Raw genomic sequence first — 288,358 nt, 5'->3', positions numbered from 1 at the left:
TCATGAGAGGGGACAAAGTAGTGATGGGAGAGGGTTAATCTGAAAAGTGACCTTGATTTACTGTCCAGAGCATGTTCTCTGAGAAGAGTACAGTCTCTCTTCATTTTCCTCCTGTTGCCTGCCAGACCTGAGTGGCTGGAAATCAGTTAAGAATGGGGGTGCTTCCTGCATCTCACCATTAGCCTCTCTGTACCCTGATCAACACTACCGGGCAGTGATCTTCCCTCTGGTTCAGAGCTGGTGGCCATCCATCATTTCCAAGCCGCCTCACCAGCTTCAGGGCTGAGCATGCAGTCTGCAGAATTCCCTGTCTCCACAGGCCTTGGATCCTGCAGTTGGAACATGAATCACTGCTAGTAGCATGGTGTCTCTGCCTTCCAATTGTCCTGTTTACATGGAATCTTGAAACCCTGATATGAAATCTCTGCTAAGGGCATGGTTTAAACTGGGAGGTGCAAACATGCTTTCAAACCTCAGAGCAGCCAGGACCAAAACAGCCCCGGGGGAACTTCACAACCACGTGCCTCCTAATCATTTGCAAGGACTTCTTGACTGTGTAAATAAGATGCTGCCTACTTGTGGGCATGTATGAAAGATTCTTCCTGACATAGGCCTGTGCATCTGACCTCCAGAGCTGAATCCTGGGGGCCTGGAGTTCTATCTTTTACAATCCTACCATGTGCTTAAGACTCCTTTCCAGACTGCAGATTGTTTTCCTTGCCACTGGGCCATCTCAGGGGCTAGAAAAACCCATGGATGGTGGTGTTTGACAAGGCCCCAAACACATGGCAGTTTGCAGGATTGCCAGCCCCAAATATTAAAAAATCATGAGATTGGCTTTAAAATTATGAGATTAGGTAAAAATAATAGATTTTTATTTGCGTTCTTCCCGTTGAGTCTTTAGGGTACACTGTGCTCACATTTTTGAAGCTTTCTCCACCACCATGAGGGCTAGAAACTATTTCTCTTTATGAATGAAGGCTGAAATCATCACTTGACTCCAGGAGCTGGGACTTTAAGGAAAACAATAATTATCATGAGACTTATCTCTGCATAGAATATCAGGGTTGGAAGGGACCTCTGGAGGTATCTAGTCTAACCCCCTGCTCAAAGCAGGACCAATCCCCAGACAGATTTTTGCTCCAGATCGCTAAATGGTCCCCTCAAGCATTGAACTCACAAGCCTGGGTTTAGCAGGCCAGTGCTCAAACCACTGAACTATCCCTGCCCCCTTCTGCAGTATAAGTATGGGAGAGGGAGATATGGTCAGTGTACTAATGTTGATGCCTTCCAACAGAATTAGTATAAACACATTTGAGACTTCCTCCCAGTGCGCTGCTTAAAACAAAGAGCCCCCTTTAGTATCAGCACTGTCCCCCCTTGAAGGGTAGAGTTTTTCTGGAGTCAGGGCAAATCTTAATATTCCTGATTAAACTTTCCTGACATACTGTGCATTTACCTTTTCTGGGCATCTCAGACTCTCCAGTCTGACAAGCTAGTCTGATTCCTTTGTCTCCCTCTGGAGCGGCCTTCTGCACAGAGGGCCATGGAATAAAAGCTCCATTTTCAGCATAGGGTTGCGGTTGGAGCATTTGCATTTGCATGCTCCATTTGTGGCATCCATTTGGAGATGCTGATTCTGGCCAATCCTGTAACATAAGTGGTGTCCCAGGAGGTTGGAGACAAGTTGAGCTAGTGCTGAGATCACCCCTCTGCTTTGGCTCAGGAGGGGAGGGACTTTCGAGTTCTCCTCCTGCCTTCCTTGTGAACCAGTTAGGACCTGGCTTCTCTTGCCCTTTCCTCTCTGTTCTTGTTTCTTTGTACAGAGTGCTTTCTGGTTTGAGGAAAACTCCACTGGAAATGCTGGAGAGAGGCTGATGTTAGCCACTCCATCATGAGACTTTATCCAGGTCCCACTCTTTGCTGTGAGACCTTTGCTCCGTCAAAGTCCCTCACTTCCACTTAGTATTCAGTAGTTCTAGGGACAGGTAAATGGCAATTCTAAAGTGCTTTGCTTCCAACAGCAAGACCAGCACAGGTCCCATTTCGGGAGCAGTGGTGTCTAGTGGGTAGAGCACTGGATGACGATTTGGAGGCCTGCTTACTGTGATCATGGGCATTTCACTTTCTGCTGAGCCTCAGTTTCCTAAATCTATTAAATGGGGATAAAAGAAGCATGGAGGGTTAAGGCTCCTTTGTAACATACACTGGGCTCCTTGGATGAAAGGAGGAGCCTAAAAAAAGGGGCAGAATACTTCCTTTCCTCATGTGGCCTTATTGCTTCCAGTTCCATGTCTGATATGTTCCTTCCCTCTGTACTGCAGCCTGTACTGTCAACTTCCATCCCAGCTAAGACTGCAGCTGGGCTCCCTGCACTTCAGTGCTTAGATCAGAGGGCTTCAGAACAGTACCTTGACATTTCCCAGCTTGGTTTCTTGTTCCTTTGTCTGCTTTGTGGCCTTTTGGCCTTTCTTGTCCCTTTCAATCTGTTTCAGTGCTCTGTCCTTGGGAACGCACTGAGATTTGCCCACCTGCTGACGTGGAGCTAGTTGAACTTGGGCTGGGATTTTCCACACATTCTGACTTTATTTGTTCTCTAAATACAAAGCCTTGGTGACTGGCCATCAGGGTTATGCAAACCCAGGTTTTTCCAAGGGTGGGGGGAACAATTCAGAGGGTTTTTTTGAGTTTTATAATTTTGTGAACTTTTCTCTCTCTGAAGTACTTAAAGAGAACCCTTTAAATATGTTAATAGAAACTGGCTCTTATTTGTGAATGAAACCTTTATTCTAATGTTAAGGAAAGTGATGAGAATATCCAAGTTTTTAAACTATTGAACTCTCTAGAAGCTTGGAGGGGAAAGGGAATAGGTAGAGTCATTGGTGACTGTAGAAAGGACAGTTACTAGTGGGTGGCATCACTTGTCATTGATACTGAAGAATGGGAGGTGAGTTGAGGTGCAATTTTCAAGGGGGCTCAGTTTCTGGGACCTAGAAACTCCTGCAAGGTGGGCAGGACATCTAATGTAATTCTAGATAAAACTGGCAAGTTGCTTACTTTTCAGGCTTCAGGGTGTTGAATTCAGTAGGTGGTGCTGATTACAATAAAATGTGAAAGCTGCCAATTAACATAGCAAACAGGTGATTATTTAGTGATTGTGTGAATTTTTGACTCAATATGTTGAAAGTCGAAGGAAGTATTAGGAAGGCAGTGACAGAATGGAATAAAATAGTGAAAACGTTCTTCTAAAGCAGAATGTAAACACTGTCAAGAATTAAGGAGCAAGGTAGAAGGGGTCTGTGCTTATCTCCAAGTGCAGAAAATTGGATTCTTCACAGTCAAATGTGACATTGAATGAAATTTTGCCTTTTTTGAAGTGAAAAAACAGAACACAAATGAAGCGTTTCATTGGCGTGAAAGCAGAGCCGTAACGTAAATTCCCCCATTCAGTGCCTCCCAGCAGCTCCACAACACCAGGCTCATCATCTACATTTGCAAAATGGCAGAGATCAATTGGAGATTATGCAACAATAGCTGAAAGTCAGGAGACTTGAACTGGATAATTGCCGGTGTTTTGTTCTGTTCAATATGTGCCTTTATGAATTGCATAGTGCTTCATTTCATAAAACCTTGGTGGTTTTTCGTAAACGGGATTTTTGGTGTAGGGAAAATTGAAATATCCTTACTTGGCTGGAGGGGGATGAGTTCCATTTTAACTTGCTCCCAGATTCTGTAGTCTGTGCAGATCTGTAACTTCTCAGCCGTGTGGAATGTATTGATTTCTGTGGGTGCTTGTCATTCTGTGATCCCCAGCTCGAAGAGCTTGTCTATATGAACCACCCCTAAAATGAAGAGGTGAGGGATGAAATCCAGGGCAAGCCTTTCTGCTAAACAGGAGTCATTTCATTTCACTAGGCACTAAGCTGAACTGGAACAAGGTCCTCTTTTTACTGAAAGTGTCCACATAGGGAGCTGTTCAGGAACATCTCTGTGTAGATGAGTCCTTAGCTTTCGGGGGGCAGGGGGATTATATGGAGGAGCAAAAGGGGCAGGGAAAAGGAGTAGTGCACAGCTGCTGTCCTCGCCTTCCCTTCTTTTTGCCAATCAACCAAGAGAAGTTAGGTGGTGGTATTTCACATGCTCCCTCACCCAGACTGCTGGGAAAATGGAGGAAGAGGAATTGACCGGTCCCTTCAAGCAACCACTAGAAGTGAGCTTGGTAGCGCCACATAGATGAGACCTTAAAAGCTGAGATTGATATGAAAAAAGACAAACAGGTCTCTATTAGGGTCTGGGGCAGTAGTCTGTGACTGCCTTCCAGGTATTCACAAATGAAGGGTGAAGAATGCATCTACTTTAGGGCTTGTCTACATGGCAGGTTAGTGTGTGGCAAGTCAGGGTGTGTATCTGCAGCACACTAACTTGCCAAGCAGGAGTGTCCTGTGTGGACACTGCTAGAGTGCAGTCAATGCTCCATCATGTGCTGTGACATACTCTTTTGAAATGGGGGTACGTCACAGTGCACTATAGAATTGTCACTGATGTAGCAGTATCCACATGGGATGTTACTGCATGGCAAGCTAGTGCATACTGTTGATTCACAGACTGGCTTGCTGCGCACTAATGTCGTTTGTAGACAAGCCCTTAATCTCGCCAGGATGCTGATACTGAACTCTGATTTCCTAAACTCTTGCATTCTGAGTCAGTCTTGGAACCATTAGCAATTATCTTTGAGAACTCCTGGAGGATGAGTGAGGTCTTAGAAGACTGGAGAAGTACAAACATAGGCCATGGCTACACTAGAGAGTTGCAGCGCTGGTGAGTGGGTTACAGCGCTGCAACTTAGGATGTGGCCACTCTTGCAAAGCACGGCCAGCGCTGCAACTCCCTGATTGCAGCGCTGGCTGTACACCCGGTCGAGCCTTGGGTGTAGCGATTCCAGCGCTGGTCAGCAAGTGTGGACCCCACCAGCGCTTTTATTGACCATCAGGGTATAAGGAGGTATCCCAGAATTCCTGTCCACAACAAACCGGAAGAAAGGGGGAGCTCGGAGTTCAGCCAAACTGCTTTTTTAAAAAACAAACACAGCTCCTGTTTGCTGAGCGAGCGGAGGCAGGCAGGGGAATTACTTTGGAATGTTCACAGCTGTTTGCTTGAAGAGAGAAACAGCACGCTCACAGGCAGAGGGGGAGGGGGAAGTCCATGTTGAGCAGATGCTTATCTGGTCTGAGGGCTATTTAGGAGTGCATAATTTGCATTTAGTGAATGAGAGAGGGGTGGGGGAAGGGGTCAGAACTTTTAAAATGATTGAAGGTGGGCACTGTGTGTCTTCCAGTCCTTAGAACTTGCAAGGCAGGGAGCTGAGAACAGTGTCAGCTCCAAAATCCAATCTCTCTGTCTCCCCCACGCTCCCTGTCACATTCCACCCCACCTCCCTCTTTTGAAAAGCACGTTGCAGCCACTTGAATGCTGGGATAGCTGCCCACAATGCACCACTCCCAGCAGCACTGCAAATGCTGCAAATGTGGCCACACTGCAGCGCTGGCCCTACACAGCTGTACGAACACAGCTGTAACTACCAGCGCTGCAGAACTGTAAGTGTAGCCATGGCCATAGTTCCAGCCTTTAAAAAGAGGAAGAGACCCCAGTGAACTATAGGCCTGGTAGTTTAACTTTGATACCTGGAAAGATACTGGAACAAATGACTAAACAATCAATTTGTAAGCACCTGGAGAATAAGAGGATTAGTCTTGAGAAAAGAATACTGAGGGTGGTACCTGATAACAGCTTTTAACATAGCTGAAAATTGTTTTAAAGAGGATGGGAATCAACTGTTCTCCATATCCTCTGATGGTAGAACTAGGGATATGGCTGCACTTGCAGCTGTACAGCACTGGGAGTTACAGCTGTCTTCGTACAGCTGTGTAGGGAAAGCGCTGCAGTGTGGCCACACCAACAGCTACCAGCGCTGCAGTGTGGCCACATTTGCAGCATTTGCAGCGCTGTTGGGAGTGGTGCATTATGGGCAGCTATCCCACAGTGCACCTCGTCCCATTTTGGCGCCGTGGGTTGTGGGAAGAGGACAGAAGGGTGCGGGTCATTCCACTTCCTGTCCCAACGCCCCGTGATGCATTGCTTCACATCCCAGCAGTCACTGTTTTTCTGTCCACGTTTGGTGCCATTGTGACTCTCCCAGCGGTTTATGTGCAGCGCAATTTCTGTGGGAAATGGAGCCCGAGCTGCTGAGGAGTATGCTGATGAGTCTCGCCAGCACATCACGTTTGGCAGTTGAGCTATTCCTTCAGCTCCAAAGTGACAGTGAGGAGTCCGATGATGATATCGAGTCGCCTGACGCGTATGACGCTAAATTGCTTGTGGCATTCACGGAAATGCTCAGCACCGTGGAATGCTGCTTTTGGGCTCAGGAAACAAGTACTGAGTGGTGGGATCACATCGTCATGGAAGTCTAGGATGACAAGCAGTGGCTGCAGAACTTTCGGATGAGAAAAGCCACTTTCATGGGACTGTGTGCTGAGCTCGCCCCTACACTGCGGCACAAGGACACGAGATTGAGAGCTGCCCTGACAGTGGAGAAGTGGGTGGCTATTGCAATCTGGAAGCTGGCAACTCCAGACTGCTTCCGATCGGTCGCGAACCAGTTTGGAATGGGAAAGTCGACCGTTGGAATCGTGTTGATGCAAGTTGGCAGGGCCATTAATCACATCCTGCTAAGAAGAACCGTGACTCTGGGGAACGTGCAGGACATTGTGGATGGCTTTGCACAAATGGGTTTCCCTAACTGTGGAGGAGCGATAGATGGGACGCATATTCCTATTCTAGCACCATCCCACCTGGCATTCGAGCACATGAATCGGAAGGAGTATTTCTCTATGGTTCTCTAGGCACTTGTGGATCACTGTGGGTGTTTCATTGACATTAACACAGGCTGGCCTGGAAAGGTGCATGATGCACGCATCTTTCGGAACAGTAGCCTGTTCCGGCCTGCATCTTCCTGGACTTTTTTCCCAGACCAGAAGATCACAGTAGGGGACGTCGAAATGCCCATTGTGATCCTTAGAGACCCCGCTTACCCGTTAATGCCATGGCTCATGAAACCGTATACAGGGAAGCTTGACAGGAGCAAGGACCGGTTCAACTACAGGCTGAGCTGGTGCCGAATGACTGTAGAGTGTGCTTTTGGGCATTTAAAGGGGAGCTGATGATCTCTGTATGGGAAGCTGGACTTGGGGGAAAGCAGCATCCCTGTGGTTATACCTGTGTGCTGTACCCTCCATAATATTTGTGAAGGGAAGGGTGAAACATTCAGTCAGGAATGGACCTCCGAGGTTCAATGCCTGGAGGCTGAATTTGCACAACCAGAGAGCAGGGCTGCTCGAGAGGCCCAGCACAGGGCTACAAAGATCAGGGATGCCTTGAGGGAGGAATTTGAGGCTCAAAACCAACAGTAATGTTTGGTGTCTTGCACGGGAGTGAAGTGCAGTGGTTACAATGTTAGCAGGAATCTGTTTTTCCTGAAATGATTTGCAGTGCCTGTTTCTTTCCTGGGCTACGGTATCTTTGACTTTCTGCAATAATAGACTGTTTTCAAAGCCAAGAATTCATTTATTGAAAAGAAAATAACTTTGACAGACACACAACGTTTTGGGAACCTAAAAGGGCAGGGGAGTGGGGTGGTGAACTGTACAGTCACAGATTTGAATATGTCCTGTCTGGAGTGCTGTGCAATGACTGCTGCACTTCAGGATGAAAATACTGCATGGTGATGGGGGTTGAGTGCAGAGGATAAGGGTTGTAGTTCTCAGGGCTGATTGGTGAATGTACAGGTGTTGGGGACAGCTGGTGGTGGTAAGAACCTGGATGCTGGGGAAGGGGGTTTGGAGCTGACATTGGGGCACAAGGGAAAGAGCTGTGGGGTGGGGGGGGGAGGCCGGCACGGTAGTGCTCTGCCTGCATGGCTACGAGTGGCTGGATAGAGTCCGCTTGGTGCACCAGGATGCTTATCAGCTGCTTTTCTTCTTAGCCGTTGCGTTTTTCTGGTGGATCCTGCTTTCCCTTTCCCTCCAGTCCTGCAGTTTTTTACTCCAGTCCTGCAGTTTTTTACTCTCTGGCAGAGTGATCCATAACTGCTTTCAGCATGTTGTCTTTGCTTTTTCGTGGCTTCTTCCTGAGGTTTTGTAGCCTCTGAGCAGTCGATGATACGAGCAGTCGAGTAGTCAAGGACACTTTTCGAAAGGCAAAAATAGCAACAGTTAACAGAGGCAGCATTGTTTATAATCTCACCCAGACAGTTATTCCCACACAGTGAAGGAGTTTACAGCTTTCACTTTAGCATGCTTTTCCCATACCCAACAGAGCGCTCATAACCCACAGGAGCCACGAAATGATGAGTAAGGGGGACTGATTGCTTCAGGGATGTGCAGGGGTTTCTGTGCGTTGGGGAAAGCAAACGGCTGCAGGGGGCATCTACACTGAACAGTCTCCCAACATTTTCCACAGGAGTTAATCCTGGAAGATATCTCACTGCTGCCGGTCACCTGGGAAGAGCGGGAGGGTCTTCTACAGCAATGCGGATTCCGCCCTGGCCACTGCCTGTGTGCAGCAATGGTCCCCCCACCCCTCGCGGCACAGTGGCTCGGACAAGTTAGCCTAACTGGGACAAGGACCACGGTGGCTCTCCCTATAAACAATGCGCAAGTGCATTGCCCACGCTCTGGCTGAAACTTTTGAAGAGATTACTGAGGCCGATTACCGCGATGTGATAGACCACACCAATGAGCTATTCCACATCTAATCATGCATGCATGCAGCCCTACCCCCCCTCCTCTCCCGAAACATTTCCATCCTGAAAATAAAAGCCACTTACCAGTAACCCGCTCTTCTGCTTGTCCTTCACCAAGTACCGGCTGCTGCAACTGGCTACCTTCCTCCTGGCTTGAGAAGAGCTCCTGGCTGCATGCCTCCTGGCACTCGGGGGTGTCTCCCCCCACCCCAGTACCCTCACTCTCGGTTTCCTCTCCCCCTCCTCCTCTCCCTCACCCTCCCTCCCCCGCATTGAAGTGTCCATCGTGGTCGTCGGATTGGCAGTGGGGTCACCCACAAGTATTGCGTCCAGCTCCTTGTAGAAAGGGCAGGTCGTGGGGGCAGCGCCGGAGCGGAGGTTTCCCTCATGGGCTTGCAATAGGCACTCCGCAGCTCCTTCACTTTAACCCTGCACTGCGTCCCGGTCATGGCCCCTTTCCTGCATGGCCCTTGGTATCTGCCCATAGGTATCGTAATTCCTACGGCTGGAGCGCAGCGGTGACTGCCCAGCTTCCTCACCCCAAACACTGATGAGGTCCAGCAGCTCGCCATTGCTCCATGCTGGGGCTCGTTTAGCGTGTGGAGGCTTGGTCACCTGGAAAGATTCACTGATTGCTCAGCCAGGTGTGGAGTGAAAACAGGAAGGGGATTTTTAAAATTCCCGGGGCATTTAAAGGGCGGGTCACCTGAGGCCGGGGCAGTAGAGTGCGAACTGATGAGCAGAGTGGCTGAACAGGCATTCTGGGATACCTCTGGAGGCCAATTACAGCGCTTTTGGTGGCCACACTGGCGGAGCAGCGCTGCATCACCAGCACTGCAATCACTATACCCCAGGCAGAGCAGGAGTACAGCCAGCGCTGCAGCCAGGGAGATGCAGCGCTGTATGTGCCTTGCAAGTGTGGATGGTGAGTAAGTTGCAGTGCTGGTGGTGGGTTTACAGCGCTGCAACTTACTCACCATCCACATTTGCAAGGCACATACAGTGCTGCAACTCTCCAGTGTAGCCAAGCCCTAGAAGTAATGGGCTTAATCTGCAGCAAAGGAGATTTAGGTTTGATATTAGGAAAAACTTTCTAATTCTCAGGGTAGTTAAGTTCTGGATTAGGCTTCCAAGGTTGAACAAACACCGGTCATGGAGGGTCCTGCCACAGCATGAAGGGCTGGACTTGACTTCTCCAGTTCCCATTCAGCCCTACATTTCTATGAATCTATGATTTGAGTGCATCCAAGCTGTCTTAAAGAGGCAAGGTGGGTAAGATCATATCTTTTATTGGACCAACTTCTCTTGGTGAAAGTGACAAGCTTTCAAAGTACACAGAGCTGCTCTTCTGGGTATCTTATCAGCTAGTAGGTGTTTGGGATGCTTAATCCCTCTCTGTTGCTTCATCTGCCACAAATAAATGTTGCCACCTCTTGTATGGAACATGCCAGCTGCTTAATAATAGCACACAGGTAAGCTACACATTAAGGCAGAAAGGGAAATCCTGTATCCCATTGAAACTCCAAGTGGGGAGTTAAGAGAACCAGGAAGAAATCAACTGTTGGAATCTGGCCAGGACATAGAGTTTAACACCCTATTCCAGAGGTCCCCAAACTGAGGGGTGCGCCACGTGAGAGGGGCATGGAGAAACATTGGGGAGAAGGGGGTGGTGCGGCAGAGCCCGGGCCAGCCCCCAGGGTGGATTGGGAGGGAGTGCCACCCAGCTCCTTCCTGCTCCCAGCTCTGCACCGGTCCCACCTCCAACTGCATTCCTGGCTCCCAGACCTGCATGGCTCCGCTCGCAGCCCCACGCCAGCCCCCAGCCTCAGCTGCTGGCTGCAGCTCTATTCCCTGGCCTGGGGCCAAGGCTGGAGGCGAGGCCAGGAGTGGAGCTACACCTGATTGCGAGGTTGGCTGCCAGCCCCCACAGCAGCCCAGCTGCGGCTCCGCTCCCAGCCTCAGACTCTGGCCATGGTCCCCTTGGCTCCCTTACCCCTGTCTGTGTCACACACCCCCACCCCCGATCCAGGAGTAGGGGGGCATGACTCTCAAATTTGGGGGTCCACTGTCCTATTCTGATGCAGAATACCACAGGAGCGGTCAGGAACTGAGGCCATGTCTACACATACAGCTGCATAAGTGAAGACGTTCTATGCTGATGGGAAGGTGTTCTCCTGTCAACATAACAGCTACCCGTATGAGCGGCATAAACTCTGTCGGCAGGAGAAGCTCATCTCATCTGACAGATTCCTTAATCCAGGGGTCCCCAGTGGGGTGCCCACGGTTGCCATGGCGCCCACCGGGGTGTCTAAGTGCGCCCGCGTACTGGCCAGCGGACAAGCATCTACCGAAATGCCACTGACAAGCAGTGTCATCCAGCTGCATCACTGCCGAAATGCCACCGATTTTCAGTGGCGATGCTGCTGGATGCTGCTGCTTGTCGCTGGCATTTTGGCAGCGATGCCTTTTAACAGTGCCGCTTGGCGGCATTTCGATGGATGCTCGTCCGCTGCCACGGTCCTCCATGGCTCAGACGAAAAAAGTTGGGGACCACTGCCCATATCGCTTCTAAAGGCAGCACAGTCATCCTCCCTCTCCTCCTCCCACTCAGTTTTTGCCCTTGGGAATGTTGCTGTGTTCTCACAGCATGATTTAGCAGCGCTTGTGGACTGAGCTAATTTTCCACCCTTTGTTCCCATTAGCTTTAGCTCTTCTTCTGCCTCGTTCTGAGGGTCTGTCTTCCTAGGATCTTTCCATGTAGAGGAGGTTGGCATGTGCCATACTCAGCCTTGAATCTGTTAGCACAGAGTTGCTGAAAAGTAAAGGCATCATTACGTGGCAGATTTCGCTGTGCTGGTAGTGTGGAGCTGATTCAAACGACATTACAACTGGTTTGTAGAACAGAGCTGCTAGCTTGAATGTCTTGTCTTGTAGTGTCATATATGCAAACAATATCATACAGTCCATGGTCGCCAAGTCCCTGCATTGTAGTGTATTAAATGAGTCCTGGTCCTAAAATACTGCTGATTCTTGAAAATTGCTTCCCTTGGGTTCTCTATGTGTGGATATGTGGGGGAGGGAGAGCTCCACCGTCTCTCCATTCTCTGTGTGCATGCTTGGCTCTGGCTCAGACATTTCTCCAGTAAGAATGTCACCAAGTTGTCTTTAATTGTTAGCATCTGCAAGCTGCATCAGTGGGACAGGAGTGCCTCCTTAGACTGGGCAGGAATTGGAGTCGTAGCAGCACACTATTGATTTAGCATCTGACAGCATGGCTTGGGTTATTTGGCTGGGAAACCTTCCTCTGCAGATGGAGCTACAGTACTTGGTTTTGTCAGCCCTCCAGAGCTCCCTCTGCTGGAAGGATGGTGGAATATGCCAAACAGAGCTGGGCAGAGTGTAGCCTGTGTAGCCAGGCCCGGAATGGAGGTTAATTGACAGATGAATCAAGTTTCATCCTGATTTGTGCTGGCAGGAAGTACCAGTTTAACAAAAGCCGAACTGATGGAGAGCTGTAAATATTTGCTCTGTTGTTGCTGCTTTTGTGGGATTAGTGGATTCTCTTTCTTCTGTCCTTAGCAGTTCCAGTTCTCCCATCTGCTGGTGTGCTGGGATGCAGAGATGACTCATTTCCTCCCCAGCACACTCCAAACATGCCCCTGTCTCACTGGCCATCAGAGCGCTGATGAGAAATCTTCCCTGATGGCTTTGTTCTGTTCCAGAGCTGTTTCTTGGGAGGTGGCGGGGTAGCCTGGCTAGTAACTTCTATCTTGCCTCAAGATTTTAAGTAAGCAGAGGAGAAACACTCACTTGTAGTATGGTAGGCAGCTGACTGTCTCGCTGCAAGTGAAGGCATGGTGGGGTTGCCACCTGTCAGGGCTTTGAGGGAAATGCAGTCATACGTTCAACTCCCATCTAGGATCTCCTGCTCCTGTGATACCCAGGGTGTGATTTTGACTGTGGAGCACCTGTGAGGCTCCAGGGCCTGGCGGTTTGTTCTCACACACCTGGCAGTGTTGCAGAGCCGCTGGAGAGAGGCCCTTGGGGTTTTGGTTAAGATTTCAGTGTATGAATGAGCCCTTAGCAATGTTCTGCCCTTGCCTAATCTTGATGGTCAGAACCCTGTACTGAGTGCGTGTTACCTGTCATTGCTGTTTCCCCTCTAGGCCCTCAGTCCCTTACCTTCAGTGGTGAGCTGCTGGTGATTTCTCTCCCCAGGGGTGTGCGTGTAACACTTACACAAGCACAGTATGAATGTCACTTTCACTTCCTCCTTGCTGCCAGTGTTTCTCATGCTAAGGATCTGTGCTTTCAGTGCTGGCCTGAACAGGATGTGCCCACCCTGTCTGGAACAGTTCTCTAGAGGTGTTTCATGTTGTGTTTTGCAAGTGACGGTGGCTGTTCTGCTGCATTGGGGTGTGAGTGTGAAGATCCAGAAAAATATCTTTGGGGTCTGTATGCTGGCCTGGGAAGGTTTTCCTCCTTCCAGGGAGTGCTGATGTGAAGAGTGCAACGTATCTTTTTGAAGGTGTTTGAGAAGATGCTGCTGTGATGTGGGTCTGTGTAAGAGGCTGGGGGTCACGTGTGAGAGTTACTGGGAAGCAAGTGATATATGTGGAACTAGGAAGGCCTTGTGCAGGCAAAACTTAAGAGTAGAGCTGGCTGGAAACCAGACTTGGTTACACAGGAAATTGACGTTTCAGTGTTTGGTTTTGTCCCACGTTTGAATGAAAAATTAAATATAGAAATTGTTCATTGACCAGTGCCTCAGGGGAGTTGAAGTGCAGGTGCTTCACACCCTCATTTTTCCTTAGGGGCTGGGCTCTGTGGTCAGACTACATGTCCCATGATGCACCACAGGGTTTAGTCAGAGAGAGGATGTAGTGTGGCCAATTCCCATGAGATGCCACAGGAGATGGTCAAATGTTGAACCAACTTGCAATGAAATACTTCATTTAGATTTTCCTGATGAAAAATTTGTGAAGAATTGCAGTTTTTTCAGGGAAATATTTGATGTTGCAGAAACTGTATTTTCCATCTAAAGTATTTTTGACAGAAAATCTACTTATTAGTCTAATATGACTTCTGTCAGCAAGGCTTTAAAGTACTAAAGGTTATTACTAGAGGGATGTGGGAAAAGATGGCAGAATATCTCAACAGGTATTTTGCTGGACTTGTCTGTCCCAGGCAACTCCCATGCTTTTACCTGCATAGGCTGCTCATTTACAGACAGCCTCGGTGAGTCCTCTGTGGCTGTTGCTTATGCTGTCTGTCTTGTGTGTCGCATGGCAAAGAGGGAACGGCTAGTGCAGCAGATGCTGTTTTTAGTCCTTGGGTAAATGTCAGTGGGGGTGGCTCTGTAATTATCGGCGCAGAATGGTACTGGGAGCTTGCTAATAGCTCCCCTGGTAGGCGGCTGGCATTTGACGCTGGGTAAAAATAGAGCAACTTCCTTCCCCAAATGCTTTTAGTAGCTCCCCCAGCCCCTGGTGCCTGTGGAGCCTAGCGTGGGCAGCACTGTTTGGGTTTCATAGGGTATTTACTCTGGTGTGTGGCCAGCTGGGATTCCTGTGGTGCCGTTTGAAAGGGCTCTTTGGTGTGCTGTGGTTGGGCCTTGTCCCTGCCTCCAGAACTGGCAGCAGGGAAGGAAGTTAGAATAAGTAATGCTGGGAAAATCTTGGAGTCCATTGCTGAGCCTTGAGCTCTCAAAACATGTCGTAATCACTGGCTATCCCACCCCTGGTGGCAGGGCCAGCTCCAGGATTGTTGCCGCCCCAAGTGGTGAAGGAAAAAAAAAATCTGTAATCGGCGGCAGCTCCACCGTGCCTCTTTCTTCTTGGTTAGTAATTCAGCGGCTGGTCCTTCCCTCCGAGAGGGACTGAGGGAACTGCTGCCAAATTGCTGCCGAAGAGCCTGACTTAACGCCCCTTCCCCTTGGCCGCACCAAGCACGTGCTTGCTGAACTAGTGCCTGGAGTCAGCCCTGCCTGGTGGGCTGGCACGTGACAAATTGCGCTAGTGTACAATGCCCCAGGAAGGGGCTTCTCTGCAATATCCTTTTTTGGTCCCATGTGCAACAGTAGCAATTCCTTTAAATGCTCCTAGGCCTCATGACAGAGGGTTCTGCTGCCTCGAGTTTCCAGCTACACAGCTGGGAAAGAGGAGATCTGGACTTGGGCAGGGTGGGAAGAGGAAACAACAATTATTCCACCAATTGGTAGCATGAAATGCTCCCAGATTGCTAGTGAGTTCCTACTTCCAGTGATGGGCATAATCAAAAATCATTCATGTAGACATTCGGTGACAGACCAGCCTCCTCCCTTGGCTTGTGAACTTAGTGAGTGAATGGAAACCGAGGACATCACAATGTCGTCTGGGAGAGCAGGCCTGGGGTATAGTCTGTTTGGGCAGGAGGCTAGTTAGTGTAGAATCTTTCCATGATGCACAGGCTCACAGCAATGTCATTTATCAGCTTGGAGTAGAGTTAGGAGGCAGAAGTTGCGCCTAGGCTTCGCTGCAGGAGCCCTGTGGCTGCCTCGGGGTCCTGAAGCCGTGGCTAATGCAGCTCTCAAGTTGAGCTAGTGCAGTGGTGCTCAGCCTTTCCAGACTACTGTCCCCCTCTCCAGAGTCTGACTTGCCTTGTGTACCCTCAAGTTTTACTTCACTTAAAAACTACTTGCTTACAAAATCAGATAAAAATATGAAAGCGTCACAAAACACCATTACTGAAAAATTGCTGACTTCTCATTTTTACCATAATTATAAACAAATGAATTGAACTATAAATACTGTACTTACCTTTCAGTGTATATATGTAGAGCCAAAGGTGGCTGTAGCAGAGACTGTGGAAAAGCTTCATTGAACAGGAGGCTCTTGCAGGAGACCCTTGACTAAGGGGGAAGGATTTGGCCCTGGAGGCCAGAGGGTGGAGGGCCAGAGAGAAGAGGCTCTATGCGAATGGAAAAAGACTCCAGCCAGGTAGGGCTGAGAGAGCAGCCTGCCAAGGCGGGAAAATCTGGAGAAACCAGACTTGGGGAGTATAGAGGCCCCAAGGCTGAGTTTTTGTTTTCTTATATCAATAAATTAAACCCTGGGGGCGGGGGCATTATTGGGCATTAAAGCCTGTGGAGATTCTATAAGAAGTTCCTTGCAGAGGGGGAACTGAGGTACTCTGAGTGGGGAGGACCTTCAGCCCATGCGGGGATGCTCAGGATGTGATTTACCCTATGATACCTGTTCAGGTGAGCTGCACTGAATACTTGCCATATGCTCAAATACTGAAAACCCCACACTACGCATTTTACAGCCCCTTCCCTCTAACACAATACTTGCACTTACCCATCGCAATACCCACACACCACTCTCCTATCCCACTTCTCTGCTCACTGGCCAGATGGGTGTCACTATTGACACTCAGTGCTGAAATGAGGCAAGCTGAACCCCTCGGCATGCACACATTCCTGTTTCCTTTCATCACACACAGTGGATGAGGGGCACGCTTTGCTTTTGACAGAACAGGTGAATTCTCCAGTGGTTCTGGCCTCCACTGAAGCAAAGTCAATTGGCAATGTTTGTTCAGAGTTGATTTCCATTGTTGGCCTGTATGTCCCAAGCACCTTTCTGCTTTCCCATGGAGACACTTGGTGGAGAAACCAGAGGCTTGAATGCCCCCTAACTCCAGTGAAGGATGCTCTTTATTTTATCTTTCATACTAGGGATGGGAAAATCTCTGACCTGTCACTCGCTAGTTCACCCCTGCAATGTGCAGGGCTGTCAGTTCTCTGCCTTTTGGAGGGGAAGTACACTGGTGGAGCCGTGGGGAAGAGCTCAGGTTTCAGTCCAATTCAAACTTCCCCCCTTGTCTTCAAAGAAAGGAGGTCAGAGTTAGTTCGCTTGGTGCCAGTTCTCATGTACCTGTATGGGCTCGGTGATGCCTCCAGTAGTAAGTGCCAGTAACTGGCCTGGCTCCCCTCTCCAGGTGCATGAATAAACATGGAGCCTGAATTCGCCTCTTTCCCTGAGAGGGAACTGCCTTGGCACGTGGTTAACTTCTTAAAAGCCAGACATCCTAGTGGCTATTGAGGCAGCTTCCATAGGAGGACTACTCCCCAAATGGGCAGTGTGTGTGCACGGCCATTCTGCTGGCTAGTATACTAGCTTTGAATCACTGCTTTTGAGGAAGGTTGAGTTAATTATTCTGCTAAGCCGGAGGTATTTGGTAAGGACTTCCTGCTACATAATGGCTATTTCCAGAAACAGAGATATGGGTGAACAAGTGGCAGGCAGCTGTATAAAGCTTATCTCTCCCTCTGCCAGTAAGGGCCTTGAGCAGCACTTTCTGGGACAAACTCTCTCGGAAACAGACGGATATTTTAAATTACTTCCTCTTGGACCTTAATGTTTCTAAAGATAAATACAACTTTCCTCTTGGCAAGTGCTCAAGTATGGAGCTGCTCCTCTGCATAGGGCGTCATATCAATGTGTCATGTTCCTGTCTCCACAGCTCTACCTTTTTTTCACTGGCTCATAGTAAAGCTGTGTTAGGTTGTTGTGTCCTTTCCCCAACCCCCTGCAAGTGCAGGATTATTCCACTGGACTCAGGCATTCTTAGAGAGACACTGGGTGAGGGAGTGTTGGTGTTACTGATTTGTATGATCCCTGGTTGGGAGAGGCAGTGGAGGGAAGTCACTCTACAACGCATTGAGTCCTTTGTTTCTCTGGACTGAAGGGACAATAGCTCTTGTGGTGAAGGCACTGGTCCATTTGGAACAGCCCTGAGGGCACGCGCCCTGCCTTTTTTTGAGGTGCTGGTTAATGAGCCTTTCCAAACGGAGAAGGGAGGAGGGAAGCAGCTTAGCATTCAGACTGGAAATAAGGGAGAGTAATTAACCACTGGAATAGTTTACTAAGGGTTGTGGTGACTTCTCATTCTCACTGACGATTTTAAGATCAAGATTGGGTGTTTTTGTAAAAGATCCACTTTAGGGATTTTTTTGGGGCAGTTCTCTGGCCTGTTATACAGGCAGTCAGACTAGTGGTTCCTTCTGGCCTTGGGAATCTGAGTCTGTGAATTTCTTCAAGCTTTAAAAGGCTCCATGGCCAGCCCTGAATTTGGTAGCACTCATCACAGCTCTGGCCCAGACAGGCAGGGTTTTCTGGCTATGGCTCTTTGTCTTCCAGGAGCAGGCCCTAACCTTGCAAGGACTAGATGCCTGAAGCCTGAGGCAGCAGCCAAAGGCTATTGGGGTGCCCATAACTTTGGAACAATTTAAATTTGGGGACCTCCCTGGCTTTACTGTGTTGTCTGCTGCATCTGATGTAGTGGCTGGGACTCAGACTCTATCCAAGTTTCTGTTTCACATGACATCTCAGAAGCAGCTTATTTTCTGTCAGCAGCCGCCTCTGAACTGTTTCCCCAGCAAGGTGGGTGGCAATGCGCAGAGCAGCAGGGATCATAACTTGCCAGGCTTCAGGCGGCCCGGTGCTCTGATATCCATGTGACTAGAATGTCCTACCGACACCTCCAGACCTTAATTTGAGAATGCAGGGGTGGGTTTACGTAAGGTAATGACAGCTTTGAGGTGAAAGCTGGAGTCCAAAGAGGGGATGATGTGAAAATAGAGACAGACTTATAAAAAGGACTCTTAAAGAGAAAACACCTTCCAGTTCTGCAGAGACATTTAATTTTAGCTTATCTATAAAAATCTCATTACTTGGCTGCTCTTTAGTCTTGTGACAGGGGCTCATATAAAGCTTTGTTGTGACTTGTAAACGGAATTGCCCTGGTGCCATAGACTGAGGATTAGCACCGCATCAGATGCTGGAGATGGGAAAGCACGACTTGGTCCCTCTTATGCCCATGACAGGATTGTTCCCTTCAGCATTGTTGGGGGTTTGTCGAGTCTAGTTGTAAGTGACCCAAATGATAGAATCTCTTGTCCTTCCCCCTCCTCCTTGGAAAAATTCCACAGTCCACTTGAACACTCTGCTGAGTAGTTTTCTTGATACTCCGGTTAGAATGAAATGAACAGTGTATTTGTCGTAGCTATATCTCCTTGCCCCATCCTGAACAATTCTTCTCCCTCGATGAGCGTAGCCTTCAAACACTTGCAGTTATTGTCCACCCCAGTTATCATTTAACCAAGCTCTACAAATTTAACCCTTCTAATCTTTCCTCATAAATCAAACCCTGTAGCCCCCATTTGTCTTGCTGTCAGAATTGCTTCCAGTTTCTGAGGTTCCCAGAACTGAATGTAGTATTGCAGGTATTACCAATGCTTTCCTTTTCTCCGCACTGACCTTAGCATTCCGTACCTGCCGGGATGGTGGTGTTGGCAGGATCTCCTAATGTCACTGCACATCGTCATGCCATGTATCTTTTGCAGGCTTCATATCTAATATAAAGGCTCCATGTTCTGCATCTCTAGAGTTGAATCTGAAACATACATGAGTGAGCAGAGAGGCTGGCCCCCATTGGCACACATCCAGCACATTGTTGTAGGGCTGAGTGAGGGGTCATGTTCTGTTCTGCCATGGGCCTTTCAGGGAGTTCCTCCTCTGGAGTTGAATTAGACTGAGATGTGAAGCCTAGAAAAGACTGACTCTGGGGGGACAAGGTGGATGAGATGAAAAAAAAATTATTGGACCAACTTCAGTTCCGATGGGTTATTTAATATTTATATTACTGTGGAATTACAGGGCCCCAGAATGCTGGGAAACACACAGGAGACAGTCCCTGTCTTGAAGAATTCATACTCTCTGAAAAGTGATATACAAAAACTTGTGGGGAAGAGCACGGTCAAACAGGCACAACTTTTATAGACGGGTGCCAAAAATAAACAAAGTGTCAGCTATTGCCCTCTTCCCTCAATCCAGCCATTCTCAGTTGCTGAATTTTCCCAGATATCAAGTCAGAGATGGGAAGTGAAGAGCCCACGGGGTCCTAGAGCCGTGGATGAAGCCTGAGCCCAGAAGTCTACACTGCAGTTAAACAGCCCGGCAGCCGGAACCCCACGAGTCCAAGTCAGCTGGCACGGGCCAGTCACAAGTTTCTTTAACTCGTGTAGACGTACCCCTAGAGTCTCCAGCCATGACAGGGAGGAGCAGGCTACATGCAGCCCTCAGCAGCTCTGTAACAGTCCTTTTTTTCTGTCATAGAAAAGCCATTCATGCTTGCTTCATAAATATGTAATGAGGAGCCAGTGTTCTCATTTTTTTCTCTAAGTCATCCGTCATCTTTTGCTGCTGTGGCACTGAAACATCCTTGCTGCCATCCTTTCCTGTGTCTCTCATGAAGTTGGGGAAGGACTGTGGTGTGTACCCTCCCTGCCAGGTTACCATAAGCAATAAAGCTGGAGCCCTGAAGAGCAGAGCAGGCACTCGTTCAAGACTTTTCTGGGAGGTAGGGTGCAGTGTGGATCAAAAGCTAGGATGTAGAGGGTCAGGATGCTGCCCTGAAGCCAAGTTCACCTTCTGAAGACCACTGGGAAAGGTGCTCTGGTTTGTTCATGCTATTCCATATGTCATCCATGGCCTTTGAAGGGTCTGTGGTGACTAAGGGATTTAGAGTCAATGAGATTTGTGGCAGCAGTTGTTCTGATGGCTGTAGAGTAGCACCATGTGGGGGCCTGTGCTTTTCAGTTTGTGTCCTCTTTCTGGACGTGGCCCTTCAGTCTCCACGAAACAGAACCTTGATCTCCTGTAGAGTCTGCTGAGTTTAACCCTCTTAACAGGCAAACTACCAAATGATTATTGGCGCCTCCTTGATTCCAGGAACTGACCCTTTCTCAAATCCAAGCCAGCAATGTTAGCCAGCGGAGCACAGTGGCCTTGGATTTGGAGGCTTTCCTCTGGAGGATGGAAGAGGTTGAGATTGAGGTGCCTTCTGTAATGTTGATCACAATACGTACTTCAGAGCTGATTGGCCCAAGGGAGTTTTGTCCCAGAACAAGTGGACACCCAATCAGTACAAGATGAGTAACAAACTTGTAGAGGTTTATGGGATAGGAGATCCCACAGACCCCACTGGGAAGCGCTGCATTGTTGGCAGCAATGCCATGGGGTGCCCCCCAGAGTCAGCATGGGTATAAAGAGTGCTGAGGCCTAGCTTTCAGCATGGCTGGAAACAGCAGAGAGATGAATGAAGTAATCCAGAGCCTTGATGGTAAAAGTCTGGGGACTTTTGCCTGCTCTACCCAGCACCATTAGTTGTTTATACAATTTGGAAACTGTGCCCTCCCCAAGTAAAGGTCTTTTTCAGCCATAGTGGAATTCCCTTTGTGCTGTCAGTCCAGCGTGGTGGCCAGGGATGGGTGGCTTACAAAGTAAATCCATGGAATCAGCGAAGAGTCAAGAAGGCCTCTCCATTCTTGATACAGGAGGGAAGAAAGGAGGAAGATGAGATTCCCACAGCAGCTGGGCTCAAAATGCTTCCTCTGGAATTCCTTATTTTTGAGGGAGGACAGGACAGTACGTGGTGCTTTAACAGCGTATCCTGTAGAGCCCAGCCACTTGTCAGTATGAATAGGAATGTCTAACTCCGTGGTTTGCATATTTGAAATGAAAAATGGCTATATTTTCCTCACAGCCCTAAAGGAGGGCTTGGGGGTATAGGCGGGCATCACACTTCCCACAATAAGCTTCTCCCTGAATCTCCCCTTCCAACCTTTTATAACTCAACCTCAGACTACACCAAAATCTGGTCATCCAGTGTGTCCTCCTGAAGCTGCTTGATGGGGTCAGATCCTTAGCTTCACTTGGAGGAACCCTGAAACTGTTCTTTGAAATTATACAGTCCCATTTTTTACTGTAGTTACACCTTCTCCTTTGCCCTGAGAAAAGTCAGCCTCATACCAGGGTTATTGGGCGCTCCCCTTTGTTATTAGCTTGTGGCATTCAAAATGGTTTGCGAGCCATTTGGTAGCTGATAAGTTCTATCTAGCACATGAGGGACTCCAAAAGACCAGTATGCTGGCCAGAGGTGGCCAGTGGCATACTGCCAGGCCCCCTACAGTGGCCATTGGTTCCAACTTACAGTTCTCTGACTTGAAGCAAGTGACCTGTCTGCTCCGATCAAGGTGGGACACTGCTTGTGGGGAGGGAGGCATTGCACTCCATTTTCAGTTCAGCCCTTAGTTGGCTGGTGTGACTGTCCCTGTGATGTACTAATGGTGCTTATCAAAGTTCTGAATAGGGTGTAGCTGCTTTTTCCACACGGTTGGGCAGCATTTCATGTTGGAAGGCAAACGTGACCTGGGGACTTCCTGTCTTTAATCTTTATTTGGTCATGGGATTCCCACAGCCTTGACTGGCTGCAGCATGAATGCATTTCCTGGATGTGCTATAGAGTGCAGCATAGGACTTACCAGGACCTGATAGATATCAAGTTCCACTTAACATTGCTCCTTATCCAGTCTTACAGCATTTTGCCACCAGAGTGTAATACCTTGGGATTTTTTCTTCCAGCAGTTCTGGTTAGCCAGGTGCTGGACTCTGCTCAGGACAGAGATCAAGTTTTATAGAGGAAATTGGAATCTCCCTACAATCCCTTTTTTAAAGTTAGTTCTTTTAGTCAGTACTTTGGTAGTGATCAATGGCTCCATGTCTAATTGGCAGCCAGTATCAAGCAGAGTGCCCCAGGGGTCGGTCCTGGGGCTGGTTTTGTTCAATATCTTCAGTAATGATCTGGAGGATGGCATGGATTGCACCCTAAGCAAGTTGGCAGATGACACTAAACTGGGAGGAGTGGTAGATACGCTGGAGGGTAGGGACAGGATATAGAGGGACCTAGACAAATTAGAGGATTGGGCCAAAAGAAACCTGATGAGGTTCAACAGGGACAAGTGCAGAGTCCTGCACTTAGGAAGGAAGAATCCCCCACACTGCTACAGACTAAGGATCGAGTAGCTAGGAAGCAGTTCTGCAGAAAAGGACCTAGGGGTTACGATGGACAAAAAGCTGGATATGAGTCGACAGTGTGCCCTTGTTGCCAAGAAGGCTAACGACATTTTGGGCTGTATAAGTAGGAACATAACCAGCAGATCGAGGCACGTGATCATTCCCCTCTATTCGACATTGGTGAGGCCTCATCTGGAGTACTGTGTCCAGTTTTGGGCCCCACACTACAAGAAGGATGTGGAAAAATTGGAAAGAGTCCAGCGGAGGGCAACAAAAATGATTAGAGGGCTGGAGCACATGACTTACAAAGAGAGGCTGAGAGAACTGGGCATATTTACTCTGCAGAAGAGAAGAATGAGCGGGGATTTGACTGCTGCTTTCAACTACCTGAAAGGGGGTTCCAAAAAGGATGGATCTAGACCAGGGATTGGCAAGTACCCTGGTGGGCCAGGCTAGTTTGTTTACCTGCCATGTCCACAGGTTCGGCCAATTGCGGCTCTTGCTGTCTGTGGCTTGCCACTCCAGACCAGTGAGGGTGGCGGGAAGCTGCGGCCAACACATCCATCGGCCCATGTGGAGAGCTGCAATCGGCCGAACCTCAGTGCGGCAGGTAAACAAAGCAACCCGGCCTGCCAGGGTGCTTACCCTGGCGAGCTGCTTGCCAAAGGTTGCCAATCCCTGATCTAGACTGTTCTCAGTGGTAGCAGATGACAGAACAAGGAGTAATGGTCTCAAGTTGCAGTGGGGGAGGTTTAGGTTGATTATTAGGAAATAAATTTTCACTAGGAGGGTGGTGAAGCGCTGGAATGGGTTACCCAGGGAGGTAGTGGAATCTCCTTCCTTAGAAGTTTTTAAGGTCAGGCTTAACAAAGCCCTGGCTCAGATGATTTAGTTGGGGATTGGTCCTGACTGAGTAGAGGGTTGTACTAGATACCTCCTGAGGTCCCTTCCTACCCTGATATTCTATGACTTTCTCCAGGGTACCATGGGACTGCTCCAGTTCATCTGGGTGAGTATTTGATGACCACATTTTTGCTTGTGCTAAGAGGCACTGCTTTACTCTGGGGCAGACGTGAGCATTGCAGATGGCTGTGCTGTAAGTAGTTTCCTGGCAGACTGATCTGTCCATGGCATTAGTTATCACAGAATATCAGGGTTGGAAGGGACCTCAGGTCATCTAGTCCAACCCCCTGCTCAAACCAGGACCAATCCCCAGACAGAATTTTGCCCCAGATCCCTAAATGGCCCCCTCAAGGTTTGAACTCTCAACCTTGGGTTTAGCAGGCCAATGCTCAAATCACTGAGCTGTCCCATCCTCCTATGAAGCAGCAGGTGGTTTTTGCAATGCAGCCACCCTACCAACATTTTATGGTAGCTCTGCTGTAGAAGAGGGATGTCCAAACTCTGCCTAATCCAGGGACTGCAGTGGCTCGTTTGTCAGTAGCCCAAGGGCTGTTCCTGGCTTGCATATAATAGAGCAGATTGCATCCTCTTCTTTCTGAAGCCGACTCCTTTCAGACTACAGTTCCCAGTATGCAGTGCTCCAACTCAACCACAGCTAAACAGGCCTCATTGCTAGCTGACGTCTGTGGCCTTTGTCTGCTAGTGCAGTGGGCTCCAAACTTTTTCGATCGCGCATCCCTATCAGTAAAAAAATTTTTGAGCATGCACCCCCTGCTGCACCGGCTCTACCATTTTTGCCAAAGCGGGGGCCGGTGGGTGGGGGAGTGCAGCTGCTCGGACTCCCAGCTGAACTAACGAAGCACAAAAAAAAAAGTGCTCCTCCTGCTGTGCACCCCCAAGGATCCTCTTGTGCCCCCACTTTGGAGACCACTGCTAGTGTATTAATGCTGGTAGCCTCGCTGTAGAATTCCGAGGGGTGCATTTTACTCCTGCAGAGTAAGGTGTTTAACGAAGCTTTAGGATTTTACAGCTTTTGAAATGGCTTCAGTTTTATGGTCTTGAGCAGTTTCTGGAATCTTCTCCACTGAGACTTCCCTGGAACTGAGCTCCAGCTTTGTTTTGATCTACAGAATTCATTCTTAACTCATTTTAAATTACAGGTTGTCAGTTTTACTCTAGTGGTACTTGTATGTGAAGTGTCCCACATCACCACCTCTGCCAGGTGGAGCTAGTCCATCTCCAGTCTCATAAGGGGCTTATAAACATTGTGCTCTGCCTGGTTTCACTTGCACCTGTGCTACATAATACCAAGCAATGGGTATGATCAGTGACATCCGTGGAATCGTGTCTGAGACTGTGGAAACACTAATTGCTGGGACAGAGTTGGCACATCGTGCAGACTGTCATTGGAAAGCTCCTGCTGACATTACTGACGGACTAAGGTGCTTGGTCAGTAGAGACAAAGGCTTTGTCTACAGTAGGTCAAACACGCGGCTCACAGCCGCTCCCCCAGCATTTACCTAGAGTGGCTCTGGCCCACCGCACACCGGGGGCAGGGCAGGCTGCCTGCCCCACCCCCCGCTGCTCTGGGAAGCAGAAAGAACGTGGGGGAAGAGAGATGCAGGGGTGTGTGTTGATGTTGCTTCAGGCACCGCCCCCAGCAGGTCCCACTGGCCGTGGTTCCCCGTTCCTGGCCAATGGGAGATGCTGGGGGTGGTGCCTGAAGCAACAGCAACACACACCCCAGTGCCACTCATTCCCCATGTTGCAGCCGCTTCCCAGAGCAGTGCAGAGGCAGGGCAGACAGGCAGGGAGCCTGCCCTGCCCCCGGTGTGTGCCGGTCCAGAACCCGACCCCTGAACTCCTGCTGCAGTCAAACCACCTGCCCTGAGCCCCTTGCCGCACCCCGACCCCTGCCACCCCTCCTGCACCCCACCCCACTGACCTGAGCCCCCTTGTCGCACCCTGGACCCTGACCCCCTGCCTTGACCCCTGCTGCACCCCAACCCACTTCCCTGAGTTCCCTGCTGCACCTCTCCTGCACCAACTCCCTTTCGTGAGCCACCTGACCCCCTGCCCTGAGTCCCCTGCTGCACCTCTCCTGCATCCCAACTCCCTTTTGTGAGCCACCTGACCCCCTGCCCTGAGCCCCTTGCCGCACCCCGACCCCTGACACCCCTCCTGCACCCCACCCCACTGACCTGAGCCCCCTTGCCGCACCCTGGACCTGACCCCCTGCCTTGACCCCTGCCGCACCCCAACCCACTTCCCTGAGTCCCATGCTGCACCTCTCCGGCACCAACCCCCTTTCGTGAGCCACCTGATCCCCTGCCCTGAGTCCCCTGCTGCACCTCTCCTGCACCACAACTCCCTTTTGTGAGCCACCTGACCCCCTGTCCTGAATCCCCTGCCGCCCCTCAACCCACTGCCCTGAGCCCTCTTCCGCACCCCTCCTGCACCCCGATCTCCTGCCCTGAGCTCCTGCCACACCCCACACACCCCTCCTGCACCCCCTGGGGGCAGAGTTGTGGTGGGGATTTTGGGGAAGGGGTTGGAATGGGGGCAGGACAGGGGCAGGGCCTCATGGAAGGGATGGAGTGGGGGCGGGGCTGAGGGCAGCCGGGGAAGTGTCAGTAATGTGGCCCTTGGGCCAGTGTACTAGTCCTCCTATGGCCCTAATGGTCATTTGAGTTTGCGACCCCTGGTCTACACTGCCAATTGAATGACAAAACTATCGTTCACAGGTGCTATCCCCGCCCCCACCCCCAACAAAAGTTTTTTGTCATGGCAAATGGCAGTGTAAATGGCTCCTTGTCAGCAGGACTGCTGTTCTGAGCCTGGCTGGAGGGACTGCTGCAGGGTGAAACAAGACCCTGTTTTCCCCAGGGGCCAGAATGTATTGCTGCCAGTCTAGTCAGTCACAGCCTTTACCAGCCTGTGAAGCAAACCCAACTCTTTTCTGAGCATTCATGCCTGGTCTAGAGTTGGAGCAGCAGGGATAGATCAACCTATGCTGGGAGGAAGGAGGTAGGGGCTGAGTAGGATAGCAGGTGTGGATACAGGAAGAGTTAAGATTAAGTGGAAGTTCAGATGTGTCCATGGCTGAGAGAGACTTTGAAGAGAAGTCAGTTTATTGTGGGTTTCTGGTATGGGGTGATGCATGTCTGTCTGCACAGGCGAGAAGTATACTGAACAGATTGGTGTCTGGAGGTAGGTGGTATTGGTGGGGATTAGCTCCCCTCCAAATGTTCAGCAGTAGAGTCCGCTCTTTTCTGTTTGCTGGGTAGTTTCTGCGTGGCCTTATAAACTATCGAAAGTTTGTTCCACAGGGCTCTCCAGTTGGCTGCAGACCCTGGCCTGTTTGTAACCCCCATTATGCTGCATGTCTGTGCCGTTGTGAGAGCCATCCATTCCCTGGGAAGGATCCTTTAACCTCATGGCCAGCCTAGCCAAGAGTTACACTTTGCTTGGGTTGTTGAGTCAGCTGAGTGCTTCAACTGTTAAACACATCTAAACGTTTCAGTATCGTGATAAAGTAGCATCAGACTCCAAATATGGCATATTGTTAATGCAGATAATACTAAGCTATCCAGAGAGCGGTGACCAAGAGTTACCTTAAATCCTCTTGGCCTCTGTGCAGTCTAGCACTGGGAGCACACAGGAAGGAAAAAGCAAAAGCAGCTTCCGCAACACAAACATACAGCAGGTTAGAAACAGCAGAGGCAGCAGCAGCTGTCCTGGGTCAGCTCATCAGAGCAGGAAAGAGCACTCCAATGTGAACACATTGACAGGCAAAGAGCCTTTTAAGTGCTGGTTGCATTGCATATTGTGAAGCAGAGAGGCAGGGCCAGGCTACTGAAAAGTAACTAAGGGGAGACCAGGAAAGTGTCTTACAACAGGGCATTCTAGATATTATGGGTACACAGTGGGGCTGATTTAATAAAGACAAAAGTAGCTAAAGGGTAGGACAGATGCAGTCCATGGACCTGTACAATGTGGCCATCCTTATCTTTGCCAAGTGCAGTGTCTGTGTCTCACGAGTCCCAGTGTGTAAAGCTTCATCACGATCCAGTGTGGCCTGGCTGCATTCTGGAACCAGTCATTTCGGTGGCCTGCGCGTCAGTATTAAGATAGAATTTGCAGTAGGCTCCATTACATGCAAATGAAATGCAGGCTGGAGACTTGTTCAAGTCAGAAACGTTGGAATGAACTTGGAAGGAAAAAAAATGCAGCATATCATTAACAGGTACAAATATATATTCCATATGTAGCAGACATGAACCATCCTGCAGCTGCTCCAGGGAGCTTGTCAGAGTGTGAGGTGAGCACCAGTATTTTGTAGCAGAATCTAAGCTTTCATTGCAAATAAATAAATAAAAAATCACATCTCTTAGTCTTTATGGTTTGAGTCCCCCAAATGTAACTCGATCTCATATTGTCTTCCTGTAATTATATCTTTAACCTCTCCTTGAAACAACCCACAGTTGTGAGCTACCCCATTAATTTCAACCCTTAAATACTAAGATGTCGGCACCATATATATGCTAACATAACCACTTCAGTGTTGCTTTGAGCTTTCACTTCCAATAGTTTCAGTTGAAATGTCTTGCTAATGTAATCCATTGGTTTTTGGATGCAGTGCTTGACATTGTGGTGAGGTGTGGGGGAAATAGAGAGTCACCTCCTTTTTGTCAAGGGTTACTATCCTTTCAAAACAACTTGGTGTGAGGGTTTTTGAGATTACAAGTTTGTTTGATAAAGGTAGTAATGGTGCTGTAATATACTTGATTTCTGTAGGCATTTGACTTGGCACCGCATGACATTTCGATTTAAAAAAACAAACCAGAACAGGGATCGGCCACCTTTCAGAAGTGGTGTGCCAAATCTTCATTTATCTAATTTGAGGTTTCACATGCCAGTCATTCATTTTAACATTTTTAGAAGGTCTCTTTCTACAGGCCTATAATATGTAACTAAACTATTGTTGTATGTAAAGTAAATAAGGCTTTAAAAATGTTTAAGAAGCTTCATTTAAAAATTAAATTAAAATGCAGAGGCCCCGGAGCGGTGGCCAGGACCCAGGTATGAGTGCCACTGAAAATCAGCTCGTGTGCCGCCTTCGGCACCCATGCCATATGTTGCCTACCCCTGAACTAGAATGATTCAAAATCAATGTGGCATACTTCTCTACTCCTACATGAGACTGCCCTATTTATACAACCCAGGACTGTATTAGTCCTATTGGCCAGTGTCACGCTGGGAACTCACAATCATCTGATTATCAACCATGACCCCCAAGTGTTTTTCAGAGTCACTGCTTCCCAGGATAGAGCCCCCTGTCCTGTCAGTATGGCCTAGGTTCTTTGTTCCTAGATATGATTTTACATTTGGCAGTATTAAGAACTAGATAAGTTCATGGAGGATAGGTCCATCAATGGCTATTAGCCAAGATGGACAGGGATGGTGTCCCTAGCCTCTGTTTGCCAGAAGCTGGGAATGGGCAACAGAGGATGGATCACTTTATCATTACCTGTTCTGTTTATTCCCTCTAAGGCACCTGCCATCGGCCACTGTCAGAAGACAGGATGCTGGGCTAGATGAACTGTTGGTCTGATCCAGTATGGACTTTCTTATGTTCTTAAAACAGTCACTTGAGTTCAGTTTACCAAGTGATCCAGGTTGCTTTGTATCAGTGACTTGTCCTCTTCATTATTTACCACTCCTCCAATTTTTCTAAAAGCTTAATCAGTGATTTTGGTTTCTTCTCAGTTATTAATAAAAATGTTAAATAGTGTAGGACCCAGAGCCGAACCCTGCAGGACCCCACTAGAAACACATCTATTCAGTGATGATTCCAGGTGAACAATTACAGTCTGAGACTTGTCAATTAGACAGTTTTGAACCCATTCAATGTTATATTACCTCTGTATTGGGCACTGGTGGAACTGCTACTGGAATCGTCTGTCTAGTTCTGATGTCCACAATTCAAGAAGGATGTTGATAAATTGGAACAGGTTCAGAGAAGAGCTGTGAGAATGAATACAAGATTAGAAAACCTGCCTTACTGTGATAGAATCAAGGACCTCAATCTGTTTAGCCTAACAAAGAGACGGTTACTGGATGACTTCATCAGTCTGTAAGTACCTACATAGGAAAGAGAAATTTGATAATAGAGGGCTCTTCAATCTAGTGAACCAAGTTGTAAAGATTCAATGGCTGAGTGTTGAAGCTAGACTGGAAACAAAGCATACATTTTTAACAGTGAGAATAAATAACCAGAGGATCGACTTATCAAGGTTTGTGAAGGATTCTGCATCACTGGCAATGTTTAAATCAAGAATGGATGTTTTTCTATAAGATCTGCTCTGGTTCAAAAGGGAATGAATTTGGGGAAGTCCTGTGGCACGTGGCAGGTCAGGCTAGGTGATCAGAGTGGTCCCTTCTGGTCCTAGGATCTGAATCTATGAAAAGCGGAGTAATGATTGGAAATGTGCTGATTGGATCATCCCTGTTTGGATTTACTTGGAACAGCGTAAAATGTCCAATTTGGCATAGAAACTCAGCACTTGGATGCTACAAAATCCAGGAGGCTTTGGGCAAGATTTACACCCAACTTGACACAAGTGCCTTACTTGAATCTGCCTTTTTTTTATTTTTTTGGCCAGGCTCTGAAAGGGTAGGTATTAAATTTCTAATCAAAGCTGTTGGGTCAGGTAGGTCTTGAAGTGAGTGTTGCTGTCTGAGAGGAGGCACTTGAGACGGTAGTGGGTGGAGAGAGGTAGTGTCCTGAGGGCAGGGAGAGGGAGCACACACTAGCATCACACTGGACACTCTTTATGTACATAACTTGGTTCTGACCTTTCCTTTTTGGTCCTTAGACTATAATTGGCATATGTTCTGTTGTCTGTGTTTTTAAATACAGCTGTGGGTGGCTGTTGGTAAGTGGAGTGGTTGAAACTGTTCTAGCTCCCCAAAATAGTCCTGTAGTGGTCCATGCATTTTGGAGTGAGGCTTTTCCTGTTACGCAGCCCAGAGGTATGCCAGGGTCAGCCGGCCTCTGTCGCTGGAAAGCAGTCTGCAAGTGAGGTTAGAGAGGTTGAAGGGGTGGGGAGCATGGTGTCCTCTGCAGCTGGAGTTGTATTCGGTAAATGATGAGGACCACTGGCAGTGGACCCTGTTTTGACAGAACATAGTACACCTGGACCTGGTAGAGGAGACTGTGCAAAGCCATGAAGGGAGTTCAGGATGAGGGATTAGGGCAGACGCATTGGTATCTGAAGGCTTGGCAAGGGATTAACCCCTCTCTAAACAAAGAGCCAGAAGGTATTTTACTAGATAAAATTCACTAGGCACTTCCCCGGGAAAGGTTCATGATGGAGACATGTAAATAGATGCTTGCTGCAAGTGTTTCTGTGGACTGCTACTCACTGGTTTTGTCTCGGGATTAGGGATGGTATCTATTCTGTGGAAGCACAGGGCTCTGTACATATATCTCAGCTGGTTAATACCTTTCTGAGTCCTCTTTCAAAAGCAGAAGTATTGAAGTTTATACAGACTGAGCACTAGAATGATATTGTGCAAACCTTGATCCCCACCATACTCCTATGAGAAAGGTCAGTGTTATCTCCAGACTTGTCCATGACTGCACTGTATAGATGGTAGAAGCGAAATCCATCTTGAGTCCTGACTCCCCACTTCATGCCTCGTCCACTAGAATACATGTGCAATTTTCTGCTAATGATTTAACATCTGAGAGGGGAGACTAAAAGTTCTACAGACCTTAAATAGCATTGTATTAGTCACTCCTTTAGGATTATACATTTCCTTGCAGTGTTTGCAACTAGAACGTTGCAGCCTTATGCTGGTCTTTAGGAACCAGATATTAAACTGACCTGCATATTTCTGTGGTCCAAGCTGAGTGAAATGCAAAATACAAACTGTAGATGGTGAAAAAGGGAATTACTGTTCAAATCTTTCAGCGTCTATATTATTTTAGTAACACAAGATAAGAAATTTGAGATTTAACCTAACCAGTGATGTTACGCAAATCTCACATTTTGGTTCACCTTTAAGAAGCGCTGAATCCCTGAGTAGTTTGATAGCTCAGGACACGTGGTTCTCTGTAGCCTAATCTCTTTGAGCTCTAGGAAGGTGCTAAATTGGGTCAGTTTGAATTCACTCTCCATTGTTGCTTTGCTATATTTGGGTAAGGGTCCTGCTGTATGTACCTGGGGCATGTGTAGGGTGGCTGTTGGCTTAGGAATCAAAGTTCTGACTTCTAATATAGCTCGACTACTTACTTGCTGTCTGACCTGGGGAAAAAATAACTTTCCCTCCGTCTGGTTCCCCACATGTACCATGGAGAGAATTCTTTCCTTCCAGGGTGGGAGTAAGGGTTAGTTCATGTTTGTGCTGTACCTACACAGGGTAACCGCAAGGCGCTGCTTGTGTGCAGTTCTGGAGTTTGCCGTTGTTGCTTACTGCCTGGCTCTGGCAGGAGGTCGAAATGGCAGCTGGCCGCAGCAGGGCTGCCTGCATTCTTCTAATACTTTCCTTCTGCTTATTTTTGTAGGGAGCAGGGATGGCCAGGGGCAGATACTCCAGCGCTTCCCAGAGAAGGACTGGGAGGATAACCCCTTCCCACAGGGCATTGAACTGGTGAGTATTTTGGCTGTTGGGACTGGGACCTCCCAGTATTGTGTGCATGCTTGCATGTGCAAAGCAGGTTGTAGCTCTGTGTTAGTACAGTGGGCTGTGGTACTGTGCATGCAGGCTTCAGGGATATATCATCTTTGCATGTCAGCAGGACTTTGGCAAGGAGTTTTCGGGCCAAACCCTTGTGTGGAGAATAGTCACTGCTCCTCTCAGCAGGGACCTAGGTCTCCACAAGCCTTGCGTTGCTCTTCTATGACACCTGCTGGTCTACAGCTCCTTGCTGTTTTCTGGATGGAGAAGAGGAGCAGGTGGTGCATATTTTAGAAGGGATGTGTGCTGGGTTCCCCTCCCCCACCTGGAACTGAGGTACAGCTGAGCCCTCTGTCTCACTAATGAGTTCACTCTTGCACTGTTGTCACCATGCCTCCGTGGATCACATCTGAGAATACCAAATTCAGGACAAGTTGCTGGGGAAAAGAGCAGACACACCTCTTCCATGAGATATACCAAACCAGCAACAAAAGTAAACTTCTTTCTCACCACATTGGCTAACAAGTAGTCAGAAGGGACTGGGAGGGATTGCAACTGCTTTGGAGGACAGGGTCAAAATTCAAAATGATCTGGACAAATTGGAGAAATGGTCTGAGGTAAACAGGATGAAGTTCAATAAAGATAAATGCAAAGTGCTCCACTTAGGAAGGAACAATCAGTTTCACACATACAGAATGGGAGGAGACTGTCTAGGAAGGAGTATGGCAGAAAGAGATCTAGGGGTCATAGTGGACCACAAGCTTAATATGAGTCAACAGTGTGATACTGTTGCAAAAAAAGCAAACGTGATTCTGGGATGCATTAACAGGTGTGTTGTAAACAAGACACGAGAAGTCATTCTTCCGCTTTACTCTGCGCTGGTTAGGCCTCAACTGGAGTATTGTGTCCAGTTCTGGGCACCGCATTTCAAGAAAGATGTGGAGAAATTGGAAAGGGTCCAGAGAAGAGCAACAAGAATGATTAAAGGTCTTGAGAACATGACCTATGAAGGAAGGCTGAAGGAATTGGGTTTGTTTAGTTTGGAAAAGAGGAGACTGAGAGGGGACATGATAGCAGTTTTCAGGTATCTAAAAGGGTGTCATCAGGAGGAGGGAGAAAACTTGTTCACCTTAGCCTCCAATGATAGAACAAGAAGCAATGGGCTTAAACTGCAGCAAGGGAGATTTAGGTTGGACATTAGGAAAAAGTTCCTAACTGTCAGGGTAGTTAAACACTGGAATAGATTGCCTAGGGAAGTTGTGGAATCTCCATCTCTGGAGATATTTAAGAGTAGGTTAGATAAATGTCTATCAGGGATGGTCTAGACAGTATTTGGTCCTGCCATGAGGGCAGGGGACTGGACTCGATGACCTCTTGAGGTCCCTTCCAGTCCTAGAGTCTATGAGAAAAGCAGCCTCCTTAGGTATTCCAGTCCTGAATTCAACACTCAGACACTAGACTTAATGGTGAGTGGTTATTTAAAACCAATTTAATCAAACAAAAGGGTTCTTATCACAAAGGGCCAGCCACGTACCCAGGTCAATATACAACTCAGATCTTACCCAATAATCATGCTGTAACTAATCTTTTAGTATCTAGTATCTAAACATGTATAAAAAGAAAGGAAAAAAAAAGCGAGTTAAAATTGGTTAAAGGAATCAAATACATACAACAATTGCAAGGTTCTTGGATCAGGCTTGAAGCAGTGATGGAATAAACTGCTGGATTGTTAAGTCTCTGGTTGCTTCCAAATGAGTAGAAGGTCCTCAGTCCCTTGGTTAGAATGCTCCCATTAGTGTAAGTCCATAGTCCAGATGTTTGAGCAGGAAAGAGGCAAAATGGAGATGTTTCCAGGTCCTGTTATAACTTCCGCCAAGTGAAGGGAAACCCATTGTTCTACTTTGTGGAAAATTACAGGTAACAAGATGGGGTTTGGAATCACATGGGCAAGTCACATGTCTATGCATGTTTTGCTTACTCATAGCAGAGGCCATTACCCATACTCTAGTTAGAACATTCACATGCAAGTCCATCAGGTGTGGATGGGCATCTTTCATTGTCCATTGTGAATTGGTCCTTGATCAGCCATTTAACTTGAATAGTTCCTTCAAGATGTGCAGACTAAATACCTTGTGGATGTTACCACAGGCGCAAACATTTGAAATACAGGTACATAGTTAATATTCATAACTTCAGTTACAAAAATGATTCATGCATACAAATGGTATAATCATGTTCAGCAAATCATAATCTTTTCATGGATGCCTTACATGATATACTTTATACAGGGTTTGTTGCAATTATATAACAGTGGTAGCAACAGTGATCTATATGGTCAGATTTTAATCAGATGACATCACAACTCCAGAGGCCCTGGAGGTTTTTCGCCTTCCTCTGCAGCATGGTGCACGGGTCACTTGCTGGAGTATTTTCTGCACCTTGAGGTCTTTAAACTCAGACATAGGTTAGGGGTTTGTTACAGGAGTGGGTAGGTGAGATTCTGTGGCCTGCATTGTGCAGGAGGTCAAACTAGATGACCATAGTAGTCCCTTCTGACCTTAAGTCTATGAATCTATGTGAGGGACCTTGTCAAAGGCTCTCTGAAAATCTAAATGCACTATATCCACTGGATCTCCTTTTTCCACATGCTTGTTGACCCCCTCAAAGAATTCTAGTCAATTGGTGAGGCATGATTTCCTTTTACAAAAAAACGTGTTGACTATTTCCCAACAAATTATCATAGAATATCAGGGTTGGAAGGGACCTCAGGAAGTCATCTAGTCCAACCCCCTGCTCAAAGCAGGACCAATTCCCAACTAAATCATCTCAGCCAGGGCTTTGTCAAGCCTGACCTTAAAAACCTCTAAGGAAGGAGATTCTACCACCTCTCTATTTAACCCAGTCCAGTGCTTTAGCACCCTCCTAGTGAAACAGTTTTTCCTAATATCCAACCTAAACCTCCCCCACTGCAACTTGAGACCATTACTCCTTGTTCTGTCATCTGGTACCACTGAGAACAGTCTAGATCCATCCTCTTTGGAACCCCCTTTCAGGTAGTTGAAAGCAGCTATCAAATCCCCCCTCATTCTTCTCTTCTGCAGACTAAACAATCCCAGTTCCCTCAGGTTCTCCTCATAAATCATGTGCTCCAGCCCTGTAATCATTTTTGTTGCCCTCCACTGGTCTCTCTCCAATTTTTCCACATCCTCCTTGTAGTGTGGGGCCCAAAACTGGACACAGTACTCCAAATGAGGCCTCACCAGTGTTGAATAGAGGGGAATGATCATGTCCCTCGATCTGCTGGCATTGCCCCTACTTATACAGCCCAAAATGCCGTTAGCCTTCTTGGCAACGTGCACACTTGTGAAATTTATGTTCATCTGTGTCTGACAATTTTGTTCTTTGATAGTTTCAACCAATTTGCCCTGAACTGAAGTGAAGCTTACTGGCCTGTAGTTGCCAGGGTCACCTCTAGAGCCCTTTTTAAAAATTGGCGTTGCGTTAGCTATCCTCCAGTCATTTGGTACGGAAGCTGATTTAAATGCTAGGTTACAGTCAGTTGACAGTTAGTAGTCCTGCGATTTCACATTTGAGTTCCTTCAGAACTCTTGGGTGATACCTGGAGGCTTATTGTTTTTTAGTTTATCAATTTGTTCCAAAACCTCCTCTAATGACACCTCAATTTGAGACAGTTCCTCAGATTTGTCACCCAAAAAGAATGTCTCAGGTTTGGGAATCTCCCTCACATCCTCAACAGTGAAGACCAATGCAAGGAATTCGTTTAGTTTCTCCGCAGTGGCCTTACTGTCTTTGATTGCTCCTTCAGCATCTCGATCGTCCAGTGGTCCCACTTGTTGTTTAGCAGGCTTTCTACTTCTGATGTATTTTTAAATGTTTTTGCTATTACTTTTGGAGTCTTTGGCTAGCTGTTCAAATTCTTTTTTGGACTTTCCAATTAGATATTTACACTGTGCTAGAGTTTATGCTCTTTTCTATTTTCCTCATTAGGATTTATCTTCCACTTCTTAAGGGTTGCCTTTTTGCCTCTCGCTGCTTTTTACTTTAACTACGGTGGCTCTTTTTTGGTTCTCTTACTACGTTTTTTTAAATTGAGGTATATGTTTAAGTTGAGCCTCTAAGGTGTCTTTAAAAAGTTTCCACGCATCTTGCAGGGATTTTACTTTTGATGCTGAACCTTTTAATTTCTGTTTCACTAACCTCATTTTTGTGTACTTCCCCTTTCTGAAATTAAATGCTTCATCGTTGGGCTGCTGTGGAATTTTCCCCACCACAAGGATGTTAAGTTTAATTATATTATGGTCACTATTACCAAGCAGTCCAGGTATATTAACCTCTTGGACCTGATCCTGTGCTCCACTTAGGACTAAATCAAGAATTGCCTCTCCTCTTGTGGGTTCCAGGACTAGCAGCTCCAAGAAGCAGTCATTTAAGGTGTCAGGAAACTTCTCAGCACCTCTTCCTAAGGTGATAGATACCCAGTCAATATGGGGATAGTTGAAATCCCTTATTATTATTATTATTATTATTATTATTAGAGTTTATTTTAATAGCCTCTCTAATCTCCCTGAGCATTTCAAAGTCACTAACACCATCCTGGTCAAGTGGTCTGTAATATAGCCCTAGTGCTATATTCTGATTTTTCCAAGCATTAAATTACTATCCATAGAGATTCTGTAGTACAATTTAGTTCATTTAAGATTTCTACTTCATTTGATTCTACACTTTCTTTCACATATAGTACTACTCCCCCACCAGTACGACCTGTTCTGTCCTTCCGATATATTTTGTATCCTGATATTATTGTGTCCCATTGATTATTCTCATTCCACCAGGTTTCCATGATGCCTATTATATCAATATCCTCCTTTAATACTAGGCACTCTAGTTCACCCGTCTTATTATTTAGACTTCTAGTACTGGTATTTAAGCATTTTAAAACTTGTCATTTTTTTGGCTGTCCCCTATTACATGGTGTAATTGAATGGGACTTTGTTTCATTTGACTGTCCATCCTCTCCTCCTTATTAGGACATAGGGAGTCTCCAGTTATAGATCCTCCCCAAGGTTTGTCCGAACCACATGCTCCTCTGCACCTGTCAGCTTTCCCCCAGCCCTTAGTTTAAAAACTGTTCTACAACCTTTTTAATTTTAAGCGCCAGCAATCTGGTTCCGTTTTGGTTTAGGTGGAGCCCATCTTTCCTATATACGCTCCCCCTCTCCCAAAAGCTTCACCAGTTCCTAATAAAGCTAAACCCCTCCTCCCTACATCATCATCTCATCCATGCATTGAGACCCTGCAGTTCTGCTTGTCTAACTAGCCCTGTGCGTGGAACTGGAAGCATTTCAGAGAATGCTACCATGGAGGTCCTGGACTTGAATCTCTTACCTAGCAGCCGAAATTTGGCCTCCAGGACCTCTTTTCTATCCTTCCCCATGTCATTGGTACCTACATGTACCATGACCACCAGCTCCTCCCCAGCACTACACTGAAGCCTATCTAGATGTCTTGAGATATCTGCAACTTTTGCACCAGACAGGCAAGTCACCATGTGGTTCTCACGATTATCGCAAACCCAGCTATCTATGTTTCTAATGATTGAATCGCCCATTACTAATACCTGTCTTCCTAATAACTGGAATTCCCTCCCTTGGAGAAGTATTCTCAGTGCGAGAGGATACCACATCATCATCTAGGAGGAGGGTCCCAACTATCGGATCGTTTCCCTCTGCTCCCGTTGATGTTTTCCTTCCCTGAGGCTTTCATCTTCCTCAACAGCACAGAGGCTGTCAGACCAGGGGTGGGACTTTTCTACTGTGTCCCAGAAAGTCTCATCTATGTACCTCTCTCTCTCCTTTACCTCCTCCAGCTCAGCCACCCTGGTCTCCATAGTCCGTATACGGTCTCTGAGGGCCAGGAGCTTCTTGCATCAAATGCTCAGATGTGCCACCAGCCCATACATGCTGCATTGGGTGCAATAAACTGGGTAGTTCCCACTCTGTTGCTGGACTTCTGCCTGCATTTTCTTTTTACTCCCGAAGCTTGTTCTCTTGTTGGTGCTTTGTTTCTATCAAGCACTGTTTTGACCTTTTAAGTGCAAAGGATGTTAGGTGTATTTGGCCCCTGCTCACACTCCCCTTGTAAACTCCCTCGCCAAACTCCTCTGTTAGCCGCTTCTGTTCACGAGCTCCTGTGGTCATTTAGGAGTGGGCTTTTTAAAGCCCTGCTCTGCTTTAGTAGCCCCTCCCCCTGGTTATGTCCTCCTTTTATATCTTCTTCCAACTTACTGGAAAGCTTCTTTGCTGTGACCTGGGTCAAACAGTTCCTACTATGTGTTGCTATCTCTGAGAGGTTTCTGTTGCACACAGTTCCTGGGGTAGCCCTTGTGCTTGTGTGCATTTCCTCAATAAGTCACTAACATTGTTTGGCCTTTCTGTTATTTTGCCTGAAAGGCGGCTTGTGGGTATTCTCAACCTCACAACATGTTTCAGTAGCACATACAGTAACTCCTCACTTAAAGTCGCCCCGGTTAACATTGTTTCGTTGTTACGTTGCTGACAATTGGAGAACATGCTTGTTTAAAGTTGTGCAATGCTCCATTATAACGTTGTTTGGCAGCCACCTGCTTTGTCCACTGCTTACAGAATGAGCAGCCCATTGCAGCTAGCTGGTGGCGGCTTGGAACCAGGGTGGACCAGCAGCCCCCCATCAGCTCCCTGCTCTCCTAAGTTCCCTGTGCGGCAGCTGTCCAGCAGGCAATCAGTTGTCATCAGTTCAGCTGTCCCACCCCCACCGCCATGCTGTTCCTGCCCTCTGCCTTGGATCTTCTCTTGGGAGCCTCCTGCTTGCGGGGGGGGGGGGGGTGTGAGGGTGGTGGGGGAGGAGGGCTAATATCAGGGTGTCCCCCTCCCCCTGCTCCTGCCCCCTGCTTATCCCATCTACATATAGAGCAGGGTGGGGACATGACAGGGCTCAGGACGGAGAGTGTGTGCTGGCCGCAGCTGCTGTCTCAACTTCCTGGCCTACTTAAAAAGGCAATCTACTTAGGGTAGTTCAACATACTTAAAGGGGCAATGTGTCACTCTCTCACACACACACACACTCACGCACACACAGTGTGTGTCTCTGTCTGCCATGCTGTCTCCCCTCCTTTCATTTGTGTTGCCTTGTAAAGTATGAGCCTACATTAACAATAATGTGTTAACCCTTGAGGGCTCAGCCGAGTTCTAATTCATCATTTAGCAGTATGGCATTCCCTGGGAAATATCCCACCCTCTCACTCCACCACCTCAGCCAAGCTTCACAATCATCATTGCTGTGTACAGAATTCAATTTTTTTTTAACTTATACTGTGTGTACATATATAATATAGTCTTTTTGTCTGGTGAAAAAAATTTCTCTGGAACCTAACCCCCCATTTACATTAATTCTTATGGGGAAATTGGATTCACTTAAAATAGTTTCACGTAAAGTTGCATTTTTCAGGAATGTAACTACAGTATTAAGTGAGGAGTTACTGTATGTAGCCAAACTTCAGAACTTCACATACGATGATAGCACATACATTCCAATGAAAGATGAATGTCTAGCAAATCAAGACTTTTAGAATGATGCCCCAGAAGGCAGACTTCTTACAAAACACATCCTGATTATGTGACAGTGGTGAATAAGTGGTTTCCAGAGTGTCAGAGGGTGAGAGAGAGAAGGATGCTGGCTTGAACTTTCTCCCCTGCTTCCCCAACCTCCTGTTTCATGGCTGAGCAAATCCCCTCTCCTGGTAGGGCCCCAGTGAGTATTAGGCTTCTCTGTTGTTAGAGAGGGGGAATAATAGAGTACTTATCTGCTTTCCAAGAACCTGTTAATTGCCTGTCTGCAGCATCAGGGGTCATTCATTCCTTGAGTCCTGAAGGGCATAAAAGGATTCCCTGAATCCCAGCAGAACTCAGAGGAGGGGCCCTTGTATCGGAGCCCATCCATTTCCTGAATCTTGGCAAGGGGTGTTTTTTGGAGAGGATGCAGGTCTGGTGGCCTTGTCTGGTACTGATGGATTTAGAAGGGGCAATAATGGGGTCTCCTGGCTGAAGTAAAATCTCCATTGTCAGTCCCCTAAAAAGCTTCTCCTTCTGAGTCCAGTCTCGTAGGAGACCTTCATCCTGGCCTTTAGATTTCTTTCCTTAGTTCATCTCTGCTGCTGGGAGGACAGCCTTGGTGTACTAGTGAGATCCAGATTGGCTAGCCTCAGTTGCACTCAGGTGCTGTTACAAGCCCACAGAGCCCTTAGCTTATTGTTTCACTGGGTGTGAAGGAGTGTGGCATCGCAGCTTGGCTCTGATAAGAGATGGAGCAGGCAGTTTCTGTAGGTGTGAGCTTTCTAGGCTGCCATTGTCCCCCATGTGGCAGAGATTTCTGTCCAGCTGTCTTCACTGCATACTAATACAGGCATTTGAAGAGCTTGGCCTTTTCTAATGTTCCCATATGTAAAAGGTAAACAGGATGACCCAGGTTGTGAGCCATCGATCCCAGGCAGTTTCATGGCAATGCTGGTACAGGATGCAGTCAATAAATAATTACAGGGTAGGTACAGAATTAATGTCAGACAACATGGCTTTATGGAAAAGAGGATTTGTCAGACAAACTTGATACTGTTTTTGATGAGATGATGAATTTAGTTGATAGATTCATAGAGTTCAAGGCCAGAATGGAGCATTAGATCATCTAGTGTGACCACCTGTGTGACAGGCCATTGAATTTTACCCAGTTACCCCTGTACTGAGCCCAATAACTTATCTGACTAAAGCATGTCTTCCAGAAAGGCAGCCAGTGTGGACTGGAAGACATGAAGAGATGGACAATCCATCACTTCCCTGGTTAACTTCCAGTGGTTAATCACCCCCGCAGTTAAAAAATGAGGCTTTATTTCTGATTTGAATTTGTCTGGCTTCAGCTACCAGCCATTGGTCCTTGTTCTGCCTGTCTCCTCTAGATCAGAGAGCTCTCTGGTACCCGGTATTGTCTCCCTGTGAAGGTACTTCTACACTGTAATCAAGTCACCTCTGAAAGTTGGCTCCTGGGGTTGTAGTCAGGCTCTTTGCAGCCCACCTCTTGGCCCCACCTCCTCATGGACATAGAAACCAGAATTCTTTCCCCCTAGGTGTAGAAGAAGTGATTTTTGGGGGGAGAGGCTGCTGCGGAGAGGTGCAGTCTGTGCAGAGCTCGAGTCTTGGCAGCCCCAGGAGACACACGGATTAGGACTATGTAGAGGACTCTTATCTACAGGAAACTCATTCCTCTTATCTGGCTCTCCCCAGAGCTGAGATTACTCATTCTCCGCTAACTCATCTCTTGCCCTCTCCCTCACTTGGCAGCCAGCAGCAGTGAGTTGGGTTACAAGGAGAGAAGGTAATGACTTTTCATGCAGAGCAATGCTAGCACACCTAACAAACCAAACTAGGGTGACCAGATGTCCCGATTTTATAGGGAGAGTCCCAATATTTGGGGTTTTTTCTTATATAGGCTCCTATTAACCCTCATCCCATTTCGATTTTTCACACTTGCTGTCTGATTACCCTAAACCAAACTGATCTCCTGACTCCTATATAAGATCACTGCTCAACCATCTCTGGGTTGGAACATGATCTGCATTTGACAGCTCACAGCAACTCTACGCAGTGCGTCCGGACAAGATATGGGGAATGCCATATCTGCTTAAACTGCAGTGTAATTCCACCCTGACTTGAATGTGACTAGGGCACTCCGCCTAATGCCTGGCTGTTCAGGATTCCTGGAGGATCTGTTGTAACCCTGAGTGGTGAAAGCTTCTGCCTTGATGTGTCACCACAGATACAGCACCTCTAACATTAATGGGTTCTTTGGTGCTCATACGGGGCAGCAATTGACATCTTGACTCACAGAGTCGCTAGTAGGTAAATTGCCATTTGCAGCATGTAGGGCCAGCGTTCTTTGGAGATGTCCCATGCATGGACTGACCTTGCCTGACCCTGCTTAGCTTGTGGGCACCAGCAGAGAGTAGAGAGTCTTGATGTTACATCTTCCATGAAGAAGGGGTTTTATAAACACATGGCTACTTTGTCAAGTATCAGAGGGGTAGCCATGTTAGTCTGGATCTGTAAAAAGCAACAGAGTCCTTTGGCACCTTTAAGACTAACAGATGTTCCAATACATCTGTTAGTCTTAATGGTGCCACAGGACACTCTGTTGCTGATGGCTACTTTGTGTTGCCTGGTATATGGGTTAGTAAGCTGGGTAGCCTCACTTATGCTGGGCTGCCAGTGACACTGCATAGTCTCCCAACTCCAGGCCTGAAGGGTGGGAGCATACCTGCTGCTCGTTTGAGGCAGAGACTTGTATGCAGACCAGATGCTATATCCAGGAATCTAGCTTCTCTCCTCCTAGTGGTTTCAGGAGGAGCTCCCGGCTGGAAGCTGGCCTGTCATGCCCTTGATATGTCTCAGTTGGCCTGTCATGCCCTTGGTGTGTCTCATGCATTGGGGACTGAATTCTGAAGGCATTCTGCTGCCGTGAGGTTGATCTAAGCCTACGGGGAGATAGCTCAGTGGTTTGAGCACTGGCCTGCTAAACCCAGGGTGATGAGTTCAATCCTTGAAGGGGCCATTTAGGGATCTGGGGCAAAAACAAAACAAGAAAAACCACTGTCAGGGACAGTACTTGGTCCTGCTAGTGAAGGAAGCAGGGGACTGACCTTGATGAGCTTTCAAGGTCCCTTCCAGTTCTGTGAAATAGGTACATCTCCAAAGAGAGAGTGCACCTGCTGACCTCCAGCTCCTGGAGAGAGAACTGGGTTTACATAACCTGGCTGCCTTTCCTTGGCTTGAGCATGACTTCACCATGGAAATAGCCTGGGGTGAATTTACATAGGGGACTCCGTTTGATGCTGTTGTTCCCCTAATCCCTTTTAATGATGTTTGCACATTGCAGGCGATAGTGCTTGTCTTTGAAATCGGTCAAAGATCCCTTGGTACAGAGGGTCGGTGTTGGGGAGACAGCAGGGTTTCTGTCCCTTGTGCCCTCATCACTGTAACGTCTGGACACCTGGAAGTGTGTTTGATGCCCATTGCGGTCGTCGACTATGTACCACTGTGATGGGTGCTTTAAAAATACCTGTGGGGAAGAGGTGGATAAACAAGGCTGGTAGCTTTGGAGAGGGTATAGACTAGAGCAGTGGTCCCCAATGCGGTGCCTGCAGGCGCCATGCTGCCCACCTACTGACAAGGGAGCGCCCGCCACCGAGGAGCATGGCTGCCGAACAAGCAGCCGCCGAAATGCCACTGAGAAGTGGCAACGTCAAGAAGCATCACCACTGAAATGCTGCTGCTTTTTGGCGGCATTTCGGCGGCGACACTTCTTCACGTTGCCACTTCTTGGCAGCATTTCAGCGACTGCTTGTGCGGTGGCTGCGCTCTTCGGTGGCTAGTCGTCAGACGCTCGGCACACTGAAAAGGGTAGGGACCACTGGACTAAAGTGCTTCAGGGCTGACCAAATCCATCTAGCCCTAATGATCCAGTAGCCTCTTGATTGAACCTCCCTGTTGATCCAGTCAGCAGGCTTTGGTCTGGAACAGGAATCCACATCCCTTTGCGGGGAGCCTGCCATCTCTCAGCATCAGCCTGTTACTTTCCCCAGCCTCTGGCAGAAGGGGTGATGGTGACTGGAAGGAGTAAGCTGCTCTGTTCCACATTCAGAGGAACGTAGTTTTTAAAAAGTCCCCACAAGCTGTGGTAACTGGGTAGCACACAGCAACACTACACAGTTGTTTAGGGGAGGAAGTGAGGAAAAGCCCTGTATCAGTGAAAACCTCATGGGGAATTCTCAGCCAGAAGGCTGGAATTCCCCCCCCCACACACACCCCTTGGAGTTGGGCTGGGGCCCCAGGGGTAACTCTTGTGACAAGTCCCCTGGGATCTCTGAGCTCATCCTCATCTGAAATGCGGCATTTCAAGCAGCACCAGGCTGGGATGCTGAGTCAGAGGGAGGAGTACCCTCTATTGCAGGAGCTAGCAACCCTTCAGAAGTGGTGTGCCGAGTCTTCACTCTAATTTAAGGTTTTGTGTGCCAGTAATACATTTTCATGTTTTAAGAAGATCTTGTTCTATAAGTCTCTAATCTATAACTAAACGATTGTTTTATGTAAAGTAAATAAGGTTTTTAAAATGTTTAAGAAACTCCATTTAAAATTCAATTAAAATGCAGAGGCCCCAGAGCGGTGACCAGGACCCAGGTGTGAGTGCCACTGAAATCAGCTCATGTGCTGCCTTCGGCACGTGGCCATAGGTTGCGTACTCCTGCTCTATTGGATCCACTATTCATTTATCAGTGTATTATGCACCCTGTACGGTATAGTGTCAGATAGGTAACAGGCCCCACCCCCAGGAATTTACTGTTCAGCGCTGCCTTCTTGGGGTGCCTCTTCCCTGTCAGCTGCCTGGGCCTGGTCCGCATGCAACTGCCCAGGACACTGATTAAATGGTTCCAGCTGACTCTCCTAGATGAGGGGGAGAGGCAGCTCTAGTTTAGACTCCACAGCCAGGTTCAGCTCAGGGCAGTCCAATGTGCCTGTGAACGGCAGCCCTGCCTCCTGGATGTCAGACTCTCAGCACAGCTCTCTTCTGCCAGCCTGGCCAAGCAAGATCTTGCAGCTCTTCTGAGACAGTAGGGGAGGCCCCTTGGCCTGAATGGGAACAGGTGCTTCTGCTCAGCCTGTTATCCTGGGTGTCCTCTTCCATTGCCTGTGTTTTAACAGTTGCCCTCAGGGCTTCTCTAGGGTGGGTTTCTTCATGTCTTTTGGAAGATGGTTATGCTGCTTGGTGCTCTGTGTGTATATAGAAAGGGGCTCCGTCACGAATGCTGACCACTGCTCCCTGCTGGCAGCTCCAGCTGAGCCATACTCGTCTGTCTGAGCCCACCAAGTACTTGGCATGTTAGATAGGTAAGAAGCCAGACTGCCTGCCCTGAGGAGCTGACAGTCCAGTGGCTCTGTTCTTTTGTGTACAGCTCCTCCAGGAGCTCTCGACATGCTGCAGAAGTGTGGGGAGGAGGGGCTGGGGGGAAGAGGAAATGGGTCAGCCTGCATCCACCTGCCCCTGAGCGGGCTGTACAAGTTGGCTCCAGCTGACCATTGTGTTCTCACCTTTGCCTCTTGCAGTTTTGCCAGCCGAGCGGTTGGCAGCTCTTCACCGAGCGGAATCCCCCCACCTTCTTCGTCGCTGTGCTGACGGACATCAGCTCCGAGCGGCATTACTGCGCCTGCTTCACTTTCTGGGAGGCTGTCGAGAGTGCCCAGGTAATGTCCCCTGGGGGGGCGGGGAGGGCATGGAGGCTGCCTGTGAAAGTGTTGTGGGCGTGTTTCTGAGCAGGCAGCTGTGAGCAAAAGCCCCTTATGAGAATTGTGGTTTTCCATTGCCCAGGTTGGTTGTACCCAGCACTCCTTTGTTAGAGGAGGGCCATGATCCCCTGTAGTACTTGTCTGAGGTGGTGGTGGGGTGGGGGGTGTCTATCCCCTCTCAAGTCCCTGCATTGTGTCTGATCTGTCTCTCTCCCCAGTCTCAGAGCCACTCAAGGAATGGTGAGGAGGAGGAAGAGGAGTCGTCATCCCTCATCCAGCCTGCGCAGCTCTTTGCTCCTAAGAGTTTGGTGCTAGTGTCACGACTGGACCATACTGAGGTTTTCCGGGTAAGTGCTGCATTTGGGGAGGAGAGGGTGGTGTCTGGATTCTCTGGGGACTTTCCCTTGCATTGATTCCTTGGCCCTCGGAACCACTGTCAGCCAACTCTTCTGCTTCTGAGAATTGGGTCATATAAGAGAGAGCACCAGTAGCAGCAGCGGCCTGTGGGATTTACTGCTATGGTTCCTGCTCTGACCTTCTGCTCATGTCCAGCAGTTACTCAGGGCCATGTGTGTAGCTTATTCTGATCCGTCCCCAAGCTGTCAGGCTGTGGAGCTGCAAGGTGAGAACTTGCCTGGGCTGGGCAGCTGGCAGCCTTGCCCTGCCTCTCAGTAAAATTCTAAGCACAAAATGTTCCTGGAGGAGCCTTATCTCCCATCTTTATATCCTTCATGCTTGCTCTGTTATGAGGCTGTAAAAGGCTTGGAAAGGTGCAAGTTACAGCCTGGCTTGTTCCCAGAACGCAGCTTGGGTGGATATGATCGAAGTGTCAGCAGTGCCTTGCTTGCCAAGGCAGGCATGTGATCCTTGCGGCTGGATGGACTGGCTGACCCCTCTTGCCATTCTCTTCTTCAGCTCTTGGGCCAAATGCACAGAGCATGTTGAAGTCCACAGGGTCTTGTCCTTGTACTGTGAGCATGCTGGCTGGGAAGCAGTGCTCACATGCAGTCTGTCGGTATGCCCGCTCCAGACACATTGGTAAATGGCCGAGAGACTAGTGACTGTTCTCATCTTCAGTGGGAAGGTGCATCTATGGAGACAGCCAGCCCTGGTACCTGGTGTAGCCAGGTGCTTAGACTGAAATAGAGCATTGCATACTGGGACATGCAGTCTCCTCAAACCAGAGACCTGCACTGAAGGAGGCCACACTTCAGTCATCCTGGAGTGATGCCTTAGCATGGTGGCTGTGTGCTTGGATTGGCTGTTGTCATTCCCCAGGTCAGTGGGTCTGTCCCTCCTGATAGCAGTAAGACCTGCTGTGATTTTTGTGTGGTGGGGGGAGGAGGGGTTATACAATTTCTGGGGTTGGTCTGATTAGCCCTTCCTCTGACCTGCTGTCTTGGTGCTGTACCTGACCAGAAGTGCATTCCCTATTTTGGGGTACTGGTCGGCCCTCCCTTGGCGATGTCCAGGGTTCCTGAGTGGCACAGCAGCTTGGAGTTTTCTGAACAGTAAGAATGTTGTGCTGTGCTGCATGTCCCAAAGGGGGAAGCATCTTGGGGACTTAGCTGGCAGAACTGTCTGAACAGCTGCCAGGATGAGAACCTGGCAGACTTGAGCAAGAAGCCACAAAGACATCTCCAGAGTAGATGTTCTCTAAGTGTGAAGCTCTCCAGGGCTCTTTGTTTTTCCTGATTCCTCTAGGTGGGAGGCTGAGATCACCATTAGCCAGTCAGGGAACCTCAGGCTACAATGGCCCTGTCCCTCTGCAGGTATTGGTCCCAGGGACGAGAGCTTGCCATGCTGGGAGAGTTCTTTGTGGGGCTGTGGGGCAGGACATTGTAACCTTTCTGTGAACAAGACATCTGGGTAATCAGGTAACCTGGCGAGCCTAGCATAAAAGCTAGGCAGAGATCGATGCAGGTGATGGTACCTTGAGTCTATCTCCCCATGCAGGAAACTTTTGTCAACAGCATCTGTTCCAGTGCTTTATCCCCTTATGCTGGGCTTTCCAGGGGTGTTGTGTGGCAGACCTTCTCCTTAGAGTGTGAAAGGACACAGAAGAAACAATTTGAGGATGTAGGCACTGCTCACGTGACCAGCTGGGACTCTGGAGTTAATGCTTTATCCAGCTGGTGGAGACTCTGGGCTGGTGACCTTAGGACTTGCATAGTGTTTCATGGGATCATTCAGATTTTGGCAAGGTGAATCCCTATTGAAAAATGCAGGGGACGTGAAATGTCATTCTCTTGCAGTGCACAAGACCTGCTGGTAGAAGTGTGGAACAGAGACTTCACCCTACAGTAGCCGTGATAGGCTAGGGGGGGTCAGGAGGCAGCTTGAGCTGGAGATGGGAATTTGAGGTTCGCTCCCTGACCCAGCAGGGATGGGAAGGGCTGTGGAAAGGAAGCTCCCAGCCCCAGGTGGGTGGGGGAAGGGTCCTGTGGTGCCCATCTTCGGGTGGTAAATAACCAAATGGAATTGAAGAGCAGCAAAGGCCATACAGTGCCCTTGCCTGTGCGGCCTGTGGAGCGAATTCTGGGGGCAGTGTGTCCTGGCTCTCATTGGAGGCTGCACCGAGGCAGTTTGCAGCTCTTCTCAGCCGCAGCACACCTGAGTGCCCTGCAGTCTGGCCAGGGTTCCCTCCACATGCCTGGGTGGGTTTTGTTGGGAACATGAGCAGTGTTTGCACGGTTCATTTGGCTCTGTGATTATATTGCTTAGTCACTTGAGCTCTCTAGCTTATTAATTCCTGGGAGCAGATAAGCAGTGAGAGTGCCTGGCTCCTGCCCTGTTGAGGCTTGGGGTTGCATCAGTTTCCCCCTTTGGTTAGGTTCTGATGACCAAGGAAATGTACCTCGGATGGTGTAAGTGTCCCATGGAACCTATTGTTTTCACAGCACAAGCCAGTTCTTCTTCGAGTGATTGCTCACATCCATTCCAGTTAGGTGTGCGCGCCGCGCGTGCACGTTCGTCGGAAACTTTTTTACCCTAGCAACTCCAGTGGGCCGGCAGGTCGCCCCCTGGAGTGGCGCCGCCATGGCGCTCAATATATATCCCTGCCGGCCCACCCGCTCCTCAGTTCCTTCTTACCGCCGTGTCGGTCGTTGGAACTGTGGAGCGCGGCATAACTGTCCTCCACGTCCCTAGCTCTCCTTGTTATCTCTCGATTATCTCTCGTACTGTTATAGTTGTTAGTTAGATTGTTAAGTATAGATAGTAGTAATTAAGTTAAATAGGTTGTAAATAGTTGTTCGCCGGGGGCTTAGCCCTTCCCGGCACCCGGCACCGGGCTCATGCCTGGTTCGCCGGGCTTCAAGCAGTGTGCGGCCTGCAAGAAGCCTATGCCCACCAGCGACCCCCACGACGCGTGCCTGAAGTGCCTGGGGGAATCGCACAGATCGGACAAGTGCCGCATCTGCAAGGCTTTTAAGCCAAGAACAAAAAAGGAGAGAGATCAAAGACTCCGAACTCTCCTTATGGAGGCGGCACTTGACCCGGCAGCTTCGCAGGCCGTGATCTCGGCGCCGGCACCGGATCGCACCGGCACCGAAAAGACTCCCCGGCACCGACCTTCTCCGGCACCGGGGACAGAACCGAGACCGTCGAAGTCTGCTACTCCGGCCAGGCAGACCCGACTGGAGCGCCCGGCCTCAACATCGGCCGCGGCGCCGCCGGCACCGTCGACTCCGGGCCCGGCGGGTCCGTCGAGTCCGGTGCCGCCAAGCTCCCCCATGAGATCTGGGGTTGAGATATTGGTCCCATCCACGCCGGAGACCTTCGCCTCGGCTTGGGACCTCATTGCCTTGACTGAGCCTACTCAGCTGCCACCCCCGGTACCTCCGGTGCGGGTCGCGTCTAGAGGCAAGCCCATGATGTCGGCACCGTCTCGGGACTCGCGCTCCAGGTGCGGGTCCAGGTCCCGACGTCACGGCAGATCGAGATCTCATCGCCGCTCGCACTCGCGGCGCCGGTCGGCCTCAAGACGGTCACGGTCGGACTCCAGCCGCCGATACCAGCACCGTGACTCCAGGAGCCAGTCCCGACGTCACTCTCCGCACCGGTCGACCTCCCGACACCGAGCTGGTGGCAGGTCCCGGTCCCGGTCGACCTCCCGGCACCGAGCTGGTGGCAGGTCCCGGTCCCGATCCCGGCACCGAAGCGGCGGCCGGTACCGGTCCAGATCCCGGCACCGAGACAGAACCCGGTCCCGGTCCCGATCCCGGCACCGTTTTGACTCCCGGTACCGATCCCCGGCATCGAGAAGATCGTCCCTGCCGACCCGCGCAGACCCTTACCAACCAGGGTCAGCCCCGCCGTGGCCTTCTACACAGCCGTCGGTCTCCTCCCAAACGGACAGCGGGTATGCGCTGGGCACCGACCGGCAGGCGGCGCTATTTAACGACCCGCCACAACACGACCAAGGCCCGCAGCAATGGGGGTTTTGGACACCCTGGGCATACCATCAAGCCCAGGGGCCCCAACAGCTTCCTGCTAGGCCTGCGACGGCGGAGCACAGGGTGCCGGAAGCCTCATTGTCTCGCCCCCCTCCCTCCCCGGATGGGGAGGAAGGGTCCAAGCAGCAAGACTCCGCTCTGGCTCCTGAGACAGAGGCGAGGGCCGAGGGAGATCCTCCATTAGACACTCTCTTGCCGGGGGTCTCCTCATCCTCCTCCCCTGATGAAGCAGTGGCTGGTACCTCCTCCAGTAGCGCCCCCCCCCCCCCCCCCCGCTGGATCTCAGGGCGCACCAAGACCTCCTCAGGCGAGTAGCTCAGAATCTGAGCCTACAAGCCGAGGAGGTCTCGGAAATAGAGGACCCGATCGTTACCATCCTCTCATCGGATGCTCCCACCAGGGTCGCCCTACCCTTCATAAGGACCATCCAGGCCAACGCCAATACCATCTGGCAGTCTCCGGCCTCCATCCCCCCTACGGCGAGGGGCGTCGAGAGGAAGTACATGGCCCCCTCTAAAGGCTATGAGTACCTCCATATACACCCGACACCGTGTTCCCTGGTGGTACAATCAGTGTATGACAAAGAGCGTCATGGGCAGGAAGCTCCAGCCCCCAAATCCAGAGAGGCCAGGCGAATGGACCTCCTCGGCCGTAAAGTATACTCGGCTGGGGCACTGCAGCTCAGGGTTTCGAACCAGCAAGCCCTGCTAAGCAGGTACGCTTTCAATTCCTGGGTGGCAGCAGACAAATTTAAGGAGCTGCTGCCGCAAGACGCTCGCCAGGAATTTGCAGCCATCTTAGATGAGGGCAAGAAGGTTGCACGTATGTCCTTGCAAGCTTCTTTGGACGCTGCAGACTCGGCTGCCCGCACCCTCGCCTCGGGGGTAACGATGTGCCGCATCTCCTGGCTGCAGGTCTCTGGCCTTCCGCCGGAGCTCCAGCATACCATCCAGGACCTCCCTTTCGAAGGCCAGGGCCTGTTTTCTGAAAAGACAGACCCCAGACTCAAGAGTCTGAAGGACAATCGGGTCATTATGCGGTCCCTCGGGATGCACACACCGGGAACGCAACGCAGACCCTTCCGGCCACAGCAACAACAGCAACGCAGGCCATATTCCCAGTTCCGCCAACGGCAGGACCTTAACAGGCGCCGCGGCAGGAATGGAAGGCGCAGGCATTCGGGGAACCAAGGAGGGCAGAACCAAGGCTCCTCTAAGCCCCCGCCTGGACCCAAGCCTTCATTTTGAAGGTGCGCCCGAGGGTGCAGTAACAGTTTCCCCCATGGATCCTTCCCCCCCGTTTTCCAACCGCCTTTCGTTTTTCCTCCCGGCGTGGACCCAAATAACATCGGACCGCTGGGTCTTACGCACGGTGCAGACGGGATACCGCCTGCAGTTTGTATCATTTCCTCCTTCCCGCCCCCCCTTCCTCGTCCCTCTTCAGGGACCCCTCTCAAGAGCAATTCCTTCGGCAGGAGGTACAGACGCTCCTCAGCAAAGGAGCTATAGAGGCGGTTCCGGAAAACGAGAAAGGCAAGGGGTTTTATTCCCGTTATTTTCTGATCCCCAAGGCCAAGGGAGGCCTCAGGCCTATCCTCGACCTGCGAGAGCTCAACAAATACCTGGTGAAGTTGAAGTTCCGCATGGTATCCCTGGGGACCATTATCCCATCCCTGGATCCGGGAGACTGGTACGCCGCCCTCGACATGCAGGACGCGTATTTTCACATTGCCATTTGGCCACACCACAGACGTTTCCTTCGCTTCGTGGTGGGCCCCCTTCATTACCAATTTGCAGTCCTCCCATTTGGCCTTTCTACGGCCCCGAGGGTGTTTACAAAATGCATGGCAGTTGTTGTGGCGCATCTTCGACGCAGTCGTATCCACGTGTTCCCTTATCTAGACGATTGGTTGATTCGGGGCACGTCGGAACAGCAAGTCTACAGCCATGTCCGCGTGATCACCGGCATGTTTGCTACTTTGGGCCTCTTGATAAACACGGACAAGTCCACCCTGATTCCCACGCAGAGGGTGGAATTCATCGGGGCCGTCCTAGACGCCACTGTGGCCAGGGCCTTGCTGCCGTTGCAGAGGTTCCAGGCATTGTCGGCGATCGTTCAACGACTGCGGGCAGCCCCCTTGACATCAGTGCGGACATGTCTAGCCCTGTTAGGCCACATGGCGGCTTGCACCTTTGTGACCGGTTATGCTCGGCTCCGCATGAGGCCCCTCCAGTTGTGGCTCATCTATCATTACCGACCGGCAAGACAGCCGCTAGACATGCTGATCACAATCCCACAAGGGGTGTTAGATTCTCTCGGCTGGTGGCTAGACCAGTCCGTGCTATGTGCGGGGCTCCCTTTCCACCCACCTCAGCCCTCGGTGTCCCTGACAACGGATGCCTCAGATCTAGGCTGGGGGGCCCACCTGGGGACCCTGAGAACGCAGGGCCTGTGGTCCCAGAAGGAGGTGGGGTTGCACATCAACATGCGGGAGTTGAGAGCGGTCCGCCTTGCTTGTCAAACGTTCTGCCATCAGCTTCAGGGTCGTTGTGTCGCGGTGTTCACCGACAACACGACGACCATGTACTATATCAACAAGCAAGGCGGCACCAGATCCTCCCCCCTGTGTCACGAGGCGATGCGACTCTGGGACTTTTGTGTAGCCCACTCCATTCACCTCACGGCTTCCTTCCTCCCCGGAGTACGGAACACGCTGGCGGATCGCTTGAGCAGATCCTTCCTGTCGCACGAGTGGTCCCTTCGCCCGGACGTCGCCCTCTCCATCTTCCGGAGGTGGGGTTATCCCCGTGTGGACCTCTTCGCATCCGGGGGGAACAAGAAGTGCCAAGCGTTCTGCTCCTTTCAGGGCAGGGAGCCCGGGTCGATAGCGGATGCCTTCCTTATTCCGTGGTCGACCCACTTGTACTACGCGTTTCCCCCGTTCCCTCTGGTCCACAGGGTCCTTCTGAAGGTGCGCAGGGACAGGGCTCACGTGATCATGGTAGCCCCGGCATGGCCCAGGCAACACTGGTACCCCATGCTGCTGGACCTGACCATAGCCGACCCAGTTCCCCTGCCCCTTCACCCGGACCTGATTACCCAGGAGCACGGGACCCTCTGTCACCCGGACCTGCAGTCGCTGCACCTAGCGGCGTGGCTCCTGCGTGGCTGACCGGTTCTGAGCTGCGCTGCTCCACACCGGTGAGGGAGGTGCTTTTGGGCAGCAGGAAGCCTTCCACGAGAGCGACATATTCGGCCAAGTGGAAGCGTTTCTCCTGTTGGTGCGTGGAGAGAAATCTCCGCCCTATGGAAGTTTCGGTGGCCGATATCTTAGACTACGTTTGGTCCCTCAAACAGCAAGGTCTGGCCATATCGTCGTTGCGAGTCCACCTGGCAGCTATCTCCACCTTTCACCCGGGTGCGGATGGTCGCTCTGTTTTTTCTCACCCGACGGTGTCTAGATTCCTTAAGGGGCTGGAACGTTTATACCCTAACGTCCGTCTCCCTGCCCCAACCTGGGATCTTAACCTGGTGTTGTCCCGGCTCATGGGACCCCCCTTTGAACCGTTAGCTACTTGCTCCCTGCTTTACCTCTCTTGGAAGACTGCCTTTCTAGTAGCTATCACCTCAGCTAGGCGGGTGTCGGAGCTCCGGGCTCTGGTGGTAGACCCCCCGTATACAGTCTTCCACAAAGATAAGGTGCAGCTGAGGCCACACCCTGCCTTTCTTCCCAAGGTAGTCTCGTCCTTCCACATCAGCCAAGAGATATTCCTTCCGGTTTTTTTCCCGAAACTTCACTCCTCAGGCAGGGAGCAGCAACTCCACTCGCTTGATGTCCGTAGGGCTCTCGCGTTCTACGTGGAGAGGACCAAGCCCTTCCGCAAATCCCCCCAGCTTTTCGTGGCGGTAGCGGACCGCATGAAGGGGCTTCCTATCTCCTCCCAGAGGTTATCCTCTTGGGTAACGTCCTATATCAGGACCTGCTATGACTTGGCCCACGTCCCTACGGGCCGTGTGACTGCGCATTCTACCAGGGCGCAGGCGTCGTCGCTGGCTTTCCTCGCCCATGTGCCCATCCAGGAAATCTGTCGGGCAGCGACCTGGTCATCGGTCCACACCTTTGCTTCCCACTACGCCCTGGTCCAGCAGTCAAGAGAGGATGCGGCCTTCAGATCTGCAGTGCTCCATGCCACGACTTCTCACTCCGACCCCACCGCCTAGGTATGGCTTGGGATTCACCTAACTGGAATGGATGTGAGCAATCACTCGAAGAAGAAAAGACGGTTACTCACCTTTGTAACTGTTGTTCTTCGAGATGTGTTGCTCACATCCATTCCACACCCGCCCTCCTTCCCCACTGTCGGAGTAGCCGGCAAGAAGGAACTGAGGAGCGAGTGGGCCGGCAGGGATATATATTGAGCGCCATGGCGGCGCCACTCCAGGGGGCGACCTGCCGGCCCAGTGGAGTTGCTAGGGTAAAAAAGTTTCCGACGAACGTGCACGCGCGGCGCGCACACCTAACTGGAATGGATATGAGCAACACATCTCGAAGAACAACAGTTACAAAGGTGAGTAACCGTCTTTTCTCCCTCATGCTGCCCTTGCTCACTCTCCGCTTTGGTTAGATAGTAGTTGTGAGGTCTTATCACAGCATATCGTCTAGATCTGTCCATCCCAGTGAGTTAGCCTAATGCTGGGCTGGGACATTCCCTTCTGTCCCGAGTGGGTCAGGCTGCTTATGCACTAAACCACGAGTCTTAGCTGTGCGTTGGGTCCCAGATGCGTCTCCTGAAAGTTAGAACTGCCTGCAGTGCTGACCACTAGACAGTGCTGTCTTTTCATGAGACTTTTGATGTAAACCTACAGAGTTGTCGGGCTAGGTGCAGGGCCTCTGGAACTCTGGCACTCGGGCTGTCCTCCTCCTGGACGACTCTTGGATTTTCTTCTCCCCCATTGGTGACAGAAGCAAAGCCACAGATTGCAGTGCACTGTTGGTGGTGCTGGAGGTCAGCATGGTGCCACGGGGAAACCAGTAGCACAAGCTGGGGCCTGTCCTGCTGTCTGTGCCTGAGGTTGCACCCCTTGGTCAGGGACTGTCTCGCTGATTTGTAAAGAACTGTGTGCAATAAATACACAATTCCTTGTTGGCAACAAGGGTTGCGAATGTCGCTCTGAAGTGTTTGCAGCAGACAGGCTCCAAGCCTGGCTGGGCCTGAACACACTGTCCGCATGAGCAAATGCTGGGCCTGCAATGGTTAGCGCCGTGTGACTTGCTGGGAGCCCCAGCCAATACCTGTGTTTCAAAAGAGCGGCCTCCCATGCTGTGCTCAAGTGGCTTGGCTGCTTCTTGCTGTGGACACACCTCGGTGCTCTGCTTGCTCCTCCAGAACAGCCTGGGTTTGATCTACACCATCTACGTGGACGGGCTGAGCGCATCGCTGGAGAACGTGATTGGAAACCTCTTGACATGTACCATCCCCATTACAGGGGGAGCTCAGGTTGGTACCTGCTCATTTCTGTGCCCTCTTGAACTTGCCTTTCTCTCTCAGTGTGTGAAATGGCAGCAGCTCATCCAAAGCTGGAGATCTGGGGGGCGGGGGGGGAATGTTTCTATCTCTGCTCTGCTCCAGGCTGCGATGGGACTCGTGGGAGGTATCACTAGCCGCTGGTTTCCTGGGTTCAGCTGTGAAGCAGGGTGTGTGTGGGGGGGGACAGTGCACTCAGGAGGAGGCTACAGCTGCACTGCAGGTGGTTGAGTGGCTGGTGCAGGCAGTGGCTTCCCATATACTAGGGATAGAACTGCAGCAAACCGCCTTGAGCTGCCTCTGTCTAGAAGGACAGAAGCCTAGAAGCACGCACAGGGCATGGAGGGGCCTTCCTGGGTTGAGGCTGGAGGTTGTATATCAGCCATGCTTAGGCCCCGCAAAAGGAGAAAGGGGACGTTCTGTTTGTAAGCCACGGAAGGAGGAGGCTGCGTGCCACGTGCCCAGGGCTCCTTCTGACAGTTTGGGGTGAGAGGGGTAGCCCTCCCGCAGGTATGCTGGGCGCAGCTGACCTCGGCCAGGTCCCTCGTGGGCAAGCTATGTAAACAGGTGGATAAGGATTGTTGAGTATCAGAGGCTCAGTGAGTGACATGTCTTGGTGGAGCCTAGAGTGTTCCTGGGAATGGACTGTGGCCTTAGCAGTTGTTCCATCTCGGTGCTCACAGACCCTGGGGTGCTGGCATTAGGGCAGTTTAAAGGTGGCATCACCCCTTCTTGCACTTTGCTTCCCCCCCCGCTGTATCTGGAAGGGCTCTTTCTAAATGTTGTGATGTGGCTTTTGCTGTGTTTGTCTGCACATTCCCTCCTTTGGGGGCTCAGGGCCCCGTTCACTGTTGGCTTTGGTGTGATGTGTGCACATCTCTCCTTGTTGTCCGGCTGTGCTGCAGTGTTGTGCGTTTGTAACTGACTGTGCTATCTCTGTCTGTCTCTATCTCAGCCTGACGTGGAGGACGAAAAAGCGGTATGCACACCTTTTCTTTCATGGGTCTATCTCCAGTGTAACATTCCTCCCTTGGGTGTTCAAAAGCTGCACATGTTCGGCCCCTGCAGCTGCTGGGTCAGCATCTCCCACAGAGAGTGGGAGGAGAGACTTGGGCACCGTGCATCTCCCCAGCCCAGGCAGTGCACCCATGGTTGTGCACATGGCCTTGTGTGTGTGTGAGGGAGGCAGGTGACCGTGCACATGGGCCACAGAAGAAGGGGGTACATGTCCTGGGACCCAGTTGAGTGACATCAGAGTTAGTATGCTTTGTTCTCACCTCCTGTTGAATGCACAAGATCCCAGGTGTTTTTTGGGAGAAGTCCTGTTGCGTTCTCTGAGGACCAAGGCTGTTCCCTACCCTGTGTGTGCCAGTGAAGGTTTAAGGGGTGTCTGAGGTGGGGCAGTGGCCAGGAGGGAGCCTGCCAGGTAAATGTGGTGATGCTAGTGTGCGTGAGCATTGCTGTAGAAAGCTGAGCAGGGAGATGGAGAGGAGTCTCTTGGGGGAAGCTGCTTGCTTTGGGGAGTGTGATCAATAGACCTGAAGTCCTGAGATCGTACAGGCTCTGAACCAAGGCCAGGAGCCCATGGGTGCGTGGGAGTCCAGGCTCTGGGGCAGGGGAAGAGCTCAATACAGACTTAAAATAAATGGTTGCAAAAAGGGGAGGCTATGCTGATCCATCCAGCCTTTGTCCCTCAGACCAGTCTGGAGCAGCTGGTGCTCCCCTCCTCCTTGCGCAAGGCACTGTATCTGCAAAAGAGAGCTTGTGTGTTTCTGGTGACAGGGCCGGGCGGTGCTGTACCGACTACTCCAGTTGCTGCGACACTGACACTGTGTGTGCTTCTGGGCGTGCCCAGGATATCCCAGTGAACTCCATCCCATTGGATGAGTGCTAAGAACAGTCCTAGTTGTCTTGGGAGTGGTTCCCCTCTGCAGCTGGCCAGTGGCTCTCCCTCACTGGGGCAGCACTGAGTCAGGCAGTACCTACATATCTGCCCCACCGCAGGGTGCAGTCACACTCACAGTGCAGCTGGGAAAAATGCAGTAGCCTATGGTGGGCGGCCCTGTGCCACCGCACAGGGTATAAAGCCGGACAATGTCCCTTTGGCCCCTGCATCCTGTCCTGTCTGTCACTGGGTGAGCCCAGCTGCTTCTGGAGTTCGGCCTTCCACTCTGAGGTGGTAGGTGGGAGCTGGCTCCCTGTGATGCCTGTGCTCGTCTGTTACTTGGCCTGAATCCCAGTGACTGGTGTGTGTCTGTTTCTTGCAGAGGACGATCTCTCTAGGGGCAGGCGACAGGCAGGTGATCCAGATGCCCATCAATGACTCTCTCCCCGTCAGCAGCTGCAGCGTAGCACTGCTCTTCCGGCAGCTCGGTGAGACTCCGCCCCGGCCTCACCTGCTCATAGGGACAAGTTCTGAATACCGTCAGCCAGTGCCCTCGTGCTGCCCCCAATGCCATGCTCCTGACCTCGGCTTATCAACTCCTTGCTCCATCCCCTCCACCCCCACATCCGACCGAATCTCTCCATCTCACGCTGCCTTCCTTCTCTCAGAAAGTGAGGGGGAGCCTGGCAGTTGTGCTCTGGTTGTGGCCCCAAACTGTGGATCCATTTAGATGCCATGTTAATGGGCACTGACTGAGCACCAAGGCAGGGGCAGCAGGAGAAGGCAGGGCTGAGTCTGAGCAGCTGCAGGCCTTTCTGTGCAGGGATTTGTCCTCCAGCTGCTCTCACTGCGTGAGTTAGCTGGTCCTAGCACTGATCCAGAGGTGACAGGAGGTTTCTAGTAAATAACTGACACACTCGCTGTCCAGTGAGTGGAAGAGGAAGTCCCGTCCCCATGCAGCAGGAGGAAGGGGCAACAAGGAGTGAGGATATGGGGGAGACTTTTGGCAGCCTGTTTGGTGGGGTGAGAGAGCAGGCGCTCGTGGGACTCTAGCAGGACTCTGGTGCTGTACTTGGGAAGAATCCACCTGCAAGCGCTGAATGCTCTGCCCCTTCTCCCCCCAGGGATCACCAACGTGCTGTGTCTCTTCTGTGCTGCACTCACTGAACACAAGATCCTGTTTCTCTCCAGCAGTTATCAGAGACTCACAGACGCCTGCCGGGCCCTTCTTGCGCTTATGTTCCCCCTCAAGTACAGGTGAGGGAGTGCTGAGTCCACCTGACACATGGGTGGAGTAAAGCTACGTGCTGAAAAGGGGCTCGACATCCCGTGCAAAGCCCGTCTCCAGCTTGCCAGATTGCCCTGCCTCCATCCGTGCACTAATGGTGTCCAAATCCCATGGCTAGTATGGGCTGATTACTGTAGGCCAAGCACTGTCGGGGATGGCCAGGTGAAATCAAATCAGAGACGTGTTCTCTGGCTGCACTGAAAGCTCCTGTCCATGGCTGTAGAGGCATCTATAATAATTAAATTCCTCAACAGCAAAATAACACGAATAACCCCAGCTTCGCACCCCCTGAGCAAGATTTGGGCTCTAGACTATCAGAGAGGGAGCGAGTTTCAGCGCTGCAGGCCCCTGCCAGCTGCTTCCTCCAAGCCCAAGGAGCTGTGAGCATGAACTGATTGCAGCTGCCGCACGGCCTCATGGTGAGAGCGGGGATGTCTCAGGTGGCCAGGCGTAGTTCAGCAAGGTGCTGCAGATGCCGAGTGTGATCAGCTCTCCCTGAGCTCAGTAGAGGCTTTGCACTTACAGGATTGGGCCCTTAGGGGTTCCCCTGTGATACCGCTCCATGCCGAAGTCACTCAGCAGGCAGTGCAGATCTCCAGAGACCTGACTGAATGGGGTAGAGGAAATAAGCAGGACTCCAGGAGCCCCCAGAGCTGCCCACTCCCAGTGGCCCTCCCCAGAAAGAGTGATTGCATACAGGGCACTCGTTAGTGAGACGGCCGGGCGCCGTGCTAACCCTACCCTGAAGGGGAGATGTTGACTGTCTCAAACATCAGAGGGGTAGCCGTGTTAGTCTGGATCTGTAAAAGCAGCAAAGAATCCTCTGGCACCTTACAGATTAACAGATGTTTTGGAGCATGAGCTTTCGTGAGTGAATGCCCACTTGGTTGGACGCATGTCTCAAACAGTGACCTGACTTCCCTTCCCGGCCCAGGACAGGGCTGTTTGCACCTCTCCCAGCTGGGGCAGTGAAGATAGTTGTGTCATTGTTGCTGCTAGCTGCCTGCTCTGGTTCCAGGCTGCCAATGCCACTGGAGAAGGGTTCTTTATATTTAAAATATAATTATATTCCTTTGGCATTTACACCCCTGCCCCTCGAGCTGGATGCACTGGACATGGGCTCAGGCTGACTGTAACTTTACGTGACTGCGGGTCCCTTTCCAAACCTAGAAGCCATCCTAGCTGTGAGGCGCACGCACAGTTCAGAGTGCCTGCCATAGCAGAAGGGCCTTGACACCACTACTCACTATCCACTGGCCGTTAGCGTGGCCCCATGGTGGGCCAGGGTTCTTCCTTGTGCTCTCTTCCCCAGGAATTTTACCAGTCCAGTTTGAAATGACTTGTGTGATGTGGGTGCCATCATTTTTGTGGGGGACTATTGCACAGTCTGGGTGGCTCAGGAGCCTGACTTGGCCAGGCTGCAGTGGGGTCTTGCAGCCAGGCGCTGGGCCCAGCGTAGCTTCTGATTGGCTGTAGTGACGATGTGCTTTGGTTACAGTTTCACGTACGTGCCCATCTTGCCTGCACAGCTCCTTGAGGTGCTCAGCACTCCCACGCCCTTCATCATTGGCGTCAGCTCCATCTTCCAGTCGGAGACGCAGGAACTGGTGAGGCGCTGCGTAACCCTGTCTGTGCAGTAACTCTTCCCCTGCCCCTACGTTACTGCAGTCCTCCTGGGTCCGAGCTCTTGAGGGAGGGGCAAGAGGTCATGTGCCAGTGGGAATGGGAGTGCGGGGATGAAGAAACCCTGCTGGAACAGGCTGCACTTGTTCAGTTAGACCAGCCGGGGTTGAGATCCAGGCATGTCTCACAAGTCAAGCAGGGCTGAGCTGGACTTGCCTGAGACTTGGTCCTGTCTACATGATGGTGACTGAAGATGCGAAAAGTTCCGTAATTGAGAAGGCTGTGTGGCATTTACTGTGCTTTGAGCGCCTGGTTTGGTTTTAGGGCTAGTCTACACTGGCAGCACTAAGGCACTGCCGCAGCAGCACTTCATCGTGACTTGTGTGGTCATGGTGCAGTGCGGGGAGAGAGCTCTCCCAGTGCTCGAAACAAACCACCTCCACGAGGGGGGGAGCTCCCAGCGCTGTGGCACTGTCTAATGGGCGCTTTACAGCGCTGAAACATGCTGCGCTCAGGGGGTTGTACTTTCACACCCCTGAGCGAGGAAGTTGCAGTGCTGTAAATTGCCAGTGTAGACAAGCCCTTAGTTAAGTCAGTTCTAAGCTAAACTGAAATAAGCCTGATTTGAACCGAAACAAGAGTGCCTGCTCGGCCTTTTGAACTGCTTCAACTCAGTTGGTTTAAAATTACCTGGTAAACCAGCCAGCTTCATGTAGACGAGTCTGTGAGTGCTGCGAGATTGGCACTGGTGTTTCATTTGGTGAGGTCAGTACTGTCTCAGTGCCCAGTCTCAGTGAGATGTAAAGCCAAGGTCCAGATTCCTGGTAAGATCCCCTGGTACTTCCCCTAAGAGTGCAGCTGTGAACACTGGTGTCCTGGCAGCACCCTGATTTGTGCAGTTCCTGCTCCCCCCCTGCTGTTAGGTTCACACGGAAATGGTGGTGGTGCCTCCTATCCTATCCTGGTGTGCAGTGTTCCTGTGGCTGTTACACAGCTGCTGCACTTCACCCCAGCGAGTGACTTGATCCCCAGGCATATATCGTATGTCAGCAAGTGCTCAAGTACCGTGGCAATGGGCACTGTGTAAGAAGTTATAGGGGTTGTAAAGTGCTCTAGGCTCTACCAGATTGTGTATGGGGAGGCCGTTAAGTACAAATCCCCCTCCCGCCTCCCCCTCAACAAAAAAAAAAAAAGCTGCAGCTCCTTTGCTGGGTCACTCAGCTGGGTGGGGAGCACTCCAGAAAGCCTGTCCTGTCTGTATGCTCATGCCTGCCCGGCTGCTTTCAGTTGGATGTCGTCATAGCAGATCTGGATGGTGGGACGGTGACCATCCCAGAGTGCATTCACATCTCCCTGCTGCCTGAGCCACTGCTCCATCAGACACGAGAAGCCCTCTCCATGGTAAGTGTGGGACTCCAGAACTGGCTCGGCTCCACTCCGTGGTCCCCTTCCTGTCTCAAGAGGTTCCTGATATGAGGGTGAACATAGCACTCAAGGCATGTGGCCAGGACCCTGTGGGCAGGTGTTGGAAGTGAGATCAGGCAGCAGAGCCTGAATAGGGAGTCTCCCACATCTCGCGAGGTTGTGATCATATCACTTGAGGCATGTCATGCTTCCTTCCTCCCCGCAGGGCACACTGGGGTGCTGGGGTTTGGCACATGCAGTTGCTTCAGGTTTCTGGGAGTCTTCTGAATGGTCCTCACTCTCCAAACAGGAAACGGCTCCATCCCTGGAGCTCCTTCATGGGTGCCAGCTGATCCCAGTGGGGCTGTGACCCTGGGCAAGATGGCCTTAACAGCTCTCGCTGATGCTGATTGCAGAATGTGGCTCCAGGCAATCCCCTGCATTGGTGCCTTTCTGGGGTCTGTCAGTTCAGTCAGGATAGAAGAATCTGTCTGCACCGAGGAGCCAGGCCTCTGATCCAGCAGCTGCTGCTCTGAAGTTGCAGTGCCCCTGGAGCACAGCACCTCAGCAACGTTGGTCAGAAATGGAAGCTATTCTTATTATGGGCAGCCTACTGATGGAACAGGGCTTGAAGCCAAAGCAGAGAGGTGATAGTGGGCAGGGTCATGGGAACTTCCCGGAGCTCCCATCCCCTCTCCCAAGCCCAGTGACATGTCTGAGGAGTCTTCTCCAGGGTCACAACCCTTGGCAGTGCCCTGTGAAGCTGCAGAGAGCTGTCTGCCAGATCTGTAAGGCGGAAGAGACCGTCACATTCATCTAGTTGGACTTGTGTGATGTAGGCTGTAGAATTCCATCCTGCTATTTCTGCCCCAGTCCAAAGGCACTGTGGCCTGGAGACCTCTTCAGGTCTGGTCCCCAAGGCTGGCAGGACCGTGTCTCTCTCTGGGCCTGGTGCTCTTTCTGGAGAGTGCCCCTTCCCAGGGCTCACTGCAGGGCAGGGCCCAGTGCTGGCTGCTTCATGGTCCATTGAGGAAGTCCTGGCCTCTTCCAGCTGTGGTGGTAAACTCCCAGGGGGCTAAGGCCCCCTCTCTGAGCATGCTCTCTGCTTGTCTCTTCAGATCTTGGACCCTGAGCTGGAGGTAGCAGACTTAGCATTCCCCCCATCAACCATCTCTGCCTCCTCCCTCAAAATGCAGGTGAGTGGGGGAGCCGGGAGGGGCCTGGGAAGAAGCGTTTGTACTCGGGTGTGTCCCTTCTGAGTGTCCATTCCTTGGGCGTGGGATTGCAGAGGAGCTGCTTTCCCTGCTGGGGTTGGGAGGGGCTGCTCTTTATTTCCATGGCCAGGAGCAAGGTCGGGCTGAAGCTTCTGTCTAGGACCAGTGCTGGTTAAGGAGCTGACTAGGGTGACCGGATGTCCCGATTTTATAGGGACAGTCCCGATTTTTGGGTCTTTTTCTTCTAAAGGCTCCCATTACCCTCCACCCCCGTCCTGATTTTTCACATTTGCTGTCTGGTCGCCCTTGAACCGACAGTGGTGTTGCAAATAGCTGGGCTGGAGGTGGTGTTTACAGGGCTAGAGAGGAGGGTTCCCTGTTGGCCTCCACGCATATGGAGCTCCCTAGCTCTCTGCAGGGGCTGGAAACCACCCGCATCTGGTGCACTAGGGACAGCTGCTACAGCAGACACTAGCGTTATAGCCGCACTGAACTATGAAGGGCCTGTTTCACTGTGAGCAATGTAAGGACCTCCCTCTGCCTCTGTTCAATGCAGAGGGAGGAGGCATGGGTTTCCTTCCACCTCCCCATTCCATCCCATCCCCTGCTTTCCTCCAGTCATGTCTCCGTGTTTCCTGGTTGGCAGGTGCTGGGTCGGAGCCCATCTCTTCCTGAAGAGGCATCTCTGCTGCCAAGCTTCTGGCTCCATCCCCTCAGGCTGCTTCCTCTGCTGTCCTCTCAGTGCCTGACTATTCTGTCCTTCTCTTGCTTCAGGACAAGGAGATCCGAGCTGTCTTCCTCCGTTTGTTTGCACAGCTGCTGCAGGGCTACCGCTGGTGCCTGCACATCATCCGAATCCACCCAGAGCCAGTCATCCGCTTCCACAAGGTAAGGCCGCTGGTGCTTGGGTGGAGGGGATTTCAGATGCATCCTTGGAACCAGAGCACAGAAGGTCACAGGGTAAATACTTGGATGGTCAGAGCAACCAAAAACCCAGGTACTGCAGGGGGCAGTGTGAGTAACATGGTATGGGATACACCTACCTCTGAGAGCTTGTCTGTAGGGGTGGATTTCACATTACCTTTTGGATTAAAATGCCTTGTGCCCACAAGACACAATTCTTTTTTCCAGTTATCTGGCCTTTTGCGAAATGGATAATTCAGTGTGGAAGTGGATTAAGTTCATTTTGAGATGAGTTAGTCTGGAAAAAGGTTTTGTGTGGATGCAGCTCTATTTCAGATGATCTTTCCTGCCACTGGCAGTCTTCCCACTGCTTCCCGCACGGATTGCTTCACATCTGGATCGACCTGTCTCCTTACTTGTGTTCTCTCTATTTGTCTGGGATCTTGTTGACTGGATGTCACCTCCCCCATTTAAATGCTGGTGTACAGCCGTGTGCACCCCAGTTACACACTCCTGGAATTGCATACTCTTCTCCTGCATGGACCCGTGCAGAGGTGATGGGTTGTCCTGAGGGCTGGGAAGAGGAGACGATCCTCTTGCCTTAGCAGCAGCTACCAGAGAGCCAATATTGTGAGCCTACATCGAAGCAAATTCTAGAGATGGATCACTCCTGGGACAAGGTCCCATGTTAGAACAAAGGAAAGGAGGGCCAGTAGAGTTACAGAAAGCCTAGGATAGCCGCAATACCTTCAGGAATGCTCCCAGCACTTGCCCTCAACTGTGAGCTGCACCACGTTTTTGCCCAAGAGGCCACCACTGAATTCTAGTATGTTATGGACGGCACCCAGGAGTGCAGACCCCAATCAGGACTCCAGTGAGGAGGAAATTTCCCAGCAAACCCAGGATCTCTTTCCCCACACAAAAGTCTGAGGAAGTGATGTCTCCCAACACCCAGGTGGTCTCCCACCAAGATAGTGCTGGGAAAGGATCAGTGCCAGTGAGTGGTATGTGCTATCATAGAATCAGAAGATTAGGGTTGGAAGAGACCTCAGGAGGTCAACTAGTCCCACCCCCTACTCAAAGCAGTACCAATCCCCAACTAAATCATTCCAGCCAGGGATTTGTCAAGCCAGGCCTTAAAAACCTCTAACGAAGGAGATTCCACCACCTCGCTAGGTAACCCATTTGAGTGCTTCATCACCCTCCTAGTGAAATAGTTTTTCCTGATATCCAACCTAGACTTCCCCCACTGCAACTTGAGACCATTACTCCTTGTTCTGTCATCTGCCACCACTGAGAACCATCCTTCAGGTAGTTGATGGCTGCTATCAAATCCTCCCTCACTCTTCTGCAGACTAAATAAACCTAGTTTCCTCAGCCTCTCCTCATAAGTCATGTGCCCCAGCCCCCGAATCATTTTCGTTGCCATCCGCTGGACTCTCTCCGATTTGTCCATATCCTTTCTGTAGTGTGGGCCCAAAACTGGACGCAATAAGAGGAGAATAATCACTTCCCTCAATATGCTGGCAATGCTCCTGTTAATGCAGCCCAATATGCCACTTGCCTTCTTGGCAACAAGGGCACACTGCTGACTCATATCCAGCTTCTCGTCCACTGTAATTCCCAGATCCTTTTCTGCAGAACTGCTGCTTAGCCAGTCAGTCCCCAGCCTGTAGCAGTGTGTGGGATTTTTCTATCCTAAGTGCAGGACTCTGCACTTGTCCTTGTTGAACCTAATCAGATTTCTTTTATCCCAATCCTCCAATTTGTCTAGATCACTCTGGATCCTATTCCTACCCTCCAGCATATCTACCTCTCTCCCCAACTTAGTGTCATCCGCGAATTTGCTGAGGGTGCAATTCATCCAGATCATTAAAGAAGTTGTTGAACAAAACTGGCCCCGAGACCGACCCTTGGGGCACTCCGCTTGATACTGGCTGCCAACTAGACATCAAGCCTTTGATCACTACCCATTGAGCCCGACGATTTAGCCAGTTTTCTATCCACTTTATAGTCTGTTCGTCCAATCCATACTTTTTAAACTTGCTGGCAAAAATAATGGGGGAGACCATATCAAAAGCTTTGCTAAAGTCAAGCTATATCACAACATATTTTATATATATTACAACATAATTGTATAAGGGAGTTTAACAAACTTCATCCCTCCTTTCCCACCCCTGTGCTCAAAATGGCATCTGCACCAGAGCATTTAAGCTCTACAGCTGCAATTTTTCTGAACTATTCCTACCCACAGTCATCAGCCTCACTGAGAACTGGCTAACCGTCTCCAAGCTCACCCCAGACTGGGGAGATCCTGCAGGAATGAGATAGAGAGATGCTTGGGCCTCATTTTAAAGTCCAACCTGGACCCGGACCCAACCCAAGAAAGTCATTTTCAAAACCGACCCAGTTCAAACCCGACACTTCCTCCCTCACACCTGTGCCACAGCTGCTGCTGCTGCCTCATCCCTGGGGCTTGGCCTGGTAAGGGATTCCTGTGCCCATGATCTATCAGTGTTGCAGCAGCTGTTTTCCCCACTCCAACCGACTGCCACTGCCTTGCTGTGCTGTGCACACTACGGAGTGAGGGGATCAGAGCCGACCAGACCTGACCGAGAGGTTTGGGTTGTTTTTAGGCCTGTCCAGACTCTTGCAGTTGGGTCCAGGTCAGGTTGCAGGACTCCAGGAGTGGTATCCAAAATTGAGGAAAGCATCATATATCATTGCTCAGGAGACTGGAATTGGTACAACTACTACTTGTTTCACAGCTCCTGCAGCTCTGGCACCTGCTGCCCCCCCTCCAACAGGACATTATCAATTTCAGAACATGTGGCAAATCTCTGGGTCCAGAAAGGGAAGTCAAGAGAGGAAACATCTGAGGACTTCGTCTGCATCCCAGAAGAGGGTTAAGAACACAAGATGGAGGAAGGCCTCCTTGTGGAGAGAGGACAGAGACTTGGCAAGGGACGACACTGAGAAAGATAGGCATGTGCAGAGGCAGCTGCTGGAGTTGATGCACAAGCAGACAGTCGTGCTGGAGAACATTTTGGTACTATGGTCCCACCTGTTTCCTGTTGGCTGTGGAGGGCCCAGTGTGCTGAGTAGTAGTACCCTTCTCCAAGCTCCAGCTACAGGCAATTTCCTCCATATTCCAACACACAGAGAACAGTGTCTCCTGGGACCCAACTTCACTCCTGCAATTACAAGTGATAGTTTTCCCCCCTCGCCATTCTACACCCCCAGGCGAGAACAACAGGCAGAAGCCCTGCACTTGTGCGTGTTTGGGACCATGTGAGCTACTTTGGCACTGTTATGGTCCATAAAGCGTGCATTGTTTGTTGTGATTTACATTCCACTGGTTTCACATGTGCACAGTAAAGTGTTTTATTTGCCCTATTCGATGTTTGATAAAGGTTATTTCTGACTAAGGTTCTGTGGTTTAGAATTGCACACAGGCCGTCAACACAATAAAATGCCCTTTCATAAATCATTGTACACAACATGGAAAAGCATAGTAAACTTCCATTTCATACAATCCTGCCAGTGACTAATGCAATCTGTACTCGGTGCATTTCAGCGTCTGAGCTCCTAGCCTTGAAGGAGGCACACTGGGCAACCTGCCCCCGTGGCACTAATGATTTGCTGGTTTGCAGAAGCAGCCTCTCAGGCTGTAACTTTCCAGAGATCTCTGCCCCTTTGCCTCCCACCCATCAGTGAGTTGCTTTCTCTTACCCTCTCAGATGGTGGCAAAATACAGCAAGCAGCTCTCACAGAAGGTAGATATTGCTAGTCAGTCTGCAGCCTCATCACCAGGCTCCTGCACTTCTCTTAGCCTTCCAAACACAGGCTCCGTTATCCCTCTGCAGCTGAGTCTCCCAGGATGATGTTGGAAATCATAGCACCATTAATGTCCATAGTAGTCCTGGGAGCAAAGGTACCCTTTGTCATTGAAGAAAGGATCCTGGCACCACGGACCTTTCCAGACTCGCCCCTCGTGTATTAATACTGATGAACCTCCCACAATGAACAGCCATGGAGAAATACCCATTTCTGTTGATGAACTCTGAGGTCTGATGTGAGGGGCAAAGAATAGGCACATGGGTCCTGCTGGTGGCCCCAATGCAATTGGGGAACCCCAACAGTGCAAATCCACTAGTAACTTCCTGTGTGCTTGATCCTGGGCATCAGTGCCCTCTCTAGCAATGCATCCATCCCTGACAACCTCCCCAACAGTTGGTCTGCCAGCACCCAGCTGGTCAGCTACAGACATGAAGCTGGAGGCGGTGAGCAAATGGTCACATGCTTCTCCAGGTCAGTGTGCTGTGGCTCCAGGGTGAGCTCTGCACAGATCTCGAGGAAAGTGGCCTTTGTCGTCCTGAAATCCTGCTGCCACTCCACATTGCTGCCCTTTCCCAGCTGTTGGGGCTCGTTTACCGAGCCCAGAAACGACACCCTGAGAGAAGCTGGTCCAGGAAATGGCCATCCACAAGCAGCTGTTTGATTTCATCCTCCACCACTCCTCTCCCAAGATTGGTTCGGTGGCATGGTGGTGACTCCTAAAGTCATCTAGCTGCGTGACCCCAGATGCAAGTGAGACGACTTGTGTATTAACAGCTGTCAGGATGGCTGCAGGCAGCCATGTTCCCTCCATGCCAGCTGACAACAGTTTGAAAACGACACTGGCTCACAAGGGACAGATGAATCGTGGGATGCCAAGAGAGGATCCATGGGAATTTGCTCCTTTGCTCCCAAGTTCCAGAATTCTAGTGACTTCACAATGGCCTGCAAAAAAAATCCCAGACTAAGCAGCTGCGCAATGCACCATGGGACACCTGCCCAGAATGTTGTATGCTTGTTTAAAAAGCAAAACACAAAATGCAGTGCCGTGTGAATGCACTGATTCCGAAGAAATTCGGATACAGCCGGCTCTGTGGACACACTTATTCAGATTAGTTATTCCACAAAAACCTCCCTGGCTGGACAAGCCCTGAGTCTGTGTGCTCCTCAGTGCAATGTGGAGGGAGGGATTGGCGGGGGAGTGGTGCTGTGCTGTTAGGGAGGCTGTCTACTGGATGAGATGTGAAACTGACCACTCCAACCTTGGTGTCCTGGGTGTATTCCATTCTGTCCCCTGCACTCCCTTTGGAGTGCATTGGATACAGCATTGCTCCAGTCTCAAACGCCACTGCTCTCCTGTGTTCCATCACCGAGGTGGCCGTATTTGAACTGGTGCCTGTATGTGGATGGCTGTAAAGGCCTTGGAGAGCTGTTGGATTGAGGAGTGCAGCATTCGGAGTAGGGGCCTTGGGATCAGGAACTCCTGAGCTCTGGCTCTGCCATGCGCTGCTGTGACCCCAGGTTCTAATCCATACATCTCTCTCTCTGGGCTTCCCTTTCTGTAAATAAATCTAATTCTGACCCATTCCTCAGGGCTGTGAAGAGGGGGAAGTGTTCAGGGCGCCATTTATACAGCACCATCTGGTACATTATGGGCAAATAAAGCCCTGCCCAATGGTCTGGGTCTGAAATAGACACCACATCACAAGGAGGCTTGGGGAAAGGAAGGCTCATGGCTGTGCACACATCCTGCTAGTTCCCCCAGCATGGGGCTGCTGTCTGGAAGATTGTGGGCTGCCACCATTGGCTCCTGCTCCTTTCCACCTCGTGGCCCAAGAGCCCGTGGTCCGTTATGGTGATAGCATGGTGCCGTGTCTGGCTAGTTCTGAGACTTGGGTCCGTCTGCTAATGGCTGTCTACTGTTCCTTGTTGTAGGCAGCCTTCCTCGGTCAGAGGGGGCTGGTGGAGGATGACTTCCTCACCAGGGTCCTGGAGGGCATGGCGTTCGCTGGCTTTGTGACAGAGAGGGGTGCCCCATACCGAGCAATTGACCTGTTTGATGAGGTAAGAGGTGATTTGGGGGCAACTCCTTCTTTCCCTTGCTGGCAGCCCTCAGTAAATAACCAGGGGCTGCAGAGCATGTCTGAGCTCTTGCTTTCCGCTCCGAGGGACTGAGATGTGAGCCAAAGATGTCAGGGGAGCACACTCGGCCTGCTTGCTGCAGCGCTCTGCATGGGCTGGGAGCAGCTGAGGAACAGCCTGAGCTGGGGCAGCCCTCGCAGTAAGGAGCATAGCCAACATGGGACCCGTGCTCCCACACAGGAGGCTGCCCCTCATGCCTCTCCTCCACCCTCAGCTGGTCGCCTATGAAGTGAAGCGGATGCGTGCTGAGGAGGGGAGCAAGCAGAAAATACTGCGGCACATCAAGGAGCTGGCAGAGCAGCTCTATAAAAATGTAAGTGCCGAGGGCTGGGCTGTGGGTTGGGCAGGGCACAGTAGGGTGTCTGGGGGGTGGGAATAAGGTGGAGGTGGTAGCCTGGCACGGGGGCAAAGCCTCCCTCTGAGTAGGGTCAGTGGCCCCCACTGAAGGAGGCGCCATTCTTCCTTCACCTCTGCCGCTGCTTGCCTAGTGCTGGAGCTTCTCTTTGGAGTACGTTCCAGCCCTGTGCCTCAACCCTTGTCTGTTGGCCACAGCTGGAAGTGGCCCAGGGGGAGATCAGTGACTGTTCTTGGAGCTGGCCCAGGTGGTTTGAATTGTCAACCCATTGCCTGCCTGGTTCTCCCTGGTTTGGAGGGACCCTGCATGCATGGGTGGGGGGTATTCAGAGTAATTCCTCCCCCATGTGTCCCAGCTGGTCTGGAGGATCTGGCCAGCCACCCCTTCAGACTGAGGACGCCTTGCTGAGACAGCCTCTGGAGCATGACAGCACTGCCCTCTCTGGCCTAAGGTCACCGTTGGACTTGCGAGGGCACTGCCCTGCTGCGGAGGGCTGAGTTCCCTATCTGCCCAGCATGATCAGGCTCTCCTGGCCCTATTGCGTGGGGCTCCGGAGAGCATAGTGCATCTGGGCCTGAGCCAGGCAGTCTGCGCCTGGTGCTGAAGGGCTCCTGGTTTGTAACCTGTGGGAAGGGCTGAGCCTTGGCGCCGGGTGCAGTTCCCATGGACACAGCACAGCAGCTCTGTCCTGGAGAGTAACTGGCTCCCCTTGCTGGACTAGGAGAACCCATACCCTGCAGTGACAATGCACAAGGTGCAGAAGCCCACAGATGGCTGCCACCTGCGCCTACACCAGAGACCTTTTCCCCGCTTGGATGAGGGGACAGTCCAGTGGATCATCGACCAGGCTACTGCCAAGCTGCAGACAGCTCCGCCGGCTGTGAAGGCGGAGAAGAAGTGTATGGTGCCATCGGGACCCCCCATTGGTATGTCTTCCAGGAGGGGCACAGCCTCACGCTAAAGGGCCACACGAGGGTGGAGCTTTGCCTCAGCACTGCCAGGCTCACAGCTCAGTATGGGCACCACTGGCCTCTCCGCTGGCAGCGTGGTTGGATTTCAAAGCCTGGAGTGGAGAAGGCTGCAGGGGTCTGTCAGCGAGGAGGGGCTGGAGAGATGATTCTTACATGTGACTGGGATTTCCTGCAGCCTCGAGCCGAGGAGGGGAATACGGAGGTTGAGGTGTGGCCCCATTGTCAGCCCAGAGGCTTAGCCGAAAACTGGGGGCGGGTGGTTAACCATGTGCTGGAGCTGGTCATGCCCACAGGGAGCCTCAGGTGAGATGGGGGGCTAGGCCTGAATTTGGGAGAGTCTGCTCCCTTTGTGTGCCCAGCTGGAGATGCACCCACAGCTCCCAGTGCAGCCCCCTCAGACGGTCCAAACCAGAGTGCCTCAAATTGGGTACCCAAAATCAGTGGAGTCTTCTGAAAGGGTGATCCTAGATCTGCAGGGCCAGCATTGCTTGGGGAGGTGAGCAGCTCGCTCTGCGTCTCTGCTTGTGCTTGCTCAGCTCTGCCACCCCAGAAAACCATTCACTTCCAAAACAATGTGCTTAGTGTGTTAGAGTGGGAGCGGGGAGCCGGGACTGCTGGGACCTGTTTCTGGCTAGGCCCCTGACTCGTCATGCCCTGTGACAAGCCACTCTACCTCTTTGTGCCTCAGTTTGCCTCGCTGTGAAATTGGGTTGCTGCCCAGCACTGCAGGGTTTATTGAATTGCAGACTGTGAAGTCCTGGGCACCCCGGGGACAAAAGGCACAGGAGAGCCAATGTTCCCATTTCCTGTATCTCCCTTGCCCTTTACCGCTAGGCCGAGTCCATGGAATCAGGAACCATGTCCCTTGGGGATCTGTGTCACTGAGGCCGCTCATCTCCCCTGTGGCCAGTTGGGCCATGCTGTCTGCTGGAGAGGGAGCAGGGGAGACCCACGCGGGAGTCAGAAACCCAGAGCCCCTGCCCTCCCAGAGCAGGACAAAGAGATGGGCTGGCTGCGCGACTTGCCTCCCTCAGAGGGGGACAGGCCAGTCTCCCTCACCCGCTCCTGCAGTGTAGTGACTGGTGGCTTTTCTCCCCAGCTGCCATCATGGAGCGCAATGGCAGTGCCCTGGCCAACAGCGCCCGCCGCCTGGAGGTGGTCAGGAACTGCATCTCCTACGTCTTCGAGAACAAGATGCTAGAAGCCAAAAAGGTGAAGGCCCAGGGAGCTGGTGGTAAATGGGCGGGTGTACAGAGAGACAGGACACCGAGCCCCTGGCTGCTCTACATCTCTGCCTTCCCATCACACAGAGGCTTAGAGGAGAGAGCTGGTCTGTGTCCAGTCCTCCATCTGCCTAAGCTGCCCCCCATCGCCTCACACGCTCTTCGTCAGCACGCCTCTTGCCCATCGTGCCATGGAGCCTGGCTAACTGCCGCATTTAACCAGAGTGGGCTGGCAAATCTGGGATGCTGTGGCCACTGTCTGGTTCTGCCCCCACATGAGACTGTCCTGTGGAGATGGCTAAGACAGGGACTGGGCTCCAGTGAGTGTTCTGTGCAGCTGCATTTTACTTACCAGGGTGTGGGTTTGCAGTGTGGGTCATTGCGGCACAGGGGGCTAAGTGTGTCACCTCTGCCTGTGCTGACTACCCCAGGGTGGGTGGGTGAGTTGTCTGTGAGTTTCCAAAGCATCAGGCCTTGCAGCGGGCATTCTATATCCTACATCCATCTCCAGTTGCTACCAGCTGCCCTCCAGCCTGTAATCCTCAGCAGGGCCTGGACTGGAAGCTTGGTCCCATTGGTCTACCCTCTGCTCTTCCTCCTGCAGCTGCTTCCAGCTGTACTAAGGGCCATGAAGGGCCGAGCAGCCAGACACTGCCTGACTCAGGAGCTGAACCTGCATGTGCAGCAGAACAGGGCCGTACTGGACCACCAACAATTCGACTTCATTGTCCGCGTGATGAACTGCTGTTTACAGGTACCGTGCAAAGGGGCTGGCTGGAGCTGCGGCGGGACGAGGGCTCACCAGGGCTGCTGCCATCACACCCTTGGTTTCCTTCCGGGGGCTGATGCCTTGTGAACGGGGTCCTCTCCGGGATGCTGGAGAAGCCGGCACAGCTCTATCCTGGAGTGCCATACTTGTGGCAGAGTGTACAGTTCTGGGGGCCCTGCGGTGAATGCCAGTTCACCCCTCTCCAGAGCTGCGGGGATGAGGTTTGGGGGCAGTGCTGGGGGTCTGTAGTTCTGGGGGTCTTACAGTGAATGCCGCTTTCTACGGGGCTCTGTGCTGATCTCTTCTCTCTCCCCACCCCAGGACTGCACTGCCATGGATGAGCATGGGATTGCAGCAGCACTTTTACCACTAGTCACCGCTTTCTGCCGAGTAAGTATCCAGTGCAGCTTGGTGCATGCTGCAGGTCCTGGCAGAAAGGCCTCATGTCTGCCTGGTTGGAACTATGGAATGACTGCAGAGAGCGCCATTGAGCTGTGCCAGTGCAGGGGCTGGTCTCTCGGGGGGCAGGGAGCGTTACCCCACAGGGCCGTAGCTCAGGCAGGCATGGAGGCTCCACTCTGCCTCCTGCCTCGGTCCTGTTGGGCCCAAAACCCTTGACTCCAACAGGTCTGAGAGGCCTTGCACTAAGGCAGCCTTGAAAGGCTGTGGTGTGAGGAGAGATGTCAGCTCTGCATCCACTGACCTAGCTCCTCCCAGCCCAGGGGTGGCCACTCTGGGTATAGCTACAATGCAATCAAAAACCCGCACGCAGCTGGCCCGTGCCAGCTGGGCTCACAGGGCTTGGGATGAGGGGCCGTTTTATTGCTGTGTAGACTTCCGGCTTGGGCTGGAGTGCGGGGCTCTAGGACCCTGCGAGGTGGGAGGGGCCCAGAACTCGGAAGTCTACCCCACAAGCTTGAGTCGCGGGTTTTCATCGCAGTGTAGCCAGACCCTCTGTGGCAGCAGGAGCTCCCTGTTGGGGAGTCAGAGCAGCAGTGGCTGGGCCTCTCTCAGGCGCTGCTCATCTCTGGGCTTGAGACCAGGGCTGTGGCACCCAGCTGAAGGGTGCTCAGACAGCTGGGTCACAGAGGCCAGGGAGCGTTGACCTTGATTCCCTGTCTCGCAGGAGCAAAGCTCAGTCTTCGCTCCCCAGCAGTAGAGGCAGTTTGCTGTGGCATTAAGTGGGCATGCAGAAAGGGCAGTCAGTGCAGTGTTACTTTGTGCAGGGAGGGGGCTCAGTGCGTATGGTGCCACTGGCTGACCAAGGGCACTGCCTTTCCAGCTGGAGCATAGCATAGCTTAGCTGGGGGAGGGGCTGGCATACAGGAGGCATCTGCACTGAGACCCTCTCTTCTCTCTGCCCCCGAGAAACTGAGCCCGGGCATCACACAGTTTGCCTACAGCTGTGTGCAGGAACACGTCGTGTGGACCAACATCCAGTTCTGGGAGGCCATGTTCTACTGCGATGTGCAGAACCACATCCGAGCCCTATATCTGGAGAGCAATGAGGAGAACCACTTGGATGAGGTGATGGGGCAGCAGGAATACCAGCCTCAGGTTGTCCTGGCCTAGACTTCCTCATAGCTAGTGAGGAGGCAAGAATTGGCCTGAAGGCATGGGGTCTAGGATGTGACCTGGCTTGGGGCTCTTGGGGAGAGATGCGGGTAGGAGGCCCTGATGAGAGCAGGTGCTTTGCTGCAGACACTGTGGGGTGGGAGCTGGCACCTGGGTTTCCTGCTCGGGCAAAGGGCTGATCTGTCCCCTTGCTCTATTAGGAGGGCAAGGAGGGGCCTCAGGAAGAGAAATCTGCCCTGGAGATTGCGTCGGAGCAGCGGAGGCTGTGGCCTACCATGAGCCGAGAGAAGCAGCAGGAACTGATCCAGAAGGAGGAGAGCACAGTCTTCAGCCAGGCCATCCACTATGCAAACCGCATGAGCTACCTGCTGCTACCCCTCGACACCAGCAAGAACCGGCTGCTGCGCAGCTCAGGGCTGGGCGATGTGGAGAGCGTCAGCAACAGCTTTGTCTCCAACAGGTAGCTGGCTGGTGGGCTGCGCTGGGACTGGGAAGGTGTGGGAACTATCACTGAAGGATCTGGGTGGGGAGTGGCGGACTGAAGGAGGCAGGACCTGGAGGAGGCAGGCTGTCCAGGTTGGGGGTGGAGCTAGTGTTTCTCAGTCTTGGCCTGGTGCCCGGGTGAGCAAGGCTGTCGGGGGTGCAGGAGAGAGCCCGCGTGTGCACCATGGCCAGGCTCACTCCCAGCCGCATCTCCCTGTGTTAGCATTGCCGGCAGTGTGGCCGAAAGCTACGACACGGAAAGTGGGTTTGAGGATGCCGAGAGCTCTGACGTGGCCAACTACGTGGTGCGCTTCATCAACCGCTTCGTGGACAAGGTGTGCACGGAGAGCGGCGTCACCAACGAGCACCTGAAGGGGCTGCACATCATGATCCCTGGTAAACAGCTTGTCCAGTATGGTGGGGGCTCACTGGGGGAGGAGGCTAGGTTTGTAGCCAGCGCTTTGCTGCTGTGAGTCCCCTCAAGAGCAGGGGAGGGGTGTGCTCAGGCACTGCCCACCGAGGGCTGTGCTCCCCCAGGAGGAAGTAGGGAGGCTGGCAGAGAGGCTGCAATAGGCCCGTGTTCTCTATCTTCTGTCTGGGGCCTGCAGCCAGGACGGGACACTCCTTCCCCGGAGGGTTAACTCTGCGTCTTCCTTCCTCTTCAGACATCGTGCAGATGCACATAGAAACACTGGATGCTGTGCACAGGGAGAGCAAGAGGCTCCCTCCTATTCAGAAGGTCTGTACTACCTAGCTGCACAGGGCCATCCCCTCCCTTCTGGGTTGCACCCCCTACATCCTGCACCCTACAGGGGTGCAAAGGGGTCCCTCTGCCTGCATGGGCCTCCCTTCTGAGGTGGCTGGGCTGAGTCAGGAATAACCTTGTCTGCCCTGGCAGGGCAGGGGCCCAGTTGGTCTCCAGCAACAACTGAAGCAGCTCCATTGTGAGGCCCAGCTGTGAACCTCTCCCCACTACCTAGCCATTGTGGCTGTGTGTGGGGGGACAGGGGGACTGGCCTGTCTCCCATGGCTTTCAATCCTCCTCCTGTTTGTCCCTGCAGCCCAAGCTGCTGCGCCCCAGCCTGCTGGTGGGCGAGGAGTGTGTCATGGAAGGGCTCCGCGTGTACCTCATGCCTGACGGACGTGAAGAAGCTGCCGGAGGCAATATTGGGGGCCCCCCACTGCTCCCTGCCGAAGGAGCCATCTTCCTCACCACTTATCGCATCGTTTTCAAGGGCACCCCTACAGACCCACTGGGTGAGGACCCTCCCTCTGCACCACGTGGCCTGGTGGGCCGGTTCCCGCACTGCTCCTCAGGGGCCTCTGGCAGATCAACCGTGGGAAGTGGAGGATTTGTCAGGACAGGGGGAATCTATCCTGGGTGGAGTTTCTGGGGTCCTGTCCTGCTGCCGACTGGACTTGGGAGGGAGGATTCTGCTGTCGGGGGCTTTTCACCTTTGCTTAACCAGAGCCCAGCGCCATTTAGAGACAGCAGGAGTCCGGGCTGCTGAGTGGTTTTTCCTTCGCTGGGGATCGGAGACTGGGCTGTGGCCAGAGGGAGGGCTCACTCAGAGTACTGTAATGGAATTACCTTTTACAGGGGAGGGGCTGATTGCCCTTTGGTTTGGGGAGAGGCATTTGCTGAGCAGGTCCCGCCCTGGTCCCAGTTTTATTCACCAGTTCCCTTATGTAGCTCCTGCTCCCCCACTGCCTTGGGCTATAGGCTGATTCTGCCCTGGAGCAGGGAGCGCAGTCCCAGAGCTACTGAGGAACAGCTGAGGGCAGCATGTCCCAGCCCATCGGTCTGAGCCAGGTCGAGACCCTACGTGTGACTGTGTCCCCTGTTCTCTCCCTGGCCCCAGTGGGGGAGCAGGTTGTGGTCCGGTCCTTCCCCATTGCCTCATTGACCAAAGAGAAGAAGATCAACGTCCAGCCCCAGGTGGATCAGCTCATCCAGAAAGAGAAGAAGATCAGTGTCCCGGCCCAGGTGGATCAGCTTATCCAGGAGGTGCTGCAGCTGCGCTCATGCACGTTCCAGGTGAGACGAGCCCCGCAGCACTCCTGCCGGAGATACTCTCCAGACAGACAACTTGGCTGCATTCTCGGCTGCTGCTGCTGGCCCTGTGGGGCGCGGAGCATAGACCTCGCCGAACTGCTGTGTTGTGCCCCAGCTGGGAGATGGGTCCTGCAGGCAGTTTCCCTGGAGTAGAGGAGTTACTGATGTCCTGGGCTTGTGTGGCTTTTGGGCTGCTGCATGCCTGACTGGCCAAAGGCAGCCATCCGGCCAGGGGCCTGTGGGTCCAGAGCGTACTGTCCCCTGGCTGAGCATTGCCTGCTGGGGTCTGTGGGCTCCATTGCAGAGAAGGGGGATAGAATTTGCTGTCCTGTCCTGGACCAATGGGAGTGCTAGGGTGTGATGTCTCTCAAGCCCCATGTGCCCCTCAGACCTACAGAATGCTGCGTCCTGAGGGGCGTAGGAGCTGAGCTTAGACCCAAGCCAGTGAGCTGTTCCAGGCAGTGCTGCAGCCATGGAACAAGGAGTGGGGTGTCTGCAACGTGTACCCCCAGCTGATTCCTTTCCTATTTCCTATTGCACCTGTGCAGGGCTGAAAGACAGCATCCCTTCCTCCAAGGGCTCGGGGGGAGGGATTCTCACAGACCAGTCGGGTTTTCAGAAATGTTAACTGCAAGAGGCATTTGTTTAAAGCTGGTAACAAGTCTTCACAGGAGAATTCGGGGATGGTGAATCCAAACATGGCTGTTACCACGGGGTATGTGGTAGAGAAGACAGTAACACACGGAAATCACTGAAATGTAAATCTTTATTTCCTTTTCATGTAGGATTAACCTACTTCAGGTGGCTCTTCCTGTAACAGGAGTGACCAAATAATATGCACCACCTTTTCACAGAGCTCTTGGATTTCAGTATCTTGTTTATACGAGTTCCTAGAAATATTTTAATGTAACGCAGCCGTGAAAGAGCTTGTGCACATGAATCTTAAAACTTTAGCATTGGCACCTTGAAACAAAAGTATACAAGCTGATTTAACTATCAGACACAACACACAATGATTTTTAAAACAAATGAAAATATTTTCCTGACTAAACAGTCTAATGCAAACAAGTTAGGCACATGTTAATGTTGTGCTATTTTGAGGAACTTTGGCATACCCTGGCATCTTGAATCAATTTAGGATTAGGTCACTTATGACACATGTACTTAGCATGTAAGGCCAGTATAAGCAAGTAAGTGTCAGGTTCACTGACGCAGCCTCGTTCCAGTTCACTGCCTTTGCATGCTCCTGGCCAAAGGAGATGTGCTGTTCTGCACTGCATCGCTGTGCAGCCACAGAATATTGCCTGCTGGTACTAGTGGCAGTGATATGAGCTGTGGCACCAGACCTGTCCTCCTGTGAGTGACCCAGTGTGTTTGGAGGAAGACATGTCAAATTTGGGCAGCAGGCCTTTCTCCAAACTCCTGCTCCCTGTATGTGTGTATAGTGAGCTCCCTGCATATGGAAACACAAAGCATCGTTTCTTAGGGCTAGAGCTTCTGATGGCCACAAGCATGTGAACAAACTGGCACTTGCTTTGTCAGTGCTGTGGACCTGTGACAAGCCATACATCCTGGAAATAAACTCTTCTGTGGTTTTCACCTTCTGTGAGTCCAGGTCTCCCAGTTCAGGGTGTGTTAGAACCTGATGTTGTCCCTGAAAAACTTCCCATGCGACCTTCTTGCTGTGCCCAGCAATAAAAGTAGTAGCATCCGAGTCAGGGCATGAAATGGGAGTGGTTTTTCCAGAGCAGTGGGTCCATATTGTAGCTTCTCACAAATGGCAAGGCTAGGAAAGTACTTCGGTTCCTTTGTGCCAGCTTTCGTCCAAAGCTGCCTACATGTCTTTGTGCTATAGTGAGCAGCCAGAGAGTAAGCATACCAGTGTCCCTGACTGCACAGTATAGAATCATTCTTGTCTGTTTCTTGTTGATGAGCACACAGCTGATTGGTGTTGATGTGGAAAATAGGTTCATGTGTTGTTTGGATCAGAACAGCCTGAGGCTCCTTTATTAATTACAAGTGCAGGGAGGGTAACAGCTCTCAGTAGCTGCCCCCCGATTCAAGGAACACACAAGCCTTTTAAAGCTTAAAACCACAGACAAATTACACATACTTCTGTATTAATTACCTTATTTGGAATACATTGCAAAATTTAATGCAGGTCAAAAGCGAAAAGAGACAATCATCTCCCTTATTTGGCTTTTCCTGTTGTTGTTATTCCCAATCTAGTTCTTTTGTGGTATGACATTTCTAATGCTTCCATTGCAGTTATATTTAACAAGCTTGGCTATGGCTGATTGTGTTTGGGGACTTTCCACTTCGCCTCCTCGTGCCCCTGATACACAGAAAGCCATTGTTCTGTTTTGAGGACTTTCCACTTTGCCTCCTTATGCCCCTTACACACAGAAGCAAGCTCAACTAATACTTCAGGCCTCCTAACTTGACCAAAGATCTAAAGACCCTCTGTAAATTTTCTTCTACGATGTCGACTGTGGCTGTCAAGCACCATAGTTCAGCCTCATTCTGATAGCCACCAGCCGGAATGATGATTTTATCAGGTGGAGCTTGTCATTAGTTGCTCAGATAAAAGTATTGCAAAGTCCTCCTTATCTTCTGGAAGCCTAGTGAAATGCATCCAGACATTTGGAAGACACACACATCTGCCTTTCACCGCCCTTCACATGGGCCTTGTACTTGAGTGCTTTTGCCTTCACCGCTGTTACTAGACCCTGGTGGTACCTGCAGAGCTCTGCTCCAGTCCGAAGTACTGTTTTTACCAATGTGTCTGCAAAGTCTCCAGATGTTTTGGCTCTGGATGGTTTTCCCTTGCCAGAACTCCTTGAGCACTTCAGCTGGTAGTTGATGTGTTACTGTGATGCAGATGGCACCCCATCCTGCATAGTTTGCATGGTTGTGACGCTGGTAAATCAGGTGTCCGCTCTTGGCAAGACTGTAGGTGTCAGATGAGCACTGAGAAGCTCATAGCTTGAAACCAGACCAGCTCACCTGCATGTTAATATTGTTGAAGATACTCATTGACTTTATAAAATGCTTGTAAGTTGCTGCATACATTAATCTGTCTTGTGATATCTGTATCCCATGCTATAAGGTTATGTGTAAGTTTTTGATTTATAATTGTAAAAATGTTTGCTCTGAACTTGGTTCCCCAACCCATCAAGAAGGACCATCAAGACTAAATGGGCCATTGTGGGACAAGAACTTTGTTTGCCCCATTCCCTTGGAGTCTATAAAATCATGCCTAGTGTGGAGAAAGTGAATAGGGAAGTGTTATTTACCCCTTGAGAGCCAGGGGTCACGCAATGAAATAAATAGGCAGCAGGTTTAAAACAAACATAGCACGCAGTCAACCTGTGGAACTCATTGCCAGGGGATGTCGTCAAGGCCAGAAGTATAACTGGGTTTCAAAAAAGAACTAGATAAGCTTGTGGAGGTGAATCAATGTCGATTAGCCAAGATGGTCAGGGATGCCCCATGCTCTGGATTTCCCTAAACCTCTGACTGCCAGAAGCTGGGAATGGGCGATAGGGAATTATCACTTGATAATTGCCCTGTTCTGTTCAGTCCCTCTGAAGTGTCTCGCACCAGCCGCTGTCAGAAGACAGGACACTGGGCCTGATGGACCATTGGTCTGACACAGTGTGGCCACTCTTATGTTCTTGTAAACCACTGCCTTATCTAATCGTCGTAGCTCTTTTTTTATTTAACAAATAACATGACTTCTATGGCAGTTGTACTCTAACTACAAAGCATTATGTACTGTAAAACAAATACTGAGCACACAATAATAAGCAAATGATTTCACATATTAAAGAAAAAAACAACCTTCTGTGTAACGATTAACTGATCTCTAACATTACGATATAAGGTGACTAAATTCTATAAAAAATTCAGTATTTGGGTGCAGTGGGTATCAGTCTTCTCTTTTTAATTCTTAGTAGACAGAAAAGGAATCATGCCCAGCTGTTTGATTTTGCTGACAAGTTCATGCCGATGGTGCTGGTATTTCAAACCTTTCTGGTGAACTTTGGCAGCCATATTTGCAAGTTGGAGGGTCTAAACTTCGACATTCAGCTTGCTAACAACCATTTTTGAAATCAGGAGGTTCAAATACTATTAGAAAAAGGCAGGCAGGGCATGGCAGGCAGGCTGTTTCTGCAGCTATGTGGGTTTTGCTTTTGTACAGGTTTGTTAGTCTCCCTGTGGTGCATTATGGAGGGGAGCACGTGTGTAGAATTCTTAGACACAGTTCTTTTACAACTTTGAGTGACAGTCAAGCAACGGGACAGGGATGTGAGTGGAGCAGGGTGATGCTGTTGGTGTTGGGGGGCAGATGGTGGTATCACCTCAGCCCATTTGCCTTCTCCCAGACTTCCATTCCTGCTGAATTACATAAGAGCCATTGACATGGAAGCCATCCTGGCTTCACATAGCCCTGGGCTATTGGATTGGAAGTGCAGGTGCAGGGAGGAGGTTGGGTTGAGGGAGAAGAGCAGCTGCAGAATGCCCAAGCGTGAGGCCTGGGGGGACTCTAACCTGATCACCTCACGTTTCCAGTGTTCATGCAGCTCTCCTCTCCTGTGTGTATCTGGAATGAGGATGGAGTGCCACGGACGAGTAGCCCTGTCATGCCAGCCCTGCTGCAGAGGGCAAGCTAGGTATTGAGTTGACGTCTGCTCCCTGGCTTCCCCATGGGAAAACAGCTCTTTCTCTGGCACTGGGGATCAGCCCATGATGCAATTTTAACCTCTTTTTCAGAGCAGTGCAGGGAACCCATCTGTGCTGCAGTTTCCCCTCCCGTCCAGCCTGAGGGGCTGCTGGAACCCCAGGCAGTGGCTGACTGCAAAAACATGGCCGATTTCTATGCTTAAGAAGGAGGAGGCATGTTCCTGTGGACAGAGCACTGGGCTGGGGCCTGCTATCTCCTGAGCTCCAACTTTGACTTATTTGACCTATAGAATGGGGTCACTGTGCGTCCCCCAGCTCTCAGGGGTGTTGTGCGCTTTCAGTGCCGCAGGAAATGGGCCTGCCTTCATTCTAGGGCTGAAACGTCCACCTGGCTATACTGCTGCTTGAGTGTGGAGCTGGGCAGCTGGGGCCATTAGCAGATCTCATCCTGCCCTGGGAGAAGGGATGGCAGCACAGGGATACCCAGTAACCATCCAGTAGGTCTGTGAAGCTGCTGGGGGTGCTGGACTGAGTGAGCAGCAAAGGGGTGAGCTGCTCCGGTGGGCTGCTCCCAGGCACATTGCTGTTGGCTCTGCCCCAGGCTGTGCGCTAAATGTGCTTCCCTTGGGGTCTTGGCCCCAATGCGGGTGGGGTGAAGGCCCTCCCACAGCAGCAGTCTAAGCCCACTCTGCTGTCCCCGCAGTTGCTGCGGATCGCCTTTGATGAGGAGGTAGCTTCAGAAAGCGCCGAGGTCTTCAGGAAGCACCTGCACAAGCTGCGCTATCCCCAGCACGTACGTGGCACCTTCGCCTTCACCGTGGGCCAATCACCCAAGCAAGCCATGCAGCCCAAGGCCAAGGAGAAAAACCCCTCACTCAGGTATTGGAGATTCTCTGCCCCCTTGCTGGGGAGTGGGGACCTAGGCCACCTTATGCTGTGGTGTGACTGGGCTGCCAGGGAGCGTGGGACACAGGACATTCTTTGGGTCCCTGTTTGAAACCCCAAGGAGTCTCCTCTGCCCCGTCCCAAATCCAGCCGGCAGAGCCGCTGAGCAGACTCCCTTCAGAGCCTGACCTTGCTCCTCTTTTGCCAGCCAGAGGGCTTGCTATCGAGCAAAGCAATGGCATTCTTGGTAGCTGAGCTTGCCTCTCCAGGACTGGGATGTGGGCTCACTGGCTCCAAAGCTTTCCCAACCCAGGGACAAGAGGCCAGGAACTGGTTGCAGTCACATGCCTCGACTCCTGGCCTGGGCTCTCCGAGGCAGCAGGTCCAGCCCTGAGCAGAAGGGATGGGGGTGGCTTAGGGACCCCTTCTCAAATCTGTGAAGCAGTAGCACTTCCTGTCGGGAATCCCCTTGCTGGTCTAATCCCAGCCCTGCAGGAGGGTGGCAGGTGGGATGATGAGATGACCCTGTGCATGATGGGGCCCTGTCTCGTGCCACCCACGTTCTGGACTAGCAAGTGCTGTAGCTGCTGGTGGTCTGGTTGCTGCTGCGTTGGGCTTGGTGCTGTGTGACGTCTAAGCGTCTCTCCTGTGTGTTTGTGACCCAGCTCCCAGCAGGTGACCGATATGTTCCAGGGCCTGGCAGTGGGTGTCATATCCCTCGGGCACCTTGGCCATTCATCCACGTAAGACACCTTCACACTGGATAGGGGCTTGCAAGGTGGCACTGGCTCAGGCTGTAGCCTTCACTGCTCCCAGTGGTTCTTCCTTCCACCCACTCTGCATGCTAAGGGCTTTGGGACTTCCCTTGTGGCTTGACAGGCTCCATCTCCCAGGGCTCCGACTGGGCTGCAGGTTTAACCCCACCTTTGCCATCATGGTACAGGCTGGACTGCAAACTTGATGCCTCTCTCCACCATTATGGTACAGGCTGGATTAGGGCCCAACCCCACTGCAGCCGAATGGGCTAGTTGGAGGGTTTAGCTCCCCATATGGTCCCAAGGGGACTGTGCCTGCCCCTGTTTGCAGCTGCTCTGGAGGGTGAATCCTGGAAATGTGTGTCCATCGGCACCATGCCCTGTGCTGGGTGCCAGTTGTGTTCCTTTGTCTCCGAACCCCGGCGCAGCCTGAGTTGGTGGTCACTGCAGTAGGCTTAGGCAAGCGTAGCACTAGCATTTCTTTGGACCCTCTCCGATCTGCAGCTCAGAGCCCTCAGAGCCTGTCCTGTGCCCTTGTCCCAAAGGACGTGGGAGACCCAGGTTTAATTCCCTGCTTCACCCCAGACCTCCTGTGCGAGCTTGAGCAAGTCTGGACATCTGCCTCGGCTCCTCATCTGGCCTGTGGGGGAGTCAGAGTGGTGCCCGGTCTCATGGGGGAGCAGAGAGTTAGTCGATGCTCAGCTACAAGGGTGACGGGGCCAGACCAGCACCTGAGATAGCCAGTGCTCTGCCCCCATTGACGCTCCTGTCAGAGCTGATCCAGGATCTCCATGAGGCCCTGAGGCTGGGGGCAGCTGGTGTCATTCAGCTCTGACTGATTCCCTACCCAATCGGACTCTAAGGGGTCCAGGCACCTCTGGGTTCCTCCCTTCATCTTGCTGTGGTCTGGGGAGTGGGGTTCCTAGCTGGAACTGGCTGGTCTCTTAGCCCCCATCTCTGACATGGCCCATGGTAACTGCCTGGCCGTCCTGTCCTCTCGAGTGGGAACCTCGCCTTGGTGGGCCCGAGTCTGCTGGAGCTGGGGAAGGTTGTTTCCCCTGCCCTTCGTGGCAGGGTTGGTGCAAGTATGACTGTGGGTGGCACCAAGGGATGCTCCTGCCTCTGCTTTGCTCATGGTCTAACTGAGTGTTGGGGTCTCTCCTTCTCATGCTGGGCTGGGCGAGGTCTGTGGAGCCCCCTCTGGGGGCAAGGTCTCTGTGGCCACACCGTGGCGTGTCGGGCCTGGGGTTGGTACCAGGTAGGCCTCATGCCCCCCTGCTCTCATTCCAGGACACTTTCCAAGAACCTGATGAAGAATGCCAAGAAGACCATTGGCCGACCGTACGTGACCCGCAAGAAGTACACACCACCTACTTGGGAGCAGCGCAGCAGTCAGCACTTCCAGGAGGATGACGAGGATGAAATCTCAGGTTGGGAGCTTCCCTGGCAAACAGGTTGCCTCCTGCGTGGGAAGCCTGGGGGGGCCCTTGGAGCAACACGTCGTGGGTGAGCAGTGGGGTCTCAGCCTGTGAGCGCCCAGGAGCTGGGGTCTGCTCTGCAGTGTGCGGTGGCTTGGCTTGGTCACCTGCTGTCACTTGCAGGAACGCAGCCTGGCTCTGTGCCCCTCTGGTGCCAAGCCACAGAGCTGCTGCAGCCTGGGAGCTCACAACCCGGCTAGGTGTTTAGCTCAGCCAGTAGAGGCTTATGCTTTTCAATCCAGAGGCTCCTGGGTTCAGTCCCCACAGTGCCTGGCCCGTTCCTGGGTATCCCATGATGCTGGCACCCCAGGGCGGGGCAGCTGCACCCTCATCTTCTGTCGCTGCTGCAGCAAGGCCAGGCCTGGGGTGCATCAGACTGTGCCCTGGCCCCAGAGTTCATCTCCCTCTCCCCCTGCTGGGGCTGTGGCCTCCAGAGCGACCTGACCCCCCACCTCTTCCGTCTGCCTGTGCAGTGTCTGAAGAGATAGACAGAAGCACCCTGACCCCCTCCACTATCATCAAACCTTCAGACAAGATGACCCTGAGCCACCTCGTGGAGCGAGCCTGCTGCCGTGACTACCAGAGGATGGGGCTGGGCACGCTGAGCAACAGCCTCACCCGCTCCAAGAACGAGCCCTTCCGCATCTCCACGGTGAACCGCATGTACGCCATCTGCCGGAGGTGAGTACCCAGTGTGAGGGGCCATCTGCTGGAGGTGAGTACCCAGTGGGGGGGGGCCATCTGCCGGAGGTGGGTACCCAACATGGGGGGTACCCAGTGTGAGGGGCCATCTGCCGGAGGTGGGTACCCAGTGTGAGGGGCCATCTGCCGGAGGTGGGTACCCAACATGGGGGGTACCCAGTGTGAGGGGCCATCTGCCGGAGGTGGGTACCCAGTGTGAGGGGCCATCTGCCGGAGGTGGGTACCCAGTGTGGGGGGGCCATCTGCCGGAGGTGGGTACCCAGTGTGGGGGGGCCATCTGCCGGAGGTGGGTACCCAGTGTGGGGGGTACCCAGTGTGAGGGGCCATCTGCCGGAGGTGAGTACCCAGTGTGAGAGGCCATCTGCCGGAGGTGGGTACCCAACATGGGGGGTACCCAGTGTGGGGGGCCATCTGCCGGAGGTGAGTACCCAGTGTGGGGGCCATCTGCCAGAGGGGGGGCCCCCAGTGTGGGGGGCCATCTGCTGGAGGCAGGTACCTGGCACATGGGCCACAGGTGGTTCTGGGGGGCAGCCCAACTGGGGCATCCCCTTCCTCCCTGCTGCGCTATTCCCGTACTGTGGCATAATGGTGGCGTATGGCCTGTGCTCTCTCCCGCAGTTACCCAGGGCTGCTGATTGTCCCGCAGAGCATCCAGGACAACACCATCCAGAGGATCTCCCGCTGCTACCGCCAGAACCGCTTCCCTGTCATCTGCTGGAGGAACTCCCACACCAAGGCCGTGCTGCTGAGGTCGGGGGGGCTGCACGGCAAGGGTGTTGTGGGCCTTTTCAAGTCGCAGAACGCCCCTACTACAGGTACCTGCCTCTGTGACCAGGGGGCGCTGCGTGTGCCTCTGGGGCATGCACCGTCTCCCGTAGCAACGTGCCGGCAGCGCCCTAGCCAGTAGCTTCTCCCCCAGCACAGTAGTTGTGCACGTGCCTAGTGAGTGTTGCTGACACCCCGGCTCTCCTTGCAGGCCAGTCGCAAACAGACTCCACCAGCCTGGAGCAGGAGAAGTACCTGCAGGCAGTGATCAACTCCATGCCGCACTATGCTGACACCAGCGGGCGCAACACGCTCAGCGGCTTCACCTCTGCGCACATGAGCAGCGCAGGTAAGGGGGCATGGGTCAGTCCGCAGCCAAGGAGCCGCAGCACAGTGGGGAGAGGAGGGAGCAGGCCGGGCGTGCCCGCTTCTTGGGCTGGTGATTTCAACAGGCCTCTGGCTTTGGGATCCTTTCAGCTCAGCCAGGGAGCCTGGGCAGGGCTGTGCTGTTGCAGTGGGAAGTCGGGTTCTGCCCTCCCCAAGGTGTCCCCTTTAGTGCACCTCTGTGGGCTCAGCTACTGCACCCTCCTTTCCCCATGGGGCTGGGGAGCCCAGGCGCCGTCAATGTGGGGCAGGTCTCAGAAGGCCCTAAGGCCTGGGGCTCCCTTACAAGTGCTGGCTGACTGGAGTCCCTGCACCAGGCCCGCCCTGGGGGCTGGGTGGGGCTGGCAGGTATGGATTCTGTGAGCAGCGAGATGTCCAAGCACCTCCTGGCCACACTGTGCCCGACTGGCAGGGCTGAGAGCACCCAACGGCTGGGGCTTTGAGCAGCGGATTCAGGTGAGTCTCATGCCTCCTGTTCCTTGTCCTGCCTCTGTCTCCCTCCTCCCGCTGCTGGGAGAGCAGGGCTGACCCAGCGCCCTGCATCCTGCACCAAGCTCCATCCCCATTCATCATCCGTCTGCACCATCCCAGGCCCAGCGCGGCCTAGGCTATGGCATGGGACCAGTGAGCTGGGGGAGCCATTGGGCAGGCTCCACCATGGCTCCCAGTCTGCCTTGGAATGAGAGAGGCGGCTGCAGGCATCTCCCTAGGGCCATCTGTACCTGGGAGCCCATCCAGCCCCGCTCCCGGCCCGCGTCTGGTGAAGGGACGGTGGGCAGAAGTTAGACTGGAGCTGCGTGGGGAGAGGCTCCCGCCACAGCAGCAGGTGTATCTGCTTTGGGAGAGGGGTTGGGACAGAGCTGAGTGGCACACGCAGGGAGAACGTGTGCTGTGGAGTGTCTGGCAGCAGGTGACCAGAGCCTACTGCTAGAGCTGTCTTGCAGTGTGGGACCCTGCTGTGAGGTCTTGCCCCATGCTCTGGCCTCTGGCTCATCTTTGCTGTTGATTCCAGCCCCGGGCGCCGCCTCCTCTGCTTGCTTTCTCTCCCCCTCCCCCCCGGGGGGCGTGTTGCGGGGGGCAGGGAGATGCTGGGGGGACAAACAGCAAAGCCAAAAGCTGGTGTTTTGTTGGTGCTACAGATTCTTCCGACAAGAGGCAGCCCAAGCTGGGATCGCTCATGAAGCAGGTGATGGGAGGGAAGGACGATGGGCCAGGCACTATTAGCCGAGGAGGTGAGGAACGCCGGGCGCAGCTCCCTGCCCCGCAGGGCCCTCACCTGAGAGGCTGCTGAGCCAGGGCAGCTGGCTGTAGAGTAGATGCTTCACCTTTGCTTCCCCAGGGCTCGCAGAGCGTACAGGGCAGCCCCACGAGGAGATGGGCCTGTCCTCGCTGCTGGGGGTGGGAGCCTAGTGTCTGGCACTCGGATCACCTGGGAGCAGTCAGCTGGGGTCACATCATTCATACCATTCATTGTGCTGCTCACTCCATCTCGCCCCTGGGGCACCACTTCCCCCACCCCTCCCAGCTCAGCAGCCCATCCCCGGTGAGTGCGGCTCGGGGTGAAGCACATGGCCTGCCGCCCTTGCTGAGACTCCTTTCGTCCTGTACTTTCTCAGTGCTAGGTCCCAGAGCTAGGGTGGTCACTCTGTCCACCCCCAAGGGTGCATCGGTGAAGGGCCGCGAAAGTCCCCGAGGTACTGTACTGTTATCCGCCTAACCCACCGGGCGCTAACCCTGGTCATGTGACTGATTGCCCCATGTAACACCACGCCCCCTTCACATGACTAACCCACACTCCCAGTAACTCCTCCCCCAATCACAGGGGTGAGCTAATGAGCTGCTGCGTGCTAATGGCTCCCTGCCGCCTGATACCTTGTCACTGAATGGCTTGCCTTGCGCAGTTCCTGGCACTGCAGGTAAGTGCGCCCTCAGCTGATTCTGGAATGGGCTCTCAGGTTTGCTTTAGGCGCCTCACGCATCTGCCAGTACTTGGATACCAGGAAGGGGGGTGTAGTGCACAGGGACAAGGAGCAGCTGGCAAGAACCCCACAGTGCCAGGGGCAGATTGGTGCTGCTCGCAGAGCCAGTGTGGGCTGGGCAGGGCAGGGCATCTGTCCAGAGAGGTTAATCTCAGCTGTGCCTGCAGGAAGGACAAAGGCTCCAGAGCCTCTGACCTCTGCGGGCCTCAGCTGCCCAATCCACATGCTGGCGGGTGAGGGGAGTGAGAAGCAAACCTGATCCTGCGAGTGCACCGGGAATCTGGGCTGGGGCCGGAGCAGCTCAATGAGGAGAGCTCAAGGAGGAGAGCTGCTCGCCCCCCAAGCTGGATGTCCGGGAGAAGGTGGCAGGTGACAGGGCAGGCCAGAGGCCACGCGGCCTGGGAGCCAGCTGAGCGGGCCGTGGCAATGACCCTGCCCTCCCTTTCAGGCAAGTGGGGCAGCATCCGGGCCAGCGGGCGCATGAGCAACTATGTCTTGAACATGGAGATCGGGTCCCGCCTGGCTGGGAAGGACCTGCTGAGCGCTCAGCACAATGGGGCCCCCTCTGAGGCCAGCTTCCTGCGCCAGCACCGGGCCTCCCTCTACATCATTGGGGACAAGTCGCAGCTGAAGGTAATGACTTGGCGACCAGGCAGCATGTCGGGCAGGCCCAGCGGGGCAGGGAGCTGTCTGAGCCATCAGCAGCAGGAGCAGTGTGTGGAGAATGGGGGGACTGTCAGGGAGGAGTGGTGGCTTCATGGGAGGCACCCCCCCTGCAGCCAGGATCGGTGTGGAGAAAGGGACCCACTGCAGGGACCAGCCCCCTCTGGGCAGTCAGGCTGCCCCTGCACAGTGCCCCAGAGTGACTAGTGCAGCTACAGCTGTTCCTAGTAAAAGAGTCCAGGAGTGGCGTGGGTCCCACTGCGAAGGAAGGGCTCCGTGAAGGGAAGGGCAGGCAGACGGGAATGGGCCTGGTGCTGCCCAGCCTGTGCTCACCTGGGCTGCCGCTCTCGCCCTCTGCCCAGGGAGTGAAGCCAGACCCTCTGCAGCACTGGGAGGTGGTGCCCATCGAGGTGTTTGACGTGCGGCAGGTGAAGGCCAGCTTCAAAAAGCTGATGAAGGCCTGCGTGCCCGGCAGCCCCTCCACAGACCCCAGCCTCGCCTACCTGCGGACCCTGGAGGAGTCCGAATGGCTGTCCCAGGTCAGTGAGCAGTGTCAGACGGGCTGTCGCCGAGGCCGGACCTGCTTCCACACCTGGGATCCTACAGTGTGAGGGGAGCTGGTGCTTGAGGCGGTTGCTGGGGTGTGTCACAGGAACCCCAAGGCAAGGGGTGGGGGTTCGTTGCTGGGTCACTGGGACAGGACCCAAGCATCATGCCAGCTTCTAGTCAGTCATAGGGTTTAGGGCTAGAAGGGACCAGATCATCTTGTCTGACCTCCAGGACACCAGCAACCACATGGTAAACCCGCCAGCCGAAATTCAACCAAGGTATTTCAGACTAGCCTACAGTGTGCCACAGGCAGAGAGACTAGGTGGGACCAAGGCCCACCACTGCCTGAGGCCCCCACAATGGCGGGGGATTATCTGAGATACCCCCCGATGATCCTGGCAAGTGACCCACACCCGAGGCTGCAGGGAAAGGAGGAAAATCCCAAGGTCTCTGCAGTTGGACATGGGGCAACATTTCTTCCCAAGCCCATGGACAGTGATCGGTTAGATCCTGAGCAGATAAGCGCCAGAGTGAGTGTGCTCGGTGCCACCTCAGGGCTGTCAATGGGAACTGTCATGGAATGTGGCATTTCCAGTGCTTCCTGGCAGGGATCGGTCCTAAGCTGATGCTACTCAACCTCTCCCCAGTGATCTGGTGAAATGGGTAGGTGATACCGAGCGGTAGAGTGCTGTGTCACAAGATGAGCACCATCTTATAGGGTGATCTGGATCGCTTGGTAAGCTGGGCCCATGCAAAATGTGTTTAAATACAGGTAATGGCAGAGTTGCACAGCTAGGAACGAGGATTGCGGGCCTCATGTGCAGAATGGGGCCTGGCTCCTGGAAAGCACAGACTCTGGGAGGGAGCTAGGGTCAGAGTGGACAAAGAGTGCAACATGAACTCCCAGTGCGATGCTGGGAGCAGTGACTCAGAGCAGGGAGGTGATTTTACTTCTGTACATGGCCCTGATGAGACCGCTCCTGGGATACTAGGTCCAGTTCTGGGGTCCACATTTTAAACAGGTTACTGGAAAATTGCAGTAGGTGCAGAGAAGAGCCACAAAAATGATTTGCAGGGCTGGAGAAGATGCCTGACAGTGAGAGACTTATGGAGCTCAATCTGTTCAGCTTGTCAAAAAAGAACAAGAGGTGAAATGATTATGCTGATTAGACCCTTTGGGGAGAAGATGTCAGGTTCTAACGGGGTCTTTGGTCTAGTGGGAAAGGCAGAACAAGAAGCTACGGGAGCTAGACAGCCTTCAAGTAGAAATAAGGCACCATTTTGAACAGCAAGTGAGGGCTGCTGTGGGAAGTGCTGGGTTCTCCATCCGCTGGTGTCCTCAGACATCCGCTGGATGTCTCTGGAAGGAGCTTTCCCCAAACACAGGCTCTCGGAGTCAATACCTAGGGGTAGCTGGGTGAGATTTAACACCCTGGGCTATACGGGAGCTCAGAGTACGTGGTCCCTTCTAGTCAGTGGATGCACTGGGGAGTATGGGATTCCTGCCGACTCCAGTCTGGCTAGGAACACACCTTCCCATCCAGGAAGGGACCTGGTGATGGGAGCTCTCCCAAGAGCAAAGCTGCTGGGATTGGCTGGCTCCAGAGGCCTCTGTCCCAGATCTGGTCAAGCTCCCACTGCTAGATGCTCTCTGGGCCGCTGTGCAGGGATCCAGGTGCTGACTGCCGTGTGCGTGCTGGGACTGGATGGAGGCTAAGCACTGTCCCTGCTCTGGGCCGCTAGGCACACACACGACCTCAGATCTCGTGTCTGACTCTCCTCTTGGCAGTAGGGACCGCGCGGCCTAATTGCCTGGGCCCTGAACAAGTGCTGTCTGCCCGAGGCGAGGCCAGCCCAGGTTCTTTGGTGAGTCTGGTATCTGAGTTTGGGCAGGGACCCATGTGTCTGAGTGGAGCCATTCCCTCTCCCTCTGTGCTCTGGATGTCCGGCGCCAGTCACTGCCTGCTCATCTACTGGGGGAGAGGGGTTCTACAGGGACTTCCAAATAGCCTGAGTCTGTGCCCTTGATGGCCCCACGCTGCTCCTTGGTAGGTTGGGCAGGGGAGTGTTGCTGAGTGGAGGGGTGTGGTGTGTGAGTTTCATTCACACACAGCTCTCTGGGTTTGGGATCCTTCTGTTCCCGTCACATCCTTGGGTCCAGGGGATTGGCAGGTCCGAGCCTGGCAGACACTTCACTGTTGTGTGTGACATAAGGGTCTGGGCTGTCCCCATATGTACTTCAGAGGCTCTGGCCTGCTAAGCTCACCAGACTTCTGGGAAAGGCTGTTACCCTGTTGTCCCCTGCTCGAGGCCAGCCCCAAAACCCCCCCAATGTCTTGTTAACCTCTTGTGCTGTGTCCACAGCTCCACAAGATCCTGCAGATCTCGGTGCTGGTGGTGGAGCTGCTGGATACAGGTTCCTCTGTGCTGGTCAGTTTGGAGGATGGCTGGGATATCACCACACAGGTAGGAGTCGGAGCCCTGCAGCAACTGGCTGGCACGGGCTGGCCTCTCCCAGCTGCTGGCTTGAGGTCCCAGCCCCTTGTGGGCCGTGACTTTGGCCTTCCTCCTGCAGGTGGTGTCCTTGGTGCAGCTGCTGTCAGACCCCTACTACCGGACAATGGAGGGCTTCCGGCTGCTGGTGGAGAAGGAGTGGCTGTCCTTCGGGCACCGCTTCAGCCACCGCGGAGCCCAGACCCTCGCTGGTCAGAGCAGCGGCTTTGCTCCTGTCTTTCTGCAGTTCCTGGACTGTGTCCATCAGGTGAGCCCTGAGCAGCCTGGGCTGTCAGATTTCAGCACAGGGTTAACCTGTGTCCTGGGCCTCCTCTCTGGCCAGTGGAATCCAGGTGTAGAGCCAGCCCACCACTTGCATGGAGCTGCAGATCCAGTGGTCTGCTGGGTGGAGGCTGCTGTCCATTTGGCTGTGTGCTCGTCTCTCTGCAGATCCACCTCCAGTTCCCCATGGAGTTCGAGTTCACCCAGTACTACCTGAAGTTCCTCAGCTACCACTACGTCTCCAATCGGTTCCGCACCTTCCTGCTGGACTCGGACTACGAGCGGATTGAGCTGGGTAAGGGCTCTGGGCCCCTGGCCCCGTCACCAATGGGCGGCACTGTCAGCTGAGCGGCCTGTCTTTCTCTCTCCCCACAGGCCTCCTGTATGAAGAGAAGGGCGAGCGGAAGAGCCAGCAGGTCTACAAGTCCATCTGGGAGTACATTGACCGGCTGAACAAGAAAACCCCTGTCTTCTTCAACTACATGTACGCTCCCGAGAATGGGGAGGTGAGCCTGCTCGGCTGGCCAGGGACGCCGGGCCAGATGTAACCTTGGCCTCCCACAGCCTAGTGCACGATCCAGGGAGACCTCCCTCCATCCCACTGCTTGGAGGGAGCCAGGGTCTGACTACAGCTTTTTTTGCCACCCCAATTGGTGAAGCGGGGGTGGTGAGAGAAAGCCACGATCGGTGGTACTTCAGCAGCAGCTCCACCACACCGCTTTCATTTTTCGGTGGTGGGTCCTTTGCTCCGAGAGGGACTGAGGGACCTGCTGCCGAATTGCCACCGAAAACCTGGATGTGCTGCCCCTTTCCATTGGCCACCCCAAACACCAGCTTCCTTCGCTGGTGCCTGCAGCCGGCCCTGGAGGGAGCGAGGCAGCCCAGCTGTGGGAGTGACACAGGACGGAGGAACCTTGCCTTTCTGAGGGAGGCCCCAGTCAGGCTGAAATGAAGGAATAGCAGTACCCTTCCTCTTGAGCACAGAGACCGGGCATCCCCGCATCCCGTGCAGTCTGATCCAGCTGCAGTGCTGCCTTCCGAGTGAAAAGCAAACCGTCCTGGGGCCATATGGCGAGGGGACTTGGGAAGCAGCGAAGTCAGCGGGTTTAACCAGCTGGGGTTGCAGGATTGCCCTGCTGTGGGGCTGGGGACGGCTGTATGACCACCCCTGAATGCTTGAAATGGAGTCAAGACCTCTAAAATCAGGAGCTGTCAGAATCTATGAACCAAAATGGAATGTTTTCATTCGCTCCCGCTGGTGGAAGCCTGGCCTGGCCGGCCTGCTGCCTTGGTTTCCCTCCAGAATTTGGGCAGAATCGACATGTTCCAGTGGCATGATTGGACTAAGTGTAACCAGCGTTTTCTGAGGGATGGGCTCCACCTCTTACGTCTCAGCCTCTGCCTAGGGCCTGATTCTTACACCGGTGCGATGGCCAGAAAGCACTTGTGCTTGCTCACTGGCCCTGCCCTGCGTACACAGCTGCAAAGTGCCCCGTTGTTCTCACTATGGGGCCTGGTTTTCACATGGTGGGACACGCAGGAAGTCGGTCACCTGCTCACTGGCTGCCCCTTACCCCAGGACACTGTAACAGGCTGCTGGGCACTGAGTACAGAGGGGCCCAGGGCGGCCAGCCAGGTTGAGAACCTGCTCCGCCGTTCTGCCTCTGGCCCATGCACCGCAGTGCGATCCTGGATGCGGGTGTGGATGCAGCAGCACGGGGAGCAGGTGCCTACTTGCTGGCCTGGAGCCAGTCTGTCCCAGCTCTCCAGGGTTCGGCAGACCCACATGGGGATGACTTGCCTGTGGGGACCCCCCTCCTGTTGCATGATCCCCAGCCCGGCAGCAGAGTTCACCGCCTTTCTGGCCATTGTGGCCTCACTGGGCCAGGCACTGCGGGGGGGCTGCAAGGCCCTGCTTGAGCACTTCCCTGTTCCTTAGGTGCTGAGGCCATACAGTAACATCTCCAACCTGAAGGTGTGGGACTACTACACCCAGGAGGTCCTGTCCGAGGGCCCCTCCTACGACTGGGAGCTGGTGCAGGGGCAGCCGGAGCACGTGGAGGAGGTGGATCGGCAGGACTCCAGTGCCCCACAGACCAAGCGCAAAATCATCTGGCCGTGCTACGACAACCGCAGCCGAGTGGAACCCGACGCCATCTCCAAGCTGCTGGAGGTGTGTGGGGCATGGGGGAGGGGCCCTCCCAAATGAGAACATAACGCCCAGACTGGATCAGACCAATGGTCCATCTAGCTGTGTCCTGTCTTCAGAGGGAATGATCAGAACAGGGCAGTTGATCAAGTGATCCATCCCCCATTCTCCAGTCCCAGCTTCTGGTAGTCAGAGGTTTAGGGACACCCAGAGCATGGGGTTGCATCCCTGATCATCTTGGCTAGTTGCCACTGATGGACCTGTCCTCCAGGAACTGATCTAAATCTTTTTTGAGCCCAGTTATACTTCTGGCCTTCACAACATCCCCTGTCAACAAGTGTTGGGTGAAGAAATACTTCCTTGTGTTTTAAACCTGCTGCCTGTTAATGTCATGGGTGACCCCTGGTTTGTGTGTTACGTGAAGGGGTAAATAACGCTTCCTGGTTCACTTTCTTCACATCCTTCATGATTTTACAGACCTCTCTCGTATACCCCCTTCATCATCCTTTTTCTTAGTTGAACAGTCCCCGTCCTGTTACTCTCTCCTCACGTGGGAGCTGTTCCACCCCCCTAACTGTTTTTGTTGCTGTCTCTGCACCTTTTCTAATTCTAATAAATCTTTTCTGAGCTGGTGCGACCAGATCTGCACGACGTGTTCACGGGATGGGTGTGCCAGGCAGAAATCCACCCCCCTGGGCTGGATCAGGCTCTGCTCCCCCAGCAGGCCCCTTGCAGAGCCCCCCAGCGCTCCCATCTGCGCTGAAGCTGGCACTCAGACACTGCCCATGCCACCTGCTCCCCACCCCCGTCTCTGATGGCGCCTGGCAGGGATTGTCTGTGTGCAGTGTGTGTGGTTGCAGCTCCTGAATTTCCTGGGACAGGGCCCATCTCAGGGTGGGGGAGGGGTGTCTTGTCTTTCCACCTCTTCAGAATAACCTCTGACTCCTCCTGCAGGAGCTGCACAACCTGGAGGCAGAGCTGGGCCAGGTGCCGGAGCGCTGGAAGGACACGTGGGACAAGGTCAAAGCCTCCCAGCGCACAGAGGCCCGGCAGGAGGCCAGCAGGGTAGGTCTCTGAGCCGTCCATGCCAGAGGGTCCTGTGAGCCAGGGGTTGGGCTGGGCTGGGAGGAGCAGTGCACCAGGAGCCTGCTCCGGCACTTGGCTCAGGGCTCCTGGCTCTGCCCCCAGCTGCCTGCGTGGCTGAGGAGGGGCTCACAGTGCCCTGTGCCCAGGCCCAGTGGGTCTTGTGTGACAATGAGACGGTGCCAGTGGGGGGTGGCTGGTGGGTGGGACCCATGCCCTCACTTCCCTGCTCTGTGATGTGCAGATGGCGTCCAGTTCCCTGCTGATGTCCTCCAGCCTGTTGCCCCACCGGCGCTCGCTGGGGGTCTACCTGCAGGAGAGCAGCGTGGGCTCCACTCTCAACCTCAGCCTGGACAGCGACACCAGCAGCACCTCCACCCCGTCCAGCGGGAAGCAGGGGGGCCGCAAGAGCACCAGCAACCTCTACAGCCAGTTCCAGATGTCGGAGAGCGAGAACAGGTGAAGGGAGCTCTGGCTGCCCCGGGGGAGATGGCCAGGCCGTGTGGGCCCTGTGGTCAGCAATGAGCCCTATTGCTTGGGATGGGGTGTGGGTCCCATGGGGCCAGCCCTCTGCAACTCAGCTGGTTCAGTCTCTGGCTGCTGGGAGCCGAGCTCTTTGGTTCATCCCCACTGGGCTCTCGCCCCCCGGTGCACAGCAGCAAGGCACTGACCCGCTGTCTGGCTGCCCACAGGTCCTACGAGGGGACGCTCTACAAGAAAGGAGCCTTCATGAAGCCCTGGAAGCCCCGCTGGTTCGTGCTGGATAAAACCAAACATCAGGTACTCGAGGGGCTGGACAAGGGGAGTAGCTCAGCCGACCTGGTGTTGACGTGAGCTCGGGACTTGGGGACACCGGCTGACGCGTGGCACTTTTCCTTCCAGCTGCGGTACTATGACAACCGGATGGACACGGAGTGCAAAGGGGTCATTGACCTGGCAGAAGTGGAGTCCATCACCCCCGGCACTCCCACCATGGGGGCCCCCAAGACAGTGGAGGAGAAGGCCTTCTTCGATGTGAGTCCCCAGTGCCGGGGCAGGGGCCGGGGGGTGATAGTGGCTGGACCAAGGCAGCTGAGCACCAGCTCTGCATTGGACAGCAAGGCCGGCACTCGGGCCCCTGAGTTGAGCTGTGGTCTCTGCAGAGGACACCAGTGGTACAGACTGTGCCAGGCACTCGCCACCTCCGGCTGGAGCCAAGTTGTGTGTCCAGGAAGGTGCCGGCCCCTAGCCAGTCCTGCCTGCCCATCTCCCCAGGTGGGGACCTGGGGCCCATCGCTAGCTATGTGCCCTGCCTGGCAGACTGGGCTGCCTCTCCTGCCCCCGGCGGATGCCCTGCCTCAGCTCTCGTCTTTTCTCCCCATAGCTGAAGACGACGAAACGAGTTTACAATTTCTGTGCCCAGGACGTGCAGCTGGCCCAGCAGTGGATCGACCGCATCCAGAGCTGCTTGTCGGACGCGTGAGACTGGCTCAGCAGCAGCCCCCGTTCCAGGCATGGAGTCCCCCGGGCCCCGGTGCATGAAGCAGAGGCAATGCCCAGGGTTAGCACCTGAGCTGGCCCAGGTCTGACTGACTGACGGAGGAGGAGGCCGGAGGCCTTACTCTCCCCCACTGCCAGGGGCACATCGTACTGGAAGCCCCAGGCCCCCTGTGTATTCAAGGACAGTAGCAGGGGTCAGGGCAGGATCAGTGTGTTACACTATGGTAGGAACTGTCCAGCACAGGAACTAATTGCATTGAAATGTCAGGCTAGAGGCAGTGGGGATCCATTCGTACAAGCCCACTAAGCCTGTCTGAGCCACACAATTACCGGCTCCCACCCCTGGCAGGACATGGACCTCGGGTCCCGGTTCCCACCCCAGGCAGGATATGGGTCTGGAGTCCCTGGCTGGGCATTGCGGCTCCCACCCCTGGCAGGACACGGACCTGGGGTCCCGGCTCCCACCCCAGGCAGGATATGGGCCTGGGGTCCCTGACTGGGCAGCGCGGCTCCCGCCCCAGGCAGGACACGGACCTCAGGTCCCGGCTCCCACCCCAGGCAGGGCAGCGCGGCTCCTGCCCCAGGCAGGACACGGACCTGGGGTCCCGGCTCCCACCCCAGGCAGGATATGGGTCTGGGGTCCCTGGCTGGGCATGGCGTTTGTCTTGAGCAGTGCTCTGGTTCTCTTGCGAATGCTGTGGGGTTTTACTGGCCCTTTGCTGGGAGAGGCTTCAGGAGGTGCTGTGCGTTGAACAACCCCCCCCCCACCCCACCATTGGGGAGCAGGATGAGCTTTCCCTGGTTACACCTCTGCACCCCAAGTGAACCTGCCGCCAGCCCCTTGGGGCACTTGGCCCAGGCCCTCTCGGCTCTGGCCCAGCCCTTCTGAGTGGCACTAGGCTGGGGTCCTGAGCTCAGGGTTAGCCTGCCCAGCAAGGCCAGAGGAGAGCTCCATGGGCAGTAGGCCAGGAGTACTGGGACCATCCTGCTCACCCCATGTCCAGCAACTGGGCCATATTCCTCCCCGGGGCAGGCACACTCTCTGCTGGCACAGTGTCTGCACAAGTGTTGCCCCGATGAGCCGCTCTGGGGAGGAAGAGGGGCTCCTCCTGTCCTGCTTCGGTGAGATGGGGTGGTCTCTCATTAGCAGTATTGTAGCTTTAGAGTCAGCTCCTCTTTTGGTCTGCCCCTGGCGGGGGAGGGGTGAAACGGAGGACTGGGACCTGCTTATATTCTTGGTCCCACTGCCCGGGGAAACCTGTGCTCACTCAGGCTGCGGGGAGCAGGTTCCCCTGACGTGGCACCAGGGCATCTGGCAGTGTAGCTCCCCCGCTGCAGGCTGGATTGCTCTGGTACAGCCCTGGAGCCTCCATCCCTCTCCCTGCAGTGGCTGGGGCATGGGGCTGGGCTTTTGCTCCCAGGATAACAAGGCCAGTTACAGGGACTGGCCTGGGGCCTGTGTACAGGAGCAGTGTGGCATGAGCCCCTCACCTACCAGCTACGCTGCCCCGGGAGTGAAGTGGCCTGAGCTTGGAGATCACAGTACAGAGCTGCTGCCTTTTCTCTGTCAGCTCTCTCAGGGCTCTCCGCTGCTTCTGCAGCACCAGCCCCCACAGCTTGTGCTTGGATCCCCAGCCCCTGGGCTCGCAGCGGCAAGTCTCCATGCAGCCACTGTCCGCCAGCCGCAGAGCAAGGCCTGTGCTTTGAGCCGGGACGTGCCCCAGCCTCGAGGGGGAAGGCAGGGAGCTCTTCACGGCCATTGTGCTGTGGGGCCAAGCTCAGCTCCTTGAGATCCCCACTGTGCTGAGCTGTTCAGGGCTCAGCTCCTGACCCCCTGAACTGTGTACCAGGGACAAACTTGTACTTTAGCCCCTGCTCTCTAGCACTTCCACTAGCCCAGACCTGCTGCCCTCCCCAGCCTGCTTCCTGCTGTAACTTATTGTCAGTGCAAAGGTGGAATCATGAGACGGAGGCGATGGCATCTCTGGTACAGAAAATAAATCCCCTGTATGCTCCCCTCTCCCCCTGGTTTGCACCTTGGCAAGCTTAGCCCCCAGCAGCTCACGTGCTAGAGCTGTGTGCTTGTCCCAAAACCCAGCGGGCACCTGCCTGTGGTCCCTTGGGGCCAAGGAGCTGCCTGTTCACATGAGACGGTTCCTGGCCTCGGTAGCACTCCAACACCCCCCCCCCCCACCTCGGTTACAGTTCACCATCTTCCTGCCATTGCCTCTTGGGCCTGGGACCTGCCCTTTCCCTCCCCCTGCCAGCTGCTCAGAGCCAAGGCGGCTGACAATTCTACCTGTCTTGTTTTTAAAGGAGTACAATGTTTTATTTCAGTGCAGAGCTCTTTGTACAGTCTTAACCCCCAGGGGCCCCTCTTCCTTTTCCTGTATGATAATGGCGGTGGCAGGTAGCTGGTGCAACAGGGAGGTTTTTGTAACTTCCTGGAGCAGTTGTAGATTATTGAAGTTTCTGTACATTGTGTCAAACATACAGAGTCCTTGTATTGTATTGTGCCTAGAGGGAAAACGTTATATAAAGAGAAAACTAACTGAATTTAATAAAAAATTAATATGCATATTCTCTTGGGCTGCATGGCACACAGGCCTTCCCAGCGCTGGGTTGGGTTCCAGAAGCGATTCGCTCACACAGCCTTCCCCATTGTTCACACAAGTCCCAGGCTGGGGGGAGAGACCTGCAGTGGTTAGGGCTAGAGAGGGAGCAGAGTGCTCACTGCTTGTCTTGCTGGGCAGGTTTGTATTCATCATTTAAAACAGTCCCTCTGGCTCTGCTGTGTTGGCAGTAACCAGAGCATCACCCTGTGCCTCTCCTGTGCTCTCCCTCATGACATTGCATTTGTATGTGCCCCACTCCTGAGTCACAAGCTGCAGGACTGTGGGTAGGAACAGGCCTGTTAAGGGTGTTCTTGTAACCACCATAAATCCAATACAGACCAGTGGATGTAAAAGATTCATCCTAGTATTATCCTAAATTCCTCATTTTGCCTCAGCTGCCAGCAAACATCTCCCACCTAGGATCTGTGTTCATCTTGCCCATCCAAGAGAGATTGCTTGGTATTGCCAGGTTCTCTGTTTGGACAATGGATGCACCAGGAGAGGGGCTCTAGAGTGTGTACTTCCCCCTCAACTGACAGAGGTGTCAGCACCCAAGAGCTGCAATCTTTGCAGCTGGCCATGCCATCTAAATGTCACCTGGATAATTCAGTCCCATGAGGCCTAGTCTTGTTCTCCATCCCTAAAAGGAAGAAGCTGAAGGAAGCATTTTGAGATTTGACCCCATTAGAGATGTTCTAATTCCAAGAGGTCAGATGCTGGACCATAGCATCACCACAGAGCTTCATCTGTTACCATGGCATCTTAGTCCTCCAGATTCATCTGGGGATGCCCAAGAACTTATCACCCAGTTAGATTCATGTTCATAATATTTCAGTGCAGAATGACTCAGGCCTGCTCCGTTTCTTCCAGCCAGGTCTCTGAACCCTGTGTGCTTGGAGCACTCTACTGAGGTTTCCCTCCAGGTCCAGCTTTTTTCTACTGTTACTGTCAGCTCCAGGGTGGAGCCATTCTTCTTTGGATTAGCTCTGTAGCCTTCTGCTACAACAGTCTCTTGGCTCAGCTGTATTTCCTTCTGCTAATGGGTCTCTTGGGCTTTCTATCCATATGGCTTGTGGATTATACACAAAGGAAGGGTTGTGATACCATATTAAGATGATGGGAGGGTGGTGGTCTGAGTCCAAGAGGGATAATGGTGGTGGATTTTTGAGTTTCAGGGCAATTAATTGGATTTATTCCTGGTGTTTTCTCATCCTAAAGAAACTGCTTCAGTCTGTACACAAGCTGAACATAATATAACATTGGTCTTAGGAAACATCATTGCTCTGGGTTGGAGCTGTCAGTCTCAGATGCCTATTTTTGCATCTTTAAAGTTACAGGAATATTCAGGATGGAAAGTGACCATTTCTAGTACAAGATGCTCCCATGCGTGCTGTTTAGGTTTCCAAGGAGATGTTCACCAACTGAGCGAATATCTTTCTTAGATAACTAGCTACTAAAGACTCATTAATTTTGAAATCCAAAAGTAGTAATGTTCTACCTCAGTGGGCTGGAGGTGTGAACTCTGTAACATTTCCTTCCATTCAGCAGAGCGTGTGCTCTCCAGAATCAGAGTCCCACAGCCATGGTTTATTTAAACTGGCTGGAAGCATTTAACTCCCCAAGTACTGGATTCAGTAATTCATTAAGCAGGAAGAGAGCACTGGCTGATGGGTAAACCTGGTGCCTGTGTCACTCTACCATGACGAGGAAACTGAAAAAGGAAAGGCCAACCACAGATCTACTTGGTTTTGCCCAAGTCCAGCTATGTGAGGTTTTGCTTCAGGGCAGTAAAGGAACCAGATGCAAAATGGGATGCTTGCTTCTGTAGGTGGGGAAAGGCCTCTTCCTGCATCTCCACCTCTCTGCAGAGTTGAGAAGTAGATTAAGATGAAATCAGAGCAGTGCCAGAGAGTGTGGTGGCTGTGAGGGGACTCTGCAGGTCCCTCTAATTCTGGAGAGTAAATCTCTTTAGCAAGAGGCTTGGTTGCTGAGTGCCCAGCAGAAAGATGCCAAACTCATACATGAGAGAGCTGAATTTTATTTTTAAGTCTGGTCTAGGGCCAACGTATTAATTTAGGACTTTACTTCCCTGTAGCACGCCCACTGCTGTCAATGGGAGAGTATGTGCAAAGAATGAGCATGGCCTATATGTGATTCATAGATTCCAAGGCCAGGAGGAACCATTGTGATCATCTCTGACCCCCTGTGTAACACATAGGCCAGAGACCTTCCACACAATGATTCCTAGAGCAGATCTTTTAGAAAAACATCTAATCTTGATTTTTAGAATTGCCAGAGATGGAGAATCCACCATGACCCTTGGTACATTGTTCCAATGGTTAATTAACCTCAGTTACAAATTAACACTTTGTTCTGCTTCGAGCCATTGGATGGGTTAGAGCTTTCTGTGCTAGACTGAAGAGCTGGTTATTAATCAAATCAGCCTTCCCTTTGTTAAGCTGAATTGACTGAGCTCTTTGAGTTTCATGACTTGATTTGCTTAGGCCCTTGGCTCACTTGTAAGGCCACTGGTTCTGCCCCTTCTCTCTGCTAAATGATTACAAATCATTAGTACAAAAATACCTTGGAACAAAGTGTGAAGGCTAGAGACTTTAATGCAAGTTTCAAGCCAGGTTTGGATAGATTACCTGCTTGGCATTTTGGAAGAGATCAAAGTTTCATAATCGACCCTCTCCCACTAAAGTTGTACTTTGCAGGGGCAATGTTTCATACTCCTATGTTGCTGGGTTGTAAAGTAACTGAGCAGGAAAGAAGCCACTGTTGTCCTGCTCACTTAACACGCCACTTAATCTGCAGTGATGGGCCAACCAGTGATAAGGATGCACAAGAGAAGGGATAAAAACTTTCCTACCTCCCCTAATTGTTGTTCTTCGAGATGTGTTGCTCATGCCCATTCCAAGTAGGGGTGTGTGTGTGCATGCCGTGTGCACACCTGCCAGAAGGTTTTCCCCCAAACAGTACAAGTTGGGTTGGTCCAGGCACCCCTTGGAGTCGTGCCTTCATGGCACCATATATAGGGCCCTGCCAACCTGCTGCCACTTCAGTTCCTTCTTGCTGGTTTTGTTCTGACAGAGGGGAGGCAGCTGGGTCTTGGAAGGGATTTGAGCAACACATCTCAGAGAGGGAGGTAACTGTTTTTTCTTTGAGTGCTTGTGCATGTCAATTCCAGTTAGGTGACTCCCAAGCCAGTACCTTGGAGGTGGGGTCAGAGTTCATTGACTTGCTGATTGAAGCACCACTGTGCTGAGTGATGGCGTAATGAGGTGAACATGTGGACTGACAACCAAGTCACAGCCACACACAGCTCATGGGTCAGAACCTGAGCCAGGAACACCACCTGCACCCTCATGGAGTGTGCTGTCAGCCCAGGGGCAGGTACTTAGCTCAATAGCAGCATGCCTGGATACAGGACCTGATCCATGATAAACTTCTTTGGGAAGACATGGGGAGGGTCCTTCATCCTGTCTGCTACTGTGACAAGCAATTGCATAGACTTCTGAAGCACCTTGGTCCATTTAATATAAAAGGCCAATGCCCACTGAACTGCCTGAGAGTGGAGTTTCTGCTCCTGGGTGTTAGCAGGCAGTTTGGCATAAAAAAAGTGGGAGGAAAATGTCCTGACTGGTATGAAACTGAGCCCTGACCTTCAGGAGCAAGGCCAGGTGCAGCTGATGCTCAATCATGTCCTTCCAGAAGATGGTGTAAGGAGGTTCAGCTCTTAGGGCCTTGAGCTCAGCATATTGCTGCCAGAAATGCCACCTTCTCTATAAGAGAGAGCAGTGAGCACATTGCTAGAGGGTCAAAGGGGGGGCCCCATTGGTCTGGAAAGAAGATGAAGGGCCCAAGCTGGCACTGGTTGTCATACTTGAGATATAGCCTGTCCAGTCCTTTGACCGATCATGGGTTAGCAAAGACTGATCAGCTGGCCCCACCTGGGTGAAATGCCAAGGATTCCAGCTAACCTGCACAGGCAGTAAGAAGGAACTGAAGCAAGAGCAGGTCAGCAAGGTCCTATATACAGCACCATGGAGGTGACACCCGCACCCAGCTGATGGATACGGCTGGGGAAGAAACCAGCAGCTGTGCATACGCACCTACTTGGAAGCACGTGATTGACACTGAGTTCTGTTATGTAAATCAAAGGGCTTGTGCTCACCTGAAACAGCAGCTGTTCTCCTCCCCCTCTGTCACCCTTGAGTAAGCAAGGAGGAAGGGGGCTGGTTTAGAGAAGAACAAAAGGGAGCTGGACAGAGGTACATGCAATACCAAGTGCTCCTGTTTACACAAGACCAAAAGACATTTAATGTGTGGAACTCACTGAGGTTAAGCGTTTGGCAGGGTTAGTGGGAACAGACAGAGAGAGAGGGGACAGAATGCTTTGGGGCAGGAGCCAACTTGAGCTAGGAAAAGTACCCAGGTGTTCGAACAGCAGGGGTGAGACCACAGCACTACCTGCTCCTGGTGGTATGGGGTGAGCTGAGCTCCACCTGACCTCCCTCTTCTGCCTATGTGACTGTCATCCTCTTAGAAAGCTGCAGGGCCCGAAAAAAATATTCACGCTGGTGGTTAAAATGTGACAGCCTCACTCCCATCCCTGGCAGAGAGCTGCACGGAGACTTTTGCAAAATGTTTGTCTGGCCTGAGGCACCTCTTGCCTGTCACATGTTGCCCTAGGGAGACCTCAAACCCAAGCGTTTGGCATGACTCAAAAAGGGACTGGACAGTTCAGCATTACACAAATTTTAGGAGGAACATTATGCCAATCTGCATTAGAGCAGATCTGACCTAGGGTGGGAGGCAGGGGGACAGATCACAGCTCAGCTGCAGTTCTTTCACCTTCCTCTGCTGCTACTGGTATCAGCCCTAACAGAACTGAGCAGCACCTCAGATGTAACCGTTTCCAGGTATGAACTCCAAGCTATTAGGCCAAAGGCAGCCCTGTGCCAGGCTCCTGGGCCAGTGCAAGAACCCGGACCATGGAATAGTCAGGAGTAACTCACTCCTTGGCAAGGGAATCAAATCGCCACATGAGGACATGGGCTGCATCACTGAAACCACCCGTGAGGCCCTGCCTCTTCCTAGCCCCCATTCCAACCCCAGCTCTGCCTCCTTCCCCCTCCCTCTTGGAAAGTCCTAAGCGTTGCCCAACAGCTCTTTGGTGGCAGGAAAGCGCTGGGACATAGGAGCTTGGTGGGCCCGAGACCCCTGTCCTAGGAGAAGTTTATCATCATCCAACCGCTAAAGCTGAGTAGTTATGAAGAATATGTGATTGTTAAGTTCTCATCCAAAAGTGTTTAATGCTTTAAAAAAATTCTAAGCACCTGCTGCTACCAATTCTCCCAAGGCTGGTTATGCATGTGTTAAAAACAATTCCCATCACCTTTACCTGCTCTAGGCCATTCATTCCACACAAACTAAAAAAAGTATTAAAAACCCCAACCTGTCCAAGCTTTTCCACACCTCCTATTTGAAAATTTTTAAGGGTCCACAACTGAAAAAAGGTTGAAAGTCTTTGTGTGTGAGAGACCAAACCACTTCAATTTCCTTCAGGACCCAGCAGGTGGTGCTGCCCTGGAAACCTACACGCTGATCTGTGTACACTTGCTGCCTTAGAGGGATTTGTAAACCGTCTGAGCAGATGAGTCAGACCCTGACTGGTGCCTGGAGGCAAACCCTGATTCCTATTTTGATAAGAACGAGGTGTCTGGTATGGGGGGAAAGGAAACAGGCATTTAACAATGCACCAAGCCATGCTGCTCGTTGTCTGTCTCATATATTGAGACTGGGAACTGGGGAGCAGTGTCACAGATTTTACAGCTTTGAGCACTTCTGCAATAACTAATACCAGGCAGCTCTTGATGCACAGAAAGGTGGAGATTGGGAATGCGGCCGATTTGTTCACAGCCAGTGAGGTCAGTTGACCACAGAGCTCCCCAACCCATCCCAGGAGACCCCTAGGAGAAAAACACAACACAAGGCTAGTGCCACTGCCTGAACGCTCTGTTCTGCACCATTTCCAAAGTCATCAGTTTACACTAACAAACAACCGGATGCCAGGACTGGGGAGGTTACCAGTAAACCTGGCTGCGAAATGTGCAATGGGAGATGGCTGAGAGGGCAGAGACAGGACTGGGCCTTGAGAAACCCACCGCTCTCAGTGAGAAGTTTGAGTTTTTATTGATAGTTGGAATTTACAGCCTAAAACTGACAATGGAGAGAGATGCAGACTTGGTTTTTTCTTTCCTTTTTTTTTTACAAAAAACAAAAACCAAACAAAATAACCAAAACCCACCAGCATCAGTTTTACAATATAAAAGTTTTGACAGCAGAGAGACTAAAGTACATCGGGAATTACTCAGAAAAACAACAGGGAGAAAAAGGCAGTAATTTTAAAACTTTGTACCTCAGATATACACATAAATACACAAACATTGCTTACAAAGACCCAGTTTCAACATTTAAGGGCAGTAGGCATCATGAGAAACAAAAAGGCTCCCCTATGACATTGCACTAAATTAATCCACCCACTTCAGACCCCTCCCTTTGCTGCCCCCTCCCCCAAATGAGGAAAGGCCACTTGAAATTAAAAATGTGCTTGGCCTCAGTAACTGAGCCATCCCTCTGAGTCACTTCGTTACCCAGCCTGTACCGAATTACCTCAGCCTGCTATTCTCCCAACACCTCATCTCTGCAGGCAGGTGTTTTATTGCTATTCAGAGTGCGTCTCAGACAGAACCACCACATTTTATGGTGGGTCTATTTTTATGCAGACTCATCCTCCTAGTCCTGACTTCTAGTCCATCTGCATGAGGTGGTGAAATCTCACAAACAAGCTCTGGCACCAATGCATGAGGGAGCGGGGTTTCAGAAGTGCTTAGCACCCAGAGGCAGATTTCAGCTCCTCTTCAGACCCCTACGTAAGTGACATGGTTTTCAGAAGAGTAGTGCATGCTGGATGCTGAGCTGCTTTGAAAATCTGGCCCTAAGTCAATACATCAAAGCCCTGCCCACACTGTTTCCATGGCAGTAGCTAGTGGAGTTCTCCCAGTGTGGACTGGGTATTTAAATGGACTTTTTTTACATACTGTTATAGAGACACAAACAGCTCAACGCCCACACGTTACAAACACAGAACTCGAGTGTTGTCAGCTGGCAACTGTGATAACAAGGACTGGAAAGGAGGCTGTCTCAATTTCCCTTTTAAAATCAGGGACTGCCCACCAAAGACCCATCTACACTACCAAAAGGAGCCGTTTCACGGTGAAATGGAGCAGCTCAGCTCAGCACAGCCTGAGCCTGCTGTGCAGAACCAATGCAGCTGACCTTACCACGCTGGGTCGTCTAGAACAGCCCAGCACATCCACACACAGCACAGCTGTACCAGGCTGCAGGAGCAGTTAGTGCCTTGGTCCCAGCACAGTTCTCTCGGTGACTGATGTTGCTGTGAAATCAAACAGTTTCCTTCAGGAAAAAGATGGTTTTTACAAGCACTGCAATGACACTGGATTCCCTAGTGTAGCCAAATCTCTGATAGACAGTGTGCTATTAGCCTGCAAAGCCAAGCACTTCCAATAGCCTAATGTCTAAACTGTTACCTAGTTGCAACAATGGGAAAAAAGAGAACACAATGAGGTTACAAAGAAGTGCCCACAGAAATAACTCAGATGTTCCACGGCATGAGGCAGACACTGTTCAAAACTTAAGCAGCTAGGAGAGATCAGCAGTTCAAACTGCTTTAATTATGCCAGCTGTGAGCTAACTGATTTGTCATAAAGAACTAAGTGTCTCTTCACTAGTAATATCATGGCCTGAAGGAGAAAGCTCCTCTGTGTGCCTGAGCAGATACACCCTAGTATAGGGGGAAATTCATTAGAATCATGGGTATTTTCTGCCTCAACATATGGATGCCATCCACTGCCAACATTTATAAAAAGGAACGTGATTCTGCCTTGGTAAAGAGGCCCTGTCAAGTTGATTTCACTCCAACATTTGGGATGTGTTAGAACAGTTTTACAAAACTTCAGCTCAAGAGAAATGTTTCTGCAGCTTTTTATATTTCAGTGGAAACAGCTCGTTTGGATTTCAATACCAGCAACCCCCAAACTGCAGCCTTGAGTTAGTAGATGAACATCAAGCCACAAAACTGACCAGAAACAAAAATGAAACCGAAAAGCTTTTTCATCAACCAAGCCAAGAAATGCCAAAAGGAAACACACAGCATCGATGAGAAAAGTGAGCTGGATTAAAAAAATATATATTTCAGTTACAACGATCTAAGGTGTTAATACTGCTGGGTACGTTTATTTTTTCAACCTGATAATACCCCTTTAATACATCTTTACCTTTCTAGAGAAGGTGGTTAAAAGAGGTGTAATGTGGTAGGAAAATGGGGATGTTGCTTCTTGGATTGACTAATCCCACCCCAGCTCTGCTGCAGTGTGTTTAGACACCTGGTATTCTGCTGGGTCACAAAAAAATTCCCGTCCCTTCACAGCTGTGTGTTAGTACCTCTGCGTTTCTTTCTGTACCTATGATTGTGTGTGTTTTAGACAAAAAACAAGTAGGAACTGTCATGAAAATCTGGCAGTTCTTTTAAGTTTAGGTTGTAGAACCAAGTTTAAAAAATATAAATAATCCCTATATACATTAATAACTGATACTTAAGATCTCCACCTGAAACTAACATCTCTAACACGCCACAGAAAACCACAAACAACTCATCTAGGTCAGCATTTCCTTAAATATGTAATTCTTTCTTCTGTGTAAGCTATCGGATACAGCCCCCATCTCATACCTTAGCCGGAGCTGCCACCACCGAGCCTATTAACATACCTGACAGAATTATACAGCCCGATTTCACCAGCTAGCCAGTTAAACTGCACTTTTCTTTCCTTTCTTGGGCCTGTCTGCAAGAGGAGATAGGAGAATGGATCATTTGGAGGAGTTATGAAGATGTATTCAAATATCTAAGACACTGAAGAAATTAAACCATTTTCTTTCCTCGAGATCTGTATTTTCATTGCCAGAATTGCTGGGCACAGAAAAGAGTTTCCTTCTTAAAACCCCAACAATTTCATTTTATTAGAATGTCCATTTTCTTTGATGTTCTACTCCTATGTTAAAAAAATACTAAAAATGGGGAAACTTGATTAAATATTATTTACAAATTTGTCATTAGAGATTCTTCTCTCTCTCTCTCTCTCTCTCTCACACACACACACAATGCAGCGCTCTGCCACCATCACTCCAGTGCCACTGAGGATGGAATTTTCAGAGTCTGGTTTCCCCATACAATAAATTCTTTGGAATTAAACTACAACAATCACATTTAGATCTCAGCCTATTCCAGTGAAAATGTACTTCCACCACTGGCTCTGGAGGCCCAATTTTAATAACTGATCATATATTTATTATCTGAAACATCATATGCAATTAAGAGAGAGTTGAAATAGACGCGCACACTCTACAGGCCTTCAGTTCTAGCCCCTGGTGTCAGCCTTGCAAGGATGCAGCAGGTTCACTGGCCTTCTGCACTCAGTGTGGGACTGTGCATGGAGGAGGTACCCTATAGTCATCTTAGCGAGTAACTTCCTTCTCACATAACCAAGAGGCAGGCTGCACGTATTGCAGAGGGACTGCAGATGTGTTCATTCAAGGTTGGTGGTCACAGGAGGTGGGGTGGGAAGGTGTGTGACACAGAGGGAGAGGCTGGAGTGACTATTTTCTGCAAATGATGTCTGATTCTGAATCTATGCTAACGGTTTGTTAATTATCAAAGACCAGATCCTAGCACTTAGAACTACTGCAGGGACAGGACTGGGTGACATATTTCAGTTCCCTCAGTAATGTTTATTGTGTGTTATATTCAATGTGCACTTGTCTGTATGTGGCATATGTTGACAAGGTAATTTTTTCAGCAGCGCTGGAATTGGGCAAAATCATGTCTTTTAAAATGGGTTTATATAGTGCACAGGTCAATGCCGCCTCCAGGCGCTACTGTGACACAAATCATGAATGAAGTAATTTTATACATAACACTAATGTCATGTGCTAAAATAACAAATAAAGATTCTGGTTAGAATTGTTTGGTTAATATATTACATGTTTACATCTTTTATATGTGTATTAGAACAAGCAGGAACATTCAGTGATCAAAAACAATCCTACTTCATGGTAACCCTCATCTAGAAATCTGATTCGTGCGTTTGTCAGGAGCCTTCATACTATAAATGGCATTTCTCATGGGAATACAGATCCATAGACGACAGGACAAATTGCAGGGTCGGGCCTTGTGACTTATGTTGGATTGGCTTTGAGTGTAAAATTCATAGTAATTTAAACAGGATCTTTGTACTTTTCCATTAATTTTCAATAATGTGTTCTGCTGTGGTTAAAGACAGACGAAAATGTTAGGAAATAAAATAGCTGCACAGGAGGCCTTTCGAATGGATCTGATTCTGACGTCCCCGAAGCAAGATGCAGAGAAGGAATATTTGATAAATGGAAAATATTTAATTCCATACTGTCAATTGAATGTTATTTTAATTTAAATGTTAAATTAATCATCATTAAAGATTTAAATAATATTATAGCTAAAGGCAAAGCTATGATTAATCATTTTCTTAGGCAAAGAGTTTTAAATCACCTTTCAAGTGTTGAAACGAGCACTATTTAATTTTCAGTTTAGAGTATACAGGTAAAGGATTCTGCAGATTAGACAGTTAAGCAGGATTTACAGTAATTACAGTATGCAGGTGAAATGAACCTTTCATTATATGTATTTTTAAAGCTCTTCTGGCTATGGCATCTAAGCACGACGTGATTTTTTGACCCTTCAGAAGGACTTGTTTCTCCCTATCTTATTACTTGTACTTACAAGTAGCAGGAGCTATCCATCACCCTTTTACATACAGAGAGTCACTCATCAATGTCCTGATATGCAGAAACAGTGTTCTGGGTTCTGTGTATGTTACTACTTTTCATTTTCATTGTAAAAGTGTTTAAGATCCCTCACAAAGAATTGTGAGCAGCAATGAGTGACTCAGACCTTTTGAAATGTCTCTGTTCCCTAATTCTCCATATTGATGAGGTCCCCTGAAAGAAGGAAAGCATTCCTTTCCTTTGATGTCCTGGAGCACTATCCTGCAATGCATGAACACTGCATCTTTTCCTTGAAGAAGCCAAGATGCTACACAAGGGGTAGGGCGGCTATCCAGACCACTCAGGTTTTTCCAAAAAATCAACAGGAGATTTCAAGAAACGTCTGAGTAGAAAAATACTTTCTGAATTAGGTGAACAGTTTTGCAGGTGGATTTTTGTTAATGTTTAGATACAAGAAACACTTAACATTTACTCACAGGTAGCAGGTGGCTTAACCCCTTCCTTCCCTCCCCCCACACCCCTTCTTGTCTCAGACTAGATCTCTCTTTGGGGAGAAAGGAATTATTTAGCATGGTCTAAAAGGAAATAAGTAGGAGTGATGGGACAAAATAAATGGAAAATTAATGTATCAGAAAACGGAAATCTGTTACGTGTGGAACAGTCCACTGCCTGGAACATTTTAAAATTGATTGGCCAAAGCAATACTGGGGAAATATACTGTAGAGAACAGCCTTGCTGGACAGCCAAGACGACCTACAGGGACTTTCCATGTCTAATGTCTAATCTAGAAAAGTACCATTTCAAGACCTTTTGTAAAGTTAGCTCTCTTAGGAGTTAAAGTAGTAGCTAATATTTCTTTTTCCAAATCATTTCCAGAAACTGCACAATATCTTAACTATTAAAATTTACAGTGATGTTTACTAAAACAGTAAGTACTACAATGTGCAAATAAAATTAGTACACCGTGCAAATGCTAGGCTCACTCTGGCAGTTTTCATACAATATGCAGATGTGTGTCGTTAATGTGTTATGGCCGTCATTTTACATAAATATACCGCACAAAGTAATCATTCGTTCTCTTGGTGTTAATGGTTTAGGGACGAATAATGTTTGTGTGCTAAATTAAACAGATCTTTAGGGCAAATTCAATGCTATTACTATTCTGATTTGAATTGACGTGGCACAGATAACGAAGGACGTCTCAGAGGATATGCTGTGACAACTGACAGTCAAAGCCATATTGGTCTTTTTGCCTATTAAAGGTTTGAGTACAATAACTGGGGGCTCTTGTAAGGTGACTGGTGAAGTGTGCAGGAAGAGGGGTGACATGCACTGCACTGGAGGTGGGCTAATATACCAACATTTCAGAAACAAAACTTGGAAAACTGTATCAGTTGGCCTCAGTTCAGAAAAGAGGGGTGATGTCTTGCATGAGGACATTCTGCTCTGGTGGTCACACTGCCCTGGCAAGTCAGAACTGCTCTACACAACGGGGGTTCAGTGGCATACAGCGCTGCAGCTGCACACTCCAGCAACGGAGGGGGTTCTTCCTTTGCGATAGTGACTCCACCTGCCTGAGCAAGGATAGTTACGTTGACAAAAGCACTCTTCCCTCAACCTAACCACCTCTACTCTGGGGCTGTAGGTTGGCATACTGACAGCACTCAGGAGTGTGAACTTTTCACATACCCCTGAGGCCTTTTTCTATGTCAATCTAAGTTTTAAAAATATGCCAGGCCCCAGTCACAGTTCAGTATTTAAACCTTACGACAAAAAAGAGATGGGCACTTAAAGGGTTAAAAACTTAGGGCAGGCTCATTATCACCATGTGATAGGGTGTGGTTTGTAAAACCACCACTGAATAAGAGGCTGAAGACCCAGGACTTGTAGCATCAGACAAACACACTTGTCATTTTAAAAATAACCCCGAGTACATAATAGTGCTCTCACACAGAAGTGGTCAGAACATATTCTATAAAAGAAAACATCAGAGGCTCATGGGGACCGAGTTGTATTTTGTCTAATATCTATCTTACATTAAAGCCCTCTCTATTTTCCTGGAACTTCCTACGGCCCTGATCTGCAAACATTTAAACATGTATAATTTTATTAATGTGAGTAGACTCGTTGAACTAAATTAAGTGTTTGCAAGGTTGAGGTCCTATGTTCAAAACTCAATGAAAATATTCACAGGGGGTCACCAATTTATCCATACAAATAATCATTATTTCAAATTCTGTTCAAGTTTTATAAACATTTGATGTGATTTAGTTATATCCCAAGTTTGCATCCGTTAGTGGTCTAATTTAGGAGAAATTTTCCCAATACCTGGCAACAGACCGTCTTGATGCATGAAACGCAATTACTCAAAACCCAACGAAGTGGGGAATGCACTAATACAAACTAATTATTATGATTACCAGAATCTTTAAAATGTTCTACTCAATCATTAGAACCACATGAAAAATGTTTTTAATCATTTACATGCACACAACTGTCAAATTAAAACAGCCGAGACCCTGCCTTTTACAAAAAGCTACAGTATTTCAGGAAAAACCCTCTCTCCTGGGCAATCAAATATAAAAATACATTTTACAAAAATGCCTGTTTTCCAGCATTTTTATAGTCCATTTTAAAAAGCTGAAAATAAGAAAAACGGTCATTCTGAAATATAATTCAATTCAATCGATTGGGAGGTTTTTACTTTTAGGTCAGGCTTATTAACACACCGCCCTGTCAGTAATGAGGTAAACGAGTTCTAGCCTAATTGGCCATAATATGGTAACTGCACAACCAGGAGCCAGTCAAATAGCTTATTTTTGTGCCTTACTTTATCAGAGAAAGTGTGTGTTTAAGTATGTGATATTGTCTCTACTGGGGTTTACTAGGAAATGTCGTATCAGTGGGCATTCTGCCTGATGCTGAAGGTGGAGGCCAGATCCTCATGAAAATTTCTCTCTCTCAAGCTACAACTCCAGTTTCCCCCATAAAAAGTCAGAAACTTTAGTCACTCATTGACTTTATAGAGTTGGATCGGGCCCTGCCTGTTTTGAAAAAAATCTTCTTAGAAACTTCTGCTCAATTTAAATTTAAAAAATTGTGACACCCATGCATAGATCCTTCTAAGGGGTATCCAAGGGCTACAAAAAAATCACTCCACAGCATCATTCTGGGTTTTGATTAAGGCACCATCCACAATGACGCCAATGTTGACATGGTTTCCTGATAAATGGAGACTGGAATTTACCTGCCATAGGGAGGCTTAGAAAAGTCTGACTGCTAGTTATGAATGTTGACATAAAATGGGGTTTACACCAAATTATTTTAAATTTAGTAACTGCAGAAGTTGAAAAATTAGTAAGATTCATAATTAAAATATATTTGAGAGTTTTTCACTTACAAGCATCACTTACTTAGAGCAAGCAAATGTGCACCGAATGGACCATCATGCCCCAAGAAAGAAACCTGCCTTTGAATTTCTACTTGTCCTCAATGCACATTATGCTGGGACCCTTAGTCCTCCAGCAATGTTGCACTGTTACTTTCCCCCGCTGTAAATGTCAGTGAACCATGAGAGTTCTTTTGGGCAAAGGGAGAAATTAACAATTTTATGTGTATGATTACCTTTGTAACACAAATGTCCCTCTCTCTGTGTTCTAAGTGCCTTTTATATGCATCAGAAATGTATTTCTTAAAAAGAGGTAAACAAATCAGCAGTCTTACCCCATCCTGTAAAACTTACATTGAATGACCCCACTTCCCCCTCTCCCCCCAAGCCTGTGGAAAGCAGATGAAACTTCACAGCACGCTGTAGATCCAAACAGATTCACACTGGGTATGCATGTAAGTACCAAAATCAAGCGACCTATACAGAGAATTCACTGGCAGCAGCAAGAGGACTCCAGCTTGAGTGTCTCTGCTGGTCTCAACGATGGTATCATCACACAGGGAGAGAGGCGGGCTTCTCAGGCAGGTCAGTTCCAAGCCAGCTGGGGCTTTACCAGTCAGACCAAACAGCGTAAATCCCACTTGGAAATTAGGAGGCAGCCAGTCCAGTGCAGACCACAGAGTACTGCCATCATGCGCTGGTAACAAAGGGTGTCTGTGTCCTGCACTAGCCTCAGTTTCTGAATCACTGGAAGGTGTAAGCCCACGTAGAGTCCTCTGCACCAGTCTCATCTCAAGGTGGCAAAGGCATGAATCATATGAGCAAGGTCCATTTTTGAACCAAAGAGTTGCAACCGTTTGGTCAGACAGAGCTGGGGAAAAGCCACGGATGCTACCTGATGATTGTGCAGTCAGACCAAGGGAATTATGAACGTTTATTAATTACTGTCTAAATTCTTCCCAGCCTACCTGCAGCCATGTTACCAAACCAGGCTATTGATTACTAGGCAGTTTGAGTAACATGGTTTTAAAAAAATCCCTTTACAAGTTGATTAGGGAAACCATGCAAGTGCTGAGACTCAGAGAAGGCCATCCCTGGAAAAGGAAGAAGCAATCCTACCTTCACCAAGAAGACAAACTACCAATAACGTGAAATGCATTTTCCTATGAATATCAACAGCAACACAGCATTTTGGAAAAGTATTATCGTGTCACCGACTTAGTTTTTAGGCTACTGACCATTTTGCGGGTAAGCTTTTTTTGTCATTTGACCCCGCTTAAACCAATTAGTAGCAGTAAACCCTGTATACTAATGTATATTGCCTTTTTACATCCCCCCCACCCCCAGTTCACCGCTCTCTCGTATTCAGCTGTTCCCAGCAGACTGTGCATGTTTCTTGAGAAAAAACACAGAAATCACAGAAAGATCCCTCTGCTAGTTGTTCAGAAACCCACAGAATTTTCTCCCCAGGAGCATGATAATTGTCCACATGCTATAAGAAAATTTAGCGTGTAATGTCTAAGCAAACTCAAACACTATATAGAGCAGTGTCTCAAACTTTTTTTTACTGGTGACCCCTTTCACATAGCAAGCCTCTGAATGCACCCCCCCCCGCCCCCCTTATAAATTAAAAACACTTTTTTATATATTTAACACCATTATAAATGCTGGAGGCAAAGCGGGATTTGGAGTGGACAATGACAGCTAGCGACCCCCCCATGTAATCACCTCGCAACCCCCTGAGGGGTCCAGACCCCCAATTTGAGAACTCCTGCTATAGAGGTTAGAGTGGCACTGTACAGCGCCAGGGCAAGAAATACCTATACTGTACCCTCTAAATAGCAAACAAATGTGCGACTCTATGCAGCAACCTTTACAACACATCCCCCTATTAAAAGCCCTCCTCCCCTGGTAAAGGGGAAAGGGTCAAGGTTACTTAAGAAATTAACTTTCACTTTGGGGAGAGAACCCATTCAAAATATTTTATTTTAAAGCTGGCCCTGGTGAAAGAATAAATCTGTGCAGTACACTTGCCTTGTGAGAGCCTATAACCAGGGAAAACATGTTTTCAGAACAATAATGAAGTGCTCAATTAGGATTTCACAGAGAACTGATGCTGGGGTAAACAAAAAACCATTGTGAACACCAGGTTTCATTTTGTTTTATAGACACTTTAAAAAAAAATCACAGCAAAATCTGTCTTAACAGCTAGAGACTAAATCAACTGACTGGAACATAGTTCAGCCGTTCAGAGTGAGGTCACTGTTATGGGAAGATCAACAGGAGAAGGAAACCTATTCTTTGGAACAACGGTTAAAAATTACAAGACAAGCTGCTGTATTTTTTTCTTAAAATTAAACTGAAACAACAAGAACTCTACAAGTTTCATGTGACACTGAGCTGCAAGTCTGACTATCAGAATACATACAGCAATAAAGCCTTGTTCTCCCTCCACTTCCACTCGGCCCCCTCTTTAACGTCAACACTGACAATCCACCATGTGCCTTAATAAGGTCAGCAGAGCTGCTGTGGATTCTGCAGTTGTAACTTAATTGTTTCTCTGTTAGAATCGCTGGACAAGTGAGGGAAATGGGGATGCTTTCATTTAAACGTGGTTATGCCTGGAGTAGAATGGCTCATCTCCTGGAAGATGGAGCCATAATTAAAAGTACAAAAGGAGGAGAGTTAATGCAGGAAAAGTTGCACAATATGAGGAAGGGAAGCAAAATCTGTGATATCCCTGCAGAGGGCTGTGGATCCTAAAACCACACATCAGAACACAAAGGCTCCAACTACTAAAAAGGCAGAAGGAAATCAAGAGGCTTCTGCCCAGGGGAACTAGAGGGAAAGTGGAACATTAGAAAGAAACATAGGAGAACCATTCTGGAGTAGATGTCAGTGAGCAGCTCACGGAGAGCTATCTATTAGCCAGAACTTCTGGCCAGGTACAACCTGTTAAATAAGCTAGATGATGCTTTCGATTACAACTGGCTGGCCATCTTGCTGAACCTTATTTTTGGACACCAGCTGATAATGGAGGCAAACTGTACTGCCACATTTACAATCTCAACTGTAGGCCTTGGCTTTCCTTTTCTTCTCCCCTGGCCTGCAAATTTTACACCTGTGTCGCAAACATTCTGACTGAGATGAATGCCATCAACAGGGTGTTCAGACAAGGCAGAGTAAAGAAAAAAACTTCACCAACTTTTCATGTGCTTTCCAGACAGCTGTGCTGAACACAACCAAATATCCTTGGTTCAAGTATCCTTTGTTTTTATGGTGGTACAATTCTGAAGTGAACCATACCTCTATGTTAGTAGCAGGGGAATGCACACCTGAGAAAGCAATTCCAAGTCCCATTCAATCTGTAAGAATAGGTCTCCCTGCTAGCAGCGCACTCTGCGTTCTCCAAATCCTGAACAGAACGACGTGAAAGAGAATTCAGACAAACAGGTTTACACAAAAGCAAGGCAAAATATTTTAACACAACAACTTGAGTTTGCAAGCTCCCATGCCCCCTAACCAGTTCTCTCTGATACATCTCTACAACAGGATGGCCTGACAGCAATTACCACAGATTTGCCTTTCACATATTTAATTTTTTTGCAAATATAATATACCCTGGTTTTCAACAGAGTGGTCGTACACACTTGATAATGATCAACTGACATCACAAGACAGGACTCACCAAAAGTCCACAGATTGTATTACGATGCCTGAAAGGATGAAGGATTTTTTCAGTCCTACCAGCTTCAAGGTGAGATGTCATTACAACATAAGAACTTTTTAATGACAGCTGATTTGTATATGTTTCTCTACGAAGTGTGCAACCAACTCCTCTGCCTCTTCCAGTACGAAAGCACACTGGCAGATAAAGTATTGTACAGCAGCAGTGATGTCAGGAGTAATGATGAAATCAGTCATTTTGCAGCGAACGCACTTTTGCAATCCATTTATTTCAATGCCCTGCTGGGTGAAAATTATTAAACTAGAATATATAAAACAGATTTTGCCACCACAAGTTATGGTCTATCAGCCTCAGTCTTAACCAACAAATATGGCTGTGCATGTCTTGGGAGTTTTATATGTACCTGTGCATACATATGTAAATCAAATTCTTTGTGCATTGAGTCTCCATTTCAAAAAGTTTCATACAATTTCCAATTGTGTGTGTATATAAACGTACATATATATATTGAAATCTGGATTATGCTATTTATATACACACACACACACAAAACTAAACAAATTATACATACCATATAGCTATGATCAGACTTAAATACTGAATATAGATGGGGAAGGAGAGAGCTGAATATAGTTCCTGTTCAGTCTTCCTTGCTTTCTGATCATGATCTGATCTTAATTTTGCCCCAGTCTAAAATTGTTTTTGAAGGATACAGCTGGGTGTAAATAAATCCATCTTTGGTAGAGAATATGCCTTGCTTCCAACCTTGTGCAACAATTCCTCCCCAGGATACAGTGCTTACCCTATGGGAGGACCCAGATGTATAGCATGCATCCAAAGAACACCTCCAATGGTCAAAGCAAGTCCCAATCTGTCATCTAAACAATGGAAACATCTTTGTTGCAAGTGGGAGATTGCACAAGGCATAGCACGGCCTAGGAAAGGGTTAAGTCAATTGCTATCCCTTAGAGGGAAATAACCACGAAAGGTAATCCGGATACAGTACAGCAATCAAATGGCCGGACCGCAACACAACAAGAGCACTAGACTGTAGCCTAAAGTGGCTGGAAGAAAGCTCAGATAGCAAAGAGGACCAAATGGAAAAACTGCATGCCACATGAACTGGAGACAGGGGGACCTTAATCTAGACATACTGTACATGAATTTAGATAGCAGGGAGTTGACTATATACAGACAACCAGAGTTTTGTGCGTAGCTTAATAATAAAATCATTTGGGTCAGGCAAGGACACCACCACCTGACGGGTTCTGTGCTAAGTTACAACCTTCAAGATACTAAGGATGAAAACATATAAAAGCTACTTTCCATCTCAGTTCACTGGCTGATAGGAAGGACAATGCTGTGGAGTTAATGAGGTATAATTCAGAACCTAAGCCCCAGAATATGGAGGAATCATTCACTGTTTTAAAAGCAAGAAATCTTGGGCATTTCTCAAAGTTCATCTAAGTATTTACAAGATGCCTAATCACTAATTAGGCACAAGAGACCAAGTTCACTATTGTCTTTTCAGATAAAGAGCCCCTCCAAATTCACACTGTGCAGCGAAGGTTGGGGCTCACTCCTAATATATTCTGGGCCATTTAGAGCTGTTTATTGGATATGTTTTAAAGACATTTTTAAAGCTTTCACCTGAAGTCAATGCTCAAAGCTAATGAATATGAAACATAAAAGGTTAAAATCTGCTACTAACGCTGCAGACTTGATGCAACTTACCCTATTGCAGTGGCTGAAATTGCATCAAGCCAAGAGAAAGACCAGATTCCTATGGACATTTCCCCTTCTCCACTCAAAGAAATCCCAAGCAGGCTGCACTCAGTCACAGAACTGTATCAGCTGGAAATGCAGCCCCTGGAGGCCAAGAACTGCAACTGAGAAGAGATTTCAGAGCAGCAGCCGTGTTAGTCTGTATCCTCAAAAAGAACAGGAGTACTTGTGGCACCTTAGAGTCTAATAAATTTATTTCAGCATGAGCTTTTGTGAGCTACAGCTCACTTCTTCGGATGCATAGAATGGAACACACAGACAGGAGATATTTATACATACAGAGAACAGGAAAAGGTGGAATTATGCATACCAACAGGAAGAGTCTAATCAATTGAGATGAGCTATCAGCAGGAGAAAAAAAACTTTTGAAGTGATAATTAAGATGACTCATAGAAGGTGTGAGGAGAACTGAACATAGGGAAATAGATTCAATTACTGTAATGACCCAACCATTCCGAGTCTGTGTTTAGGCCTGAGTTAACTGTATCTAATTTGCATATTAATTTGAGTTCTGCAGTCTCTCTTTGGAGTCTGTTTTTGAAGTTTTTTTGTTGCAAACTTGCCACCTTCAAGTCTGTCACTGAGTGGTTAGAGAGGCTGAAGTTTTCTCCCACTAGTTTTTGAATGTTATGATTCCTGATGTCAGATTTGTGTCCATTTATTCTTTTGCGTAGAGACTGTCCGGTTTGGCCAATGTACATGGCAGAGGGGCATTGCTGGCACATGATGGCATATATCACGTTGGTAGATGTGCAGGTGAACGAGCCCCTGATGATGTGGCTGATGTGGTTAGGTCCTATGATGGTGTCACTTGAATAGACATGTGGATAGAGCTGGCATCGGGCTTTGTTGCAAGGATAGGTGCCTGGGTTAGTGTTTATGTTGTATGGTGTGCGGTTGCTGGTGAGTACTTGCTTCAGGTTGGGAGACGTCTATAAGCGAGGACTGGCCTGTCTCCCAAGATCTGAGAGAGTGAGGGATCATCTTTAAGGATAGGTTGTAGATCTTTGATATTTCCCTATGTTAAGTTCTCCTCATACCTTCTATGGGTCAACTTAATTATCACTTCAAAAGTTTTTTTTTCTCCTGCTGATGATAGCTCATCTCAATTGATTAGACTCTTCCTGTTGGTATGCATACTTCCACCTTTTCATGTTCTCTGTATGTATAAATATCTCCTGTCTGCGTGTTCCATTCTATGCATCCGAAAAAGTGAGTTGTAGCTCACACTGAAATAAATTTGTTAGTCTCTACGGTGCCACAAGTACTCCCGTTCTTTTTGGGAAGAAATTGGGAACAAGCTATTGGCCTCACGAGGTACTTAATGGGGCTGTGACATCCAGCCATGGATTTCAAAAACTGCTGGGATCAGCAGCTGTTCTGCTGTATTTGGTTAATAACACTTCCGCTTTGACATAGTAAATTTTTTTGAGTGCCCAACTTAAGGGATCTTAAAGAGGCCTGATTTTTATAAACTGCTGAACCTCAACTCTCTGAAAATCAGACTCTTCTAAGACATCTCCAACTGGGCACTCAAAGTTACTAATCATTTAACTGTTCTTGAAAATCTTGGCTGTGAAGTGAAACTGGCTTCTGAACAGCCTGGGGAGCAACCAACAGTGAGTGTGAGGCTTCCCTCCCAGCACAATGCATCTTTCAATTATTTCTTTTCAATTGCATGAAGGAGGGAGAGAGGGCCTCCAGAACAATGGAGGTGGAAAACATTTGCTTACCAAATAACTGCAGATGGGAGACGACAAAGCTGTATCAGCTGCAAGAAACTGCCTCAACAACAACTCGCAAGTTCACAGGGCTGCTGAGCATAATCTCATTTTACTTCCAGCACTCTGGACTTCATTTCTGACACTCCAATACAGGCAATCCTCAGTCTACCCTAAGAACAAAACCAAACCTGTATCTTTGGACAAATAAATGAGAGCCTTGCATTCTGGGCACCTCACTTCCAGACACTGATACCGAGTCGGTCTGTTCTGCTGGGATAAGGGAGAACATTTCATTCTTCACTTTTCTATACCAATATACTTTTAAGAACGTTAAATATGCAGCATAATGAACATCCACATCATGCATTTCAAAATAAAATATTTTAAAAAACAAACTGAAATATGGCTGGGGTGCTTTTGCTCACGATAACAGATCTATGTCAGGGCTATTTTTCATACTCACAAGGTGAAGGCCTTCAGATTCGCACAGATGAGAATACAGCTGAAAATAAGCCATTTGGCTACCTGTGTGCCAAGCCTCATGCTTTTATGCCAAAGTGAATGATTTTTCAGCTTAGATCTTGGACTAGTAAAATAAGTGGCATTTCAAATGTGACCAGGTGGGTTTCAGCACACAGCTTACACACAAAAGCAAGCCCAGCTCTGTGTTCAAAGCCTACAGGAGCATAGACTGAGAACAACTTATGGCAGTCTGCTGTTATGAGCCTGAGCCTGGTACTGAAAGTGGCCCATCTTCTACACCCATACGACCTAGGGCACAAGTCCAGGCTGGGAACAAGCTCACTGCTGAGGCCAGCACAGGCTGGGTACTTCATGCTTACGCAGAGACTCCTTTGCTCCAGGGTCAAGTACACAACCTGACATGACCTTGCTCCCGGGCAGTTCTAGGTATCGTCCTTTTCTCTGCACTGTTCTACCTCACAGTTCCTTGGAGCAGTGTGCCTACCCAGCCCCCTCCACAATCGTCTACATGGGGCGTAACAGCAGGAGTCCTGTGCTGGGGCCACATCATTCTCCATTGCTGTCACTAGGTACAAAGTGCAAAAGTGTGGCTGTTCCTGCATCCATTAAAAACTTTAAAAACAGAACCAAAAGATTTCCATATCAATTTGAAAATACATTAATCTCCAAAAAGCCAGCAAGCACCTGATAACCTGTTTGTGCCACGTCAGCTCCTGTCCCTGTGTGGCAGCAGTCCTGGGGTGACTGTCCTCTCAGATGGCAAACACAACATGCTACTGTCTTTGCACGCTTTCCAGCCCAACGCAGGACGACAACATCCACAGGGTTGAGTTTTGATGGCGTGGACGGAAATAACCAGTTGCTAAATGTTCCAAGCTCCTGCAGTGAACTGTCACGCCCCAGAAACAGAGCATTGTGCAACTCACTGGAATGCAGAGACAGCCCACTGCTGAAGACAGTTCAGTGTTACACTAACTTTGCTATCTGGCCTCTGGCTTGGGACACAATGTCATTGTCTTCCCTTTCACCCCCTCCCGCCCCCCAAAAAATCCCCAACCCTCCCTGCCTCATCCCATTTAAAGTGTTTGTTTTATCTTTACCTCCTATGAAATGTTTCTGATAAGGCTTTATTGCTATACAAAAGCGGTGCAAATGCTGCCCAAAGACAGCTCCATCAGGAACTTTGGTCACACGACTGCAGGACTTCTTGCGCACCGTCCAAGTCCCAGCGTTAGACCTGCTACTTTTCTGAAGAGAAGCTGAATACTGTGTGCAATAACACTAAGAAAATAGGATTGAACCCCAAAGAGAAAACAAGGGAAGAAGAGAGAGGGGGACAAGGTACTAAAATTAGGCAGAAGGCTTCCTTGGGTAGGGCTGAGTCATTCCTGTGATGACTAACTGATCAATGCTACATTTAGACAAAACAAGTGTCTTCCGGAACAGATTGTTGGTGTTGAAATCGTGTGTCTGGTCCTGAATGCCAGCTCTCTCATCAATGCAGCATTTATTAAAAAATAAAATTAAAATGAAAAAAACTGACAAATTGCATCACCAGGTAGCAGCCTGGCCTGGATCAGACATGTCCCATTGCATTTGCTTCATCAAGCAGGGCCATTTAATGTGGCTTCAGCACATGGCAAGACCTCCTCTTTCCTACAAGAAAAACAAACAGTATTACAATAAGCATTAAAGAACTAAGACAGCTGTGCCACCCACTCACCCCTTTCAACCTTACACTGATCCGGACATTCACCTGGACAAATCACCTTTTCTGTGACACTGAAGCCATCCTTCCAGCATATAGTTTTTTCAATAGCCATGATCACAACATTAATAACTAAGCACTTGTACGGCATTGGACTGCCCCATTTTACATATGGAGAACTTGCAGTAAAGGTGTCCAAGACCAAACAAGGATTAGAAGCCATATGCTCCTGGTTCTCAAGTGTGCACTCATATAAAATTCACTGGATATTGTACAATTCAATTGGCTGATGGCTGCACTAGCGGAGTAGAACTACTTGAAAGCTGGGTTTTCTCCTGCAATACATCAAGCAGAAGTTGGGGGAGCTGTCTAAAATCACCCTTAAGCCGTAAACAATATTAATTAATGATAGATGTACTCCTTCAGCCACAGGGGCTGATATTACCTGTACCCTCTCCTCCGACTGCTTCATCCAACCCACCATCATTACTTTCAGTCCCGTCTGGGCAGAGTCTCAGCCAGCCCCAATCTCAACTAGACACTGGGTGAGGCACTGAATCAGATGAGATAGACACATGTAGCTGGGTGTCATCAGCCCACTGCACCCTGTGCCTCCTCACTAACCCTTCTAAAAGCTCCACCCATATGTTGAACAGGAGAGGTGACAGAATGGCACCCTGTGGCACTCCAGACTTGAGAGCTCTTCAAGAACAAGGGCAACTGCCCACCACTAGCTGTTGAGATCTGAGAGAGAAAAGAATGAAGGCACTGAGCGAAGCCTCATCTGCTCCTGCCAGGGTATCATCACTTGATTAACCGTACTGAAGGCATAAAATACCACCAGCATGGAGACTTGGCCTTCATTCGTCGCCAGCACATCATCAACCAATGCAACTTAATGAAGTCTTGGTGCTGTAGCCAAATCTATATCCAGATTGATAAGGGTCAAGGAGATCAAAGGCATCCAGATACTTGGGACAGTTGTCTCATACCAGCCTTCTCCACAAGGGAAGATGTGATATTGGACAATAAATGGTCAGTGTAAAGTGATGACTTCTTGAGCAAAGGGCAGACTACTGCTTGCTTCAAAGCTATGGGCAGCCTGCCCTCTCGAAAAGATGTGTTGACATTCTTCACAGGTAAGGCGACCCGTTACTTCCCAAGTGGTCTTCACCAGACAGGAAGGATGCGGATCCAAAGCATAGGTTGTGGGACAAAGTTCTCCCAACACCTCCATTAGTTCAGGGAACATCACTGGCTAAAACACTCTCAGAGAAGATGAGGCCCTTGTTCCCTCAAGACCCTGCTCTGCCACCACAGAGGTAGACAGCCCATTGCTAATCTGATCTACTGTGTCCACAAAAGGTCAAACAACTTCCGCACAGCTGGTGGAACTCCGACCTGCTACATAACTGAGACAGTCCGGGTTGACCAGACTACCTATTGCCCAAAACAAATTGGATGTCTGAGATTTTTCTTTGCCTCCCACAGAACCACAGCACAAGAATTTAAAGAAAATCTTTATGCTGCAACTTTCCAGCCTCAGCCCAAAACTTCCCTCTTGCTTCATTTGTCAGAGATCATCTGTAACATAGCATGACCTGTAAGAACAAAGCCAGCAAAGAGGGCACCCAGGGGCCATCTCATCAACGGTGGAGATGGAGTGGGAAGAGAGTATTATAGGGGCTTTACCAACCCATTGAGGAAGTGGTCCGTCAGTGGAACAGGATTCTCCTTGAGCTCTCGTTAGAACATTTCTAGTTGCATGACTTTCCACGGGTAGACCATCTAAACAGGTCCCTTCCCCAAGACGGATGAGGCCCAACCTCAAAGCACAGGAGGTAATAGTCAGTCTGTGACAGATCTGAAGGTCCAGTTGCCCAACCTGCAATCCCAGTCAATGTGTAATTGAGACAGCAGCTACCAGGGATAGGGCCATGGTCATCGTGGTGGCCAGGAAATCCTGAGCTGATTCTTTATCTACATTCAGACTGAAGTTGCTCATAGCACGCTCTGCATTTCCAGTGTCACTGTAGTTGGGAATTCAGTTAGCTCGTGAAGTGACTTGGCAGCAAAGTCTGGGCAAGCGGCACACTAAAATCAGTCCCATCTTATGCCTATCCTGGGACTCTCATACTAAATGGACACATGATCAGACACAGTTTTGGAGAAGACGATCTCCTATGCCTCAGGATGGATGCAGTGAGCACGGCCACACTACTCCCCACTGACTCCTCCCCCAACTTTGATTCATGATGTATAAAATACTCAGCTGGGAAGAACTGTAACAAAACTGGCCCAGCAGCATCGATCAACCAGAGAATGTTAATACACGCAAAGTCAGGGGGCTCGTCTGCTATGAAATCACAAATGGTTAATCTATTTCTCAAGTGAGCATTAAGCATCATGAATCAAAGGCTCTTGAAAACTCAGCCTTCCAAGGAGGTGAAACCAAAGAAACTGAAATTAAACGTTTTGTTCCTGGCTGACACCATCTCCTTACAGATTTATTACCACCTTGTCTCCCCCAACTGACTACTGATCTAGAACTCCAAGTCCACACAACCCTTTCCCGGATCTCCATGTTCCTGGGAATGGCAGCATCGTTCCACGCTCTCAGCCACTTGACAGTGGTCATCGGAGGGGCCGCAGCTGCGTGCCCAAACAGTGACCCCTAGGGCTGGCTGCAGAAAAGCATAATAAAAAAAATGAAGAAACAAAATGACAACAAACCAACCTACACATACCCTACCTAATCCAACACCCAACTCACTCTCTTTCATCAAAGGACTTCTCTCATATTACAATGCCAACTTTCTATAAAAAAAAAAAAATCCTGATCCCTTGACCGGCTAGCTGGGTGAACAAATGACAGAAGGGGCCTGGGAGAGTTAGGAAGTTAAAAATAATGTCCTCATGTTGGGGTGAAGAGCCAATCTCACTTGCGTTAGACCCTTCTGCCTGGTACTCTCCTCCTCCAGACCCAGAGTGTCTTTGCCTTCTGCTTACAATTTGTTTCTACAAAGCATTTTGTGATCCTGTGCATTAAGGACACGAAACAACAACAAGATGCATCAAAATTAACACAATTCTGAAATGCTTTGGCTCTCCACCTAGAAATATTCTAACTGCTGCCAAGCACTGCCACATGGGATTCAGGTGTCTGAGAGCAAGGACCAGGAAGTGCTACAGAGGCTGTGTGCCTGGCTCCGGGGGTGGAGGAAGTCCCTATTATTGAGGAACAGCTCTCTGGCTGAGACACGGCATAGAATGCCCCCATGACAGCAGGGCTTTTGAGGATGGCATCACTGGAAATTCCCAAGGATCAAGCTACATAAAAAACCCTAAAAAGGTGACATTTCAAAGACTTCATAATAAGCACTTCCCTCTACCTCTCTGACTCCCAGTCTCAGTCACCAAAACTATCCTCCAAATTTCTTCACCCACATGATTTTCATTTGTTAAAACACTAAAGCTTTTAAGGTTCTTTTAAAAAAAAAAACTATACCATTTTCTTATGCAGAGTGAATATTAAATATCAAAGCCCTATGATTTATTTTTCATGGCATCAAAGGTTTGATAAGATCTGCATGAACTGCAGGATGTGTGCATTATATTGCAATAGTCTAACACACTGTGCTTTCAGTCTCATGTGTCACTAGGCACCCAAGACAGACCAGCATGCATTCTACTGTGCGCTAGTGCTAAGCTAAGGGATTCAATGATTTGGTACAGAATAAATTACTGTTTTTGTCTGACTCACGGTGGTTAGAAAACTTCGATCTGCTCACCTGTCTTTTGTTGTGCTTTCTGTGGCAGCCATGCCGACAGCTGCAGCGTTCTGGAGCTCCTCAGAATGCTGGGGCATGCTGTTTAGTGGTTTGGACACCTTTGTCGTTCCCATGTCGGTGATGGTCAGCTTGTCAATAACTAGGCAGTCTGCATCACTGTGTGAGGAGAACTCAAGCTGAAGTCAAACTGGAAACCGAGGAGTGTTAAATTCCAATGGAGAAAAATGGATTCTCCTCGTCTAACAGAATACACCATTCCCACAAGTGGAGTCATGTAATGAATGAATTCAAATGAACAGTAAAATCAAACTGGAATTAAAAGCATTCTACCTATCCTGTAGTCTATGCTTCCTAAAATCAGGACACTGAAAACGCATAAAACCACTGATTCCCACAAAGGACACTTCCAATCAATGCCACAGAAAGAAGCCCACGAGCTTCTGTACATTCTTATTACCCGGAAGGAAGACGCGTTAGCACTCTCCTAGATGCAAACGCTATTAATAGCATGTTGTCCAGCAATGGAGAATGGAGAACAAATACTGTCAGCCTGCTAAGTCACCAGCAGAAAGGACCCAACGAATGAGGTGCATTCAAATGAGAACCTTACAGGTTAGCGGGCCGAGTTCACTGCTGGATGAAAGAAAATGACTCACCTATAATAGTGGATGGAGATTATCCATCACTATTCTTGGGGCCGTGCTCCTGCATCCAACCAAGGCTGGAAATCCCCAAGTCCAGAGTTCTTAAATGTTAGTTCCAGCAGAGCACTTTTCACATGGTCACTCAGGCACCCCTTCTGCTCCAACCTACAGCTGGCAAGTGAAGTCACTCCCTGCTGTGTTTTTTAAAGAGTTTCATTTAAGTAGTACAGAACCTGGATCTCTATGGGGAGGAAGGTGGACTAGAGTGGTATCTTATGATTGGTAATTTTCAGACCACAGTTACAGTAAATAATTCTCACCCCTGCAAAGATTCCTAAGAGAACAGATCCCCACACTTGGAGATTAACAGTTCCAAGGATGTCTCTATAAAGCAAAATACAACATAACAAAATGAAAAAATCTGCAGCAGACAGTAAAGCTGCAGGCCAGGTAAATCTATCTTGGACGCTAACACTAAAGAACACTTTTCAGAGTGGAGAGATAAGATATTTCTATAAAATTCAGTGTGTTTTGTACTTTACCACAGTGAGATAAAATACCTCTAAAAACAGGCAAGAGGAGTTTAAAATACAGAGAGCCTAAAAATAGTCAGTTTGCTCTGAGTTAGGAGAGTTCGTCTGCCTCTAAACTGGAGACAGTGATTCTGTGACACTGACAGACCAGACCTTGACTCCGGCCTAAAGGATGAATCTAAGTTACAATACTTTGGGAACATACCAGGCTGACATACACGGTATGACTGCATTGCAGATCTCAAATTATTAAAATTATTTAATACGTATATTGCAGTGGTTAGAATGTTTCCGCCAGAGTAAAACTTGCTCGTACAGAATGGTCTTTGTGATGTGACAAACCTGTACTGCTGCCAGGTTATTGACATGAGAGAAGCAGACAGCCAGCCACTTACACATGCTTCTTTTGGAAACAGTGAAAACAAAGCAAAACTGAGTAGACATCCTGAGGATTTCAGAGTACTCCAGATAAAAACTTAGGGAACTTCTGACATGCAGCTTCTGGAGAAGGGCTTTTCTGCAATGATCATATAGGCATGGAAGGAAAGATAGCAGGATGAGTGAGTGATTAAGTAGAAATTCGGTCACCACCTTATGGAGGAATCTAGGATGTGTCCATATCACCACAGTCTGGTGGTTAAAGCATGGGACAGGCAATCTGATTTGGGTTCTATTCCTACCTCTGCCACTGCCTTGCTCTGTGGTCTTGGACAATTCACGGTCTCTCTGCCTCAGACTTCCCCAGCTGTAAAAATAGACTTTTATAAGGTGCTTTAAGATCCTCTGAAAGGAGCTAAATACAGTTAGTGCAAAATGTTGTACTATCTTAAAAGAATTTGCATGAGATGAGACCAGAAACTAACACCCATTGTTATTTGTATTATCAAAGCACCTATTTATGGACCAAGATCCCACCATGTTAGGTGCTATACAAGCACAGAACAAGCAGAAGCTCCCTGGCCCAAAGAACTTACCATCTTAGTATAAGACAAGAGACAACAGATGGACGCAGAGACAGGGGAGTACAAGGAAACAATCAGAGAGTATTGGTCAGCATGATTGGCTGTGGTCTCAGCACACCAGCGGCCTTACCACTGTCAAATTGTAACCTTATAGTAGCTTCATTCTAAGCAACTAGGAAGGGCTGAGATGCCACCTCAAACACCAGTCGTCTATTTCTACACTCAGCAGCCACGCTGACAATGCAAGCGACCACTAATGGGTCTGGTTCACCATTATCAGATAGGGTCAGACACTCACAATGATGACACTGACCACTCAAATCCTGGACAGGTTTAAGAATATCATCTGTATGGAAATGTTAGAAGCATGGAACATTTCTCTCTCATGAGCCTGGTTAGGACAGAGGCTGCCGAAGAGATGTGTCTGAGCAGTAGACTGAGATGGCATCACCTAACAATGCAGTCTGTTCCCAGTGTAGTCTCCTCTCAGTTTGTTGTTCACAGTGCCTGTGAACAGACCGCTGATATTTCCTATTCATGAACGATCTAATCACCTGCCTCCTGATCTGAGGCCACTCATGTGAGTCCTTTATCAACAGGCCCAACCAGTCTGTGATTGTGCCTTCCTTTCCAATGGATAAGTGGCCACTTAAGCATGTCCTGTGGGACAATCCGTATAAGGAAGCATATCCTCTTCTTCTGCTTGTTGATGTAAAACATTATGGCCTAATTGTTCATATGTATTAGGACCAACCTTTGGGATACTGGTCTCTAAAGGTTCTTGGCAATCTAGACTGCGCTCTCCAACAGTTACAATGGCCCTGAAGATACTGTACATAGAATCTGTCTGCATAAATGCCTCATCCCTGCTAGAGTTCATCCATACTTACTACCATTTGGATCACCAGAATTTGAAAGCCTCCTTCCAACTGACACCAAGTCACAGGGCATTGGAGGTCACTTGCCACCTGGGTATTATGTGGACCTCTCTGGGTATGTCTACATTACAGCTGGGTAGTGTGATTCCCAGCCTGGGCAGCCAGACTTGCCAGTGCTCTGCATGAAATAGCAGCGTGGATGCTCCAACACAGGCAGTGGCTTGGGTTAGCCACCGAAGCTTGGATCTGGGAGGTCAGACGGGCTTGGATTTGAGTGGATAGCCTGAAATGTTCACCAGCACTGGGAATTACATCTCCCAGCTGCAGTGCAGACATACCCTGTATAGCTTAGCAACACCAAGACTCCAGGGTTGATTGAGTTTGCCTCATCTGTTGGCATGCGATAGCTGGTATCTTTTGGCCCTGGCAAATCCTCTCCGCTGGATCCATAATGTCCTGATGCAGGAATGTCCTGAGTTAAGCCTTCTACAACAGGATACTTTTGTACTGTCTGTCTCTACTGAACAAACTGAGACCTTGGGCAGATAATCTTGAACCCCAGAGATGCAAACAAGTTGATACCAGCAATGGACTGATACTTGGATCTTCTCCAAAGTGATGGTCTTGATCAGCCAAGTATCCAGATAGGGGAACAACTTAATTCCAATTTTTAGGTACCTACCTACGACTGTATCTTGCTGGACCAACACAAATGCACCTTAAACACAATCTCAATGCCTAGGTGAGACACTCACCTAAGTACTCAAGGACTGAGCTACTTTGGCCTAGAGAGCCAATATTTCATCTGATTTATGAGATGCATCAGAGGAAGCTAAGAGAGTTCTGAGGATCTCCATACAGGGTTTGACTGCTCACCGTGAGAGCCATGAACAGATTTCACAGCGGAGCCAGTCCTGCTCCATTCCAAAGTACAGGGCACAGTAGATATATATGCCTGTTTAGGAAGGACTTGGTTTGACCACACTCCGAACACATTTTAAAGCCTAGAATGCTACCTTCTCTCCATACCTGCTAGATAATAAAAGGAACCGGGGAGGGAGGAACAAGTCAAAATGTTCACCTGTGCAAATGCTGAAAACAAGGAAAAACCAATCCCCTTGAACAGTGCTGTAGCCCTAGAGGTCAGAGTTTCAATATGCCAAGTGACACATGTGTGTCTGTCTGCTGATCAAGCTGGAAAGCTTTGAAGAAGTGGGTGGTTATGAGGGTTGGAGTTCCAAGTCGTCTAACAAAACATTTTTGGGATGGTGGAATAATGCAATGATTGAAATGCCAGAGTCTGGAAAAAGAATACTCTGTGATATTGTTAGTGCTGATGAGGTGTCCACCTGAGCTAGTAGCCATGAAGCCTGAAGTAGCTACATACAACAAATAAAGGGAAGCTCCTACTCTGATTAAAACAATGTGACAGTGATACATATGGCCTAAAACAGAACAATTCAAGGCTATTTGATCTAGACTTTGCTGACAACATCACTCTTATCTATGAAGATGCCAATGGACTACAAAAATGCACAAACCAAATAAAAGTAGTAATGGAGAAGATAGGTTTGAGATACAATGCAAAAAAATGTAAAGTCATGTTAATGGAGATTATAGGGACAGAAATCAAAACTGAAGAAGAGAAACTGGAGAAGGTGGACAATTTTACGTATCTCGGAAGTACCATCAGCCAAGATGGTACTAGTTCTGAGGAAACAAGAAGTATCAGGAAGGCAAATGCTGCATTTGGAAGACTCAGAAACATCTGGCAACTCAAAAACATCTCCCTCAAGACAAAACTGAACATGTACACCTCTACCCCGATATAACGCGACCCAATATAACATGAATTCATATATGATGCGGTAAAGCAGTGCTCGGGGTGTGGGGGGTGGGGGTGAGGCTGCGCACTCCGGCAGATCAAAGTATGTTCGATATAACACAGTTTCACCTATAACTCAGTAAGATTTTTTGGCTCCCAAGGACAGCGTTTTATCAGGGTAGAGATGTATAAAGCAATTATTATCGCCATCACAACATATAGCAGTGAGACATGGCAACTTACCAAGAAAGGTACGCAAAAGCTGGATGCATTTCATCACAAATGTCTGAGAAGAATATTGGGAATAACATATAGAGATAGGAAGACAAAAGAAGTAGTCAGAAAAATCACTAGACAAGGCACCCTCTCACAAATAATCTACAAAAGAAGACATCCGCAGCTGGGACATGCGCTAAGAATGGAAAAAGAACATGTACCAAATACTGCCCTTGAATGGAAGCCAGAAAATGCAAGAAGAAAGCGAAGAAGACCGCTAGTAACATGGAAACGAACAGTTCTGAATGACATCAAGCACCCTAACAAGAAATGGGAAGATTTGGAGAGAAGGGCAGTTGACAGGCAAGGATGGCAAATGTGGGTAGCTCAGTGTGCAGCAAAGCACGGGATGGACTAAGGTCTAAGGCCTACACTGACTCCTCTCAGACAAAGTTGGTGGTTGGAGCCTTTGGGGTGCTGCCAGAACCAACTTTAAAATTTGAGTCTGGGTAGTTTTCTGCCTCAGTTACTTGTAGGAGCATGTACTCAAGAGTGGAGAGCTGCCACGAAGCTTGCCAGTTTTGATTTGTCATCCAGTGAAATGCCCCTCCCCCCTTTTTAAAAAATCTATTATACCACTGTGGTCTGCTTTTCCTGCTCAACTAATGTTTTTTCTAACTTACATGTTGTCTGTGTCTTTTTAGACTAAGTTTCTCAGGGCAGGCACAACACAATAATTATGCAAATAACAATGGTCACTCCAGAGAAAGAGGAATTACTTGCAATAGAACTTTTTCCAAAAGTTGTCATCATTTGTTAGGTATCTCCTGTACGTTAGAGTGAGGCAGCTTCCAAAACACCACTTGTTGAAGTTTCAAAGAGCCACATCAGATTGACTGACAGATGCACCGCGCCTCACATCTTGTAAAAAACACTTTTTTAGGTTTACCATTTCCAGCAAAGATCAGAATTCAGATCTAAGAGAAGTGGATTGATATATGTGAAAAATAAATAACTGGCACTTATTTAGCACATTTCATCTAGGAATCTTAAGGCATTTTGAATACAATAAATTAAGCCCCATCCCTTTTTTACAGATGGGAAAACAGCAGAAATTAAGCCTAATATTTTATAATCAGGGTGCCTCATGTTAGACTCCTAAATTCCCTGTTTAGCTGTCCAAAAAACTGAAGTCATGGGATTTCAAAAAAAAAAAAGATAAACCCTGTCTACACTTGGAATTAGCCCCAATTGCAAGCCATCAGTGCAAACCCCTAGAATAGACAGGGAAAATCATGTTTTGGAGCTTAGCCTGGTTTCAAGCAGGTTTTAAATAACTTTTCAAGACATGTGGATTGATTACATGCACATGTTATGTGAGGGGTTTGAGAAAATGCACACTGGCTCTTAGCTGCCTTTGGAAAATTCACTAGGAAGCTCCCATACTGGAAATGTGTCTTCGTCACCTTGTCCTCATAATAATTCCTCTCAGAGATTTGCCTTTCGTGAAGCTGTATGAGAAACTGCCTCTACTGATAATCCCGCTCTCTCTCTCTCTGGTGAACAATTTCAAACATAGATTCATAGATTCCAAGGCCAGAAGGGACCATTGTGATCACCTAGTCTGACCTCCTGTATAACACAGAACAAAGAACTTCCCCAAACCTGTTTCTCAGGACAAGATATAGTGCACATCTTCTCCTGAGTTCTCCTCTTTTACTGTATGTACCTACATAAGGAATAATATACATCATATAGAATTATTTTCAGTGAAGTGTCTTTGATACTGATTGGAGCCAGAAGTTTAGCTTTCTTTTCTCTAGTATAGCATGTGGCTTCCTCAATCTGATAACACAACTGTGTGTTCTGCAAGAGTTTCTTCCTCAGCAGTGAACAAGAATAAAAGATTAGTAGGTCCTGTAATGAAAATGATATATTGTTAAAATGCATCGCTAGGCTGTCCAGCTAACAAAGAAAGCAAGCTGCATTTGGCAGCTTCTTTGATGCTTCTGTGCATACAAAATATTTATCTTTTTATTTCCAAAATGTCTTTCCCACAGATTATTGTAAAATATTTTACTGCTGCTATATCTTGTTTCTATTCCTCCCTGCCAACCAGTTTGACTATGTAAACTCAACAATTAAATCTAACCTTCACGAGGATTACCGCAATCAAATAGCCTTGCCCGCCTCATCCTTCCACTGACCTGCTTATTGAGAAGCACCAAGGCTAGCAAAACAAATTTAATTCCCATGGCTTCACTGGGTATTCAGACATGCCAGATGGACTCTCATTCACACTACCAGGCAGAAAATCCACAAGCTATAGCACCTAACGTAGTTTCTCATGATGATGAGGAGGAGCCCGTTGATAAAATGCATCTCATTGTCAAAGACCTGTAAAGAAGTCAGGCTGAAATGGTCAATGATAGAAGGGCTTAAAGTATTTAAGAAAAATATGGATTTGATACTAAATAAGGCAACCTTAGAATCCAATTCTACCCACCTCTGACACTTACTATTGTGGGTCCAGGGATACACTCTAGTTATCCTCTAGTCTCTCTTTGGTAAACAATTAATAAGTATCAGACATAAAACATTGTAAGGACAGACTAGGAAGGATGGTGACACTACAAATGGATGTACAAGTAGCATACCTAAACAGTACAAGCCCCATGCTGAGCCCATAAACAAGCCCTTAAAGCCAAATTCTGCAACAGTCAACCAAGGACAAAACCAAAACGGGATGCAATGACAATTATGTTAAATTACATCGTTTCAACAAACTGTTGAAACTATCTGCTGGCTAGTAAATCAACAAGGTCACAGAACACAGGAGGGCTCAGTGAATAGTTCCCAGATTACAGAATGCCATTTTATGTTGTAAAAGCCAACAGATACACCAGCACAGAAGATCCAGTCTATGATAATTAATTGCACTAAACTTCCATCTTTGATTACAAAACATCAATTTTTACAGTGAAATGTGAGACTGCAGTTTGGTCACCGTGCCTTTATTTGTTTTTTGCTTTTTAAATACATGTAAATTGATATTCAACCAATTTCTATAGAAAAGATGGAGATATGTTACATGTCTAATTTTTCACAGCATGCTTAGCTTCTGAATAATCCATTTAAAGCATTCCAGCAAACGGGCCATGCTAAGGGCATAACTAAATGCTAGCAAGACAACTGACTCTTCTGCTTATTTTTTTCATGCTTTCTCAGAAAAAATGACAAGTCTACAGGTCATGCAGGATGAAGAATCAGCAGGCACAGAAGAGAAAAATGAATCCCAAAATGGGAGAGCTCAAAACATCCACTGTGACAATATAACTCCATTCAGTCTGGGGAACTGGAGGGTTATTTTCTCTGCTGCATGTAAGTGGATGCTACACCAAATTCCTTGCTCAACAACAGCAAAAAGAAAATTGTGAGATAGCTTGGTACCAGCTGTTTGGTTATACTGTACAAGTGCCATCAAAGACATATTCCTTTCTGGATCCTTCACGCAATGGAGAGAATGCCAGCTCCGTGTCGGCGTTCATGCCCAAAGCAATGGGAACAACCATTTCCGGCTGTTATTTCAGAGCTATTTCAGAAGAAGGAATTTAAGGTTTTCACTGCTGCTAACAAGTATGTAAGCTAAATAGTTTCAACCTAGAACTAAGCTATCATTGAACACAAAAGAAGGGACTTCCTGTTCTACAGGAGCTCCCTTAATGTATCCAAAATTTGGAATTTGTTGGCATCAGCTCCTTTTTACTTCAGACAAACTACTGCAGTGCTTACTTATGATACATAGCCACTGTACCTAAGGCATTTACTAAGAATGAGCATTATATAGAGATCAGAAAAAATAGTTTTCATAGACAGCGAACATTATAGTTTAGACTAAATTCCAGCCTCCATTCAACCCCACTTTTTCTGTTGCTCATTAAAACAAATCTTTTGGGGATGAAATTTTCATGCTTAGCCTCAGCTAAGAGTTGAATTTTTTCTGGATGGGGGAGACACTAAATCTAAACTGATCTGACCACTTTTCAGAACAGCAGGTATAAAGAAAACAACATTAGTCCCTAACCTGAAAACATCTAATGCTATAGACTGCAAACCCGGCAACATTTTAGTTGTCACCAAGGAAAGGTTAAAAAAGGAACAAAAACAAAATAGCCAAGTGTGGAGAAAAATTATTTTAAATGTTATGAAATTTTAAAAATGCTAGTCTAAGCATACACAACAAAATATCAGCCACTTTTTAGTGTGCCTCAGCTTTAAAAGGAGCCACTTCAGTTCATCATTTAAGGGGAACTCAGCAGTGAAACACTTTTTACACCCTTTAAATAACAGGGAAATACAATCTAAAAGCTTATGTTGATAATAATGGTGAAGTTGAAAAATTAATCACATAGAATGTGGAAATTCAAAAGTAATTTCCCACAAAAAATAGGTACTACATTGCACATATGTAAAATTCACTATTGCTGCTTTACTTGTTCAGTGTCAATCTTATTACTGTTTATGCTGTTAATCATACACCATAAATATACAAAATGTGAAACACAGCTGAACTAACACCACTGAGAGAACCTTAACCTTCTGTTCTCCTGGCTCACATGCTTAATTCTACACCCTTAGCAATGCATTAACATTAGTTTTTCAGATCTCATGTTCACTTTTAATATAATTTAGAGAAATTCTTTACCTGGCACTATTTCAAATATCTTAATTCTGAGTATTGCTGGTGTCTCTCTGAACAAGGACTTCAATTTCACTAAGACTTCCTGCCAGGAAGTCTAGCCTGACAGCACAAGTTTGAGACAAAGTTAAAATGCAGCTCAGCCTTTGAATGCTTGAGAAAGACAGAAAACTGTCAAAGACGTGTAAAATGGTAATATTTATTAGAAAATTATTAAAATAAGCTCCTCAGTGGTCCAAAAATATTTTTAAATACCATTCATCCACAAGTTTTAGAAGTGCCTGAATCTCAGGTGCATTTAATACTAGACTGCATTTTCTATGTCTAGTACTACAGAATGTCAGAATGACGGCTCCCTGTGTGACTGATAACCATGTTTCATTATGTTATGATGGTTTAAATGATTTTTTAAAGTGATTTAACTCTTCTTTCAAATTAGACATAATTATTAGGATATCACTTATTTTATACTGGAACTTTCTTTTTATCTCTGATCTAATAAGGAAATAATTACAGCAGAGCCTTGCTAATTTGCATTAAATGACTGGGACACTCAGTGTGAATTGATGAATTATTGAAAATGAGTAAAAACACAATTTTAAAAAATGAAAAATAATATAGCTCAAAATGTCTTGTGATTTGACAAATGTAATTTAGGATTTTTTACTGATAATACTTTGTAACATACTAGTAAGTGTTTTGCTAAGTTAATTCATTGAAGTCTCAAGTACGGAGACATCACTACAGCACTTTCCCCCCACGTTGACAGCAGAAATAATTGATTTCAATCGAATTGTGTGCAGTAACAAAGGGCAGTTAACAAGGTTTCACTGTTAAGTCTACTTGAACATAAAACCAACCCCTCCCTTGTAAAATTATTAAAACCTGTTCCTATTTTCAGAAAGAGCTCGTGAACAGATGGAATGGCAGAAGCTCAAGGACACAATGAGATATATGAAACTATCCGAATACTGTAATAATTTTAAAAAGGTTCTCTAACAGGTGTGCTGCCTCTGCATGTATTTTTCACACAGGACTCCACACAACTTCTAGTTAGGCATTTCAAAGTACTGCTTCTAGGCACACGTTTAACTGACAGTGGAAGAGTCAGTTTTCTAGTGTCATTTGCCAGTTCAGTAATACAGCAGCTCTGTTCCCAATCCAGCATCAAGGACTTGGAAATCAGAAGGATGTAGCTTAATAAAAGGAGAGATTACTTGTCAGGTGGATGTTTGGAACCCTGAAAATGTCACAATTATACATACCCTCTGACTGAAGGTCTAAATATTCTGAGCAATACCCACAGCAAGATAGAAAGGCAGCAAGAGAGACAGAGATAGGCAGAAAGGAGAGAAAGAAAAAGAAAACAGTAAAGATTAGTGCAAAAACAGACAAAAGAATTAACTTTGCATTGCTATCCTTGGATGCCTTCCTTCCCTGTAAAAACGACATGGCAAGGGATGTTTAAAAGCTTTTCTAATCATATGCAGTAGCTGAATTATGTGCACTGGAACCTTCATATAAAACTGTGCCCAATATACACAAAAGTAGATGAATCAACACACCATAAAGAACAGCCTGCTCAAAGTTGACACTTAAAATACAAATTCTAGATTATTAAATAGCAAAATATGCCAGAAACAGGAAACTTTCTAGTCATCACCAGATGAACTTTACAAGGTCCCGTTGCACATTTTTTCCAATTAATCTAAGATGTCAAATTTACTATGGACCTTCCAGGGGGGGAAATATATCTGCCTATCACTTGTGTACGACCCTTTAAAACTGCTGCTAAGAATATGGCACACCTGAACCAAAACTGCTATGGGTAACGTTTTGCTGTGCAATGCAAGGAGATGATTAACTCAGGTGTGTTTCAACCATACCATCATGTGAAAAGCCTAAATGCAGATGCCAGATCCATCAGTGATACATCTCCAACCTGCGGATTCACAAGAGAATAAGTACCACCAATCACGACTGCTACCTGCTTTTATTTATTTGGGGGTGGAGGGAAGGTTAACAGGAAGCAGAGTCTTGGAGGTGATTTAAAGAGGTTCCCAGATTTTGGAAAAGGTATAGTGCCAGCAGACTGGAGTAGACATAGAGGGCTACATGTAGTGCCCTTAACAGCAGGATACTAATAAGCAGGATACTAATAAGTGTAGTGATTACACACTGATCAGAACTATTTATTAAACGTAGGTTATGTTATAGTACCCATCACAGTAGTATTGAAGTCTACTGTAGCTCTTTAACACTCTTCTCAATCTAGATGATGATTTTGCTCCTCCCTGGTAGCTGGCATACTACAATGTTGCCCTGTTGTGTGTCACAATTTTCCTGGAGTGACCCCTGATCTTGGCTAGGAAGTGATGGCACGCATTGTAGACTACCCCTAGCTTAAGGACGTTAATGTGAAGCAACAATTTTTGATGGTCCACTTGCCCTGTGGTGTAAACTTCTGCACGTGTTCCCAACACATACCTTGTGGCGGTCCTTCAACCAATCAAGAGTGTCAAGGACCCCATAGGGAATGAATGCTTGTTTGGACAGGCTATGTCTATTTGGTGTGTAAAAGGTTCTGAGATAGCTTTGAATGCATCTGGAGCAGAGCCTTGCAAGGGGCATCATAAATGTGCAGCCCACCATATGACCTAAGAATTGTAGGCAAGACCTCTCTGTGGTCTCGGGCTCTATTGTGTCATGCATATGAGGCTGGACATGGTGTCGCACCTGTCTGTGGGTAGGTATTCCCTATTGGTTGTTGAGTCCAGCATGGCCCTGATTAAGTCTGTATGCTGAGCAAGTATTAGGTTGGACTTCTCTGCTCTGAGGTGAAGGCCCAAGGAAAGAAACAGAGCTAGAGACTTCTTGGTGTCTAACCTGACTTCAGAGAAAAAGCTGCCCTTGAGACGCCAGCTGTCCAAGTAGGGGAAGACGACTATTTCCATCCGACAGAGGTGAGCAGCAACTACTGAGAGCCATTTGTAAAGCCATCAAATTGGTCCCTTTGATCCTGTGGCAGATGGTCAATAAGTTGAAAGAACTTTGAGTAGATGCTGTCATCATCTTTTGCCAGAGGGGCATCATAATTTTGCTACCCTAAATTGTAATACTGCTGAGAAGTACCTCTCTGAAGGGGTCGCCTGTTCTTCTTCTTGATCACATTGACCACCAAGGAGCTGGAGGTGGAAAGAGAACAAAAGATACTCAGAGCCCTTGGCCGGATGACAGTATTTTTTGCCAGCCGTCTTGCACATAGGCAGAATGGTAGCAGGTGTCTGCCAGATGTTATGGGCTGGTGACAATAGTGCATCGTCAATAGGTAGGGCTACAAGTATGTCATGGAGGTCACAGATTCCCTGACTTTCCACAGTCTCCCTGGAACTGGGTGCCCTGCAGAAGTCCAGGCACTGCCAGCAGCAGGGGGATTCTCCCGCAGCAGTCAAGCCACCACCGGCAGCAGGGGAACCCCGCAGCTCCCAGTCGATCCAGACAGTATGTGTGTGGGGGTGGGGGGATTAGAGGGGTGGGGCACAGCCTACTGCTGCATGCAGCAGGGAAGGGTGCTGGACCTCCCTCCCTCCCCATTTTGTAAGGGATGTTTTTAGCAAAAGTCAGGGACAGGTCATGGCTTCCGTGAATTTTTGTTCATTGCCCATGACCTGTCCATGACTTTTACTAAAAATATCCATGGCAAAATCCTAGCTTTATCAATAGGCACTGCTATCTTGTCTTATGATGTAGCATGGAGGATATCCATCAGGGAATGTCGGGATTCCTGCACCTGCTCCAGCAGGAGCTGTAAAGTATCGACTGTCCTCTTCATCAAGTCCTGAAAAACTTTAAAGTCAGCTGCGTAGGATAAAGGAAGGGGCATGACTGCTTCGTCAGGAGACGACGAGGATTTGTCGGAAGAGGGAGTTTCCTCCCTGACTCTTCACTCTTGCTGTTCCACAAAGCCTTCCCGCAGAGGTGGTGCTCCCAGAGTGCTACGTCAGTTTCCTCCCTGACTCTTCACTCTTGCTGTTCCACAAAGCCTTCCCGCAGAGGTGGTGCTCCCAGAGTGCTACATGCCTTTCTGTGGGAAGGCATTCTGCAAAATTGGTTGCTGCAGGAAGCCTACGGCTTCCAGAATGCCCAGTGTGGCAGAGCACGTGGAAAGGGAGTAGGACCTCAGGGATGATCCTGACAAGACTGGCGGGGAGGGTGATGGCCAGATCCCAGAGTCTTCTCCTCAGGGTACACTCAGGGGATGGAGAAGAAGAGGGAAGGGAAGGGTGGCTGAATCCTGGACAGAGATGTCCAGTTCAGAAGATGTGTAATCCCTTGGGTCCAATGGGGAAGCTAAGGGTGTTGGTACTGGTAGCTGAGTATGTACTGGGGGTCGGATTGGTACTGGCAGCTGGGTGAGAAATGGCATCCAAATCAGTATAGGTGTCCAACTTTTTGTAGCAGGATGCGACAGTACCAATCAGTAGGTCAGTACCGGTGGGTGCCTGAAGTACTGAGAAAGGAATCCTCTCTGCACCTCTCAGGAGAGTGGAATCTGGCTCCTGTCATGCAGAGGTCCCTGTGGGAAAGAACAAAGTTGGCACTGCTGATCTGGGGCAGTACTCCTTCAGCTGAAGAGGGTCAAGCGGTACTAGGGACAGTGTGAATGAACGGGAGTGCACACTCCCATGGCCCTCAGAGGGTGCTGAAGTCAGGGTCGGTGGTTTCTTTGAGTGCCTGCATCTGGAGGGCTCCGAAGGTACAGAGAATGTTGTTGAGCGTGTCTGTTTGCGTGGGGTGGTAGATCTCTTTGGCAGTACTGAGCCTTCAGTGTCAAAAAAAAAAAGCAGGAGCCTCAGCAGTACCTGGAGCAGGATGCAAAGTCTCTTAGACCCTGATCTTTGGGAAGATTTCTCACAGTGCTTCAAGAGATTGGGATTGCTTCCTCTTGGAGCGTTTGGAGCCCTTTGAAGATGTCCCTTGCTCTTTGCTCCCTGGAGCTGCAGCATAAGTCGAAGAGGCCGCAGTAGATGTACAGAGGAGAATCTACCTTGCAGGTCTCAGAGATCACCCACCAAAATAGAGCTTTAGTCTACCTTATCTCTACTTGCAAGATCTGCTTTTAAACCTGATGCAGACCTTGCACTTAGACGGGACGTGGGACTCTCCAAGGCAGCTGGAATGCCTGTTGCTGCAGGGAAATAGCTGTGGCAGGTCTGGCAGGGTTTGAAGCCTGGGGTTTGGAGCATAGTCAGACAAGGAATAAACCGCAGCTGAAGAAAGGGCCAGGCTGGGAGCCCTAGCCACGGCCAGCCAAGGGGACAGGTGAGAGCACGAAGAAAATTGAAAACTTGTGCTAAGGGAAAGAACTAAAATAAAAATCAAGGTTAAAAAAAGTAAAATAAGGGGATAAAAACAAAAAAGGTACAAATTATGCAGGTAAGTAGCGGACACCATAATATTCTGTCTCCAACCTCAGGCAGCTGAAAAGGAACTGGAGCAGTGGCGGATCTGGCCCTCCCTATATACCCGCCGTCCAGAGCAAGAGGATGTACAATCACAGGTGCAGACCCCCAGACACTGCTCAGGAAAAAAAATCTGGGAGAGAAGGCGTACGAGCACGCATACACAGAATATGGAGCACCCAAAGGGGCATATACTTGAAGAACAAATGTTATGTATTATTACTGCATGTAAGAGTAAAGATAGAGAAAAACTAATCAATCTCAAATTTATTAGAGTCCTCTCTTGATGCTAAAAAGCGCACTGCAAAACTTTCCCTAAAAGAAATGGGATTTTGGTATCCTAAAAATCCTTTTGTGCATCTGTTGCACAAGCCAAGGAGGATTAAAATTCATATGGCTGGCGCTCTAGTGAGCCACTCGTACCGATCATTAAACAGATCACAGCTGTTATTCCAGGAACTCCTACAAGAAACACAACAACATACAATGCAGAAGGGAAACTTTCTCAGAGATTATCAAAGTTCACTAATGCAAAATACTTCCAGGTCTGTTTCCTCTATTAGTATTTAAAAGCTTTTTTAATCATCATCATAGTGATGATGTCAGAATCATAGAAATGTAGGACTGGAAAGGACTTCAAGAGGTCATCAGGTCAACCTAGACTATCCCTGACTAGTGTTTGATCCAATCTGATTTCAAAAACCTCCAGTGACAGGGATTCCACAACCTTCCTTTGAAGCCTATTTCAGAAGTTAACTACCCTCACACTTAGAAAGTCTTTCCTAATATCTAACCTAAGTCTCCCTTGCTGCAGATTAAGGCTATTACTTCTTGTCCTATCTTCAGCGGACATGAAGAACAATTGATCAACATTCTCTTTTAGCAGGAATTAAACATGTGTGAAGACTTATCAGGTTCCCCCTCAATCTTATTTTCTCAAGACTAAACATGCCAAGTTTTTTTTAACCTTCCCTTGTAGGTCAGATTTTCTAAATCTTTGATCATTTCTGTGGTTTTCCTTTGGAATCTCTCCAACTTGTCCACACCCTTCCTGAAATGTGGTGCCCAGAACTGGACACAGTACTCCAGTTGAGGCCTCATCAGTGCCAAAACAGAGTGGGACAATTACTTCCTGTCTCTTACATATGACACTCTTGTTAATACATCCCAGAATGAAACTAATTTTTCACAACTGCACCCCATTGTTGACTCATATTCAAATTGTGATCCACTAACTCCCAGATCCTTTTCAGCAGTACTTTCACCCAGCCAGTTATTTGCCATTGTTAAATGATGCATTTAATTTTTCCTTCCCAAGTATAAGACTTGGGACTTATTTTTACTGAATTTCATCTTGTTGAACTGAATTTCATCTTACTATACATCTTCTATATGAGCTCCATCTCAGGCCAACTTTCCCTCTCTTAATTACTGAGAACCATTTCTCCATGTTTTGCAACTCCTTTCGAGGAGATTAGGAAAAACAACATTTATTGGGTGCAGATGAGAAAAAACTTCAGTTTGTCTCAAGGTAATCCCTTTGGAGACACTCATTCATGTCTTCAAAATCTCTGGCATAGCACAGTACTGATTTACTAAATGTTAACATACACTGTGAAATTATCTATTATGTAGCACCATGATGACAAATGAGTTTTAAACTCTAAGAAGAAGCATTTATTTAGCATTTGACATGCTTTTAGGACTTTACTACACACATTAATTCATCAATCATCTGTATCCCAGTGGAATAAATATTAGCTACACTTTATGGATGGGCAAACTAAGGCACAGACCCTCACACCAACATCTTCACAACTGAGCATCTAAAGTTATATAAAAGCAGCAAAGAATCCTGTGGCACCTTATAGACGTTTTGACAGACGTTTTGGAGCATGAGCTTTCGTGCATGCATCTGACGAAGTGGGTATTCAACCACAAAAGCTCATGCTCCAAAACGTCTGTTAGTCTATAAGGTGCCACAAGATTCTTGGCTGCTTTTACAGATCCAGACTAACATGGCTACCCCTCTGATACTAAAGTTATATACAATGTTATTACAGTCCCAGGATATTAGAGAGACAAGATGGGTGACCAACTTCTCTTGGTGAGAAAAACAAACGTATGAGCTTAAACAGAGCTCTTCTGCAGGCCTGGGATATGTACTCAGAGTGTCATAGCAAAATACAAGGTGGGACAGATTGTTTAGCATAAGTTGTTAACACATATTTCAGGGGACCATTCAAAGTGAAGTGGCCCGCTAACACCTCTCTAGTCACAGAGGGAAAAGGGAAAAAAAAAAAAAAAAAAAAAGTAGTAGTAGTTGTTGGGCAGGGGGTAAAGTTACAGATTGTTGTACTAAGCCATAAATCCAGTGGGCTTATTCAGTCCATGATTTTTAGCATCTAGTAAAGTTATGGATTTAAGATTCCAGGCTCATCTTTTGAATGTGTTGTGCAGGTTTCCTTTGAGGATGAGGACAGAGGTCAGATACAGAGTGATCGCTTTGTGAGTTAAGTGTTCGCCCACAGGTGAAATGGTGTTCTTGTCTCATCATTTTTCTGTGAGAGTTCATCTGAGAGCACAGTGATTGTCTGGTTTCACCCACATAATTGTTTTGGGGGTATTTAGTGCACTGAGTGAAGTACACCACATCTTGTGATAGGTAGATGTAGGACTAATAGATCTTGACAGGTGAGTTGTGGGGGGTCTTGATCATTGTAGCAGTGGAGATATCTACACATATTGCATCTGTTGTTCTGGCAGGGTCTGGTGCTGCTAGGGTGACCAGATAGCAAGTGTGAAAAAGCGGGATCAGGGCAATCTGTAGCTCAAAGTAACATTCTGGAACCCCACTGTGATACAATCAGGATATGTCTGGTACAAAGTATGCCTTGTGAGGGTATTGCTCTGTTGAACCTTAATATCCTATTGATTTGTATGTGCCATCATTGTATGTGATGTTATGAAGTATTGCTATATGTATTACCGAAATATGTTGTGAGGTAGGAAGATGCCCACAGCTGGCCTTTCAGCAGGGACAAAGGAGTAGCTATCACTGGCAAGACAAGTGGTGATGGCCCGTCAAGAATAATCGACTCTCCTGGAGGCATCTCAGAGATAGCACGTACGCCACAAGGGCGGTCTAACCCACGTTACAGCAAGGATCTTTCTAGCAGTTGGAAGAAAATATAAAAGAGGGACAGTGGCACCACTTAGCCTCCCCCCTACACGCACATCTCAACACCTGGAAGAGCGTCCGGAAGACAGACTTTGAACTGGGGAGATTGGTTCCAGGCTTGAAGGGAGTTCAGTCTGTGTATTAGGAACTGCTAACTGCCTGTAACATCTGTTAGGGTGAGACACAGCTTAATTCAAATCTTAGTTAGTGTGCTAAAGTTAGCATTTAGACTGCGAATTTATTTGTATTTCTTAGGCCTTGGCTACACTGGCGCTTTACAGCGCTGCAACTTTCTCGCTCAGGGGTGTGAAAAAAACACCCACCTGAGCGCAACAAGTTACAGCGCTGCAATGCACCAGTGTAAACAGTGCCCCAGCGCTGAGAGCCCGGCTCCCAGCACTGCAAGCTAATCCCCACGGGGAGGTGGAGTACCTGCAGCGCTGGGGGAGCTCTCTCCTAGCACTGGCGCTGCGACCACACTCGCACTTCAAAGTGCTGCCACGGGAGCGCTCCCACGGCAGCGCTTTGAGTGTAGCCAAGCCCTTAGGTAACCAACTCTGATCGCTATGCCTGCTTTAATGATCACTTAAAATCTATCTTTCGGTAGTTAATAAATCTGTCTTATGTTTTACGTCACTCAAAACCACATTGGTTCGAGTGCTTGGGGAATCTCAACTCAGTTTACACAGGCTAGTGCATGTCCACATTCCTTTGAAGAAGTGGAAAATTAATGAGCTTGTACTGTCCAAGGGAGTCTTGAGCAGCTAAAACGATATATTTCTGGGGTGCAAGGTTGGGCTTTGGGGGGATTAGCTGGTGCCTCTCTCTGTATGATTCATGAGTGACTCAAGGAACATTCATGCAATTTAGCTGGTGGGGGGCTCCACATCCTGACGGCTGAGTGATCGCAGCACCTCCAGGGGTTTGCTACTCATTACTGGCATAGCACTGTGAGAGCTGGGGAGTTAAGAAAGCACAGTGGTGCAACAGTTCCAGGTTGTGCCCCTAATATCAGGACATCTGGTCAACCCAGGCGCTGTTCTGAGATGGTGTGTCCTGGCCTGTAAGGAGCTTGCTTCTGATAATGATCTTGAAATTGCCTGGGGGAGGAGGGTTGTTAAGAGGGGGCCAAGCATGGTGCTACCCTTATATGGGTTCCAGTGTGGAACAGTAGGTGTTAACTAGAGGTGTGTGGTCAGAGAGGGCTTATTTCTGTATGAAGCAGATTCTCCCAGGGCATTTGGGTGGCCCATTCCATGATGCGATCTACTTCTCTGGTGAAGAACCCTTGTTAAGGCGAAGGTGTGTTAAGTTGTGTTATGGGATATATCCCGGACTTTCTCCGCAGAGCATATTCTGTGTTTGTCATAAACAGATAGCTAAGGGTTAATGTCTCTTTCACCTATAAAAGGGTTAACAAACAGTGACCTGAAACACCTGACCAGAGGACCAATCAGGAGACAAAATACTTTCAAAACTGGGTGGAGGGAAGTTTGAGTGTGAGTTCTTTGTTCTTTCTTCTTCCCTCGGAGGGTCTGAGAGACCAGACATTACTACAGGCTCTCTAAGTTTCTTTTCATAGAGTAAGTAAAACAGGCGGTTTAGGCTTTTTAATTGTTTTAACTCTATTTGCAATTGTGGATCTGGCTGGTTAACTTTTATATGTGTAGTTGCTGGGAATATTTTGATTTGTATTGGTACTGGTGGGAAAGTCTCTTTCTGGTGTCTGTAAGCTATAAGACCCTGTAATATTTACATCTTGAAGTTACAGAGATAATTCTTTACTTTTTCCTTTCTTTTATTAAAAGATTTCTTTTTAGAGAACCTGATTGATTGGTTTTTCTCTGTTTCCCTTGTTTTATCCCAGGGGATTGGGATAACCACCAGGACGGGGTGGGGGAGATAGGGAGTGATAAAATCTCTCTCTGTTTTCCTTGAATCTGTTTGCCTCTTTGAGGAAGGGAAGGGAGATGCTTCTCTGTATGGTGATTTAAGAGGTTAGGTCAGTATCTCAGAATAGCCCAGGGAGGAAAATTCTGGGAGGGGGAGAGGTGGGGGAATGATTTATTTCTCCTTGTTTTAAGAACCCAAGGGATCTGGGTTCTTGGGGTCCCCAGGGAAGGTGGGGAGGTCAGAGTGACCCAAAACACTATATTTTTGGGTGGTGGCAGCCTATCAAATCTAAGCTGGTAATTAAGCTTAGGGAAATTCATGCTAGTATCTCATTTTCTGGACTCTTAAGGTTCAGATTTGGGAAAGATTGCTAGGACAGTGTTATCCGAGTGCCTGGCTGTAGTTAATAGATTTCTTGCTGCATTTGGGGTGGTTACTGAATCTGGGAAGGCAGGTGTGGTGATCCATGGGTTTCTTGTATATAGTTGACTATAAGGTCCCATTGTTGGAGCTGATCATGGCGTCCAGGAAGTTGAGCTAGTGTGGAAGTGTTCTAGTGAGAGTTTAATGGATGGGTGGACAGTTATAGAAGATGCGGTGGAAATCTATGAGGGAGTGTAGGTTGTTTGTCCAGAGGATGAAAATATAATTGACGTAACTCAGGTATATCATTGGTTTTGTGGTGCATTTGCCCCAAAATTCTTAAGGTGGCCCACAAAGAGGCTGGCATATTGGGGAGCCATCTTAGTACCAATGGCCATTCCCATAGTTTCAACGAAGTGTTTGTTGCTGAATATAAAAGCGTTACGGGTGAGGATGAAATGGATGAGTTTGGCAATATGTTTGGGGTGCATCTCTGAGGACTGTCCATTATCTTGTAAATATCTGAGGCAGAATGCAATGCCATCCATTGTGAGGAGGTCAGTGTACAGGGAAGTGACATTCATGGTTTTCTGAGGTTTGCAGTTTCTGGAGGAAGTCAGCTGTAACCCTGGAGGAAGCTGGTCCTTTGTGTGGTGAGTGGTGTGAGGATGGTTTCTGAATCCCAATATTCCTTCAGCAAGAGTGCCATGGCATTTTTCCTCTGCACCACCCCCATGTCTGGAGGGATGTTAACAGGCCACTTCACCTTGAAAGGTCTCTTGAAATGTATGTGAACTGATTATGCTAAACAATCTGTTTCACTTTGTATTTAGCTATGACACTAGGTAAATTTCCAAGATGTGAAGAAGAGCTCTGTGTTGTTCGAAAGCTTGTCCTCTCACGAACAGAAATTGATTTAATAAAAGATATTCCCTCACCAACCTCATCTAAAGTCAGGCACCTAAATTCATATTTATGGACTTAAGAGGCCTGATTTTCAGAGATAATGGCAGCCCCAACTTCCCCTTATGACAATGGGAGCCAAAGGAGCTTAGCATTTCTGAAAAATCAGCTCATTTTTAATTAGTGCCTAATTATATATTTAGATGCCTAATTTTAGGCACCTAAATACAAAAATGTTAACCTAAGTAACATGCCAAAGTCACAGAAGGAGTTGAGTTTTAATCCTGGCTGTACTGAGTTCAGACAGCATTATGCTATAAAATAACAGGGGCCCACTGGAAACTTCATCATAAAATTTGTACTAGACCCAAAATGTTTTTAAATGATCAGTGCAGTTGATTTATTCATAATCATCAAGGAACTGAGAAGAAACTGATAAACCCAGAATTGTGCATTTCTGATTTATTTGTCTTTGTTTGGGAAATGGAAGGGAAAAGGAGAATGACTTTCAGAAAGCAGGGAAGCCTCAGCCATAATCACTGGCCAATAAGGTATTCCACACTATATGAGAAGTTTCACCTAGCTGAGTAGTTCTGAAACAGCTGAATACATCTGAGACTACAATCTGAATTAAAACAAATGGCTGCTGAAACCTTTAATTTCTGGTTGAGATTATGGCTGTGTTAAGATATCACACTTTCATAGTGGAGATTGTGGTTATTGGAATATTTGCTTGCATTGTAAAAGCAGAATTAGTTGAACACAGTCACAATCCTGCAAAACAAAGCAGGTTCTGGAAACCTTGTTGTTTTGAAGTTACAACTGCACTTACCTCAGAGAGATCCTTATTACTAAAAAAAAACATTATTTAAAATTACAATGCTCAGACTTACCAGTGTCATGGGCAACGACATACCTAGCTAATCAAAATAAGAATACCCTTTTCCCAATCTGCTGTGAAGCTAATGTAAAAGTCACGCAAAATGCCAAACAGGATTTAAACTGCTGTTGTGTTAAACTGAACCAAGACAGACAGTTAAATTTAGAGCACAACTCCGGCTGTAAATGTCATAGGTTCAGAGACGAAAAAACACACATCTACTAGCCCAGATGTCCCTGTCAGCAACATTGACCACCTTTAATTTCCTCAGCCTGGTCTCTGAAAGCACAATCTGCTGGGCCATGTCATCTCTGTGCATGGAAATTTGTCCCATTTATCCAAGTAGCTCTCCTGAACCAAGCTGCTTGTCAGCAATGAAATTTTATGCATCAGATTTTTATTTCAAGTCTGCAGCAGAAAAAGCAGCCTGGACTGACACAGAAATTCAAAATTTTTCAGATTATAAAAAACTCAGCGTAGATTGGATTAACTAAAACCTGTCACTGATTTATTTTCTCCAGCAATTTTGCTTTGTTTTACAGCCATGTTACTTCAGCACACCATTTTAGGAGCCTCCTTTCCTTATTCCCAGAACGTGTTCACTGGAGTAAAACGGTGTGCTAGGTACCTCAAACTAATCATCCCCAAAAGACAATGAATCGTTATATTATATACACTGGGTGAATATCTGCTCCCAACAAGCTTTCCAAAATATTGGGTCCCCCAGTTAATTGACTCATACCCTACAAGCAGGTGGGAGGAGAACAGGAAAGCAGAAAAATGGATCTTGTGTAAAATTTCAGAAAGTACCAATCTGCGCATTTTCAAAAGTGATTTGGGAACTTTGGAGCCTAAGTCACTTATCAAAATTTTACACTCCCGTGCTTGGTCTATTCCCCTTCTAAGAACTGTGAACTTGTGAACTGTACCCTCTCACCTGAGGTGTCTTGTGGTAAAACCTTATGGAGGATGTTTATTTCAGGGCTCTTACAAAGATGCTGTCCATAAGTTACCATAAGCCTTGGGACTTGTAATGTCTAATTCTGGGGGTCTGTGTTTCTTACAATTTAGGAGTGAATTTCCAAAAATGAGGAAATAGCAATAACTTGAGCCATTTTAACCCCTCACCCGCAGAAGTTCTGTGGGATGGCAATCTCAATGCTGATCTGTAACACCATGTGTTATTCATGACACGCTAGCAGATCTCACTCTTGGCTTGCATCCCCTACAACTATTCCACTCCTACACCTCAAGTGAGCCGATATTGCCAATTATGTGGTAGTTTGCAATATGATTCAGTGGCTAGGAAGACCACATTTTCACTTGTAACTGAGACGGCATTTGTGTAACAGTAATATATACTTTAATTTATCAGCAGCCAGCACCCCAGAAGGCCGGAGAGCACCTTAACAAAACTGCCTACAGTCAACATTCAGAACCCAGGTCTTAGAAAATAAAAAGCCGGTGCATTAATCCTTAGTGCCGTGATGCTCCCATGCATTTACATGTTTATCTTGTTTTCATGAACAGGCCTTGCATCCCATGAGTGATTTACACTTGATTTTAAATAAGACGTGAGTTGCCAATTGTCTTATGCCATATTTGGATTCAGACTACACTTTACAAAACCCTAGTGGCTATATCTACCCCATCCCCAGCTGATTTCTTTCGCACCTGGTGAACACAGCCTTCTCGTTCTTAGCATCCATGGTGAGTTTGATAGTTTCCTGGCCCAAGCCTGTACTGATGGTTTCTGTGACGATATCAGCTTTATCCTCCTCTTCCTCACTGTCTGAGCCTCCAGATGAGCTACTGTCTGAAGCCACCAGAGGTGCCTTCCTTGCCACACAGACATTCCAAACACAGGGTGAGGCAGCACTGACTGCAAAGAAAGAGTAAATAATTCACATGAAAAAAATGAACAGAAACACAGGAAGAACTGCTAAAACTCTCAAATATATCCCAAATACTTTCAGTAAAACAGAATGGTTATTTACTCTACAGCAGCTGTGGTTCTTTGAATTGTTGTCGGTACAGATCCCACCATAGGCAGGTATGTGCCTCACGTATGTGAGGTGTTTTTTTCTTCTTTTTTTTTTAATTATAGCATCCACTGGGGCTGCACACAGACCCTGTGCCTCCTTGTGCCCCCGTGCAAGGACATAAAGGCTAGAGCAGCCACAACCCTCCTTCGGGTCCCTCAATTAAAAACCCATGTAGCGGAGGTCTCCCAAAGCAGGGATGGAGGATGAGTTGTGGGATTCACACTGACATCAGCATCTCAAAGAAACACAGTGTCTGTAAAGTAAGTAACCGTTCTCTCTTCAAGTATGCATCTCTGTGGAACTCTCTTTGGTGACTGGTAAGCAGTATTACCTAGGAATGGTGGCAATGAGGAGTTACAGCTGCACTAGTGATGCAGAGATTGTAATACTGCTCTCTTGAACACGGCATCTGCTCTAGCAATTAAGTCCAATGCATTATGCTTGACAAAAGTCAATGGGCACATTTGTGAAGCAAGCAGAGGATGTTATTGGAGCTCTGGTGGAATAAACCTGATGTTCAGTGGGAGAGGTACACCAGCTAGCTACACTGTGTTAACCATTTTGATACCCTCTGTGAGGAGCTGACTTGACCATTAGAACATCTAGCTGCCACTCTAGATACATAGGGAGATAGTGTAAATGATTTGATCCTGTGAACGTAACAAAGCATAGTCCTGGATACATCCAGTGAGAGTCATTTCCTTCCTCCATGTGCCAAGTGTGGTACTGGGAAGAAAACGGGCAGGATGATTGATGGATTTAGACGAAATTCTGAGATTGCCGTAGGAATAAGCTTGGGGTGCAGCTGCAGCACCACCATGATGCTATGAAAGGCTGTACTGAGGGTGGGGGAAGGATTCAGCCAGAAGTGTCGGAAGCTCAGTCACTCTCCTGGCCAGAGTAACAGAGACTGCGTTCAGAGCAAGGTGATGCAGGCTGACAGAGGTTCAAATGGAGCCTTCATGAGTCACAGGACTAAACTGAGGTCTCAGGAGAGATAGGTTCTCTGCCTTTGGGCAAATGCATAATGACCCTTGGAGAAACTTTGATATCATGGAGTGAGAGAACACCAACCCTGACCATACAGACAGATGGCAAACTGAAATCACCACAAGATGGACCTCAATAGAGCTAACTGACAGTCTGGTCAGTCTGAACTGCAATAACTAGCTGATGATATATAGTATCGAGGGGGCTGGACTGAGTCCAGACTATGTTGGGCAGCCCATTTTGAAAAACCTCTCTCATTGATATGAATGTGTGTTCTTCTGGTACATGCTTTCCTGCTCTATATTACGATTTCCTGGACCTGCAGGAAGCAGACTCTGTCCATTGTACTCAACCAGCCAGCAGCCAGTATCTGACCATGACATTATGAGAACAGGTCTGGACAGGGTGGGAGCTGAATGAAAGGCCGGATACACATTTGCAGCAGGCCATCAGCCAAAACAGTCTTGACCAATATGAAGCCACAACAACAGTTGGAAGGTCCTTGAGCAGCAGTTGCGGTCCCTGCTGGGAGCGAGAGAGGTGGGTCACAGGCATCACTGGAAACATCCTAGCCCTTGGGCAGTGGCTTCCCGTGTGCCCGGCCTAGCAGCACACCATGTCAATCAGTGAGATGTTTGTCACCTTGCAGGGAGTCCTCACTGCTGACCAGAACATCCAAGAGGAGATCAGGAAAGTGGTTCAGACCCTGGAACAGACGGCTCGGGAGATCTTAATGCTGCTGCAGAGGGTTCACCAGGGAACTGGATTTCAGGACATACCAAAGAAGCGTCAGAAGGCCCAAGAACACTTTGGTGCAGTCAAAACATAGCGAGCATCTCTGAAGACCAAGATTCCAGCTGATCAGTGCTACAGATTTCACAAACACTGAAGGCTTGTGATACAGTGCTTGGTGTTTCTGGCAGCATTTGTTGTCTACTTGGAGACAGAAACGTTAGTGACTCAAGAAGCGGTTACAGAAATACTTGGAATTGAGGCTGATTGAGAGAGAGGTTTTCACCTGGACACTGAAGACTACCTCTCTGGGATTCTGACTCTTGCCAGTGAATTATCTAGGCTGGCAGCGAACAGTGTCACCGCAGGTGACTATTCTTGTCCTCTTCGCATCTCCACCTTCATTAACTAGCCGGATTCTGGCTTTCGTCTCCTCAATCTGAAAAATGACTCCTTGAGGAAGCACTGCGACGGCTTGAAGTATAACATCAAGAAAATTGAGGAAATGGTTTATGATTTCTCAATCCAAGAACTCAATCAGAAGGCAGCGAGTGATGCTGGGGGAGAGAAACAGAAGCTGCTGTTCTATCAGCACCATGGATTACCTCAGATGGTTGCCAGTGAGGGAGGTGTGTTAGCAAATCCCTCCTACCATAGTTTAGAAGAACCACAAGCTGAAAAGTACTCTCTAGTTTCTCTTGATTTTGGAAGCCTCCCTGGGACTCAAGGATGTCAGTGGAAAGGCATATGAGAATACTTGGGACTACTGCAAAAAGGAAGTGTCCTGTAACAACCTCAGATTCACGCTTACTTTGGAACAAAATTTCTGGCACTTGGCATTGATGACAACAGCAAACATGTCAACTACTGGCTTTTCCCAATGCAGAAACATCGCTGCTATGATGGATTTCCACAGATCAATTGTTTGCTCAGAAAAAATCCACCATGTTGTTACTGACACCCAGCAGGTGAAGAGCATGACAGTTCTCGAGGGCTGAGAGTCACCCTGTTATCCCCCTGCCTCTAGCGAAAGGGAGTCTTTCTTGTGGTAGCAGGGTGTCAGCACCCTGACACCACCAGGCTTTCAGCCACTCAAGTACTCTTCTCCGGACTTATGCCAGCCCTAATTTTGCCTTATAGACTTTAAGGTCAGAAGGGACTATTATGATCTTCTAGTCTGACCACCTGCACAATACTGGCCACAGAATCTCATCCACCCACTGCTTTAACAAACCCCTATGTCTGAGCTACTGAAGTCCTCAACTTGTGGGTTAAAGACTTCAAGATGCAGAGAATCCTCTGCCAATCTTCCCTGGAGGAAAATTCCTTCCTAACCCGAAATATGGTGATCAGCTAAACCCTGAGCATGCGGGCAAGACTCACCAGCCAGACACCCAGGAAAGAATTCACTGTAGTACCTGAGATCCAACCCCATCTAACATCCCATCACAGGCCATTGGGCATATTTACCACTAATAGTCAAAGATCAATTAATTGCCAAAATTAGGCTATCCTATCATACCATCCTTTCCACAAACTTATCAAACAGTCTTGAAGCCAGATATGTCTTTTGCCTCCACTGCTCCCCTTGGAAGGCTATTCCAGAACTTCACTCCTTGGATAGTTAGAAACCTTCCTCTAATTTCAAGTCTAAACTTCCTGATGACCAGTTTATATCCATTTGTTCTGGTGTCCGCTTTGGTACTGAGCTTAAATAATTCCTCTCCCTCCCTGGTATTTATCCCTCTGATATATTTAGAGAGAGCAATCTTATCTCTCCTCAGTCTTTTTTTGGTTAAGCTAAACAAGCCAAGCTCTTTGAGTCTCCTTTCCTAAGATAGGTTTTCCACTCCTCAGATCATTCTAACAGCCCTTCTCTGTACCTGTTCCAGTTTGAATTCATCCTTCTTAAACACGGGAGACCAGAATTGCCCAGTGTCACTCCCATTCCAGATGAGGTCTTACCAGTGCTTTGTAAAATGGTACTAACACCACCTTATCTCTACTGGAAATATGAGTCTATGAGCCTATGCTCTTGTTGGACCAGAACTGATCAGGACTCCTCGAACTCCATGATCTGTGATGGGACAAGAAATGATTTTTTGGAGTTCACTAGCAGGCTCAGCTAAGGGAACAGAGAGGATGAACTTTAAGGAGCACGGTAGCCTCTTATTAGGTTATGACCCGATCGGCCCATTGTCCAAGCAGGGGAAGACATGAATGCCCATATTCTTCTGATATGTGCTGCTGCTACCACCACTTGGCATTTGGCAAGACTCTCAGCACTAACAGTCCAAATGGCAGTACCTTGTACCTTTGCCCAAACAGGTCTAACTTCTTATAGTCTTTAGGAGGGCCTTTAATGGACTGTGGATTTTTCTTGAGTTGCAGAGACCAAGAACCCTAGGTTTGGGCATTCAAAACTTCTGGTGACACCTGATCCCGTTTCTCTGCACACCTAGAGGTGGGAAGAAGAAGATCTGAGGTCTGCCAGAGTCTTTTGGCTGGTTGTAGGATACCTTCATCACTAGGGAGAGTAATTCTGGCCAGTGTCGTTATGATAATACCCAGGATACCAAAAAGCTTATGAGACTTAATCACAGAATCATAGAATATCAGGGCTGGAAGGGACCTCAGGAGGTCATCTAGTCCAACCCCCTGCACAAAGCAGGACCAATCCCCAGACTGATTTTTACCCCAGTTCCCTAAATGGTCCCCTCAAGGATTGAACTCACAATCCTGGGTTTCACAGGCCAATGCTCAAACCACTGAGCTATCCCTCCCCCCTGTAGAAATAGTCTTATGTCCAGGATCTCCACAATTCAGGGAAGGAGGTCCTGGAGGGCTTTAAAGTCATCTAATGCTGGCGTAGGTGCTGGTGTTACTGCCTCATCCAGCAATGAGGAGGATTCCTTAGTGGGACATGGGGATTGTTGTTGTCCCTCTATTGTCTCCTGTTCCTGTGGTGGCCTAGCCAAAAAAGCCGTTGGGAAACATGATTATCTTTCCCTAGACGTGCAGGAAGGAGAGCTGCTGCTCCTCAGCACGTAGAAGGACAGCCCCCAGTAAGACTAATATGGCCAAAGTGGCCTACTGTATGGGTACTGACCAAAGTGGGACTGGCTGGCCCAGCGTCACTCCCATGCCAGTTGGGGCAGCGCTCTGAATGGGAGCTCTTTAATACCGTCCTTATGGCCATTCTCCAATGATGGAGAGAGAAATCTCTGCTCAGTGCTGGAGAGAAGGAACGCGTTAGCAATAAGAAGGAGGAATCTCTCTCCTTAATTGAAGGGCACTGCTAAGGAATGGCATGCTGCCAGCCACCTCTTTGGTATGAGGAACGTCTCCAGGCGTGATATGGACACTTGAAGTCCTTGCTCAGCTCCGTCATGGGGATCACTATTGGCATCCAGGCCAGGCCTCCTGCTCTGCCCATCTGCTTAGGGGTGTTGCTTTTGGAATGGTGCCCTACATCTTCCCTCCAGAAGCCTCCCTCGGCCTTGGAGCTGTGCTTATGCTCAGACCTGCTATGCAATCTAGTGTCCCGTTCCGAGCAGGCACAGCTACCAGCTTTTCTACCTGAGTTGGGGCAGTCAATAGAGGAGCTGGAGTTGTAAGCACCAGAACTACTGGTGCAGAGGTGCTCGGCATCATGGCTGTCAACACTGAGGTCTTACACACTGGAGATTTCACTGAGGAGGAGGTGGGCAGCATCAGATGCGCTGACTCTGCTGATGTCTTTTCACTCTCTTTCCACTGCCCTATCTCAGAACGTGAAGAGTGTTTTACAGTATCCGATACTGGTTTATCCAGCCTCGCTCTGGCTGTAACCATTTACCTTTAGGTCCAAAGTGACCTGCACAGATTGCTCAAATAGATGCCACTTCAGCCATGTGTCCCTGGACTTGTGGGTCCTGGCAGAAAAGGACTCTCACAAAAAGCCCTTATCCAGGACGTGGCAGTCTCCTAGTTAGAAATGGTATCAGCTCTGTCCATCCTTGATGGAATCAGTCCATTTCAGGAAGGTAGGGTTTGAACCCTGAGAGCTTGGACTTCACCGTGAAACATGGAGCTTGGCACAAAGTGCCTTGTCCCACTGTACAGGGGAGTAGTCTATCAATTTTTTTTTTTTTTTTTGAAGGAACATCTTTCAGAGAAAACCAGTGTGAAGACAGAATTTTTCACTAACTGGGTGGAAAGAACTGAACAGAGTAGCAGTCAGGCACTTGCTGGGTTTCATTTCATTGCCACAGGTGGTAAGAGGGAATTAAGGGAGGGTTGCAGCCACTCCACCCTTTATGCCTCTCATGGGAACATGAGGAGCATAGGGTGCGTGCATGGCCCTGACTACCACTGCTATTCAAAAGAATCCAGTCTCATGCACATGTACATGCACTTGGGCTCCACAGTGACCCATACTCAAAAAAGAGACCTGTGATAGGAGGATTACAAAGATTGTGCTTCCACACAGCTAGAAGCATGGATGGGAATAAGCTGCACTGGAAATCTACCCTGATTTTCATAGGTACCTTTAATAATCTTAATGTTCTGAACTGTGACAAGATTGGGGCAAATCTGTGTCTCTACTATGGATTCTTAGAACCCTGTTTTGATCTAAGATGGGTGAAGGCTCTTAATTTGATGTTCTCACATTTATTAATGTCTTGATGTTTGTCTTATATCAGTAAGATCAGTTTGAGGACCTGAAAACCAAAGCACCAAAGGGGATTTTCTAGGTTAACAGGAGAATCAAGCTCTAAACTACACTGAGTGAAGCATAAAATATTTAGAGGTTTAAAACGCCCCCTGCCTTTTTTCTGGTCAAGAAATTAGACAGAAAAATCTCACTATATATCCAGTACTTTCTGGCTGTGGCTCATCAGAAATACAACAAGGGTAACTTCTCTTGCTGGGTTCTGGCATTTCTACTTCTGGTATATAAAAATCATGCAACACAAAGGAGTGTGAATTTATTCTCAAAAAGTTAAACCAAAATTTCCAACCTTTCAGCTTCAGTTCTGTGAGAAGCTCCAGACTGATTCTCTAATCTAACCTCAAAGACACCAACATTAGTGCTTTAGTATCTTCTGTCACTACTTTCATCGTCTCCCTTCTATTGGAATCCAGATTCCAAAGATCACTTTTTGTGGTATTACAGTTTTTAGTAACTGATTTTATAAAGGAAAACTTGGAAAGAAACAGGAAGGAATTTGCTGCTACAGCACAGTGCTTACAATGTGTAAATGTGGGGCTTCCGCAATTTAACCATAATCCTATAAACACGCAAGTTACTACTTCATTACTGATGAGAGTGTAACCCATGCAAAGTAGCAGCATTTCTTACTGTTTCATTAGGGGGCTGAACCCACATTTATGAGCTCTAATATGTCTGAGTGGCTCTATCAAATAACATCTGTGAGGAAGCACCTGACAGGAATTTTGCCCCACAAACCTGGGATGTTAGGCAATACTCAAAATGGTTACAGATGCAAATGAATCCCTTCACATTTCATAATATTATTGCCACTTACAGTTCTTGTCCTGACCCTGCTTGGGGTTTCCCTCTGAGTCACTGCTTTCTGTATCCACAGGAGAACTACATCTGGGACCTGATTCTGAGCTAGAAAAGAAAAGACCCGAGAATGAACCACAGCTGTTCCGTCCTGATATAGGCTACTTAGAAATAACTCCTAAAAAAGAAGTTATTACAAGCAACCCTAATAACTTACAGTATAGTCAGAGCTGTGCAACAATGACAATATATACAGTATCATTATAGTATGAGACATGGATACCACTGATTTCAATCAGTGTAAACACAGAAGTGAGAATATTGATCCAGAATCCACAGACACTATTTAGAGAAAAGAAAAGAAACATTACAGCACAGACCCCTAGCCATTTATTCGATACAACCACACGCCAAACATTCTTTCACACAGAATTTGTGAAGAAGTTATTGGCATTTATACTTCATTTACCAACAAAAAGGCTGAAAGTCTGTAAATTTTGCCCATCCTTTCTCCTCAGGAGTGGCTGTCTCTGGTGCTGCTGAATCCCATACACTTGATCCAACATCCATGGCAACACAGGGTGCCGGGGGTTTTGAATTCACAGGCTCAAACACGGCTGTCCACTCAGATCCTGAAGATACAAAGATAAACAGGAGTTGCTAAGATTTTGCACAACCTTATGCCTTTACAAAAAAAGTCAAAGTGGAGGACGGGAGGGAGTGGAAATTCCCAGAGGTAAAAACAAAAATTGTGCAGTGGGAATCCTTATGGGAATCTATAGGAGGACTGTAGATGATTCTCATGTTGTTGAAAGAAATCAGACCATTTACCGTTTTATCTGAAAATTGGTTTCTTTGACAAATATTGTAACAGCACAGTAAGGGAGCACTTATCAAGAAAGATGGCTTTATACAGTTCTGTAACTGCAATGCACTAGTTGCAGGCTAACCATGTGCTACAGGCAAGATCTGGGCAGGTTTCTATCTATCTAGGTACTTATGTGGCCCTTACCACCATCCTATCTGAGGCCTGGTCTACACTATGTGTTTAAACCGAATTTAGCAGCGTTAAACCAATTTAACCCTGCACCCGTCCACACAAAGAAGCCCTTTATATATATATAAAGGGCTCTTTAAACCGGTTTCTGTACTCCTCCCCGATGAGAGGAGTAGCGCTGAAATCGGTATTGCCATGTCCGATTAGGGTTAGTGTGGCCGCAAATCGACGGTATTAGCCTCCGGGCAGTATCCTACAGTGCATCATTGTGACCGCTCTGGAAAGCAATCTGAACTCAGATGCACTGGCCAGGTAGACAGGAAAAGCCCCGCGAACTTTTGAATTTAACTTCCTGTTTACCCAGCGTGGAGCTCTGATCAGCACGGGTGGCGATGCGGTCCCAAATCCAAAAAGAGCTCCAGCATGGACCATACGGGAGATACTGGATCTGATCGCTGTATGGGGAGACAAATCTGTTCTATCAGAGCTCCGTTCCAGAAGATGAAATGCCAAAGCATTTGAAAAAATCTCCAGGCTATGATAGACAGAGGCCACAGCACAGTGCTGTGTGACAAGCATAAAGGAAAGCCAAAGAATCAAATGGATGCTCATGGAGGGAGGGAGGGGGTACCAAGGACTCCAGCTATTCCACAGTCCCCGCAGTCTCCAAAAAGCATTTGCATTCTTGGCTGAGCTCCCAATACCTGAAGGGTCAAAAACATTTTCCCATGTGTTTCAGGGTATATGTCGTCAATTTACACCCTTTCCCCCGCCCCAAAAGAAAAGGGGAAAAAAACGTTTCTCGCCTTTTTTCAATGTCACCCTATGTCTACTGCATGCTGCTGATAGATGGGGTGCTGCAGCGCTGAACACCAGCATCCCCTTCCCAGTGGATAGCAATCATATTGTACCGTCTGCCATCATCATCATCAGCCCGTGAGTGCTCCTGGCTGGCCTCGGTGAGGTTGGCTGGGGGCGCCTGGGTAAAAATGGGAATGACTCCCAGTCATTCCAGGTAGATGGTACAGAACGGCTGGTAACCGTCCTCATCATAGCAACTGCAGGCTGAGCTCTATCAGCCCCCCGCTTTCATGTCTAAAGAAAAGATTCTGTACTGCCTGGACTATCATAGCAGCTGGAGGCTGCCTCCCTCTCATTTTATCTCACGAAAAAGTTAGTTTTTCTTATTCCTGCATTCTTTATTACTTCATCACACAAATGGGGGGACGCTGCCACGGTAGCCCAGGAGGGTTGGGGGAGGAGGGAAGCAGCGGGTGGGGTTGTTGCAGGGGTACCCCCTAGAATGGCATGCAGCTCATCATTTCTGCGGGATATCTGGGGCTCTGACACGGAGCGGCTGTGGTCGCTGGTTCTCTAGTACACTTGTCCCATATTCTAGACAGGACTGACTATTTTTTGATGAAACATAAAGAAGGGAATGACCCAGGGAGTCATTCCCATTTTTGTCCATGTGCCCCCGACCGACCTCAGCGAGGCCAGCTAGGAGCACCTATGACAGCAGCAGACGTACAGAACGACTAATAACCGTCATCTCATTGCCAATTTACAATGGCATGGCAGACGGTGCAATAGGGATGGTAACAGTCTGCTACCTTCGAAAGGCAAATAAATGCTGCTGTGTAGCACTGCAATACCGCCTCTGTCAGCAGCATCCAGTACACATACGGTGACAGTGAAAAAAGGCTAAACAGGCTCCATGGTTGCCATGCTATGGCGTCTTCCAGGGCAATCCAGGGGAAAAGGGCGCGAAATGATTGTCTGCCGTTGCTTTCACGGAGGAAGGATTGAGTGATGACATTTACCCCCAGAATCACCCGCGACACTGTTTTTGCATTGGGATCTCAATCCAGAATTCCAATGGGTGGGGGAGACTGCAGGAACTATGGGATAGCTATGGGATAGCTACCCACAGTGCAACGCTCTAGAAATCGACGCTAGCCTCAGTACATGGACGCACACCGCTGAATTAATGTGCTTAGTGTGGCCGCATGCACTCGACTTTATACAATCTGTTTTACAATACCGGTTTATGTAAAATTGGAATAATCCCGTAGTGTAGACATACCTTCAATGTGTCAATGATTAATGGAATTTATCCTCTCAATGTCCCTACGAGGTAGGGAAGTGCTATTTTCCCCATTTTTACAGGGGGGAACTGATGTACAGGGTAGATTATCCAAGATCATATGGGTGGTCAAATAACAGAGTCAGGGATTAAATCCAAATCTCCTGAGTCCCAGTCCACTGCCTTATCTACTAGAACATCCTTCTAGCTCCTCAGTTTCAGACACACAGTTCTAACAGTATTTGCTTCCTGACCTGCAATACAGTACCTCTCTTAACACAATGTGTATTGTGCCAAATCCATCAGCTGTTGAGGAGCATGCATAAATTAGGAGGTGATGCACCAAACCTGTATTCACTCATTAATTGTATCAATATCTGAACTGAGTTTCTAGACAAAGACAATTGCACCAATTACACTGTCCACAGAAAGTGTCTGTAGCATAAATATTCGTAATTTAATTGGCCTGGATGTAGATGTCCCTCGACGATGACCTGAAAATATCTCTGTTTTTGTAACACAAACAGTAGGTAACCGCAGTGGAAAGCTTGTGTTTTTTACAGGAGCAGACTTGCACAATGCTATCGGTTCTTCTGTAGCAACACTGCTTGAAAAAAATAACATTTCTGTCTGCAAATTTTGTAGTCTAGTCACAAGTAACACTGAAGATTAATATAACAAAGAAGTTTGCAAAAAAACTTCTCTCCCTTTATTTCAGTTGATTTACTTTGAGCAACTGACAGTGCAGTGTGTACAGTCAGTTTCACTCTTGTTAATTGTCAGTTGCACTTCCTGTCTCAAGCACTACATGATGACATCATTCCCTTGTGTTGCTCTGGGCCAAGCTCATGTGTGTACACTCCGTCCCCAGACCTGGAAGAATGGGTTTACAACAGCAAAACTGAAACTGAAACAACAACAGGCAGTTCTTCACACAGAGAAAAAGAGGGGGAGAAGAAAGGTTGGGCCTGAATATATTCAGTTTTGCTCTCCATAAAACCCTTAAAAATATCCTGGGGGTCAGCACCTTAGTCCTCTCACTTAATATCTTAGCTGATTTTTAATAAAAATTGACACAGTTATAGTAGTTATACCCTGCTTGAGTCCAGGAGAGTAACTGACACTGGACACTGCAATCTTGCAGAGCTCTAGCTCTCTGCACCTGCAGGATCCAATCCCACCAACATTTTTAAGGCAGGAATACATAGATGCAAATTCACAATGGGCATTTTACTTCCCAGCTGCCAAGGCTACATTACTGAGTCACCTCAGTAGTCATGCGGCTTGCAGGTGGCTATACATACATCCAAGTGGTAGATCTCCGGGAAAGACTGCCTGAGACATGTTTCTGGAGACTTAATTAAGATGGTGTCATAAACAGATAGTTAAGGGTTAATAGAACAGGAGTACTTCATGTCTCTTTTGACTGTAAAGGGTTAACAAGTTCAGTGAGCCTGGCTGTCAACTGACCAGAGGACCAATCAGGGGACAGGATATTTTCAAATCTTGAGGGAGGGAAGTTTTTGTGTGCGCTGTTAGTGTTTGGTGGTTGTTCTCTCTGGGTTCTGAGAGTGACCAGACGTGCAACCAAGTTTCTCTCCAATCTCTCTGATACAGTCTCTTATATGTCCAGAATAGTAAGTACTAGGTAGATAAGGCGAGTTAGGCTTATGTTTGTTTTCTTTATTTGCAAATGTGTATTTGGCTGAAAGGAGTTCAAATTTGTATTTTGCTGAAAGGATTTTAATTTGCACTTGTATACTTAGGCTGGGAGGGTATTCCCGTGTCTATAGCTGAAAGACCCTATAATGTATTCCATCTTAAATTTACAAAGATAATTTTTACTGTTTTTCCTTCTTTAATTAAAAGCTTTTCTTGTTTAAGAACCTGATTGGTTTTTTTATTCTGGTGAGACCCCAGGGGACGGGGTCTGGATCCACCAGGGAATTGGTGGGGAGAAAGGAGGGAAGGGGGAGAGAAAGGTTAATTTTCTCTCTTGTGTTAGGATTACACTCTCTCTCAGGGAGAGTCTGGGAGGGGGAGAGAGAAGGAGGGGAGAAGGTGAATTTTCCTCTGTTTTAAGATTCAAGGAGTTTGAATCACAGTGATCTTCCAGGGTAACCCAGAGAGGGGAAGCCTGGGAGAGGCAACGGTGAGGGAAAGAATTTACTTTCCTTGTGTTAAGATCCAGAGGGTCTGGGTTTTGGGGGTCCCGGGGAAAGGTTTTGAGGGGACCAGAGTGTACCAGGCACTGAAATTCCTGGTTGGTGGCAGCGCTACAGGTTCTAAGCTGGTAATTGAGCTTAGAGGAATTCATGCTGGTACCCCATCTTTTGGACGCTAAGGTTCAGAGCGGGGAATTATACCAAGACAGATGGTATGCTGAACTTTTTACCTTCAGCAGAGTCAGAGTCTTTCTGCTCAGAAGGATTATTCTTGTTGGTGTTCTCGGTGACAGGTGTTGTTTGTTCTTCTGATTCCTCCTCTTCTTCTGAGTCCACACTGCCATCACGATCCCCATTCTCTAGATCACTTTTTGAGGAACTCTCTGAGGTCTGAGACACTCCAAACCTAAATCGTAGAAATTAGAGTTAGAAAAACCTATTAGGCCATGTAGTCCATCCTGTACCTGCTAGTTCCATTAGGAGGGGGAAGAAAGGGGCAATGCGGATGCTTCCTTAGAGTGTGTCTTTTAATGCTTTCATCAATGTAGCGTTTGATATCCTAAATGACATGGTGTCCTACAGGAGATATTCCTCAGCTTAATAAATGTCCTTCATGAATTTCAGCCTAACATTCAGCCTAAATTTTCTGTTTTGTAGTTTCTTCCCATAATTTCCCATTTATATTCCAGTAAACCCCTACAGAATCCGTCCTGTGTTTACCAACTAAATCTGTTAGTCTTTAAGGTGCCAGCGGACTCCTCATTGGTCCTATGTTTACTACACCCTTCAGAAGGGTTTACTACACCCTTCTCCCTGAGCCATCACTAAAGAAAGCTATACAAACAAATCTCAATCATTTCTCATAAGTCAATGATTATTATTCACAGTAGTATCACAGGTATGCACAGCACTTTACAGGCACATCCAAAGACAGTCTTTCCCTAAGGAGCACCCACTTTAAACTAACCATAACAAAAAAGGGAAGAGACCGAAGTACAGAACTGGGTGGGAAGGAAAGAGGAAGAAGACAACAGAATTCAAGGGAGGGTAGATTTGTCATAGAGATCACAGCATACATTGTACAGTTTGATTAACAGATTTCTTTTTAATTACAACTGAAGTCACTAAATTCTTCTTTCATAGTTTCCCCACTTGTAAGATGGGGGTAGGAGGGCTAAATTAGCTAATGTATGCATTGCATCCTGAAGATATAAAACACCATGAATGCAAACAATCTTCCATATTCTAATTTACACATACAAGCATTTTCAAGATAACTGAGTCTGAATAAAAAAATCAATTTTCATGTGATCACTAAAAGTCTGACTTATCTAATCAAATGAGAATATATGACTTTATTGCACCCACAATTTTCATTCCTACTAGGAGTAGCTACATATTTCTGACCATTCAACCTTGTACACAGAAAGGAGACAGAACTCCTAATTCAATTAATATAGGTCCATCTTCGGTGGCACAAGACTACTTTCTTCACTTAAGATCTTTGGGAAAAGGAGAGTTGGATAAGAGGGAGTATACTTGTTATATATAAACAAAAATTACACAGGACAATAAACAAATCTTTCTGCTTTTACATACCTCAAGTGGAAACTGACCAAAACACAGTGATTTAACTCAATTACATTTTCCATACTGCAATGACTGAAAAGGTGGGATGAGTGATCAGTCCAGAACAACAAAAAAGAAGCATCAGAACGGAAGGATAAGCAAAAGATAAACAAAATTGACATTACAAATGATCTTTAATTAAAAAAAAAAGATTTGATCTGGAAGTTGTCCCCTTCCACATCCAAAAAGTTAAAGTTATTGAACCAGCTGGTGTCACAGTTTGCAGGACTGATTTTAACTGAAGGGCTGATTCTCACTGACACCGAGAACGGTCATACCCATCCCATTAGGATTTATTAATTCGCAGCTGATAAAAAGTGCTGGAACTGACTGTCCTGGAGACTGCATAGGCAGCAGCAGGGCAAGCTTCCCCACGCAACCTCTCTACAGTACCTAACCCCTGTCCTAGAAGAATCATTTCTAGGCCAGGGAAGTGAGTTCAATCTCAATTGAGATTGAGAACAAGAACAGCAGGCAAGTTAGTGTCACCTGGCCTGGTGGCTTGTGAGATGCAAATAACTGTCCATTAGCAACTGGACTGAGAATATTACTACATTTCACACAATTCAATTTCAGCCTCTTGGTTGTTTCTGTTGTCCAATTTGTCCACATCTAGAAGAATTTTTTATTAAATAATAAATCTAAGGGATGAATCACAGATTCATTACAATACCAGCTACATAACTTGTAAGGGCCCTAATTCTCATCAAAAACTAATTTTTCTTGTTTTCACAATTTTAAAAAGAACCCTATATCTCCTTCCTTATTAAACAAATTAATCGCTGTTCTCTCTACCTTTTCCTCTGGAACAAGACAGGGGCTTTACATTCAGTTTCTGGGAGGTGAGAAAAGGAATGGCTTCTAAAAAATTCTTCAAATAAAGGTAGTTTCTCTCCTCCACACCTGGTTGTGTATCCTAGTGTTTCCCTCATTATTACATGCCCTCAAGCCTGGCCTCATTTGTACATGACAGGTGTTTTGCTCTAAGTTTAAGACAAGCAATAATCTCTTTATAGGAGCAGCTCATATAAAGCCATTCTGTTTTATACAAGTAACAGGCTTCAAAGCACATATTTATGAGGAATAATGAACTGGAATATACAAACTGACAGTTTTCAGAGAAAAAAGACAGACCATTTGCTTTCACCTTACCGTGTTCTTGATTTGACTTGGGTTGCATAGGTTATTTCCTTCTCCTCCCAGATATCTTCCTCCTCCTCTTTATCATCAAATTGTTGGATCCGTTCATTGCAGCAGGCCTCAAAGAGGGATGCATTTGGCTAAAACAAATTTCAACAGAAATCAGTTTCTGCAGATTCCTGGGGGCGGAAGCAACAAGAATGCTGGTGCAGAGCAGAGTTCACAAAGCACAGTGTCTATATACATCTAGTTCCCTGAAGGCATACATACACTTTTCACTTTACTTTCACCCAGGATAAGGAACAGGCAATATACATAAGTGAAAGGGCCAAGAGTCAGAAAGAGGTCTGGTAAGCCTGGAGGCAGGAAGCCAAGATGATATCAAATAAGAAATAAGGCTGTCACAGCCTGGCTTGCGCCTGAAATAAAAGGTATCCCTGCTTGCTGCTTCATAGTCATCCTGTCATACAAATCTCTCCACTTCACGGCAGGGAGGCTTCTCTGCTATGGGGGGTTGTCTCAGAGATATTTCAGACAAAGTACCATATATTCTCGTTCATAAGCCGAATTTTTTTAGTAAAAAAGGGAAGCACCAGAGAAGGGGATTGGCTTATGAACAGGTATAGAGAGGGAGAGGTGGGACACAGCCCCTCCCCCCAACAGAGTGAGCAAGGAGAGGCAGCACAGCCAGAAGGGAAGAGGCGGGGCCAGAGTCACACCGCTTCTGGCCATACTGCTCTCCCCCCAGCCTCTGAAGCAGCTGCAGCTCTGGAGCTGGCGGCCTGCAGCCATGCCGCTCAGCCCCCGCACCCCAGAGCAGGCTGTGGCCGAGCAGCCCAGCCCAGCCCGTTGGAACATGCTGCGGCCGCACCCCCCGGTCTGGTCTGCCAGAGCAGGCTGCGACCGCACTGCCTGCCTGCTGGAACAGCTCCAGCCAGGCCAGAGATATCCTCCCCTGGTCCTCCCCAGATAAGGTGGGAAGGGATGGGATGGGGAGAGTGTGGGGATCCCAGGCTGCGGGTGGGGTCATGTGGGGGGTGGTCACAGGGGTTACTCCCTTGACCCCGTTTCTCCACCCAAAAAATTTCCCCACCAGTTGCTGTCCCAGCCCTTCAGTGTAAGCAGCTGGCACCCCAAGACATTTTGTTTATTTAGGTTTACCTCCATGCCTGCAGATGCTGGAGGTAAACAAACCATCTCGGCCCGCCAGCAGCTTATCCTGATGGCCCAGAAGCCAAACTTTGCCGATCCCTGAATTATAGGGTCGACTTATGAATGGGTCATAAAAAATTTCCATTTTTACTTATGCATCGGGGGGGGGGGGGTGAGAGGGTGTCGGCTTATAAACGAACTGGCTTATGATCAAGTATATACAGTAAATCATTCACTCACAAATTTTCCAGTTTGGAATTTTGAGAATTAAGAGATGATGTCATGGATACAGTCCACTCCTCATAGACAAATGAGCTTCCCACAGCATAATCTCAGTGTTTAGGCTAAATTTCAACTGAGTAATTACATTCTTCCTAGTTAAAGCACCCTGTAATTCTAACTGGTGTGCTATTCCTGAACTCTTGCTCCGTCCAACACATAGCACTTTCCATCCCAGCAGTGGCTGCATTTCAGTGGCTGGTGAAGTCACATATTTCTGAACAGATACAATTTGTGATCAGTTTGCCAAGTTTGTTAAGTACTTTGGGGATCTTTGGATAAAAGGTTCTAAGTATGTGTCAGTTATGAGGTACTGTCATAAGCAAGGGCTGCAGTGAAATTTCACTACCAAAAATCCTCTCTCTAGTTAGGACAGCACAGCTAAGCATATTAAATGCTATCTGGGGCTGCAGGGTTTAGTTTGCGGTTTCAAGCAAAACACAATGCCTTTTTGCATCTCAGACATGTTGCCGGAGGAGTGGAGAGAGAAAAGGGGAGAAGGAACTAATTTTTCATTGAGCAGTGTAAGGAAAGTTGTTAAAAGCAGCAGTTTTAAGACTAAGGAAATCAAATGCCCTCAGTTCTGAATGGAACAAGGTTTGTCAGGAAACAGGTGTAGCGGACTCCTGACTTGCACCATCATCCAGCTGGCTCAGGACACTATGGTGGAGATACAAACGATGCGGTGGCAATACTCAGATCTGTAAGGAACCAATTTTCTAATATTTTTATTCACCAACTTCTGATCCTATTCAACAGACAGAATGGGTGGCAGGGAGAGACAACGGGCAACAGCAGGTTCACAGGGTATTTACTAGCAAAGACAGAAGCACACGATCCAGCTCCAGTGGCTGCTTCTGTAATGGAGTCTCAGAGCTAGACGATGCAACAGCAGATTGAAAGAGTAAGAGAATTATACAGTAAGGTGATTTCAGTGTCCTGATTCCCTTGCTTGGAGATAGGCACCGGGGCATCTTTTTCTTTACTACATAAATAAAATACAGCACCCCTTTTCTCCAAGATGCAAATGGCTGCATCTGCTTCAAGCATGGACTGACCTGCCGGAGTCAGTCCTGTTCAATAAATATCCAGAAACCCCACTTACACTGTCATCATCCGCATCTATGTTGAAGTTTATCTCTGCAATCCTGTCAAAAGGTGCACTGCAAAGAGAAATCTGCATAAGGGTTTGGAGCAACAGGGTACAAAGACAGCTAAACATATAAAGACACTTTGCAACCCAACTTCTCTGCTGTTCTCTGAACACTCACTGCTGTATTATTCAAACCCAATGATTTCTTTACTCTAGTCCTTTAGGGAAAAAAATAATGTAACCTTGTATTTCTGCTTCTCTGCAGATCGCATTTGTAGGATAAACACCCCTAGATCTTGTTCAGCTCCTTAGAATGAGACCAGTGGGACTATCCTAGCTCATAAGCTATTTTGACTGTATAGAGCAAAGTAGTGGGACAGAGAATAAACCAAACCTCTACTGGCTGTCACGTGCCAACTCCTGCAGAGCACAAATGCTGCCTGCAAACGTTTGTCAGTTCCTTCAACTGAGTCAGAGACAAAGACAAAGCTCCCAAAGATAAAGCCAATTCCAGCTGATCACAAACATCTAAGAGCTTCTCATATAATCATGTTCTGTCCTTACTGATCACTTATGTAGCTGCTCCAAGTCCCTAGTGGATAATGATGCAAATCACAAAAACTATCAAATAGCTCACACTGGCACTTTAGGTTAAGAGAGACGATTACTAGAACAGGACAGGGTTCCACAGGGCAAGAGTGCAGTTAATTGGAATGACCTGAGGGGACTGAGGAGGGGGATTTTATGCGGCATCTACACATGCCTAAATCTGGGCAATGTTATTTATGTCTCAAATGTTATCAGTTAAAGCTATTAAGTTAGTGCATCTGTTGTAAATTATTAAAAAATATTAAAATGACCATCCTACTAAAAAAAAGGGTCATTTTTAATTATATCTTAAGTCATTTCTTTCAAAGGTTTCACCAACAAATATGCTTCACTGGAAGAGCCTTTGTTTTCCTCCCTCTCCCTTCCTATTCATCCTCATGGGAATGGACAGTATGTTCCAGCTACAATTCTCGTTCAGCTCCAGTTTTATATTAACTGTCTCTACATGATTCCAGATAGAACTTATGCTGCTTTTCCCCCCAATAATTGATTTAATTCCTATTTTATTACAAAATGTGAAAGACAATTACCCCATAATCAGTCAATTGCATGCTGGATTGGAACTTGTTGGCCCTATTAATGGCCCTTAGGACCACAAAGCTCAAGAAAAAGGCTAGAGAATATCTAAGATCCTCCCTTCACACTGAAAAGTAGCTTCCATTTATTTAAATATCATTCTAGCAGAGACCCTAGAACTTTGAGAATCCTGAGACCTTCAGAGCTAGATGGTACTGACAGCTTTCAGGACATACTGGTTGGTACTTTCCTGAGGGTGACTCTAAAGACAGTACAAACTCATCTGAGGCTGGCATACAACATGAAATAGCAATTTGAAAACAGCTGTTTTACTCAGGACCTGGTAGTGACTTAAGCTCTGCCATGAAGAAAACAATGAACTTCCCAATAACTCAGATTTAATAGGAGCTGCAAAAGACTCAAAGAGCTATTTTGCTACCATAGAGCTTTCCGGGCTCAAAACTGCCCCTTTCCACTGATCACCACATCACTAAGTCCATCAGCCTCTAGCATTTTTCTATTTGAAATTAAGTCTCATAAAATGGAAGGAGACCTCTTACTTTTTAATGCTATATGAACTACAGTTACAAGATGTTATAATTTATTTTTAATGACAGAAACCTATAAGGGTGGTGAAAATCTTGGGAGATGGGGATGGGGAGGTGTTTTTAATGAGATTAGCATCTCTTACGTAACAGCGGCACAGTCATTATCACTTAGGGTATGTCTGTAGTGCAGTGTAAGCCCCAGGTTCAAACTTAGGCATAGTTACAACAACTCACACAAACCGAGGGCTCAGACCCGGGGTCACAGAATCCCACGGGGTGGAGAGTCCAAGCCTGACTTAAGTCAGGACCCAGGGTTCAAATTCTATTGATTTGCAGTGAACTCATGCTGTGGGGGTTTGTTTACACTGCAATAAAACACCAGTGACTGGCCTGTGTCAGCAGACTTCGTCTTGCAGGGCTATAAAATTGCCATGTAGACCTTCAGGCTGGGCTCTCAGACCTCCGCCACTTCAGAGCCCAAACAAGAACGTCTATGCCATTACTTTTAGCCTTGTAGATTGAGGCTGCGAGCATAAGCCCAGGTTCTGAGATTCACCAGCAAGGGCTGGATATATATATATTTTTTTATTATTATTTGGGGGGTGGAGGGCGGCAAGTGTAGACGTACCCTAATATTCTGTAACACGAAATCCATCCACCTCTCCCTTCTTAATAGTTTTTGGAATTGCCTTATCACTTGCATACTTCCTTATACATGAGGAAGATGAAAACTTCCTCTGGGACTTCATCTGACTGCCACTCTTCAACTGTAGACATGACAAAACTGGAAAATTGAACTCACTTGATATTGTCATCCTGGTCTGCAAACTCTTCGTCATTGAAGCCAAACTGATCCACAAAGCTGGCTGTCATCTGTTGGATTTGGTACTCTGAGAATGCCTGAGGGATGCAACCAGAGACTGATTATAAGGCAATTCAAGGAGTTTAAAATAAACATTACAAGAAGATGCTGCTAATCAAGCCTATCCCACCCACGGTCTACGCCTCTATGTTTGTTTGCTGCCTAGCACAATGGGGCCCCATTCTTGGTTGGCCCTTAGACACAACTATAATAAGCTTAACTATATAATAATAATAGTTCAATTTTCCAGGCCAGGCATCTCCACCACTATTGTTTGTTAGGACTTTGCTGCAGTAGCCAGCAAACACCTGTTTTTCTGACCCTCAAGTATATTGAAGTCCTCCTGTTAGCACAGCTGTTGAAACTGCCATCCCACCAGTGCAAGGAGGAAATTTCCATTTCCCTTGTAGAGAGAAGTCAGTTAATTTCCCTTGTTTTTACCGGGGGCTTTAACATAGCAACCAGGGAAAGAAAAATACTGGGATAAAAAGAAAAGTGTTTTTGCAAAACCCCAAAATTTGGCTGGGGGACTCAGGTGAAGGGGTAAGTAACCTGAAACTCCGTTTTTGAACCTCACTAGATTTCAGGTTAAGGCTGTTCCTACAATCCCCACACCTGGTTTTATACAACTAGCTAAAACTGAGGCCTGGTCTACACTATGCGTTTATACCGAATTTAGCAGCATTAAACCAACTTAACCCTGCACCCGTCCACACAACGAAGCCCTTTATATTGCTATACAAGGCTCTTAAAACTGGTTTCTGTACTCCTCCCTGAGGGGAGTAGCACTGAAATCGGTATTGCCATGTCGGATTAGGGTTAGTGTGGCCGCAATTCGACGGTATTGGCCTCCAGGCGGTATCCTACAGTGCACCACTGTGACCGCTCTGGAAAGCAATCTGAACTCGGATGCACTGGCCAGGCAGACAGGAAAAGCCCCACGAACTTTTGAATTTCATTTCCTGTTTGCCCAGCGCGGAGCGCTGATCAGCACGGGTGGCGATGCAGTCCCAAACTGAAAAGAGCTCCAGCATGGACCGTACGGGAGATACTGGATCTGATCGCTGTATGGGGAGACAAATCTGTTCTATCAGAGCTCCGTTCCAGAAGACGAAATGCCAAAGCATTTGAAAAAATATCCAGGCTATGATAGACAGAGGCCACAGCAGGGACTCAACAGAGTGCTGTGTGACAACTGTAACGGAAAGCCAAAGAATCAAATGGACGCTCATGGAGGGAGGAAGGGAGGGGGGACTGAGGACTCAAGCTATCACACAGTTCCTGCAGTCTCCAAAAAGTATTTGCATTCTTGGCTGAGCTCCCAATGCCTGAAGGGTCAAAAACATTGTTGCCAGTGGTTCAGGGAATATGTCGTCAATTTACCCCCACTACCCTCCCCCAAAGGGAAAAAAATCGTTTCTTGCCTCTTTTCAATGTCACCGTATGTCTACTGGATGCTGCTGGGAGACGGGGTGCTGCAGCGCTAAACAGCAGCATCCTCTCCCCTCCCCACCCCTCCCCGGTGGCAGATGGTACGGTACAAAATGACTGATAGCCATCCTCATCATCATCCTGTGAGTGCTCCTGGCTGGCCTCGGTGAGGTCGGCTGGGGGCACCTGGGCAAAAATGGGAATGACTCCCGGTCATTCCCTTCTTTAAGCTTTGTGTCCTGGAGATTCAGTCCTGACAGATGGTGCAATAGGCCTGGTAACCGTCCTCATCATAGCAGCTAGACGCTGAGCTCCTCTGCCCCCTACCCCCTTTCACCTCTAATGGAGATTCTGGACTATCATAGCAGTGGGAGGCTGTGCTCCTCTCCCCCACATCCTTTAATGAGTAATGGAGATGTCCTGCCTGGAACATCATAGCAGCTGGAGGCTGCCTCCCCCTTATTTTATCTCACTAAAAAAAGTCAGTGTTTCTTATTCCTACATTCTTTATTACTTCATCACATAAATGGGGGGATAACTGCCACGGTAGCCCAGGAGGGGTGTGGGAGGAGGGAAGCAACGAGTGGGGTTGTTGCAGGGGCAACCTCTAGAATGGCATGCAGCTCATCATTTCTGCGGGATATCTGGGGCTCTGACACGGAGAGGCTGTAGTCTCTGGTTCTCTAGTACACTTGCCCCATATTCTAGGCAAGACTGACTATTTTTTGACAAAACATAAAGAAGGGAATGACCTGGGAAGTCATTCCCATTTTTGTCCATGTGCCCCCGGCCGACCTCAGAGAGGCCAGCCAGGAGCACCCATGACAGCAGCAGACAGTACAATATGACTGGTAACCGTCACCACCAATTTCCAAAGCAGCAGACGTGCAATAGGGCTGGTAATTGTCTCTGCTACCTTGCAACGGCAAATGAATGCTGCTGTGTAGCACTGCAGTACTGCCTCTGTCAGCAGCATCCAGTACACATACGGTGACAGTGAAAAAAGGCTAAACGGGCTCCATGGTTACCATGCCATGGCATCTGCCAGGGCAATCCAGAGAAAAAGGACACGAAATGATTGTCTGCCGTTGTTTTCATAGAGGAAGGATTGAGTGATGACATTTACCCAGAATCACCAGCGACACTGTTTTTGCTCCATCATGCATTGTGATCTCAACCCAGAATTCCAATGGGTAGGGGAGACTACGGGAACTATGGGATAGCTACCCACAATGCAACGCTCTGGAAATAGACGCTAGCCTCGGTACATGGACGCACACCACCGAATTAATGTGCTTAGCGTGGCCACGTGCACTTGACTTTATACAATCTGTTTTAAAAAACCGGTTTTTGTAAAGTCGGAATAATCCCGTAGCGTAGACATACCCTGAACTACCTAAAATGTCTTTGCTGGATCTAATCTGCCCTGCCCTTTCCTAAACTCCGCCTCTACTGTCCTCATGAATGTAGAGACATTTCTCCTCCCATTCTACTCTCACCTAACAATCACTATGCAAATACACCTTTCAGCAGCCCTTAGAGTGCTCCCGATGATGAGGGTCAGATTTATACACAGGCAAACTAGGCACCTAGGGCCAAAATTCATTGGAGGGGGAGTGGGCCCACCCTGCAGGACACTCACTGTGGTCAGGGTTGCCATACTACAGATCCGCCAGGACCAGCTGCTCATCCTGCCACTACTCAGGGCCCTGCTCACTAGATGGAAGCACAGGCAGGCCAAACCTGAGTGGTCCTGTGACCTCGTGCACCAGGTCACAACACTGTTCATCCATATTAGGCCCGGCCACACCTCCATCAGCACAGGTAGGGGCCCGTAGTGTATGTCTGCCTGGGGCCCAATGATGGGTTAATCCAGCCCTGCTGCTGTCCAGCCTGACTCTACCAGTAACCATCAGGAAATTTCAAACATTTGCCTCCAGACACAAGAAAGCAAAATTCACCCATTCATTTGGCTCTCTCATTTTATAAGAGAAGACCTATACAATTGCCTTCCCTTTCCTTTATAAATAATACCATTTTAACCTATAGATCTCAATGAGCTTTACAAAAGAGCTAAGTATCACTATATCCCCATTTTAAAGCTGAGGAACCTAAGGCACAGAGAGATCATACCGCAGAGCTGCTGGAAAGCTGGGAAGAGAATCCAGGTCTCCCAATCCAGTACTCAACCTAACGGGTCACACTGCCTCCTTCTAACAAAATTCTGGTTTCCCCATGGGCAGCTCCAGCAGAAAAGCAGTCTTCACCAATGGTCAGCTCTACCCTCTGTTGCAGTGAGTGAGTGATATTTTCCACCAGGCACAAAAACTTTAGAGTGAGAAGTTTCAAATACTGGGAAATTGTTCTTCTCTTCCTGTAAAAACATCTCTACTGTTAATGGATTAGACAGACACACAAGCAGCATTAGACCCTGGTAAGAAGTCAGGAAGCTGCACCATAGTGAGAAAGATTAAAGATGAAGCCAGATGTAGTGTGCTTCTTGGCAACAGTACGAAGCACAGAGTCTGTTACCTGTTGGAGGGAGAGTTCATTGGGGAAAGCGCTCTCGATGTCCTCATCCTCACTGGAAGAATGCAGATGGTGGGTGCTCACCTGAAACAAAGATCAAAATGAATGTCAGGGAAAACCAAGAGAGGTCACAGTATAATCTTGCCCTGTTAAAAATTTGTGACAGCCAGAGATCAAAGCGATCTAGTAGGAATTATTTTCCTTCAGAGCCCAACATCATGAGACACAATAGACATCAGAGAGGTTGCCAAGCTACAGCAGTATTGCCGCTAGGTCAGAGAGAAATCCCTCACATTCAGCACTATAGAGGAGAGGTTAACTATAACTTCCTGCTCTGGCCTCTGTATACCCGCTGTAAGATTAAGGAAAACTATCCCGGAAAAAGTCATATAAAACTGACAATTTTCAAATAAAACAGGTGCCAGAAAGCAGCAGGCTCATCTGAAATATGCAGAAGCGTTTAGTACTGTCCTTACCAAATCCACTGTATTCTTCCGGTTTGTCTCTCTCAACGTCTCTTCTACAAAGCTCTCCCACCTCCCTCTGCAATCCTCAGGTAGCTCTGTAACAAATGGGTCACCACCATAGTTACCTCACAGTTCAAGGAACAAAGAACCAGTGCCAGTCAATGGAACACATCAGTCTCACTCTCTCCCATATGTTACACAATGTTCAGAACCCCAGACGAATAAGGAACAGTGTTCTAGGCTATATGCATCTCAACACCTGATGCAATATTTTATATAACGTTTTTAATCCCTCAGCACTTGTATAACAAAAACATGGTGATATTTAAAAAGATTAAACACATTCCTATGACCCAAAACACTGAAAGTCAATCGAGAATCCAACAAAGCAAACAGAAGACAAAACAAATATATGGGGCCAAGACTGGAAATACACACACCTGAGGAAGAGGGGTACATTTGAGGTGTCATTTAAGAGCTCAGAGGGCATTGTTTGAGATGGATATCAGAGCGTGGAGAGATTCCAGCCCTAAGGACTTCCAAAGCAAAGTTAACTCATGCCATTTCATATTCCTTGGATACTATGTACTTTAACTACTAGTTCTGCCCATGCATTATAATGTACCACCTCAGTTCTGGGCCTAGCTCAGTGTTTAACATGCTATTCTCCAATGCAATGAACCGGGTTAGAGAGCTAAAGAGAATAGAAATAAGGCAAATTCCTCAGCCAGTGTAGCCCCTAAATGGCCAAGCAAACTAGAAGACAACGCTTACAAATCCTTGCCCAATGCAACTTCTCAAGTTGCTAACAATAGTGTTTGATAAGCATGTAAGAAGCCAAGAAAGGTGAAAGATTCCTCTCATCTGCACCAATGTGTTTTCAATTAACATACTTAATTGGGTATCCTTATCTTCTCAGACAAACAAAGGGTTAAGTAGGCTACACAGTGCTTCTCAAACTGTAGGCCAAAGTGAAGTGGGGTCAGAAGAACATCATCTGCCCCTGTACATCTCTCAGAGAATCAAACCTTAGTGATAATTTACTAATGGAAACTACTTTCTCCCATAACACCTCTTAAGCCCCAACACCCACACTTTATTTATTGTCATTTCTTGATCAGCTTCCTGGGACAGGGCCCCGTTCTCCTCTGTAAATCTAAGGTACTGCAAAAACGTACAACCTCCTGTTGAACAAGGCATTCGGACTCTTACGAGCATGTAAAACAAGGCAAAATAAAGTGTTTCAGAAGGAGCTATTCAATCAGAAAAACATGTGATGGAACAGGGACTAGGACCATGTACCTTTAATGAATTCACTGATCTGGGTCTGCATGGGCCCCTTCTCCATATTCTGTACCACAGCATTGGCTATTCGGGTAAGGTGGCCCATATTCCCTCGCCTCATTCCACCTTCTGCCCTGAAAACAGCAACAGTCAGTACCAGTTCAACAAAACACTCATCAACAAATTCTTAAGAGTCATCTGCTGCTGCCACAATTTAACATGTGTAAACAGTAATTACTACCAGTGTGGCAGATTTAAAGATGCTGCATCAACACAGAACAGGCTGAAAGGGATGTGCTGTCTCACAACAGAGGAACCAGTTCATATTGTCTCGGTCAGATAGTGAGAAGGGAAGAGAGAAATCCCATTGCACCGGGTTTACTAGTCATCTATAAAAGCAGCTATGAGATACTAGCACAGAACTAGACCGTTTTTTAATCATCACTTCCCTGAAACAAAGACACAGCAACAGAGAAAGATTTGAATCGTTGTATTTAAAAAGCACTGGCATTGCAGTTGAAAGTAAGACAGAATAAAAGAGATCCTATCTATGACGACATCTTTCCCTCAAAGAGAATTAAAAAAAAAATCAAAATTAAGTCAAATAATAACAGTCACATTGTCCCTGTATTTTTGTTGCTCCAATGCTATCCAAGGAAAGTGTCAATCTCAAAATCAATCAGTAAGTGAAATGGCTGAGCCAATCCTCCTATCCACACTATGCAGAAAAGGACAGAAGTGACTCAGGAATCAAAATATATTAGCTTTGATGGCAGGTCAGCAGGCGGCACTTACACAGCTCAGACCAGAACTACTCAGCTAATATAGAAGAACTGCTTTCAAACTGGCAGGTGCTGACAATCAAAAGAATGGCTAGAACTCAAGCAAGTACCTAATTATTCATTTCAACCCTTCGTTCACATTACAGAATATCTCATCAAATATTCTGGTTTGAGTCAAATATTACTTGTGCAGCTCTAACTGTGCGCAAGGTTGACACAGGCAGCCCTGCTGAATATTGTGGAGTCTGGTCCAAACCAAAGCACATTAAAAACATCATAGAAACACAATGGAAAAGAAGTCTCCATGTCACCCACTACTGAACCCTAGACAAAATACTGTAAAAAGCAAACCACCTCTTTTATCTGAGCTCCTGGAGGAGATGTTGATGATAAAAGCATACAGTAGTACTTCAGTGACATGTAAAACTTTTTACTTTATATTTTTGGAGTAACTGAAATATATCAAAAGTTAATTTTGTGATGGTTTGCTGTTCTAAGGTCAATTCCCCATAAATGCTTTGGAGTCTTCATAGACTTATTGATTTTAGGGCCAGAAGGGCACACCCTGATCGTCCAGATTGACCTGTGTAACACCAGTTGCAGGACTCCCCTGTTTTGCTCATGATGTTACTGTAAAATTCAGTATTAGATAATAAGGTGATAGGCTTTACACAAACCCCCTAGTCAGGATGTTCCTTTTAATTACATGAAATTGTGCCTAAAAATTCAAGCATTAATTATGAGCTAAATCAAGAGCTCCACAAGTGTCTCCTGAATCTCAAAGAGTGACAGAAGTCAAAGCCCAAACAGAGATGACAGAGAGGCAAGGTGGGTGAGGTAATATCTTTTATTGGACAAACTTCTGTTGGTGAGAGAGACAAGTCATAAGGAGGAAAGGAAGAGGTGTTAATGGGCCACCTCACCTTGAAATGTGTGTTAACTACCTAGGCTAAACAATCTGTTCTACCTTGTATTAGCTGTGACACTCTGAGTAAGTTTCATCACCCCCAATCATTTAAGTCTATAAAACAAAATTCAAGTAATATGGACAGACACAACTATGGTTATCAGTGCATTATCAACAACGCAGGGGGACTGTCAAGAGAAATTAGCAAATTGCCTCTACAGCACGTTGAAGCTGTAAAGTTCTATAAATAGCAGCAAAATGTTTAGGCAAGCAAGGAAACGGAAGCCCAGATCATTTTCTTTCACATCAGTCTATTTTCTTTATTTTTAGAGTCGTATTTCACACCAATCACCACATTCCCTGAATGGCTTCCAGAGTTAGAAAATTACACAAGAAATCTAATCTCAAATAGGGTTTCCCAGACATTCTTCTCCCAAAAGTGGGGGGAACAGTACATAGGTTATTTTAAAAAAAAAAAAGCAAGTTGATGTGCTATGTGATGTTCTTTGGGAAACCAAGAATGAAGTGTGTGTTGGAGCACTGTGAGGCTCTTACATGTCCACAAGGGTCTATGTATATGTTTACCGGGTATGTATTTGATTTTTAATATCTGAACAATCCGCATTCTGATTTTCTAGCACATTAGCAAACTTCTCTATTGTCCAAACAATTGAAAGAATATTCAACACAATAGTCAAAATTTGCAGCCCTCAAATTGGGCCCTCCATACAATCAAAAACACCCTTACTGTATTTTGTCATTGACTTCCCAGGCATCCAATATCCTTTGCAACAGGCAGCACTTCTGGAACAGCTAGAGTGGGAGAGATAGCGAGAACATTTCAGACACTGGCTAAAGGAACTCCTGTGGCCTATATTAGACCAAGGATCACTTTCATTAATCTCTTTACACCTTTTATCACTTAAAATTACTTTAAGACAAATTTTAAATGGATTCATCTTGACAGAACAAACTGCACAAGAACGCTAAAAAGGTCCAGCAACCCTCTCAAGTTTTCCTTAAGTGGTTCAATCTTCCTCTATGTCACAGAATTTCCCTTCTCTTAGAGGAGGGGAGAGGGAGTGATTCCTGTAAGATTCTTCACCTTACCCTTAGAGGGTTCATCATCATATTAATGAAGAGAGCTATCAAGGTTTTAAGACAACAGCACAGAATATTCTCAGTATTAGAAGCACAGGCACAGAAAGAGTTGGGAATCTGTAATCACGACAATTGTTTTTTGGGATCTTTTGGTCCCAAGTGTCTATGCATCTTTACTAAAAGGAAAAGTGATCTCTAAACTCACGAAGATGGGTGATATTTTTCCTCTTTAGTTGAAAGAATAAATCATCTGTACAAAGGCAAGTACATTTCCAATCAGAACTGGAAGACCAAAGCAATGTCTAGACACCTTGATAAGCATTACGCTCTCTTCCTGAGCAGTTTGTCAGGCTACTCTCTTGTTAACCAGGACCCGTGCTGAATCCATCCATCTAAAGCAGGGCTCTCAAACTCAAATGACCATAAGGGCCACATGAGGACTAGTACATTGGCCTGAGGGCCACATTATTGACACCTCCCCCCACTCCACACTTTCCATGAGGCCTCGCCCCACCTCTTCCCACCCCTTCCCTGCCCCTATTCCAACCCTTTCCCTGAAATCCCCACCCCAACTCCACTCCCTCCCTGCCCCCAAGGGGTGCAGGAGGGGTGGGGTGTGTGTGGTAGGGGATCAGGGCAGGGAGTTGGGGTGTGGGGTGCAGGAGGGATGAGGTCAAGGCAGAGGATCAGTGTGCAGGAGGGGTGCGGCAGGGGGCTCAGGGCAGTGGGTTGGGGTGCAGGAGGCGTGCGGAATGCGTCGAGTGCAGGATGCGGGAAGGGGCTCAGGGCAGGGGGTTTGACTGCAGGGCAGGCTCCCTGCCTGCCTGACCTGCCCCCACGCCGCTCCACTCCAGGAAACGGATGGAACGTGGGGGAGCAAGGGCACAGGGAGAGGGGAGGTGTTGCTGTTGCTTCAAGCACCGCCCCCAGCATCTCCCATTGGCCGGGAGTGGGGAACCGCAGCCAATGGGAGCTGCTGGGGGCGGTGCCTGAAGCATCACCACCACACACCCCTGCATCTCTTTCCCCACGTTCTTTCCGCTTCCCAGAGCGGCGTGGGGGCAGACCAGGAAAGCAGGGAGCCTGCCCTGCCCTTGGTGCGTGCCGGGCCAGAGTTGCACTAGGTAAACGCTGGGGGAGGGCGGGATAGGGGCCACGAGGAACTCGCGGGCCACAGAAAATAACCTTGCAGGCCTCATGCAGCCCGCAGGCCACATGTTTGAGACCCCTGATCTAAAGCTCTCAAGTGACATTACTAGACTTACATGTGTCACCATAATACTCTCTGGACTGTGGTCTGGAGTCTTCAAGTTCTCTGTGGTCACATTCCCATTCAGCACCTCCTCTTTATTTTCCAGATCATTTGTTGCTGATTTCCCTTCATGCACAGAGTGAGAGAGAATAGCTGCTATGCACAGTTCCACTTGGAAGTGCAAAAAGTTATTCCATGTGTATTTAAAAAATAAGTCCTGGAACAAAATAAAGGATAGAAAAAAAAAATCCATTTAGGACATGTGTCTGATCAGACCTTTACACACACACACACACACGACTAAGTGGAAGCATACTGTCAGTCAGCCCAAAGTACAGATAAGGTACTACACTCAACATAAGCTAGTCTGTGTTATAATGGTGCAGCCTGGTTTCTATGCAGGCTTCACTCCAATAACTGAGGCCTCTTGAGACTGCAGAAGTGTAATCCAATTCACCCAAACAAAAACTTTGTTAACATAAGGGTTATATTTGCACAAGTGCTAATTCCACCAAGATAATCACTAAAAATCAAGGAAATCAACAGTTAAGACAATCTTAATTCACATGCCTTAACAGCATTACTCCTGGGAGGGGAATTCTGTGCCACTGCATACGCACAGAATTCATGTCCGGAACAACAACAAAAAATTTCCGCTGCAGAAAATACATTCAACCCAAGAAGTGCTGCAGTGGTGCCAGAACAGCCGGCTGATCGGCAGTAACAGGTAGCAGCAATCTGCGTTCATCACAGCAGCCTACCGGTGGAGCCAGGGTAGGAGGCAGAGTGGGGTACACAGGCCTCCTTAGGGGGGTGGGTGGGTCACCGACTGGGGTTCAGAAGGGCTAGTGGAGAGGGCAATAGACAGGGGCATGGGCTCAGGATCTAGTGGGGTGACAGCACTGAGCCAGGGGATGAATGGGATGGGGCTCCAGGGCCATATGGGGACAGGGAGTAGGGGGGTGCAGGACCACATGGGGTTGGGGAGTGTGAGGATAAGGACAGACATGTTTGATTGAATGGGAGAGGCTCAGGGTCAGCCAACGTCTCCATGGGGGAGGCTCCCCAAATCCCTAACAATCTCTCCCCCACTCCTCCAAAATAAACTGTTCCATACTTCTACCTACACCCAACAATCCTCCAGGTTCACTCCCAGGCTCCATCCCTCTCTCTCAACTCCTCCGTTATCCCAACTCCCCCAAGCTTTTACCCTGCTTCTGCAGGGTGTGGGAAATACAATTCTGGATTGTAGTTTAAATGAATTACTCAAAGTTCTGTATTAATATGCCTAGTAATATGCAGAGTCTATTTGTCAAAAAAAAATGCTTCATTTTTTTTTCTCTTTATTGTTACAGACATACTTGCTGACAAGTATTTTGAAATAAATAACCAAAATAATTGAAACTGGTGTGATTATATTGTGTTATTTTGACAAAATATGAAGAATTTTGCAGAATTTTAAAACATTGTGCGCATAATTTTTAATTATTTGGCGCAGAATTCCCCCAGGAGTATAACATCTAAACAGCATTACACTAAAATGCACTCACAGATATCTCACATCCACAACAAACTCTTCCAACACATAAGTTATAACCAAACATAATGCACTCTAGTTCCTCTAAATCATACACAAATATAACTATGACTCATAGCACAACTAAATTAAGATATACTCTCTACCTTATGGCTTGGTTGGCTATGACAAAAAATAATCACTGACAATAACTTAACTGTGCCACTCAGAAAACATCAGAAATAATTTTTCCTAAGCAATTTTCTTAGTTATTGTGGAGTTTATTTGGTTTGTACCCCAGGGTAAAGATGAGCAGAGGGTAAAAAAATCTGTTCTTGGAGATCTGGAGTCGGTCTCATTAAACATCTGAGCCTTTACAATATGTAACTAGGCTATTCTGCAGACATTCTGCTGAGTCACTTTAACAGTTAATGTTGAAACAATCACAGAATCATAGTGATGTAGGACTGGAAGGGACATCGATAGGTGACCTAGTCCAGTGGCCACTATTATCTAGAGCATCGCTGACAGGTGTTTGTCTAATCTATTTGCAAAAGACTCCAATGATGGAGATTCCACAAGCTCCCTAGGTAATATGTGCCAGTGTTTAACTACCCTAACGTCTAACCAAAATCTCCCTTGGTGCAATTTAAGCCCATTATTTTTTGTGCTGTCCTCAGTGGATAAGAACAACAATTTATCTTTTCTCTTCTCCAGACTAAACAAACCCAATTTTTTCAATCATTCTTTGTAGGTCATGTTTTCTAGACCTTTAATATTTTTTGTGGCTCTCCTCTGCACTCTCTAATTAGTCCCCATCTTTCCTCAAGTGTAGTACTCAGAACTGGACACAATATTCCAGTTGTGGCCTTATCAATGCTGAGTAGAAGAATTACTTCTCTTATCTTGCTCATAACATTCCTGTTAATACATCCCAGAAGGATATTTGGTTTTTTTGTGACAATATTACATTGTTGGCTTGTATTTAGTTTGTGATGCAATAAAACCCCCAGATCCTTTTCTGCAGCACTCTCTCCTAGGCAGTCATTTCCCATTTTGAATTTGTGCTATTGACAATTCCTTCCTAAGTTTAGTACTTTGCATTTGTCCTTATTGAATTTCATCCTATTTAATTCAGACCATTTCTCTGGCTTGTCAAGATCATTTTGAGTTTTAATCCTGTCCTCCATCTCCTCTCAGCTTAGTATCATCTGCAAACTTCGTAAGTGTAATCTCTATGACATCATCCAAATCATTTATGAAGATACTAAATAGAACTGAACCCAAGACAGATCCCTGCAGGATCCCATTCAATATGCCCTTCCAGCTTGATTGTGAACCACTGATAAGTACTTACTCCCTGAGTACGGTTTTCCAGGCACCTGGGCACCCACCCTATGGTAAATTCATCCAGGCCAGCGTTTCTCAAACGTGCCCACTGTGACTGCATGCAGCCACCAGGGGGTTTCTTGTGGCTACAGCCTTCTGGGATGTGATGGGATGGCAAAATAGTGGTCCCTCCACCTCCCTGTTGCTCCTGAATGCACCACTTTAGGCTATGCCTATACTACGCCACTTTTAGCTATATGGCTGCGTCGCTACAGCTGTGCCACTAAAAGTCATGCAGTGTAGCAGCTGTTTGTCAGCTCTCTGGCTGACAAAAAACTTCCATCCCCAATGAGCAGAGTTTGTGTTCATACACTGTTCACGCTGGCACTTGTCGCAGCAAAACTTTTGTCTTTCGGGGGCCAAGGTCGGGGGGGATTAATACCTCTGAAGGACAGAAGTTTTGTCATTCAATTGTCAGTGTAGCCATAGCCTTAGGGCATGTCTTGACTAGCAACATTAAAGCGATGCCGCACCAGCACGGGGAGAGAGCTCTACCAGCACTACAAAAAACACCTTCATAAGAGGAAACAGCTACCATTGCTGGTGCACTGTCTACAGTGCCACTTTACAGCACTGAATCTTGCAGCACTCAAGGGGGTGTTTTTTCACACCCCGAGCAAGAAAGTTGCAGCGCTGTAAAGTGGCAGCGTAGACAAGGCTTCAGTGTTTATTGCTGGGACCGCCAGACAGGGTTGGGCTCTGTGCCCCTCTGGAGGCACCTGGGCACAACGCTGGAGAAGCAGACAGCTGGTAAGTTCCCCATTTTCCATGGGGTGATGGGGATCAGGCTTTGGGCCTCAGTTCTAGGGTGGTGGGGCGGCAGGTTGTGGCCGAGGGGCTTCAGGCTCCACCTACAGGCTCTGGCTGTACAGCAGGCCCCAGGCTCTGGCTGCAGGGCTTTAGGCTCCAGCCCCCTGTTGACTCCCGCAGCCCTCCAATCCCCACTGTCTCTGGCCCCTGCTGCCTCCCCTGACCCCCAATACAGGGCTTAATTTGTCCCCAGGCTTGCCAGGGCTGAGTAAGTCTGCTGTGAAAAGTGATACTTGTATGTTTGTTAGTATCATTTTTCACAACAGACTTACTAGCTAGCAATAAATAAATTACAGTGATTTGGCCATGTCTATGTGCATATTTATTTGTTTTTCCTAAAGCTAATTAAGTATTTTAGGAGAAGTGTGAAAGCAGCACACTCAAGCTCCCAAAAAATTTGTCCTGAGAACCCCTGATCTAGGCTGTATTTCTCTGATTTATGAGAAGCAAGAGAAGATCTCCTGGTTAAGCCAGGGCGGCCTCTTACTATACTTTCTATCTTGCTTCCTATCTTGAAAGCAATTAGTTACACACTCAGACAGGCATACATCAAATACAGTGTATCTGTCTTTGTATTGCACACATCACAGATAATGTTCTCTGTTTAAACAGCATATTCTTCCACAATATGTCACACTGTATTACTCACAAGTAATAAATCCATGGTATTGAGTCTGCATAGTTCATAGTTAATACTGGGAGTGTTTGTGTGAAGCAGAGCAGCTATTAGTCGAGCTCCATGAAGACGAGCATTCCCCAGTGGCTCCTCCAAGACACCAATTGTAGTCAGGATTGACATTTTCTACCGCAAACAGAAAAAGGAACCAGATTTTGAGTCCATCTCTACATAGGTCAAAATGTCATTACTCTAATCAGACATTAGTCTGATTTTACATTCAGTCGGCTTCATGTGAACCTCCTCTGCCAAGGAAACTGTTTGATACCTAGATCAGCCTTTCCTTCTACCCACTGAGTCATGTCCAGAGACAACAAAGTAAGTGAAATTAAAGAACTTCTGAATCAAAACTAACAATATTCAGATAGTATTTTCTATATCAAATTTCAGAACGCTACAGCCACCAATGAGTAAATACAAATCTTTATTATAAAGGGCTCATGACAGGACAGAAGTCCTGCCCTATGGGAGATACAGCCATCTGTTGATAATCTAACTATCCCCTGGGATTAATAGCAGATTTGCACGCCAGTCAGAACATTCATGAATTCCAACAGGCTATAATTGGAAATGCTTCCTTTCCACACACGTCTCCAAAACCCTAGCTACAATAAAACAATATCCTTAATGTTACTCAAATACAGCAACTCAGCCGCCAAATCCCACCACTTGTTACCTAGACATCTAAAGTCTAAAACTCAACTCTGAATTTCTCTTTGAGGGTTTAAGTTAATTTATTGTAGGATTTGGATTTTTTTTAGTACCTGATGCTTTTAGGTGAGCAAAACTGAAAATATCCAGGAGGTAAATGATCCTACACAGAGAGCAAAGAAAACCTCTGATGTGCATGTTGTCAGCTACTATGAATACAGGAAGGGCTGAGGTGCTTTACCTTGGGGGGATTGAGTAGAAGCTGGTGAAAATCCCTTAGCCGTGGTTCAATACCATGTAAGATGCTGCTATTGACAGTGTAAGACCTTTCAAATCCCTGAGAGAATGAGTCCATCAGTCCCTCCACTCTGTAGGGAGAAAGGTAAAATGTAATATTCAAAACTTGGACAAAACCACCAAGAGTAGTCATGCTTGACTTTATCAGAAACCCATCCCAGCAGTATTATCTGCCTTGTCATTCCCTCTTCAAATCCTAAGCTATTTTCCAAGAGAAACTGTTTACTGCTGGCTGAAGTTTAAAACACTATGTAAATACAAATCCATGAAGCAGAGTTTACTCATCATACTAAGGACAGCAAGGAAAAATAATTAAAATATGTCCCTGTGTTTAACATTTCTGAAATATTTAAGCATTAAAGATGTATCTGGAAGTGTTAATCTTGTACACAATTGTTAAACGCTATAATAAAACTTCAAGACATGTTTATCAAGAATAATGCAAATACACTAGCTGATATAGCCCCGGTCACTTGAGTATTTCTGAATGTACAACAAACATTAATGAACCTTGAAAAGCAGGGAAGCATTATCTTCCTTTTACAGATGAAGAAATGAGCCACAGAGAAATTAAGTGATTTTCCCTGAGCTCCCACAAGCAATCTGTGGCAGAGCTGGAAACAGAATCCAGCTGTCAAGTCACTGCCAGTGCCGTAACCACAAAATAATTCTTGCTTCGCAAGCCTCCTAATGGCCTTGCAAACCTATACTTCCTTCCGCCTGTTCTGAGCAAACAGGAAGGAGTTTCCAGTAGACGAGCAGTTCTGTTGAAAAGGATCTGGGGTTCTAGTCAATCACAAACGGAGTCAAGTCAACGAAGTGATGTAGTTGTGAAAAGGACTATTATCATTCTGGGGTTTATTAACTGGAGTGTTGCATGTAAGACAAAAGAGGTAATTTTCCTGCTCTACTCAGAACTGGTGAGGTCTCAAACGAAGTAGTGTCCAATTCCGGGCACCACACTTTTGGGAAAGAGGTGGATAAACTGGAAACAGTCCAGAGGAGAGCAACAAAAATTATACCTTTTCATATAAGGATACAAAAGCCCCCCACTCTACCCCCCTTCCACCCCTTCCATGAGGCCCCACCTTTTTTTGCCCCTATTCCAACCCCTTCCTCAAATCCCCGCCCCGCCTCCTCCCCTGAGCACATGACTCCCTGCTCCTCCCCCCTCCATCCTGGAGAGCTCTAAGCGCTGCCAAACAGTTGTTTGGTGGCGGGAAGTGCCTGGAGGCAGGCAGAGGAGCAGGGACACGGTGCACTGGGGGGAAGGCGGGGCAACGGTGAGGGGAAGTTGGTAGGCTGTAGCAAATAACTCTGCAGGCCGCATCTGTGTGTTTGAGACCCCTGGTCTAGATTTACTTGGGGCTTGGCTACACTGGAGAGTTGCAGCGCTGGTGGTGGGTTTACAGCGCTGCAACTTAGTAACTGTCCACACCTGCAAGGCACATCCAGCGCTGCAACTCCCTGGCTGCAGCGCTGGCTGTACACCTGGCCTGCTTGGGGTGTAACGATTGCAGTGCTGGTGATGCAGCGCTGCTCATCAAGTGTGGCCACCAAAAGTGCTGTTATTGGCCTCCAGGGTATTAGTAGATATCCCAGAATGCCTGTTCACAACAAATCGGAAGAATGGCTGAACTCCGAGCTCCCCCGAACTGCTTATTTAAAAAACAAACACAGCTCCTGTTTGCTGAGCGAACGGAGGCAGGCAGGGGAATTGCTTTGGAATGTTCACAGCTGTTTGCTTGAAGAGAGAAACGGCACGCTCACACGGCAGAGGGGGAGGGGGGAGTCCGTGCTGAGCAGCTGCTTATGTGGTCTGAGGGCTATTTAGGAGTGCATAATTTGCATTTAGTGAATAAGAGAGGGGTGGGGGAAAGGCTCGAAACTTTTAAAATGATTGAAGGTAGGTGCTGTGTGTCTTCCAGTCCTTAGAACTTGCAAGGCAGGGAGCTGAGAACAGTGTCAGCTCCAAAAATCCACTCTCTCTGTCTCCCCCACGCTCCCTGTCACACTCCACCCCATCCCACCCCCGTTTTGAAAAGCACGTTGCAGCCACTTGAACGCTGGGATAGCTGCCCACAATGCACCACTCCCAAAAGCGCTGCAAATGCTGCAAATGTGGCCACACTGCAGCGCTGGTAGCTGTCAGTGTGGCCACACTGCAGCGCTGTCCCTACACAGCTGTATGAAAACAGCTGTAACTCCCAGCGCTGTACAACTGTAAGTATAGCCATACCCTTGGTCCTGCGTCAGCACAGAGGGCTACATAGCATCACCTCTTGAGGTTCCTTCCAGCTCTACATATCTAAGATTCCAGTCCCCATTTATTGTTTGGAGAGTTATTGGCCGACCTTGTGAGGCCCTTGCACTCAGCTTGGTGGCATTTTCTGTCTGGATATAACATGATAAGTTTTGAATACTTCATCTGATCAAATTGTCAGGGAATGATCAACCCTATTGATTATGGTAAAAAACAGAAAAAACAAAAGGGGAAAATGGGGGCATGGAGCCCAAGGCATCTGGTTATCACAGCCATAGTTTCAATCACTTCTACTTTTTCTACAGATCAAAGAACCTGCTGATGGCAGAAGCTAGCATATTCCAGCATAACAATATCCCTCTCTGACAGACTGAAGGAGAGAGAGGGAGGAAGGAAGGGGAATGGAAAGGCATTTGGGGAAGGGACACACACAGAGTCCCTGACATGGGGGAGAATGGATTACTCCAGTATGGGGGAACAGGGGTGTGCCGGAGGCCCTGAGATGAGGGGAATGGGTGACTCTTGTATGGGGGGAGGAGGGTATGAGGATGCAAAGAGCTGCTGGCATGGGTGATAGAGGTTGGAGGCACACAGGGAGATTGTGGAGGGATGCTAGGAGTTCCTGGTGTATACAATGAGCTTGGCCTACAAACACAGCGAAGTGTGCCTCCCCTTACTTATAGCATTCTCCCAGTCCAGATGTCTGAAGAATTATTCTTCTGCCTACTGTATGCCACAGATGGGAGAGACCCAGCCAGGAACCCTTGAGCCCTGCCATTTCAGATCATCATAGCCCCTGGCTCTTTGGTGTCCGCATCTCAATTTTTACAATTTCAGCTTTGAATATTATTTTCTATTTGCTGATTGATTGTTTGCCCAAGCCTCATCCCCTCCCCTTCTTCCCCCACTACCGGCCCTCCATGCTCCCCTCCATTCTTCCTTTTGTTCCCCTTTCTTATTCTCCCTACCTCCCCCTTGATGCCTCACTTCCATGTCTTCCTTTTCCCCACTCCCTTGCTCCAGTTTATTCTTCCCCCTTCCTGTCATTCTCCCTCATTTGCCCCCACAAACACAGAAATAAAAAAAAAATAAAAAAAAATTTTAAATGAAGAATTGGAACTAAAAAGCCATGTGCCCACCATAACCATGTTTATGTTGTACCTCTTTTTCCAACCTTCTGTTTTTATTTAGATTGTAAGTTCTCTGATGTAAAGATTTGCTTTCCTATGTGTTTGCCCCTAGCACAATGCAGTTAGAACCCTGAGATGCTACATGGAAGAACAATTACTGCATTTAAAAACAGTTTTTCTTGTATTTATTTTAGGCAGCCCCTGAAAGTATGTCAAGTACTTATTTTTTGAACAGAGTAAAACTAGATTTTGAGCTGTAACATTTCCTTGCTGAAGGGAGTAAACCTACCCAGAGCGCCTTGTCTCCAATAAGGTTAATAAAATCTGAGTTCCATTCACTATGCAGTTTTCAGTCTGGTCTCCATCAAACATGTTTTTCAAAAGCTGCTCCACACATTCCTGCCTGTTAAATGACACACAGGAGTTAAAGAAAGGCATTAGAGATATAAATAGTTCGCAGTATTAATTGTTTTCATTTTAAAACTACTCAATCCCTTTCTGAAATAAAGAAACAGTAATTCTTTGGAAAGACAAATGAGGGGAACTCCCCTCTCAGTGGCAGATATGCCAGGGATGGACCTATTGTCAGGTCTAGGAGTATGCCTATCTATAGTTTGGGCATGTACCTGATTACACCACCGAACCAAAAAGTGGCTCTATCTCTCATGAGCAGAGGAATACCTCTACATTATGTAATATATGCCATCATATGCCAGCAATGCCCCTCTGTTATGTACATCGGCCAAACTGGACAGTCTCTACGGAAAAGGATAAATGGACACAAATCAGACATTAGGAATGGCAATATACAAAAACCTGTAGGAGAGCACTTCAACCTCCCTGGCCACACTACAGCAGACCTTAAGGTGGCCATCCTGCAGCAAAAAAACTTCAGGACCAGACTTCAAAGAGAAACTGCTGAGCTTCAGTTCATCTGCAAATTTGACACCATCAGCTCAGGATTGAACAAAGACTGTGAATGGCTTGCCAACTACAGAACCAGTTTCTCCTCTCTTGGTTTTCATACCTCAACTGCTAGAACAGGGCCTCATCCTCCCTGATTGAACTGACCTCGTTATCTCTAGCTTGCTTGCTAGCATATATATATTGCCCCTGGATATTTCCACCACATGCATCTGAGGAAGTGGGTATTCACCCACGAAAGCTCATGCTCCAAAACGTCTGTTAGTCTATAAGGTGCCACAGGATTCTTTGCTGCTTTTACAGATCCAGACTAACACGGCTACCCCTCTGATACTCTACATTATGAGCTGCTAGTTGGCCAATGCCATGCACTCAATCTATTTAACTTACCAAAGAAAGGTTAAAAGGCAATTTGATCACAGTCTATAAGTACCTTTACAGATCCCATGGAGAAGATATCAAATACTACCGGACTTTAATCTATCTGCCAAAGGCATAAGAAGATCAAATGACTGGAAACTGAAGTCAGAAGGGCTCAAACTGTAAATAAGATGCAAATTTTCAACAGTGGTGGTTACTGTCTACTGGAACAAATTACCATCAAGAAAAGTGGTAAAATCTACACCTCGGGATGCCTTTAAGTAAAGATTTAATGTCTTCCTAAGTAATATTCTCTAGCACCACCACAGGTTATTGGGCTACGTGCACAAATCGATGGGGGAAAGCTAGTGGCCTGTTTTGTGTTGTAGGTCAAGCTAGATTATCATAACCATCACCTCTTGCTTTAAAAACTATAAATACACAGATGTGACTCTCCAACTCAGGCTTAGGGACTGACCAGGACAAATGTAGGCAAGTGTGTAGCAAACAGGCAATCCTTGATTGCCCATTTTGTGTCACTTTAGTCTAATGTGTACATAAACACAAAACAGCATCAAGACAAGGTTTTGGTTGGCACTGTGCACTCTTTCATTCATCCATAATGATTTGGATGCAATCTCTACTTCCACATCTGTGTCCAAATCTCTTTTTCCTAAGTGGCTTCTATAAATATGTTTTGAACATTCCTCCAAAAACCAGTACAAAGGAGCTTTCCCACTTTGCAAGTCATAGGTGGAGCAACAAACAATGCTTCCCAAGTCTATGCATTTCAGTCGTTAATCCCTAACTCCTGCTGCTGCCACAGGTTTTCACAAAGAAAGGTTATTTACCCTGAACAGTCCCTGGAGCTCTCCGAGATGTGTGGTATCCCTGTGTATTCCATTTGTGCTGCACATGTGCACTATGCACCTGAAACAGGAAGATTTTTCACTAGCAGTGTGTCCGTTGTCTAGGCCTGCACCCTTCTCCTCATGCTCCAAACCAAGGGTATAAAGGACCACTGAGGACCAATCACCTCTCCAGTTCCTTCTCTATCCCAAATAACTTTACAATAAGGATCCAGAGCAGAGGAAGGTGCATAGTGGACTACAACTATGTACACATCTGGAAGAACTGTAGTTATCTCTTTTGCTTCTTCAAGTGATAGTTCCTATGTGTATTCCACTTGCGATGACTCATAAGCAGTATTCACTGAGGAGGAGGAGGGTGCAAGGGGCCCAGCTGTTCCACAGAATAGATGACCATTCTTCCAAAGGATGCATCTCTTGTAGAATCTTGTACCACGGTGTACTGTCTCACAAAGGTTATGCACAGAGCCATATGTGGCTGTGCCACAGATCTCCAGAAGGGAAACATCACAGAAGGAAGCTACTGATGCAGACTAGATTCTGATCAAGTGGGCTCTAACACCTTGTGGGAGCGGTCACCGTTAACTCATAACAAACCAGGATGCATTCTGAGATTCTCCTTCTCATAGGTTGGTGAAAGATACCAATAGTTTGGGAGATTTCCTGAAGGGTTTTGTCCTCTGCGGGCAGAATGCCAATGCTCGACGGACATCCAAAGAGTGGAGCTTCCTGTATTCTCTGGAGGCGTGGGGTTTTGAATAGAAGATGGGTAAATGGATGACCTGGCTCAGATGGAATTCCAAGATTACTTTAGGAATCAACTTTGAATGTAACCTCAATGAAATTTTATCCTCACGGAAGACCATAGACGGAAGGTCTGCCATAAGAGCCCCAGCTCACCTGCTTTTCTGCTTGCAATCACTCCAGCCAGAAAGGCAACCTTCACAGATGAGTGAAGATACATGAAGCTAAAGGCTCAAATAGGAGATTTGTTCATGCTGAAAGGACTGAAGTGAGGTCCCATATCACAGTAGATTTCAGCACTGAAGAAAGATTGTGACAAGCCCCTTCTGAAATCTTACTGTAGTCAAATGGGCAAAGGCTGAATGATTGTCCACTGGAGAGTGAAAAACACCAATAGCTACCAAGTGTACTTGCATGGTGCGGAGGGACAGCTCCAAAATATTTAGAGATAGGAGATAGTGAGAATAAGAAGGGATTTTGGAACTTTCTGGTGGTATCCAACGATGCTGACACCAGGTATAGAATGTTTTCCATTTCATTTTCTCCTGGAGTCTTTTCTGCTATTGCTAATGATGAATGGTATGGCCACTGAGCAAGCCCTTTCTAAGCTCAGTGTCCATCCAAATAAAAAGCTGCTAGCTGGAGAGATGTTGGATTGGGACATAGGATCTTGCCCTTGTCCTGGGTCAAGGTGTGAGGACATCTGGAGAAAGCTGGTGAACCTGAATAACCACTAGGATCACTGACACTTCGTCTTGTTTGCACTCTCTCAGGACTCAGGGCAAAAGGGAAAGGACAGGAATGAGTACATCAGTGGTTCCGAATGCTGTACTAGAAATGCATCTCCTCTGGAATTCTGGCCTCTGGCCACTCAGGAACAGTAGGCTGTTCTATTGAGATACAAAGAGATCCCCAAACAAGAATCTCCATTACTGAAAGATTCTCTGCACTGCTCAGTCATGCAGTTCCCACTCATGGTCTCTAAAGAAATGCCTGCTGAGGCAGTCAGAGAATGTTCTGCACCCCCGGAAAGTGCACTGCGGAGCGGGTGATCTGGTGACAGATGCATCAATTCCAGAGATTGACAGCTTCTATATAAAGTTGAGTGGACTCCGCGTGAAACTCTCTCTGTTAGTCAGAAGAGAAAACAGATAAAGCACTAATATGATATTCTGCTGAGGTGCCACCTAAATGTTCCTCCAAAGGGGATTTGTATGGTCTCTCTGAGGGAGTCTCATTCCATTCCTCAAAAATAGGCAGACCCTTTCTGTGGATCTGAGGGGTCTGGTGCAGGCATTGGTGCTGGCAAGGAAGGTTATGTTGGTGCTGAGTGAGGAATAGGCATTGTTGAGGGAATCGGAGCTGAGGGAGGCAACAGTGCCAGAAGAGGTATCAGGATCAGGAGGGAGGTTAATGCTGCAATTGTTCTCAGAGCCTCCAGCAGGGTTTTCATGGAGTCCTGTAGAAGGGCCACACAAGGCCATATTTGGGGTCGGGAAGGAATTTTCCTCCAGGGCGGATTGGCAGGGGCCCTGGAGGTTTTTCGCCTTCCCCTGCAGCGTGGGGCACGGGTCGCTTGCTGGTGGATTCTCTGCAGCTTGAGGTCTTCAAACCAATTTTGAGGATTTCAATAACTCAGTCCTGGGTTAGGGGTTGTCATATAATTGGATGGATGGGGTTCTGTGGCCTGCCTTGTGCAGGAGGTCAGACTAGATGATCAGATTGGTCCCTTCTGACCTATGAGTCTATGAGGAGGTGAAGAGGGCCTTGCATGATGCTTGGATCTGAGAGGAAGGAAGAAGACTGGAATCTCAAAGTCGGGGACTCTCCAGCTTAATTTCTGAAGGTGATGAAACTATTCTGAGGTGGTTCTGGATTGAGACCAGAGAAAGTCTGTCCAGGTACCAAGCGAAGCAACGGAAAAGCATGCAGACAGGTGGCTAGTAGCTTCAATAGTGGATGCCCCTTGGGCAAAGAGAGACTAAAAGGTTTTGGATCCAAAATAACAAGGAGTCTAAATTAGTCAGTCCAGAAACATCCCGCACAGAGAGGAGGTGACAGCAGTGCCATTTGAGCATCTTCAAAGAACTCGTAAGTCAGAAAACACAAAGGAGGAGAGAGATGGCACTTATTTTTCTTCTGCTTGAGCCCCTCTTGTGGGAAGATCTGCTTCCTCTTCTCCTTCCTTTTACCTGGAGGAGCATCCATGTGGACTTTTGGTTCCAAAACAGAGTCATTAGCATCGGAAGACAAGTGCAGAGTCAGTTCCAGGAGCAACAGTGCGAGTAAGGAGCAGACACCAAGGTCGGTGCTTCCTATATCATCACTAAAGGCTGCTGAGGCATTAATAGGTGGTGTCAGTACCTATTTAGATTAAACTGGCACCAGTGGAGTCACATCGTGCTAGGTAAAGGATTTGCTTCCAGTAGTGGGCAAAAAAGATTCAGATCTCAAGCCTGTGATAAAGCACAGAGGTGAAGCCAGAGCAGACAAATGTACCTTGGCATGAAGGCTGGTCTTGGTACCCTTGATGGGCCTCTCTGAATATCAGGGTGAAGGCATTTAGAGCCTGGAACCTCAGGCATCAATCCCTTCTAGCATAGGCAGTGAAGACACAGCAAACCATGCACTGGGCTACTGAGTGGGTCTCGCCCAGACACAGAGGGCACCTGATGTAGGTGCCTATTTCTGGTACGATTGTCCGGCAAGAGGGCACATCTCTTTGAAGCCCATACAAGACTCAGAGTCTAACACAGTCCTGGTGAGGAACCGAAGGCTCTCAGGATGAGGGAAGCTATATAAATGAATCTGTCCTATAAGGCTCTAAACTAACAATCGACAAGAAAACATTAAGCTAGGCTAAGAGAAGATCTAGTCTGAGGGCATGAGGGAAAGTTCGGTTTGTTCCCTGCAGCAGCAGCAAAGGAATTGAAGCAGTTAAAGTTATGGATGCCCTTATATGGACTAGGGTGCTAATACCAACCTCATGTAAGATCTATCATGTGCCTCCTAACAGACCTGGCTTACCAAGGCAGTTCTGCAGTTAAGCAATTGGTGTGCCATATCCCTTATGGGAATGCACAGAGGCTCTCAACCTTTTTTTTTCCTGTATAAACTGAAAGCTTAGATTCTGCAGAATTACCTGCATCCTTCCACACACTAAAAAAGCTACCTACACTTGATGAGACAAGTGAATGAGTAAAATTTTCAAGCCCTAGTTAAACTCTCCAGTTTTTCATTTCACTACTTAAAGATGAGCTTCATTTAGTGAAACCCTATTTCTGATTCCCTCACTCCCTTCTTGACAAACTGATTCCTTTTGGCCTAAAAAAATCTCATGATTAGTCTCAAAACTGAAGTGAATATTTTTAGAATGTTTGATACAATTAGGAAATTACACACAAATCACTTATGTTAAAAAGAACAGTATTAAGGTTGCAAAATCAAGGGCTCAGAGAAAATGCCAGAATTCAGGTTGCCTGTGCAACCTCAATTTGGCCCCTCTGGGCTTATATTTTTCTATGGGGCTCCTTCCAAGTTCAGTGCACAGCATGAACTGTGCTCTGGGAATGGTTGTGTAGTGAAGGAGGCTGTTGTCTGTAGGACCCCTACATCATTTGTCACAGAAATTGGAAGGTGTGTAGAGAATGATGCAGAGAGGATTGCAAGAAGAGACAGGATGGTCTCATAGATAAGGCAACTGAATGCCACACTGGAGACCTGAATTCTATCCTAACCCCGACCACAGAGTTTCTATGCAACACTGGACAAGTCACAAACTAAAATGTTCACAGGTGGCCACTAACTGTGTTTTTCTCACTTTCAGTGTGCCTCACGAGACAACTTGGGCCAGATCTCTAGAAGTGTTGATGCAGCTGTGCCTGGAACATACAGCATGCTAGAGAAATGCTACGTACATTTGAAAATCAAGCCCTAGACGTCTCAAGTTTGGCACCCAAAATTAATGGAGAGATTTGACTTTAAACTGTCTGAGCCTCAGATCCCCAGCTGTAAAATGGGGATACTACCTCTCAATCTCACAGGGGAGTTGTGTAAATAAATTAATGTCTATGAAGTAGTCAGACACTATGGCAAGAACATTACCACCATGACCTTCTTCTCAGTCCCCTTCTGTTTGTCACTCTCAACGGTGCTGCCTCTTTGTTAGTGCAAGCTTTCAGGGCAGAGACCAAGTTTTCCTGTGTCTTGGTACAATGCAAAAGTACAGTATGGCCTGACTGGGGCCTTTGGGTGTTACCATAATGTAGCAACAATAAATATCATTAGTTAGAACAATTGTGAGGAGCGTGTCAAAGGTCTGAGATTATTTACAGCACAGTTCATGCCATGTCAGGAAATAACATTGCCAGCAACAGTCATTTTAGTTTAGTAATACTCCTCTGACATGTACTTACGATTCCAGTGCTGTGAGAAGCGGATCAGGCTCAGATATCTCCTGTAGCTGGTTGCCCTGGTCTCTGCTCAGTCTTATGATATCACACAAGGTCTGGGAAGCATTTGATTGCCTCTGTAAACAATGTCAAAAGGTCACATTTAAGTACTAACTACACAGCTGGGTTCATCATGTCCTTCAGAGGAAATGTAATGCAGTTGGGACAGAAGAGAGAACAGCGGCCAGCAATCCATGGAACTAAGCAAACTAGAATCTCTCAGCTCAAAGCCAACCGTACTCCAACATAACATGGAAGATCAGATATATTCTGCCTTAATTAACTAGCTTTCAATCCAAGCTTATATCCTCATAGCATCATTCATATCAGCAACATAATTAACAGAAAGATTTTAGATTCTTTAACTCATAAGTTAAAATAAACTAAAATTTCAAAATGAAGGTTTTCTTCTTTCCTTTTTAGGGCAAGACCATTACTGCAGATGTTTCATCTTTGCTTCTCTCTACTCTGTAATATTTCTTACTTCCTTAAAAATACGAAATACACAAAAAAATTCTTTGACAAAATTCCTTAAATACCACTGGTTTGTGTTACAAACCTTTAGTTGCTGTATTTTTTTTTTGATTGTCTGTCATAATAGCTATCTGGTTACTAATCCAAGCCATTTATTTAGACACTCTCCATGGCCATCTTGGTACCGTACCCCTCAACTATCCACTAACATTGCTGAAGATACCAAAGTTCACAAACTAGCTGTTTCCCATGTACTTTCACACAGGGGTAACTTCAAATGTGATGACATCAGAATTTGATACTTCCAGTAAAAGCACAAACAGTATAACAAGAAAATCATCATATCACCACTGAATTCATTTTGCTGCTGACAACTGTGGTGATGTGTTGGTGAACAACCAGATCAAATACACCTAGCTAAAATAGAGATGGAAAATTATCCTAATGTTTTCTGGTCTTAACCTTTCTGCATCAGTGATTGCAATCAGGATACCCAGGTGTGATGGACTCATGTAACAGGTTAAATTCCAAAACCAAGATTATATGTTATGCGAAAATGGCGGAAAAAAAAATAAATAATTTGAGCTGTCTTTTTTTATCTGTATAATCTAATACTTGGCACTTTTTTTGCACAGGCTCAAATAATTGCATCTTGTAGATTTTAGTAGGATATTAAAACAAAAACATTGTTTTTGGCTTAAAAAATTAGCTAAAGACCACTACTAGCCAATTGTCAAAGTCTTTCAATTGCATACTCCAAGTAGCATGTTCTCAATAAACCTCATTGAATCATCATCAACTGTAAGGATTCCATCTAAATTCATACCTTACAGAGTTTGGCTTGGAATAATCAGGAAACTTGTACTAAAATGACTAGAGAAAACCCCTTTAGCTCATGTCAGGCTCAGTAATCAAATGAAGGACAGCACTGCCACACATACTCTCCATTACTATGCTCTTCCCATTAGCAAGATGGACATTCTTCCAAGAGTTAGAGAAAGAGTACTCTCAAGTGCCCATGCTTCTAGACCTCTTATTCAGTTTACAAAATCAGACAAAAAATAAATGATGTCACACTCACATCCTCATCTTGGCTCGAATGGATCAGCTCCACAAGTCTCTGAATTACTTTTGCTTCATTAAGCCACTGAGGAGAAAGGAAAGAGCCCCTGGTTTGAGATTACATAACTCGGTCAGTTACTACTTACAGCAAGCACTGCTTAGCATGGGATACATACAGTTAGGAAAATTAGTCTCCCTCTATTTCACAGTCTATAAAACATAAGCACCACACACTACTTCCTCAGGGCTAGAACATGTTGTATGTTAATTTGCACTGACCAAATAAACATCAAATCTTTGCTATGTATTGTTCCTGCAACAACTGCCAGATCTAGTCAGTAAATTTAATGGGAGTTGAAACCAACTGAGATGGATTCACTATGTTTCTTAACACAAATAAATATTATGGAATCACAGAAAATAGAGATGAGTAACCTAATAGGTCATCAGATAAATTTTCTGGCCAATGCATATTCTTTTCTTACAACGTGTCTTGTTTTAAATCTCTAGTTTTATATATAATAGATTAATAGATTCCAAAACCAAAAGGAACCACTGTGATAATCTAATCTAAACTCCTGTATAACACAGACCATAAACTTTCCCACAATAATTCACAGAGCAGATATTTTACATAAAAAATATGCAATCTCGATTTTAAAACTATCAGTGTTGAAGAATCCACCATGAGCATTGGTGAATTGTTCCAATGGGCGATTACTGTTGCTGCTAAAAATGTACATCTTACTTACACTCCAATCTGAATTTGTCTAACTTCAACTTCCAGACACTGGATAGTGTTAGACCTTTATATGCTAGACTGAAGAGCTCATTATTAAATATTTGTTACCCATGTAGGTAATCAAGTCATCACATAACCTTCTCTAAGTTAAGCTAGGTAGATTCAGAGCTTTGAATCCATTACTATAAGGCATGTTTTTGAGTTCTTCATTCATTCTCATGGCTCTTCTCTGAACCCTCTCCAATTTATCAATGTTCTTCTTGAATTGTGGATGCCAGAACCAAACCCTCTAGCACCCCACTAGAAACATACCTTTTCAGTGATGACTGGAAGTTTACAATTACATTTTGAGACGTATCAATTATCCAGATTTTAATCCATTTAATATGTCCTACTTTAATTTTATAACATCGGGGGGGGGGTGTTAATCAAAATTTCATACAGTACCAAGTCAAACACCTTAATTTAGTCTAAAGACTCAAGCAACGGGCCTAGTAATGGTGATCTGACCTCAATCAGAAAGGATACCTGTGCCAATACCACCTACTGTATTATGCCCACAGATGTATAGGCTGTAAGGCCAAACGGGACCACTGTGATCATCTAGCCTGCCCTCCTGCATAACAGGCCAGAGAACTTCCGTGAATCCATTCCTGTCTGAACTAGAGTATATCTTTTAGATAAACATCCACTCTTGATTTAAAGGTTGCCAGTAATGGAGAATCCACCACAACCCTTGGTAAGCTATTCCAGTGGTAAGATGCAATTTTTTAACAGTGACGGTAATTATTTCCAGTCTGAATTTGTCCAATTTCAACTTCCAGATGGCTGGAGTTAAGATCAAGATATAAGCAGACAAGGGAGTAACATCTTCAGAAAACACACTGAGCAAGTTAGTCAAGAATGTGGTTCCCTGTCTGAATCTTAACTATGTTTATAGTCAAAATGGACTTACTACTTTGGGTTTTAACGTGCTTTCTTCTCTTTCCTCTTCAGCCCAGTGGGGAAGCTGTTCTAGGGACATTAGGACCCTGCAACCTGCTCCCCTCTCCAGGAGGCATCATTCCCCACCATTAACACCAGCTGAACCTTTATTAGGACAGACTTTTACAAAGCCCCTCCTCTCCCAGAAGGGTCTCAGCCACCATCAACAACCAGAAAGGAAGAAAGACGTGAGCAGGCTGATTATAAAGGAAACATTTCCTATCTGCGAAGTCTATTCGATCAGGGAATATTCTCCTATGGAAAGTGGACAATATACTGCTATAACAATTCTGCATTGGCTATGGGGAAAGGACAAGATCCATAAATCTAGTTATATGGCCCCCTTCACCCTACTATCACGTGTTTAAAGATGGTTCTGAAGCTCGGTTTACATTACAGAAAACTGTTAAAATTTTCAGTTGCCACAACAGTGCTGCCAGGGTAAACTTGGTCTTCCTACTTTCATAAAAAGTGGTCCTCCTTTGATGTGGGACATTGGTCCAACCCTTTACCTCCTCCTACCTCTCCAGCTATTGCCCTATCTCCTCTTATTCTCTTCACCTCCCAACCGACTAACCATGCCATCAATAACCATTATACTAAAGTTCCTCTCCTCCACTTCATCTCCAACTTGGCTTCTGCCCTCTCCACTCCTCTGAAACTGTTCTTACTGAAGCTGCTAGTGACTTCTTCCTAACCAAATCTCAGCACCTCTACTCCATCCTTTTTGATCTCTTAGCTGCTCTGAAAACCACTGACCATTCCCTAACTGTTCAAAATCCTGTCCTCCCTTAGGGTACGTCTACACTACTCGCCAGATCGGAGGGTAGCAATCGATCTATCAGGGATCAATTTATCACGTGTAGTGTAGACGCGATAAATCGATCCCCAATCGCTCTCCCATTGACTGCTGGACTCTAGCTCGGTGAGAGGCGGAAGCAAAGTCAACGGGGGAGCGGTGGCTGCCGATCCCGTGCCACGAGGACGTGAAGTAAGTGATTCTAAGTCGATCTAAGATACATCGACTTCAGCTACGCTATCTTAGATCGATCCCCCTCCGCCACCCCCCCGCCCGCAGTGTAGACCAGGCCTTAGTTTGTACAATCCCAACTGCTCCTAATTATCCTCCTACCTCTCTCTTCATTTCTTGTGTCTCGTTTAGAGTCTCCCTCCTCCACCCATTTCCCTTTATCAGAGGGGGTCCCTCAGACTCTCTCCTCCTCCATCTTCACCCACTTTCCAGGGGATCTTATCTACTCACGTGGCTTCAACTACCGTCTTTATTCTGACGACTCAAATTTATCTCTGTACCCCTGACCTGTCACTCCCTATCCAAATCCCACATCTTAGGCTAGTCTCTTCAATATCTCCTTGTGTAAGTCCGGCAATCATCTTAAACTCAACATGGCAAAAAATGAATGCCCTTTCTTGCTATTGATATTACTACTATCCTCCCACTCAAACTCATAACATGGGAAGCTTTTACTTCATTCTCTCTCTCTTTAGACCCATACATCCCGTCCATATCTAAATTTTGCTATTTCTATTGCCATAACATTTCCAAGAGTCTATTCTCTTTGTCCATACAACTAAAACTACCATTCAAGTCCTTATTTCATATCTTGACCTCTTCTCTCTGGCCTACCTGACACCCACATCACACAAACAAGCCCAACCAAAACGCTGCTACTAAGACTAACCTGTCATTTTAATCAAGTTATAACTCCTTCTTTACATCTCTCCACTGGCTTCCCTTTCTCCACTGTGTCAAAATCCAACTTCTGGTCCTTCCCTTCAAGGCCCATCCAAATTTAGCTGCTCCCAACTTATCTGACCTTGTATCTTAAACACATAGTTCCTCCCTCTCTATTCCACAAAGGATGCCAGCATCCATCTCCTGTTTGTTTGCTTGTCCTACACATACCTCCACTCTCTATACCACATATGCATCGTATGGCACATGGTGACCCAAAGTTGCAGCTTGGGATAACAGCCTGATACTTTATCAATCTTTCTGGTGTGGCAGGAAATCCCTTTCCCTCTATTACACTCTACCAGGGTGCATGAAGAAGGATTCAACGTTATAGCTTGTCTAGGGCACCTCCTAAGCCTAGTTTCACAATACTCAGTACACTCTTACCTGAGAGAATCTATCCTCTAACTGTTTTTGTTTGTTTGGCTGTTTTTTGACTATTTGATTCCCCATCTCTGATTTGGGCTGTTAGCCTTCCTCCCTAAAAAGAAAGAAGGGCTCCCTTTTGGGGGAGGATGGGGAATATTCATGCCTAGAGGAATCAGCACATGTTCATGGTCTGATATTTGTAGTGCTGATCTGCCATGCTGCACTTCATGAAGATGAGCAGGTGGACCAAGTGTTGATTTTAGTATTCATTTATTTCCCCTTTAGAAGTCTGTCCCCATGAGCCTGTTTCTGATGGGGGAGCAAAACTGGGCTCAGATTGCTCCAGAAATAGTTCATGTGTTTATCAATCTCCCTGTCCTTGAAGAGGCTGGGCTTATTCGTTTCCCCTCTTCCACATGGGCCCTTGATAGGTCTCTCAAGAAATGTATTGGCTTGGGGTTTACTGATGGGCTTCCCAGAAGCTCTAGCCCTCTCTGTGCATTGGATCCACATGGGCCAGGATAGGTCTGTTTTTCCCATGGAGGTCTCAAGAAGGAATACGAGTAGAGATCCCTAAGGAGCCTGTTATTGAGACAGTTAGTCTGCAATAAAGTTTGGAAATTCCCCTCAGAAAAACTTGGCAGCAAAGTGGTCTTGTTGAGCCTGCTACCCACTGGGGGCTCAGGAATAAACAAAGAGAACTTCAGGAGGTGGGACATTCCTGTTGCCAGTGACTGACAGACTAATTCTCCCCCCAAACTACAAGTGGGTTGACGTCCCCATTGCACCAGATCTGTGGATCTTAGCATAAGCAAGAAAAATATGTTTTTAAAAGAGGAGTGAATTTACTCTCGTATTACTTGAAACTGAGTAATATCTCCTCAGAAATACTTTCTCCCCCCTGCACCAACCACAGAGGAACATTAAGCAAGCCTCACATTTAATACTTCCTGACGTAGAGGTGCTGGTTCCACGCAGCTGATCAGACGAAGCAGCAGGTCCATCATTGCAGACGTATCAATATGCTTTAGTACCAGGCTAATAAATTGGTCTTTATTTCTCAAAAATGCAATCACCTTTAAAAGAAAAAAATGCAACATGACTTTTCTCTACAATAGATAGAGGTGACGTCACAGTGCTCTCAGTACTCCCCAAATTTGTGTTCCAATCAACCAAACAATGCGAAACAGCTAGGAGGATAAATAATTCTTCTTGAGAACAGGGAAGCAAAGGAACATCTGAAAGCAAGGAAGTGCCAAACAGAGCTCCATTAACAGTCCTTTGTCATATCCCAAAGAAATTCTATTCTATAAGATATATGGAGATTGAGGACACTGGTGAAGCTGAAGAAATTTTAATCCCATTGAGGCTCCTTTATATAAAATATCTCCACTTTAAAAGGAAGTACAATTTGGAATGGAGTTAACTCATCCCCATAATACTGTATGGCAAATATTCCAAGCCTCTTAGCTGTATACACAATACTTGTATGACAAGTTTATATGTTAAAACATCAAAGGATGGGCAATGTGCAATACCCCAGACACAACTGCCCCTCTGAAGCAAAAGTGAAAGCTATATACTAGTTGCTAGGTGCATAAACAATCACACATATCAAAATGGTAGGGTTGACAAGATGCCTTACAAAATGCATACTCCATTTCCAATTCCAGCAATCCACTCCACATCTACAAAGCTCAGCATTTTCCTCCTCTGGGGAGGAGGGAAGAAATTGCTAGTTCAGTGCTCATACAATCCATACAACTACATCACTAGTAATCAGTGTGTTTGCATTAGAACAGACCCAAATCACTACCTGTTCAGTTTTTCTTGCAATGAGATTCCCAATAGTCTTGCTGAAGAAACTGGCAAGCAAAGGGTTCAAAGGCGGCTCGTGATTCAAGAAGTCATACAGGATGTTCAATAAAGTTTCATCCCCTCCTAGTTTGTCGTTGATCTGCGGCACATCAGAGGTCAGGAGTTCACAGGCTGTATTCGGATATCTAGAGACACAGAACCAAAGCAGCAACTGAAGGTGAGATTAGAGCCTTCTACAGATTCTTAGAAGACAGTTGAAATAATAATTCCTATGAAATAAAGCCACAACACAAATCCCTCAATCTATTTATGATACAAGAACACACTTCAGAACTCCACTTTGGATGGGTATCCTCAAGCAATGCCCAACTCTATCTGCCCACCTATAAGTGACCCACAGAGGCTCACTCAGGAGATCCCAAGAGTGCACCAGGCACATTGAGAGCTGGGGGAAGGGGAGCAGCAACACCCATCCCTGACAAATAACTGTAGCTGCATTTAGGGCAGCATGAGAACAAAACTCCTTCCCCAAAAAAGTGGGGAGAGCGTGGCCTGACAATGGAGAGGTGGGAGTGCTCTTAAGGAGATGAATAGGCCAGTTACAGTGAAGACAGCTCTGAAAGCTGAGATCCCTGCAGAGCTACCATTCCATCCCATGCCACTTCCCAATGGAACTCTGTGGTCACAAGAGAGAGAAGGAAGAAATAGAACCTGTGGGTTTTCTATCTGAACCCTCTTCCTACTACTAGCAGAGCTGGCGTTTTTTTTCCTTCCCAAACCCCTCTCTGCATCCCAGAGTTTATTTTTTCCTGAGAATACACTGCGAAACAAACCTACAAGTTTTGGAAAAGAAACATAACACTCTCACTTTGTAGTAAACATATTCATTCCTCAAATACAAAATGGTGCACACATCATCCAAAGGAAGCCCTTGCAATTCTATAAGCAAAATACAAGAACAGGATAATAAAATCCTCACAGTCTATTAGTTAAACAAGACCTATCACTCTTTTGTATCATTAGATACCGAACAACTTCTGCCAACTTACTTGCTTTTTCAGGACCTCGTCTATTACAATGTTTTGATCAAATCAATCTAAATATGCTATCTAATGAAAAATCTAAACAAAAAAATAATACAAGACATTAATTAATGCTCAGTATGCTGGGCAGGAGTATGGTTCTCTTAAAAATGAACGAAACTATTTGCTTTCCAGTGGAAGAAGAGAGGGGAGGGGGAGGAATCCAATGAAACCAGAAGCTGGAAATGAGCGATAGGTGATGGATCACTTGTTGATTACCTATTCTGTTCATTCCCTTTGGGGTACCTGGCATTGGCCACGGTTGGAAGACAGGATATTAGGCTAGTTGGACCTTTGATCTGACCCAGTAAGGATGTTATGTTCTTAAAACAGATAGAATATTTTCTATTCAAACTGTTTGGTTAAAAAAAAAAAAAACTATGAAAAAACGTAAACAAAACAATTGTTTAGCTCCATAGCAACACTTATTGACTATCTTCTAAGCATCTACTCCTCAAAAATTGTGTTAGTTTGTGTGGGAAATATATTGTCTGCAGATAAGGGAGTGACAGTCACCGCTGGTGCTGACTGTGTGCACACACTATTGCAAATTTATTGGTAGACTTCTATTTCAAGACAACTATAATAGATATTAAACTTACATTACAGCTCCCACTGAAAATATTTAACCAAAAATGCAGCTCAGCATCCTTTACAAACCAGGATAAGGGCTCCAAGATTGTTCTTCTATGTGTGATTTAATGTCTTATAAAAATTCCACTGGGCCCTTTGTGGAATGTTGGCAGCTTCAGAGAATGGTTAATTATTCAATTTAAGCCCCAACAGGCATAACTGATAAAGGTCACAATAGTTACTGCCCCAATTATATTTACAGACTATGATTCTCCAGACACTAAGACAGAACCCAATAAATCAGCAGTGACACTTGGATAAAAAAAGGAAAATGTCAGCCCTTTCAAGTCAGTGGCCTGTATGTCTCAATTTAGAAGACAAAAGACAGTTACCAATCTGTACAGTAACTATTGTTCTTTGAGATGCAGGTGCAGACATGTACTCCGCTCAGGTGTGCATGCACCCAGAGCATCAAAGCCGGAGAAACTTGCCCAGCAGTATCCATAGGGCAGCGCTTGTGCCCTCTTGCCCAATAATCCCTTCCTTTGATATTTAAGGGCAGCACAGGCTCTTCCTCCCACAGTTCCTTCACGGCGAATGACAAGAGTTGGGGTTCCAATGCAGTGGAGCTGGAGGACAGGTCATGGAATACATGTCTGCACCCACATCTCGAAGAACAGTTACTATACAGGAAGACAACAGTCTTTTTTTTTTCTTCAAGTGGCTGCAGACATGTACTTCGCTAAGGTGACTCACAAGCTGCAACAGTAGGAGGTGGGGCTCAGAGGTTACTGCAGATCTGCCTTTCCAAAGTTTATTACTGCTTCTAGGTCAACAGCATCACTGAAGAATGCTATTGACGTCACTTGGGCCCTCACTGAATGTGCCTGTAACCTCTATGGAGACATGGTCTGAGCTATTTCATATGTCATCATTGTGATTGCATCAGGCGATAGACTAACTTCAACCACACTTGAAGAGGATGATGGCGCAATCTCACATGCTGGACTACGTAAGCGCTTGCGGTCACATGGCCTAGTAACTTCAGGAATACATGGACCATAGCTGAACGTTGAGACTGGAGTGCCAGACATAGGAGACAAATTGCTTGAAATCAATCGTTCAGCAGAAATGCTCTTGAACCCAGAGTCTAGTAGGGCACCAATGAACTCAATGTTTTGAGTTGGTATTAACATCAACTTTCCTTTGTTTAGAATCAGGCCCAGATAATCAATGAGACATACTGTGAACTGGACATGACAGAGGACTTGTTCTCTGGACTTGCCTCTCACTAACCAATCGTCCAGGGATGAAAGGACATGAATCCTTTTTTTTCTGAGATATTCTGCTACCACAGTCACATATTTGGTAGATACTCACAGAGCAGAGGACAGCCCAAAAGGAAGCACAGTGTACAGATAATGCTCACCTGCCTCTAGAAATCTCAAACCTCCTGTGGCTTAGGAAAATCACCTCAGGGAAGGAAGCATCCTGAAGACTGAGGGCAGCAAATCAACTGTTGTGATTCAAAGAGGGAAAAATAGTTGCTAGGGTAACCATGCAAAATCTCATGTATTTGATGTACTTGTTAAGACTGTGGAGATTGAGGATAGGTCTCATCCCTCCCAGGGATTTGGGGAATGAGGAAGTTCTGCGAGTAGAATCCCTTTTCCCAATTCTGAAGAAGAACTTCTTCTATGACCCCTGAAGCCTAGAGAGCCTGCATCTGGTGAAAAAGCAGGGACTTGAAAGGTGGGTTCCTGAAAAGGGATGGGGAATGGGCAGGAATTGAAGAACATAACCCAATCTCATCATGCTTTGGACCCACTTGTCCATAATTATCAACTCCCAAACCTTGTGGAAGTGGGACAGTCTAACCCCAGACGGAGAGGAAATGGCTTGAAACTCAATGATTGGAATGCCAACACTGGAGAATCAGATTGGCTGACTGCCTGAAGCTAATGAAGAATGGACGGACTGAATAAAATCAGCACCAAAAGACCTTCTCCTATGAGACTTGTGCCCCTGATGTCTAGCGGGATAATATGACCTAAGGAACTGCTGAAGGCGATATTGCTGTTGTCGCCCCAAGAAGTGATGCCTCTATTACCAGTGTAAAACCCCCCAATGAATCCAGCTTAGCTTGAAAGGACTTAAAAGGAATGTAATGTTTGTCAGTTATCCCTGAAAACTGAAACTGGATGTCAAAGGGTAGGGTTCTCAATCATCTGTTGGACCTCAGGAACTATACCAGAGTTCTACAACCATGAAGACCTTCTCCTTGTTACAGCAGAGGCTGTAATTCTAGAGGAAGTGTCGACCATGTTCAAAACTGACTGCAGTGATATCCTCACCACTAGACAACCTTCTGCAATGGAAGCCTTAAAACTCTTTCCTGAAGGATTCTGGCAAGCTACCTGTAAATTTTGCCATTGATTTCCAATTTACAAAGTCATACTTTGATAAGAGTGCCTGCTTATTGGTAACGTTCATTTGTAAGAATAAGGTAGAATAAATTTTCCTCCCCAACAAGTCCAATCTTTTGTCTTTGGTGTCAACTTATATCTCCCCTGTATCAACCTCTCACTAGCAACATTACGACAAGAGAGTCAGATGCCAGATACGAGTGGAAGCACTTGAAGCCACGCAGAGGCACATAGTATCTCTTATTGGTATGCTTTGCTGTGGGTTGTAAGGGCATTGGGGCATTCCAAAAAGTTTTTACCAGTTCCAAGATCACTTCATTTATCCTCCCTGGATCTGAGCATTGCAGAATATCCAGCAACTTGTGTGTGTTCCCTGAACAAACCTAGCCTGAATACCCAAGGCTGAAGCCCTGCATCTCAGAAGGTCCTGGTATGATTTAAAATCCTACGGTACAGGGAAGGAAGAGTCTGACATTGCAGAGACATCTTCTGATGAATGAGAGGAAAGAAGTAGAGTCAATCGAACCTCCCGTGGTGCCCATAAGAGTTCAGCCTGAACTAGTTCCGCAGGAGCAACTGCTAAACTGTGGTTGCAGCAATGGATGTTCAGGACGAAAGGCTACAGGAGGAATAGGTGACCTTGCTTAGGCTGCAACAAGGATCAAAACCAAGCCAACTGTAGAAAATCCCAGTGGTTCCAAGGAGCCACTGTGGGCAGGAGTATGACTCTGGTGGCCAGCAGGAACTGGGCGAATGACCTTATCTCTGCTCCAGGAGCAGTGCCGATATCTGCACCAACAGTGATCCCCAGGAAGTCTCAACAACTTTAGAAAGTGGTAACAAGGCAGCATGGAAAAGAAGGATGACGTCTCTGAATCCAACCCTGAGGATCCTTCCAAGTAGTACACAGGCAACAGGAGTCATCGTCCTAGGAGTGGCCAGCAAACGTCTAACTTCATCCCAAGTCCAGCACAAAGGACACATCCATTCTGACAAAGAAAGTAGTCAGTGCCTGAAACACTGATAAAGGCCTCACACACGACACTAGAGCAGACGTCTGCACCAAAGTCGAAACCGGCACGTTCCCACACATGAAGTGTGCACTGGAGTCATCATCGGCACCAAAGATCATGACTGCGCTGACAATCCGCAGTACTGAAAAGGCAGCAACCTCAATTCAGCACAGTGAACAGACAGAGGCCCACAAGATGGCACCAACAATAACAGAAGATGTGTAATCAGTTCAGACAGCACTGAAGACACCAAAGCAGCAGCAACCACAGACAAACATTCCCAAATTAGAGGAGAATCAGAAACGAACAGGCAAAGTAAGTCCAATAGTGGTGTGGAAACCCTTGGTGCTGACCTCGACATCATCAGTACTGGACTCAACAGAAGCTCCACAGACGGTACCAATGTCAACGATATCGAGTCCACTTGCTCTTATCTTAGCACCAGAGAGCAGGTAGATGGCCCTGCTCTATCTCACATACTGGATGAATCATGGTACTGGTCTACACTCCTCTTAGACGGGAAGGAGGAATACCTCCTAGTGCTGGAACGGCCCCCGTCCATTTTATAAGATCTTTGTCTAGGAGGACCAGAGAAAGGAGAACAGTCCCTTCCTCCTAGGACAGGAATCTGAATCTGGCTAAACAACAGCCAGTGCCCACTCGGACATCGTCAAGGGGCAGCTGACAATTTGTGGATGTCACCAGTATCGCAGTGGGACTCATGGCCTGCTCCAGAAGGTGCTGCTTCAAACATAAGTCCCTCGCCAGCTGGGTTCTTTTCTTGAATGATCTGCAGATGGAGCACCCTTCTTTAATGTGCTCCTCTCCCAGGCACAACAAACATCACATGTAGGGGGTCACTAGTGGGGATAACCACCCCACACAATGGACAATGTGGGCATCTGTAACAGAGTGCTATCAGCAGTACCTCGGTCACTTACAGTGCTGCATCCTGGAGAAGGCTGCAGGCCCAGCTGAGGGCAATTACATGTGTTCTGGTGGGGAACTGAGAGCACCTGGGTGACAATCACAGGGCTAACAAGATAACTAGGGAGAATACAAGGAGAAAACAGGAAGTAAGAGGGAGCACAAGAGCCACGCAGAAGAAAACTCAGAGGGTGAGCCTGGGCTGGGGAGTGAGGGCTACAGGGAAGCCTGTCTTGGCTATAGCCAGTGATGCACAGTATTGTTATGTAAGAGGGGAATAAATGCACACCTTGGTGAAAGCTAAACGGCCTGGTGTGCATTTGTGACTGCGAAACCATCTGAATTGGCTAAGCAGAGCGGTTCACTGGGTAGTGACGGAGGCACCTTGTAACAGCAAGACACCACATAACTATCTTAACTAACTACTACTCACTAACGCTAAGGGTACTACTGAACTATACTATTAACTACATACAACAAAGTCCCAGAAAGACTGAGACAGAGAACTGTCAGGTGCATTACCACACGGAACACTCCAACTCTAGCTACCAACCGTGAGAATGAACTAAGAAGGATCAGGGTGGCACTGTCCTTAAATAGCTGGAGAAGGAGCTTTTGGGAGAGAGGAGGTGAGCGCCAACCCTATGGGTAATGATAGGGAACGTTCTCCCGCTCTGGTGCACTGAGAGTGTTAAGTGGAATACACATCTGCACGCACTCAAAAAAACCAACAACAACAACAACCCACAAACTGCTGAGCAGTTCCACTTCCACCTAGGTGAGGCTCTGTGAAAACTCCATGTAGCATTTGCTTCTCAGACAACTTTAGCCAGGTATGCTGCTGCTCACTTCGGCTGGGTCTTCTGGCAGTTCTTGTATCAGTAAAGCTATTTCAGTTGGGGAGAGGATGATTTTTTACCAAAATAGTTTTATACTGGACCAACCTCTAATGTGAACACCATGATATGGGAATCACTATGCAGGTATAAAGCATCTTAATACTGGTATAACTATATCCACAATCGGGGGGTTGCAGAACTTTAATTATACCAGCATAGTTAAAGTAATACAACTTTTGTGTGTAGATAAACCATTATACTAAATTTAGCTTCAGGAATAAATCATCCAGAGAGGAAGTTTACTAAATATTTCTCAGATTAGCTGATAACTCTGCACTAACACAAAAACTGTATGATACACAATTCACCCATGTTTGCATTAACACAAAGATTGTATTATATATACATACACTTCACCCATGTTGAAATATGAGTATGCGAATGGTTCGGCGGATGGAAGGCAAACCACACTACACAAAGGCAAATACACACAATCTAAAACTCATAAGACTTTAAGCACACAGTTTAAGATGAGAAGACAACAATGAGCATATCTCATTATCTTTCTTATTTGTAACTCTCACTCTCTTCACCCTTAGTTTAGAGTAAACCCGGGCTGTTACATCTAGTTTAGACTATAAACTCTTTGGAACAGTAACCCGCCATTGTTCTGTCTGTGAAACGTCATGCACATTTAATGGCACAGTTTAAATAAACCTTAAAATTCTACAGATCCCTTTGCAAACAAGGTGCAAGTATAAGAAGAGGTTTTCTCTTCTGCCTCTCAGCAAAAACATTAGAGGTACTAACTGTTTGGTGATGATGCTGAGCAGTGATGCTGATGACAACCACAAAAAAAAAAGTGAAAACAAAAAAACTTAAAGAACTAGGTCTGGTTAATTACAGTGCTCTGCTCTAACACATGAAACTCATGGATTTATTTTCTTGGCAGTGATCACTCTTACCCCCAGAACATGCTTAGACTCTAGCTTGCCTCACATTGTTCAACATCACTCAATCTCATTAAGTAGTAGCACTAATGGACTCCTGAAGCAAATCCTGCCTAGTCCTCCTTAGCCAGAAAGGGGAAAAATGGGTGGAGGGCTAAATTAAGGACCCTGAAGATTAGCCTCACCAATGCATATTGTTCTGGAATGTAAAAGAACAATAGAGAAAGCCATAATAATGTTGCCTGCATAAACTGTGGTATTACAAGTTACTTAATACAAATCTTCATTCATAAAATAATTACAATCTATTAATGCATTCCTGGTTCCTTCTGACTTCACAGATTTTATAACAGAAATATTACCATAATAGTCACAAGAATACAGTAACTTTTCACATTGTTTCACGACATTCACATGCCTGAATATATTCACACACAAAAATATTTCACTATCTTACATACGCATTAAGTTACGTACACTGTCACTATAGACAGTGTTGTTAATTTAATGCGTATTTAAGATAGTGAGATATAGATTGCTAGTGACAATGATAATAACTGACCCCTGATCAAACCCCAGGAGCATAGTCACATACACTTGCACATGTACATCAAGATTTCTGACATAAATTTAACAAAGAAAAAAAAGCAAATTCTCCAACTCCAAAATAAAGGCGTCTGGTCACATAATAAGAGTAATAAGTGAAGCATGCATGTGTAAATACAATTCAATATGATAAGCAAACACTACAAAAAGAAACAAGCTCTTTCCACATACCCTAATCCAAAAGTGTATTCACTATTTTAATGCACCTTCAATTTTTACGTATGCCGAACTCCACAAATTTTAAGACTTTATTCCTGGGAGAAGTCCCTATATTTTATGGACTGTACTGGTTTCAAGTCAATGACCCTCAATGAATCTATATCTCAGTGAGCATTATTACTGTCATTTCTGGGTTCTGACCACAGAATGATGGCCTGGGAGAGATTCTGAAACAAAACTGATCTCTCTGCTGCCAGAGTTTCCAATTAAAAGAAACAAAACAGATGAATTTTTAGACAAAACACTGCATATAAACTCAATGGAGTAATATGAAAAACAGAGCAAGAAACAGAATATTGTGATGTAACATTCACTGTGAATCACAAAATAATCAAGTATTTATTTCACAACCTGAACCTCAAGGCCTTTTTCCAAGGCAGGTTTCATCAGCCTTGCACCAGAGAAGAATTTCTGCAGCCAATTCTCCAATTCAGTTTTCTTCCCATAAAAGAAGAATCTGTGTACGTACTTGAAGCGGACCTTCTCGTCCATGTCCACAGGGGGCTCATGTGTGATGAGGCTAACCAGCTCCTCCATGCAGTGCTGCTGGCAGATGAAGTCCAGCAGTTTGCGGTTCTGTGCCTTGCACTCCTGTAGGATGTCATCTTCATCCATCAGCTCGTGCAGTGTCACATCCTCCTTATCCAGCAGCTTGTCCACATGTGATGTTGTGTTTAAATCAAACTTCCAGAACATGATGATGGAACACACCCAGCTGCAATGCAAGAGGATAAGTGTTAATACTCAGCCTCCATAAGTCAAGTGAAGATACAGTAAGGGTCTTTTCAGGGTTCCCTTTGTGTCTCTGAAAAGGAAATAAAAATGAGTTAAATTATTTAAGCAAAATGAAGTACATATTTATGTGACTAAAAAAATTAATCAGCACCCTCCATGCTACATCTCTATGCCTTAAGGTTCAATCCTGCAAGGTACTAAGCACTGTGACCCCAATAAAGTAAAGTATTTAAGTATGTGCTTAATTTTAAGTAAAATATTTCCACTGAAGTCAATGTGAGTGCTCAAGAAAGTGCTTAAATGTTCTGCTGTGCTTAAAGTGCTATCTTGCAGGATTAAGCACTTCCATTGTAAATACAGGGTTAATTTTTCAGGACATTAGTTATAAGGATCACAACCAAAGACGTTAAATAGGTGAAATTTACTTATCTATCTACTCTGAAATGAGCACCTTCTGCTCCATAACTGGTTTATTGTTTTCTCATCTTCCAAGCACAGAGAGGCGCTCCTTAAAAACCCTCTTTCTAGCTATAAAATGGAAAGGGAAAGACTAAGAACCTTTTGTCCAAGTGTCGTATCAGACAAAGACAACACATCTATTTTAAAATGATAAAGAAATGCACTGAAGACCAGACAACCACACTGCAAAATGTTTTGAATGAAGCACTATGCTGTTCTGTGCAGGAAATGGTCAGACGTTTGAGTGAGTAAGTCCTCACAGAAGGAGATGGGATATTTTATGATATTTCGTAGGCCTGAGAAACCCCTGAATGTATCCATCTGGAAACAGGGGATATGGATACTTTGCACCCTTTCTTAGGTCACTCATCTACTCCTGAACTTGCATCTTATTTCCTGCAAGGATTAGTTATGCATAAACAGAATTTGAACATCCCAATCATAATTAAAGTCCACCACGACTGGTTAAAAGAAGGCAAATAGACTGGATCAAGTTAAAATCATAATTCTGGAGGACAAAATTCTGAAGTAGGCCTGAAAATTATCTCATCTGGGAAAAACTGTAAGTATTCCAGATAAGTAAGGCACCTGATTTTACTAACTCTTCAGGTCAACATAACTGATAACAGGAAAAACAATATTTTAAATGTAAACGACAGGGAAGGTCCTCTCTGTAAATGAAGGTTCAGAGATTACATCAAACCATAGTAGTCTCAGGATGGCATCTCTATAGAGACACAGCTTTCAGGAATTAGAAAATGTGAAGTTGCTGCCAAAACAGGCTAGAAATGGAACCAATATGCTCCAAGACTCCTAACACTGAGTTCTGGACTGTCAGGAAGCTGGGAATCAGACCCAATCAAGATCTCAGTTTAAGAGAAGGAATTTCAATATATCCCTGGTTGTGCGGCCACGTGGGATTTTTGTCCTTTAAAAGGTCACCATGAGGATCAAATTTTCAGAATCTCTTGAAATGTCCAGATTTGGGGACAGTTTTTAAGTTTACAAGCTCTCCTGAATATTCATCGCTTTAACAGGCAAAACCTCTCAGGTTCCAAGCTAAGAGTCTCAAGATGCTTTAAATCTAGGAGTTTAAGAGAATCCAGCCCAGGATATTCAGGAATGCTGAACTGACATATGCAGGAGTCTGAGAGACTGTGGGTCTCTGCACCACTACATTTCTGTTAACCACTTGAAGACTAAATTATTTAGTTCCTATTCTCATTTGCCCAAGTGGCATGTGCTTAGAAAGCTGACCTATAGGTTTCTCTTTTGCTAAAATGAAGGTGATTTTAACTCTGAGATGCCTTAAGCTGGGAGCTCCCCAGAAAGGACCTAAATGAGGCTTTTGAAAGCACCCAGTGGGTACTACTATAAACAAGCCATCTAAGTAATAAATCAACAAAACCATCTGCCTCAGGAGCAAGAGAATTTCCCCTTGCTTCATTCAGAACTTTTAACTTCTATTTTCTTGCTCCAGCCTGGAAGTGCCAGTACGCAATAGATGTCTTACTGTTGTTTCTCATATGAATCACAATCAAGTCCAGTAGAAATCTCATGAGTAGAGAGAAAACCACTTTCTTAACTGCTTTAAACCCTAGGACATTGTTGTGATCAGCTTCCTGGGAAAACCATTTGCCTAGAATTGTATAGGGCCAACCTGAGCTTACTCAGGTGCGCAGAAGCTAATCTGGTTCCTGATACTGAACATAATCAGGATATTTTGTAAAGTACAAAAATGCATCACTACCACGGAACAGTTTTCAAATCCAGCAATTGTCATAACAAAAGTAACTATAGTCTCTGAATAGCAAGTACTTGAGGAGTTCCCAGAAGAAATACAAATTGTAACATCCTTCTGGGCAACTGGCTTAGAGCCACAAATGTCTCACGGAATGCCTAGAGGTGGGCCAGATCCTGACAGGGCACTAAGGAATTCCTCTGAAGCATCTATAAAGAAGTGAAGGATGCAAGCAGCTGAAAGACCTCATCAATATGTGCAGATACTATTTCATAAAGGTTGGCTATAAAGGAGTTGCCTATGATCATCCTGTTACAGACTGCCCATCAGAGACACTATCAAACTGATGAGAAACAAGGAATGGGAGAAAAGTGAAGGCCTGGGATTGAAAATGGGGCCACAATTTTACAAAGTGCAAGTAGTTTTGGTACTACAAGCAAACTAGCACATGCATACCATCTTCCTTGTAGGACAAAGAAAATCCTGAGGAGAATTCTGTATCAGAAAGACCAACACTTCATGAAGAATCGGGCCTTGAACATCATCAATCAGCCTGGACAGAACCAGCACTGGTGAAGTCTGTCTGTTCCCTTTCCTTCCAAAAATGAATGAACAAACACATCCTCAAAAAACAAAAAAAATCTTCAGTAAAAGGAGTACCTGTTACAGGAGAAATGGTTACTTACTTGTAACAAGAGTTCTTTGAGATGGACTGTATATTCACATTCTTGGGACTTGTGTCAACCGACGCCGGGACGGTAGAACCTTTCAGTAGCAGTGCCCATTAAGCACCCATGCTCCCCTGCCCTCCCTGTCTAGCACTCCAATGTGTTCTAAGGGCTTGAGTGTAAGGAGGCCGTGGCACTATTGACACCTCAGCTCCTTCCTCTGCTAACACAGACGTCTTAATCTGCACTCCAAAGGAGTAAGGAAGGTGGGCGAGGAGTGTGACCATGCAGAATCCATCAGGAAGAACTCCAGTTACAAATAACCTTTATTTCTTTCTTGAGTGTTCTCTGCTGTCCTTCACTCAGTGTTTAGTGGTCCAGAGGCAGGAGAAGTGGCAGGATGGATGAAGGAGAGAGACTTGGAAATCCATGGGTACACCTCTCTCCTTTCAGTTTTGAGTCCACCTAATTGAAGGTCTAATCTTTGGAAGAAAGCTCTGTTCTAAGAGGGAAAAAATTATATCAATCCAAGATGGTTTCTTTATTAATTTATATATTTGTTGCCTTTTTTCCTCTTTCCTCTTTTCATCTCTCTCCCTGTCCCTTCCTCTTACCCTTCTGGGTCACTTATTTGGCCAAAGGACAACAGGCATATTACTTAAGGTTTAAACTAAACAACTCAGGAATGGTAAAGCATCCCCCAATCTACTGGGCTACCCAGGCCCAGAACCGTAAAGACTTTTTTGCATCTGCAGTTACAGCCTTTGCAGCTGAGCCAGCCTATGAACTGCCCCTCTCATCCCTTAATGCTGACATTTTACTGTAGACTCACAGACAAATGGGTCGTCCACTGGAGCTGACAGGCTAAGTGAGGTGTGAGCAACCAGACATTTTACATGTTGCTTGGCTGAAAGCTGCTGCCAGGCCGCAAGTGAACCTGACTTCCTCAGATAATCTCATTCACAGTCATCCTCTCAATAATCCAAACACTTGCATTTAGGGGACAATTAAGTCATGTACTCAAGCCCCATTCCAAGAGACCTGAACAGAGCAGAGAGGAAAACAAGAGGAGAGAGATTAGGGGATGTGGGCTGTTTGCAGGATCTGGGGAAACAGTCAAAATGGGAAGAGAGTCCTACAGAAAGTGTGTTTTGGAAAAAGAAACATTTATAAGAAATGAAACTATACAGAAAAAAGAAAACTAAGGATGACATTAAAAATAGAAAAAAGGTGCAGAATAGGGCCAAAGATGCTCTTGAATAAACAGATCCACATATCAGGCACAGATGTCATATCTGAGATGTTATTCTGCCTTAACATTGCTGAGGTCACTGTTAAGGCTCTATGCTAGAGGATAAGTTTCATGAAGTTGGGGTATATATCGCTTTTCAATATCTGTTGGACATAAAAACATAAGAACAGCCATATTGGATAGGACCAATGGCCCATCTAGTCCAGTTTCCTGCCTTCCAACAGTGGCAAGTGCCAGATGCTTCTGAGGGAGGGAACAGAACAGGGCAATTTTCAAGTGATTCCTTCTGGCAGTCAGAGGTTTAGGGACACCCAGAGAATGGACAGAGAAGTGAAAGCCTTACGAAGCACTGGAGTATGCTATAAACAGTGTCGTCAGCAATGTGAAGTGGCAAAGCAGCAGATGAACCTTAATATGTCATTACCTCTACTTTTCAGGGGAGGGTTCAAAAGTTTTTCTCACACATACACACAGTGTTCCAGGGTCACAGTGGGGCAGATAAATGACTGAAATTACAATAATTTAAAGATTATAATAGTTCAAAAGGAGGAGAAGGACAAGTGCAGAGTCCTACACTTAGGACAGAAGAATCCCATGCACTGCTACACACTAGGGACCAAATGGCTAGGCAGCAGTTCTGCAGAAAAGGACCTAGGGGTTACAGTGGACAAGAAGCCGGATATGAGTCAACAGTGTGCCCTTGTTGCCGAGAAGGCTAACGGCATTTTGGGCTGTATAAGTAGTGGCATTGCAGATCGAGGGATGTGATCATTCCCCTCTATTCCACATTGATGAGGCCTCATCTGGAATACTGTTTCCAGTTTTGGGCCCCACACTACAAGAAGGATGTGGAAAAATTGGAAAGAGGCCAGCAGAGGGCAACAAAAATGATTAGGGGGATGGAGCACATGATTTATGAGGAGAATCTGAGGAAACAGGGATTGTTTAGTCTGCAGAAGAGAAGAATGAGGGGGGATTTGATAGCTGCTTTCAACTATCTGAAAGGGGATACTAGAGGATGGATCTAGACTGTTCTCAGTGGTACCAGATAACAGAACAAGGAGTAATGGTCTCAAGTTGCAGTGGGAGAGGTTTAGGTTGGATATTAGGAAAAAATTTTTCACTAGGAGGGTAGTGAAGCACTGGAATGGGTTACATAGGGAGATGGTGGAATCTCCTTCCTTAGAGGATCAGAGGGGTAGCCATGTTAGTCTGGATCTGTAAAAAGCAACGTCACATGAGTCTGACGAAGTGAATATTCATCCACGAAGGCTTATGCTCCAATACATCTGTTAGTCTATAAGGCCCCACTGGACTCTTGTTGCTCCTTCCTTAGAGGTTTTTAAGGCCTGGTTTGACAAAGCCCTGGCTGGGATGATTTAGTTGGGGATTGGTCCTACTTTGAGCAGGGGGTTGCGCTAGATGACCTCCTGAGATCCCTTCCAACCCTGAGATTCTATGATTCTATAAAAAGTCCTTACAGAATCTTCTCATTTTATGAATTAACTAAGCTGTTTAAAAAAAACCTTAAAAATCAGAAGCTGTCACATGCAACTGAGTCAACAACAGGGATTAAACCCACAACCTTCACACTGACAACTCAGCTCTATACCACCTGAGCTAAAGCAGTAATAGATAACCTCTATTTAGTTCAGCCCCTAGAGTAGGACTTGACATTTTCCCACTGACTTACAAAATTGTTTGCCAGACAGCAGTATCATCACAGAGACTAGAAATACTGGATTCTATTCCTGACTCTGGGAAAAAAGTGTTTGGTTTAGTGGTTAGAGATTGAATGTTCTCTGGTTATATTATCTGAAAGCCAGGGCAACTGAGTAGCTGAGATTTGGGTCTACCATGTTATGATGTGTAACCTCCATTCATTTATTTGTAAAATGGGGTTGAACCGCAGACTTGACTGCCTTTTACAGTTGGGGTTTATCACCTTTGTCAATAACAAGGTTGGTGAGGTGCATGAGAACGTAAACCACAGTTAAGAGATGAAATCTGAACTCATGGTCTCTGTTTGCAGCTCAGGGAACTTCCCCCTAGTCTACAAGAAGTTTTGGTGGGGGACTGTTGCTGTCCATCACCACCAAGCCCCTGATGGAGGTTTTTATATAAGTAGATACGTTACATCATCACTGCTAACTACTACCTATTTGTTTTGGCATAGTTCTTTACAATTATGAAGAAAAACTAACACAAAAAACCACACTACCTGTTTGTAACTGATTAATCAGCACATGAAATGCCACATGGGGGACACTGCACAGATCGAGAGTGTTTTAGATTTCTTGCAACAGATACCCAAAGAAAGGTGACACAATCCAGTGAAAACTTCATAAAGGGTTGATTTGGGAACTCCTTACTCTCTGTGTATCAACCCAATTTTCATCAAACCACCATGACAAATTCAAATAGTACTTAAAGTTTACATTCTGAGTTTATTCTTTTTTTACCATTTTAATTAGATTAAAAGAAAACACAAAATAAATAAATAAAACACATGCATCTGATGAAGTAAGTACTCACCCATGAAAGCTTATGCTCCAACACGTCTGTTAGTCTACAAGGTGCCACAGGACTCTGTCGCTTTTTACAGACCCAGACTAACACAGCTACACCTCTGATACTTGACACAAAATAAATGTTTATACATGCTTGTTATACTGAAAATTGACTCAGTCGTAACTATTGAGTTGTGACCAAAGCCTCCATAATATTAAAACACAATACAGCAAGTTGGAATTACAAATATAGTATGGGTATGGCATGACTGCAACAGTGAGCCAAAATGCCCTGGCCCACGACAGAAATGATGAAATAAAGGACAGAAAAAAAAAAGGGGGGGGGGGGCTTTTTCAATAAAACAATATGCTTGCCATAAAACAGAGAAATGGCTGACATACACACCAGTCTTCAAAAGTGCAAAGTAATATGCCTCCCAAGAGTATCCTCCACATTGAAGTTACAGGATAAAAAGCTGTTTGGAAACCTGCTCCTCTTGACTGGTCCTGCCTCCCACAAACAATTTCAGCTACATGATTACCACCTACTTCTTCTGTGCTCTCAACTGCTCTGAAAGGGTGAAGAGTCTATATTTTAATAGCTTCAGACTCCTTGCCTTTCCTGTTGCTCTGCTGTCTGCTATAAATCAAGTGACAGCCAGGCCTCGTGATATTGGTACCTCCTACCATTTTGAATTAGTGGCTCAGACCAGCCTCAACTGGCTTACTTTTTCCTCTGTTCCAGAACCAGCCTATTCTGCATCATATCTCAAGCCCATCTTTGAAGTGAGAAAAACAAACATATTTCATGATTTGCTTCCCGGTTGCCCCCTCACTCCATAGTAATAGATAAACCAGTTTTCTAACATTGAAGGAAAGAGTTCTGAGCCACCTTTCACTCAGGGCTCCAAACTCTAGGCCAGGGATTGGCAACCTTTCAGAAGTGGTGTGCCAAGTCTTCATTTATTCTCTCTAATTTAAGGTTGTGTGTACTGGTAATACATTTTAATGTTTTTAGAAGGTCTGCTTCTATAAATCTATATTATATAACTAAACTATTGTATGTAAAGTAAACAAGGTTTTCAAAATGTTTAAGAAGCATCATTTAAAATTAAATTAAATTAAAATGCTGATCTTATGCCTCCAGCCTGCTCAGCTCGCTGCCAGCCTGCTCAGCTTGCTGCCAGCCTGGGGCTCTGATCACCTAGGCCGGCAGCAGGCTGATCAGAGCCTGCGGCTGGGACCCCAGACCTCGGGGGTGGGGGAGTTTAGGGGTCAGGGCAGAGGGCTGGGGGAAGGATTTCAGGGCAGAAGGCTGGGGGGGGGTTCAGGATTCAGGGCAGAGGGCTGAGGTGGGGAGGTGTAGGGCAGAAGGCTGGGTGTGTGTTGGGGTGGGGGGTTCAGGGTAGAGGGCTGGGAGTGTGGGGGGTGCAGGGTAGGAGGGTGGGTGCGTGTTGGGGTGTGGGGGTGCAAGGCAGAGTGCCTGGGGGTGTAGAGGGTGCAGGGCAGAAGGCTGAGTGTGAGGGGGGGTCAGGGCAGAGGGATGGGGCTGTGGGGGTGCAGGGCAGATGGCTGGGTGTGGAGGCGTTTCAGGGCACAGGGATGGGGCAGTGGGGGTGCAGGGCAGATGGCTGGGTGTGGGGGGGGTTTCAAGGTTCAGGGCAGAGGGCTGGGAGGTACGGGGGGCGCACGGCAGAAGGCTGAGTGTGGCGGGGGGGGTCAGGGAAGAGGGCTAGGGTGCTCTGCTCGCAAGGGTGCTCCCAGCCTGATCAGCTCATGGCAGGGGGCTGGGAGGGATATGCCCTGTTCCACCCTCTTCCCCAAGGCTCCGCCCCTACCTCTCTCTGCGCCCTCTACGGAGCTGTGGGCAGGCTGTCGCTCTTCGCCCTCCCACTCGCAAGGGCCATCAACTGATTGGCACAGGGAAGGAGAGGGGGTGGGGCAGGAAAGCACCACGCTGCGGGAAGAAGCTGGGGAGGGGGAAGCTTGGCTGCCACAAAGCCAAGCTTCTGCCTCCTGCCCCCGCAGGGGAGAGCGGTGGGCAGGGGGGCTGAGTTAGGCTGGGGGCCGGGATTGCGGCAGGCAGCTGCGTGCCGCTCAGAATTGGCTCACGTGCCATATTTGGCACGCGTGCTGTAGGGTGCCGACCCCTGCTCTAGACTCTAGAAAACCACAGAGAAATCAAGTCTAGCTTATTATTAAGCAGTAAGTTGTCCTACCCAGAAACTCTTTACTTATTCCACCGTGCCAGCTTGCCCTGTGACACTGAGAAAAGATGAGGGTCACAGTGATATCAGAGAGTTACTCAGCTAGGTATGAAAACATCTTGGTGTTTCACTTAAGTATTTTGTTTATTTTAAAATAATATTTGCCACGTTATCAATTTTATAGGCATGGAAGACATGAGTCTTAAGCAAGGATTTAACTGTCCTTTTCCCAAATTAATTGCTGTAACTGTGGCAAGTTATATGAATAAAGGAAGAGCTTATATTAAAATTTGTGAAAGAATCATATATTTGCATTTTCATTCTCTTTCACTGGCACACAGGGGGAGGGGTAGCTCAGTGGTTTAAGCATTAGCCTGCTAAACCCAGGGTTGTGAGTTCAGTCCTTGAGGGGTCCACTTAGGGATCTGGGGCAAAAATCTGTCTGGGGATTGGTCACCCTTTGAGCAGGGGGTTGGACCAGATGACCTCCTGAGGTCCCTTCCAACCTTGACATTCTATGAAAATAATTAGGAGGAGAATTCTAAACTAAATTTTGCCCCTGAAGTGACACGTTTTAAAGTTGAGCTATTCATTTTAAAATCAACAATTGATGGATGGACTATCACGGCCATAATAAAAATAATATAATCAAAGATTCCTCTTCTCTCCCAGACCCCCTCCCCCAACCCATCTTTCCCCAAGGGCTTTTACTTCCCTTTGTTTAACATAGTGCCTCAGGGAGAAGAGATTACTTTCTAAGGCTGGATAACAAATCCACCCTTGACAGACAATCCTCAAATGGTTTATCTTTTGGTAAGTTGTGCAATCTCAAGAAAGGCAAAAAGAGAGAGAGTGGAAACAGCTAGAATTTGAAATCTGGGTTTTCTAGGGGGAATCAATTAATTAGTGGTTCAATCAGAGAGTGCAACAGAAATACATCTTAACCAAATTCTTCCTCAAAACTATTTTGGCTCACTCTGGGAGTTTCTTTGGTACCCCAGGGGCTATATTTAATAACACTTCAGCCAGTAAAAGCTACCCACAATCACATCATCTTCAATTTGATTTTTCTGTTTCCCTCCAGTGATGCAAGCAGAACTCCCTCCTCTGGTCTTCATAAGGATACACACCTCTAGGAAGCCAAAACAGGGACTTCACCTTTCCCCCACCTCATATGAAATTCTCCAAGCTCTTTAATAAAATACAGATATGACTTTATTCCCTCAGTAACAGATGTTCTGACTGTAAAATACATTTAGCTGTTTTCTTAACTAATGAGAACTTGTGTACAGAATTTTCCAATTCTGGCTCTGACCAGCTCTCTCTTGGGCTGGATTCCTCCTCAGACATTACCTCATCCTCAATCAGAATTCTGAAGTCTACTATGTTTGGAAGAGGGCTAATATGGGGAAATGAAGCTTTTCAAAGAGGAGGGGCCTTCCCACACAGGGGTCATTGAGATGTGACACTAGATGGTACTCAGAAGGGGCAACTGAAATTTGAGTCCCTACCGAGATGGCATGCCTTTAGATGTTATGGGGATCTGGGTTGTTTTTCAAAAATAAAGCAAGATTAATATTGTTGGTTTAGAACAAAATGATTATTGCCCCTGCGGTGTTCCCCTGGTGTCATCTGGACCAATGAACTGCTAGGCCACTCCAATCCTTAACTCTCGGAGCCAGTCTTACCCTGCTCTGCTGTGAGAACCCCCACTCCTGGGCTGTTCACACACAGCCTCTGGCATGTAAGCTGCTCCTTGGATTGTGCAACCAAATGACATTAGCCAATATCTCCGGTCCCAGACTCAACCCTAGGAATCTTCATCTTGCAGTGCGCAGTTATGCCCGCTGGACGCTGCAAGCTTATACAAGTTCATCAATTTAACAAAGAAAGTGATACGTACCAGGCCTGTTATCCCAAGGGGAGAGTCTGACATGCTTCAAACTAAACGCACTGCTTCAGGTAAAACAAACAAATGTATTAACTATATAGATTTTAAGTGATTATAAGTCAAAGCACAACAAGCTGGATTTGGTCAAATGAAATAAAAGCAAAACGCATTCTAAGCAGATCTTAACACTTTCAAAGCCCTTACAAACTTAGATGCTTCTCACCACAGGCTGGCTGGTTGCCCTTTGCGCAGGCTCTCCCCTTTGATCAGTGCTTCAGTCATTTGGTGGTGGTGGTGTCTGCAGAGGTAGGTGGAAGAGAGAGGAAGAGCCTGCCAAACATCTCGCCCTTTTATTGCGTCCTTTCTTCCCTCTTGGCTTTGCCCCCGCTCCCCCTTCAGAGTCAGGTGAGTCTTACCTCATCGTAGTCCCCGACTGACAAAGGGAAGGGGGGTGACTCATTCAAGAGTCCAACAGACCCTTTGTTGTTGCCTAGGCCAGTGTTTTTTGTTCCTGTGAGGCTGGGCTGGGTTTGTCCCATACATGCCCTGATGAGGTGTGAACTGCCTCTCTGCTTTTGGAGAATTTCTGTCTGGACTTATTTTAAGCCATGAGGACACATTTTCAGCCTCATAACTATGGACATGAAATTACAACCTATAACATTATTACAACATTACTGTAACAACAATTACTATAACTCACTATAACAACGATGCTCAGTGCATCATGAGCCTTCCGAAGACACCCAACATGACAAACTTTGCATTAGATGCCATATAATAATATTATAAAGATGAACATGGGGGTGTGGGATGTTCCCACAAAGGTACAGAACATCACACACTGATCTAGTGAATGCGGCTTCTCTTTCTGCCAGAGGCTGTTTACAGATTCAGGCAGATGTCAATGCACCATTTACACCGAGGTCATATTTTCAAGTTCTTCTTCCCAACCCTAAGTACCAGACAACTTTTTTAAATAGATGAATGTTAAGAATCTGAGGTTATCACTTGATTCTGGTAAGCAAGAGCTCCAGACATGTGCCTGTTGTGCTTATGTCTTAATTTGACCCTTCTCTCAGGTGTATCAGAACTCATGAAGGAGTGCCCAACCTGAGAAGCCCAGCACTGCGTACAAATTTATATTCTGAAATCTGCACAATCTACCATGAGCTGTGTCAAGTGGGCAGAGCTTGAGAGATTACCACTATTCCCCACAACCTCAAATCAAGCCCTGCCCAAGGTTGACAGCAACAGATTTTTAAATAAAGTAACTGACCTCTCGAGATCCTTTCCAGTCTTCTATGATTCCATGATTAATTTCTAAAGGAGAGGTTGCAAGTGCGTATAGCTGGAAACATTAAGGCATTACTGTTTGTTCTCTTAATTAAAGAAACGTCTGGTGTTTGGAAAAAGTGTTTCTATGACCTTTCTAAGAATGCTGCCAGCCTCAATGGTGTGTTGATTTGCTTCTTCCACAATCATGTTCCTGCCTTCTTCCATGCCGCCCTCACACTTGGAATGAACTCAATGATTCACAAGGCTGTAAGCTCTTTGGGGCAGGGACTGTTTTTTTTCTTCTGCATATGAACAGGGACACAATGGGGTCCTGGGCCATGACTAGAGCTGCTACCTCTACAGTACTACAAATAATAATAATTAGTCTTGTTCAAATTCCTTCTTCGCACTCTCTTCTACTGTGAGGTGTACACGAAATGAGCCATCTAATTACTAATGGGTACAGGTGTAGTTAGGGATTGATTGCGCATACAAAAAACCCCTAACGAAAGTGAAACTAGGAATATACATTCCAGTCATCATGCTGACCATCATTCTTGTATTCTGTATCTCATTCTCCAGTCTTCTTTTTTTTTTTTTTTGCCAGGGTGGGGAGGTCTTTCCAATAGTAAGCGTTTTTCTATGTGTCTATACACAAAGCAGCACATTTTGGGTGCTACCACAATAAATATAAATAATAAATGTAAAAGGCACCAGATTTGGAACCTAACATTATTGCTTTCTTGAGAAAAGAGGAAGTCTTAGAGCCAAGAAACATTTAGAGCTTGCATGAACAAGACATCCTACTTGCAACATTTTAGCTTACAAGTTACAAAGATATGTAGATTAAGGTGGTGATGCTATTTTATTTTATATACTTTAGAAATCTTTTTCGATTTACTCTTTAATGGATCATTCATTGGGTTAAGTAAGAGAAAATCTGAAGGGTTTCCCCAGAGGGGCAGGATTAAGTGAAGCAACATTCATAGAATCATAGAATATCAGGGTTAGAAGGGACCTCAGGAGGTCATCTAGTCCAACCCCCTGCTCAAAGCAGGACAAATCCCCAACTAAATCATCCCAGCCAGAGCCTGTCACTATCCTTAAAAACCTCTAAGGAAGGAGATTCCAACACCTCCCTAGGTAACCCATTCCAGTGCTTCACCACCCTCCTAGTGAAATAGTGTTTCCTAATATCCAACCTAGATATCCCCTACCGCTACTTGAGACCATTGCTCCTTGTTCTGTCATCCGCCACCACTGAGAACAGTCTAGATCCATCCTCTTTGGAACCCCCTTTCAGGTAGTTGAAAGCAGCTATCAAATCTCCCCTCATTCTTCTCTTCTGCAGACTAAACAATCCCAGTTCCTTCAGCCTCTCCTCATAAGTCATGTGCTCCCAGCCCCCTAATCATTTTTGTTGCCCTCTGCTGGATTATTTCCAATTTTTCCACATCCTTCTTGTAGTGTGGGGTTCAAAACTGGACACAGTACTCCAGATGAGGCCTCACCAATGTCGAATAGAGGGGAATGATCACATCCCTCGATCTGCTTGCAATGCCCCTACTTATACAGCCCAAAATGCCGTCAGCCTTCTTGGCAACAAAGCCACATTGTCGATTCATATCTAGCTTCTCGTCCACTGTAATCCCTAGGTCCTTTTCTGCAGAACTGCTGCCTAGCCATTCAGTCCCTAGCAGAGCATGGGACTCTTCTGTCCTAAGTGCAGGACTCTGCACTTGTCTTTGTTGAACCTCATCAGATTTCTTTTGGTCCAATACTCTAATTTGTCTAGGTCCCTCTGTATCCTGTCCCTACCCTCCAGCATATCATAGAATCATAGAACATCAGGGTTGGAAGGGACCTCAGGAGATCATCTAGTCCAACCCCCTGCTCAAAGCAGGACGAATCCCCAACTAAATCATCCAAGCCAGGGATTTGTCAAGCCTCACCTCAAAAACTTCTAAGGAAGGAGATTCCACCACCTCCCTAGGTAACCCATTCCAGTGCTTCACCACCCTCCTAGTGAAGAAGGTTTTCCTAATATCCAACCTAAACCTCCCTCACTGCAACTTGAGACCATTACTCCTTGTTCTGTCATCTGCCATCACTGAGAACAGTCTAGATCCATCCTCTTTAGAAACCCCTTTCAGGTAGTTGAAAGCAGCTATCAAATCCCCCCTTATTCTTCTCTTCTGCAGACTAAACAATCCCAGTTCCCTCAGCCTCTCCTCATAAGTCATGTGCTCCAGCCCCCTAGTCATTTTTGTTGCCCTCCGCTGGACTCTTTCCAATTTTTCCACAACCTTCTTGTAGTGTGAGGCCCAAAACTGGACAAAGTACTCCAGATGAGGCTTCACCAATGTAGAATGAAGGGGAATGATCACGTCCCTTGATCTACTGGCAATGCCCTTACTTATACATCTACTACTCCTCCCAGTTTAGTGTCATCTGCAAACTTGCTAAGAGTGCAATCCACACCATCTGCCATCCTCCAGATCATTAATGAAGATATTGAACAAAACCAACCCCAGGACTGACCCCTGGAGCACTCCACTTGATACCGGCTGCCAAGTAGACATGGAGGCATTGATCACTATCTGTTGAGCCCGACGATCTAGCCAGCTTTCTATCTCCTGTGACAAAGTTCCTCCTCTACCTTGGTGGGTCCTGCGCTTATTGGCGGATTTGCTCACCTCAGCGATCTTTCCCTCTGGTGGAACCCACAGTCTGGGTCAACTTCTCCTGTGTCTGATCAGGAGTGGGGAGGTTTGGGGGGAACCCGGGCCCACCCTCTACTCCGGGTTCCAGCCCAGGGCCCTGTGGATCACAATTGTCTATAGTGCTTCCTGTAATAGCTGCATGACAGCTACAACTCCCAGGGCTACTTCCTCATGGCCTCCTCCAAACACCTTCTTTATCCTCACCACAGGACCTTCCTCCTGGTGTCTGATAATGCTTGTACTCCTCAATCCTCCAGCAGTACACTCTCTCACTCTCAGCTCCTTGCGCCTCCTGCTCCCAGCTCCTCACACGCGCACCACAAACTGAAGTGAGCTCCTTTTTAACTAGTTCCAGCCAGCCCTTGATTGGCTTCAGGTGTCCCAATCAATGGCGCTATCTCTACTGCCTTCTAGAAAGATCTTAATTGGCCCCAGGTGTCTTGATTAACCTGGAGCAACTACCACTTGGTTACCATGGTACTAGGGATTTGTTTAGCCTGGGGCTAACATACCTGTTCCTCACTACTTTACTGTAGCCATCTGGCCTTGCCCCATCACACCACCTTATAGTTCATTCATCCAGCCTATACTTCTTTAACCTGCTGTCAAGAATACTGTGGGAGACCGTATCAAAAGCTTTGCTAAATTCAAGGAATAACACGTTATCTTGGCTAAGTGTAACGTCCTAATGTTTTCTATACTTTTATATCACTTAAAATGACTCTAGCGGGAGTATTCCAGAAATTGTAATTCCATATATACTGCATGTGAAGTTATCTGTCTTTCACCAGTGAACTATTAATAGTTCATTTAGAAGGAATATTACTTCATTTTCATTTTTTTTAATACCTTAGTAGTGCCCAAGAATGCCTATCAAGGCTCAGAACCCAATCTGTTAGTCACCATACAGAAAAAGAACAATAGTCCTTGCCTCAGTGAGTTTACTATCCATACTGTTTGGTGAAAATTATACTGCAAGAATTCTTTGAAGATGACACATAATTTGTAACAAGATTTTTGCTTCAAAATTGGTTTACATGTTATTTTGATGAAAAGGAAAAATAAATTAGAGCACTGTAGGTTGTCAGCAAATACCTTAGTCAATAAAACCCACAAAGGAAAGAGGAAGCTTTTTGCATTGCACATCAGAATTCAATACAACTCCTCAGACTTGTACGAATAAAAACCTAAATTAAGATGACCTATGGCAGATGTGAAGCAAACTGACTACTTCTACACAGCTCAGTTAGCTCTAGTTACAACTCAAGTGTTATCCCTAACCTGACTCCCATCTCCACACAAAAATCTCCAGTTAAACAATGCTGTAAGCTACAGTTCACTGGCCTGTGGGGGTAGAAGGTGAGGTTGTTCATAGATTCAAGAGCAGAAGGGACCACAGTGATAATCTAATCTAATTTCCTGTATAACTGGAATATGTCACAGACCTTCCCCAAAAGAATTCGTAGAACAGATCTTTTCGAAAAGCATCCAATCTTGATTTAAGAATTGTCAGGGATAAAGAATCCACCACAACCTTTGGTAAATTTTTCCAGTGGTTAATTACTCTGTTAAAAATTTAATCATATTTCCAGTCTCACTTTGTCTAGATTCAACTTTCAGCCATTGGGTCATGTTAGACCTTTCTCTGCTAGACTGAAGAGTCCACTATTATATATTTGTTCCCCACGTAGATATTTCTAGATTGTAATCAACTCACCCCTTTGCCTTCTCTTTGTTAAGGTAACTAGACTGAGCTCTTTGAGTCTAAATTCTCTAATCATTCTCACAGCTTTTCTCTGAACCTTCTCCAGTTTATCAACATCCTTTGTGAATTGTGAGCACCATGACTGGACAGAGTATTCATGCAGTGGTAGTACCACTGCCAAATACAGAGGTAGAACAACCTCTCCACTCCTACTCAAGGTTCCCATTTATGTATCTCAGGAAAACATCAGCTCTTCTGGCCACAGTGCCACACTGGATGTTTATGTTCAGCTGATTATCCACCATCGCTCCCAAATCTTTTTCAGAGTCACTGCTTCCCAGGATAGGGTCCCCCATCCTTTAAGTATGGCCTGCATTCTTTGTTCCTATATGTATACATTTACATTTATCTGTATTAAAATGTAGTGTTTGCTAGTGATGCTGATGCCTGAGCTAGTCATGCAGCTGCAGTGCAATAGCTCAGTTTAAACAACTGAGCAGCTAATCCACTCTCTTTTCTAATCCAATTACTCTGTGCTGCTTGCTAATCACTGAATCATAGAAATGCAGGGCTGCAAGGGTCCTCAACAGGTCATCAAGTCCAGACCCCTGCACTAAGGCAGAACTAAGCACAGTAGACCATCCCTGACAGGTGTTTGTCTAATCTGCTCTTAAAAAAGTCCAAGGATGGGGATTCCATAACCTTCACTGGAGGCCTACTCCAGAATTTAACTACCCTTATAGTTCAGGCAGGTGTATACTTTGAAAGCTGCAGCTGTGTCGCTGGAATGCTTTAGTGAAGATGCTGCTAAGCCGATGGGACAGCTTGTCCAGTGGGCATAGTTAATACACCTCCATGAGAGGCAGTAGCTATGTTGAAGGGAGAAGCTCTCCCATCCACATAGTGCTTTCTACACTGGGGATTAGGTCAATATAATTGCGTCACTCAGGGTGTTGATTTTTCACACCCTGAGAGATGTATATATAGTAATGCACATTTGTAGCGTAGGCCGGGAGTTAGAAAGTTTCCCCTAATATCTAATCCAAATCTCCCTTGCTGCAGACTAAGGGCATGTCTGCACTACAAAATTAAGTTGAACTAACCTACGTCAGCATACAGCTGCCACAGTAATTACATAGCTTGAGCATGTCTACATTTTGCTCCTTATGGTGCATGCAGGGCTGGCTCTAGGCACCAGCGCAGGAAGCAGGTGCCTGGGGAGGCACATCCAGCTCTTTGGCGGCAATTCAGCGTCAGGTCCCTCAGCCCTTCTCAGAGGGATGGACCCACCAGTGAATTGCCGCTGAGGAATGAAGCGGCAGGGTAGAGCTGCTGCCAAAGTGCCACTGATCGCGGCTTCCCCCCGCCACCGCTTGGGCTGGCAAAAACACTGGAGCCGGCCCTGGGTGCACGTCACTAGAAGTGCTTATATCGATAGTTCTGTCAGTGTGGGGCCTTGTGGAACTGCTTCTGAAAGCCAGAACAGTCGACATAAGTAATGCGGTGTCTACAATGACTTACGAGGAGAGGCTGAGGGAATTGGAATTGTTTAGTCTGCAGAAGAGCAGAGGGAGGGGGGATTTGATAGCAGTCTTCAATTACCTGAAGGAGGGTTCCAAAGAGGATGGCGCTAGGCTGTTCTCAATGGTGGCAGATGACACAATAAGAAGCAATGGTCTCAAGTTGCAGTGGGGGAAGTATAGATTGGATATTAGGAAACACTGTTTCACTAGGAAGGTGGTGAAGCACTAAAACGGATTACCTAGGGAGGTGGTGGAATTTTCATCCTTAGAGGTTTTTAAGGCTCGGCTTGACAAAGCCCTGGCTGGGATGATTTAGTTGCGGTTGGTCCTGCTTTGAGCAGTAGGTGGAACTAGATGACCTCCTGAGGTCCCTTCCAACCCTGATATTCTATGATACACTGACACTGCATCGACCTAACTACATCAACATTGGCTCTGCACCTCTCATGGAGGTACAGTTATTAAGTCTGCACAGCAGGGCAGTCGGTGGAAGCAAAATTTTAGACACTTCCATAGCTCGGTCAATGTAAGCTGCCCTGCATCGACCTAACTCTATAGTGTAGACCAGGCATAAGCTCTTCATTTTTTGTCCTACTTTCAGTGGACACAGACTCATAGAATCGTAGGACTGGAAGTGACCTCGAGAGGTCATCTAGTCCAGTGGCTCTCAACCTTTCCAGACGACTGTACCCTTTTTAGGAAACTGATTTGTCTTGCATACCCATAAGTTACACCTCACTTAAAAACCACTTGCTTACAAAATCAGACAGTGTCACAGCACACTATTGCTGAAAAATTGCTTACTTTCTCATTTTTACCATATGATTATAAAATAAATCAATTGGAATAGAAATATTGTATTTACATTTCAGTGTTTAGTATATAGAGCAGTATAAACAAGTCATTGTCTGTATGAAATTTTAGTTGGTACTGACTTTGCTAGTGCGTTTTATGTAGCCTGTTGTAAGACCAGGCAAATATCTAGATGAGTTGATGTTCCCCCTGGAACATCTGTGTACCCCTGGTTGAGAACCACTGATCTATTCCAGCCCCCACATTCATTGTAGGATTAAGTATTATCTGACCATCCCTGACTGGAATTTGTCTAACCTGCTCTTAAAAATCTCCAATGATGGTGATTCCATAATATTCCTAGGCAATTTATTCCAGTGCTTAATCATCTTGACAGTTAGGATGTTTTTTCTAACATCCTACCTAAACCCCCCTTGCTGCAATTTAAGCCCAGAACTTCTTGTCCTATCCTAAGAGGTTAAGGGAATAATTTTTCTCCATCCTCCTTGTAAGAACCTTTTATGTACTTGAAAACTGCAATCATATCTCCTCTCAGTCTTCTCTTTTCCAGACTAAACAAACCCAATTTTTTCAATCTTCCCTCATGAACAGGTCACTGCAGATGACAGAACAAGGAGTAATGGTCTCAAGTTGCAGTGGGGGAAGTTTAGGTTGGATAGTAGGGAAAATTTTTTCACTAGGAGGGTGGTGAAGCACTGGAATGGGTTACATAGGGAGATGGTGGAATCTCCTTCCTTAGAGGATCAGCCATGTTAGTCTGGATCTGTAAAAAGCAACGTCACATGCGTCTGACAAAGTGAGTATTCACCCACGAAGGTTTATGCTCCAATACATGTTAGTCTATAAGGTGCCACTGGACTCTTTGTTGCTCCTTCCTTAGAGGTTTTTAAGGCTTGGCTTGACAAAGCCCTGGCTGGGATGATTTAGTTGGGGATTGGCCCTGCTTTGAGCAGGGGGGTGGATTAGGTGACCTCCTGAGGTCCCTTCCAACCCTGATATCCCTGTTTCCTAGACCTTTAATTGTTTTTGTTGCTCTTCTCTAGACTTTCTCCAATTTGTCCACATCTTTCCTGAAATGTGGGGCCCAGAACATGGACAGCTGTTGAGCACCTTCCTCTTTACAACAGTTTTTAACATATTTGAAGGCTGGTATCAGATCCTCCCTCAGTCTTCTCTTCTCAAGACTAAACATCCCCAGGGTTTTTGATCTGTCCTCAAAAGTCAGGTTTTCTAAACTTTAATCATTTTTGTTGTTCTCTTCCAAACTCTCTCCAATTTGTCCATGTTTCCTTAAGTGTGGTGCTCAGAAATGGACATGGTACTCTTGCTGAGGCCTCAGCAGTGCCTAATACAGCAGGACACTTACTTCTCATGTCTTATATATGACACTCCTGGATAACACACCCCAGAATGTTATTAGCCTTTTTCACAACTCCATCACATTTTTGGCTCATATTCAATTTGTGATGCACTACAGACTCCAGATCCCTTTCAGCAGCACTACCACCTAGCCAATTATTCCCCATTTTGTAGTTATACATTTCATTTTTCCTTCTTAAGCATTGTATTTTGCCCTCATCTTTATTTAATTTCATTTTATTAATTTCAGATCAATTCTCCAATTTGTCAAGGTCGTTTTAAATTCTAATCCTGTCCTCCAAAGTGCTTGCAATCTCTGCCAGCTTGCTGTTATCCATCAACTTTATAAGCATATTCTCTAGTCCATTATCCAAATCATTTATGAAAATACTAAATAGTACCGGACCAAGAACAAGCCTCCTGCAAGAGCTTTAAGTTTGACAGCGAACTACTGATAACTACTCTTCGAATATGATCTTTCAACCAACTCTGCACACAACTTACAGTAATTTCATTTATACCACATTTCCCTAGTTTGCTTATGAGAATGTCTATGAGACTGTGTCAAACGTCTTACTAAAATCTCATCTACTACTTCCTTCCTATCCACTAAGCCAGCTGCAGCCATAGTCATAGAAGAAAATGGGGTTGTTTGCAGTGATTTGCTCTTGAAAAATCCATGTTGGCTATTACTTTTAACCAGTTACCGTCTTACTTACCAATTGATTGTTTAATAATTTGTTCCACTATTTTTCCAGGTATCGAAGTTAGGCTCACTGGTCTGTAACACTTCTGATCTTTGTTCCCCTTTTTAAAAACAGGTACCGTACTATGTTTGCCTTCTCCAGTTCTCTGGGACCTTATCTATCCTCCATGAGTTCTCAAAGACAACTGCTAACGGTTCTGTGAATGCTTCAGCTAGTTCCTTAAATACCCTAGATGAATTTCAGCAAGCCCTGCCAAACTGAATACATCCAAATTATCTAAATATTCTTTAATATGTTTTTTCCCTATTTTGGCTTTAATACCTTTTCCATTGTTAATATTAATTGTGTGGAGTATCTGGTCACCATTAACCTTTTTAGTGAAGACAACCAAAATAGGCATTGAACACCTCAGTCTTCTTGATGTCATCTGTTATTAGCTCTCCTTCCCCGCTAAGTAAAAGGACGTTTACTTTCTGTGTTCTCTTGCTCCTACTGCATTTAAATCAAATCAGGCCGTATAACTCCAATGTAGTTTTGAAACTCCAGTGTTTTCTAGAAGTGTGGTCACTCACTCTAGCTACAGTAATTCAAGTGCAATAACTCAAGCATGCTAACTTGAGCTAACTGTTCCAGGGAAGACAAGCCTTAAATGTGTCAAAATATCTATCTGGGCTTTTTTTTGGCGGGGGTTGGAGGGGAACAGAGCCAGAGAAAGGACACAGTATTTACCACTATGAGCTATTAAAATGCCAACCACTAGATGAATCATTTAGTCAGTGTGATCTAACAGAAGATGCAAGATTGACTAACTGCATGTCTTTGAAAGCTTATATATTGGCATTTTATAACTATTAGTCTTCATTTAACTGTAAAAGAATGCTGCAAACATTTTGTATAGATCTCAGTGCTCAAATGGTCAGAAGAATTTTTTATATGAATTGCACTTGACAATACAGTTATTTAATTAAAAAGTCATTGCTCAGGATATTGTAGCAACACTTTATCTATCTATAAGTGTGTACTTCTGTGGATTATAAACAAGCACTCCTAAATTCTCTGGCAACACTGATCTATTTTATTGCCATAAAATATGCTTCATCCTCTCCCTTTCTCCCTTCCAATGCAAAAAATACACATGTGCAGCTCAGGTGAAAACAATCATTGATACAAAACTTACTGAAACTTATAATAAAGAACAAGACTGTCAGACACATAGATGAACACAATTTGTTGAGGAATAGTGAACACGGTTTTTGTAAAGGGAAATCGGGCCTCACCAATCTACTAGAATTCTTTGAGGGGTTCAACAAGCATGTGGACAAGGGGGATCCAGTAGATATTGTGTACTCAGATTTTCAGAAAGCCTTTGACGAGATCCCTCACTAAAGACTCTTAAGCAAAGAAAGTTGTCATGGGATAAGAGAGAAGGTTCTCTCATGGACTGGTAACTGGTTAAAAGATAGGAAACAAAGGGTAGGAATAAATGGTCAGTTTTCAGAATGGAGAGAGGCAAATAGTGGTGTTCCCCAGACGTCTGTACTGGGACCAGTCTTATTCAACATATTCATTAATGATCTGGAAAAAGGGATCAACAGTGAGATGGCAAACTTTGCAGATGACACAAAACTACTCAAGACAGTTAAGTCCCAGGTAGACTGAGAAGAGTTACAAAAGGATCTCACAGAACTGGATGACTGGGCAACAAAAATGGCAGATGACATTCAATGCACATGGAAAACATAATCCCAACTACACATATAAAATGATGGGCTCTAAATTAGCTGTTACCACTCAAGAAAGATCTTGGAGTCATTCTGGATAGTTCTCTGAAAACATCCACTCAAAGTGCAGCAGCAGTCAAAAAAGCGAACAGAATGTTGGGCATCATTAAGAAAGGTATAGATAATAAAACAGAAAATATCATATTGCCTCTATATAAATCCATGGTAAGCCCATGTCTTGAATACTATGTGCAGAGTGGTAGCCCCATCTCAAAAAAGACATACTGGAATTGGAAAAGGTTCAGAAAAGGGCAACAAAAATTATTAGGGGTATGGAACGGCTTCCATATGAGGCGAGATTAAAAAGACTGCGACTATTCAGCTTGGAAAAAAGAAAACTAAGGGGGGATATAATTGATATCTATAAAATCATGACTGGTGTGGAGAAAGTAAATAAGGAAGTGTTATTTACTCCTCATAACACAAGAACTAGGGGTCACCAAATCAAATTAACAGGCAGCAGGTTTAAAACAAACAAAGGGAAGTATTTCTTTGCACAAGGTACAGTCAACCTGTGGAACTCTTTGCCAGAGGATGTTGTGAAGGCCAAGACTATAACAAGATTCAAAATAGAACTAGATAAGTTCATGGAGGATAGGTCCATCCATGGCTATTATCCAGGATGGGCAGGGATGACGTCTCTAGCTTCTCTTTGCCAGAAGCAGGGAATGAGCAACAGGGAAAGGATCATTTGATGATTACTTGTTCTGTTCATTCCCTCTGGGGCACCTGTCACTGGCCACTGTCGGAAGACAGGATACTGGCCTAGATGGACCTTTGGTCTGACCTAGCATGGCCGTTCTTATGTTCTTACTGATTCTTAAAAATTATAATTTCTGAGGCTTCCCTCCTCCCCCATGCTCTTCAGGTAGCCCAGCTTCCCAGGCTGTGGCTCCTCATTATTCTCATCAACCTAGCTTAGAACCTCTTTCCCCAGAAGTACACCAGAGAAGTGGGCAGTTTGTAACTGGTTCCAGCAAGTAATAAATTGGAGAGGGTTCAGAGAAGAATCATAAGAATGACTAAAGGATTAGAAAACCTGCCGTACAGTGATAGGCTCAAAGAGTTCAATCTATTTAGCTTAAAGTAAAGGTTAAGGGGGGGACTTGATAACAGTGTATAACAATCTACATGAGGAACAAATATTTAATGATGAGCTCCTCAGACCAGCAGAGAAAGATGTAACACAATCCAATGGCTGGAATTTGAAGTACACAAATTCAGAGTAGAAATAAGGCATCAATTTTTAACAGTGAGAGTAATTAAGCATTGGAACAAATTACCAAGGATTCTGGTGCATTTGCCATCCCTGACAACTCTTAAATCAACATTGGATGCACTCTTCACATTTTCAAAATCTTCGCCACAATTATATGAGCTAAAAAACATTTTGAAATGAAAGCTGAGATTCTGGAGCACAATTATCCATCAAGGGCTGAATTCCAAGACAAATTCTATGCCTATGAAATCATGAAATATGCAGGACTCTTCTTATATGATCCTCATAACATTTGTATCTGAGCCCCTTCTAATTAAAACATGTAATAAAAAACAAAATTGTCCCTTTCTTTGTGAGGATCACTTGAAAGTTAACAGATAGGGGTGCTTGGAAGAGAGAGATAGTATATGAAGAGAGACTATCTAATGTGAGATCGGTTTTGCACTTAGTTCTGAATGCTGCAATACTCTGTGAAAGCATTTGTTGTCTATGGCAAACCAATCAGTCCTCTTCAAGCAAACCTCCAGAGAGGTGATAGGCTTCTCCTTACCAAGAGCACATTCCCACGTGTCCCAGAGGTATCCATTTTAGTTTGCCTCCTCTTCAAAATCTGCATGAGACCACTTGAAGAGGTGTTAAGTTACCACAGGCTCCAATGCCAAACCTACGCTAATTAAACCGAGCTGATCATCTACTTTTCTAAAGTTGTACCCAGTCCCATCACCAGACTATCACAATGCCTACAAAAGATAGGCAGCATTTGATGTTGATCATGAGATTCTGCTGGCTTGCCTGAGAAGTGGCATGGGTCCAAGATAATATACTAAAATGGTCTGAGTCCTTCCTGGTGGGATGAACCCAGTGAGTAGTAATGGCGAACTGCAGCATCACCACTAGTCCCCTCGCTTGTAAAGTTCCACAAGGATCAATTTTCAATCTGCTTCTTTTCAGTATGTACATGAAAACACCAGTTGAACTGGTCAGAAAACTTGGACTCAAATGCCAGTGATACACAGCTGACCTGACACAGAGCTCTATCTATCCTTCACGACTCCACTACCACCAAGATTGCCTGGTGCTTGGAGAAAACCAGCTGGCTGAAACTGAACCCAAGCAAACCAGAGGTGATGCTGGTGGGCAGAAGAAAATATTTTGAAGAGCTTGCAGATTCAGTGCCCTCTCCATTGGTTGAAGAGACACACCCACAATTAGTCTAGTCTAGTTCGTAGTCTAGAAGTTATCTTGGATTCCTCACTGATGCTGAACTCTCACATAGCAGAATCCACAAGTACTGCTTGCCACCCCTCTGCTTGGCTAGGAAACTTCATCCTATCCTGGTGGAAGAAAATCTGGTTTCAGATATTCATGCCTTGATCACCTCTTGGTTGGATTACACCAAGACAATACACCTGGGCATGAAGCCTTCAGCACTTAGGAAACCTGAACTAGTTCAGAACACTGCAGCCCATCTCTTCAGGAATACAAACTACCATAAACATACCAAACTGCCCTCTGCTCTCTATACTGGCTTCCAATAAATTTTCAAATTAAGTTCAAGGTCTCAGTCCTGATCTTCAAAACACTCCGTGGCCTGAGCCCAGGACTTCTAGAAGGCCATCTAAAGCACTGGGATGAAGAATGGGGGAAACAACTATGGTCCTCTCATACAATGGAATTCTCAACAATAAAGAGTAAAGCTTATCTGTGCGAAAGAGAGAACCTTCTCAGAGACATCTTAGACCGTGGAATGAACTCCCCCAGGAACTAAGAGCCATCAGAACCTCATAAAAGACGGTTACTCACCTTTGTAACTGTTGTTCTTCGAGATGTGTTGCTCATATCCATTCCAGTTAGGTGTGTGCGCCGCGCGTGCACATTCGTTGGAAAACTTTTACCCTAGCAACTCGGTGGGCCGGCAGGTCGCCCCCTAGAGTGGCGCCATCATGGCGCTTGATATATACTCCTGCCGGCCCACCCGCTCCTCAGTTCCTTCTTGCCGGCTACTCCGACAGTGGGGAAGGAGGGCGGGTGTGGAATGGATATGAGCAACACATCTCGAAGAACAACAGTTACAAAGGTGAGTAACCGTCTTTTCTTCTTCGAGTGATTGCTCATATCCATTCCAGTTAGGTGAATCCCAAGCCTTACGTAGGCGGTGGGGTCGGAGTGAAATGTGGCAGAATGAAAACTGCTGAGCCAGAGGCTACAGCATCTCTTGACTGTTGAACCAGGGCATACTGCGAAGCAAAGGTATGGACCAAGGACCAACGGAGCTGCGCGACAGATCTCGTGGGTAAGAACACGAGCCAGCAAGGTGGCAGATGAAGCCTGAGCCCTGGTAGACTGTACGATGATGTGGCTTGGGGAAATATGAGCCAAATCATAACAAGTGCGGAAGTCCGCCATCACCCAAGATGAGATCCTCTGAGAGGAAAACAAGCAAGCCCTCCCTTTGGCCCGCTACTGTGACAGAGCTGGGGCACCTTACGAAATGGTTCTGGCAGCGCAATATAAATGCGAGCACTCCACAGATGTCCAAGGAGTGCAATGGTTGTGCCCATTGCGTTGAGCTGTGGGTAACATGAAAGGCCGAAACCACCTTAGGGAGGAAAGCTGGGTGCGGTCATAACTGCACCTTGTCTTTGTGAAACCTAGTGTACGGCGGAACCACCGTAAGAGCTCTGAGCTCGGAGACCCGTCTGGCCGATGTAACAGCTACGAAGAAAGTTGTCGTCCAAGACAGGTATAGCAGAGGGCCAGTCGTGAACGGCTCGACTGGGGGAGACATAAGTCTGGTTAAAACTAGGTTGAGGTCCCAGGTTGGGGCTGGGCGGCGCACCCGAGGGTGCAAGCTCTCCAAGCCCATGAGGGATCTCGAACCCATAGAGCGTGAGAACACGGAACGTCCACCTTAGCCTGGCTGGAAGGTAGAGATGGCTGCTGAGTGTATCCTCAGCGATGATACCGCCAGGTCCTGCCGCTGAAGGCCAGAGGCAGGCCAAATAGAGGGGATCGAGACCTCAGTAGGAGCAAGATTGAGCGTATTGCAGCTGTAGAAGAAACGCTTCCACCTGGCCCGGTACGTTGACCAGGTGGAGGGCTTCCTGTCACCCCGGCTCAGTTACGCAGCAGCCACACCGTGAGGCGAAGAGGCTGCAGGTCCAAGTGACGAAGCCTGTCGTTGCCCTGAGTGATGAGGTCTGGGTGGGGTGGCAGGGTAATTGGGTCTGTTATTGACAGGTCAAGCAACGTGGTATATCAGTGCTGCCTGGACCACTCTGGAGTGATCATGATGATGCGCGCTCCGCCCCTGTGGAGTTTGAGCAGGACCTAATGAACCAGTGGGAACAGTGGGAAGGCATAATAGAGTTGGCCTTTCCACGGCATCAGGAATGCGTCCAAGATCGATCCTGAGGAGAGACCTTGGAAGGAGCAGAACATCTGGCATTTTCTGCTCTCGCGGTGAGCGAACAGGTCTATGTGAGGAAACCTCTCCGCTTCTGGAAAGCAGAACGCCTCACATGGGGCAAAGTGATCACTCGTAAGACAGGAAAGACCTGCTGAGTTAAAGCGCCAAGACGTTCCAAACGCCTGGGAGAAAGGACGTCACCAGCTCCATCGAGTGGGCTATGCAAAAGTCCCGGAAATGGATGGCCTCCTGACAAAAAAGGGGGGGAAGGACCATGTCCCTCCCTGGATATTTATGAAGCACATGGCCGCTGTGTTGGCTGTAAACACCGAGATACAACGGCCTCGCAGCTGCCGCTGGAACCCCTGGCAAGCCAGGCGGACTACTCTCATTTTTGGGGCATTGATGTGGAATGCCAGCTCCCGAGAAGACCAAAGGCCTTAAGCTCGGAGGTGACCATGAGCACTTGAGCAGAGAGATGACGCGTCCGTCGTCAGGGGCAGTGAGGGCTGGGGCGGATGAAACCGCATCCCTGCCCACACCAGGGAGGGAGTTAGCCACCACTCTAGGGAGCCTAAGGTGCTCGAGGGAACGGTGACTACCATGACCATCAGCTCCCTGTCCGGGTGGTACGCCGAGGTGAGCCGGACTTGGAGAGGACGGAGGCGGAGCTTGGCGTGTTTGGTTACAAACTTGCGGGCAACCATGGACCCAGGAGACTGAGACAAGTACGAGCCGAGGTCGTTGGGAAAGCCTGCAGACCTCAGATGAATGTTGCCATCGCCTAAAACCGCAGTTGTGATAGGCAGGCTCCGGCTAGGTAGGAGACCAGGATAGCCCCTAGGAAGTCCAACCTCTGCGTGGGAACCAGAGTGGATTGCTCTATAGTAATCATCAGGCCTTGACCTGTGAATAAGACCGTGACGATGCCCACGCGCTGAGTGGTTTGTGTCTCAGAGTCTCCTCGGATAAGCGAATCGTCCAGATACGGAAAAAAGCATATCCGACATCAGCGAAGGTAGGCGGCGACTATGGCCGTAAACCAGAAGTACTGATTGCGAAAGTATGCGTCCTTCATATCGAGGGCGGCATAGTAGCCCCCAGGAGGCAAGGATGGAATAATGGTTCCCAGGGATACCGTGCGGAACTTCAACCTTATCCTAAACCGGTTGAGTCCGTGCAGGACTAGGAAGGTCTGAGACCTGCGTTCGAGTGGGGGACTAGGGCATAACGGGAGTAAAACCCCTTGCCCTTTTCGTCCATCGGCGTCTGCACCTCTTGTACGAGGAATTGCTCGTGAGAGGGGTCCCTGAAGGGGGACAGGGCTGGAACAAATTAGAGGTGGTACCTATGCTCCACCGTGCGCAGGATCCAGCGATCTGAAATTAACTGGGGCCACGCCAGGAGAAAGCGGGATTGGGATCCCGGCCTGTGACTGGTACACCGCCCTCAGGCGCACCTTGGAAGGTTCGTCTTTGGTCCCAGTGGTAATTGCGAGTGACCTTGACCTTGGCTCTTTAGGGGTCCTGACGTTCGTCTGCGACCACCTTGGCCTCGGCGTTTGCCAAAGTCCTGTCTCTGGCCAGGCACAGAGTATGGCGGCTGGGGAGAGAAAGGCCTGTGTTTGGTCGCTGGCATATGCATGCTGAGAGAGCGCATTAGGACCCTATTGTCCATCAGGCTTGGCAGCCTGGGGCTGTCTTTGCCGCAAAAGGCCTTTACCAACAAAGGGTAAATCCTGAATGGCATACTGCAGCTCCGGCCGGAGGTTTGAAACCTGAAGCCATGAGATGCACCTCATGGCGACACCAAAGGCCAGAGTCCTGGCTGCAGAGTCTGCTGCGTCCAACGAGGCCTGGAGGGACGCTCTGGGTACCTTTTTTCCCCCCGTCCTCCAAGACGGCAGCGAACTCTTGGCGGGAGTTTTGAGGGAGAAACTCCATAAACTAAACTACCTTCACCCAGGTGCTATAACTATCGCAGCTAAGCCAGGCTTGTTGCTTTGCTACCCAGAGCTGCAGGGCCTCTGCAGAGTGCACCTGGCGGCCAAACAGGTTCATTCGCCAAGCCTCTTTCGGTTTCGGGGCTGGCGCCCGCTGGCCATCATATCAGAATCGTGGTCCTGAGCATAAGATCTGTGCATGTGGGATGACACGGATGCGTGTCCGGATGGCCATGGAGGTACTAGAAGAAGGCACAGGCAGAGTCTCTGACTCTATCGGACCTTGCCCAACTCGGCACCGGGAACCAGCACCGGGAGGCGTACTGGTACCTGGAACGAGATCCAGACCCGCAACCAGAACGGTGCCGGGAGGTCGACCGAGATCTCGGGGCTCGGGGAGAGGCTACAGGAGTCAAGGTACCTGTCGCGGTGCCGGGAGTTGGAACGGTGCCGATAGCGGGTCGGCGAACGGGATACCGACCGGTGCAGTGAGTGCGACCAGTACCGATGAGGAAAACAGCACCGGGACTGCAAGTGATGTCGGGCGTGCCGACTGGACCTGGAGTGTCTGCGGGACCGTGATCATGAACGGTGCCGCTCTGCTGTGCTGACAGAGGACGGTCACATGAAGAGACTGTATTACCCGCACCGGCGGTGCCGGGGTCAGGCAGCATCGACTCTGTCATGGCAATGAGATCCCTCGCCGTTGGTAATGTCTCCGGCGTGAAGGGAACAGCAGGCTCAACCACAGTGCATACTGGGGAGCTGTCAGGCACCGGATTCCATGGCCCTCGTGGGACCGGGATCGACGGTACCGAGGCCGTCAGAGCTTCGGTAGATGTCGGTGCCAGGCGATCCGAGTTAGATGAGCTGTCTGGCTGTGGTGCCGTCGGCACGGAAGCAGCAGGAGCAATAAGCTCAACCACGGCGCGCACCGGGGAGCCGTCAGGCACCGGATTCTGCGGCCCTTGTGGGACTGGAATCGACGGTGCCGACGTTGTCGGTGCCTCAGAGGTGTCGGTGCTGGGCAATCCGACTTAGACGAGCTCTCTGGCTGCGGTGCCGTTGGCACGGAAGCAGCAGGAGCAGTAGCTCAACCACGGCGTGTGCCGGAGAGCCGTCAGGCACCGGATTCTACGGCCCTTGTGGGACCGGGATCGACGGTGCCGACGTCGTCGGTGCCGCAGCAGGTGTCGGTGCCAGGCGATCCCACTTAGACGAGCTCTCTGGCTGCGGTGCCGTTGGCACGGAAGCAGCAGGAGCAGTAGCTCAACCACGGCGCGTGCCGGGGAGCCGTCAGGCACCGGATTCTACGGCCCTTGTGGGACCGGGATCGACGGTGCCGACGTTGTCGGTGCCTCAGCAGGTGTCGGTGCCAGGCGATCCGACTTAGACGAGCTCTCTGGCTGCGGTGCAGTTGGCACGGAAGCAGCAGGAGCAGTAAGCTCTACCACGGCGCGTGCCGGGGAGCTGTCAGGCACCGGATTCAATGGCCCTGGGGGACTGGAATCGACGGTGCCGATGTCATCGGTGCCTCTGCAGGTGTCGGTGCCGGGCAATCCGACTCAGACGAGCTCTCTGGCTGCGATGCAGGTGGCACGGAAGCAGCAGGAGCAGGGGGCTCAACCACGGCGCATGCCGGGGAGCCATCGGGCACCAGCAGGAATCGTAGGCTGTCTCGACCTCGGAGGAAGGGAGCGGTGCCGAGTCGACTTCGGTGCCGGCGACGGCCGGTGCCGAAAGGCCTTGGCAGTACCGGCGGGGTCCGGTGCCGAGGAGGCGCTTCTGCCAGCCGCTTGATCATCGCTCGGCGCTCCTTTTTGTTCTCGGCTTAAAAGCCTTGCAAATGGGGCACTTAGCTGTCAAGTGCACTTCAAACAGGAGTCGTGTGGATCTCCCTTCGGCATCGGCTTCTGGCAGGCCGAGCCCATTTTAAAACCCGGTGAGCCGTGCATGGGCTCCGGCACCGGGTTCATGGAAGGGGCTATTTCCTGAACCCCGCTAACAATTACTAAACTAACTATGTTAGCAAAGAAAAAATGTATAACTATGCAAATATATATATAAAAGGATTATAACTGCATAACTATATACGAGAACTACGAGTAGCTAGGGAAGTGGAGGTCAGCTAAGCCGCGCTCCACTGTTCCAACGACCGACACGGGCGGTAAGAAGGAACTGAGGAGCGGGTGGGCCGGCAGGAGTATATATCAAGCGCCATGATGGCGCCACTCTAGGGGGCGACCTGCCGGCCCACCGAGTTGCTAGGGTAAAAGTTTTCCGATGAATGTGCACGCGCGGCGCACACACCTAACTGGAATGGATATGAGCAATCACTCGAAGAAGAACCTGCTGCTCCATGTTTCTTTGATGTTGCTTTCTCTAATGTGAACACAAAGCAACAGGTACATTTAAAACACACACACACACACACACCCCTAAAACAAGACATTCCACTGCACACAACTCTCCTTCTGGGTAGAGGATGAGGGAACAACACAGGAGAGATGTGTAGTCACATTCCTTAATGCACTACTGAAACACGCTCAGACACTATAGTCTAGTCTATATACAACCTATATAGACTAGACAACACAGATCAACTGGCTCAGATTGAATACTAGCAAGACCAAGTAAATGCCGGGCAGAAGTGAGTTAAATGCCCTGGAGTAGGAGAAAAATCACAGCTGTAAGCTGACGCACTCTACTGATCAAGGGCAGTAAGAAGGAACTCTGGGGCAGGGCACTGTCAGCCCTGCCTTTCATACCATTGTGCAGCAGCGCAAGGATGCTAAGGAGACATGCATAACACCTCAAAAGGAATGAAGGTGCAATCACTCGAAGAAGAAACTTGCCTTATGGTGACTGAGCTCCTTGAGACTATCTAGCTTAACTTCTCTTTAAGGGGTGACCGGATGACAGTCTATAAGTACCTACGTGGGGAATAAAAATGTGATAATATGCTTTTCAATCTAGCAGTCAAAGGTCTAACAAGATTCAATGACTGGAAGTTGAAACTAGACACATTCAGACTGGAAATAAGGTCCACATTTTTAAGAGGAAGGGCAAGGAACCGTTGGATCAACTTAGCGAGGGTTGTGGTGGAGTCTCTGTCATAGGAAATTTTTAACTCAAAACTGGAAGCTTTTCTAAAAGAGATGTTCTAGTTCAAAGAGTTCAGAAGTCTTATGGGATGTGTTATAAGGAAGTCAGATTATCAGTGATACTTCTTGGCCTTATCATCTATGAGTCACAGATTTACAGAGTTTAAGGCCAGAAACAATCATCAGATTAACTAGACTGAGCTCCTGTATATCACATACCTCCAAACGGTGGTAGAGGAGATGAACCACATTGGTTAGAGCCCTTCCAGCATCACCACTCTCCTCTTGTCTACCTCTCAGTATGAAATGCCAAGTAAAATTTTCAAGTTCTGAATACTGAGATGCATTGTAAAGTTGTATTTATTATGAAACAAATGAGCTTTAAAGAGGAAGAGTAAATATTCATACCTTCCGTAGAAATCTTGTTTCAAAAATGAAATCTTCTCCACGGACAGAGAAACATTTGGGTTACAGTTCCTGGGGTATAGTTAACTTTAAAAAAAAAAAAAAAAAAAAAAAAAAAAAAAAAAAAGAGCTTTCTTTCAATGTGAAGTTTCGCTCCAGTCTCTTTTTCCTGCAAATTACAGAAAAAGAAAATACTGTTACTATTCACCAAGGAAAGCCCTTCAAAAGCTACTGTGGTATGAAGTATCTTCTACATGTAACCTCACCTAATGGGAAATTTAAGTTAGAATAAAGAAAGATGGAATTTATTGTAGATGCCAAGTTTTTTCTACAATCATTATCACATATGAATATACTCCCTTCCATCACACTACCTGTAGCTTTACCATTTAATACTGTAGATAACCATGAACATTTATTCTGGTTTCTGGAAGCACAATGTGTTACCAGTCCCTCCTCTCTGCAGTCCTTAGACTAAGCTTGTGAAATACCTACTTCATTCAGGAACACACTTTGTTTTCCTGACATCATTCTAAAAGAAGTTCTAAGTTGCCAAGGAAACCAAGAGGTCATTTTCCTTGTTCCAAGAATAATTACAACAGAATACATGTATTACATATTCAGTCTGAGGCCTCTATTACTCTGAAGGGACAGCAAGACACAGGAACTGAATATACAATACATTGAAAAGGAGACTCACATTGAGGAAAACTGTGAAAGAACTGTACTTTTCTTAGCTTCCCTTTGCTTTTAGTGAAGTTCTGTTTTAACTAGGGCTCTCGATTAATCGCAGTTAACTCAGGCGATTAACTCAAAAATATTAATCATGATTAAAAAATTAATTGTGATTAATCGCAGTTTTAATCACACTGTTAAACAGTAGAATACCAATTGAAATGTACTAAATATTTGTGGATGTTTTTCTACATTTTCAAATATATTGATTTCAATTACAACACAGAATACAAAGTGTACACTTATTTTTATTACAAATATTTGCACTGTAAAAATACAAAACAAAATAGTATTTTTCCATTCCCCTCACACAAGTACTGTAGTGCAATCTCTTTATTGTGAAAGTGCGACTTACAAATGTAGATTTCTTTGTGTTACATAACTGCACTCAAAAACAAAACAATGTAAAACTTCAGAGCCTATAAGTGCACTCAGTCCTACTTCTTCAGCCAATCACTAAGACAAACACGTTTGTTTACATTTACAGGATATAATGCTGCCCTCTTCTTATTTACAATGTCGCCAGAAAGTGAGAACAGGCATTCACATGGCACTTTTGTAGCTGGCATTGCAAGTTATTTACGTGCCAGATATGCTAAGCATTCATATGACCCTTCATTCTTCAGCCACCATTCCAGAGGACAGGTTTCCATGCTGATGACACCCATTAAAAAAATAAAGACTTAATTAAATTTGTGACTGAACTTCTCAGGGGAAAATAGTATGTTTTCTGCTGTTTTACTTGAATTCTGCCAGATATTCCATGTTATAGCAATCTCAGATGCTGACCCAGCATGTTGTTCATTTTAAAAACACTTTCACTGCAGATTTGACAAAATGCAAAGAAGTTACCAATCTCAGATTTCTCAAGATAGCTACAGCACTCGACCCAAAGTTTAAGAATCTGAAGTGCCTTCCAAAATCTGAGAGGGATGAGGTATGGAACACGCTTTCAGAAGTCTTAAAAGAGCAATACTCCGATGTGGAAATTACAGAACCCAAGCCACCAAAAAATAAAATCAACTTTCTGCTGGTGGCATCTGACTCAGACAATGAAAGTGAACATGCATCGGACTGCACTGCTTTGGATCGTTATCGAGCAGAACCCCCATTAGCATGGACGTATGTCCCCTAGAATGGTGGCTGAAGCATGACGAAACATATGAATCTTTAACACATCTGACACAAATATCTTGCAATACTGGTTACAATAGTGTCATGTGAACACCTGTTCTCACTTTCAGGTGACACTGTAAAAAAGAAGCGGGCAGCATTATCCCCTACAAATGTAAACAAATTTGTTTGTCTGATTTCAGAGTAGCAGCCGCGTTAGTCTGTAGCCGTAAAAAGAACGGGAGTACTTGTGGCACCTTAGAGACTAACACATTTATTTGAGCATAAGCTTTCGTGAGCTACAGACCACTTCATCGGATGCATAGACTGGAACATACAGCAAGAAGATATTTATACATACAGAGAACATGAAAAGGTGGAAGTAGCTCCTCTGTATGTACAAATATCTTCTTGCCGTATGTTCCAGTCTATGCATCCGATGAAGTGGTCTGTAGCTCACGAAAGCTTATACTCAAATAAATTTGTTAGTCTCTAGTCTCTAAGGTGCCACAAGGACTCCTGTTCTTTTTGTTTGTCTGAGTGACTGACTGAACAAGAAGTGGGACTGAGTGGACTTGTAGGCTCTAAAGTTTCACAGTTTTATTTTTGAATGCAGTTATTTTTTGTACATAATTCTACATTTGTAAGTTCAACTTTCATGATAAAGAGAATTTATTATAGTACTTGTATGAGGTGAATTGAAAAATACTATTTCTTTTGTTTTTATAGCAGAAATATTTGTAATAAAAAATAAAGAACACTGTACACTGTGTTGTGTTATAATTTAAATCAATATATTTGAAAATGTAGAAAACATCCAAAAATATTTAAATAAAGGATATTCTATTATTAACAGTACAATTAATCAAGATTAATTTTTTTAATTGTTTGACAGCCCTAGTTTTAACAAGGTATTTTTATACAATCCAGGATCTTCTCGTCAGATCTTGAAGTGAGGTTCTAATCTTGTGTTTAAGACTAAACTAAAGCGCAATATTAACAATGAACATGCCTTGAGAAACCTTATGTATCAGGTTATGTATAAACCTTCAGTACCACACCCATGAAGAATGGGCATTAGATAGAAGTATTAGACAAGTACTCTAACATCTAGACAGTATTTCAAACTAGAATTTCAAAATCTATGGAAAGCATGAGGAGATTACAAATCATATAGCACTCAATGGAAAAGTACTATAGTCTCTCACCTTCTCCATTCTGAGTTACTTATGATTTCATCAGAATTATTAAAATTTGTGAAGTGGGTTGCAACTTATGAAACCTTATACCCAAATAAATTTGTTAGTCTCTAAAGGTGCCACAAGGACTCCTCACTGTTTTTTCACCGCAGAAAGGATTTTGAATTCTGTTTCTAGCCATTGTGATAAACATACCACTTTAATTCACACATGGAATTAAAAGCACAAATTTAAAGATTGAAATTTATCCTTTTTAGAGGCACAAATACAAAGAGCATGTGATAAAACATCCCACAGTCTGAAGATATGCTAAATGATACGAGTAAGCAAACAGATGGACATCATACCAAAAGGACTGAAGATAGAAAATCCATTACAATCAACATACCACACCGACTATGGTGAGAGATTATGCCACACAGTCTCAAAGAAACTGCAGAACCACCTGATCAACATCGTATACAGCAAACAGGAGAAGATCAAGAATGAGCTCTCAAAACTGGAGATTCTCATAAAAAACCAACCTTCCACACAAACTTCCTCATGGCTGGACTTTACAAAAACTAGACAAGCCATTTACAACACACACTTTGCATCTCTGCAGAGGAAAAAGGATCTAAACTATCTAAACTCCTACATGCCACAACAGTGGTACCCTTAACTCACCCAACAATATTGTTAATCTATCCAGCTATACTCTTAGCCCAGCAAGAGAGTCTATCCTATCTCAGGTCCTCTCCTTCTGCCCCACCACCTCCAAGAACATGACAGTTCTGTGGTGACCTAGAATTCTACTTTCGCTGTCTCCGACTGAAGGAATATTTCCACCACACCACTGAACAGCACATTAACCCACAGAAACCTTCCTACCAATGCTACAAGCTGAAAGATTCTGCATGGACTCCTCCTGATGGTTGAAACTACAGACTGGGCTTCTAGACAGAATGCTTCCGCTGATGTACATGAGCTGAAATAGTGGAAAAGCAACATCACCTGCCCCATAATCTCAGCCATGCAGACACAACACTATCCACAGCCTCAGAAACAACTCTGACACTATAATAAAAAAGGCTGACAAAGGAGGTGCTATAGTTGTCATGAATAGGTTGAAGTATGAACAAGAGGCTGCTAGGCAGCTCTCTAACATCACATTCTATAGGCCATTACCTTCTGATCCCACGGAGGGGTACCAAAAGAAACTTCACCATCTGCTCAAGAAACTCTCTGAAGCAGCACAGGAACAAATCTACACAGACACATCCCTAGAGCCCTGACCAGAGGTAGTCTATCTGCTACCCATGATCTATAAACCTGGGAATCCTGGACACCCCATCATCTCAGGCATTGGCACCCTGACAGCAGAATTGTCTGACTATGTGGACTCTCTTCTCAGGCCCTATGCTACCAGCACTCCCAGCTATCTTCAAGACAAAAATAACTTCCTGAGGAAGCTACAATCCATTGGTGATCTTCCAGAAAACACCATTCTAGCCACTATGGAGGTAGAGGCCCTCTACACCAAAATTCCACACAAAGATGGACTACATGCCATCAGGAACAGTACCGCCGATAATGTCCCAGTAAACCTGGTGGCTGAGCTTTGTGACTTTGTTCTCACTCACAACTATTTCAGATTTGAGGACTATTTATACCTTCCAAGTCAGTGGCACTGCTATGGGTACCTGCATGGCCCCCCGTTTGCCAACATTTTTATGGCTGACTTAGAACAACATTTCCTCAGCTCTCTTCTAGAGCCCCTACTTCACTTGCGCTACATTGACGACATCTTCATCATCTGGACCTATGGGAAGGAGACCCTTGAGGAATTCCACCAGGATTTCAACAATTTCCATCCCACCATCAACCTCCGCCTGGACCAGTCCACACAAGAGGTCCACTTCCTGGACACTACAGTAAAAATAAGCGAGTCACATAAACACCACCCTATACCAGTAACCTACTGACCGCTATACTTACCTACATGCCTCCAGCTTTCATCCAGACCACATCACACGATCCACTGTCTACAGCCAAACCCTAAGATACAACCGCATTTGTTCCAATGCCTCAGACAAAGACAAACACCTACAGAATCTCTATCAAGCGTTCTTAAAAATACAATATCCACCTGGGGAAGCGAAGAAACAGACTGACAGAGCCAGAAGGGTACTGAGAAGTCACCTACTACAGGACAGGCCTAACAAAGAAAGTAACAGAATGCCACTAACCATCACCTACAGCCCCCAACTAAAACCTCTTCAGTGCATCATCAAGGATCTACAACCTATCCTGAAGGACAATCCCTCACTCTCTCAGACTTTGGGAGACAGGCCAGTCCTCACTTACAGACAGCCACCCAATCTGAAGCAAATAGTCACCAGCAAGTACACACCACACAATAGAAACATTAACCCAGGAACCAACCCCTGCAATAAACCCCATTGTCAACTCTGTCCGCATATCTATTCAAAGGACATCATCACAGGACTTAACTACATCGGCCACACCATCAGGGGCTCGTTTACCTGCACATCTACCAATGTGACACATGCCATCATATGCCAGCAATGCCCCTCTGCCATGTACACTGGCCAAACCAGACAGTCTCTATGCAAAATAATAAATGGACACAAATCAGACATCAAGAACTGTAACATTCAAAACCCAGTAGAAGAGCACTTGATTCTCCCTGGACACTCAGACTTAAAAGTGGCCATTCTTCAACAAAAAAAACTTTAAAAACAGACTTCAACGAGAAACTGCAGAACTGGAATTTGCAAACTTGATACCATCAAATTAGGCCTGAATAAAGACTGGGAGTGGCTGGATCACTACAAAAAATAATTTTCCCTCTGTTGATACTCACATCATTTTATCAACTCTTGGGAATGGGCCACTTCCACCGTGATTGAATTTACCTCATTAGTACTGGTCCCCTACTTAGTAAGACAACTCCCATCTTTTTACGTGCTGTAAATTTATATCCGCTTACTGTATTTTCTACTCCATGCATCTGATGAAGTGGTTTATAACCTACGAAAGCTTATGCCCAAATACATTTGTTAGTCTCTAAGGTGTCATAAGGACTCCTCGTTGCTTTCACAGAAGTACAGGGAGTCCTCAGACTTACGATGCCCGAATTACATCAGACACCATTTACAATGCTTTTCAGTTGACTACCTGTTTTGCCCCAGAACACGTGTTTCGTCCTTACGACGCTCGATTTGCATAAAGTTTGCTTGAAATCACTTCCTGGTTGTGTTATACTGTATGGAGCTGGAAGGGGTTGCTTCTGTTTGGCTTTTGAGGCAGCAGGGTAGCTTGTTGTCAGGTAGGGTTGCTGCTTGGTTTTGATTGGCTCCCAGCCCCGGGCTCAGTCAATCAGAAAACTTGAACAGTGATTGGCTGAGGCGCAGCATGTGTATCGTTCTCCCTGGCTTTCTGAGCCTGTGTTGCTAGCATTCTGAGCAGCATTTGAGAGTTTATATGTTTATCTGAATGCTGTTTACAAAATACAGTACACAATACACTGATGATGCAACATTTGTCTATAATTCATTTAATACAAAAATCTGTGTTATTGTGGTGAAAATAGTGTATAAAGCCTTGGTTCAGGAACCAATCCTGCCTTCATACCATTAATTCCTATGGGAAAAGTGGTTTCGATTCATGACACAATTCGTTCCTCAGAATAGCATTGTAAATCTGAGAACTCCCTATAAATTATACCTGTTACTATTTTATGTCCTTAGCTTACTATCATAAAGTCTCACATATAAGCTAATCTATATATAAGAAAACATATTATAATGAAGGTGCGTGAAACCTCTTTGAAGCTGGTGGATATGAAAGCATCATTCAGGATAACTGTAAGAATTTAATCTCCTTTTTGGAGTAAGCTGAAACAACAGTAACCACTGCCAAAAACACAGGCCATGTGCATGGCCAGTCAGAAGCTGAAGAATGAATGCAAATGCAGGTAGCTAGGTCCTGTTTGGTGAAAATCCATGCGTCTGTGAGCAGCAGCACATAGAAAGGCAAGGAGACAGCTAGAAAAGCACCATGGCAGTGGCTCTGAGAGAAAACCCGGAGAGATCTTTTGAGGCAGAGTGCTAGCTGGAATGAGGCTAGGAAGTGTTGCAAAGAAACTGCCTCCTGTTTGATTACATTTGCTTCCTATTCTATTCAGAAAAAATGGGACTTAGTGTGCAATTCTTTGTAAATAAACCAGAAAGCATCAAAGAAATACCTGACTTCATTATCACTTTCTCTTCCTAATAGATACAACCCTGAATAATGGCCAATTGCACGGATCAAAACAGGTAACAACACTACCAATGTATGTCACAGTAAGCCATGATTATCTATAAAACAGGATACCTATTAATTGAAATGCCACTATAGTTCTCATCTTACCATCTGCAATGGCTGCACTCGCATATACCTAATCAAACTGATGATGTAACTCAGCTATACTCAGCCTTGGACAGCTAGCAGTATCTTCCTGGTTAACAAATAGAAGCACCAAAATTGATGTAAAAGTTATTTGGTTGCAAATCAACATGTTTTAATGGTAATCAACTAATAAGAATAAACTTTTATTTAGGAAAAGATGTAAAAAGCACAAATGCAAAACAATTAAAATCAGTTATTTAAATCACAGCTTCCTGCTTGCTCACTTCTATCATGATTAAAATGGTGAGTTAAATCAATCTTCTTTGCCATTTGGTCATCACATGTAAAACAGAAAAAAAAATAGAATAACTGTAGACTCTCATCATGTCACTATGTTGTGATCTCTACCTGGAATAGGATCAGACTACATGAGAAGGCCCTTCAGGCCTTAAAACCTAGATCCAAAATGTTCAAAGGTCACTAGTGATTCAGGGTACTTTGAATTTTTGGTTTGCCCAACTTGAGATGCCTTAGGGGGTCTGAATTTCAGAAAGCGTTCAGCACCCACACTCTGAAAATCAGAATCTCAGGTGTCTCAAGTTGGCTACTTCAAAATTAAATCACCCAAAAATTACTAGCCCCTTCTAGACTTCTGAAAATCTTGGGGCAATCTATTAAAAAAATTGGGAAAAAATCTATGAAACTATTACATTTTTCACCAATCTGGTGGGAGGTAAGTGAATTAGCACTGCCCTGGATCCAGTCATTCCCAGACAAATCCCAGAGACTCCTGATGGACACATGCCCCTTACCACTCAAACTCCTTTACTACAGAATCCTGTACATCTCAATACTCTCTCTCCCCCCTCACTTAAACTAATTGCTCTTCTTAAAACTCAACCAATGATAGAATTACACTGGCAGAACGGAGAAAATATTTTGACGAATTGGCCATATCCTGACTTCACCAACATTCAAAGTCACCAGACTATTGATTGTCAAGGTGCTACCTAGCATCAGGTCATGCAGGACTCATCACTACTTCTGAATATGCCAACAACACCTTTGTTCATCTTTCACTGACTAGACTACATCCCTTCCTCCCAAACAAAGACAAACATCATGATCCACAATTTTGATTCCTCCAGGTTAGACAACCACAAATTTCTCTATATAGGATTAAATGCAACCATTTTAAGTTAGTACAACACGCACCATCAGCAATCAAAATAGTTATATTTGTACTTCTAAACCCTATACTCCATTTCACAACAGAATTCAAAGTTCTGGTCCTAATATACAAAACATTTACTTGGATGGAACCAAGTTCCTTCAGACTGCCTCGCCCTCCATGACCCTCCAAATAAAGTAATGCTCCACAAAAGCAATTAACATAAAAAGGCCCAACTTTAGACTATTTGGGAGGATCCCACAGAGAGTTCTCAGCGTCAGGAAACTGGCTATGAATTTTTTTGCCAGAAGAAATCAGACAAAGCCCAATCCTGAGAGCATTTAGAGCTAAATGAAAGCCATTTTTCCAATTCTGCCTCCTTCACAAGGAAGCACCTCTAAAAAACAAACATCACACTTACCTTTGTACATTCCTATACTTGAAAGACTCAAGGGAAAGCTCATCGTTTTTTGTATTTGGTCATAAATTTGTTCACCCTATATAGATATATATACACATCAAGATAATAAATTCCTTACAAATCCTGTGACAGGCAATCCATAAAATGTTACACATTACAAACATGATAAAGCAACACAAGCCCAGGACACCACAATTATTTGCAGATCTCATACTCCATTTGGCACATTATCACCCATTTCTCCTCTCTCCTTACCTAGCTGCTAGGAAAAACTGAGGTGTGTCTCTTTTTTCTCTGCATCTCTTACATTCCCAGCCGCTTGCAGAAAAATGGAGAAAACCCACTGGGTCCAGTACATTTTCTCAGCATTATATGTGGTGCCTCTCATTTGTCAGCATAGGTTCCACTCAATACCCATATCACTCAATATGCCTAAAAACCGAAAAAGCAGTTCCATCGAAACACTATTTGCCCTAAGCTAGGGTGCCTCTAGATTTAATCAAATGAATAGACACCGACAAGAGTCCTAGACAAACTGCCATACTGGGTCAGACCATGGCCCATCTTGCCCAGTATCCTGTGTCCAATGGTGGCCTGTACCACACCCTAAGGGGGAGCATAAAGAAAAGGGAAATGATGGAGTGATCCACCCATTTTCTGGTAGTTAGAGGTTTAGGGTCACCTTGAGCATGCAGCCTTAGAACCTCAGGATTATTATTAACGGCCTTTCTATACTTCTGGCTGGTTTTCACAAATCCACCTATGCTGATGTCAGTTTGTCACACCTGCCCATTAGTAATGGTATTTGAATTCTGAAAGCAACCCGCACGTAAATCAATTCAAATGTGCAAATATTAAGATTATCCAACTAAACTTTTCAAGCTCTAGATACAACTCTGACAAGATACACAAAAATGGTGAGGTCTTCTGTCTGTATGTGTGTTTACTTGGTAGTCCAGTGTATTAGCATTCCAGTATTTACGTTGAGAAACTCAGAGATACTTTTCAGCTGAGTGCTTCACTGCTTTCAGGTAAGTTTACAGTGTGGGGTAAGTATGAATGTAATGAGCAAATCTGCAACAAACAAGAAAGCACCACAGTCAAATGTAAGTCACGCTGTGATGTGATGAAAGCTCCTTAGGAAACCACTTTGAGTAGCCACTTACTATGAACTGCTGTGAACAGTATTCCTTCTAAACTTGCATAAATCTGAAAGGGGAGAAATAGCCACACATACACCACATTTTCTGACTCTAGGAATATCTCTGTTCTACTTTCCCTATATTTGTTAATTTTAAATTCACCTATTCACCCGTGTCACTGTATTATTGACTTCTATGAAAGCATCTTTAGGACAGTTTGTAAAGAAGATTCTATGCAAAATAAAAGTGTGATATATACAGGTTACAGAGATCCCAAATGGAAAACACACTGAACCCATGTGCACGTAGAAGATCTTTTAATTCTTCATCTAGATAAATTTTGCTGATGTGGCAAAAGCATTTTTTTTTTTTTTGGACACAGTGGAGAACTGATGAAACACACTTGGCCTCCTGATGTACAGCTCATACTAACAGTGACCTGAAAGTGATTTTATACTTTTATTCTAGATGATACTGTTTTTAAAAAAGCAGCTTCACAGTTATCTTGATGTTAATTTTCATAGCGTCTTCTCTTTAATCCCACTAACATCTGAAAGGCTCTGAAACATTTCTCTTTGAACCATCAGAGAAACAATTTTGCAGAGTAAATGGAAAAAGGGGTTGGTTCCAAATCCTTCAAGAAAGACTTGGCTGCCTATTGCTCCAAAGTAGCATACTCTGAGTCTTATTGTCCATGAATAGCTAAAAAAAGAAGCATTGTTAAGTTGCTTGGGGCACATTAACAGAGTTATAGGCTTACCAACAGCAGAAATATGTCTGGCTAGTTCCTACAGCAACATCTTCCTCTGCACCAACAGCAACACGCACACACACACACACACAAAGCTACAGATTCTCTTGGCAGCCTGCCAGGTAACCTTGACAGGAAGAAACAGCAAAAAAAATAAAGACTGCTAACTGAAAGATGCTTGTTCTCTCATTTCTGTTTCCTTCTCTTACCCTCTCATTATGTATCCTTGTTTATAAATTACTACTCCCCACTTTCAAAAGATCACTATGCACAGATGTGAACCACACAGCACCACCAAAACCTTTGAAGAAAAAAATGTATCTGCTTACCTGAAAATTTCCTTTCTTTGAGTTAATGAAGTCCATAGATCTGTACAATGGGTTTTTCAGCCTGCTTGCAAGTTAGAAACAGAGTCATACTTGTCAGTCACTGACAGCAGGGAACTGCCCTGCCCTCTTAAATTTCCTCTAATTGAAACAACTTCAACAGCCACGGTAATTTCACTCTATTTTCCAAAATTACAGACTGTTTTAAATATACATTGAAGAAAAAGAACAATTTATCCTCCTGCAGAGCACAGGGATAATTTCCCCTAATGAAATAAACCTAAATGTTTAGTTGTCAATTTCCATCTCTATTCTGGATGATCCCATTTGTCTCTAGGAGAACCGAAATCTGTGGGAATTGTTTCAAGGAAAGGAAATATGTAGGTAAGTGCAGAAAAATGTTCCTATTCATCATGCTAAGATACAGATATCTATTACAGTAGGATTTTCAGAGCAGTAGCCTCCACAGTGAGAAGTAGGATCATCCTTTAAATATGTACATTTAAAATAGTGTAAATTATATTTCTTCTCTTTCCCTGGGCACTGAGGCAGGGAGAAAAGACTTACATCAAAAATGGTACTAGCTAAAGATTGGATGACCAAAATGCAGAATCTAGTGAATTTATATACTGGTGGCTACTTCGCTGCCTCGCATGTCTCACTATTGGAGATATGACTTCTCTGCCCTGAAATTGTCAGCACTTCTACAGCTTGGACTTTGATGCTTGACAGAAGGAAAAATATTTATTGAATTTCCTTTGGGCATGAATGATATGACAGTTGTAAAAACTATTTGTCAGAAATCAAAATAGACAATGGGTCTCTCATTCAGGAGAGTTCCCAAGTTCAAAAGCTCATCTGATTGGAGACAGCAGTTATCAGGAAGTCTCCTTTAATGGATAAATATAATGACACTTGCAACAGGGGGTTAATTGAGGTAGTGTTGTAAGGACCAGAATGAAATGTCAAGGTTGCATTCTATAACCTGTGCAGCTGGAAACAAGGTAGTTACCCTAAGGAGGTATTAAATTTCAGGGTTTACAGATCTTGTCTTTAACATGCTGAGACCCTTATACTAGAGAAACTTTACATTTTTGCTAGACATCTCTCATTAAAGCCCTCCTGGAGGAATTCAAATTCATTTGTTTAATGTGGTAGTTAAACACAGACTTTGCTTCTACCAATAAAATAAGTTCTATTTATCGACTTTTCTGCAGTCCATGGGAGTGATCATCACTTCATCCAAGTATCCATTTTGAACCTGCTGGATGAAGGATTGCTTTTCACAACAGCAGATCTTCTCTGAGATGTAGAAACACTGGAAGGTCCAACACTAGATTAAATCAGGCCTAGGAGCTATAGCCTCTTCAGCAAGGAAGACAGAGTGTCTTTGACACTCTCCTTCCTTTCTTGTGCCTGGCTCTTGGGAGTGGTGGAAAGGAATGGAGCAGAGACCTTGGCCAGCTTTCTAAGGGATCATCCACAACCTCAAATGCTGAGTCTTGATACATGGCGAGGACACAGGGCACTTTATTGCTATTTCCAGATATAAATAAATCAACCACCAGCCCATCAAACTGACTTACAAAAAGTGAGGATATGTCTGGGTCCAGGTCCACTCTGTTTAAACCAACTTCTGCCACGTAAACCTTGGTCTTCAACTTCTCCTTGATGGTCAGTACACAGAGATAGGAAACTCTGCTCTGCCCATGAAAGGAGAAGTTGATTTTCTCTTTGGGGCAGGGCTGACCATATTCTTCCTAAATTATTTACAAAAACCTCATCAGACACGTTGACTGTCAAGACTAGACTAAATCTCTTATTCAGTGCCCAAAAACTCCATTGTCACAAAAGTTAAGGTTTACTGGCAGTGCCTCTTACCCTTCCAGAACATTAAGTGCAGCTGCGTACAAACCTCTGAAAGCCAGGAAATACAGAGTTACAGTACACTTCAGCCCCCACCATGCAATATTAACGTCATCCTCTGGAGCTGGCAAGATCTACTGGAGATATACTATATGGATGTTTCAGTCAAGGTTGCCCTATAATAAGGAAACATGAGGAATCACTAAGTATATATGCCATGTTAATATGGTGTGATGTGTTCCACATAACTATATTCTTTTGTTAATCTGCATGCATTCCAACTTCCTGCACCAGTCAATACAGATGACCTTAACACAGTGAAGAGGATTACTTGCAGCACGTTGCCAGAGGTCATACTGTGATACAAGAAAATGTGCATCTGCACCCAAAGGTATAATGGGCCCCTCATTTCTGTGCGGAATCATGCAAGAATTGCAGCACATCTGTCTGTTCTTGTTGTGGGGTTTGTAGCAATCGGGTGGCATATATAACAGTGCGTTATAGGACACAGGCAAATTCAGTGATGTTCCAGAAGGAATCCTTGTAACAAGGGTCAAGAGGTGATAAACATCTGCCAACTCTACGGTGGTTTGTGTAGAGTAGGCAAAGTGGTCAAGCATAGACTATGCACAGCCAGCTAGCGTTCCACCCTGAGACAGGCAAAAACATGATGCCTGATACCTGATGGGATGCTCTCAGAGATCAGAGAGGGAACGGAGATGCAGCCAGCCTTGTGAGTGAGACAATCTGTCTCATTAATGGTGGTTGGCTTTGAAAAATCTGATATCTGTATTTACCAGTTGAGGGAACAGAGAATAGACAATAGGGCCTCTACCAATAGATGTGATAGGTTGAAATGTGGAGGGATAATAGGAATTACTGGATAAAGCTCATATGAACTCAGGTTCACTGAAGCATGTCTGTGCATGAAAGCAACATTCCTAATAGGATTTACTAAGAACTGGATTTTTGTTTGACTCCATTTTTTTTTTCCCTTTAAGGTCATCTTTATTTTCAGTTATCGTTCTTCTGAGATGAGGCCTTGTACCCAATAGGATTTATCATCAGCTCAGAGCTATGACTGAATTTTTCCAGAAGCCCATATTAATACCACTGTGATTTCAGGAGACCCTGAAAGCATCTGTCAGTCGAAATAGTAGTGAATGGAACTCGGCAGGAGGGGGGGAGGGGGCGGGAATAAGAGCTCTGCGCGCGGCAGTGCCATGCAAGGACTTCCATCCATATGCAAACTGTGAGAATTGAATATGGAACGGTAAAATGGGCATAAGACTATAACCCTCAGATGTTACAGAGATCCCTGTTAGCTCCCTATTCTCTGAGTTTAGGGGTATGTCTGTACTTACTGGAGATTGAGGTTAGAGCGATCGGTGCACTGGGCGTTGATTTAGCGGATCTAGCAAAGACCAAATCGACCACAGATTGTTCTCCCGTCAACTCCATTATTCCACCAGACGAGAAGCGTAAGGTAAGTCAACAGGAGAGTTTCTCCCGTCGACCCAGCATGGTGCAGACATTGCAGTAAGTCGACTTAAGCTACCTCAACTCCAGTTGTATTCACTTAGCTGGGGTTGCGTAACTTAGGTCGACTTAACGCCACAAAGTAGACCTGCCCTAGAAACAGGATGAGTTATATCGCACTTATCTGAAGTAGGTATTGTACAGTTACATTCATATCCTGTCATTTCAACGGGCGGCCTGAGTTTGGGAATGAGACAAAATTGTGCCTGTGATTCTTGCTAAGCTCCAGAGAGTACCCCTCTTTGCACGGTGTCCAGTGATCTTACTGCAGTCAAAATTGTAGGTTCCCAATTGAAAGAGCTTGGCACCATTCAGGGGTCTAACTCTAAACAGGGCTGGCAGCAAGTCATGCAAATTACTCTGAGGCAGTTCAGGGCAACTACAATAGAATCTCAGAGTTACAAACTCCTTGGGAATGGAGGTTTTTCCTAACACTGAACAAAATATTATGGCTGTTCTTTCAAAAGTTTACAACTGAACATTGTCTTAATTCAGCTTTGAAACTTTATTATGCAGAAGAAAAATGTTTTCCCTTTATTTTTAAGTAATTTACATTTAACACAGCACTGTACTGTATTGGCTTTTCTTTTCTTTTTTTTCCCCCCGTTTCTTTTGGTCTCTGCTGCTGCCTGATTCCAAACTTCCAGTTCCAAATGAGGTGTGTGGTTGACTGGTCAGTTCATAACTCTGGTGTTTGTAACTCTGGGTTTCTATGGGGCTGACCTTGCCTCAGCTCCCTCAATTTGTTCCTCCCACCACTTGCAAAGTAGTATTCTCTCCCGTACTTTAGAGACTGTTTTAACTTGCTATGTAATCTTTCAGTAGTGTCTGGCAGAAGCCAGGATTATAAATCTACTTCTCTGACAGCTCTGGATAGCTTTGGCTTTCCAAAAAGTTTCCCACTATAGAATTACAAGCTGGAAACCAATTTGCCTGAGAAGGCTCCCTATACCCTCATGTAAAGATTTAGGTCCCACTAACGTTTGCACAGAGAAGCCCTTAACTTTTAAGTTAGGACAACCATATAAGCAATACTCATGCTACCGGACTCCCTGTTGTTTATATGAGCAATACTGTCCACCCATGCAAGCACTGCCTATGAAAGCATGTGAAGAGCATCAAACAATACTTTATAATTTTTATTTTTGTCGTTGCTGGGCCCATGTGACCTGAGAGCTTTTACACCCAGGGAAGAGACTGAGGTGACGTCTGCCCAGACCTGGCTACCTGCAAAGCCAGGAGGCTATCCTTTCAGATTTAAAAAAAAAAAAAGTCTCGCTCAGTTAGAAATGCTGCGTCCCTGACCACCAGGGAAGATACTACCAAGGGGAAACAGGGCTAACACCAGGTTGAATTTGGACTGGTGTACATGGAGGAACTTTATGGCCTTATAAAATTGAGGTTTGGGGGGCTAGAAAAAAGTAAATGATGGGCCAAGAGGCTCCTTACTACCTGCTGCTCTTCCACATATGGGCTGTCCTCATCACTCCATGGACAGCTACTATGGAGCAGCTGTGGCAGGGCAAGGCAAGGCAACTCACAATGACAGCCAGAGTCAACAGCTAATAGTTAGAGTGTAGCAACTTACACCGGCATCTGGGACAACACTCCAATACTTTCCTAATCGTTTAGGTTGGGCAGGAAATCCCCAACCTTCATCATAGTTTGTCTAGGGCATCAGCAGACCTCCTAAGCATAGATTCACAGTACTTAGTACTTTTCCTGAGAGTATCTTATTATTTGATCCCCATCTCTGATTCAGGCAGCTGGCATCCCCTAAGGAAGAATTCCCTTTCCCATCCCACTTTATGCATGCATCAACCAAGAGGAATAATTCAGCAAAGATCAAGCCACAGATCTGTGCTAAATCTGTCAGGCTGCACATACTCTGTGAAGGTGAGAAGGGGAACTGGGCACTGATCTTACGTATTTATATCCCCTTTGGGAAATTCTCCTTATGATCCTGCTTCAAAAGAAGGAGCAAACTTGGGTTCAGATATTGCTCCAAAAATATTTCAAGTGGTAGCAAGCTCCTGCCCTCACAGAGGCTGTGCTTATTGCCCTCCCTCCTCAACAGGGGCCCCATCTGGGTCTCTCAGGGAAGTTACTGGGGTTGAAGAATGGATTCCCCAGAGGCTCACCACTTTTCTGTTAGGGGGTCCACATGGACCAGATGATCTGGGATGTCAGTAAGGATCCCCTGGGAGGCCTGTTACAGAGAAGAAAGTAGGAGGAGGAGCTAGCGTTGCCAGTATCTGTGCTGCGTGTACTGCCTTCCATCCATGGCCCAAGGAGAATCAGAGGGGAAAAGATGGCTGCACTCTGCAGTTGAGGAACAGCTTTGGTGCGGACTTTAGGAACTAGGGCACAATATTTCATCTTGTGCATTGCTCCTCTCATGGAAATGGGATGGGGGGAGCGGGGGTTGCTTGTCATTCCAGTCCTGTCTGGCTCTTTTCCTGCAGGGAAAAGAGGAGACACATATGACACAACAGGACTGAGGAAATCCTGCCAGACCCGGCTGAGGCAGGAGCAGAGATGTCTGAGCTTCCCAAAGAGACAACTGACAGTGGGTGAAGGAGGCGCTAACCCTTCCTTTTGCCTTTGGTTCTCTCAGTCTAGCTCTCTTCCCGATATCTGCAGAGGCGCTAGCCACTGTAGACTCCTAAAAAAGGGAAAATCTCCCCAGTAAGCAAACACAGCCCTGGGACACGGCCAGGAATTAGTCACTACTGAGCCCAATGTTAATCAGAAATTTGAAATAAAGGATTGAAATTTCCCTCAGAAGAGCTCTGCAGCAGGGAGGGTTCAGAGAGCCATCTGCTGATGGGAAGGCAGATAAAACGAGAGGGAACTGCAAGGATCAAGACACTGGCCTGTTGCCAGAGACCAGATCTGTTTCTGTCCCAGGATGCAAATTAACGCAAATACCCACTGAAATGGATCTGTGGACCTTATCACGATGAAGAACGGAGATGACCACTGGCATATTTTAAATCATAGTATTGTTTATTAAGACCCTATTAAAAAGCTGAAACCTAAAAGGTCCCCAAGAAATGCGATTAATTTGCTCTGCAAACTGCTGTCTTTAGCTCATAAGTCATCGCTCAGTCAGGCAACTCAGTCTGTATCTGCTTGTCAAGGGCAGCAACAGCTAAGTAGGAAGCAGGCAAAGCAGCAACAGGATGGTTTTGATGAGTAGAAAGTGTGGAGGGATAAGGAGGAACAGTAATGGGAGTAGCCACTTAAGTGCCCCACTAGGCAATATTTAAGTACTGTAAGTTTGCTATTAAAACCTATTTGTAAAGGCATCTACTAGGAATGTTGATACCTATTCCTTGCATTGGTTTGTGCTAGGAGATCTAATCTGTTTTTAAAATCTTAGTTAATATGAGGTAAAGTCAAATATGCTTTATGAAGCACAACAGAATTGTTACTAAATGTGAATGAATGAAAGCATGCTTTTCTTTAAAACCTGTTTCACATTGGAGAGCAATGCTGCAATATTCATCTGTTCCAGTTATGTTTATACAAGATGGAACATTTTCCAAAAAAAATACAGCTCAGTGTTAATTAGGAATCTCAACATTTGACCTTGATAAAAACTGAACATAAAGTTCCTCGTCACACAACGCACCATCAACTTGTAGAACTCTTTGCCAGAGGATGTTGTAGAGGCAAAAGACTATAACGGGGTTCAAAAACAAAGTAAATAAGTTCATGGAGGATAGGTCCATCAATGTCTATTAGCCAAGATGGGCCGGGATGCAAAACCGTGCTGTGAAGTGTTCCTAGCCTCTGTTTGCCAGAAGCTGGGAATGGGCAACGAGGGATGGATCACTTGATGATTACTTGTTCTGTTCATTCCGTCTGAAGAACCTGGCATTGGTCATTGTTAGAAGACAGAATACTGGGCTAGATGGGCCAGTATGGCCATTCTAACGTTCTTGTACACTGTTGGAAACACACCGCCTCCTTCAAGTGTACTGATATATAAACACTTCTAAAGTGACCCCCTTTGACAATGAATGTTTATGACGTGCATCCTCTTCCATACCATAGAAAAGAACAGGTACTCAATTAAAACTTGTGACCCTGAATACATACATTAAGGTTTTGAGTCCACATTTTCAAAGGGATGTTGGAAAATTGGAGAGGGTGCAGAAAAAAGGCACAAAAATTAGCGGAGGACTGGAGAAAATGCCTTACATTGAGAGATTTTTAGAAAGCTCAATCTCTTTAGTTTATTAACAGACGATTGAGAAGTGACTTGATTATGATGTATAAGTACCTTGGGGAGGGGAACAGGTATGAAGGAGTAAGTGGAGAATACAGTGGAGAAAGGCTTCACAAGAACCAATGGCTGCAAAATGAAGCTAGACAAATTTAAACTAGAAATTAGGCACACATTTTTAACAGTGAGGATAATTAACCATTGGAACAAACTACCAAGGGAAGTGGTAGATTCTCCATCTCCTGGAGTCTTCAAATCAAGATGATGCCTTTCTAGAAAATATGCTTGGCTAAACACAAGATATGCTTTAGTCCAGGGGTGGGCAAACTTTTTGGCCTGAAGGCCGCATCGGGTTTCGGAAATTGTATGGAGGGCCAGTTAGGGGAGGGGAGGGGGCCGGTTAGGGGAGGGGGTAGTGGCCCAACCCCACCTAGTAGCTGCCCCATCCAACCCCCTCCCCTGTTCCCTGACAGCCCCCCCGACCCTTGCCGCATCCACACACCCTCACTCCCTGTCCCCTGACCGCCCCCGAACCTCCACCCGACTGCCCCCCGCCACCCTATCCAACCCCTCCTCTCATTCCCGACTGCCCCAGAACTCCTACCCCTGACTCCCCCCTGCCATCCCATCCAACTCCCCCTCCTTCCTGACTTCCCCCTCAGGACCCCTGCCCCCATTCAATCCCCTATTCCTCACCCACCAACCATCCCAACCCCTATAAATGCCCCCACCCCATGACCACCACCTCGAACTCCCCTGCCCTCTATCCAACACCCCCTGCACCATGCCCTCTTATCACACTGCCTGGAGCACAGGTGGCTGGTGGCGCTACAGCCGTGCTGCCATCACCGCGAGGCTCAGAGCACTGGGTCTTGCAGCTGCGCTGCCCTAGGAACTCATAGCCCTGCTGCCCAGAGCACTGCACTGGTGCCGGAGCAAGCAAGCTGAGGCTGTGGGGGAGGGGGGACAGCAGGAGAGAGGCTGGGGGCAAGCCTCTCGGGCCAGGAGCTCAGGGTCCGGGCAGGACAGTCCTGTGGGCTAGATGTGGCCCGCAGACCGTAGTTTGCCCACCTCTGCTTTAGTCAAACAAATTACTGAGTTTAGTACAGGGGCAACTTGATAAAATTTAATTATCTGTGATATACAGGTCACACTAGATGATCTAATGGTCCCTTCTGGCTTTAAACTCTATGAAAAGGTTTCAGAGCTGATCGTTTTAGATAGCAGCTCTGGCACATTCTTCTCCAACCTCATGCTTTCAATGCTAATATAGAGGATACAGAATAACTGTGATGTTCATCTGAATATTTTTCTAGTGTATTTTTAGTAAACGTGGCAAGAAAAAAAACAAAACAAAAATATTTTCAGAGTAGAGTGGAAGAAATATTTGAAATAAGAAAAAGAAAAACTAAGTTGGCAGCTTCATCCAAAGCCCACGAGCACACTGGAAATTTGATTTCATACTACAGGTCTAAGAACATCCTACTTAACACAATCATTATTAGTGTCCATTTTATCAATACAAGGAAATTAAATGGAGACTTCAACTATTTGTCTTACATTTTTCCATCCACAGAATTTCTATAGGTATATGCTACTGACTGCTAAAGTTATCACAGCAAAACAGCAAATACTTACAAGATTTTTTAAATTAGAAAATAACCCTTTAGGCCTCCTTTCCTTTACAACTGCAAAGCTTCCTCTCATTTCAAGATTTTATACAAACTAAACAGTACTGCAGTGACTCCTCTAACAACTGCTATAAATATGATAATCAGGAACTTTGCTCATAAGATTCATGGAGCTCACTCCACCAGTATCTATTTGCAGTTTGGAACTCTCTTCAGACTTCAAGGTTAAGAGAACATAATAGCACTCAAATATCACTTTACATTTTCATACTGATGTACTAGTTTTCACACAACTCCTGTGACAGACAATTATTCCATTTTACATATTAGAAAAGAGACAGACAGAAAGTCCTACAGAATCAAGCAAGACAATGGATTCCTGAACACCAGAGTTAACATAATTCTTAAACAGAATCATCTTGACCAGCTGCAGACATGGACTGCAGTTTGTCAAATAGGAGGGCACACCTGAACCCCATCTGCAAACTGTAATGAGGTACTGACATAAGAATGGTCACCAGATGATGGGAAATGTGAACTAAATTGCATAACTGTCCATCAAAAGATTCTTTGGCCAAACAGTAGAGGATCCTGCCTTTGTTTCCCTCTTCTGGGTGCTATGCTTTCCTTTGAGTAATTTTTCTTGACACCAAGATGTCTCCTACTCAACTGACATTACCTGAAAATTAAAAGGTCTGTTTGTGGATGGACACTTTAAACAGGCACACATTAACCTAACTAAGCGTGCTTCAAAAGATTCAGTCTGAAACAGCAGAGACTAAGGGATTTTCTAATAGAAAATGACTGCAGGAAACATGAAGGATCAACGTGCCATAGTAATCCAATATGCATCGCACAGAAAGAATTAATTCTAGCTATTCTGGGGCTATGAAATCCTCAAATTAAAATATAGCAAAGATTTCCCTGATTCAATGACTAATATTATCCATACCCACTAGCCATCTAATCAAACTTCCAGCTAATGCCCAAGGCTACTTTAAGAACTGAATATGCAGGGGTTTAGACCTATATTTTAATTATTTTTTATTAAATGTGAGACACAGTTGCTGAATTGGCAAGACATGAGTAAATAATCAAAATCAAAACAAAGCACGTAAGGAGCAGTAAATTTACATTAGGCTAATGGTGAACTGCAACATAGTTATAAAACAAACAAAAGGATATGCTCTAGTGCAGCCACAAATTATTCAGCTAGACACAGGGAATCAATGAGGAAATTATATTAATCTATATTTTTATCTCAATTTCCATATGAATATGTGCAGAGATTTAACAGTTAAATATTTTCAATATAAAACAAAATTTCAAACAAACAATCTTGTTAAAGATTAAGTGACTAACTTATTAAAAAAATTTAAACAAATGAAACCGAATACTAGATTATTTCAGTTTTAATATTGATTTACCTTCCAATAGCATTCTTCAAATGTTCCATTAACCAATCTTCTCTGTCTACATGTAGTTCTCACATTGCTGAACAAGACTTTGATGTCAACTATATTTTAGGTTAAAACTTGTCTAGGCCAGGAAAATTGAAACATACTGGAACTTCACAGCCAACTGTAAATTCTTCCAGACATAGGCTAAACTAATCTACTCTGGTAATAAGTAATTTGAAATGCAGATGTTTGCCTCTGGACTTCATCTCTTTACTGCAGATGAGAGCTAGGGAATGCTGCAATTGCACCAGACCCTGTTGACAATTAGGAAGCAATATCTACAGACTGAAAATTCCTGTTGCACTCTATTGGAAGGTAAAGTATTATAAATCAACTTCACCTATATTGCCAATACTATATCATCATAATGGAGCAAACAAAAATCACAATGTTTGACAGTATTCCTTTAACAATATCTCATGCAAGATATAAATTGTAAAATAGTTCCAAATATTAAAATATAAAATCACATCTACAACCATTCTACAACAATACTATATGTTAAAATGCTTAAATCCTTTGAATACTGTGATCAGAACCAGTTTGACCTCAGAACACACTGGTGCTATTAATTTACCTATATGTTCTGTTGTTGTTACAATGCTGATAAAACTATCACTTTAAAAAAGATATTTAAAAAATCATTTTTAGTTCTTTAATCCTTAGAAGCAAGAAAGCAGCACATTTTACATGAGTAAATAATAAGCCCATGATTTTAATTTTTTTTTTCCACAGCATGTCTTAGAGCTAAATATTGATCATCAGGAAGCTTCACAACTCTATGGGCAATACCCTTCAAATACATAGATTTAGCAAACCTTGCCCATCTTCTATAGCTCAGTTTGTTCTGGATTTTATGAATATAAAGTTGACGCTCATTACAGTTCAATGCATTTTAGGCACAAACGCCAGGAACAAGTTCACACTGACAGCCTTAATAGCAATTCTAACTGTCGAAAAAACAAATCAATGTACTCTGGAACAGAAAATATCAGGACTTCAAATTCTTGGGAAGCAAAAGGGCCTCTGAGGTTGGTGCCTTTTATACAAGATTTAATAAAGGACTCTAACAGATTATATACACACTAATGTGAATTTCCCATAAAAGACAGGCAGTACATATTCTGGTGACTGGGCCACTATAAATACCTTAGAGAGAAAGAGTACACAATGTAATGTTCAAAGAGCAAAAGTAATTCAAAGGCTATCAAAAATTTTATTGTCATAAAACCTCAATTATAATCTCAGTCTTGTCTGAATTTAAATTTTAATTGCCATGTTTTAAAAAACAGAGAAAAGCTCAGGTTATTGATTTGTATATATTGTTAAGAGTATATCACTGTTGTGTACCAATGCCTGAAATAAAAAATAATTTTCAAACGAAGCATTTTTTCAGTGACAGACAGACCCATGTTTATCCAAATGCTATGTCAGTGGAACATTCTCTTTGATTCTTGGAGTTGCCGAGTACCATTAACTCAAACTCACTGAAGGGTTTGAGCAAACTGAAGACTGATGGCTGGGCTACACTACCGATTAAGTCAATGTAACTTACATTGCTCAGGCATGAAAACGACACCTCCCTAAGTGATATAACTTATATCAACTTAAAGGGCTGGCCACACAGCACTATGTCCATGGGAGACACTCTCTCAGGGGAATAGCTTCCGCCTCTCGCAGAGGTGCAGTAATTATGCCAATGGGAGAGCGCTCTCGTGTCAGCATAGTGCGTCTTCACCAGATGATTCCAGCAGAGTAGACAAGCCCTGAGTCCCCTGTTGCAACAACTAACCACGGAATCCCCAAGTGACAGTTTAAAGAATCTGGTTAATATCATTACTGCTCCTCAGAATCTTAAGACTGTAAGTTTCAATCTACTGCTATAAACAGCAGCAGAAGTAAGTACAGGAAATGGACTGGGGAGGCAGTCTGGGTTTAAAAATATAGGAAATACCATAAGAGGTCAGACCAATGGTCCATTGTGTCCAGTATCCTATCTCTAACAGTGGCCAGTACCAGTTGCTTCAGAATTAGGTGCATGAATCCCCACAGTGAACCATGATGGAACAACTTGGCCCCCATTAACATAGCGTCTGAGCATCTCCAGATGGCTGATTTATGCCACATTTTATGGTATCTAATACATGGATGGTCTCATTACCCTAAAAGAGTAGAACCTCAGAGTTATGAACACCTCGGGAATGGAGATTGTTCGTAACTCTGAAATGTTCATTATTCTGAACAAAACGTTAACAGTTGTTCTATCAAAAGTTTGCAACTGAACATTAACTTAATACAGCTTTGAAACTTTACTAGCCAGAAGAAATTTTTTTTTTTTTTTAGTAGTTTACATGTAAAACAGTGCTATACTGTATTTGCTGTGTGTGCGCGTATGCTCTGCTTCCTGTTAGCTTACTTCCCATTCCAAATAAGGTATGTGGTTGACTGGGCAGTTCATAACTCTGGTGTTTGTAATTCTGAGGTTCTACTGTAAATATCTCATCTTTTTTTGAATCCTACTAACTCTTGGCCTAAATGATCTATTGTGGCAATGAGTTCCACAGACTAGCTACATACCATGTAAAAGCAGTTCCATTTAGTACTTCTAAATTTGTCATCTTTCAATTTCATCGGATGTCCCTTTGTTCTTGTATTAAAAAGGATGGTATACAGCAGTGTCTCTTAAACTGGGGTCACCGCTTGTGTAGGGGAAGCCCCTGCTGGGCCGGGCCAGTTTATTTACCTGCCCCGTCCGCAGGTCCGGCCGATTGCGGCTCCCACTGGCCATAGTTCGCTGTTCCGGGACAACGGGGGCTGCTGGAAGCGGCACAGGCCAAGGGACATACTGGCCGCCACTTCCAGCGGCTCCCGTTGGCCTACAGCGGCGAACCGCGGCCAGTGGGAGCCATGATCGGCCGGACCTGCGGACAGGGCAGGTAAACAAACCGGCCCAGCTCGCCAGGGGCTTTCCCTACACAAGCGGTGACCCCAGTTTGAGCAACACTGGTATACAGGAACCATTCATGTAACCTACAACTCTATAACATACATTTTATATACCTCTATCATGTCTCTTTAATTTGTCTCCTCTTTAAACTAAATAGTCCAATTCTTTTCAGTATCTCACCACATACAAGTCTTCCTATATTTCAAGTAATTTTCACTACTTGTCTCTGGATCCCTTCTATTTCAACTACATCTTTTTGAAACTGAAGAATTTGTCTCCTCTTTAAACTAAATAGTCCAATTCTTTTCAGTATCTCACCACATACAAGTCTTCCTATATTTCAAGTAATTTTCACTACTTGTCTCTAGATCCCTTCTATTTCAACTACATCTTTTTGAAACTGAAGAATTTGTCTCCTCTTTAAACTAAATAGTCCAATTCTTTTCAGTATCTCACCACATACAAGTCTTCCTATATTTCAAGTAATTTTCACTACTTGTCTCTGGATCCCTTCTATTTCAACTACATCTTTTTGAAACTGAAGAATTTAACATAGTATTGAATATGAAAGTATACCACCAATTTATATAATGGCACTTTGCTATTTTCAGACTTATTTTCCACCCCACTTTCTCTTTATACATCAACATTTTGTTTTGCTTCCACATATTAAGAACATATATTCATAAAGCAGCCCATCTTATTCCCACCTCAACTGACTACAGTTAATTTCAAACCCCATACCATACATGATTAATTTCTTTTGCTTCCTACATACATGATCTTGTATTTGTCAACACTGAATTATTGTGCCATCATGCTGCCCATCCACCTAGTTTCATTAGGTCCTTATGAGTTCCTCTCAGTCATCTTACTGATGTAAATAATTTTTGCCATTTGCAAAAATTATTAAATAATTAACTCCCTTTCCTGATCATAAATTAATATGGCACTAATGCTTTTACAGATCAGTGTTTCCCACTGATAACCTTGCGCCATGCTGAAAGCTGTTTTCTGTCTAGTAGCCAATTTCTAATTCATGATGGCACTAAATTCTCACCCTGTGACTACTAAGTTACCTTAACTAATTCTTGTGATGCCCTCTGTCAAACATTTATTGAAAGTCGAAACACATCGATTGCTTCTCTTTTATTCACTATTTTACGGACACATTCAAAGGTTCAAATAAATTGGAGATAACCTTCCTGCACAGATGTTGTGCTTGTTCACCCCTATATTATGTTCATTCATGTGTTTTATATGAAGTGCTTGAAAAATCCACTTACTCAAAAGTGAATAGAAGCTTTGTCCAGGTAAGTGGAATTAAAGAGATGAAGTTCCCTCCTGTGGAGGCAGGATAAGATCAGCCTAGGTATTGCTGTTTTAAGAGGAGGGGAGGGAGTAGAGTGCCCTCTGAGATGCTACTACTTTATGAAATGAAGTGAGAAGCAGAAGCTGGGAGGCCATGGGCCACCAACACACCCAGTATGGGAGGGTGGCAGCAGCAGCCACACCCAAGGTACTGACTGATTAGGAAATGAAATTTATTTTTTGTAGGGACCAAAACTGATTGAAATGAAATGTGACAGCACTGATTGAGGAATAAAAATGATACACTGGGAAGGAACAATTGATCTCTTAAGGAGACGGGTAGGTGAGGGGGCAGAATGCAGATGTGCCAATGGAAATCAAATATGCACATTTTGAGGATCATACCACAAGTTTCCTCGAGAGACTTAGTAGATTTAACCTCTGGACAAGTAGATGTCAGGAACATTTTTCAAGCCATGTTTCTAACTATTTTTAATTATTGTTTCCATAAATGTATCTCACTGTCCCCTGTAGCAAGGCTCACTGGATTGTAACTACCAGGATCACACCTAATGCCTTTATGTAAGAGTTGCTATCCTCCAATTCTCTGGTATAGGAGCTAACATTAATAAGTACAGTAACTCCTCACTTAAAGTCGCCCTGGTTAGAGTTGTTTCATTGCTGATCAATTAGGGAACATAGTCGTTTAAAGTTGCCCAATGCTCCCTTACAATGCTGTTTGGCCACCACCTGCTTTGTCCACTGCTTGCAGAAAGAGCAGCCCGTTGGAGCTTGTTGGTGGGGGCTAGGAACCAGAGTGGACTGAGAGCCCGCCATCAGCTCTCGGTTCCCCTAAGTTCCCTGGGCTGCAGCTGCCCAGCAGGCTATCAATTGCCCAGCAGTTCAGCTGTCCCTCCCCTACTGCCGCGCTGCTTCTGCCCTCTGCCTTGAGCTGCTCCCTGGAGCCTCCTCCTTGATGTGCACAGGGATTGGGGGGGGAGGATAATGTCAGGGTGTCCCCTTCCACCCCACTCCTTTACCCTATCTCCCCAGGAGGAGAATACGATAGGGCTCAGGATGGAAGGAGCTTCCTGGCAGCAGCTGCTGTCTCAACTTGCTGATCTACTTTAAAAGCCAGTGTACTTAGAGTGGGGTCAGTGTACTTAAAGGGGCAATGCTCATCTCTCTCTCTCTCTCTCTCTCTCTCACACACACACTCTCCGCTTCCATTCGTGCTGCCTTGTAGAGTGTGAGGCAACACTGACAACATGTTAACCTTTGAGGGCTCAGCCAAGCGCTAGTTCATAGACTTTAGGGTCAGAAGGGACTAATGTGATCATCTAGTCTGACCTCCTGCACAAAGCAAGCCACAGAACCCTACCCATCCACTTCTATAACAAACCCCTAACCTATGTCCGAGTTATTGAAGTCTTCAAATTGTGGTTTGAAGACCTCAAGCTGCAGAGAATCCACCAGCAAGTGACCCATGCCCCACACTGCAGAGGAAGGCAAAAAACCTCCAGGGCCTCTGTCAATCTGCCCTGGAGGAAAATTCCTTCTCGACCCCAAATATGGCGATCAGCTAAACCCTGAGCATGTGGGCAAGACTCACCAGCCAGCACTCAGGAAAGAATTCTCTGCAGTAACTCAGATCCCATCCCATCCCATATCCCATCACCAACCACTGGGCATACTTATCTGCCGGTAATCAAAGATCAATTGCCAAAATTAAGATATCCCATCATACCATCCCTTCCATAAACTTATCAAGCTTAGTCTTAAAGCCAGATATGTCTTTTGACCCCACTACTCCCCTTGGAAGGCTGTTCCAGAACTTCACTCTTCTAATGGTTAGAAACCTTCGTCTAATTTCAAGTCTAAACTTCCTAGTGTCCAGTTTATACCCATTCGTTCTTGTGTCTACATTGGTACTAAGCTTAAATAATTCCTCTCCCTCCCTAATATTAATCCCTCTGATATATTTATAAAGAGAAAGCATATCCCCCCTCAGCCTTCTTTTGGCTAGACTAAACATAAACCTTTGAGTCTCCTTTCATATGGCAAGTTTTCCATTCCTCAGATCATCCTAGTAGCCCGTCTCTGAACCTGTTCCAGTTTGAATTCATCCTTCTTAAACATGGGAGACCAGAACTGCACACAGTATTCCAGGTGAGGTCTCACCAGTGCCTTATATTACGGTATTAACACCTCCTTATCTTTGCTGGAAATACCTCGCCTGATGCATCCTAAAACCACATTAGCTTTTTTAACAGCCATCTCACATTGGCGGCACATAGTCATCCTGTGATCAACCAATACTCCAAGGTCCTTCTCCTCCTCTGTTGCTTCCAACTGATGTGTCCCCAATGTATATCTAAAATTCTTATTATTAATCCCTAAGTGCATGACCTTGCACTTTTCACTATTAAATTTCATCCTATTACTATTACTCCAGTTTACAAGGTCATCCAGATCTTCCTGTATGATAGCCCGGTCCTTCTCTGTGTTAGCAATACCCCCTAGCTTTGTGTCATCCGCAAACTTTATTAGCGGATTCCCGCTTTTTGTGCCAAGATCAGTAATAAAAAGGTTAAATAAGATTGGTCCCAAAACCGATCCTTGAGGAACTCCACTAGTAACCTCCTTCCAGTCTGACAGTTCACCCTTCAGTACGACCCGCTGGAGTCTCCCCTTTAACCAGTTCCTTATCCACCTTTCAGTTTTCATATTGATCCCCATCTTTTCCAATTTGACTAATAATTCCCCATGTGGAACCGCGTCAAATGCCTTACTGAAATCGAGGTAAATTAGGTCTATCGCATTTCCTTTGTCTAAATAGTCTGTCACCTTCTCAAAGAAGGAGATCAGGTTGGTTTGGCACGATCTACCTTTAGTAAAACCATGTTGTAATTTGTCCCAACTACCGTTGACCTCAATGTCCTTAACTACTTTCTCCTTCAAAATTTTTTCCAAGACCTTACATACTATAGTTACTTGGATCACTTTTTTTCCCTTTCTTAAAGATAGGAACTATGTTAGCAATTCTCCAGTCGTACGGTACAACCCCTGAGTTTACCGATTCATTAAAAATTCTCGCTAACGGGCTCGCAATTTCATGCGCCAGTTCCTTTAATATTCTTGGATGAAGATTGTCTGGGCCCTCCGATTTTGTCCCATTAAGCTGTTCAAGTTTGGCTTCTACCTCAGATGTGGTAATATCCACCTCCATATCCTCATTCCTGTTTGTCATCCTTCCATTATCCCTAAGCTCCTCATTAGCCTTATTAAAGACTGAGGAAAAGTACTTATTTAGATATTGGGCCATGCCTAGGTTATCCTTAACCTCCTTTCCATCCTCAGTGTTTAGCGGTCCCACTTCTTCTTCCTTCATTTTCTTATTTATATGGCTATAGAACCTTTTACTATTGGTTTTAATTCCCTTTGCAAGGTCCAACTCTACTTGGCTTTTAGCCTTTCTCACTTTATCCCTGCATGCTCTGACCTCACTAAAGTAGCTTTCCATGCTAATCCCACCCTTCTTCCACTCCTTGTAGGCTTTCTGCTTTTTCTTAATCACCTCTCTGAGATGCTTGCTCATCCAGCTTGGTCTACAACTCCTGCCTGTGGTTTTTCCCCTCTCTCTTGGGATGCAGGCTTCATTTAGCAATAAGGCACTCCCTAGGAAATATCTCACCCTCTTCCACCCTGATTCCACCACCTCAGCCAATCATCATTGCTGTGTACAGTATTAAATTCTTTGTTTAAAATGTATACTGTGTGTGTATATATACAGTCTTTTGACTGTCAAAAAAAATTTCCCTGGAACCTAACCCTCCCTATTTACATTAATTCTTATGGGGAAATTGGATTCGTTTAACATCATTTCGCTTAAAGTAGCATTTTTCAGGAACATAACTGCAACGTTAAGCGAGGAGTTACTGTAATCACATATTTTTATGAACTCAGTTACTTCAGTTCCTACAGAATTCATGGACGTGCATCATCTGGTCCTGGCGACTTGTCACTATTTAATGCTCTTTCTCCCAGCAGCCAGAGCAGGGTAAAGTTGGGGCTTCTATTATTATTATTAGGCATTGGTATTATGGTAATGCCCACAGGCCCATGTCAGGATAAGGATCAGGGCCCCACTGTGCTAGGCACTGCACAAACTTATAGAAAGACACATGGACCCTGACCTAACATGCTTACAATCTAATTTTAAATAAGGTGCAATAAGTGATTACCACGAACAGCATGAGAGTAAGAGGAAGGAAGGATAAGGGAGAAAATAAGACAATAAGGTTTCACAGATTATTTAATTATTTGTATTTTAACTAGGGCTGTCGATTAATCACAGTTAACTCACGCGATTAACTCAAAAAAATTATTCTTGATTAAAAAATTAATCTCGATTAATAGCAGTTTTAATCCCACTGTTAAACAACAGAATACCAACTGAAATTTATTAAATATTTTGTATGTTCTTCTACATTTTCATATATATTAAATAGAGTTGTAATTGAAATCAAACTGTATATTATTTTTTATTATAAATATCTGCACTGTAAAAATGAAAAAAGTTTTTTTCAATTCACTTCGTAAATACTGTAGTGTAATCTCTTTGTCATGAAAGTGCAATTTATAAATGTAGATTTTTTTTTGGTTACAGAACAGCACTGAAAAACAAAACGTCAAACTTTAGAGCTTACAAGTCCATTCAGTCCTACTTTGTGTTCAGACAATTGCCAAGACAAACAAGTTCATTTACATTTGCAGAAGATAATGCTGCTCTCTTCTTATTTACTATGTCACCAGAAAGTGAGAACAGATATTTGCATGGCACTTTTGTGGCCGGCATTGCAAGGTATTTTCGTGCTAAACATTTGTATGCCCCTTCATGCTTCGGCCACCATTCCAGAGGACATGCTTCTATGCTGATGACACTTGTTAAAAAAAAAATGCATTAACTGAATTTATGACTGAATTCCTTGCGGGGAAGAACTGTATGTCTCCCGCTCTGTTTTACCCGCATTCTGCCATATATTTCATGTTATAGCAGTCTCAGATGATGATCCAGCACATGTTCCTTTTAAGAACACTTTCAGATCTGACAAAATGCAAAGAAGGTACCAATGGGATATTTCTAAAGATAGCTAGAGCACTCGATCCAAGGTTTAAGTGTCTGAAGTGCCTTCCAAACTCTGAGAGGGACAAGATGTGGAGCATGCTTTCAGAAGTCTTAGAAGAACAACACTCCAATGCGGAAACTACAGAATCCAAACCACCAAAAAAGAAAATCAACCTTCTGCTGGTGGCATCTGACTCAGATAATGAAAATGAACATGCATACTGCTTTGGATTGTTATCGAGCAGAAACCGTCATCAGCATGGATGCATGTCCCTTGGAATTGTGGTTGAAGCATGATGGGACACATGATTCTTTGGCACATCTGGCACGTAAATACCTTGGAACGCCGGCTATAACAGTGCCGTGAGAACACCTGTTCTCACTTTCAGGTGACACTGCTAGCAAGAAGCGGGCAGCATTATCTCCTGCAAAGGTAAACAGACTTGTTTGTCTGAGCTATTGGCTGAACAAGAAGTAGGAATGAGTGGACTTACAAGCTCTAAAATTTTACATTGTTTTGTTTTTGAATGCAGGTTTGTTTTTACATAATTCCACATTTGTAAGTTCAACTTTCGTGATAAAGAGATTGCATTACAGTACTTGTATTAGGTGAATTGAAAAATACTATTTCTTTTGTTTTTTTACAGTGCAAATACTTCTAATCAAAAATAAATATAAAGTGAGCACTGTATTCTGTGGTTGTAATTGAAATCAATGTATTTGAAAACGTAGGAAACATCCAAAAATATTTAAATAAATGGTATTCTATTATAGTTTAAACAGTGCAATTAATCGCGTTTTTTTTTTAATCACTTGACAGCCCTCATTTTAATAATACCTAGATGTCTCAGTCAGGATCAGGAATCCAAACATGTTGTACACACATATATGCAAGAAAGCTTATAATGTAAGTAGTGCACAACTTAAGTGTACTGAATCATATAAAAAGGTTATACATAAATACAAGATATTCTTGACAAGCTGAACATAGCTATTATCGGTTGACCAATTCCTTGTAGGCATTCAGATTTATCCAATGCCTAGCAAGAAACTGAAGTGAAAAGATGGCAGCCGCTGAGCAGAGTTCACGGACATCACTCTAGGAGGACTCTCCATATCCTTAACTTTTCTAGTAGCTAGGGTTCCAAATTATCTTATCACACTTGGACAACGGGGTCCCCATCTTCCATATGAACCTTTGGACAGTAAGTTTAGTTCTCTGGTTATTGGTATTTAGTGAAATTTCTATGCCCTCTGAATGGAGGTGAAGATGTGAGACAGATGGGATGTGTTATTAAAAAAAAAATTAAGGCATTGGGAAAGAGATTGATTTGAAGGGGACCAGTGCCAGAAAAGGGAGACAGAAAGTATAACGATAACATGGGGAAATGGTGGAGGGCATAATTTAAAGAAAGATATGTAAAAGGGTGGAGGGAGAGCAAAGGAAGAAAGGAACACATAGAAACAACTCTGGAAAAGATTCAGCTTGATCTGTTATAGGAAAACAGAAAAAAAGAAGACAAGAAGGGGAAATAGATATAACAAAACCAAGTCAAGATGCAAAAGTTACTTTTTTAAAAATTATTAAACAGAAAGGTAATTGAGAATATTAATAAAGTTCCCGGTAAATGGCAAATAACTATTTTAAACTGCATGGAGTATGACTTTGGAAAGTGGTCTTTCGGACTATGGATAGTTAGTAGGCTTAACTCCTGGGCTAGTAGGAGCTGGCTAACATTTAAGCATGCTAACAGGTATCCATTTAAAAAGTGGAAGATTGGCCAAAATGAGACCAACCAAAAGGAAAAAATAATAGTAGCTACAACTAGAGAACTGGAAGAGCAATAGCTAAAGACAATAAATAACAAGAAATTATTCATATAAGAACCAAGAAACCTGTGAAATAATTGGTGGTGGTCTGCTGGCCTCCCAGGAAGTAAAGGGAGCAAGTAAAAAGGATAAAGCCACTAAAGAGAAGCTAAAATATTTATCTGAATTTGTTTTCATTAGAACATATTGGGGATATCGTTACCTCAGATGTATTTTTTCAGCTAATACAGATAAGACTGCCAAAGACAGAGGAGTCAAAGGAGGCAGGGCCAGAACACAATGAAAATTTCACTGCTATTCCCTCCCTCGATCTCCTGGGGCATTGTGAGGGTGAGTAGGAGGAACTCCACAACTGAACCCCACCCCCCAACATCCATTTTTTAATCCTTCTTTCAGAAAATAGCTCCAGTATCTGTCTCTATTGCTACTGCTACTCCTAGCTTTGCTAAACAAAACCAGAATCAATTTGACCTAATACTTGTCAATTTCATTGCTGTCCACAGGGTTACAAACAGAAGCAATGAAAACTGACAAGACTGATAGATATTTTTACTCTGCTTTAACCAGCCAAAGATAGGAGCAGTAGCAGAGCTATGAAGTAGTTCTGTCTTACATTTGCACACAGATTGCACAGGTTACTTTTGATTCATGTTTGAAAGGGTTTTTTTTTGTTTTTTGCAACCATAAAGGTTAGAAACTCAGTTTTATTTTGTTTCAAAATACACTTCTACCTTGATGTAATGCTGTCCTTGGGAGCCAAAAAAATCTTACCACGTTATAGGTGAAACTGCGTTATATCAAATTAGATTTGATCTACCTGAGTGCACAGCGCCACCCCCCCGGAGCACTGTTTACTGTATTATATCCAAATTCATGTTATATCGGGTCGTGTTATATCAGAGTAGAGGTGTAAAAGCTTAACTTTTACATAATCTAATAGCACTTGCTTGAGAAAGCTTCCTATTTGCACAGCCCAGTAGAATTTAAGCCCTATATATATGGTTTAAATAACCTACTCAACTTTGCCACTTAACCATAATGTTCTTTTCTCTTACCTTCCTGTTTCCTTTTTGTGTAGGGGTATGAATGAGTTCATGACTGCCTAAGATTATCACTTATTATTTGCATTCAGGTTGCACCTGGGGACCCCAGTCATGGATCAGGGCCCACTGTACCAGACCTTGTACAAACACAATATAGAGATGGTCCCTGCCACAAAGAGCTTATAATCTAAGTTTAAGATGAGAGACGAGAGACAACAGATACAACAAGGACAGGGGACCACAAGGAAGCAGTGAGACAATACTAATTAGCTGTCACCAGCTGCTTATCTTCTCCATGCTCAGACTAAAGATTCTGATTTCCTTATTTTTCACTTCAGGTTCTTTTGAACTGGCGTCTTAATTTTTCTCAGCTCCCCGCAGAGTTCATGTTTGGTATGATCCCTCCCATAAAGATGTTGACCTTAGTTACACTCTATTCATGGTTATGTAATGTTTCTACTAGAGTTACTTCTTGCACCAACTTGTGCATTATTTAGGACTAATTTTAGAGTAGCTTCCCTTGTTTGTAAAACTAACTACTCAAAAGAGCAATCGTTTAAGGGAATGGTGTCAAACTCCCAACCTGCAGGCCAGATCTGGCCATTTAATGCATTTATGTGGTCTGCATGACAAACTCAAATTCTGAAAAATCTGTGTTTTTTGTTCGCTTGGGGTCGGGGGTTAGTTTTGGTTCTATCCCTGGTTTTGAAAGATCATCTTCCAACTGTGGAGTGAATGTAACCAATACAGTGAAGTCTTCCAGAATCTGCAAACAGACAATGCCTGAAACAATTGTGTGTCAACCTGCATCTCTCACTAAGGCGTTAATTCTAAAGCCTTATGACAACACGTTAATGTCAACATTAACTATTTCATTGCTGATTATTTTAGCAGGTCAAATGGAACAGAGACGAGAGGAGCCTATGGCAGGGGGAACTGCAGAGGGAAGAAAGGAGGGCACACAAAGACAGGAAGGGGCAATAAGGAAGAAAGAGAAACAAGAGGCTTAGAAATAGTAGTGATCATAGAAGATTGCATATTTTCCTGTTAAGTGATATTGACAAAAACCAAGGTATTTAAATAGCAATAATAGTGACTGGAAGTTTAGTTATCATCTAGGGGCCATATACTGTCCTTGATCTTTGTATAAACCTATTGATATCAAAAAAGATTCACCACAGAGAAGGATAGTATGTTATCTTATATTTGTAAGCTGTCCAACAGACCATAATCAAATACAGAACTCTGCCTTTTCCACAAAATAAGCAGAAGACCCTGTTAAGGGTAAGATATGGACAAATCGCTTGTTTAAATGTCTCTCAACATTTGACCAGTTTATACAGATAGCTGAAGTCACTAATTAAATCAGTTGTATTAGCTCTGAGCTATCTCAGCACTGTACAATCTTTCAACTTCCTGATTTAGAAACTGGTAGAGAAACTCTGCTACTATATTTTTATTCTTATGACTTGGGATTTGTATCCCTCCAAGTCCTCTTCACTCAGAAATTTCACCTTAGAAAACTCTATGGAATCTTTTAGTTATTGTGCTACTCTCCCAGCTCTTTGACCCAATCTCTCCACTTTATACACAAGTACCCCAAGGATGTTGGCATTCTACCACGTTTCAGAAGTACCTATAATATCAAGATCCTCTTCCATTTTCAAGCATTCTAGTTCACCTTTTTTCGTTCAGCTTCTCACATTGTTAAATAGAGCAGTATCCCATCCATGGCTCCTGAGGCTTCAACTGTGTTAAGAAATGTATAGTTGACTATGAATTTTAAATATTTTCCCTGAGCCATGACCTGCTATTTTTGAATGTAAGTGTTTGAATCAGAATCAAAAGAGCTCAGCTTCCCCAGCAGCCACAATAATGACAGCCAGGAGAGCTCTAGGCAGATGCTCTCTATTCCTGGTGAAGCTGCTCAGTAGATCTCCCACTTGCCACCTGCAGCATCACTGGGGAAAGTGAGAAGTTCTGGCTGGGTTGATTGCCTGCTTACCTGCCAGACTGTGAGCACCCCAGGAACAGCAAGGTAGTACTCAACTGGCTATGCCTGAACACAGAGCAATGCATGGAAAGGACGGCTCCCCTCCCACATACAGCCATCAGAAGGGAAGAGAATAGGTACAGAACCATGTGATTCCCTCTCTCAGCCCATGTTAGAACAGTTCACAAGAGCTGGGGAAAGCCAGTGTGCAACTCATGCCAGCTAATTCCTCACCCAATGCAACCCATGCACCACAGGGTGCAGGGAAAGAGGTGTCTTTGCCAGCTCTATATTCACTTGTGACTTCTCTCTACCAGAGGAATCCTCAACTGGAAGGACCTGAGGGGGTTTTCTGCTCCCTGCTCACAGGGACCACAAAAGGAAAGAGACTATGCCCCTAAACAAGTAATGACAGCAGCTCTTACCTTTCCTAAAGTAATACATTCCGCCTCCAAGTTGAAAAGTCTAGACACTACTGGAATAAAGATATTAAAGATTTTATTTTTGAATCATGTGCCAGTTTTTATTTAACTCTTATATGACAAATTACTTTACTGAAATATACATCTGTGATGGCAGCCTCTCTCTCTCTTCCAGCGCAGCTGTAATTCCTGTTCTTTTCCTCACTATTGGGTTACCTTTATATAATTTGACATCCCCAGCATCCGGGCTTTTTCCTACATAAGTGCCTTTCAGCACCTCTCAACTTTTCTGCACCTCCAAGTAAAAGTGACTCCCCCAAAATATTACAAGTTTTCTATGCCAGCAATCTGTTTCTCCTTTGGTTAAAGCGGAGCCTATCCCTTCTTTATGGGTTCCCCCTTCACTAAAAAGTTTCTCCAGTGCATAGTAAGTTTTCCCATGATTCAGGCCAGGATACTGTCTTGGGTCCCCAAATAGAAGCCCCACCAACTATTTAACTTTTGAATATGAACCATCATATTCTACAACAATAAAGTACAGTAGTCACAAGTTAAAATCCAGCACCCCAGAAACAAGGAAAAACAGTCAACTTCAAAACAATTGTGCTCATATCCAATCTTCCGCAATTCTGATGCACCAACATTTATTATTAGGGATGTTTCAATGAAGGCATGATCTTTATCTGCTTCTTTTGCACATTCCAAAACTTAAACCAATTTGCCATGGTATCACAATCAGTTGCTATGGAAATTACTATACCACCACCACCAACTCCCACCACCAAGACAGCAAAAGTTGCCCTGATAGTTTGGGGGTGTGGGGGAGGGGAAGTGTTAAATCACAAGAGTCACAGCAAAAAATGTGGCAAAAATCAGTTATTTTTATAATTTTTTTTCTATAACTCGGACAAACTGCCCTAAGACCACCCCAGGTCTGCAAATATTTACTCACATGCTTAACTTCAAGCTCACGCATAATTTATTACAAGACTGTGGCCTAAATAGGCAACACAAAATTTTCTTCCTTCTTGAGAGGGAAAAGGTTTCACTAAGGAAATAAGCTTCAGTTTCATCTTTTACTAGGTTAACAAAATGAATATAATATTTTTAAGATTATGAAAATACCTCAAAGCCTTTTAAACTTGTCTTAATTTCTCCTTTTTCACTTCCTAATTTTCTCTAGCTAGTACAAAACAAGCCCTTCAAATTAGGAAAGAAGCTTTCACTAGATTTGCCAAGAAATACAATCTTCCTGTAAGAAAGTTCCAAGGCTGAAGCCACAAATGGACTTGCTACAATTCCCACCACAATTTCTATATAATCACAGAAGTAGTGTATTACTGTTATTTCATATATACAATACGTACCAAAGTCCAATGGCTTCTCTAATTCAAATCTATGCAATACAGATTCAAAGTCACTCGTTCCTCCTAATCAAACTGACCATGGACTCCATATGACCTTGCCAACATGATCTCCTCTGCCAGTTTCAGTGTTTAGTCAATTGTTATGAATGACTTAGAAAAGGCTAGGTTGTAATATTCTCTCTCTCACTCTTCCTCACCACCTTTTACAGAAGCCCAGAGAAGCAAGCTTTAATGTCTCCAATCCAAGAAAAAAGTGAAATTTAAACAAACTTTTTATACAACAATACCCTGAAACTTAGAATTATTCACCCAAATCCTATATTAAAAGGATAAAATAAGACTCAAAACATCTGATAAAATAAGACCCAAAAAAAGGAATTTCATAATTAAAGGTATTTTGAATTTCTGAAGCAGCTGGCTATTTTTTAAATAAAACAGTAACAAAAACAATTTAGTAGCATGTAGTTTAATTGTGGTTTGAGGATTAAGAGTTTCAGTAATTAAAAAACGAATTTCTGTTCAAACGGACAAATATACAGGATGTAGTAACCAATCCAGATATTTTATTATGCACCCTGAAATATGACTTGGAGAAATACTTTGCCTTGAGAAGTTCTTCTGAAAGATGAAATCTAGGCTGTGAACTTGAAATAAGCAAAACTTGTAAAGGGTCAAAGGAGTAGCTAATACAGTTAAAAAGCTCAAGGGGAAAGTAGGATGGTGTGGCAGAAAGAATGCACAGGAGGAGGCATATTGTTAGGGCTGAAGCTGGGGATCAAGATCCTCAGGACTGGAGAAAGGGGAGATAGAGAGAGATGTCTTTGAAGACACTTGGCCTTCCCAGCATTCACAGCCTGGAACCCCTTCAGGGAAGGCAGGTGCCTTTCAGCTACGGTTGGGAGAAAAATACTATCAGATTTGGGGACCTGGCAAGCAGACACATCTGAGGCTCAGAGTGTCACAGGGTGGCAGGTCGGGGGACTGACACATCCAAGGAGAGTCAGTGCTGTTGCAAGTGGGAGACAGACACTGGGCTGAGAAGGTGTCATGGTGGGAAGTAGTGGGCTGACAGATCCAGGGGGTGGGTAGGAGGGGTCATGGGGGAGGTACCACATCCAGGTGGGGGGAGGGAATGTCAGGGGGTTGACATGTCTAGGGAGGATCAGAGGTGTGCTGTGGAGGCGGATACATTTGGGGGAGGAGGAAGGCAGGCTGGGGGTAGACATTTGGGGGGACTCACAGGGCAGACACACTGAGGGAGGCCTAGGAGTGTCACAGTGGAGAAGACAGGGAGGCAGGCGAGCTGACAGCTCCGGAGCTCAGGGTGTCACAGAGACGCAAGCAGGGGGGCTAGGGCTCAGGGATGTCAGGGGGCGGCAGGCACATCTGGGGCGGGGGGCTCAGGAAGGCAGGCACCTTGGGCCGGACTCAGACACGGGGGGGGCTCAAGACTTTCACTGGAGGCTGGCTGGGGAAGGCAGCCACTGTGGGGAGGGCTCATGATGGCTCAGACCCCTCTGGGGGGACAGACACCTTGGATGTGGGGGGGCTCAGGGACAGCCAATGGGCACAGACACCTCGCCTGGGGGGGGGCCCACGCGGGGGAGAGACACCTGGGGAGGGGCGCGGGGGACCGGCACCTGGGGGTGTCCGGGCACGCAGGCTGGGAGCTCAGACAGCCCCGAGGCCGGGGCGCTCGGGCACCTCCGGGGCGGGCTGGGGGCGCCGCCAGCAGGGGCTCGGCCGCAGAGAGCCGGAGGCAGCACCAGCCGCGGGTCTCACCTGCTCCGGGCCCGGCCTTCCCCGGCGGCGGGCCCGCAGCTCCGCTCCCGCTGCTCCCTGCGCTGCAGAGGCCGGCAAGGCCGCGGACATGGGACACGTCCCCGGGCCTGGCAGCGGCTCGCTCCCCGGCCGGGCTGCGCTGTCACCGAGCGCCGGGGCTGAGGGCTCGGCCACCACAGGCTCGCTCACTCGCTCCAAAATGGCGGCGGGAGCGGCCTGCCCAGACCCGGGAAGGGGGCGGGGCGGAGGGAGCCGAGGGGCGGGGCCTGAATCAGGGACTGGGCGGGGCCCAGAGTGAGAGGTGGGCGCGTGAAGCCCGAGGGCCCTGCCAAGCTGGGGGGGGGGGCCGTAGCTCTGCCGAGGGGGGATGGGAAAGCTCAAGGAAGGGAGCATGGGAAGGTTCCATTGGGCCTGGGGACGGGGGAGGGCTTCATGGGCCTGGGGATGGGAAGGTTCTATGGGAGGGGCGAGGTTCCATTGGGCCTGGGGAGGGGGGATGGGTAGGTTCCTTGGATCTGGGGAGGGTAAAGTTCCATGACAGACAGCATTTGGCGAAGGACGGAATGGGGGGGTAGGAAGGCGCCGTGGAGGCGAGAATGGCATTTGGCGAGGGACGGAATGGGGGGGTAGGAAGGTGCCGTGGAGGCAGGAATGGCATTTGGCGAAGGACGGAATGGGGGGGTAGGAAGGCGCCATGGAGGTGGGAATGGCATTTGGCGAAGGACGGAATGGGGGGGTAGGAAGGTTGTGTGGAGGCGGGAATGGCATTTGGTGAGGGATGGAATGGGGGGGTAGGAAGGCGCCGTGGAGGCGGGAATGGCATTTGGTGAGGGATGGAATGGGGGGGTAGGAAGGCGCCGTGGAGGCGG

General features: G+C 46.5%; 2 protein-coding genes and 1 pseudogene across 7 annotated transcripts in view; 2 read left to right on the top strand and 1 right to left on the bottom strand.

Annotated features, from left to right (window-relative positions):
* SBF1 (SET binding factor 1) overlaps positions 1-97,715 on the top strand; it is a 159,248-nt gene extending 61,533 nt beyond the window's left edge. The window contains exons 2-43 of one of the 5 annotated variants that reach the window (XM_050920133.1): positions 32,171-32,256; positions 45,483-45,620; positions 45,881-46,009; positions 55,507-55,617; positions 56,600-56,623; positions 57,912-58,017; positions 58,654-58,786; positions 60,316-60,424; positions 61,728-61,841; positions 62,963-63,040; positions 63,833-63,946; positions 69,734-69,862; positions 70,155-70,253; positions 71,017-71,221; positions 72,366-72,478; positions 73,094-73,243; positions 73,580-73,648; positions 74,627-74,785; positions 75,034-75,293; positions 75,540-75,712; positions 75,982-76,055; positions 76,378-76,573; positions 77,179-77,354; positions 82,762-82,937; positions 84,989-85,128; positions 85,650-85,857; positions 86,497-86,693; positions 86,855-86,992; positions 88,167-88,259; positions 88,644-88,721; positions 89,455-89,639; positions 90,032-90,208; positions 92,583-92,684; positions 92,794-92,979; positions 93,162-93,288; positions 93,369-93,499; positions 94,933-95,166; positions 96,097-96,207; positions 96,470-96,684; positions 96,918-97,005; positions 97,108-97,239; positions 97,589-97,715. In XM_050920133.1, the coding sequence (XP_050776090.1) occupies positions 32,171-32,256; positions 45,483-45,620; positions 45,881-46,009; positions 55,507-55,617; positions 56,600-56,623; positions 57,912-58,017; positions 58,654-58,786; positions 60,316-60,424; positions 61,728-61,841; positions 62,963-63,040; positions 63,833-63,946; positions 69,734-69,862; positions 70,155-70,253; positions 71,017-71,221; positions 72,366-72,478; positions 73,094-73,243; positions 73,580-73,648; positions 74,627-74,785; positions 75,034-75,293; positions 75,540-75,712; positions 75,982-76,055; positions 76,378-76,573; positions 77,179-77,354; positions 82,762-82,937; positions 84,989-85,128; positions 85,650-85,857; positions 86,497-86,693; positions 86,855-86,992; positions 88,167-88,259; positions 88,644-88,721; positions 89,455-89,639; positions 90,032-90,208; positions 92,583-92,684; positions 92,794-92,979; positions 93,162-93,288; positions 93,369-93,499; positions 94,933-95,166; positions 96,097-96,207; positions 96,470-96,684; positions 96,918-97,005; positions 97,108-97,239; positions 97,589-97,687 (5,762 nt within the window). In that variant the 3' untranslated portion in view covers positions 97,688-97,715. The remainder of the gene's footprint in view (positions 1-32,170; positions 32,257-45,482; positions 45,621-45,880; positions 46,010-55,506; positions 55,618-56,599; positions 56,624-57,911; positions 58,018-58,653; positions 58,787-60,315; positions 60,425-61,727; positions 61,842-62,962; positions 63,041-63,832; positions 63,947-69,733; positions 69,863-70,154; positions 70,254-71,016; positions 71,222-72,365; positions 72,479-73,093; positions 73,244-73,579; positions 73,649-74,626; positions 74,786-75,033; positions 75,294-75,539; positions 75,713-75,981; positions 76,056-76,377; positions 76,574-77,178; positions 77,355-82,761; positions 82,938-84,988; positions 85,129-85,649; positions 85,858-86,496; positions 86,694-86,854; positions 86,993-88,166; positions 88,260-88,643; positions 88,722-89,454; positions 89,640-90,031; positions 90,209-92,582; positions 92,685-92,793; positions 92,980-93,161; positions 93,289-93,368; positions 93,500-94,932; positions 95,167-96,096; positions 96,208-96,469; positions 96,685-96,917; positions 97,006-97,107; positions 97,240-97,588) is intronic. The other 4 variants (XM_050920143.1, XM_050920152.1, XM_050920158.1 and 1 more) reach the window with 4 other exon arrangements.
* A 20,830-nt stretch (positions 97,716-118,545) lies between these two features.
* PPP6R2 (protein phosphatase 6 regulatory subunit 2) lies at positions 118,546-287,685 on the bottom strand. 2 transcript variants are annotated; one of them, XM_050920184.1, is made up of 25 exons: positions 287,490-287,685; positions 247,687-247,852; positions 214,722-214,967; positions 205,616-205,802; positions 204,738-204,875; positions 199,971-200,036; positions 198,380-198,492; positions 191,357-191,470; positions 187,619-187,745; positions 186,700-186,852; positions 182,349-182,552; positions 180,731-180,795; positions 178,312-178,427; positions 177,019-177,104; positions 176,546-176,626; positions 172,523-172,620; positions 170,060-170,117; positions 167,536-167,663; positions 164,985-165,160; positions 159,976-160,138; positions 159,526-159,614; positions 151,902-152,109; positions 127,789-127,944; positions 123,390-123,945; positions 118,546-121,976 (listed from the first exon to the last, which is right to left on the bottom strand). In XM_050920184.1, the coding sequence occupies exons 3-24, from the start codon at positions 214,946-214,948 to the stop codon at positions 123,894-123,896; spliced, it is 2,805 nt and encodes a 934-aa protein (XP_050776141.1). In that variant the 5' UTR covers positions 214,949-214,967; positions 247,687-247,852; positions 287,490-287,685; the 3' UTR covers positions 118,546-121,976; positions 123,390-123,893. The 2 variants fall into 2 exon arrangements, with proteins under 2 accessions (XP_050776141.1, XP_050776130.1); XM_050920173.1 differs by lacking the exons at positions 247,687-247,852; positions 287,490-287,685 and adding exons at positions 138,811-138,834; positions 217,874-217,962.
* On the top strand, positions 153,879-157,045 carry LOC127050888 (translin-like; annotated as a pseudogene).
* Positions 287,686-288,358: the final 673 nt, after the last annotated feature.

This window comes from Gopherus flavomarginatus, chromosome 1 (genome assembly GCF_025201925.1).
Source record: "Gopherus flavomarginatus isolate rGopFla2 chromosome 1, rGopFla2.mat.asm, whole genome shotgun sequence".
In the NCBI taxonomy this organism is placed as follows: domain Eukaryota; kingdom Metazoa; phylum Chordata; order Testudines; family Testudinidae; genus Gopherus; species Gopherus flavomarginatus.
This window is presented reverse-complemented; position numbering and strand designations above follow the sequence as displayed.

Excerpts from the sequence above, each read along its gene's own strand:
- PPP6R2 (XM_050920173.1), bottom strand. The coding sequence starts at position 214,948 with ATGTTCTGGAAGTTTGATTTAAACACAACATCACATGTGGACAAGCTG. Across the intron at positions 178,428-180,730 it reads GAAGTCAATGACAAAATACA|GGCAGAAGGTGGAATGAGGC; the intron begins GTAAGGGTGTTT and ends TGCTGTTTTCAG. Across the intron at positions 127,945-138,810 it reads TTTAGACCTTCAGTCAGAGG|TGATGCAGACTGCCTAGTTA; the intron begins GTATGTATAATT and ends CTCCTCACACAG.